At 46.1% G+C, this 284,540-nt stretch overlaps 7 protein-coding genes, 3 long non-coding RNA genes and 1 pseudogene across 21 annotated transcripts in view; 5 read left to right on the top strand and 6 right to left on the bottom strand.

Annotated features, from left to right (window-relative positions):
• The window catches only part of LOC108396834 (uncharacterized), a 7,776-nt gene extending 627 nt beyond the window's left edge, over nt 1-7,149 (bottom strand). The window contains exons 1-3 of one of the 2 annotated variants that reach the window (XR_012129070.1): nt 6,622-7,149; nt 754-820; nt 1-609 (exon numbers count right to left, since the gene is read on the bottom strand). The exon at nt 1-609 is cut by the window's left edge and continues 627 nt beyond it. This is a non-coding gene — a long non-coding RNA (uncharacterized lncRNA). The remainder of the gene's footprint in view (nt 610-753; nt 821-6,621) is intronic. The other variant, XR_001853046.3, reaches the window with a different exon arrangement.
• Nucleotides 7,150-7,273: 124 nt separating this feature from the next.
• CNBP (CCHC-type zinc finger nucleic acid binding protein) lies at nt 7,274-17,607 on the top strand. 4 transcript variants are annotated; one of them, XM_017659870.3, is made up of 5 exons: nt 7,274-7,437; nt 15,273-15,389; nt 15,509-15,601; nt 15,776-15,977; nt 16,615-17,607. In XM_017659870.3, exons 2-5 carry the CDS (start codon nt 15,287-15,289, stop codon nt 16,730-16,732), a joined length of 516 nt encoding a protein of 171 aa, XP_017515359.1. In that variant the 5' UTR covers nt 7,274-7,437; nt 15,273-15,286; the 3' UTR covers nt 16,733-17,607. The 4 variants fall into 4 exon arrangements, with proteins under 4 accessions (XP_017515359.1, XP_017515356.1, XP_017515360.1 ...); XM_017659867.3 differs by having other exon boundaries at nt 15,273-15,410; XM_017659871.3 differs by having other exon boundaries at nt 7,275-7,437; nt 15,779-15,977.
• Nucleotides 17,608-17,643: 36 nt separating this feature from the next.
• ISY1 (ISY1 splicing factor homolog) lies at nt 17,644-53,995 on the top strand. 4 transcript variants are annotated; one of them, XM_073231114.1, is made up of 13 exons: nt 17,918-18,071; nt 38,520-38,720; nt 38,974-39,206; nt 41,239-41,261; nt 41,788-41,839; nt 42,552-42,617; nt 42,986-43,028; nt 43,942-44,054; nt 46,508-46,625; nt 49,238-49,360; nt 50,145-50,266; nt 52,786-52,872; nt 53,229-53,995. In XM_073231114.1, exons 3-13 carry the CDS (start codon nt 39,204-39,206, stop codon nt 53,334-53,336), a joined length of 858 nt encoding a protein of 285 aa, XP_073087215.1. In that variant the 5' UTR covers nt 17,918-18,071; nt 38,520-38,720; nt 38,974-39,203; the 3' UTR covers nt 53,337-53,995. The 4 variants fall into 4 exon arrangements, with proteins under 4 accessions (XP_073087213.1, XP_073087215.1, XP_073087214.1 ...); XM_073231113.1 differs by having other exon boundaries at nt 38,516-38,720; XM_073231112.1 differs by lacking the exons at nt 38,520-38,720; nt 38,974-39,206 and adding an exon at nt 17,644-17,784 and having other exon boundaries at nt 17,961-18,071.
• Nucleotides 37,624-38,498, bottom strand: LOC140848345 (uncharacterized). The gene is made up of 2 exons (XR_012129071.1): nt 38,373-38,498; nt 37,624-38,093 (listed from the first exon to the last, which is right to left on the bottom strand). It is a non-coding gene; the product is annotated as an uncharacterized lncRNA (long non-coding RNA).
• Nucleotides 53,996-58,601: 4,606 nt separating the features above from the next.
• On the top strand, nt 58,602-90,412 carry RAB43 (RAB43, member RAS oncogene family). The gene is made up of 3 exons (XM_017659866.3): nt 58,602-58,976; nt 84,104-84,287; nt 86,490-90,412. Exons 1-3 carry the CDS (start codon nt 58,773-58,775, stop codon nt 86,738-86,740), a joined length of 639 nt encoding a protein of 212 aa, XP_017515355.3. The 5' UTR covers nt 58,602-58,772; the 3' UTR covers nt 86,741-90,412.
• A 5,807-nt stretch (nt 90,413-96,219) lies between these two features.
• On the bottom strand, nt 96,220-99,720 carry GP9 (glycoprotein IX platelet). Of its 2 annotated transcripts, none has more exons than XM_073230396.1 (2): nt 99,628-99,720; nt 96,220-98,717 (listed from the first exon to the last, which is right to left on the bottom strand). In XM_073230396.1, exon 2 carries the CDS (start codon nt 98,703-98,705, stop codon nt 98,178-98,180), a length of 528 nt encoding a protein of 175 aa, XP_073086497.1. In that variant the 5' UTR covers nt 98,706-98,717; nt 99,628-99,720; the 3' UTR covers nt 96,220-98,177. The 2 variants fall into 2 exon arrangements, with proteins under 2 accessions (XP_073086497.1, XP_073086498.1); XM_073230397.1 differs by having other exon boundaries at nt 96,220-98,713; nt 99,628-99,715.
• Nucleotides 99,721-112,952: 13,232 nt separating this feature from the next.
• Nucleotides 112,953-149,317, bottom strand: EFCC1 (EF-hand and coiled-coil domain containing 1). 2 transcript variants are annotated; one of them, XM_037023964.2, is made up of 8 exons: nt 148,418-149,311; nt 146,631-146,914; nt 122,424-122,581; nt 120,295-120,430; nt 118,905-119,070; nt 117,057-117,194; nt 115,478-115,547; nt 112,953-114,675 (listed from the first exon to the last, which is right to left on the bottom strand). In XM_037023964.2, the coding sequence occupies exons 1-8, from the start codon at nt 149,126-149,128 to the stop codon at nt 114,542-114,544; spliced, it is 1,797 nt and encodes a 598-aa protein (XP_036879859.2). In that variant the 5' UTR covers nt 149,129-149,311; the 3' UTR covers nt 112,953-114,541. The 2 variants fall into 2 exon arrangements, with proteins under 2 accessions (XP_036879859.2, XP_036879858.2); XM_037023963.2 differs by lacking the exon at nt 115,478-115,547 and having other exon boundaries at nt 148,418-149,317.
• LOC118973471 (uncharacterized) lies at nt 148,825-154,083 on the top strand. The gene is made up of 3 exons (XR_005062839.2): nt 148,825-148,954; nt 150,306-150,392; nt 151,511-154,083. It is a non-coding gene; the product is annotated as an uncharacterized lncRNA (long non-coding RNA).
• Nucleotides 154,084-158,913: 4,830 nt separating this feature from the next.
• Nucleotides 158,914-232,034, top strand: CFAP92 (cilia and flagella associated protein 92 (putative)). The gene is made up of 12 exons (XM_073231111.1): nt 158,914-159,040; nt 159,644-159,939; nt 170,441-170,631; nt 171,168-171,372; nt 176,216-176,347; nt 178,391-178,478; nt 179,593-179,717; nt 183,776-183,922; nt 187,730-187,914; nt 203,427-204,331; nt 231,234-231,395; nt 231,895-232,034. Exons 2-11 carry the CDS (start codon nt 159,678-159,680, stop codon nt 231,286-231,288), a joined length of 2,295 nt encoding a protein of 764 aa, XP_073087212.1. The 5' UTR covers nt 158,914-159,040; nt 159,644-159,677; the 3' UTR covers nt 231,289-231,395; nt 231,895-232,034.
• LOC118973449 (non-histone chromosomal protein HMG-17 pseudogene) lies at nt 181,515-181,807 on the bottom strand (annotated as a pseudogene).
• Nucleotides 232,035-233,496: 1,462 nt separating the features above from the next.
• ACAD9 (acyl-CoA dehydrogenase family member 9) lies at nt 233,497-281,641 on the bottom strand. 3 transcript variants are annotated; one of them, XM_017675940.3, is made up of 18 exons: nt 281,458-281,641; nt 278,377-278,470; nt 252,147-252,248; nt 248,868-248,974; nt 247,775-247,875; nt 246,864-246,942; nt 245,880-246,054; nt 243,792-243,865; nt 239,861-239,936; nt 238,422-238,492; nt 238,051-238,170; nt 236,715-236,843; nt 236,486-236,565; nt 235,909-236,035; nt 235,538-235,615; nt 234,930-235,058; nt 234,417-234,489; nt 233,497-233,993 (listed from the first exon to the last, which is right to left on the bottom strand). In XM_017675940.3, the coding sequence occupies exons 1-18, from the start codon at nt 281,605-281,607 to the stop codon at nt 233,893-233,895; spliced, it is 1,866 nt and encodes a 621-aa protein (XP_017531429.3). In that variant the 5' UTR covers nt 281,608-281,641; the 3' UTR covers nt 233,497-233,892. The 3 variants fall into 3 exon arrangements, with proteins under 3 accessions (XP_017531429.3, XP_017531430.3, XP_036879701.2); XM_017675941.3 differs by lacking the exon at nt 233,497-233,993 and having other exon boundaries at nt 234,447-234,675; XM_037023806.2 differs by lacking the exons at nt 233,497-233,993; nt 234,417-234,489 and adding an exon at nt 234,497-234,778.
• Between the last annotated feature and the right edge of the window lie 2,899 nt (nt 281,642-284,540).

Here is a 284,540-nt window from a genome sequence, read left to right as displayed (position 1 = left end):
CATATCTAATAAATCAGTGTAGAAAAGGAATTTCGTGACTTAGATATGTCAGGCCAACAGAATGTGATCTTAATAATATTTTACCTTGATAAAATACATTGGAATTTGGGAAGCATTTTCACATATTATACCTTATTTAATCCTTACTGCAGACCTTTGAAAATATCCAAAGGCTCTTTTCATGTTCATGAACATTTGTTTGTATAGCATAGGTATGCATGTTATGCTCCTAGAAATCCTAGTACTTACCTTTTTGTTTTTGCTGCAATTTGAGGGGAAATTATAAGAAACATTGTATATCAATTTTCCCATCTGCAATCTGGGGAACTGCAATGTTCATATAAATAAACTACTCAAGATAATTCCAGTCTGTGAATGTTTTATAAGGTAATTTATCGAAATGAGAGCCAAATTTGGAATTGTTCACTGGGCTATGCAGACTGATTCCGTGTAAGCACATCTTTTCATGTGCTTGTTGGCCTGGCACCCCAGCCAGGACTCTGCAGATGGGAAAGATAACTCAGTGATCTCAGCCGGGCAGCACCAGCCATGCCAGGTCATACAATCCACAGCTTTATGGCCAGGACTGCAGAAGCATGGCTTCTGCTCCTGTGAAGGGAGAAAGGACAAGCAGCTGAGCAGATTAGAAAGTTAGAAAAGAAACAGCCTCTGTATTACCTGAAATCGCCCCAGCTTTGGCTTGTCCAAAAACTATTTTCCCTTGTAAAGTCACTTTGTAAGCATTGACCATACCAGAATAATCAGCATTCCTTGTGGCTGGCTGAAGGGTGAGTCAGGATTCTAAATTCTAGCTGCAGTGCTGGGGAAAATGGAAACACACAGTGAATGAGTACATCATGATGTCAGCAGTTTCCAAACACTGGTCAAAATGCTGAAACATGGTTTTGTGATGCAATAAATGCATCTGAATGCCCCCCCAAAATGAGGCAAAGGGTTTGCTAAAAACAAGGCATGGCATTTACCTTCAAGCAGGCAGAAGGTTTGATAAGCTCTGCCTAGCCTCCACCAGTCACCATCACTGCATGCTGCTGGAATTTGATAGATGCACAGGAAATGCTACAAAGTGGGGGGAGGGGTGCAACAGGCTCCCCAAACTCAATGTGGGTAGCCCTAAATGACATTCCCTAAATGAAACCCCTCTGTACCTTCATCAGCGATCCAAATCCAAGTTTCAGGAATTCTTTATCAGTTCCTAAACTTTACATCACATTGAGAGACAAGGATTGCCAAAATGTCAACGCATATAATTTTGTGTAACTGACAAAGGATTGGTAGCCAGAACATATAAAGAACTCTTCCAAATCAGGAAGAAAAAGGCAAACAATGAAATAGAAAAAAATGAACAAAATGGGCCCTTATCAAAATAGGAAACTTGAACAGCTTACAAATATGTGAAGAGATGTTCAATCTCACTCATAATGTGGGAATTGCTCATTGAAAAGATGAGATAATGAGTGAAGACTTATGTTCACACAAAAAGTTGTACATGAATGTTCATAGCAGCTTTAATTATAATAGTAAAAAATTGGAAACAGCATAGGGGTCCCTTCCACGTGTGTTGGCTAAACTGTGGTCCATCCCTACCATGGAATACTACTCAGCAATAAAGGAACAAGCCACTGATACATGAAACAACTCAGATGACTCTCTAGGGAAGTATGCTGAGAGAAAAAAGCCAATTCTAAAAGGTTACATACTGCATAATTTCATTTACCTAACATTTTTGAAAAGGCAACATTTTGGAAAAGGAGACTAGGGATTAGGGAAAGAAATAGGACTAGGGGTGAGGACCATTGAAGGAGATGTCAGCTGTATCTGTAATATTTTAATTTTCTAAAAGCCATTCTTTTGCCGGGTATAAACTCAAATGTTTTTCTTTTGTAGTTACAATTCATAACTGAAAGATATTTTCCTTGTCTCAAGCTAATATTTCTTAAAATGAAGTCTGAGTGAATTTCTTGAGATTTAGAAATTGATCATTGATTCATCCTTGCCAAACTCATAAGCCACTACTGTATAAACTACTGGCCGTTTGTGTTAATGTCCAAGGAAAAGGGCTGGAGACACAGGGAACAAATGTATAGTACTAGCTTTAGGCTCCCCTTTTCTTACCACTACTGCAATTAATTGAGTTAATCAGGTCACAAGCATAGCCCACATGACAGCCCCTTATGAGATGTGGGTGGCATACTGGTTTAGTTCATGCTGAAAACCAGTTCATTTTGGGACTTATAGGGACTCTGTATAATTCTGCAGGTGTCTTTTTCTCATTTCAAATGAGGGGATTGGACCAAATACTCTGAGATTAGACCAAATAATTTTCTAGATCTTAGGTTCTAATTCACCCATTTTTTTTCAATTAAACCTTTAAAAATCAATTCTATTACCTTTGTAGATTATGAGAGCTATATGATCAAAGTTTTCATGTTATGATGCTTTCTCAAAGAACAACTTAAGAGACATTATCTAAAAAACTATTTGGAAACAATTTAAACACACCATATTTGGCTATTCACTACCAATTTCAAAGGTCAAGTAAATAATGTAGATTCTTGATATGTTTTTTATGAATGCATCTACTTTTTCTTCACTTTTTTATTGGAGTATCATTGACATACACTCTTATATTGGTTTCAAATATAGAACACAGTGGTTCAACAGTTACCCATATTATTAAATCCTCACCCCCACTATTGTAGTTACTATCTGTCAACATAGATGTTAATTTCATTGGCTATATTCTCCATGCTGTACTACCATCCCTGTGACCAACTTATATTATGATTGAAAATTTTTGTGCCTCGTTATCCCCCTCACCTTCCCCATCCATCCATCCTAACCCCTCCCCTATGGTAACCAGCCTATGAGTCTGCTGCTGTTTTGTTTTGATATTCCATGAATAAGTGAAATAATATGGTATTTGCCTTTCTCCATCTGGCTAATTTCACTCAACATAATACCCTCTTGGTCCATCCATGTTGTCACAAATGGCAGAAATTCTTTCTTTTCTATGGCTGAATAATGTTTAATTGTGTGTATGTACCACATCTTTATCCATTCAACTATTGATGTACCCTCTGGTTGCTTCCATATTTTGGCTATTGTATATAATGTGGTGCTAAACATAGGGGTGCATATATTTTTTCAAATCAGGGATTTTGTTTTCTTTGGGTAAATTCCTAGAAGTGGAATTACTGGGTCATATGGTATTTTTATTTTTAGTTTTTTGAGGCACCTCCACACTGCTTTCTATAGTGGCTGCACCAACTTACATTCCCACTGACCAGAGGAGGAGGGCTCCCGTTTCTCCACATCCTTGTCAACACTTGTTATTTCTTGTCTTTTGGGTGGTGGCCATTCTAACTGGTATGAGGTGATATCTCATTGAAGTTTGATTTGTATTTCCCTGATGATTAGCAAGCATCTTTTCATGTGCTTGTTGGCTATCTGTTATTTCTTTGGAAAAATGTCTGTTCCGGTCCTCTGCCCATTTTTTGAGAGTTATTTGTTTTTTGGTGTTAAGGCGTTTGAGTTCTCTATATATTTTGGATGTTAACCCCTTATTGGATAAATAGTTTCTGAATATATTCTCCCATATTGTAGGATGCTTTTTTTGTTCTGTTAATGGTATCCTTTGCTATGCAAAAGCTTTTTAGTTTCATGTAGTCCCACTTGTTCATTTTTTATTTTGTTTCCCTTGCCTGAGATGTGTCCAGAAAATAACTGCTCATGCTTATGTTCAGGAGAGTTTTGCCTAAGTTTTCTTCTAAGAGGTTTATGGTTTCATGTCTCATATTTAGGTCCTTAATCTATTTTGAGTTTACTTTTTGTGTATGGAGTTAGACACTGGAGTTAGTCCAGTTTTCCCAACACCAGTTATTGAAGACACTTTTTCTCATTGTACATTCATGGCTCCTTTGTATTAACTGACCATATATGTGTGGGTTTGCATCTACTTTTCTTTTAAGGAAAAAAAAGGTGGGCAGTTTTATTTTGAAATTTTTAAAACTATTTGCAAAGAAAGATTTTCTTTTATCAGTTAGTTTTCAGAAGTAGTTTTAATTTGAGATCACAGTGGAGGAAGCCAACTGAAGAAATGCTCATTAAATTATTAGTCAGTGTTTATATTTGCCTATTCGTCTGTTCACATTCTCTGCACTGTCACTTTAAGGAGTCAGTGGGAAATTGTGGAATTAGGACTCAGTAGCTACTGGGAGGCCAGAAGCTTTGTGTTTAAGCCCATGGGCTGCCTCTGTTAGAGTCATGTCTTCATTTACTCACTCTGACCTTTGGCAGACCACTTAGATCTGTTTCCTCATGGGGATAATAAAAATACTTATCTGATAAAGGGGTTTTGTGAAAACTTTCCAAGAGGCTATAAACAATGCTTGGCATATAGTAAACACTCAATAAATAATAATAATAATGGATAACACTTTAATAATGATTCCTCTATGCCAGGCACTGTTAATAAGAACTTTTTATATATCAACTATTAGCTAGTATTAGTATAACTGATTGCTATTTTAGGATTTAGCTTAAAAACTACATTTCTGCTTCAGAAGCAGAAGGGAGAGGTGAATATTTTCCTTATCCTTAGTTGCATAAGTTCCAGGTCAGGTCACAGAGACTATTTTCCTATTGGCACAGAAAACAAAACATGGAAGGGTTTGAAGAATATATAGTATATCATCTTCATTTAACAGCAGAATCTAAGGCATATGCTATGCAGTTGGGCATTTTAATGGAAATTAAGAGTTGGCAGAAAGTACGGCTCAACTGGAACTCCTTTTAAGGACTCCTGAATCATGCTGAATCATAACATCTTAGCTGGTCCTCTCTCAGGACACTGAATACTTTCTTAAGGCCCTTTTCATTCTGCAAGATCTTCAAGGGCAAGGTCTATCTCTTAACTAGTCACTATTGTAATCCCTGCAATGCTGAGCACAATAACTGGGTAAGACTGAATGCTAGCAGAGAGGAAAGAGAGAAAACACATATCCAGGGGAGGGAAATGTAATAGCAGCCTTTTCTTCAAATGTGGTTGGCAGTTTATCCTTTGAATGGGCTGGCTTTTTCCTTTCTTTTTTTCAAACCTCTCTAGTGAAATAGGTGCACCCAAAGGCATATCCAGGTAACAGGAGCTACCGTAATTAAATTCTATCATAGACCTCTGGAGACAGTAAAAATGCCTTATGATCAGTCTGACCCTATTGATAATAGTAATTACAAAAGCTGGATTTTAGGTAGAGAAGAGCCATTAGCTGTTACTACTCCCAGAGCCAAACAGCAGAGACCACATTATGTTTCTATTCCTTCTACTTAAATCTTTTAAAACATATAAAAGAACATTATGTCTAGTATCTATTTCACATCCACCCTCATTTTTTTTTAAATATTAGCTACAATTCACCCTTGGGTCTATAATGAATAGCAAACATTATAGCAAGCATTGTGGATGGAATGGTAAAACAAAAATCAAGTCAGAAGATATGAACTTATGGTTCCTATAGCAATAACTTGTCCTTGGGTCTGGTGTGGATGCACCCAGGGTGGACTTCCTAGTAGCCTCTGGCATTGTACTAACTCATGGTAGGGTTTAGGAAATTACTACTTAAGTGTCTGAGGTTATCGTAAGATATTATAAAGATAAATCAGGAAGGGGAATATCTATAAGCTGTGTAAGCTTCTTGGTAATAAAACTATGAGTAAGTACAAAATACCATTCTATTATTGGTAACTCTGGTCTTATCACTCAATACATAAACTGGGCAATTCAATTTTACTAGAAATGGGGCCTTTTCATTCTCAAGTTAATATTTTTACTTTAAATTGTCTTGGTTAAAAGAAGTTTAAAAAAAAAACACTGGGCCTTGAAATAGTCCACTCACTCTTTGATAAATGCTACCTTTGAGCACTTTGTTGAGCATAATTTGCTAAATAAACTACAATGATTAACTGAGCATAGTGATTGGAACTCAGGTTTCACGGCTGATTCTCAATACCTGCACTCTTATCCATTCTGCTCTTTTGCCTCCTTGCAAGCGTGATTTCAGAAGTCATACAGCCTTGGGACTGGGAGGATTCAATGAGATGGTACTAGTGGCAAAGGAACAGCTCAAAGCCTATACAGCCATCATTAGAACTAACACTACAAGGACTGTTCATTCCATTTTTAACATCTTAATGTATCTGTGCACTCGATGTTGAAGAGTAGGTCATTATAAAGCAATGAGAAGTGCACTCCTAGGATATACCAACATGGGTTGCATATTAAGCTCCCAGAGCGTATTAACCTTATTAGGAGACTACAGTAATCTCAGGGCCATAAAGCCCAAGAGACAGGGGACTCTTCCATTTTTTTCATATTTCTAATAAAAGCTGTTTCAAAGTGGTACACAAAACTCGAAAATCTTAGTTCACACTGAACAATTTAAATTGGTTTCATCTTGACAGAGTATCTATGCCTGTATATACAATCTCTTTTGGAAAAAACACCGAATCTAAACTAAAGGCCATTCCTGAATTTGATAGCCCAGGCCAGATGGCTCTCCTGGCGCTCCCTGCCACCCCTGAAGTCGCAGGGAATGTCATTCCTACACGTGCTGGACGGCCCCAAGGCGTGCTGTGAGGCAGAGGTCTCCGCGCCACCCTTCCCCATCCTTACAGCCTCCCCAGGGCAGGTCCCGTTCGGCATCAGGCACTTTTCTCTCTCGGCTGCTGGGGCTCAGTCCTGGAGGTGAAAGCCTCAAGGCCTTCCGGGCTCTGCCCAGGCGGACAACAAAGTCAAGACAAATCTCGGGGCCTGCGGCCTCCAGCCACCGCCACTTCCGTGACTTGGCAGCCACTTTTCCCCCCAAACGGAGATGAATCAGGAAACAGGGGTTGGCTCTGAAGTGCGCCCGAGCCAAGGGCCTAAGAAAGCACTTTGGAGTCCAAGAAGAGGGAGGAATTATCTCCTAGCCCACGCTAATCACAGCCACTCCACTGAGACCAACCCCCCGGCATCCCTCTGCCGGCTGCCGGGAGCGATCACCGAGGCCCGGACACCCAAACTCCCCACCCCGCTTCGGGCGGGGCCACGAATAGGCGAGAAAGGCTGGACCCAAGCCGGGGTCCGAGCTTCCAGGTGCCACGGGCGGCGCGCGAGGCACGACGGTAAAAGCCGCGCTCCGGAAGAGGTCCGCCCCGCCCAACCCAGCGGGCGGCTCTGATTGGACTGCCGAGCCCTGAGCGCTGATTGGCCGCGTGGGCGAGGCGGAGGAGAGCCGTGCGCAGCGGCGTGTTGGGCCGTGTGCAGACCCGCGTGTGGCGCAGGCAAGGACCCTGAAAATAAACAGCAGCTACCTTGCGAGCCGCCTTCCCCGGGCCCGCGTCCGAGTCTTCCCCGCTGCGGACCCCCCTCAGACGCTGAAGGTGAGGAGCAGGAGTGGGGGCTAAGGGGCCGAGGGGAGCTGCGATGCGGGCCCTGGCCGGAGGGGAGCGAGTTGTGAGGCGGCGATGGCGGCCGCATTTGGCGGCCGCATTTGGCCTCCTCCGCTGCTGCGTCAGGCGGGAAGTCGGCTGCCACCGCCACCTCGGGCCCGGGTTTCGGACCCGCCGCAGCCGGGCGACCCTCCCGCCTTTCCTCCGTCCTGAGAAGCTGCGCCGCCGCTGGTCGGGGCCTCTCCCAGGGCCAAGGCCGCACCCCAGGCCGCAGCCTGACAGTAGAAGCGGCCCGGGCGCCCTTGGGACTGAGGCCCTGAGACTTCGAGGGCTGCGGAACGCGGGACGGAGCGTCGATGTGGCGAGGCCGTACGTTGGGGGGAAAGGACCCTGGTGCGAATGGAGGGGGGATGGGATCGAGTACTTAGGCCATGTGCTGACATACTGGGTCTGGCGGGCCATGTGCCAAAGGTTTTCGTGGGCTTAGGAAAGGGCCCTTAAAAAAGTTATTACGTTTTCGGTGGTGGGACACCCCGCTGGAGAGCCTTTGGAATTCATATTCTCCATACTTAACAGCTTCCCGATTCTCGACTTTTTATCGTAGTTCAAATACTAAGTTACTCATACATTGCAATTCGGAAGAGGCAGATGGGGTCCACTTTACCATGAATCAACACTAATAAAAATCCCATTATTAGGAAAAAGTATTAATTTGTCATACCTCCGAAGTCGTTAAGGGGCACCAATAGCCTTTGCACCATTTCTTGGATTAAGTGAACGAATACAATTTAAACTAAATACGAAACATGGATTAATGAGTCAGCCTCCATCTAGATATTCCAAAGGTGAAAATCTATTTTAGAACCACGTAGTCGACCGCATTTGCGTTTGGGTGTTGATTTTATTATGGGTAAGGTTTATGCTTGTTGCCACATGCTAGCCACATGGCCTCAGCCACAGGGCACTTCCAGAGGAAGTGAGTACATCTGGTCTTGGGGGGGGGTCTTAGAAAAAGAAAGTACCAATAATCATCTGTGACGTCTTAGAAAAAGAAAGTACCAGTAATCATCTGTGACTTCAGATAGTGTGTTTCAGGGATTCTAAAGAAGGATCCACAGAAGTGGTAAAATACAGAAGTCGAGTCTGGATTAGTTTTTGTTTATTTTAAGGCAAAGGAGGATTAATTTTCATTCTCATCTTGCCGACAGATTACAAGTTTTTAAAAGTAGGCCCCTTTTCCTTTTGTTTGATACGACCCACTTTTAGAAAAATAAGTTTATTTCTGCATCTGTGAGTTGACCTTAATTTAAATTAGCAACTTTGTTTTTTGCTCAAGCTCCTTTTAAGTTGCAGGTGAAGTTTTCAGGATCTAAAAAAGATGTAGGAACTCCGAGACTCTCCCCTCGCCCCATGTAAAGCAGTTATTGTCAAATGTTTCTTTAAAAAATTACTCTGATCAGGCTTAGTCAGACAACTTCAAAGTGCCACATATGTAGGTGCATGATGCTTTTTGTTTTTTGAGCCTGATTCTTGTCTACAAGGAGCTGTCTGTACTGGAATATACAAGGAGTAATTTATTAGTTTCCCAAGGGCTGAATTAAGTATTACATATTTTTTCCAAATTGCAACTCTCAGCAAGAGTTTAAAAAAACAAACTGTGTACTTATGTACCTATGTATGTCACATTAGAAAACTTGGGTTTTTCTTAGCAACCAAAAGCCCACATTCCTTTTCCTTTTGAAAACGAGAGGTAATGTTTTTTCAGACATGGGGGTTTCTGTAAAATATTTTGATCAAGATCAGTGGAAGATTAAGGGGCCTATGTTACAATGGCATTTGAACATCTGGAACAGGCAAAGTGATATCTTTAAGGTATTATAAATAGGTTTTGTAATAATGGTTTTAGGACTCTTAGGATTCTTTTTACCTTTTTAAAAATCGAATAAAACTGTATGGTACGTACATGGGAAGGTACTAAATTTGTGCTTAAAAGCAGTAGAGCCACAGTTTGGCTAATTGGAATGGCTGAACAGTTGGCTAAATACTTGACCAGAAGAGAGATTTTGCTTTTTTTTCCTGCAGGAGTGAGATTCTTTATTATTATTTTTTTAAATTGTTGACTTCTTTCCTCTTCCTAGCCTCCTGATGGTAAGTGGTGAGCCAGAAGACTGATGCCAAGGCATTCTGGCCTGCTATGTGGTGAACGCTCTTTCCATACGGTCTCATTTAATAGAACGCCTATTCTGGCAGTGTCAGATGCTGCAGTAAGGCGTGCTGTTGAGATTCCAGTAAACTGTGCACCATTTTCATGTTGTAAAAACCTGGAATAATAAAATGAGAGATTGTGGCCACCAAAAAATCAAGTTGTAAGTAGATAGATTGTATTAATTAAGAGCTTTAGAGTGGTACAGTGATGACCGGGAGTGGCTCTAATTACAAATGAGGGCATTAACTAGTGATACCAGGTTGTCAGTTTTGGGTCTGTAGTGACAGTCCTAAGTTCTGCCTCAAAGAAGGTTAGGAAGAAAATCTATTTTGCATTCAAATTCGGAAGACAGTGTGATGGTGTGCTGTGAATAAATTCATTTATGGATGTGGATTTTTAAAAAGTTACCTGTTTTAATTTATCTGAGGTATAGAACAAATGCTTTTTGCACTAAAGTTCAAATTAACGTGTGTTTTATACGGTTATTTTTTACTATGTAGTATTAATGCCCTGTGTAATATTTTTGAAGTAGGGAATGAATAGGTGTACTCTTGTGATAGCATTTTCATGTACTCGATTGCTTAATCCTAACAAAAGCCTCTGCAGAGTCAGACTGTTGAAATCCCTATTAGAACTTTCCAGATGTATGACTTTGGATAAGTCACTTGGTTTCAGACCTTCACTTTCCTTATCAGTAAAATGGGAACAAGAATACATAACTCAGGGTTGTAAGGATTACAGGTAATATGTTTATTAACCCTTGACTCATAATAAATATTGGTAGAAATGGATGTAAATAACCAAGGTCCTGCAGAACCCAGAATTGCCACCAGTATTATACCCTGTTCGTTAACTCTTGACCAGAATGCAGGTAATGCACAGTGTAACTTGCTACCTTCAGTTGTCTGAAGTTTATTTTTATTATGACAGTCTGAAGTGTTTCAGTGCCATGTTGGAACACTAAACTTACTAGAGCATTGTAAGTGACATTCAGGCGGCAAAAGCTCTGCTAGCATCTCAGTGCAGTTAGGGGAGCAATGCAGATGAAGCAAGAGTAACCCTAAGCTTGGACACCATAACTGGAGGAATAGCAGTTGTGCATACATACAGCTGTTAGGAAAGCCATATAAATAAAATCTAGCCAGATCTCCATCATACTTTGTCATCACCTCTTCCCCCAAATTGCCTGTTGCTGTTTATTTTAAATGGACTTAAGAGAGGGTCTTTTATTCAGTGGAACTCACTGTTAGTCTTGACTACCTGCTGTGAAGATTTAAGTAGTTTACTGGCTTTGTACATATCAAAAAATGTTAAAATTAATGGAGGCAAATTAATATGAGTGTTTTGGTGCTCATTCCAGGATTTAAGCCCTAAAGACTAGTTGAGTGCAAAAACTGTGAAATAAACCTCTGTAGTGCATATGGCCCCTCAAAGTGAATTGTCAATCTTTCAAGCAGTGTCTTGACTGCTTTATTACTTCTGCTGTTCCTTGACATGTTCTGTGCTCCTACCACATCTGTAAGTGTGGTTTGTGTCCTGAAAATACGATACACAAAAACCGACGTGAAAACAGATGCCTGATTTCTGTTGTTGAAAATGTGAACTCATTTGGAATTCAACTATTTTTCTTCTCTTGCCTCTTCTCTGTTGCATTCAGGAAGTAGACTTTATGAGATGGGAAACATGTATAAACAGTAAGCCTGTTCTCCAAGCCTGCTGTGTAGACATTGGACTGAGTTCTTATCTACCTGTAAATAGTCGAGTTTAATTGGGGGAAGAGTGGAAAGGGAAGAATAATTATGGAATGGGGGGAGGGCATAAACCCTTATTAACATAGATTAGGCACAAGGCACCTGGTAACAATTCTCATCCTAGGTGAGTTTTATCAGCTGGCTTTGTCAAACAAGGACAGATGTGAAGGGTCAAGTGTTGAGGTAACACAGCAGGTGGTTAAGCCAGGTTGAGTGGTTAGCCCTTAACAATGTATCCTGTGCCAGGATACATTGGTGTAGACACAGCAGTGGTTTTTAGTAGCAAAAGGAAAATAAGTGCTCTCCTACTGCCTGGCAACAGTGAAGACACGGTATATAGTCTTTTACCTTAAGTTAGTATGTATGTAGCATTCCTTAAGCTAGTACTGACGTCTAGCTGATTGTGAATTCCTAGAGCAGTAGGAGGAGCCTGGATGTCAAACTAGGGGTTCTGGTTTGGCTGCTGACTATTTTAGTAATCTGGGGTGAAAATTACATGTGAAAATTTTATGAGATAATCTGAAATATTCTTGAATTTAAAGTGATTATAGCAATTATGGTTACATAATTGAAAAATACATTATTTTAAGTTACTGGTACTGAAATTTGTGATAGCAAGAATCTAGGCATTTTATTGTCAATACTAGGTTAGATTAGATTGGGGCTGTACTGGAAATTCGTTTGATTCAGCAAATGACTACTAGATATCCATCCCCCACCTCCCAAGAAAAAAAGCAGTTAAAATGCTGAGTTAAGGAACTGCCTCTAAAAGGATAATTACATGGGGTGTTGTGATGATTCAAAGGTAAATTACTGGTCTTTTCTCTCAAGGAAAATGACAAAAGGCAGTATGGTAGTGCCACCAGACAAATTAACAAAGGGCACTGGGTCTTACTAGGAAGGAGAGTTCCAGGTTGGGAGATGTGGTCATTGTTTGTAGTTTGTGTTTGAGTTGGCCCTTGGAGGGTGGAAAGGTTGCGACAAGTGGAGGGGGCAGAGGTAGGACACTGCAGCAAAATTCTAGCCAAGAGCAATCATAGACAGTGGGAGTCACGGGGCCATAATTCTCAACCCTTTCTTATTGCCTCTAGTTTTCCTAAGGAATAGCATGAAATTGTCTAAAGACTGTAAATATTATTTGTGTATGAATGAGTATTAGGATTTGGATCTGCCTCCTAGGATAAGAAGTGTGCTTGTATGGTGGGAATCAGTTGGTTTAATGTTATTAAAGAAACAAATCTATCACAGGGACTTGGTGAAAATATAGGCCAGCTAATTGACTGGTTTGGCCAGACGGGCAGAAGGCGGTGGATAGTGCACACATTACTTGAGCCTGATGTGAAAACCTCTTTGAAAAGCATGTGCCCTGCTGGTGATGGAGGAGTCTTAGAGGTATTAATGAATGAAAGTGTTTTCCCTTGAAGGTGTCATAGGACTTGTTAAAGTAAATTTAAATAAACTATAATTTACTCCAGTAAACAATGTGAGACTAAAAATTTGTTAATAGCAAAACAAACATCTATAACTGCAATATATAATGTTAGGATGTGTAAAAAGTTCAGGCTTGCCACTCTGAATTCTGCGTGCCTGTTTTGCAGAATCGCTTAATTGCAGCCCAAATGGAGAAATACTACTTTCCCTAAATTTGTACTTCATAAAAGAAATGATCACAGTTTAATGAACTTCAGTTAGGCATTAGGGTAGGAGGAAGTAGAGCTTAATGTTTAATCTTAAAATGTTATTTTAGCTCATTGTCTTTTCAGAAATACTTCTTCTCCTGTCATTCATTTTCCTCTCTACTTTGGATCTGGGTCCCAAGAATAAAGACAAAATGGAAAAACAGTACTTGAAAAATCTACATAGGTTAATTAGTTCTTGAGTAGCTAGTTTTTTAAAGTAGTATTTTTGTGCTGAAAATAACCCTAAAATTTTAATTGCTGGCTTTATTCCACCACTGATAGATATCTGATGATTCATTATAACTCTTTTATATTTTGCTGTTATGAAATAAATGAGGTCCTTTTTACTTGTAGCAGTCTTAAGGGGTAGATTGCCCAAAACTGCCATTTCTTTAGCTTTAGAAATGGTATTGGATTATCATATTCTTAAAAAGATAAGTATCTTGTTTATTTCAAATATTATAAAATACTCAGGACTTGTCAAATTGCGTGGATTACCTTGTAAAAGGAAGTGATTATTTATTTGCAAAGAATTCACTGAGAGCTTAAATTGGTTTGACTGTAAATTGGAGAAGATTCAAAATGAAGAAAGTGAGGGTGAGGGGAGGGTGAGGTGCCATAAGCAGCTCTTTATTATAATCATGTTGTGTGCCATTCATTTTTTGTCCTGACGTTTCTCTCTGGTGGGAACCAGCATTTCATGATTTAGCATGCTAACACTAATAAAAGAAAGCAATTGTAATATCAAATTTTGCAAAAATACATCTTTAATCCTTACTGGCTGGGTTCTCTGGTTGGAAACTGAACCCACTAACTGTAAGTTTTCCATACGGGCTCTCCTCCATCCTCTGGTAATATATTTGCGAAGGTTGTTAAAAAGATTGCTCTGAAAATTTATCCAGAATCTCGTGTAGAGAATTGGGCTCTTCTGAGTTCTTTTGAATGTTTGACAAAGAAAACTTTTGAAACTAAATTTTTGCTTAATTTTTAGTCACTAGATTTCTCTGTAACTTAATGAAAAACCAGTTCATGAAAGGCAGGGGAGACTTTGCTGTTGTTGTAAATGCCAGTTGAATTTTGGTGCTGTGGTTGGGTCGGGTAATCCTATCCAGTCTTATGCAGTACAGACAGTGTGTTTTTGCTAGATTGTAGTGCTTACGCTTGGCTTTGAGGGGATATTTCAAAATCTTTGCCTACTATTGTATGACCCGGGAATTAGGGTAAAAATGTTATAGATATGGAAGTGTGGACATGTTGTGCTTATATTCTTAGCTAATTTGTTTTTAAAAACCAGTTTACTAGGAGTTTGTCCTGTAACATTCCATTCCCTTCCATTCCAGGAATAACCACTGTTTATTTTTAGATTGTTACATAAGGAGTATAAAATCCATTTGCTTTTATTTTGAAACAATATCTACCCAGTAAAGACTCTTTATGGAATTCCAAGTGGCTTTGTTTTAAATGTAAAACTTCAGAAAAGTTTGGAATGAGGAGAGTAGAAGAGGGGGGGAAAAAAAACAAATGATCCCAGTGGTTTAGATGCTGTTAGAACCTTGTCATTTTTCGAATATTTTTAAGGTATGTCCCTTCTAGAGACAAAATTTATACTCTGCATTTCTTTGAACCTGCTGGTGTGAAGAATTAATCAGCAGGCATGTACTATAGTATAACTTAAGGCAGTGTGTTAGGTGCTACAGGTAGAGAGATAGATTATTTTTCTTTACCTGCCCCTCATTCTCAGGATCCATATTACAGCTCCATTGTTGGGTTATTCTATTTAAGACTAGTAAATGACTTCCAGGTGCCCTAATAAAATTCACTGGCTTATAACCATAAAATGTTTATTAAGTTGGACCTGGAGTGAATGAGGTTGTATTACTTATTCTAAGAATGGATGTCCATTGATAAGTAACCCTGTAAATCCTGTTACCCCATCAGTAACTGAACGTGTGTTTATTAATCCATATGTAATTTTAAAAATAAAAAATTGTAAGAAAACATGATTCGTCACATAATGTATTTTGTAACAGGCATATAGTGCCTAAGTATATAGTTGTATGATTATTTTTCTGACCAATGTACTGGCTGGCTTTCTCCTAAAATAATTAACCAAAAATAGGCTAAATAAAAGGAATAAAAACTAAAACTAATATAAAGTGGTTTAATATTGTTATTTTTAATATTTCAAAGATCTAACTGCAGCCATGAGCAGCAATGAGTGCTTCAAGTGTGGACGATCTGGCCACTGGGCCCGGGAATGCCCTACTGGTGGAGGCCGTGGTCGTGGGATGAGAAGCCGTGGCAGAGGTGGTTTTACCTCGGATAGAGGTATTTTTGTCGAATAAAAAATTTGGAAGTACTTGAGTATTCATTAGTGTCAAGACTGTTCTAATTCGCCAAATTGTTTTTGTTTCTGCCCAAATTAGGTTTCCAGTTTGTTTCCTCGTCTCTTCCAGACATCTGTTACCGCTGTGGTGAGTCTGGTCATCTTGCCAAGGATTGTGATCTTCAGGAGGATGGTAAGTATTTAACACTTGCTCTCATACCTTCTAGAACTTGGAGAGGTGAGCATGTACTACTGTGCAAAGCATTGGACAAGATTTCCCACCGTTGAGAGGTTTTGTACTGTATCGTTTAAAACAGCATTTTGTAAAGGTTTTATAGTCTTCGTCTGCTTCTTTTCCTTATTGTTGAAGCCTGCTATAACTGCGGTAGAGGTGGCCACATTGCCAAGGACTGCAAGGAGCCCAAGAGAGAGCGAGAGCAGTGCTGCTACAACTGTGGCAAACCAGGCCATCTGGCTCGTGACTGTGACCATGCGGATGAGCAGAAGTGCTATTCTTGTGGAGAATTTGGACATATTCAAAAAGATTGCACCAAAGTGAAGTGCTATAGGTAGGTTGTTAGAATATTGCTGGGAGAAAGCTAACCACAGAGATAGCTTTTAGAAATGACTTGGCTGTAAATGGAAGGACATTGTGAATCAAAACATTTAGTGAAAGTTGGCTGTGACCAGATGAGACAGAGTTTCAGCATACATAAACAGCATCCTGTCTATACATTAGTCAGTATCCTGCTGTGATGGCCTATGGCAACTGAACAGCTTACACAGCTTTGGAATTTTCCATGTCTTAAAAATAAGAATGTTGTGTTACAATTGGAGTTTTTAAAGACTTCCTAGAAAACCGTTAATTCATATTCACGAATCTTGTGTTGTATAACAAGAAATCATTGCCTGTGAATGTGACGTCATAAAAATGTGCACTTTAAATGAGTTACAATATCTTGGCCACTGTTTTGGTTTTGATGTTCTCTTAGGGTGAAATTTGTAATTTATGGCTTACGCTGCACAATTGCATAGCTTTGTTACCTGATTCCTTCCTGCTCCTAGTTTTAGGAGTTAGTAAGACTTACTGTCTTGAGGGGGAAAAGAAACATACTGCTTCACTTAGTGTGTTTTGTTCTGCAATGACTATTAGTAGTTTTTCATTTTCTGAGCACCATTGTGAAAACTATTCTGACTTCTTTTCAGGTGTGGTGAAACTGGCCACGTAGCCATCAACTGCAGCAAGACGAGTGAAGTCAACTGTTACCGCTGTGGCGAGTCAGGGCACCTTGCACGGGAATGCACGATTGAAGCCACAGCTTAATTATTTTCCTTTGTCGCCCCTCCTTTTTCTGATTGATGGTTGTATTATTTTCTCTGAATCCTCTTCACTGGCCAAAGGTTGGCAGATAGAGGCTACTCCCAGGCCAGTGAGCTTTACTTGCCGTGTAAAAGGAGGAAAGGGGTGGAAAAAAATCGACTTTCTGCATTTAACTACAAAAAAAAAGTTTATGTTTAGTTTGGTAGAGGTGTTATGTATAATGCTTTGTTAAAGAACCCCCTTTCCACGCCACTGGTGAATAGGGATTGATGAATGGGAAGAGTTGAGTCAGACCAGTAAACCCGTCTGGGTGTCTTGAATATGTTCCCATGTAGGAGGTAAAATCAACTCTGGAAGTGTCTGTGAGCTTCCATAAATAACTTTAATTTGAGCATAATGATGGCCTTGGATTGTCTGACCTCAGTAGCTATTAAATAACATCAAGTAACATCTGTATCAGGCCCTACATAGAACATACAGTTGAGTGGGAGTAAACAAAATTAAAAAACGTGCGTGTTAATGGCTGTAAGAGAAAAATCAGAATAAAAGCTTAACCAGGAACAACTTCATCACAGCACTGATGCTGGGTATAGATGGTGATGGCAAAGGTTTAGAACGCGTTTTTTGAAAGACTAAATCTAAAACCCAGAGTAAACATCTACGCTTAGAGCTAGCATAATTTGGAGTTATTCAGGAATTGCAGAGAAATGCATTTTCACAGAAATCAAGATGTTATTTTTGTATACTATATCACTTAGACAACTGTGTTTTCATTTGCTGTAATCAGTTTTTAAAAGTCAGATGGAAAAAGCAACTGAAGTCCTAGAAAATAGAAATGTAATTTTAAACTATCCAATAAAGCTGGAGGAGGAAGGGGAGTTTGACTAAAGTTCTTTTTGTTTGTTTCAAATTTTCATGAATGTATATAGTGCAAAACGCCATATTAAAGAGGGGAATGTGGAGGACCGAAAGCTGACAGTTTGGACTTTTCTTTTAACACTGACTCAGTCATGTCTTCAGCAGTGGAAACTATTCCAAGGAAGCATAGTCTTTAGGTAACTTTATTCTCAGTTTTGCAGGGGCACAAGACATTTAATTCTTTCTAATCTATTATAATGTACTGTGTTCATTACCATTATAGTTTTAATACCATTGCTGTGTTTGAGCATACCATGTTTGCCCTGGGCTTCACAAGGATCTGAAATGTTGTATTTCTTGTTTTTTCCCCTAGGATCGGATGGAGTGTTGAGATGACTTCAGAAGTCATGTTGATGAATTCATCTCTGTAGATGAGTTAGTAGAAGCTTAATTTGCTTGAAGGATGTATTTAGAGACTAGACAGGTATCCTTCCAAGCCTAAGCTCTCTGTTCTTTTTTGTGTGTCCAGTAAACTAAATACAGTAACAACATGCTTTCCCGACTAGTCCATTTTTCCCCCTCCACAATGCCATGTGACTTTCCACTTTGGATCTATTGTGACTTTTTCATCCTCCAGGTAGAGTCTGGTCTGCTTTTGATGATGTATCCCTGGAGTGTTAAGGTCTGTGCTATGCCAGTTCTAACTTCGTCCAATTAATAGTCTGAAGCAGGCAAGAAGGTGAAGTCATGATGTAGATTCATTTCCTTGTGAATACAAGCTTACGTGTTTCTTTTTCATTTGATATTTTTATCGAGCAAATGGTGTCTCTCAGATGTTAAGCAAATTAAATATCTTGGTAATTTTAGGTTGTACCACAAATATGAAATAGCATAAGGGAAGACCTATTTTCAAAGGCATCACTGTTAAATGTAACTAAATTCTGGGATAGTGGGGGTGGTGCACATGGGGTTATGTCTCCCCCATATGTCTGGTTTCTAGGAGGAAAACCAAACAGCAAATAGGAGGTTTAGAACTGCTTGCCTCACACAACCATTCTTTTATAGTACCTAGCACCCTTTTGTCTCAGGACCCTCTGATAACATAATTATTAAGTACCTCGTCACAGCAGATCACAAGGTGTTCTTTTGTAAGATAGCATTTTTTTTTTTAACTCTACTGAGCAAGTGTGTGAAAATTTGTGCTTTACAGGGAAATCAAACTAGGAGCCAATGAGCATTTCACTTCAGAGAGTAACAGTAAGCTTAGTAACATGAATGGTTTTGTCAAAGTGAAGTTTGGGGGTAGGCAACTTCACTTCTGGGAAATGTGTGTTCTTGAATTCTTACAGGAGAGATACAGACTAAGAAGAAACCAATTCCCTGTGTTTCTCTGAGATTCCCATCCCTGCAAGCTAGACAAAAGGTGAAGGGCATCTCTTGAAACAGTGTTAAGGGGGTGGAGAGGTGGACGCACTACAGGGAATTTCGCACTAATGGATAAAGCTTGTCTTCCTTCGTGTCCCTGCTTTTTGGTGCCTTTTTTGCCAGCTTCTAGAATAGTTGTTTCTCAGCCTCTCAAAGCTTCTTTGGTGCCTTAAATGAGTGCATCAGGTGGAGTTCTTACCTAAACTTATTTGAATAATATAATAAAAGCAGTACAGTGATCACATACATATATTTTCCATTCAGATTTAACAGCAAATACTTGTTGCTGAGCCACCTGAAAGAAAAATTGAGGTTTGAACTTCACCCCTGAATGTTCTGGCATGTTTCTTGTAAGAACAGACATTCTCAGGATCACAATTCCATTTCCATACTTTGATATTTCCCTAGTGCCATCTGATAACCTAATACAATGTTCAAATGACCCAGTTGTATCAAAGTTTTCCATAGCTAGGTTTTTCAATCCAACGTCCACCCAGGGTTAATAAATTGCATTTTATTGATAATCTTTAATCTCTACCAATCTAACAGTTCCATTTCCTCATAACCTTGATTTTTTTGAAGGGACTAATTTCTTGAATGTCTTATATTTATTGATTTTTTTAGAATCTTCGTGTCATTGTATGTGTTTCCTGGTCTAGAGGCTTCAAGGTTCAGCTTGAACTCATTTTTGCAAGAATATTCTAAGAATATGTAATGTTGCATTACGTCAGTTTTACTGTTTATACAGAACTTGATTATTCTAAGGCAGTCATTTTTCCATTGTGATAGGCATTTCCCTTGAAATTTAGCATGTCACTTGGTCCCCTGTATCTTTTCACTTAAGACTGAGTATTTATGATCCTTTCTGTGGATGTTGCTTTGAGTTCATAAACTTGTTACACAATTGATAGGAACGTTGAATATAATTCCACTGGTTGAGCAAAACAGATTCCTCCCTCTCTACAGTAGGTAAGGATTCCTTTCCTCCCCACAGAACTGATAGGCTGTATTACAACCAAAGGTACAGTGATGGAGCTAGTGACACGGTTACATCTGAGGCACCTGTGTGCATTCTGCATTTCAGAAGTCTAGTGCAGTGGTTGCCCAGCAATGTGCACAAAACCGCACTTTGCCTTTATCAGTGGCAGAGGGCTTTGGGAAGGTTGGCTTTTCCAGAAAACATTAGCTTATGCTGTCTAGGACAGGTGCATTTGTAACCTTGTCTACTTGGATAAAGTGCCAGAGACAAAACCCTGAGATTTTTGTTCCGTCAAAGTTACTAGTGTATACTTGTCTTTCCTGTCTCCTAATTCCCTGGTGGCCTTAATATATGTAATATTAGTATTTGTTGAGACAGTCCAAGTTAAACTTAACTCCATTATTTAAAGACTGGTAAAAATTGTAAGTTCTTTGAATAAACACTACTTGTTTGCTGTATGCCACCCGAAGTATTAGGGGCTACTGTTGTGACCCTTCAGTGCTTGCTATGAAAAGCAAACTGCTTTAGCAGTTGAAAAGCATGAACCCTGACAGTCTTGTGAAGTAGGGGTTAGTAACATCGTTTACTGAAATCTGAGATGTGAGCATTTAGCTTGACTGTCAGGGTGGGTCTTAAGCATCAGCATTTTATAAGCTTCGAGGTGATTCTAGGGTGCCACTGGTTGTAGACTACTGGGTTAGGTAACCTGGGTTACAGCCCCAGTGGTACAGTTGGAGTTTGAGAACAGATGGGTCCAGTGCTTATGCTCTTAATTACAGTGGTTTATGTGTAATCCTTTTTGCTTGCCTTAGAATTGAAAGCACATTCTTTAAATATTACTGCTTCACATCTATCTGTATCAATCCCCACTACATACCTTGTCAAGAAAGTAAACTGCTATTTATGATACTTTAGTAAATGTTTTGATAGCAAGCTGTCATATTAAGCCCTTATCCTAAGGCAGGCAGCATATGTGTATCTGATAGCAAGAAGCAGATAGTGGTTTCTTAAAAATAGCTGACTTGGTCTATTTTGCACTGATGTTCTGTTCTGTAACTTAAATGTGCTTTCCTTAATGGGCTTGAGGAGACCGAGGCAACTCCATTGAGTAGTGGGTACATTTCAGTTCTGGTAGTTCCCAGTTCTCTTCTCCCTGCTGTTGTGTTTCTCAGCTTTCAGCCTTGCATTTTTCATTATGTTGCAGTATGACCCATGAACCAGGGCTTAGAACCTGACTACTCTTGGTTCCCACACACAGTATTGCTAAGTGACCAGGCTTGAGTAAAAATAGTTTGGTGGCAGACAGGTAATTTGGTGACTTCTCAAGAGTTTTCTACTTCATTGAGGTGGACTTCTTTCATAATAAGCATGGCTGCACTTGTAATCATCCCATCTCATGGCTTTACCTTCACAGGGTAACCATGCTCTTCCCTTAGGTGTGGTTTAAGTGTTAGTTGCAGTCAGCTTACCCTCTTGTGCCCTCAATAACGGTAGCCATTGGAGCAAGGTAATCACAGTGAGGCCTCTGCTTAAAGTGGGCACCTGTGGGGTGGAAGGGAGAGCAGTTCCCAAAAGGAGATGGGGAGCCTGTCGTTCTACCTCTACTATATACTCCCTGGATTGGGCCGGAGACTCGGGCTGGGCACATGAACTGGGTGTTTCTTAGTACTTGATGCTTGCCTGACGTACCTGCTGTTTATGAGGCAGCTTTATATGATCATTGGAGCTTTCAGGAACCTTCTAATAGAGAATGGCTTGGACCTGGATGAATTGGTTAAGACGAGAAGATTCCTGGCTGATTTAGGCCCTCTTAGAGGGATGGGATTGCATTCCGTGCTTCCAGGTGCTATTTTTAATTTGGTAAAGTCAAAAGCTATATTTGTGCAAATGACATGGTCTAACAGGTGAAGCAACACTCATCTCTGGGGTTGACCCATTTGCTTGTCTAATATACTGGGTGGTAGTTGCCACCAAACTATCTGGGTAGTTCAGTGAGCCTGAACAGATAGGGCAGAGGTCAGAGCTTGCAGTCACAGACCCTCTCTTCTGAAAACAAAATTTCAGAGGCAGATTTTTTATTCCTATTTGCAAATAGTACACCTGAACAGAAGCAAGAGCTTACAGGTGTTGACTTGCCAATGTTTGCTGACTGCTGGCAAGTGGAAGAGTCTATTCACTCCAGTGATTTTCATGCCAGTTTTTGGAATTAGATCACAATTCTTCCAGCTGCCAAGTTTACGTCAACTTTCTACAAAATTGCTTCACTAACAAGGTTGCTGAATCAGGTCAACCAAAAACTGTCTTGTTGGAACGAGTATTTTCAAAATGGTAATGTATGGAGAGGACATTTTCCATTTGATTTCATTTTAACTTCTAAAAATATTTTTCATTATGAAAAGTCTTAAGTGAAGTCTATAATACAATGCTTAGCCACCTTCAACAACCAATTTTAGCGTGTCTCCCCACTTTTTGAGGTTTTAAAGCAAATCTCTACCTTCATATAATTTCACTCGTGTTTTTAAAACAACTGCAATATTAATATTTGACAAGATTCAAAATTCTTCAGTAGCATGAAAAACTCAGTCTTTAATTTTCTTCAGTCGATGCAAGAATACTTTTTTCTAACTGGTTTATTTGAATCAAGATCCAAATGCTCTGTATACATAGCATGTCTTGAATCTTAAGTCTGAGACAGTTCCCTATCTTGGAAAAAAATACTGCATTCCCGATGACCTGTCGTTTGGTTGTATCCCTCTATTATTGTTTCACATGATCTTATCTCCCAGAGTTTCTGCAGAGCAGTTTTCAGATTTAGACCCTTGATTATATTTTAGTGTTTTTTTTTCTTTTAGGTAAGATCTTTCACGGGGTGCTGTGCACTTCCTGTTGCATCAGATTGCTTTACTTTTGATGATACTAAGCATTGTCCGTAGGTTCAGATGATTTGTCCTTTCCATCCATTATAAAGTCTCCCATCAGCCTTGCACCAAATGGCTTGGCAGCCATGGATGATAAATGTCTACATCTATGTTAGTACTTCAGTCATGATGAGCAATTAGTGAAAGAACTCAAATCCTTAAAAAGGCAAGCCAGGAGTAAGAGGTCCCAGGAATTAATGTGTGTGACATCTGAAATCTGGCCAAGTAGCCTTGCACTGTCTCCCACAAGATCCGTTGGTACTCCTGTACCCTTGCCTCCAAAACCCTTTGGTTTTTGCAGCGGGGCCTTATTCATCTTTATGGCTGCATAGCATCATGGAAACAATATGGACTGTGGACTGGAATCTCAGATCTAAGTCTGTTGTTGGCTTAGATTTAAAACAGCCAGTAGCTCTAAGCTCTAGCTTCCTCATTTTTAAGTAAAAAAACAAAAGCCCTGTCTTTCAGGATAACTGATGGAATGCATGAGACATTGTAAAGGCCCTAGCACTCAGTAGAACAATAAATGGTATCTCTTTATTTTATTAACAAAAGCCCTGTCTTTCAGGATAACTGATGGAATGCATGAGACATTGTAAAGGCCCTAGCACTCAGTAGAACAATAAATGGTATCTCTTATTTTATTTAAGCTCTTCCTACAGTGTCACCAGATTCTTTGCATGCCACGAGAGGAATACCTTTCAGTATGTTTGGCAAGTCTAAATAGGCCTGGTTGAATCTGTTCGGGGACACCTTTAATGTATGGCCACTAACTCTGGAACCTTTGGAAGGCAACAGATGGTGATACAAGTGAAGCAGTGGGTCAGCTGGGAAGTGGAGGAGGTAGCTCTGTATGAAACCAGAGGCGAGCCCAGGTCCCTTTAGGGAGGGTAACAGCTAATTGGCTCCACTCAGTTGGGGAGAGAGTCTAATGCTTCAGTGCATGGAGGCATAGTCTATTTTAAACTGTTTATACTTTGTTAAACCTGAGCAACATTTTGAAGATCAATCTTGGCATTTAGATCTTGATTCCAAATTTGTTCACAATTTGAACTTTGATTAGAAATTTAATTTGGCATTGGGAATATGAAACCTACTACAAACAATGGTTTAGAGTTTTATTAATGTAAGCCTTTTCATATACTTTTGTGATGTTCCAGTAATAAGCTTTACTAAGGATTTTAATTTACCATGTTCCATGTTTATACTTCTCTTGGGAGTTAATCCTCTTAGTCAGACTCAGGAGAAAAAGAATACCATCTCAGATCATTAGTGTGGGAGTTTCTGATATTTTTGGCTGGTTAACCCTAGGTTGGGACACAGAAGCCCAAAGGTGATCAAACCCTGAGATGCTGGAAGTGAGGAAGTGAGGTTGAATCTTTTCAAGACAGTTTCTCAGCACATTTTAGTACATGATGGGTCTGTTAATCTGTATCTTTCAAAATACCTTTCAAATGTTCAGATCCTTTTCCCCAGAGACTGCGTTACAAAATTTTTTTACTTTAGGCTACAGGTGTTGATAGGTCTTTTTGGTCTTGTAGAATTGATACATTTTCTGGATTGTCTGGCTGATAAGGACATTTCTATTCACTAATTCATAGATGAATTGTAATTCACATTTATATAATTAGAAGTGTCTTTCATACTCATATTTATGACTTTTTATATCCTTTTAGCTTTTCTTAGCAAAATTAGGAACTCATGGCCTTCTAAAAATGATTTTTTATTATTTTATGCACATAGAGCCACGTCCTCATTTTCTGCTAAGAGCAGAATGCCCCTAATTCTGATTTTTTCTTGCTCTCAGACAAGGAATCAACTGCTGTATTAGTTTCCAGGGAAGCTGTGACATAATCACATCTACAGTGTCCTTTTGCCAGAGTCTTGGGGATTAGGACAGGTACCACTTTGGCAGAGTACTCTCCTTACCTCAGTCTGGCCCCTGGCCCCTAAAGATTCACAGCCACCTTGTGTGTGAAACATTCACTTCATCTGGACATCACCAACTGGCCCATCACAACTCATCAAAGTAAAGTCTCATCAGTGCCCTAAGTCCCAATCTCACTGTCTCAATTCCCTGAATCCCCAGGTATGGGTGAGATCTGGGTATGTTAAGTTACTGGCTCCCAAAAGCCAATGGTGCGTAGGCATAGGACACCAATAATAGACACTGCTCTAATAAATGGGAGAAAACAAAAAAAGGGGTCGCTGTTCTGAGCCAAACTTGAAACCCAGCTGGGCAAACAGTTAGGTTTCAAGGCCTGAGAATATTCCCTGGGCTTGAGCTTCCTCCCTAGGGGTCATCCATTCTTTTTCATGGAGGGAAGCACTTGTTTATAGCAGAAAGCCATCAGTGTAGAATTCTAATTTTTTGATGCTTTTGAGGCACTAGGAAAATGTCCAACCACACCCTTTTTTCTCCAGAGTGTACTTCCCAGTGAATTGACCAATTTTTTTTGTTATTCTCTATTTTTTTAATGTACTTTCCCTTTTTTTCCCCTCAAGCATTTTTTTTATTGAAGTATCATTGATAAACACTTTAATATTGGTTTCAAGCATACAACACTGGTTCAACAGTTACTGTAGTATGAAATCCTCACCCCCACTAGTGCAGTTACTATCTGTCAGCATAGATGTTACAGAATCACTGGCTATATTCGCTATGCTGTACTACCATCCCTGTGACCAACTAATATGATTGAGAATTTTTGTGCCCCTTTATCCCTCCCACTCTCCCCACCCACTCCAGCCCCTTCCCCACGGTAACCACCAGTCACTTCTCAGTGTCTGTGTCTACTGCTGTTTTGTTAGTTTTGTTTTTGATTCCACAAATAAGTGAAATCATATGGTATTTGTCTTTCTCTGCCTGGCTTATTTCACTTAGCATAATACCCTTTAGGTCCATCCATGTTGTCACAAATGGCAGAATTTCTTTTTTTATGGCTGAATATTCCATTGTGTACGTGTACCATATCTTAATCCATTCATCTATTGACGGGCACTTTGGTTGCTTCCGTATCTTGGCTATCATATATAATGTGGCAATAAACATGGATGCATATATCTTTTTGAATCAGGGATTTTTTTTTCATTGGGTAAATTCCTAGAAGTGGAATTACTGGGTCATATGGTATTTCTATTTTTAGTTTTTTGAGGCACCTCCATACCGCTTTCCATACTGGCTGCACCAATTTACATTCCCACCAACAGTGTAGGAGGGTTCCCCTTTCTCCATATCCTTGCCAGCATTTGTTACTGACTTTTGGATAGTAGCCATTCTGACTGTTGTGCGCTCATTGAGGTTTTGATTTGCATTTCCCTGATTAGTGAAGGTGGTGCACCTTTTCATGGGCATGCTGGCCGTCTGTATTGCTGCTTTGGAAAAAATATTTGTTTAGGTCCTCCATTTTTTAATTGAGTTATTTGTTTTTTGGTGTTGAGGCTTTGAGTTCTTTATGTATTTTGGATGTTAACCCCTTATCGGATAAGTCACTTATGAATATATTTTCCCATACTATAGGGTGCCTTTTTGATTTGCTGAAGGTGTCCTTTGCCATACAGAAGTTTTTAGTTTGATGTAGTCCCACTTGTTCATTTTTTATTTTGTTTCCCTTGCCCAAGGAGATGTGTCCAGTAAAAAATTGCTCATGCTTATGTTCTAGAGATTTTTGCCTATGTTTTCTTCTAAGAGTTCTATGGTTTCATGTCTTACATTTATGTCTTTGATCCATTTTGAGTTTACTTTTGTGTATGGAGTTAGACAGTAATCCAGTTTCATTCTCTTGTGCATGGCTGTCCAGTTTTCCCAACACCAGCTGTTGAAGAGGCTGACTTTCCCCATTGTATATTCATGGCTCCTTTATCATACATTAATTGGCCATACATGTGTGGGGTTATATCTGGGCTCTCTAGTTCTATTGAGTGAACCTCATTTTAGCATCTTTTGCGGTGTGGATGATTTCCAAGATCATCAAGTTCAAGGTCCTTTTTAACAGTACTCAAGATTTATCTCTTTGCTCTTCCATTACACTTTAAGTGTGAAAAAGAAACCAGAAAATCTCCTTAGCTAAATATCCAAGTTCAACATATACTCATATAAGTGTTTTCCATATAACTATAGGACAAGATCCAGCTGAGTTTTTACCACTGTACATGGATTCACCTTTTTGGGAATCCTCAATGCTCACCAGCCATGGTTTTTGTTTTTTTTTTGAGGGCATCTCTCATATTTATTGATCAAATGGTTGTTAACAATAAAATTCTGTATAGGGGAGTCAATGCTCAATGTACAATCATTAATCCATCTCAAGCCTAATTCTCATCAGTCTTCAATCTTCTGAAGTATAACGAACACGTTCTTACATGGTGAACAAATTCTTACATAGTGAATAAGTTCTTACATGGTGAACAGTACAGGGCAGTCATCACAGAAACTTTCACTTTTGATCACGCATTATGAACTATAAACAATCAGGTCAAATATGAATATTCGTTTGATTTTTATACTTGATTTATATGTGGATCCCACATTTCTCCCTTTATTATTATTATTTTTATTTTTAATAAAATGCTGAAGTGGTAGGTACATGCAAGATAAAGGTAGAAAACATAGTTTAGTGTTGTAAGAGAGCAATTGTAGATGATCACGTGTGTGCCTGTAGACTATGTTAATCCAAGCTAGACAAGGGCATTAAAACATCCACGGATGCAGAATGTTTCTCTCAAAACGGGGGGTGAGGTACTAAGCTTCACCACTGTTGATGCCCAATTTCTCACCTGATGGCCGCCCTGCGACTGTGCCTGTCTTAGGTTGTTCCTCCCTTGAGGAATTTTACCTGTCTCTGGCTAACCAGTCATCTTCTGGGGCCATACAGAGACATATAAAGTTGGTAAGAGAGAGAAGCCATATTGTTTGAAAAGGTTAGCTTTTTACTTTGCAGATTTATGCCCTGTGGCTTCTATGCCCAACATTTGTCTTGAGGTATCTTTACCACTTGGAGGAATTATGATACTCGGTAAATTCGATATGAGGCACGAATTCTATTTAAGGGTTGTAATTAGGAAGGAAGAAGAAAAGCTATAGAGTTAGCAGATGGAAGAAAACATGGGAGGATTGATTATTTCTTTGACATATCTTCTTGTAGAGTAACTTAAGCATGTATAGGTTTTAAACTACTAACTTAATTGCGCACACACTTTAACATAATAGGAATACAGTTACATAACCAAAGCAGATCTATAATTACCAGCCATCTCCAGTGAAGCCAAGAAAACCAGTTAGGCACCCTAGGCATTTGTGAAAATTTGTCTATGATATGATGGATATTGTCCAACTGAACTTGAACAGTCTGAGAGAAATCAGACAAATTAAAACAACACATTCCTGGGAACTGTTCACATCCCATATGTTCTTTTAACCATAGATAGTCTGTAGTCGTAAGATTTTGGAGCGCTACAACTTGCACTTCTCCTAATTCTTGGTTGAGTTCCAACAGTATAGATCCAGTCAAATTTGTTGTTTTACTGTATGCACAGGCCAGCTTAGATATCTCCTTCTTCATTCCAATGGCAAGTCCAGGAAACGGTGGGATGGATGCAGCTACAACTGCAGCATCACCTGGATCTTTGTGGAGGATTTTTGATGATCATCTTCTGGTATGAATCTTCCAGAGAGTGCTGATGTTGGAAGTTCTTCTTCATATCGTCTCTTAGTTCATTTTCTGGGTAGCCAAATTAGGCTTTGATCTTCTGTATAAACACAAACAGACCCTTTGCCCACACTTTGATATGCCCTTTATACCATTGTGTAGAACTCATTGGAAGTCACCACACAGGAATTGCTTTTTTTTTTTAAGAAAGGAATATTATCAGAAAAGTGTACCTCCATAGCTGATCATCTGACACCCTTTAAGTGATCAAAATTAAGGATATTTAAAGCATGCGTTAATCATTGATTTACCATTAGTTTTATCCTATCAAGGAGTAATCCCCCTTTTCTTTCTTTTTTTTTTAATCTTTAATCTACACTTACATGAAGAATATTATGTTTACTAGGCTCTCCCCTATACCAGGTCCCCCCTATAAACCACTTTACAGTCACTGTCCATCAGCATAGCAAAATGTAGAATCACTACTTGGCTTCTCTGTGTTGCACAGCCCTTCCCTTTCTCCCACCCCCCACATTATGCATGCTAATCATAATACCCCCTTTCTTCTTCCCCCCCCTTATCCCTCCCTACCCACCCATCCTCCCCAGTCCCTTTCCCTTTGGCACCTGTTAGTCCATTTTTGGGTTCTGTAATTCCGCTGCTGTTTTGTTCCTTCAGTTTTTCCTTTGTTCTTATACTCCACAGATGAGTGAAATCATTTGGTATTTCTCTTTTTCCGCTTGGCTTATTTCACTGAGCATAATACCCTCCAGCTCCATCCATGTTGCTGCAAATGGTTGGATTTTCCCTCTTATAACTGAGTAGTATTCCATTGTGTATATGTACCACATCTTCTTTATCCATTCATCTACCGATGGACATATAGGTTGCTTCCAATTCTTGGCTATTGTAAATAGTGCTGCAATAAACATAGGGGTGCATCTGTCTCAAACATGATTGCTGTGTTCTTAGGGTAAATTCCTAGGAGTAGAATTCCTGGGTCAAATGGTAGGTCTGTTTTGAGCATTTTGATGAACCTCCATACTGCTTTCCGCAATGGTTGAACTAATTTACATTCCCACCAGCAGTGCAGGAGGGTTCCCCTTTCTCCACAGCCTCGCCAACATTTGTTGTTGTTTGTCTTTTGGATGGCAGCTATCCTTAATGATGTGAGGTGATATCTCATTGTAGTTTTAATTTGCATTTCTCTGATAGTCAGCGATGTGGAGCATCTTTTCATGTGTCTGTTGGCCATCTGTATTTCTTTTTTGGAGAACTGTCTGTTCAGTTCCTCTGCCCATTTTTTAATTGGATTATTTGTTTTTTTGTTGAGGCGTGTGAGCTCTTTTTATATATTTTGGACGTCAAGCCTTTATCAGATCTATCATTTACAAATATATTCTCCCATACTGTAGGGTTCTTTTTTGTTCTATTGATGGTGTCTTTTGTTGTACAGAAGCTTTTCAGCTTAATATAGTCCCACTTGTTCATTTTTGCTGTTTTCCTTGCCCGGGGAGATACGTTCAAGAAGAGGTCACTCATGTTTATGTGTAAAAGGTTTTTGCCTATCTTTTTTTTTTCTAAGAGTTTTATGGTTTCATGACTTACATTCAGGTCTTTGATCCATTTTGAATTTACTTTTGTGTATGGGGTTAAACAATGGTCCAGTTTCATTCTCCTACATGTAGCTGTCCAGTTTTGCCAGCACCATCTGTCAAAGAGACTGTCATTTCACCACTGTATGTCCATGGCTCCTTTATTGTATATTAATTGACCATATATGTTTGGGTTAATGTCTGGAGTCTCTAATCTGTTCCACTGGTCTGTGGCTCTGTTCTTGTGCCAGTACCAAATTGTCTTGATTACTATGGCTTTGTAGTAGAGCTTGAAGTTGGGGAGTGAGATTCCCCCCCACTTTATTCTTCTTTCTCAGGATTGCTTTGGCTATTCGGGGTTTTTGGTGATTCCATATGAATTTTTGAACTATTTGCTCCAGTTCATTGAAGAATGCTGTTGGTAATTTGATAGGGATTGCATCAAATCTGTATATTGCTTTGGGCAGGATGGCCATTTTGACGATATTAATTCTTCCTAGCCATGAGCATGGGATGAGTTTCCATTTGTTAGTGTCCCCTTTAATTTCTCTTAAAAGTGTCTTACAGTTTTCAGGGTATAGGTCTTTCACTTCTTTGGTTAGGTTTATTCTCAGGTATTTTATTCTTTTTGATGCTATTGTGAATGGAATTGTTTTCCTGATTTCTCTTTCTATTGGTTCATTGTTAGTATATAGGAAAGCCACAGATTTCTGTGTGTTAATTTTGTATCCTGCAACTTTGCTGTATTCCGATATCAGTTCTAGTAGTTTTGGAGTGGAGTCTTTAGGGTTTTTTATGTACAATATCATATCATCTGCAAATAGTGACAGTTTAACTTATTCTTTACCAATCTGGATTCCTTGTATTTCTTTGGTTTGTCTGATTGCCATGGCTAGGACCTCTAGTACTATGTTAAATAACAGTGGGGAGAGTGGGCATCCCTGTCTAGTTCCTGATCTCAGAGGAAATGCTTTCAGCTTCTCGCTGTTCAGTATAATGTTGGCTGTGGGTTTATCATATATGGCCTTTATAATGTTGAGGTACTTGCCCTCTGTGCCCATTTTGCTGAGAGTTTTTATCATGAATGGATGTTGAATTTTGTCAAATGCTTTTTCAGCATCTATGGAGATGATCATGTGGTTTTTGTCCTTTTTGTTGATGTGGTGGATGATGTTGATGGATTTTCGAATGTTGTACCATCCTTGCATCCCTGGGATGAATCCCACTTGGTCATGGTGTATGGTCCTTTTGATATACTGTTGAATTCTGTTTGCTAATATTTTATTGAGTATTTTTGCATCTACATTCATCAGGGATATTGGGTCTGTAATTTTCTTTTTTGGTGGGGTCTTTGCCTGGTTTTGGTATTAGGGTGATGTTGGCTTCATAGAATGAGTTTGGGAGTATTCCTTCCTCTTCTATTTTTTGGAACACTTTAAGGAGAATGGGTATTATGTCTTCTCTGTGTGTCTGATAGAATTCTGAGGTAAATCCATCCAGCCCCGGGGTTTTGTTCTTGGGTAGTTTTTTGATTACTGATTCAATTTCTTTGCTCATAATTGGTTTGTTTAACTTTTATGTTTCTTCCTTGGTCAGTCTTGGAGGTTGTATTTTTCTAGGAAGTTGTCCATTTCTTCTAGGTTTTCCAGCTTGTTGGCATATAGGTTTTCATAGTAGTCTTTAATAATTCTTTGTATTTCTGTGGAGTCTGTCGTGATTTTTCCATTCTCATTTCTGATTCTGTTGATTTGTGTTGATTCTCTTTTTCTCTTAATAAGTTTGGCTAGAGGCTTATCTATTTTGTTTATTTTCTCAAAGAACCAGCTCTTGGTTTCGTTGATTTTTTCTATTGTTCTATTCTTCTCAATTTTGTTTATTTCTTCTCTGATCTTTATTATGTCCCTCCTTCTGCTGACTTCAGGCCTCATTTGTTCTTCTTTTTCCAGGTTCTATAATTTTGATGTTAGACTATTCATTTGGGATTGTTCTTCCTTCTTCAAGTGTGCCTGGATCGTTATATACTTTCCTCTTAAGACTGCTTTCGCTGTGTCCCACAGAAGTTGGGCTTTGTGTTGTTCTAATTTGTTTCTATATATTCCTTGATCTCTATTTTGATTTGTTCATTGATCCATTGATTATTTAGAAGCATGTTGTTAAGTCTCCATGTGTTTGTGAGCCTTTTTGTTTTCTTTGTAGAGTTTATTTCTGGTTTTATACCTTTGTGGTCTGAAAAATTGGTTGGTAGAATTTCAATATTTTGGAATTTACTGAGGCTCCTTTTGTGAGCTAGTATGTGGTCTATTCTGGAGAATGTTCCATGTGCACTTGAGAAGAATGTATATCCTGTTGCTTTTGGATTTAGAGTTCTATAGATGTCTATTAGGTCCATCTGTTCTAGTGTGTTGTTCAGTACCTGTGTGTCCTTACTTATTTTCTGCCTGGTGGATCTATCCTTTGGGGTGAGTGGTATGTTGAAGTCTCCTAAAATGAATGCATTGCAGTCTATTTCCCTCTTTAGTTCTGTTAGTATTTGCTTCACATATGCTGGTGCTCCTGTATTGGGTGCATATATATTTAGAATGGTTATATCCTCTTGTTGGACTGAGCCCTTTATCATTATGTAGTGTCCTTCTTTATCTCTTGCTTTCTTTGTTTTGAAGTCTATTTTGTCTGATACTAGTACTGCAACCCCTGCTTTCTTCTCACTGTTGTTTGCCTGAAATATGTCTTTCCATCCCTTGACTTTTAGTCTGTGCATATCTTTGGGTTTGAGGTGAGTTTCTTGTAAGCAGCATATAGATGGGTCTCTTTTATCCATTCTATTACTCTGCGTCTTTTTATTGGTGCATTAAGTCCATTTACATTTAGGGTGACTATTGAGAGATATGTTCTTATTGCCATTGCAGGCTTTAGATTCGTGGTTACCAAAGGTTCAAGGTTAGCCTCTTTAGTATCTTACTGCCTAATTTAGCTCGCTTTTTGAGCTGTTATATACACTGTCTGGAGATTCTTTTCTTCTCTCCCTTCTTATTCCTCCTCCTCCATTCTTCATATATTGTGTGTTTTGTTCTGTGCTCTTTTTAGGAGTGCTCCTATCTAGAGGAATCCCTGTAAGATGCCCTGTAGAGGTGGTTTGTGGGAAGCAAATTCCCTCAGCTTTTGTTTGTCTGGGAATTGTTTAATCCCGCCGTCATATTTAAATGATAGTTGTGCTGGAAACAGTATCCTTGGTTCAAGGCCCTTCTGTTTCATTGCATTAAGTATATCATGCCATTCTCTTCTGGCCTGTAGGGTTTCTGTCGAGAAGTCTGATGTTAGCCTGATGGGTTTTCCTTTATAGGTGACCTTTTTCTCTCTAGCTGCCTTTAAAAGTCTTTCCTTGTCCTTGATCCTTGCCATTTTAATTATTATGTGTCTTGGTGTTGTCCTCCTTGGATCCTTTCTGTTGTGGGTTCTGTGTATTTCCATGGTCTGTTCGACTATTTCCTCCCCCATTTGGGGGAAGTTTTCAGCAATTATTTCTTCAAGGAGACTTTCCCTTTTCCTCTCTCTTCTTCATCTGGTACCCCTATAATACGGATATTGTTCCTTTTGGATTGGTCACATAGTTCTCTTAGTATTGTTTCATTCCTGGAGATCCTTTTATCTCTCTCTATGTCAGCTTCTATACGTTCCTGTTCTCTGGCTTCTATTCCTTCAATGGCCTCTTGCATCTTATCCATTCTTAAAAATCCATTCTTATAAAGGCTTATAAATCCTTTCAGGGTTTGTTTCACTTCTGTGATCTCCTTCCTGACATCTGTGATCTCTCTCCGGACCTCATCCCATTGCTCTTGTATTTTTCTCTGCATCTCCGTCAGCATGTTCATGATTGTTATTTTGAATTCTTTTTCTGGAAGACTGGATAGGTCTGTCTCCTTCTCAGGTGTTGTCTCTGTGATCTTTGTCTGCCTGTAGTTTTGCCTTTTCATGGTGATAGAGATAGTTTGCAGAGCTGGTACGAGTGACGGCTGAAGAGCTTTCCTTCTTGTTGGTTTGTGGCCTTCCTCTCCTGGGAGAATAGCGACCTCTAGTGGCTTGTGCTGGGCTGCTGTGCATAGACAGGGCTTGTGCTTCCTGCCGGGCTGCTATGGTGTTTATCTCTGCTGTTGCTGTGGGACTGTCCTGGCTCGGGCTGCTGCTCCAAAGTGGTGGAGCCCCTTTGGAGGAGGAGCTGCCAGGAGGCTATTTAACTCCATAAGTGGCCTCTGTGCTCCCTGCTGCCTAGGGGGTTAGAGTGCACAGAGAGCCCCAGATTCCCTGCCTCAGGACTAAGTGTCCTGCCCTGCCCTGCCCCTTTAAGACTTCCAAAAAGCACTCTCCAAACCAAAACAACAACAGCAACAACAAAAGAAAAAAAAATTAAATAAATAATTTAAAAAAAAGAAAAAAGAAAAACGCACGATTTTCTTTTTCCTCAGGCACCGGTCTCAGGCACCTGCTCACTGGTCTTGCTTCCCTGTTTCCCTAGTATTAGGGTCCCTGTCCCTTTAAGACTTCCAAAAAGCACTTGCCAAGAAAAAGGAAGAAGAAGAAAAAAAAAAAAAAGGCCGCTCCCATTTCTTTGTTCTCTGGTGTCAGCTTCAGGCACCCGCTCACCTGTCCTGCCGCCCTGTTTCCCTAGTATCCAGGAACCCATGCATGCACTGTGTCTGTGCTGTGGTCTGGATGGCTGGGGCTGGGTGTTCAGCTGTCCTGGCTTCCTTCTCCCTCCCTGCTGACTCCTCTCCACCCGCCGGGAGCTGGTGGCAGGGGCGCTTGGGTCCCGTCGGGCTGGGGCTTCTATCTTACCCCCTTCACGAGGCGCCTGGTTCTCACAGGTGTGGATGTGGTCTGGATGTTGTCCTGTGTCCTCTGGTCTCTGTTTTAGGAAGAGTTGTCTTTGTTATATTTTCATAGATAAATGTGGTTTTGGGAGGAGATTTCTGCTGCACTACTCACGCCACCATCTTGGCTCCGCCCCCACCAGCCATGCTTTTTGTGTCCATATTTCTGTTAGCAGTGTGCTATGTATTTTTTATGTATTTTCTCCATTTGCTCTCCACTTCCTGCTGAGTCTTTACTAGCAGAGTTAACATCCATATTTCTACCAGCAATCTGCGTGAAGTGTTCTAGGTTTTTTCTATCATAAGTCTTGCAGCCTCTGTCCATTACCCAATTCCAAAGCCTTTTCTACATTTTTAGGTATTTGTTACAGCAGCACTCTACTGTCAGGTACCAATATCTATTAGTTTCATACTGCTGCTGTAACAAATTACCATGAACTTAATGGCTTAAAACAATAGAAATGTATTATGTTTCTGGATGTCAGAAGTTTGAAATCGGTCTTATGGGACTAAAAGGAAAAAGCAGGGCTGCTTTCCTACTGGAAGCTTTAGGGAGAATCCTTCCTTGCCTTTTGCAGCTTCTAGAGGATGCCCACATGTTCTTGGCTCAGGGCCACATCGCGCCAACCTCTGCTTCCACAGTTCTAACTCTGGCTTCGCTCCTTAGCCTTCTTGTGATGACATTGGGGTCATTGGATAATCCAGGATAATTGTCCCCATATCCAGGTCCTTAATTATGCCTGCAAAGTCCCTTTTGCTACATTAGGCAATATATCCACAGGTTTCAGGGATTGGGATGTGGAATCTGATGGGGAGGCATTTTTCTGCCTGCCACACTACTGTCCAATGAATGCTTATTGGTGAACAGTATTTGAGGCCCTTGGGTTGGGTGGAAGGGGACAGACATGTGAGTGTTGTTAGGCAAAAGTACTGCCTCTCTTGCTTTCTGAACCAGACAGCTAGAAAAGGTCGTTTAACGTTTGGTGATTTTTTTCCCCACCCACTTACGTGAATTACATTATTGTACCCAGCTTATAGCATGGACTGATCTAACTAACACAGGGACTTTTAAGCTGTACTGACAGTTACTTTGTAGAAATGTGGGTTCAGTGACCCCATATCAGCATTTTTATGTGAGATTTTCCAGTTTTTGTAACATAATGTAAGTCAGAGTAGGCCAAATTCAGCCTACTGGCTGCAAGTTTACAGTTGTCATATGGAGCTAATGCTTGTGGTTGGATAGATACATAAACTATGGATATACTAATCTGGGAGGTAATAGGGTTGCGATACTACAAAAATGCTGTTAAAATTTACAGGTGGCCAAGAAACATGATATACTTGAGGGCTGTTGGCACAAAAAGAAGGCAGGGCAGCACCGTTGTCTCTGTTCCCTTACTCATCTAGCCATCAAATCTTCCACACCAGACCTGGGCTGGGTGTAGGGGTGGAGAAAAAATACAAAATAGGATTCCAGTCGAGTGAGGTGCATAAATCTTAAGTCTGGTGACTTAAAGGCTAATAGATCTTACAAAGTCCTGCAAGCCCCTAGCATGGCCCAGCTGACTGCATGGGAGTTGGGTAAGGCCACATCGATGATCTGACTGCAGAGCATGGCGTTTGTTTCTGAAATAGTCATGAGGACTCTTACATAGATCTCTTCTGAGCACTTTATATGTGGTGTCTCCTTTTCTTAAAGGAGACAGTACTATAAGGCAGAATTTCCCAATTTCATAGGAAAAAAATGAGAACAGAAAAGTAAATACTATTATGTCAATTTCGCAGCAAAAACTAAACAGTTGTGTAAGTCCTCTAAGGTGACAGAGCTAATAGATTATGACTAGTGTGTCTAAACTGACTCAGGCATAAACAAATGGATTAGTGGCAGGTTGCAGGGAGGGTGCTGCAGGCAAAATGAACAGTATGAACAAAGGATCAGTGTGAACAGAGAAAGGAAGGATATTTAGCAGACAGGGGTGGGATAAATGGTATAATCAGGATGCTCTTAGTTTCAAATACCAGTAAGTCTCCTATTGGCTTCAACACTAAAGGGAATTGATTGGTCCATATAACTAATGATTGAGCAATGGGCTCAACGCAAGGCTCATTCAGCAACTCAGTGATGTCACCAAACACTAAGTCTTATCTCCCCTTGCAGTCCTAAAATGTCTAACAGCAGCTTCTAGTACATCTGTTCTGACGTGGAGCAGGATATATTCCATAAAGCACTGCAATCAAGTCCTGAGATCAGCTTGGGTCTTAAGCCACCAATCAATGTAAGCATAGGGAGAGGGGATGGATTGATTAGCTTAACCTAGCTTTCAATTTGCTCCTAAAACTGGGCATACAGTTCTCTGACCCAGAACCAGAGGGTTCCCAAATGGAATTCAGGTAAGTGGGTATGGAGAATGTATGTTGCAAAGACAATCAACATAGGTAATGCCTCTTAAATCCTGTTATGTAACTGCATCCTACAGTTGGATGTAGTGGATAAGGGTATAGATGGTTAAGAAAGTCTCATTTGAGTGAGGAACTGTGTTTGGGAGCAGCTTAAATTTATGGTAAAGATTAAGTTGCTGTAATAAAAGACCCCCAAATGCAGCAGCTTAAATAAGATGACATTTATTTCTCTTTCAGTTTACAGAGGTAGGCGTTCCAGAGCTGAGAGGGGACTCTGGCACCCTCATAAGACCTCCATGTCCAAATTCAAGGTGGCCATTCCCGTAGTCGCCTCTTAGTCGGGAGTGAAGGAAAAGGGCAAGGGGGAAGGCATGTCCATACTTTTCACTGCATCACCAAAGTAGCAGACCTTCCTTTTGTTCAATCCCCACTTGGCCATTATTTAATCACAAACCCACACTTAGTTGCCAGAGAGGTGGGAAGATAGGAGTCTAGCCAGTGGACATATGTCCTGAAACTTTGAAGGATAAAACTTGTTTTTGTCATGGTTCATGTATGAGATCCCGGTGTCACCTGAGTACTTGTCTGGTCAGGTCCTTACCGCATGCCAGCTGCTTTTCCGGCTGGCTTGTGCCTCCTGGCTGCAGCTGCTTGTGCCCACCACTGGTTAGGTCCTCTAGTGAGGAAGACACCATGGCTGAAATACCATGTTTGAAAGGGAGAGCTGCTGTACTTGGCTTAATTTGCTACCGGCCCTCACCTGAATTCCACACCACAGTTCATTCGATTGCTAACACCATGTGGGAGTAGCCACCAGAACCATTCCTATCAGTGGCCTCTCCCCCATCTTCGCAGTCCTTGTCTAAGGATTTTCTTATCACAGCAACGTGCCCATCACACACTGACCACACTTCTCTAACCAACGTCCTTTTCCAAGGAAGTGGCCTTTTCTTACCTGGACCTCAAATTTCTTACTTTAAAAGAGGTTGACCTCAAGCACCGGTCAGGCTCTGACAGGCCCCGCGATTCTAGGAGTTCAGAATAAATACAGGCCCTAAGTAAATGGCAGGGAAAGGTTAACTTGTTTAATATGCCCAGCCAGCTCCAGCTCCAGAGGAACACATACACTCGATCTGCTCCGCCCAGACAGGCGTTTCAGCGCCCGCTAGTTGGACTGCATCTTCCCCTCCCGGAGCTGCCGGGCCTCTTCCACGCAGGCTGAGTAATGATCCTGTCCAGAGGGCCCAGTCGGTTGTAAGGACTCAGTTCATTCAGAGGGATGAGGACGAGTAATTTTAAAATGGTACGGTTCTCATAGCAGAACCAAATAGGACCGGTGGGATGCATAGCCCCAGCAGCCACCTTCTACTAACTGCTTTGCACGCAATCGCAGTAGGGCTGCCAGTTTCGGCCAAGCACTAACATAAAAGCGAGAAACTTCGTGGTTGTGATCGCGAGATTAAGTCCAGGGGCTCAGCTATGAATCGGAGAACTACGCAAGCGCAATTTTGCCCACGCCTCTATTCTTCCTACACGCATGTTGGTGCAACCTGCAGACCAAGAAAGGCCGCCTACGGGAACACGCCTGCGTTCCTTTCCGCGTCCCCGGCCAATCCCCATCTTCACTTCCGGTCCCTCATTTCTGGTCCTTACCATTTATCCTTCCGACGGAAGCATTGGTGGTCTGCCCGAATCTTCAGTTCCCAACCAGGTCAGGCTGGCCTGAGGCTTTGAACCTCCCTGGGCTGGGGCTGCACGGCCCGAGAGCGGCGCCCTCACTCGCACCATGGTAAGTTGGGGGCGTGAGGGAGGAGAGGGCGAGCGGTTGGTCGGTGAGGGCTCGCAGCCCCACTTGGGGCGCTCGTGGCGTAGGGGCTCAGTCGAGCATCCCTGCGAGCTTCAGGCCCCTCGGCTGTAGCAGGTTCTTTTCCTGCCTCGCTTTAGGAAGCTGGAACCTCGGGAGCCGCTTTACCATCTCCGACAGTGTTTTAATCTCGGTTAAGCGCTTTATGTTATCCATAGGGAAAACCAAGGCTCAGAGAGACTCGGGACCGGCTCAGAGTCACGGTGCCGGACATGGACCAGATTGTCTCCAAATCCCATAGGGGAGATGAACAGTTGTGTGACTATATATATCTGGAATACTTGACTGATGTGTTGCTGGTCTTCCCCACAATATATGAACTTCACGAGAATAGGGTCTTTTCACCACTATTTCCTTAATGTCTGACACTGCCTGGCACGTTGTCGGTGTTCAGTAAGGAATGAATGAGTACATGGCATCCTGTTACCGCGTGAGGTGTAATCTCTGGGGTCTGGTGTGGTTTGCGGGTACTTTACTCAAGAAGCACTCACGACCTGTCAATCTGGGAAGGCACATAGTGCCGGTACAAAAAGGTCCATACATGTTGGCTATCATAATATTTTCATTAAATGAAACTCCCATAAGGACATGACGCTCTAGCAAGGTTATAGAAGACGTATTGGAAGCCATTGTAGAGTGATGAGTACAAGATCCCAAGAATGAGAGGGACCAGGGGGCTAGAAGCAGCCTTTTCTGTGGGAGGATGTGCCCGAGGTACGGCCCTGCTTAGCCCGAGGCTCTTCGTTTCTGAACTCTGACAAGCATGGTGAATCCCCTCTATTCCCTAGCAGGGGAGAAGGATCCCTGGGCCTGGATATTTCTGGCTACAGGAGTTACTGGGTATTTCATGTAGTTGTCACTATCACACATTCATATTTGTGGGCTTCCATCAACCTGAGTATATGCCCTTATCACACTGATTCATTGTTTTAGGGGGATGTTCCTGTGAGGTCTCTCAAAACGAAAAACCATGGTCAGATTCCTGGCACCCAGCATAGTGTTACAGCATGGTATAAACACAGAGAAACACTAAAATATTTAGAATCGGTAGGCTTTAATGAAATAGGTAGGACACAGCCTCACCCTTCAAGATGATGGCCTGCCGTGGGAAAGCCTCTCCATTTTATTCCCTAGTAAATATTATGTTCATTTATCCACCAATTAGCTGCTGAGTTTGTTTTCATGTCTGTTGAAAGGGATGGTCAGAAAGGAGATTTAAACTGAGCTCATTTTTGTTGAGCATCAATAAACTGCATATCTGATGTCTTCATGTATTTATCTCATTAAACTATCATGCCATCTCCGTAAGAGGTATGATCCCTGTAGTAAAGGTGGGGAAACTGAGGCTTAGGGAGACAGCTTCTCAGGGATGGTGAGTGAAGGAGCCAGGGGTAGAATTCAAGTCCCTGCCCTGGCAAGCACTCTTTCTACATATTCTACAACCCAGAAAATGTTCCGTGCTTGACACTGTGTTTCAGGGATAATAGACTTGACACTAGTGTGACAGTCCTTCTGTAAAAGTCACTGTGAAAGCCAGTCTTTTCTTCCTCACATTCCACTGGCAGGGAACAGACAGTTGTGATATTGGGAAGAAAATGCAAACGTATAGGTTGTTGGTATAAACCTCTTGGACAAAGGGTGCAGCCAAGCTGGGAAGAAGGGGTCCTGAAGAACTTTCTGGGATGGTGATGCTGGGTAAATTTTGAAGGATGAATAGCAGTTACCCAGATCCAAGGGGCAGGGACAGGGGAGGAATAAATATTTTAAGTAGAGGGTGCAATGTGAGGAAAATCACAAGATTTGGACACCTTTGGCTTTTGTTGGTGTTTCTATTTTCATATTACTAATTCAGGCAGGCTGCTTATGACTGTGTCCTTGTGAAACCTCTCTAAAAAGTAAATGGGAAAAGAAGAGTATTTTAAACATAGGCATTTTCTTCCCTTTTCTCTCCTTTTAGGCCCGAAATGCGGAAAAGGCCATGTAAGTATCAACTTGATTTTGTTTTTAAATTTTATATAACTTAACTACCACCATGGAGGTCTCTTTTGTGTTTGGTCCTTTTGGTGTATGTTTCTTTCTCTACGTGTGTTCACGTAGTATTCAATATTTCAAAATAGTATTCAATATTTGCCCATTTGTTTTCCCTATTAGTGTTTTCTGGCAGCTCCCACAACTCATGCTGGATGAATATCAGTCCACCTGGGAGGGGTGCAGGGGCTGTGAGAGTGACTGCTGGGGTGCCCCATTATATTGGTCTTTTAATATCTGGATGTGTTGCTCACCACAGTAGCCTGATAAGTAGACTTCCCTATAGTCCTTACATGCAGAGTAAGTAAAATAGATACTTGAGTGTTCAGGAATACAGATGGCCTTACTAGTCATGTTCTTTAGGACATGGAAACCCATACTTCTCTGAGTTTCTTAATTGCAAAAAAAAAAAAATGAATGAATGACATTAAGTGTGGTCACGAGCAGGATCTAATGGAGTCTTCTCTATTCCTGGTAGGACGGCCTTAGCAAGATTTCGCCAGGCTCAACTGGAAGAGGGAAAAGTGAAGGTTGGTGTAAATCTTCCTCATGAATTGTAAAGTAGAACAAATGTGGTAGAACTCCCTCTTGAGCAGACTTCAAACTCCCAAGTCTTCCTGTTTCTTGTCTGTGTTTGCTGACACTCTTCAAGTTGAATTCCAGGCGTATCTGTAGCTGGGGCAGGGTGATGATCTGGCTGCTGGTTCTTCTGTGTCCTCTGTGATATGGTGATTGGGTTCCCATGTTATCCCAGCTCTGTATAACATGGAAAAACAGGAAGTAGGGTGTGCTGTGGGGAGCAGCTCCAAGCTGAAACCAGCAAATGGAGATTCAGCCAGGTTAGGGATTGTATGTACCATTCTTTGCAAATATTTAAAAATTTTGCACACACACACGTTTTTCCTAAATACTAGATAGCCATCATTTCATAAGGTAATATAAATATACCATGAAATGGATACAACCCTATTTATTTAGCCATTTCTCTTTTACTGAACTTTTAAATTGTTTCTAGTGGTTCACTGGACTACGTTGAATGTAATGAATGTTTTTCTCTGTAGAGTTGTTTTCTAAGAAGAGATTATAAAGTGAGGTCTAACACTTGGTGAAGATCATCCAGAATTGAAACTTCCAATGTGTTTAGACTGTGAGACATGTTAGGCTCCAGGCCCGAAGCTGTTGTGAATGCTGCCTAAAACAGAGCTAGTACAGCGGCAACATGCATATTTTGCTTCTCCTTAGGAACGAAGACCCTTCCTCGCCTCAGAGTGTACGGAGCTGCCCAAAGCTGAGAAGTGGAGACGACAGGTACATTCTGGATGAATCTGATCTTAGTAGAAGTAACAAGTCTCTGACTGCTTCTTATTATCTAAGTGACTCTTAACACAGAATTCTAAGTGTTTTTAATTAACAATTTTGCACTGTATTTTTCCTGTGCTTTCAAACATATTAAAAAATCATGAACACCATGTAAGAACTTGTTCGTTGTGCTTCAGAAGATCCGAGATTAATGAGAATTAGGTTTGGGGTGGATTAATGATTGTGCATTGAGTCCCCTGTACAGAATTTTATTGTTGTTAACTGTTGTTAATAACCACCATTTGATCAATAAATATGAGAGATGCCCTCTCAAAAAAAAAATCATGAAAATTTATTACCTTTTATCTTTTTCACAGATCATTGGTGAGATCTCTAAAAAAGTGGCTCAAATTCAAAATGGTAAGCTAGCCTGTCTTTTAAAGTGCTTGATTCTCAAACCCATAATTAGGATTGGGGATTTCCATATCCTCTCTCAATGATCAGTAGAACAAGTGGATAGAAAATCAGTAAGGACATAGAAGAACTGTACCTACTGTCAGACGGTTTGACCTAGTTGACATTTATAGAACACTCCACCTAACAAAAAAGAAGACACTTTCCTTTTTTTGAGAGCGCCAGGAATGTTCACCAAAAGAGAACATATTCTGGGTTATAAAACAAATGTTAGTAATTAAAAATAATTGAAATCCTGAAATGTATGTTCTCTGATCATATCAGAATTAACATAGAAACAATAACAGAAAGACATCTGGAAAATTCCTAAATAGTTGGAAATTAAACATCATACTAATAACCCATGTGTCTAAGAGGAAGCTGCAGTTAGTTTAGAAAATACTTTGAATCGAGTGAATATGAAAGCAAAATGACAGAATTTAGAGGAAAAAAATTAATTTATGGCACACAGCTAGGTAAGTGCTTAGATGAAAACTTACACATTAAAATGGTAACAAAATAAAGTCTCAAATCTAAGCTTCTATTCTAAAAAACTGGAAAAGAAGAGCAAATTAAACCCAAATTAAGCAGGATTTTGCTCTTTTAATAGTTGTGTAAATGGAACTGCAGGATTACTTCAGTTTACATTTCTTCAGTTGCTAATGAGGATGAAGTTTTTTTCAAGGACTTTCTTTTCCCTTTTGCTGATGGGAATCTGTTCATAATCCTTGCCCTTTCATTTATTTGGGTGGTGATGGTTTCTTTAATTTATTAAAGTGAGTATTTTTATATTGCATACCTTTGTAGGTGTTGACCTTCATTTGTAAGGGTATGATGGGTGGTATTTTGAAGAAACAATGTTAACATTTTTGTTTTCTAGCTGGTTTAGGTGAATTCCGAATTCGGGACCTGAATGATGAAATCAACAAACTGCTAAGAGAGAAAGGACACTGGGAGGTCCGGATAAAGGAGCTAGGTGGTCCTGATTATGGAGTAAGTAAGCAGCCACTGCAGAGGCTTTTGGGGGTGAGCTAGTGAGCATTTTTGCAGGCTGAGTAGGTCCCGTCTAGCCTTGTGTCCCTTGCAGCTGGAGCCTGCCATGGAGTAGGCACTTAAGACATGAAAGAAGGCTTGAGAAGTACCTGTTGATCGTGGGCAGGAAGCATGAAAAAGATGGGTGGGATAATTATTAAAATTGTCACTGCACTGGCCTCAGGGGACAGGATACCTGTTTACCATTCAGATGTTCTTGAGTAAGCCACTTAATTTCTCTGGGCCTTTCATTCAGTATGACCAGGGTCCCTCACATCCTTTTGTGAATTCCTTGGGAACTGGGGAAACCATTGTTAGCTGCTTTACCTGAGGGGACACTCCCTGGGGATACTCCGTTCTTTCCTGTCTTTGGATTCATAAATGCAGTACTCTAGAAAGGTGGTTTCTGGACCATGACACTATTGTGAAACACACATGCATGCACCCCTCCCCCCCATTCTGTATCACAGACCAGTGTACATACAAATATGCTGAAAAAAATACTTAGAATGTATGATGCACTTTGATATTTTCTATTCTGTTCTATTTTGATATTTACAAAATTGATGATTGTAACCCACTTAATTGGTTTCATGACCCGCTAATGGGTCTGGACTTTGTTTTACCTGTTGACCCATTTTTGAAGAGATCTACCTCAGGTAATTTGAACCAGTAGTACCTAATCAGTGGGCTGGGACATGTTGTGTAGGAAGTGCACACACTTTTTCTATATGCTGGTCTTTTCACATTTATGAAAGTCTCACACAGACCTATGATTCTCACTTCAGTACCTGGCATAAAAATGAATGAAGGGGCTCATGTTTCTTGAGCACCCCTTATGTTTCGGACACTGCAGTAGGAGTTTTCTCACTTGATGTCTTCCACAGTTCTGGAATGGTGATCACTTCCTGCCCAGCTCCTTTAAGGCAGTGCAGAATTCACTAACTCTCCCAGAAAAGTGACCTCAGAATCATTGTAAATTATTGTGTAAGATATTCTTAAGTTCTGCCACACAATGTCAACATTAATGCTTCAATGTATTTCTTTCTAGTTTTTTTTAACATTTAAGAATTTTATTCTCATTTTCTGTGTATAAAAGTAATACATTTAGAGTTCCAGTTTCATGATAGGAGGAGTTGTGGAAATGAATGGTGGTGATGGTTACACGACATTATGAATGTATTCAATACCACCGAACAGTATATAAGAGATGGTTAGTATGGTAAATTTTATGTCACACACAAAAAAGGTAATATGTTATCACCAAGGTCAGAAGAGTATAAAGGAACAGAACAGCATGTGGTCATAATTGCGTGACTTAGGCGCAACTCCTATCCTTGAATATTTCCTTCCGTTGTTTTTCCGTGAATGCCGTAAATGAGGACGTACTCACTGTAGGTACAATTTTGGCTCTAGGTTTTGTATTTCTTTTCAAAATGGTAACATTGATTATATAAACAGTACACACACACACACACGTGTGTGTGTGTATCTATAAATAACATAAAACACACTTATGCAAAAAATAAAAATAATGTAAAAATTATAAAAATTTTAAAACATATTCTATGTATGACATAGAATTTATTAGTTTCCCACCACCCAAAAACTACTGCTATTGACATTTTCTCTTTATCTTTCCAGCATTTTTTTCTCTGCATGTATATGTTTATTTTTACAGACATTGGTTCATAGTCTAAGTATATGCTTTGTTCTTTAACAGTGTATCAGCATATTTTCATATCAATAAACATATCATTTTAAAAAGCATTTTTGAGCTATCAAGAGCTGCAAAACTAGTACAGATAATTCTTATATATCTTTTATACAGATTTATCAATTTTTAACATTTTAACTGTGGCAGAGTTAATCAAGTTTAAGACATTACCTGTGATAAAATCATTTTATCTAGGTTCATATGCTGGTTCTTTGATTTCCACAAAAATTCTTTTATATATAATTTTCCCTTCTAGCATAGGACCTCATTGTTCAGGGCCACATACTGTATGTAGTTGTTGACATCATGATTTTTAATGGATAGAATTTCATGTTCTGGATGTATTTCATTTATCTTCTACTGCTTGTCATTTAGGTTGTTTACAGTTGTTTCTTGAAGCTTTTGTTGCTTAAGATCATATCATAAGCATTGTTCAAAGTTAATTGAGTTTCGTAAGAGCCATCACTTTTAAGGTATAGAATATATTCTGTTTGTGACTATGCTGTAATTTACGTAAATCATCCTCCTACTGTTAGGCATTTAGGTTGATTTTAGCTTACATTAAAAAATGTACCTATATGTTCTCGTGTCCCCATGTTTTGCATGTTAAACATTATTATCTTAAAATATGTTTGCAAATAGTGGAAATAGGGGGTATCAGGATCAGATCCATTTTCTCTTTCTCCTTCCCAATAAGAAAGTTGGCCCTAAAATGCTGGATCATGAAGGGAAAGAAGTCCCGGGAAATCGAGGTTATAAGTACTTTGGAGCAGCAAAAGATTTGCCTGGTGTTAGAGAGCTGTTTGAAAAAGAACGTAAGTAACTGATTTTGTGAAGGTTTTAGCCTCTCATTGTTGCTCATCATCACACTAGGTGTGCTGTATGCTAGGTGCTCTTCCTACATTGTTTCTTAGCTGCACAACAGTGGTGTCAAATTACTGTCCCCAGATTTTGAATGAAAAACCTTAAGTGCCAGGAGTTGAAGACAGGCTCAGGGCACACAACTGGGGCTTGAAAGTAGACCCGGGATTAACTGATGTCAAAGTCCACAGCTACCCCCATGCCAGTCTCTCAGGCTGAACGAGGAGTTTCCCTTCTTGTAGTTGCCCAAAATCATTGGTGTGGGCTCTGAATTTCATTGAAACAGGTTCATGTTTCAGTGACTAATTAGTTGAAAAAACGCTAACTGACGAACAAGTAAAACCATGGGCTGAACTCCAGAAGGTGAATGGAATGGGGACTCCAAGTGGAGAAAAGTGGGGGCTCCAAGGGAATCCAAGCCTGGCGCCTTCCCCTCTCCTCCTTTGCCCCTCTGTGGTCCTGGGGATTCAGCCAAATCTTGGCTTTCCAAAGGCAATCGGAAACCCCTAGTCCTGAGTTTTTGTGTATTTTAATTTGGCCTTTTAGGAAAGTAGCCTAAATACTTTACAGAAAATGTGTGAAAAGCAGAGAAGAATGATACCAGTATTCCCACTACTGTTGGCGTTCTGCTCTATTTCCTCCAGTCGAGTTTTCTGTTTGTTTAAAATATAGTTCTACTTTTATTAAGCCCTGCTTATTTTTAAATTCATTATGCCCAAACTAGTTTTGCTTGTGCATTAACATCACTTAAAAATAATTCAGAATTTAAATATCATGCTGTTCATTATGAAAGTAACCCAATTCTATTACAGGATAGTTGTCAAAATACAGACAGAAAATCAGAAAAAATTCTCCCACATTTTCACAACTCGTAGGTGATCGCTGACATGTTTCCTTCCAGCTTTTAAAAGGTTAAGGGGGAACTCCTAAATTGGGGTTATGCTGTATTTCTTATTTCTTTTTGGTATTTATGTTTTTTTCTAAATTTATTTTCTTCTAGTTGTAGACTTTTTTTTTAAAACAACAAAGTGCAAAAATCAGTCTTAATGAGAATAATTCAAATAGCACAATCTTTTTGGCTCCTTCATCCCTGTGCTCCTGCTAGAGATAACCAGTAACCATTACTATCTGTTACATTCCCTTCCAGGTGCTTTTTGTATACTTATATGCTTATTTCATCAGCTAAATTTCATCAGTGTAAGTGACAGATGACTCAACCTCAATTAACTTGAGGTAGAAAAGCAAGTTTGTCAGCTCACATAACTGACAAGCCCATGTATAGTTTGCCTTCAGGAATGGCTGGTCCCAGGTCACATTTCTACATGTTGCAGTTTGACTCCCACTGAACTTTTTTCCATCTAGCTCTTCACTCTGGTGGCAAGCTGTCCATCATCAATTTATGTTTTGTCATCTCTCAGCAAGAGATTAATTTCCCCCAAAGAGTTCACACAAAATTCCCAGGATTGAGTCTGGTTCACTGATTGGATCATATTCCACCCTTAAACCACTGCCTGTGGCTGAGAAGAATGCAGTGCTCTGAGCCAGCCAGGTTTCAGGCCCCTCCCTGTCCCAGGTGCAGCTAACATGGTTGCAGGACGTGGACTAGGGAGGGCTGGACAGAGCTACTCTTAACCAACAGCAGGTACCAACACGGGTGGAGGCCTGCCAAAACACAGGTGCCCTCCCGTACCTGTTGTGTTCTGCTGTCCGTTGATGCCTCCCGTTTCTACTTGGAACTCTATTTGTGAATGTGAGGGATTAAAAAGTATAATGGTGTGGATTAACCATACTTTATATAACTGTTCCTCCATTGGCTGACCTTTAGTCATTTCCATTTTTTCCTAATTTCAAAATTGTTGCTGATGGCTGAGAAATACATTATTTTTTGTTTCCCTGATTATTAATGAAATTGATAATTGAATTCAATTACCAGTGGAAAATTTCATACAGATATGAATTTTTTCTTCTAGATTATCAGCCTTGTTCTTTTGCCAGTCTGTTAGGTTGTCATTTCCCTTTTGGTTTGCAAGAATTAGTTAAGGTTTCTGAATAGTAATCCTTAGTCTGAAGGTATTTTCTTCAGGACTTCTCATTTACCTTTTTTGTTTGTTTATAGTTGCTTTTGTTTATCTATGTACTTATGTTCTCCCAGCATGTTTTTTTCAGTCAGCTTTATGGCATTTCCTGTGTTATTAAAACTCCTTGAAACAGCATTGCATAGGCAGCAGGAGACCCCATCCCACACACATCCTGCAATTTATAACCCTAGATTATTCCAAGTTTTTACTGCTATATAAATAATGCTGTGATGCGTATCTATCTACAAAGCTTTTGTTTTTGTTTTTTAAATTAGGATAGATCCCTTCTAAATGGGCTAATTGGGTCAGAGGTTTCAACGCTGATTAAAAAAGGGTTGTACCACTTATGTGGCCCTGTTGCTAGAACAGAGAAGGGCCTATTTTGTTGTATTTTCATGAACACATAGTACGGGGCTGTGTATCGTCAGGGAGAAGTCTTGGGTGTGAGTGTGGTGGGGGCTTAGCCAAGCTGGTGCTGTTTCTTTTAGCTCTTCCTCCCCCAAGAAAGACCCGCGCCGAGCTCATGAAGGCGATCGATTTTGAATACTATGGTTACCTAGATGAAGACGATGGCGTTATTGTGCCTTTGGAACAAGAATATGAAAAGAAACGTAAGTGTGCAGGCCTTTCATTTCATTATAGACTGCTTCTGGTCTCTGTTCTTCCCTTTGAAAATGGGTTTTTAAATAGTGCTTTATGCTAGAAGGGAGTTTTCTTGATTGCTGATGGTCTTCAGAAGCAACAGCTTGCTAGTGACCCAGCCTTCAGTAACTGTGACATAGTTGGCTGTGTTGGGCCAGAAGCAGCGGGTCAGGGACACCACAGGAGTGGCATCTGACTCAGTCCCCGTCCACCAGGAGTTCATTGTCTAGATTCCTTTCCAGACTGGCCTTTCTTGACATCATGACATGCCCACTTAATCAGCTTTTAGATCTGCTTTAAACACAGCTAACAGGCTTTCGGTGTCCCCTTCTGGGTGCTTCCTCCACGCCAAGCACGGTGGGCATTGTTTTGAAGCCTCATGACAGCCCTGTGAGGAATAGGTCAGTGCTGATCCCCTGTGGCACAGAGCTAGGGCTCTGGAGGCAGGTGGTGGGCAATCTGAGCTCCTTTCCAGCACGCTGTACTGCTGTATCTCCATTTCATGCTGGCATGTCAGGAAGTCACTAAGGTGCTGCCCTGGGAAGGCTCTGAGGACGCCCTCTGAAAAACTGCCTTGTTTTGACTTTAGAGCCAGAGCTGTGGTAAGGCCAGATTGCCTCTCAGGTCCGGCTCCTTCCCACCAGGCAGAACGAAGGGTGTCCCTTTCCAGAGACGTCTTGGCCTTGCCCTGCATAGTGTTTAAAACTTGTGAAGAGTCCTGGTTAAATAGCCTCTACTCTCCGCTGTCTTTAGTCAGAGCTGAATTAGTGGAAAAGTGGAAAGCAGACAGAGAGGCCCGGCTGGCAAGAGGAGAAAGGGAAGAGGAGGAGGAAGAGGAAGAAGAGATCAATATCTATGCTGTCACCGAGGAGGAGGTACTGGGGGACAGTGAGGGTTCCCCAATGCTGTGGGGTGGTGGGGAGGACGCCCGGCCTGTGGACAGGGGTCAGGCCCAAAGCCCAGCTCTGCCCCTGCCTCCAGCCGAGGCCTCTGCTTCCTCGCCTGGAGGATGGGTGAAGATCGCAGGGAAGGTTCTAGGAAAGAGTGGCTACAAGAGCCCTTTGTAAACTGTGATTTACCCCAAGGATTACTTATTAGAAACAGGCCCTCCTGGATATATTGGAACTGGATTTATAAACCATTTGAAGCCATACATGTTTTAGGCCATGACCTCATTGTGTCTTTATCAGTGGCAATGTCAGTAGCTCTTCTTTAATGTTAAACTCCCATTTTGCAGATGGAAACCAGCCCAGAGTAGAGAAGGGACTTAATCAGAGGGTTGCGGTCTGGGATGGAACAGTGGCTCCCGTCTCTGCAGCACAGCCTCCTAGTTCCCTGCTTTCCTACAGGCCTGGCATGTGCACGCCTTACTCCCCAGGCGAGTCCTGAATGGAACTGATCTGCTGGACTGAGAAAGGGGAGGGGAGCTACCCATGCATAGATGATGGGTGAGTCCCCTGAGGAGCTTGCAGTGATGTCACTGGCAAGGAAGCAGGCTCGGAGAGGTTTAGAGACCTGGTCAGTGTCACCCAGGACATAGCAGTCCTGAGGTTCATGCTCAGGTCTGGCAGAGGAGCAGTGGGGACAGTGAAGCATTTGAAGGAGGATAGCAGCATGCCCTAGAAAGATTTCCTCTAGGTGCAAATATTCATTTACTTTGATGTTTGTGTAATTAGTGGCTGCTGTGAGCTGTCCTCATGCCAGTGGCAGGGAAGTGACACTTTGAGCTCACAGTCCAGGGGGAGGCAGTCTAGTAAGTTGAGATTGTGGAAAGCGTCAACTTTGGTACCCTCCAGCTGAGATCTGGAAGACAAGAAGTCAACCAGGTGAAGAGGCCTGAGGGGGGAGAGTTTGACCGGAACTGCACATGCGCACAGAAGACAGGCCGGGTGGCTGGGGCAGAGTGGGGGCTGGAGAGGGGGCCCCATTCCATGGCAAAGAAGGTTGTCCTTTTCTGTAAGAGCAATGGAAAGCCACCAAAGGATTTTCTTTCAACTTCTTATTTTCAAATAATTATAGATTTACAGGCTGTTGCAAACATAGTACAGAGGGTCCTGTATACCTTCACCCAGTTTTCCCCATGTTACATCTACATAGTTACAGTATGACATCAAAACTAGGAAACTGACTTGGTGTAATGAGTGTGTAGGATTCTGTCTTTATCACACATAATAGATTTGTGTAACCACAGCTTTGATCAAGATACAGGACTGTCCCTTCTGGGGCTGCCCCTTACAGTCACCACCACCATCCCCTCCCCTGCCCCCTGCCATCCCTCACCCCTGGTTCCATCTCTGTAATTCTGTCATCTCAAGAATGTTTTACAAATAGAATCAGACCGTATGTCACCTTTGGAGATGGCCTTTACACTCAGCGCAGTGCTCTTGAGATCCAGCCAAGTTGCTGAATTCAAGAACTCATTGCTTTTTATTGCTGAGTAGTTAGTCCATGTAAAGTGCACAAGTGGTAAGTATGCAGGTCAGTGGATTTTCACAAGGTGAACAAATCCATTTAGCAAATGGAACATGAGCAGCATCCCAGAGGCTCCTGCCTGCCGAGGATCATGCTCCTGACCCCTAATAACCCAAAGTTTTACCTGTCTCTGAACTCTGTCTCTATATCAGTGAGATGGTACATGGCCTTTGGTGTCTAATGGGCCTGAGCATTTGTTTGGCATCCAGTTTGGGGCTGTACCACATATGGCTGCTGTGGTCTCTCTGTGACAAGCAGTGTTCCTGTTGAGTATACACTGAGGAGTGGGATGACCTGGGGTCAGAGGGCACATACGTGTTTAGCTTCAGATACAGCCGAATAGTTTCCCGAAGTGCTTGGACACTCCTGCCAGCACCTGACAGGTTCCACCAAAGGGAACGAGCCAACTGCACCTGTAAGTGGTCTGGGCTGAGGACGGTGCCAGGCATCTGGCACAGAGATGGGCAGACAGTGGTGCCCACCGGTCCTGTAGTCCTCGTGCCTCAGATTTCCAAGTCCACTCCCTTCCTTAGGTGATCAGTAATCTCTATTGATTCACATGAGCCTCTGAGCTGATCTTTTGTCTCTGTGGTATATTTTCCAAATTTAATTAAAAAAAAAAATTCACAAGGTTCAAAAACCAAAATGTAAAAGATATCCAACAGAGACTTCCTTTTGCAGCTCTGCCCCACATCCACCTATTTCTCGCTGTCACTAGTTCCTGTTTTTTCCTTCCTCCCTAGTATAAAGCACTTGGCTATTTTTGGTTCTCAGTGACATGTCTGGGGTGTCTTCATGGATGAGCACAGAACCTCCTTATTCCTTTCCCCCCCTTTTAAACAGTGGCGGAGCAGTGCACTTCGTAGCAGAGCCACATGTTTGCCAGCCTCCCACTCATGGGCTCTGCTTGCTCTGTTTGCAGTCTGATGAGGAAGGTGGCCCAGAGAGAGCAGGGGAGGATGGCCAGCAGAAGTTCATCGCCCACGTCCCAGTGCCGTCGCAGCAGGAGGTAGGATGGAAGCTGGGAGCTGCCTTTGCAGGTGGAGTGCCAGGTGCTGGGCCTCACCTGCCCAGGAGACTCCACAGGGTGCTTTATGGGTTTTCTTTGTACTTGTCTCTGATTGGGCAGCTCTGACTCCTGACCTCAAAATGCTGGTCACTGTGCTCATAACAGGAGCAATCCAGAGAAGGCAGAATTTCATGTGCTTAGAGGCAACAACAAACACAGTGGTTCCCAACTTGTGGTGGGAGAGCAGGGTGGTGGAGACGGGCTCCTCCATGGCCTCCCTCCGCTGGCTGGGTGCTGCCAGGCCAGGGGGCCTTGCTGGGGAAGGCAGCATGAGCCTTCAGCCTTGCTCTCCACAGATCGAGGAGGCCCTTGTGCGAAGGAAGAAGATGGAACTCCTGCACAAGTATGCCAGCGAGACCCTGCAGGCCCAGAGTGAGGAGGCCAGAAGACTCCTCGGGTATTAGGGCCCAGCTGGGCGCTCCTCAGGGTCTGCCAGTCTGCTGGAGTCTTCGTCCCCACTGGTCCTGGACTCACCCACGGGACTTTGCTGTTCAGGGGTTGCAGGCAGGCCAGTGAGCCCTGCGAGGCTTCCTGGTCCTTCTCACCATTAATTTTTCTACTTGCATCTTCTTATCGACTGATCCACAGACCAGAGTCTGCCCCGTGCCCCCGTGCCCCTGTGCCCTGGCAGGCTGTCTGTGTGTTGAACACTTCAGTGGTCACCTTTGTACAGACCTTTTTCTACTATATGAATCCACTTATTTTTGTCTTGAGTGTATATAACAGGCTGCTGGCTAGTTACCTGTATTTATTTAGCCTTCTATCATTTGGGGGGAAGGTGATAAATTAGTGACCACCACTCAAAAAGTGCAGTTTTTACTAAAAAGACATATTTGTATCTCCTGAAAAATGAGAAGATGGTGTTAACTCTAAGCCCACATCCCGCATGTCAACAGCCAACCACAGCTGTCCCTGTGGGCAGGCACTGCTCTCAATCTCTCTGGTCTGGCCAGCCTGCCTCACTCCCTCCTCCCCAGGAGGCCAGGTCAGAGTCTGCTATTTCTGCTTTATGACTGGTTCTTCAGGGAGCTATTTTTATTAAAAATTTTTATACGAAGGGAAACCTCCATGTCTGTAGCTTGTTCCGTGGCTGCCTGTCCTGAGGCGATGGAGAGACCCCTAAACAGCAGCCTGAGTGTGAGAGAAGTGGGCCTGGTTTGGCTCACTTGGGGGCTGAGGTGGGTGGGCAGAGCTCACCATGCCTGGAAGAGGTGGTTGGTGAGCACCTGGAATGCGGGGTGGTGGAAGCGTGAGGTGGGTCCAGGGGGAGAACTGGCACAGGATGCAGCCCCCCTAGGCAGTAGTGGGGCCCCCACCCCCTGGAGGGGCCCCCCAGAGTGTCAGAGTCAGTGGCAGGCACAGGCGGCTGTCATTTGGGGCAAGGTCCCAGCAAAGTGCTTGGGAACCAGAGGCCCTGCCTGGAGAGGCCCCCCCACCCGGAGCGGTTCTGCTCCTCAGGCAGGTCAGGGTCTGCCTGCCAGGGAAGCAGCATCACAGGAAATGGCAGAGCCGCGCGGGGCTGGGGATGGCCAGTGTCAGGGACAAAGCGGCCGGGCCTGGATGGTGCTGGCCTCTTGGGGGGCCTGAGGGCAGCAGGGAGCCTAGCAGGGTCGGAGCAAGGGGGTGGCCTGGTCAGTGCGTAGCTTACCCTGGGAGGCTCCCTGCAGCCAGGTGTGGAGACAGGAGGCAGGAGCAGGGCAGGTGGAGGCTGCAGGGGGTGGGCAGGGGCCCAGGGAGGAAGGTGACCAGGGGGGGGACTTCTGAGCTGTGGGGATGAGAGGGACGTGAGTGGGACGGGATGCCTTGTGTCAGACTTCCCTGGTCTGAGCCTCAGGGGACACGGGGCCCGGCTCAGACAGGCCTAGTTCTGGGGTTTTCTTCGAAGGGGCACATGTGGGCACGCTGGGGCACAGGGCCCTGGGTAAGAGCAGGACACTCAAACAACAGGCATTTCTCCCTGGAAGAGGTAGTTGCTGGCGAGTGCCAGGTGTGTGGGCCATCTGGGATGCCCAGGGCTCTAGGGCCTCCTCATTCAGTCAGTGGAATTGAGGCTTCTACTGCTGGGGACACAGATGGAAACAGGAGCCCGCTGTTCCAGCCTGTTTACGAGGCTCCTCTCTGCCTGGTTATTTCCTGGTGGCTTCCTGAGATGCAGGCAGGACAGGAATTAGAGTCCTGAATTTGAGGAAACCAAGGCTCTTGAGTGGAGAAGCATCAGGCCTGACATCCTACAGGTGTCCCTGGCGGATGTGGGACCCAATCCCAGGCTTCTTCCTGGCCCGCAGGCCCTGGCTACTTGTGTGCCAGGGACCCCAGGAGGCAGATCTTTGTAGGGCTCCTGCCCTAGGCTTGAAACAGCAGAGGTGTGACCTCTGTGTGTTTAACCACTGATGGGGTGAGATCACTTTGGCCTAGCTCATTGCTCAGAGGTGACAAACCAATCTTAAGAGCCTTTGGTTGACAAAAATCTGTTTCATGGTTTATATTAGCTTTGGCTCTGCCTGCAGTTTCCAAAAAAGTGACCTTTCATAGCTACATTTCCATAGCCTTCTTCCCTTTCCCTCACCAGTGCTCCTGTGAGTCGAAAACATCACCCTTCCTCCTGTTTTGCTGTGAGATTTATCACGCCAGCCCCACCCGGGCCTCAGACTGCTCTCCTCCCCCTGCACTCTGCCCCTGACCCTGTGTGCTCCTGCTCTTGGGCAATTTATAAACAAGGAAGAGACAAAAACCTTTCTCCTCTTGCCTCAGACCCCCTGGGCTGCAGTGGGAGGGGCAGGTCTGCTGTGGGGAAGCACAGGCACTGGTTTCGTGGCGGGGAGGGCAGATCTCCCAGGTCCCTCTGGCTGGGTCATGCCGTGGAAACTGGCAGTTTGAAGGGCTGCTGTTCTCCCACCTTTATTTCTGATGGCACATTTTCAGCACTAGCCTGGGCACTGCCAAAGAAAGCGGGGTGATATTAGAGGCTGTATATTTATTTATTTAAAAAAATTTTTTTTTAATTTTATTTTGATCATTAATCTACAATTATATGAAGGACATTATGTTTACTAGGCTCCCCCCTTCACCAAGTCCCCCCCACATACCCCTTCACAGTCACTGTCCATCAGTGTAGGAAGATGCTGTAAAATCACTACTTGTCTTCTGTGTTGCACAGCCCTCCCTGTGCCCCCCCAACATTATACATGCTAATCGTAATGCCCCCTTTCTTTCTCCCCCCACTTATCCCTCCCTTCCCACCCATCCTCCCCAGTCCCTTTCCCTTTGGTACCTGTTAGTCCATTCTTGGGTTCTGTGATTCTGCTGTTGTTTTGTTCCTTCAGTTTTCCTTTGTTCTTGTACTCCACATATGAGTGAAATCATTTGGTACTTGTCTTTCTCTGCCTGGCTTATTTCACTGAGCATAATACCTAGAGGCTGTATATTTAAATTGTGGTTACTCCGGAAAGAAACAAAAAGACAAGGAAGGAGGAAGGAAGGAGGAAAAAGAGGGCACTTGTTTTTCTAACCACTTGGAGGAGTTCTGATCCACGAACACTGGGTTACAGCACATGCTTCAGTTTGTCAGGATGGTGCCACCGTGTGGCAATAGCACAAACACAGGTATACTGCACTTAGCCCACCCACACTAGCTTTAAGAATATTAAATTCTTGACACACTAAAAAATTTGGAATGTGCATTGTATCAAATTCTGGGCATTAAGTAAGATATCACCAATATTTTTGAATTGTTCTATTTCAAATGAACATAATTAAATTTCAGATCAAATGCCACTATGCTATTCAGGAATTTACCACGAAAATAGAGGAAATGCTGGTGTTTCTTTCAATAGCTGTATTGAGATATAATTTACATACCATAAAATCCATCCACTGTAAGTGTACAATTAGAGAATTTTAATAAATGTTCTGAGTCATGCAACCCTCACAGTAGTCCAGTTTTAGAACATTGCCATCACCCTACAAATGAAGTGGTGGCTGGGCTTCCTGGAAAAATCCATACCCAGACCAACACATCCCCACCCTAAAGCAATTCCAGGCAAGGCCAATGGAAAGCCCAGTTCAGCTATCCAGCCGCTTGTCCACCCCAGCTGTCAACATTCCTCCTTCCTTTCCAGTGCCTCCGATGGTGAGAGCCTTGGTCATCCTGGCTCCTTCACTCACCTTTCCCTTCCCCCTCTCCACCTTGTGCTGTGGGTAGCCACTCCGAGCTGGAGGCAGATGTATTCTGGGGCTCGGCTTTGACTTGTTCCACCTTCCCAGAGCCAATCCCAGCGCACAGAAGCCTTTCATCCTATACCCTTTGGTCTGCTTTGTCTTGAAATGGAGGCTCCTTCCTGCTGCTCCAGTCCAATGTAGTAAAGCTGGGCTTCCAGTATTGCTTTTCTGTGGCACGTTGGGGGGTCCTGGCTAGTGCAGTTGGGATTTCTCTTGGGAGTGGAGTTCAGACTGTCCCAGAACAAATAATCCTCTACCTTCTCCATGGTCTGCCTTTGAGGACAGTATTCTCATCTTGGTAGCTGGGAGGCCCTTAGGAGCTTAGGTACCCTTTGATCCATTTTAAGCTACTGACAGCCCTTTGGGCCTCATTTCTCTGAAGACCCCCCCACCCACCCCACCGGTTCAATAGGGCCATCAGGAAGCTGGTCTGGTCCACAGAACTGCCTCGACCCTCCCTCGTCCCTCTGCTTCAGGCCAATCTGGTGCTTTTTGGCTGGGTGTGTTCCCTCAGCTGGGCCTATAACTGCAAATGAGCCAGCCTATCGTGGGCTATTTCAACCTGCTTCAACCACTGCGAGGCCGCCTTTTGGATTTGGGATCTCCAACTCCTCGTGACCTAGCCTTCCCAGTGGGGATGATTCCCCTCTCCCCAGAGTCCTGAGGGGGGTCACACCTCACTGAAGCCACCTCTGTCCCTCCTGGCAGTGTGCTGCCAGGCCTTTCTCTTTCTCAGTGTGGGAAAATGTTACCACCTAGCCCATCCTGCTACAGGGATTCTGCATTGTTGGCCCTATTGAGGTGACACGGCCGTGGTCGTCACCCCAGGCCTGCAGGCCCAGAAAGCCTCACCATTCCCCCGAACCTGGGTGTGAGCGAGCAGCAGGTAGGAAAGCCTGGGTCACACGGGACGGTACAGAGGGCCGTATAAATAGGCGGTAAGGGCGTGGCAGTGCTGTGGGCGGAGTCGGTAGTGGGCGGGGCCTAGGAGTGGAGAGTAGAAGGGCCGAGGGCAGCCCGGAGCTCGCCGTCGGGCGGGGGGCGGAGCTGAGAGCTGTGCGGGGAAGTCTGGCGGGGGCGGTGCTGAGGCCAGTGTGGGGGCGGGGTCTGTTGGGGTGGGCCTGAAGACGGTGCTGAGGGCAGAGTCTGTCGGTTAGGGTGTGCTGACAGGGCGTGCGGATGGGGCGGGCCCAAGGCTTTGAGGGTGGAGTCAGGCTGAGGCGGTGCTGTGGGAGGTGCCGAGGGCGGAGTCAAGCAGGGAACGTGCTGAGGGCGGAGTCTGATAGGGGCGGTGCGGAGGGCGGAACTTGGCGGGGGCAGGCCCGAGGGCGGGGCGCGGGGCAGGCCTGAGGGACCGACTGGCCTGGCGCGGATCTGGGGGCGGGCTGAGAGGTTTGCGGAGGGCCGGACTAGGCTAGTCCGGGGTGGAGCCGAGGCCCGCCGGTCTCCGACTGGCTAGGGGTGGGACGGTGGGCCGGCCGGGGAGGGCTCGGGACCGGCAGTCGGCTGCGCCCCTGCTTCAGGTGTTGCGGCAGTTCCACGTCGCCAGGCGGCCAGCAGCTTCCGTGATCCCAGGCTGCCCCCATCGTTTCGAGCGCCGGCTCTTCGGCTCCCGTGCAGCCATGGCGGGGCCGGGTCCAGGCCCGGGGGATCCGGACGAGCAGTACGATTTCCTGTTCAAGCTGGTGCTGGTGGGTGATGCGAGCGTGGGCAAGACGTGCGTGGTGCAGCGCTTCAAGACAGGTTCCTTCTCTGAGCGTCAGGGCAGCACCATCGGCGTCGATTTCACCATGAAGACGCTGGAGATCCAGGGCAAGCGGGTCAAGGTGGGTGGCCTGGCCTGGGGTTGCCGCGCCGGGGTGGCCTGGCCCTCTGCGACAGCGGGCCACCCGGGCTCCGACGAGCAGTAGGGGTCGGTCCGGGCCGCTGGAAGGTTCTCCTTCAGCGGAGGCGGGGGCTAGTTGAGCTTCAGGCCTCTGCGAGCGCCCGAGATTGTTCTGAGGTTTCTGGCAAATCCCTTTTGCTTCTGCTTTCCCTTCCTCCTGTCGGAGCAGGCCTGGGCCTTGGGGTCTGGGTCAGGTTTAGTCCGCAGAGTTCGGGCTTTGGGGGGATGTGTGCGCGTGTGTGTGTGCCGGGGTTAGTGCGGAGGAGACGACGGTCTGCCCTCCCCGGCTCACACTCGGGGGACTTCGCTCCAAAATAACTTGTCCACTGAAAGGTTACAGAGCGCCCGGAGTGCGGGGGACAGAAGGGCGCTTGGCTGGCCTGACCCTCCACTGAGGCCGAAGCCCCCAGCTTGGCTCTCGGGTGGGAAACCCGTACGGAAAACTACACCTTACGCCCGTCCTCCCCCCCCCCCCCCCCCATCACTATGAGGGATCAGGAAGTAGTTGCTTCTAAGAGCGGAGGGGCAAAACTTTGTCAGAATTTCCGGCCTGGCCACGCCTCCCTGCAGTCTCTTTGTGGACCTGGTGGTGGAACTTTACTCGACTGGGGCCAGCTCTGGGTTCCCTCCCCCAGCTGGAGTTTAATAGAAACTGTAAACTTCATAGATACCGGAAGGTCGGGGAGAAGACCAGCTTTGGTAATGGCTCCGAATAGAAACAGCAGGATGCACTTACCACACTGCCCTGCCATGGTGTGATAAATAATATTTGTGATTAATGAATCGGAGTTTCTCAACCTGAGTGTCAGCCCTCCCTAACAGAGTAAGAGACCGTGGCCGGGATAGAGCATTGTTCTCGCTCAGCACCTTTACCTAATCGAGGTGTAAAGAAATCCTTTCTGTCGGATCCTGGTTTTCAGTTCACCTGCTCTCCAGGACTGCTCTTAAGAACACTGGGCAGGGTCAGCACAGTGCAAGTGTGATCTCCCTGTTTTCAAGAAGGTGAGCCAGGGCTGTTGGAGTCCCTTGAACCCTGATGCTTCAGTGTCCTGCTGCCCTGCGCTGCTGGAGGCCTGCTCGTGTTTGGTTTTCACCAAGGTACTTAGGTTTTTGTTTCTGCAAAATTGGGATAATTTCAGGGTGTTGGCCTCCCTCCTGTCCCACAATGGTGGCAAAGCAAGGCAACAGTCTTTACATGACCACAGTGTCTCTAGGGTAGATGTGACGGGAAACAGAAACTCCTTGCCTGAAGGGCTCTTTTTATAAATAGGCTTTTGGGTTTCTGTGTGTTTTTGGCCTCCTTGGCCTAGAAAGAAAGAGCAAGGTGTGGCAGGCGGCTTTGAGTCATTACTCGGGACCACCCTTTAAGAGCAGGTGGTGAGAGACTGGCTGTGGGCTGGGTGTAGTGTGCCCGGGGATGGGGTTGTGCCCTGTGATGGTGCCAACAGCCACAGGGAAAGTGTTCCTCTCGAAAGCTGTGGGCCTGCTCCCGAGTGCCCCGAGTGCGTGTGGTGGCCCAGTGCTGATGGTGGTCAAGGAGGCAGGGGCAGGGTGTTCTGTTTATTTGGGGAGATAAGAGCCTGTGCCTCGGTGGAGCCCAGGGTGTCCTGTGTACCTGAGCACAGGTTATGTGGTGCAGGGCAGGCACTTTCTGATTTCCTTTCCTCCTTCCTGGTCACCTCCAGATTGTTCTCAGGAGGCAGCCAGGTGGGACTAGTCTCGGGAGACCAGTGTGGGTATGGTAAACACCTTAGCAGTTATAAACCACCCCTCTTGAGAGGCTGTTGTGTGTCAGCTGTTTTATGGCTGTGTTCATGTTATTAACCCCACCTTACACAGGACAGGCTTGTCCCAGGGCATGCAGCTAGGAAGGGACAGAGGTGGGAATTTTTCTTTGAGTTTTTCTGACCCCACAGCATTGAAATATTTCCCCTACACCAGACTGCTGCTTAGAATCTGATTGTTGGGAGGGGAAAAGCCTTCGGCAATCACTTACCTCCTCATTTTGTAGTCTGAGACACCTGAAAACTGGGGCACTGAAGAGGCTGTGAATTAAAACTGAGCAGTAGCAGGTGGGGACAGTCTCTCACGTCATGATTTCTGGGCTTTGCTGACTCAGCAGAAGCAAGCTGGGTTTTGCTCTCTGAGTGTATTTCCTCATCCATACAAATACCTCTGAGGTGGCTTCCAGCAAGGTGAATTTTTTAAAAAATCGGGTTTATTGAAGTTTAATTTATACCCAGAAAACTTCATCCATGTTAGGCGTAGAGTTCTGTGAGTTTTGAAAAAACGTGTACAGTCCTGTAACCACCTCCACAATCAAGGTAGAGTGATTTCTTTCCCCCTAGAAAGTTCCCTCATGTTCTTTTGTGTCCATGTCCTCCCTTCACCCCTGCCCCTGGCAACCACTGATCTGTTTTCTGTCTGTGTAGGTCCAGCAGTGTGATTTTAACTGGTACCTTTGATGAGCTAGATTCTCTTGTTTCTGCAGAAAGCATGTCCACATCAGGGATTTTGTTAAAAAAAAAAACAAAAACAAAAACCTTCCCAAGGCCTGTCTGGGGTCCAGCAAGCATTCAGCATGATCTCCTAAACCTCTTCTCGCTGTATGGCCAGCTTTCATAGAGCCTGAGGAAGCTTAGAGGTGGCCCAGTGGTTTCCCAGCTCCGCTAAGCTCCGGTGCTTGGGGCTGCTGGGGGATGAAGGCAGAAGCCCGAGAGGCCACAGGTTCAAGAAGGGCCTTAGCTACAAAGCCGGAGCTGTGCTGCTTTTTATCTAGTTTTATATGGAGGCTCCCCTTGTTTTTATTTGAAGTGGTCTGCTAAAAAATACAAGTTTGGTACATCACCGATCTAATTAAACCCCTTTGTTTCTATAGCTGCTTCACATTATGACCAGAGTAATATCCAAGCTCCTTCCCTAAGAGCTGGTCCCCCATCTGCCTTGCTGACTTCATCTCCTTCCCACCGCTCCTCAGTCACTGCCCTCCAGCCCCACTAGCCCTTTCTGTCCCTCAGGCATGCCTGCTGCAGGCCCTGTATCTGTTCTTCTGCCTGTCACACTCTGCCCTACTCGGCTTCTACTGCAGATGCCACCTCTTCAGAAAGAGGCCTTCCCTGGCCTCCCAGGCCCTCTGTCCCATTATGGGATAAGTTCAGGGGTAAGTTCACAGCACTTACCAGGACCTGAAGTTACCTTGTTTGTTGGTCTCCCCCTCTACCTTACATGGTGTTCAATACGTACCTCTGATTTTTGTGTGTACAGAGGAAACAGAGGCCAAAATAAGTGAAGTGACCAGCATGCCCAAGGCCACACACTAGTCAGTGGCAAAACCAGGATTTGAACTCAGAATCTGCCTGGCTCCTAAGCCCAGTGCTCATTTTTACACTTGACTGCCTTCCTGAGTCTCTCCCAAGTTCATAATGGTGATCCTGAGATTCTGCAAGTTAATGAATCTAGTAAAAGTGCAGTTGGGCCCATCACACTTTGAGAGAAGAGAAGAATGTGGACTTGGACACTTTATAAATCATCAACAGGAAGGGTTGATACCCCAAAGAGTTTCAGGGTCTAACGGGACATCTAGGCAGCCCTGAACAGCTCACACATCCTGCTCTGCTGGTTAGTAAGGCTCTGTATATGGTGACTGGTTCCCATGTGCCACCTGGGAAGATTCATTCGGTTTGAGCCACACAGCCTGAACTTGGAGAGCAGATCTGGGTGCTGTTATTTCAAACTGGGGAGTCCCTGAAAGAGGACACTGGATTAGGAATCTGAAGTCTGGGTCTTCTGTCCAGCTCTGGCCGCAGCCATGGCCAGTTCTTTTTCCTTGCTTGGAGCCCCAGGCTTGCTCATTTGTGAAATGGGACTAATGATCTTTGCTCTGCCTATTTTTTTTTCTGCATTATAAAAACAAGTTTAATATATTTGAGAGTAGAGGAATTGTAAATTAATAGGAAAGCAACTATAGGTAGAAGCATCAACAGCCAGCTCTGTACATGTTGACTACGTTTGTTTTCTACCTTCATAAAACTAGAACCTACTGAATTGTTTTGCTCTACAAATACAGTTTTGCCCTAACGCCATTAGTCACAATGCCATGAGACAGTTGATACTAAGTTGACCTCAATTTCCCATTTGCAAAGAAACAGTTTTCTGCTTATTTTATAATTACGTTCTAGGGAATCTAAAATTCTCATTGAGTTTTTAAAGAAATTGGAGTTACTTTCCTATCTGAATCGTACCAAAATGGTAAAACTTTTTAAAACCTCAATCTTATTGCTTAATACATGTAATAAAAGTTAATGTAATAGGTTAACATTTATAAACATTTTAACACTTTTAAGGTATGTTCATTTAACTTCCAAAATGAACTTTAAAGCCAAAGGTGTAAGAATCTTGAATTTCCTTCCTAGAAGGCTTTTTTCCTCAAAGATTCCTTTTAGGCTTACTTTGATGTTCAGGATCTCCAATTATAAATGTAGTCACTCATTTCCACATGCTGTAAAGATTATTTCCCCAATATTGGTACTTGACTAAGTTGATCTAGAGTTTTAGGGTGCAACCCACAGTTAGCAAGCTCCTCAGGAGTGGTCTCCTTATCCAGTACTTTTTCCATTGGTGGGCATGCTCTGCCTACTTTTTAGGGTTGTTGGAAAACTATAGACATGCTTAAATAGTTTAAAATTCCCTTTCTACATTTTTGAATAGATAACCCATCCACACGGTCCAGAATTTTGGCATTTCAGAGACGCAAAAGGACACAGTAAAAAGTCTCCCATTTTTATTCCCCAAGCTACCTAAAACCCTCTAAGAAGAGACATCTATTCTGGAAGTGCTATTGTGAATGAAACCAAGGGACTGCAAATAATAAGGACTAATTTTATTATTGGTGGTATTACCGTTTTCCTCCCCAGATGAGACAGATGATTTCTTAACTCGCCCCTGGGCGCCTGTGGCTCCTCCCCTCCTCACTGTCTCCCAGGAAATCCCAGCCAGTACTCAATCCTTAAACCATTCTGAGGGCTCCTCTGCTCACGCTTATCTGGGACAACACAAAGGCCTGTTATGTAAACTCGTTTTTGCAATCACTGGGGACACAGGCCTCAGTCCACACACACAGGTTAGCCTTGTAGAGTTGTACCTGCTTTTTTCAGCTCACTATCAGGCCCTGATATCAGTATCAGGGGATGTTGCCAGATCTCTCCTTCTAAGAGGTAAGGCTTATGCCCTTGGCCCTGGGCCTCCGGGTTTCAGGACCTTTGGCCTTGGCTCTCAGGCTTCCCTTGGCCCTACAAGTCAGCTTTCTTTGTGTAGCTGCTAGACTTTCAAATTGTAGGCACTTCCAAAAGAGGAGGCAGGGGCGGGGTAAAAGCAAACAGCTTCTTTTTATGTTTGCACCCTCAGCCCTTCCAGTCAGGCCCCTGGGTTTTTGCTTATGTGCTTTTTTCTGTTTGGATAAATTTGGTTTGACTTTTCAGTTTTGAGCAGAAATGGCAAAGGGCTGTTAGATAAGCGGGAAGTTGTAGGTCACGCTGGTTGTCGGCAGAGATGTCTTCTTGATGCCATTGACAGCCATCCTCACTGTAAGTGAGCCTTGTCTCCCGAGGTTTCTGACAGTCCAGAGGCAGTGTGGGTAGTGGAAAAACGGTGGAAAGAGGGCCAGTATTAGAGCCACATGGCACCCCTTTAAAATCTCGGCTCTGCCACAGTGTCTTGGGCACCTGACATCACCCTTCCAGCTTGCTTCACCTAAACCCCCTACCTTTAAGGACCTGGCCCAGAGTGGATCATCTGACGCTGGTATGCAGACCACCTGGGCGAGAGGGTGGTGTGGGAACTCAGGAAGCTTGGCTTCCCAGCCTGGTCCCCTAGCTGGCCTTGTGCACTTCACTTCACTGATCTGGTGCCCTCCAGGTGAAATCAGGAAGAGAGGTTCTGTCTCACCTACCCATAAAGGGTTCTCTGTGTAAGATAGGCAAGGGTCTCGCCCCCAGCACCAGGTCGGGGCGGTGACTCCACCCCGCTTGGGCTTGGTAGCAGGAAGTAGAGCGTGCAAGGCCTCTAGCACTTGGCCGGTTCTGTCACCCCCCATGGTGTTGACTGTCTCCTTTCTTTGCTCGCATCTTTGGCCTTTAAGCTTTGCAGGTTTTATCTTCCACGAGCCTGGCCTGCTAGGTCTCTGGGGGAGGCCCCTGCTGAGACCTGGTGCTGCATAGTTTTCTCTTGAAGCTTTGGGCGGGAGGAAATCATAAGAGTTGAGCAGTAGTGGGTCAACCCTCCCTCCCCCGTATCAGCTTTTATCAGAAATAGCAAAAGGACTCTTAGATGAGAGAAGTTCCCCGCTGTTTTCACCCCCATTTCGTACACTGTTCTGTTTAGCCTCGCAGCCGCCCTGTGAGGAAGACCCCCATCTCACGGAGGTGGATAGGAGGGCCTGTGTGTGGCAAAGCCCAGCCTTCCGGCTGCTAGTCTGCTGCTCTGTCCTCACTGCTGTGTCACACGCCCTGCCCCTACCAAAACACACACACACACACACACACAAAAAGGTATGGGGCTCATTTAATTTCTAGGCCATCACATATCACTTGCAATATATATGTATTTTTGTATTTTGATTAGCAGTATCATATCAACATCCTAATGCCAGGTGCTTGTTAAACAGATAAATCCTTATTAATTCAGATTAATTGGGTGAAGTAGTGCATATGGCCAGTGTGAACACAAAGTCCATCTCCTGCACTGGCCTAGGAAATGCCGTTTTATTGAACGTACAGCAACAGAGACCCAGGGCTGTTAGCTAGAAGGCCTCTGCAACATCCTGACACCAAATGCAATAGTATTTTTTCCCTACATATATGTTTAACAGTAACGATGTTATATAGAGTAGTAACAGTATAACTTCATTCAGGTACCTGGGCCCAATTCCAATGTGTGTAAGTATGTGGGAGGGGTTCTTCCCACACATACTAACACCAAGCAATTCTCGAACACCAGCAGGGTGTTGGAGAACTCACCTCAATTGTGATGCTTTCTGCCTGGAGGCAGCACCAGACTCCCAGGTTAAGGGCTCTGTCCTACAAGACTGCCCTCCACCCCCACTCCAGATGCCGGTCACAGGCCCCAGGCAGTTACCTGAGCTTCTGACCTACTGGCTACAGAGTGGAGGTTCCCCTAACCTTCCCCTTAGGTTCCTTTAATTTGCTAGAGCAGCTCACAGAACTCAGGAAAACATGTTTACCAGTTTAATGAAGGATACTGTGAAGGATACAAGTTAACAGCCAGGTGAAGAGAGACAAAGGGCAAGGTCCCAAAGGAAGGAGCGTCTATCCTCACGGAGCTTGGGGCCTGGCCTGGTGGCGCGTGGAGGTGTTCTGGCTCCCCCAGCACAGGAGCTCTCTTCGACCAAGGAGCAGGATCCCACCGGCAGAGCAGGAAGCCAGAGCAGAGAGCGAGAGAGTGAGCTCTTCTCAGAGCTTTTGTGAGGGCTTCACTGCATAGTCATGATTGACTAAATTGTTGACCATTGGCCTTGGGAACCTCCCCTTCCTGGATTGGAAGAAGGCAAACGTAATCATAGATGAGGTGTGGGAGCATCACCAGTTCTAGGAGGTTTTCATACATGTTCACGAATGACTGAGGTGACCCCATCCCATGTATGGACTGTGACTAGGAAGTAGGGTGATGGATTTCTAAAAAATAACAAGCTGGAGCTTCAGTGTGCCCATGAGTCCTGCCCCTTGTAAAGTGGCCTCCATGAAAGATGGCACGTGTATTTCCCCAATGTTGAATCAGTGCTAATGTTCCCTATGCAAAATCTTCAGAACCTGCAGCTCTTTCGGCAGGTCCTTCAGGACTAGTAGCAGAAGTCCCCTAGAGCCTTCCACAGTTAGCAGGTCTTTGGTCCAAAATGAGGTATGACTCCAAAATCACAGTTCTGGTGCGTTAGGCGAGGGACTTGCCCAACAGCCCCGACAGGCAAAGGATAGCCGCTCATGCTGGGCTGTGACAGGCCATTGGCTAAAAGTGCCACCACCTCAGGCGACTGCTTGCTTAGGGGACAAGATTCATCTCAATGTGAGAGACCTGAGAGGTTGGCCGACGGTTAGTGGGTCACTTCCTTCCCTCATGGCAGTTTCCTTGTCTGTGACATGAGGATGTTGGCTGACTGATCTCTGGATTCCATCAGTCACTGAAAAAAAATTCCTTGTAGTTTCAAGCCAGGTTGTCCCTACCCCTACCATTTCTTTATGCCTGAGAGGTGTAAATATATGATATTTTAAAAATTAAAAATATTCTGTTTACATTTCTGGTGAGAAACGTTAACTTTTATTGTTGTTGTTTAACTTTTCCTTCACTCCTGGGTTTTAACTCTGTAATGGGTACACAAATAGTGGGTGAGTTCATGATTGAAAAAAATGGGTCACAGCTCTCAGAACCAACCTTAGATTGCTAGGTATGAATTATAAATACCTGCCATGTTGATGTTATAGATGAAATGTGTAGAAAGAGATCAACTTTGCAAAACACATGAAAATTCTGTGAGATATATAGGAAAGAATCAATTTTCACATTGAAATCACAAGGTAAACACCCCATGTCAACTCTGGCTCTGGTTTTCTTTGGGTTATTTCCCCCAGAATCAGCCCTTGGACAAGGGTTGACCGGAAGAAGGTGCAATGGGTGAGTTAGACGGAGAGAAGGGACGGCCACCTCTGAGCAGGAAGAGCGTCAGTGGTTCCAGGAGGTCTGCCCAAAGAGCGGGCTTCATGCAGAGCCGGAGGCACCTGGGCACAGAGCGGGAACCGGATGCCCGGTGGAGGGGAGACCCATGGGAACTCAGCCACGCCCCTGCCTCTGGGCAGGAGTGGTCGTGGACTGAAGGCCCCGGTATGCTGAGATACTCGGGGGCAGTTCGCTGTACGCTGGTGTACGTGTACGTATACATCAGCATATCATTATTTCACTCTATATAAGTTGGCCTTACCTATCCTGTCTGCAGTAGCACTCTACTAAGTTCCTTTTGAAAAGAATCTTTATTGGGGTATGTAATCCTATGTCAACATCCCCTTGTTTAAAGTGTGCAATTCAGTGTGGTGGTGGTGGTGGTGGTGGTGGTGGTTTTTGTTTATTCTGATATTCAGTCGGCCACCATCACCTCAGTCAATTGTAGGATGTTTTCATCACTAGAAAAGAATCCTCATCCCCCATCGGCAGACACACCCGTTCTACCCTCCTGCCACCCCCTGGCAACCACTTGTCCACTTTCTGTCTCTGTAGAGTTGCCTGTCCTGGACATTTCACACAAGTGGAATCCTCCAGCAGGTGTGCTTGCTTGGATCCAGTGTCTTTCATGGGGCATCATGTTCTCCAGGTCTAGTTCCTTTTTATCTCTTGCCTTGCTTTGATTTTTCTTGCTGGTGTTTCCTACGGCCTTGTCGGGCTCCCTCGTCTGTGCTCCCTCCTCACACTGTGCTATACTGTCTGTAATGTTGGATGAGTGGATGAAGCCCTCTGCCTTCACTGACCAGTGACTGACTTTTTCTTGTAACAAACTACCATGTCTTGGCCTTTGCTGGGTCCACTATTTGTCTCTCTTCCATGACCCCTGTTAGTAACTTGGAAATACGTATATGCTGTCACTACTTGCTAAATTTTAAATGTGTATTTAGACTTTTATTTTTCTCCCTGTAGATTAGAATTAGTCTTTCTTTCTTTGGCCTTCAGAAGACAGGAACCCAGCACACTTTTCCTTCCTCCTCATTGCTGCCACCCCATGACTTCCGCGTTAAAATTGTCTAGGGTTCTAGTTCCAGATCATTCTTAATTTTTGGACATTATGCATCAGTAGTTATTTAGACTTAGTTCTGAATGTTACTTATTTATTTTTGGTTTACTATTCTTTATTCTTTTAATTCATTTTCATTTTGCCTGAATTGTTCCTAAAAGGATTCTTGAGGAAAGAGTCTGTGAAGTCTTGTGAAAGAGTCTGTAAGTGATAAATTTTCAGTAATCACGTATCTAAAATTAACTTCATTTTCCCTGCACTTAGATGTTAGCTGGTCTAAGATACAGAAATCTACTTACAATTTTCTTACAAACTGTGAAGATAGTGCATTATGATCTTAAAGCACCAGTGGTCCACGTGTGAAGTCTGATTCTAGTTGAATTGTTTGCTTGTAGATGACCCACTTTTTCTAAGTGTTCAGGTTTAAAAAAAAATAGATTTCTGATGTTCTGAAATCTTACCAGTGTGTCTAGGTTGTGGGATAGTTTTTCAATCATCCTGTGCTGCACTCAGTATGTTTAAACTCACAATCAAGTCAAGACTCATAATCAGTGTATGAAAATTCCTGTGTTTCTAAAACTCTGAAGAATATTCTTTTATTTCTTTGGTTGGTTCATTCCCTTTCTACCTGTTCTCTCCTCTGGGGGTTCCACAGGACAGGAGCTGGAGCAATAGTCTGTCTTCCACATCTGTTACCTTTGCCTCTGACTTGACCGCGTGCTCTGTTGTGCTGTGTGCTGGACAACACCTGGCTGCCACCTTCCAGCGCCCTGATTTACTTCTCAGGTGTATCTATTCTGATACTCATTTCATCTCTTGGTTTTTCTCTTTTAATAGATACATTATTCATTTCTAAGATCTCCAGTCAGTTCTTTTTTATATCATTAATATCTTCATTCTGAGGATATTATTCATACTCTTATTTTCCCAACTTTTTACTATGAATAATTCCAAACATAAGAATAAAATACATCCTTCCACATAAATTCAACAGTTGTTCATGGTTTGCTGTATTTGCTTTTTCCATACATGTAATATAAATCTTTTTATCTGCAAGTAAGTTGCAGATATCATGACACATCACTCCTAAATACCTTGATATACAACATTTAAGAATAACACTCTTAATGCACCTAAACAAACCAATATTGCTATAATAGCATCTACTGTCTAGTTTACTTTTTAAGCTTCTCCAACTTTCTCCAAAATGTCTTTTATAATATTTTTTCCCCCTTGGACCAGGTCCATTATGGGTTTAGTCCAGAGCAACACCTCACTTTTTCTTAAAGTCATTACTTTTTTTAAAAATTATGCTGACTTTTTAATTTTGTAAGAGTCATTACCTGGATTTGTCTCATGGTTCCCGTGTAGTCTTTCCACTTGTCCCTTTATCCCCTGTATTTCCTGTAAGCTGGAGGCTGAGTTTGGAGGCTTGATTAGACTCAGGTGAAAGCTCTTGGCGAGAATGAGTCATAGATACCTTTGTGTACTGCACATTGCGGCCAGGGCAGATGGCACACGATGCCAGTTACCCCGCTGGTAGTGATGCCAACTTGGATCATTTGGGGAAGGTAGTATCCACCGGATGCCTCCATTCATATTTATTATTAAAGATTCCTGTGTGTTCTATTAACTTTGTTTCTTGGGGTATCATTTAAGAGCCATGCCTTGAGCTAGCCTTTTCTCTCTGAAGCAGTAGGCAAGTTGAAATGGGATTCAAGGAGAAAAACACCTGAAGCTTAGAAGGTGTTCTGTCCAGTGTCCCTACGCTTGTTGGCCAGAAGTTACCGCTGGACCCCCTGAGACATAAACCGCATACTGGGGAGTTCACTAAATGGCAACTAGTTCATGGTTTGTTCATTTGGAAGTCCCTACGCACCGTTCTAGGTACGGAAGAGCAAGATCAATCAGACGCATGAGCCCATGCCTGTGTGGGGGAGCAGATGTGTAAACCGGTAACAGGTATGCACTGCTGTTAAAGCTGTCGCTGTAGTTTCTGAACCAGGATTGGCAACACATGGCCTGACAAGTGTTGCAACAGCAAGAAAGAATATTTAAAATTAGGACAGTTCCTGCTAAGCAGGGCTCTGCGATTGCCGTGGCTGGGAGCCTGCTGTGTGCTGCCGGGGCACAGAGGGTCACAGAGGCACAGGGGTTGAGCTAGCCCCTGAAAGATCTGTGAGTTTCCCAGTGAGCTAGGATAGAAAGGGCTTTGCCCCCAAGGCCGTGTCCATGCAGAGCCCTGGAGACATGAGAAGGAAGTGGGGTGGTTTGCCCACCTCAAGTGTAGCTGGAGTGTGGCGGGAGATGAGGCTGTGGAAGGGGCTCAGGACCAGCCTGTGATGGCTCTCCAAGGTGTGTTGACTGTGCCCTGAGGGCTGTAGGAAGTAAAATGGTCAGCCTTGTGAGGGAGGCCCACCATTAGTCCTGAAGGCTTGATGGAGGCCAGAGGCACGATCAGCCGAGACTGAGCCGAGGGGCAGCCATGACCGTTAATCCAGGCGGCAGGGCTCAGGAGGGACAGGTGGCATCTGGTCTCCCCTCCCCTGTAGGCTGGGTCCTTGCTGTGAGGAATTTTGGGAAAAAGAGAAGCGGGTTGGGGTTTAAGGAAATGAAGGAGGAAGCAGCGAGGGCTTCATGAGGCCATTCACCAGGGAAGCCCAGACATCAGCCACAGCCCTAGGAATGCGGCTGCTGCTTGCTCTCGGCCTTGCCTAGCAGGCACAGGTTGTGGCTGTGCAGTCCACCCTGTTGGTCTGGGGCTCCTTCTGGCCTGGTGGGGCCTGCCTGACTGGCCTGAGGCAGGCGCAACGCTCCCAGCGCCCGGCTTTGGCTCGGTCCCTCCAACCGCTGCCCTGGAAAGCCCAAGGGGCATGGGTGGGTGGGCTTAGCTTCCCTGGGAGATGGAAGGGAGCATCCCTGGGAGCTGGTGGGCCTTGCGAGTGACCAGGGCAGGCCCATTGTCCTTCCCCACATTGTGTCTTTTCCCCGACAAGGCGACAAGGCGGTGCAGGAAAGGATTTGACTGATCCCCGCAGGAGGTGGAGGTCCTTAGTGAGGTTTCTCAGAAAGCAAACACATGTGTATGGTTTGAGGAGGATCTGTGGCCACAGTAAAGGGCATGGGGTTTTAGAGTCAGACAGAGCTCTTCTGCCACTTCCTTCCTATGACCCTGTGTCCCCTCACATAAAAAGCAGTAAGACTCACCTTCCAGGGCCACCGTGGGGATGGAATGGGTTAACAATGTAAAACACTGACTGTGCTGGCCCCTGGGGGCTTTCAGAGCACGTTTGAACCCCAACTTCACCCTGTGCTCCCGCCAGCCCTGCAAAATGGGCTGTCACTGCTGTTCCCAGGTTACTGGGGAGGAAACGCAGATGCTGGGAAGCTTTGTGACCATCCTGGGTCCCTCAGCTGCTGGAGCAGCACAGGCACCCAGACATCCTGAGTCGCCTTCACTTCCAGCTGCAGATGACCCTCCCGAGGCCAGCTGCCCTGTACCAAGGGACAAAGAAAGTCCCCTCTGACGCTGGGATCTTGAGCACCTGTATCTGGGGTCGGAGGGGAGCTGCGGGCTCAGGCAACTGTCCCCAACCCTTGCTGCCACCATAGAGGAGCCCTCCTGCCCCATTAATTCTGCCTGCGCTCAGGTCCACGTTGCTGGCCCCTCTCCTTTGCTAGCCCAGCGCATTCTCGCCTTCCTCTCCCTCACGTGGTCTCTGTCTGCCTGCCTGCCTGTCTTCAGCCAGCTGACACACTGGAAGTTTTGCAGTGTTTCACTGTTGCTCCTGATGTGCCCCCGTGTCTTGGTCTTCGGTTTGTTTGTGAGCCTTGGGCCAGGCTCTTCCCCAGAGGACTGAGGTGGAGGGGGGACAGCAGCTGGCCGGAGGAGTGGCCTGCAGACTCCACCTCCTGGTTCGACTCCCCACATCCCAAGACACCATGGAAAATAGCTCAGAAACTCCTATTTGGGTCAGTCTGACCAATTGTCAGAGTTTTGTCCTGAGAACTAATTTTTCCAAGGTCCTTCTCTGCTATGAAGAAGCAGGGAGCTTTTCACTGCCAGCTGCTTCATGCAGGGGAAAGACTGTTCAATAAAAGCCTTTCCTGTTTCTGCCTGGGGAGATGGTGCTGAGTACAGGTTCTGGGAACTGAACTACCAGTGGTGTTTTGAACCCAATTAGCAGAATTGGTTTCCCACTGGGGCACGTGAACCAATCCACAGGGGCAGCCACAAATCCCTAGAAGGCAGCTTTAGCCCCACTGTGCATCTTTTCTCTGTCACTGGCCTGACTACCAGGACCTGCCTTCAAAGATTTCCTTCTTTCTTGAGCACCTGGACTACGCTGGTTCTGGGTGACATGAGGGAATAAAATGGGGTCTAGAGCCCATTCTGGATTGTGAGAGACAGACTTGCAAAACATGAACCCAGCTTGGTCAGCCCTAGACCAGTGCCTGCTATGAAGGCCCATTTGTTTGGCCTACAGAATGGTGAGTTGCAGGTTTGTTTTTTATGGCATTTGCTTTAGGCAAATGTATCCTTTCCTGTCATCTTGCTGCATTTTATGTTCCCAGGCAGGCCCCTAAAGGTGCCTTAGTTTGCAACATGTTGGCTTAAATGGGTAACACACTCTGTGGTGTGAGCTGTTACAGAGGTAAGATGAAGGGCTGTGGGAACATGAAGGAAAGAATGAATTGCCCTCAGGGTTGGACCTAGGACTGTGTGTTAATAAAAGCTCTGCTGACCCTGACCAGGTGATTTTTGAGCTGGGGTCCTGAAGGTTACATAGGAGTTCACCAAAAGGTCAAGATGAATGCAGTGTTTCCTAGAAAAAGGAGACAGTGACACAAATGAAAACATCCCATCAGGGGTATGGGAACTCAGAGGGACAGTGTAAACTGGGACTCATGGGGTGTGGAGCTTAGAAAGTAAGCCTCAGCCATCACACTGGGGCTGTGCCTTCCGGACTAAGGCTGTGATCACCAGCCCAAGCCCTTCTGTCACTAAGGCAAAAGAAGGAACTGAAGCCTACAACTCCTGCTTCCTTAGGTCCACTCACCATCAGAAACTGGCCCTGCTGAGTGGAAGGGCAGCTCTCCTCTTCCAAGCAGTCATCCTCCGGGAGCCCTTTTCCATGCTAACTGGGTCCCACTCCTCCCACTGTGCCCAGCAGATCTTCTGGACTTCAGTATGGATACCAGCAGCCTTGGGAATTTCCCTTATAGTTGACAGTGAGATGAGAAAGCCTGGCTGGGGAAGGTCAGAGAAGCTGGTGATGTGCCAGGCATGCAGGGAGCCAGGGAGGGTGGGCACGATTATGATGCATAGTACAGAGTCCCTGACTGTCAAGCGAGAGTGTGGGCCAAGAACTTCTGGTGGGCTGTGCGGGGTGGGGTTGTAGTTTCAACCTGGCAGATGTCCTCAGTATTTTAAGGCCGGTTATGGACTCTGGGTAGTGCAATAGTCCCTGGGTGTCATCAGGATGTAACTCAGCCAGGAGTTGGCTTTGCTGAGCTAAGGCTTTGGGTCCCAGTTACTGCGCGGAGACCAGGTGGGCAGGGTAATGGGCTCTGAGGGCTGAAACAATACCCATCCATCCATCCATCCAGAGGATATTTATCGAGCATCTCCTGCACACCAGGCACCATGCTGGGTGCTGAGCTTATGCAGAAAGGCAGACTGACAGAGCCTCTGCCCTCCTAAACTCACAGGTGGGAGAGATGGTAAGCACCTGAAAAGTGTGTGTGTATGTGTGTGTGTGTGTGTGTGTGCACGCACGCACATGCATGCTCATGCATGCAGTATGCCAGGTAGCAGGGGCACTGAGAAAATAACTGGGGTGAGGGGAAGGGTGGTCATGGAAGGCTTTTCAGTGGAGGTGATATGTGAATAGAGTTCAGAATGAAGGGAGGAAGCTGCCATGTGATGGTCTAGAACATTCCAAGCAGAGGAATAACAGGGGTATGGGTCTTGATATAGAAACCTTGGAGCACTCAAGGACCAGCCAGGAGGGGAAGACAGCTGAGGTGAAGCTACGGCGGGCAGGTAAAGTTGGATGCTGTGGGCCTCAGGTCTTAGGGATGACACTGGCAGGTGGAGCTGAGAGACAAGATCTTAGACGGTTAAGTGGCTCCGCGTTGGCTGCTGTGTGGAGACAAGGCAGAATGCAGGAGTGGAAGCCTGAGTCAGGTTTGAGGCTGTCTGCAGTGACCCTGGTGCCAGGCTCCATGGAGGTGGTGACAGTGTGAAGTGGAGGGAACCACAGAGCTAGAGGCAGTGGAGACTCATGCCCACGAATTCCTGCTTGCCTACACCTCTGTTGAGGGCTGGGGGACAGAAGGTGGGCAGATGGGTGGGCTCATGCTGAGGTGCCATGACGTGTCCCCAGGCCATCAGAGCCCACCTTTCTCCTCTGTGATGTTGGACTTGTGGCCCCTGCCTGCAGGCTCCGGTGAGGACCCAGTGAGATGGCCCACGTGCCTGGGTCAGGATCCCACAGCATCCATGTGACTGAGGGGCCTGTCCTCTGGCTTCTGAGATACAGAGCCTGGAACTCTCCTCCCCCAAAGATGGCTTAGGGTGATGCTAATCTGCTTACCCGTCTGTCTCTGAAGGAGCTAAGGTGCCTGATCAGACTCATTAAACTTTTCCCCCAGCCCCCCTGGGGCACTGCCTAATGGCAGGCTGGCTCTTCACCAGAGGAGCTGTGCTTGGCTGCTGGGAAAGCAAGGTCCCTCCTTGGCTTCTCCCACCTCTTGCAGAACACAGAGGGCATTTGGGCCAAGCGATTTGGCCTCCTCTGCTAAGCCTTCTCTGTGACTCCGCAGCAGGACCACCCTCCACCCAGCAGCCCAGGTGGTGCTTTACAAACGGCAGTTGGAGCACATCTTGTCTTGACCTGGGCTCCCCTGGGAAAAGCAGAACCTGAGACAAGGGTTTGCACACAGCTCATTTGTTTTGGGGACTGGAGAGAATGAAACTGGGAGGCAAGGAAACGCTGTTTGAGGCTGCATTGTCAAACTGTTGCTGTGAGTAGGGCTTGATTTGGCCCGGGCATCCCTTGCTCCCCAGAGAGGCTCCATGGCGGGTGGTGAGGCTTGCCTAGTGCACCAAGATGTGACAGGCTGTTACACTCCATGGAGCTGGTTGTCGCTGTGATGGCTGGGGTACAAGGTGGACACTGAGATGTGTCAGGTGGGATCACAGAGGTGTCTGATAAATATTTCCCAGCTTCAGACAGCCTCCAGTGGTTTCCCACGGCACTAAGAATAAAACCTACCCTCCTGACCTCAGCCTACAAGAGCCTCCATGCCCCGGCTCCAGCCTGCCTCTGACTGCATCTCTTCCTTCTTCATGTTCCTTCTTTGCTGCCATCTGGCCACACTGCCCTTGCTGTGTCTCCAATGTTGCAAGCTTTGTCCTGCCTCCGGGCCTTTGCACTGTTCTCTACCTGAACACTGTCCCTATGATTGGCAGCTTATCAGGCCTCAGCTCCAGTGTCCCATTCTGTGACCACCCTAGGAGGCCCCCATTCTGGGGAATTACTTCCATTACCTTTATTTTCTTGGATGCTCATTACGCCTCTCTGCAGGTGTCCTATTTGCATTCTGGGCTGTCTCCTTTCGCTAGAATGTGAGTTCTGTTTTCATTTTATTCCCTGCAATATCTAGTTCCTGGAACAGAGGCTGGGACATGGCAGAAGCTCAGCACATAGTAAATGAACAAATGGATGACCTGTGCACACAGCCCAGTGTGTTTTCCTTTGGGCACACCATACATTTGACTTTGTTTTGAAGCTCCTTTGCGTCTATTAGAAACACTAGCCAAACACTGTAATAGCTCAGTAGATATTGTTCAATGGGTGCATTTATCTAGCACCTTCTCCATTCTAGGCATTCTGCTCATTGACTCTATCTCCTGACATTTTTTTTAACAGATGGAAACTGAATTAAGTGTTAGCCTAGAGACACCAAGCTGGTACATGGCAGATCTGATGCCTGTCGGATGCCAGAGTGCCAACACTGCCCTTTTTCCTTCCCGTCCTCCAATGTGGTTGGGTCAGATGAGAATATTATGTCATGGGAAGGACCTACTTTCCAAAAATATCTTCTCCATTACTGCCCAGATTTCGCCAATTGGTTGACCTAGATACCTTAATCTGTAGCTCTTCTGTTGGTTTTTAATTTAGTTTTTATTTTTTTCAGAGTTATACTTGTGTAGGGTTTAAAGAGTCATTTGGCTCAACAAGGCTTATTACAAAAGGTCTCTGGTTACACTCCTACCCTCATCTTCCAGGGGCAGTCACTTCTAGCTCCTTTTAATTGATGGGGGTTTTCGATTTTCTTGCTTGTATTGCCATGCTCCCCCCCACTGTCTCCCCCCACCCCACCCCCAGTTATAGGGGTAACCTATTGACTTGCTACTTTGGGAGATAAGGTTTTAACTCTCTCTCAGAGCTACCCAGCCCGCCATGGCTGTGCACCTCCCGAAGGAGGTGTGTGCTAATGTTGATGAGATCAGCGTTAGGTTCCTTTCAGCTCTGTTCTCAAAAATACGTTCACAATTTGATCACTTTTCCCGGCCTTCCCTGCTACCACCCTGGTCCCACTGCCATCTCTTCCCTGGATAATGGCGACAGCCTGCTGACCTGTCTCCCCATTTCTCTCCTTGCTCTCTTTCCATCTTTTCCCAATACAGCAATCAGACTGATCCTGTTAACATGTGAATCTGATGGGCTTCCAACTCCTGTGGCTTCCCACCTTGTGAGAGCAGTCAGAGCAGACACTTATTAAGTTCTCAGTCTTACATGGGCATGCTTTGTGGCGCCCCCAAACAATTGGAATAGTAACATCAAAGATTACTCATCACAGATCACCATCACAGGTACAACAATAATGAAAAAATCTGGGCTATTTCGAGAATTGCCAAAACGTGACAGAGACACAAAACTGAGCAAATGCTATTGGAAAATTGGTGCCTGTGGACTTGCTCCAGGCAGGGTTGCCTCAAACCTTTAATCTGTAAAAGATAACAGTATCTGCAAAGTGCAGTAAAAGAAGGTATGCCCCTAAATACACTACCCAGGTTCACTAGTTTTTCCTGGCAGCAGTAATCATCTTATTTTTGCGTAGGTTATATATTTACGATGAAATTCATCGCTAAACTCTTCGCTAGTTATATAACTCTCCATCAGTCCAACATACTGAATGACTTTGCTGTTAATATATTGATTTCTTTCAGTTTCTTCTTTTTTTTTCTTTTACCAGAAAAAATGGGTTTATTCGGGAATAGCAGTGAATTGCAAATTGGGACATGCAAGCAAGCTATGGCAAAACCATAAGCAAGTTTAGCAAGTCCAATAAGCAAAGGAGAGGAATCATTTTATGGAAGAGAAGGAGGAAGTTGGGAAAGGTTTTTTAAATTAATTAATTAATTTTAATTTTGGTATCATTCATATACAATTACATGAGCAACATTATGGTTACTAGACTCCCCCCATTATCAAGTCCCCACCACATACCCCATTACAGTCACTGTCCATCAGAGTAGTAAGATACTACAGAGTCACTACTTCTCTTCTCTGTATTATCTTTCAGTTTCTTCTTGAAGAAGTGTCTCCCAGAGCTTTCTGGATTTCTATTTGTTTTTGTGTGTGTGTGTGGTTGGAGTTATATTCTATACAAATTCAATTGTCTGAAACTAGTGGAGATTTACATGAGGCCCATCATATGGTGTTCTTGGTGAACAGTCCATGTCCACTTGAAAAGAAAGTGCTGGTCTGTCGTGTTGCGTGTAGTGTTCTGGGAATGTCAGTTGGGTTAATAGTGTTGTTTAGATATTCATTATCTGTACCAATTTTTTTGGTCTATTTAACAATGACTGAGAAAGAGGCATTAAAATCTCCAGTTATGTCCATTTTAACTTAATAAAATTTGAAACCTGTAATTAGATTCATACCTAGTGTCATGTCTTTCTGATAAATTGCCTCTTTTATCATGAAATGTCTGTTTATCTCTTGTAATTCTTCACTTGGCAGCCTACTTTGGTATTAGTACAATCATCATTCTTACACTTTCTCATGCTTTTTGTGATGTATGTTTTATAGTTCAGTTCATAAAACTTCTATTTCATGTTACATATATCTAAATTTTCTTTTGTACCTACTTGTGTCTTTATATTTTAAGTGCATCCTCAGGTAGATAGCATAGAGTTGGAACTTGCCTTTTTTTTCAGTCTGACAAGCTAGCACTTTTAATTGGAATGTTTAGTTAATTTATATTTAATGTAGTTATTGGTATGGTGGAGTTTAAGTCTCTCATTTGCTGCTTGTTGTCTATTTGTCTCTCCCATTTTTTATTCCTTTCTTCTTTTTCCATCTTTTGGCTTAATTGACTTTTGTTCTTAAGAATACCATTTTGTTTCTTCTATTGACTTGTTATTTATCTGACTGGTAGATATACAGGGCTAGTAATATGCATCCTTAACTCACAGAAGCTTTTTAGATTCAGTTTTGTACCACTTGATAATTCGCAGCTGACACCTAATGCTTCTCATCTCACAGTGATCTTACAGTATCATGATTTCATTTATCTGGCTTCCTTTCCTTAGTGGTATTATTGTCATATTTTTTATTTCTAATAAATTATAAATGCTGCCTGGCAGTCATTTTTTATAATTTTATAGTTAGTTGTCCAAAACGGAAATTGCAAGAAGAAGAAAATAGTGTTTTACACATACCCACTTAACGTTTCTCGTGCTGCTCATCACTTGCGTAGATCTGAGTCCCCCTTTGTTTCATTACCCCTCAGCCTGGAGAGCAGTTTTTAGCACTTCTCGTGCGGGTCTTCCAGGGAGATGCCCCTAGGCGTTTATCTGAAAACAACTTTATTTCTCCCTCATTTTTGAGAGATATTTTTTCCTTGATACAGACTTTGGTGTTGAAAGGTTTTCCTTTCAGTGCATTTTCCCCTTTTGAGCAATTTCCATCATTGTCTTCTGGCATCCATTATTTCTGGTGAGAAGTCCCTTGTCATTTGTACTGGTGCTGCCCTGTACATAGTATGTCTTTTTTCTCTCGCTCTCAGACTACTTCACAAGTTTTCTTTCATCTTCGGTTTTCATTGCTCTGGCTGTGCTCTGCTGTAGCACATTTTATGTTTCTTCTGCTTAGGGTTCGGTGGCCACTGTGGATCACTGAGTCGGTATCTTACCAAATTTGCACTTTGCAGTCATTAGTATCACCACATTCTCACTGTCTTCTCCTTCTGGAACTGCAGTTATGTGAATATGAAATTATTTGATGTTGTCCCACAGATCCCTGTAGCCTCTGTTGATTTTTCTTCTATCTTTTATTTTCCCTTGAGTTCTTCAGATTGAATGATTTCTATTGATTTTTCTTCAGGTTCGCTGATTCCAGTTTTTTCTTTTTCTGCTTTTAAGCTCATTGAATGAATTTTCCACTTCACATGTTGGTTGCAATTCTGGGTTTTAAAACTTGACTCCATTGATATGTTTGTAAAAATAATTCCAAATCCACAATAAGACATAATTAAAATGGCAAAAGTTAAAGAGAGAATCTTAAAGGCAGCAAGGGAAAAATATAGTTGACCCTTGAATAACGTGGGGAATATGGCACCGACCCCCTGCACGGTCAAAAATTCACATATAACTTTTGATTCCTCCAAAACTTGTAATAGCCTATGGTTCACCATAGCCTTACTAATAAAATAAACAGTTGATTAACACATTTTGTATGTAACATGTTTTATGTACTGTATTCTTAAAGTAGGCCAGAGAACAGAAAGTGTTTTTTTAAATTGTCACAAATCTCCACAGAATTTTTTTCCAGTATACTTATTAAAAATATTCACATAGAAATTTGACCCATGCAGTTCAAACCCATGTTGTTCGAGGGTCAACTGTAGTTATATACAAGGGAAATCCCCTAAATCTACCAGCTGAATTTTCAGAAGAAACTTTGCAGGTCAGAGGGAATGGCAGGATATGTTTAAAGTGCCGACAGGGAAAACCTTACAACCTATATTACACTGCCTTCAAGGTTATTGTTCAGAATTGAAGGAGAGAGAGAGTTTCCCAGACAAGCAAAAACTAAAAGAATTTATCACCAGTAGATCAGCCTTACAAGAAATGTTCAAAGGTGTCTTTAAGCAGAAAAAAAAAATGGCTGTAACTGAAAGTAAGGAAATATACGAAAGAAACAGTTTCATTGGTTAAGGCAAATACATGGTAAAGGCAGTAAATCAGCTCTTTAGAAAACCTAGTATGAAGGCTAAAAGACAATATAGTAAAATAAAGTAAGACTACAATAAATAGTAAGAGGTACACAAAACAAAAAGATATAAAATAAGATATAGAGATTCTGGATTCTGCTATTTTCTTTTCAAGAATGTGGATTCGTGTTCTAGTTGTCAATTCAAATTACTGGCTTATAATGTTGGACCCAAGTAGGCTTGTTTTTATGTTTTGTTAGGACAGACAGGTAGATGTCTAAGGATGTTTCTCTAGCCTTTTTAAGTTGACAGAACACAGCCCCCAAACCTGAGGCTCATGTTGGGGCTTGGTTTGAGAGTTGGGGCAGGCCTTCCTCGAGCTGTGGTCCCCACTCTACAGCCTTCCTGACGTCTGAGCTTAATATCGGGTCACTAACAACGTGCAAGGGAGGCCTCCTCACTGTGTCTGCTTTGGAACTGACATGCCATCCATAGCACTGCCCGGGCTCTGTGGTCTGTCCTCAGCCCCACAGGACCACTCTGTGGGAAGATTCCCGCCAGTGCTCTCACCTGAGCATGGAGCAGTCAGGGGAGGGCTGGCTGGGGAGCCACACGTAGACTTTTGGGCTGTCCTAGGCTGTGACTGCCCCTCATCCCAGTCAGACCAGCTACTCCAGACTCTGATCATTGCCTCCCTGGCTCAGTGGGAGCACCGTGCTCTGCTTGGATCACAGTCCGCCATCCCGTGGTCAGGAAGCCATCTCCAGGTCAAGAGTCCTGGCGGCCATGAGGGGCATGCGGTGGGTTTTGCTTCTTCCAGGGTCACAACTGTGGGCTGCCTGTTGTGTACAGCCTGGAAACGATAGCCTCTTGGAGTTTTCTCTGTCTAGTGGTTATTCATGGAGGGAGGGCTTCTCTGCCACTCATTACTCTGCCAGAGCTGGGATCTGTCCCTGGAGCCCTGTGGCCTGCTCTGCACAGGTTGGTGATGTCCAGGCTCGTGGCTCGGCTGTCATCCCGGCTCTCCCTCTACCACCGTCCTGGGGATTCTCTTTGTCTCTCTTTTGAGTTGAATTCTCTGTTTTCTGGAGTCCACATTTTCTTATTTTTGGTTGATTTCTTTAGGGAGAGGAACCTTCAGTAGCTTCCTGAGAAAGGGTGGAAGGAAGGTGAAATTTTTGAGACCTGTTTGTCTGAAAAATGCCCTTATATATTAAACCATTGCACTTGACTAGTAGCTGATAGGGAGAGAATTCTGGGTTGGAAGTAAGCCTCCCTCATAATTTTAGGCATTGTTTCATTGACTGCCTAATGCCACATGTATTCTTTTTTTTTTCCCCTGAAACTTAACTATCCTGATATTGGGCCTTGAAGGCTGGTTCTATGATTTTCTTTTCTCTCTTTTCCATCTCTTGGTATTTTTTCTTTACTTTGGAGGGATTTCTTTAACTTTATCTTCCAACCTGTATGTTGCATTTTTCATTTATGTTCAATATTTATTTTTTAAGAGCTTGTTTTTCTTTCTGAATGCTCCCAGTACTTAAAAACGAAATAGTTGTTTCGTGTATGTTTTCCTAGCTCTGGAAACAATGACGGTTGTTTTTGAGGTTTTTGCCTCTGCGTGGTTTTTCTCCAAGTTGCTTTTCCTGTGTGTGTTTCGCCTCTGTCCTTTGAGTTACGTGCCCTCCTCTGCGGCATGGAGATGATTCTTGGTCATCTGGATCCCTGGTTTGGGTGCTGCCAAGTTCATGCCTTTTGCTCTACCCCTTGTGTGAGCCAGTGGACACCTGAGCTGTGGAGCGTGAGGCCTGGTTCCTTAGGGCCTCTCACAACTGGGGAGTAAGTAGGAAGTCTCAGGACTGGAGGAGTTTCTTTGGTGTGTTGTGGCCCAGAGCTTTCTCACTCTCCACTTCTCGCCATGGGGTGTAGGGAAGAGGTGGCAAAGCTCTACCCTCAGGAACTGTCTAGGCCTCCGGAGTCTGTCCTGCCCTGGACAGGGTAGGGGCACTCCTTGCACACTGGATGGAGAGGCACCCTGAGTGCTTGTGCTGGTGAAGGAGGATGGAGGGGCCTGCAGGGTGGTGTAGACTAGTCTCTGGTCATCTTCAGAGAGTCCCGAGAAGCTGTGATTTTAGGGGCAGAGAAGGCAAGCCCTGAGGCCCTGAGAGCTGTGCGCCTGCCTGCCCTGATGGCCGCTGTCTCCTAGTCCCAGAGCTGGTGGCCTGCCCCAGCGCGGTGAGGGTCCGGGTCTCCCCTGGCCCAGCCCCTTCCCCTGCCCTGTCTGGTGTCTGTCCAGCCAGACTGCTGCTTCTGCAGGAAGCCACACGCAGGCACCTCTCCTCCATGGCTAAGGTCCAGGAGGCTTGGCGGCAGGCACCAGTGGGTATTGTGAAGACATGGACCAGGATAAGACCCCCGGCTCCCTGCCTTTGGCCAACCTGGGTGGGCTGATGGGGAAGGCCCCACAAGAGGACTCTGCCCGCTGGTTCCCCAGGCCTCCTCACCACCAGGTCGTGAGCATCTTCCCAGGTGTTGCTGAGGCAGAAGCTGAGAACCCTAATGCCAGAGGAGCCTTATGGCGGTGCATTGACAGGCCTGGAGAGGAAGGCCCTGGATGTGCACACGGCCAGAAACAGGGCTCACCCAGGGCCACCATCCCACCCTGTGCACTGCTGGAGCTCCTGTGCTCTGTCCCCGGTGGTGAGCCCAGTGTCGAGGGGAGAGAGGACACCCCGAGGACCCTGGGCCAATTACACTTGCTGCTGCAGTGCAGAGTACATCCCTCTTCCCCATGCCAGCTTTCCTTGCCAACTCTAGAAGGTAGATGAGGGCCACCTGCCTTCCTTCTCCTGTCTTCAAAATTGGGCCACCGTGGCTTTCTAAGGGCTCAGAAGGCCTTCTCTCTCTCTTTAGCCCCTTCTGTGCGATTCCTGCCGAGGTGTGGGCCGGTGGCCTGCCCAGTGGAACCAGCACTTCGGGTCTATGGGATTGCCCGCCCTCCCCCTGTGCTTGGCCACACCACCAGGTTCACAGGAGGCCCTCTATTTCTTTAGCTGCAGATCTGGGACACGGCCGGCCAGGAGCGATTCCGCACCATCACCCAGAGCTACTACCGCAGTGCCAACGGGGCCATCCTCGCGTATGACATCACCAAGCGGAGCTCCTTCCTGTCAGTGCCTCACTGGATTGAGGATGTGAGGAAGTATGCGGGCTCCAACATCGTGCAGCTGCTGATCGGTGAGTTGGGGGCCCGGGGCCACCGATCCCTTCTCTGTCTGTTTCAGTCTGTCTCCCTTCTAAACACAGGATGAGCCAGAGCACAGAGAGGGGCTCAGGTTGGCCAGGTAAGCATGGGGCCGGAACTTGAACCATGATCTTGCAAATTCTAATCCCAATAATCACTTATAAAGTTACATTCAAAATGGGAACTAGAGGAAGGAAGAAAGGAAGCTGACATTTGCTTTGCAGTCAGCACTTATCCACACGGTGGTTAACACTGGTTAAGTCTTTGCGTCTTAGCTCTAGTGCCTGCAGCCCTGTTCTCATGTGTCAGGGTTGAAGCAAAGGCACAGAAAACTGAAGTAGTTTATCCCAGGCCACACAGGCTGTGCGCATGTAAGCGTGAGCAAAAAGCGTGACCAGGTCTGCTGATCCTAATTCAGGGACTTGCTCTATCACACATGCTGCAGAGCAGGCTTCTCAAATGTTTGTGTGCCTCTGAATCACCTCAAAGGCTATTAAAACAGATGCTGGTATCACCCCCAGTGTCTGATTCAGGAGGTCTGGGTAGGGCCCGTGTATGTGCATTTGCAGCAAGTTCCCTGGTAATACTAGTGACATCCATGTTGCCGGGCCAGGGACCCCACTTTGAGAACCACTGCTGCAGAGCGATGTTGTTACCTCCATTTTTCCTTTTCCTTCTACCTAAACTTCCCTAACATGGGCTCAAAAAGCTCTGGACCATTAGTGTGGTCCCTGGAGCTCACGCCAACTGTCAGGTGATTCTTCTAAGATGATATTGTACAGATGGGGTCTGGGCATGAATACAGCTGGGAAAAGGGTGGCTTTTGGTTCCGTAAAGCCTGGCCTCCCCAGCCTGCCAGGACTAGGGTGTGGAAGCACTGGGCAGAGCTAAAACCACCTTTCACCCCCAACCTTGGGCAGGAAGGGAGCTCTCCTGACCTGGCCTTACATTCCCCTTTTATCCAGGACATTCTATTATAGAGCATTTTATACAAATACAAAAATTGAATAATGGCATGATACCCACAGTAGTGTCCAGATACCCATCACCCAGCTTCAGCAATTAGCAACTCATGTCTGATTTCATCCCCGCCTTCATTCCCTTGAATTATTTTGAGGCAAATCCCAACACCAAACTATTTTATCTAGAAATATTCCAGCATGAATCTATAAGAAATACAAACACTTAAAAAATACATAACAATACCAATTTAGTGTCTAAAAAATATCAACATTTCTTTAATACAATCGAGTAGCTGATCTGTGTTCTGATTTATAATTGTTCATAAATAGCACATGTGCTTTTTTTTTTAGTTTGTTGAAATCAGGATCCAAATAAGTTCCACATATTGAAATTGGTTGCTGCATCATTGAAGGCTAACCAGTGACATTTTAGATCTTTATAGATGCTTATCTTTTTTTTTTTTTTTTTTTTGCCCTTCCTATAATCGCATTACAAAAATCAACCACTTCAACACTTTAGAGAATTCTAGAAATTAGGTCAAGGAGCAGTTTATCAGATTATTTAGAACATAACGAAACATCTCCAAACTCATAGGAGAAGCCAAAGCTGTACTCCCAGGTAAAGTGAAAGTGTACTTACTATCAGAAAAGGAAAATAATCAAAACCCATGATTTTATAGAGAATAAAAAAATTCCAAAGGAAAATAGGAGAGACCAAACAGTAATCGTAAAATGAAAGTTTAGCAAAAAAAAAAAATTAACGCCAGATTTCTTTGTCAACTACCACATTGGTGGAGTGCCTGCCCAGTGTCACCTGTTTAATCCCTCCTCTGCCAAAGGTTGCATCATAGATCAGGGAGTTGAGTCAGACAAAGTGACTTACCCATGGTCACACAGCAAGTGAGCTGGAGTTTCTTTACTGGTCTTCTTCCAGCTCTAAAGTACCATGTTCTTTTCACCAAACTGTACTGCTGTTTCTTAGGAAGAAGCAATGAAATATAAAAGCCTTTGGCAGAGATAAAAAAGAGAAAAGAGAGACTAAAGGCTATTTATCAACAAGGGCTGTAAAATAAAGTTTGTTTTTAAAGGTAGATTACCATGTACAACTGTGTTTATTGGTGGCTGACAGAGAGCAGTAGATGATACTAGGTCTCAGCTCGGCCTTGCCAGGTAGGACAGGGCTTGCCTGGCACCTGTGGGCTCACCAAAGCTGCACCTGGCCTTCCCCTACAGGAAACAAGTCGGACCTCAGTGAGCTCCGGGAGGTGCCCCTGATTGAGGCGCAGAGCCTCGTAGAGCACTACGACATCCTGTGTGCCATCGAGACATCTGCCAAGGACTCGAGCAACGTGGAGGAGGCCTTTGTGAGGGTGGCCACGGAGCTGGTCATGAGGCACGGGGGTCCCCTGCTCAGTGAGAAAGGCACCGACCACATCCAGCTGGACAGCAAGGACATTGGAGAGAGCTGGGGCTGTGGGTGCTGACCGGCGTGCAGAGCAGGCAGGCAGGGGCCTCCCCACCACCTCTCTGTCTCTGGCCTGCCAAGCCCAGCCCTCCAGAGCTGGCCCTCCAGGACACCAGCCATTCTAGGGCAGCTGGATAAAATCCTGGAATCTTCCATCCCATGGCCTGGATGCTTGATGGGAAAGCTACCATCAAGGAAGGAGGAAGCAGGGTACCTCGTGCAGTAGGCCTGTTGGTGCAGGGCAGGGTGTGGGGCCCCTCCTGCCAACCAGCGGCTGTCCCCTCCACGTCCTTACATTCCAGGACTGGCCTGAGCCCGCTGGTATGGACCGCAGCGGGAGAGGGGCCTGGAGTGTGTCTGCCCTGCTCCACCCGTCCTGGTTTTGACTATTTCACCCCAGGAGTCTGCTGCAGCTGTGGCAGCAGGTTGCTGCTTTTCAGGGGTGTGGCTGGTGCCTGGGGCTCTTCTGGGTCATTCCGGGCCTTTGTAACTGTAGAGAGCAAGAGCAACCAGCCCATGAGACTTGGTTCCTAAGCATGGCTCCAGGGAGGCCCTGACACCTTCCAGGAGGGGAACCTGCCTGCCTTTACTGCCAGCTCTGAGCTCACAGATACCTTGGGGCCCAGCTAGCTGCCTTAGCAAGACCTCTCAAGTTTTCTGGTTTTCATGTAGTTTCTTGTTTTCATCAGCACAAGTGTGGGGTCACGGCTCATGACCAAGTGAGGACCGTCTGCTGGCTTGGGGCCCAAAGTTTTGCCACTCAGGTTGCAAAACTAGCTAATTCTTTGGCACCGGCTCTAAGAAGTTTGGGGGAGGGGAATGAGATGGCAACGGGACCATTTCAGGGGGTAAGTAAAAGCTTGTGCCCCTGCAGTGCAGGGTCGAGAGGCCCCATCAAGGCACCTGGTCTCATACCCCGTGCAGAAACCCTTCCTGCTGTGTTCAGAGTATCAGCTCCCCCCTTTCAGGGCTTAGAGAGCTTCCCAAGCAAAAACGGTGAAGCCTGGAAGTCCTGGTCTGGCCATTTCATCCCCCTGTGCCCACCAGCCCAAACAGCATCAATGTGCTGGGTGCTGAGGTCAGAAGGCAGGCAGGGGCCTGGGTTTCTGGGGCTCTTGGAAGCAGCCCTGGCCTCTGGAGTACAGCTCAGAGGGCCACAGGGTCGATCTTCCCAAGCCAACCCCATCCTCCATGTCAGCCCACTCCAGCCCCTTGGGGGAACCACAGGATATAACCTGCTCTTGGGCTGTGGGCAAGGTCTTATTTTGGAGAGGCAGCCCAGAGCCCAAGCTGCACCCTGGGCCGGCCAAACAACAGCCCCAGCTGACTTCCCTTGCTTCCACCCCACGCACGATGGTCTGCGTTGTCCCCTCTCCCAGGCAGGCCCGGCTGCAGAGCAAGAAGCCAGAGTTTTGCAGCCCTGTATAGGGGTGATGCGGGGCTGGGCGGGACGGGATTCCCTGGCTGAGGTGAGAGAGCAGGGGGGCAGCCATGGGACTGATGAGCCTGGTCCGCAGGGGTCCGCACTCCTGGGAATCAGCCCACTGTTGGCTGGGGCGGGACGGGAGCTGGGAGCACAAGGGCTGCTTGGCGTCCTTCCTCAGGAGCCTCACTAAGAGGATGGCGCTGAGAGGGACCTGGGGCTCTCCCTGCCTTGTCCCTCAACTGCAATGCCTGGCCTCCTCCTGCCGAGTAGCAAGTGCCCGTCACTGAGAGGTTCCCTAAAGGGGTGCCTTGTTCAGGCCCAGGTCAAAGGTCTTCCAGCCCCATGCCCTCTCTGCCAAGGGGCTGATAATTTGAGCAGATCTGGGCAGTTAAGCGAGGCCCAGGTGGGAATAGAAGTCTCATGAAGCCTGGCCTTGCAGAGACCTGCTGCTTTGGAGAGAGGGAGACGTGAGGGGTCTCAGAGTGGAGGCTGGGGCCTGTACCCTATGACTGGCCCCCAGTCCCTGCTGAGCACAGGTGCGAGCCTCCTTTGCCCCCTGCCCGCCTGCCCTGCCTCAGGGCTGGGGAAGGCCCTGGGCTGCTGGGAGGATCTGGGGTGGGCACAGGAATGGGTGGGGGGTAGGATGGTGATGGGCTCGGAGGTCACCTTGGACTGAGCCCCTTACCTCCTGATCCCAGGGCAGGAGGCAGCACAGGCTTGGCTTGAAGGGGGAAGAGAGCAGCCGGCCTACCTCATGTGGGGGTGGGGGAGGTTTCCTCTCCCCAGGGCCTCGTTCTCTGCACCTCTTGCTACCCCCTCCAGGCAGCTCACTCCAGGAGTTTGGCCTAGATGTCGGGAGGCCACCTTGGGCACCTTGCCTTCTCTCCCCATCCCACCACAGAGCCCTCTGCGCCTCTGGTTCAGACAGACCTCATCCTCCTACCTGGACGCCTCACCGCCCTCCTCGGACCTTGGGCTCCCAGCTGCCGTCACTCCAAGCCACCCTCCTGGGGTTGTCAGCTTGGCAGATGTGAAAGGTCACTCGTGGTCCCCTCCCCCTCAAGCTGTCTGGGGTGCCCTGGGACCCTTGGTATGTGTTCTATACTCCAGCAATGTCCAGAGCCCCCACAGCTGTGCCCCAGCTTCTCTCCAGCACCTTCTTGTCTCCCAGGAGCACCCTCTGTCCAGGCTGGCCTCTTGCCCTCCTGGACTCACCACCCTGCCCTCTTATTCATGACTTCTAGAATCCCACGAGTGGCCCAGCTGGACACCTCTGAGAACGGGCACCACCCTGAGCCAGGCTCTTGCTCATAGTACCCTCTGGCAGGAATGGCTCTTTCCCCACCCCTTGCTTGGCCTGCAAGGTCCACCCTTCCCGCCCCCCGCCAACCTTCCTGGGCTGAAGCCACTACAGGTTCCATCAGAGATACTTCCTGGGCCCTCCATCTCAGACACAAATGCTGATGCTCAGGCCTGGCCCTGCATATAATGATAGCCGCATGCTGCGTGGCGGCCTCACCACCTTTCTGGGTCTTAGTGAGGCTCTGACCTGGGTCTGAGAAAATGGGGAAGTAGGTGAGACAAAACAAGACCCACCCCTGTTTCCTCTTCCAGCAGCCCAGGGCCTCTGGGGTAAAAGAACAGTTTAATCTCTTCCTTTGTTTATAAATTACCCAAGAACAGAGCAGGTGAGGCAGTGGCTAGAGTGCAGGAGAGGGGGCAGGGGACTGGGGCCAGATGGAGGGCCAGGAAGTGTCCTGGCAGCCCCCAAGCTGGAGGAGGGCCATCTGTGACCTGAGTGGGGCTGGTGGAGCCTAGTCTAGAGGGAGAACAAGAGGCTGGTGTTTAATACAAGCACAGTGGGTCAGGCAAGGGACATTGATTTGGACTCCTAAGCCAGACAGATGGGTCTCCTGTCCTCCCAGCGGGGGCGGGGTTTAGGCCCCAAGGACACAGATCCCAGCAGGCATGGTGCTGGAGGAAGCTCCTAATTCATATTGAATTCAGTTACTCTTTCCCAGGAGGTGGTGCCCTCAGGGACCCTCTGAGCCCTGTCAGCCTGGGCAACTGGGAGGTGGGGAAGAACTCAGCCAGCCCAAGGATGCCATTTGCATTTGGGAATTTTTCACGATACCTATTTATGATATATGAATCTTTATAGCAAATCTATTTTGTAAAACATGGAAAAGTTGCCTTTGTGGAAACTCAGCAGAGCCAGAGTATACACATTCCGAAACCATTAAACAGATTTCTGTGACAAGCCAATGGTGCCCAAGACTGGTTCTCTCACTTCAGCCAGGAGCTGGCCCAGGTGGCCACATCCCCATAGATGGTCCCACATGCCCAGCAGGCTTCCGTTGACCAGTCTCCAGGCCTGGAGTAGGTGTGTGTGTGGGTAGGCAGACACAACTGTCCATTGTTGGGAGCCCCGTTAAAACCTCTCTGGGTCCCAGACCAATAAGGGATCCTTGTGCCAAGAGGCAGTTGGTGCCTAATGGGCAGGGGTTGGGTCACACACCTGTGTGACCTTGGGCAAGTCACTGCACCTCTCTGGGCCACAGGTTTCTTCAGTTGGGTTTGTGTTGGGCAGGTAGGCTGGGAAATACTGTTTGGTGATTTCTGGGCCACCAGGCCCCATGCCCCTCACTTCTCCAACCCTGTAAGGGAGATGTTCTACCCCTGCATTTTGCAGAAAAGCCAACAGGCTCAGGGCTTGAGAGTGCCTTGCAGTCAACATGGAACTAAAACTTACCCAGGTCAGAATCTGAGAGCCCCATGAAGGCCGGGCTGGTCCTGCTCACTGCTCTTCCCAGGCATATAGTAGGTGCCCAAAGAACTGCGTGAGTGCCTGCATCAGGCCCCTGGCACCAGGAAGCCCATGAGTCCGTAGCCCACTGAGAATCTAGGGTCTGTTCCTGGTTTCCTGTGAAAGGGGCCTCTGCTAACATGGGGGCAGGATGAGAGGGGGAGGCTGCCGGTGGTGGCCAGTGGGTACTGCCCTTGCCCTACAGCCCTGTTCTAAAACAGACATTGTAGGGGGCAGACTAAACTCCATTCAGATCCCAGGTCTGTCCTGACTGGTGTGTGACCTTGGGCAAGTCGTGTACTCAGAGCCTTGGTTTCCTCAAATTCAGGACTCTAATTCCTGTCCTGCCTGCATCTCGGGAAGCCACCAGGAGATAACCAGGCAGAGAGGAGCTCCATAAACAGGCTGGAACAGCCGGCTCCTGTTTCCACCTCTGTCCCCAGCAGTAGAAGCCTCAATTCCACTGACTTAATGAGGAGGGCCTAGAGCCCTGGGCATCCCAGATGGCCCACACACCTGGCACTCGCCAGCAACTACCTCTTCCAGGGAGAAATGCCTGTTGTTTGAGTGTCCTGCTCTTACCCAGGGCCCTGTGCCCCAGTGTGCCCCATGCCCACATGTGCCCCTTTGAAGAAAACCCCAGAACTAGGCCTGTCTGAGCCGGGCCCCATGTCCCCAGAGGCTCAGACCAGGGAAGCCTGGACACGAGGTGCCCCGTCCGACTCACGTCCCTCTCATCCCCACAGCTCAGAAGTCCCCCCCTGGTCACCTTCCTCCCTGGGCCCCTGCCCATCCCCCGCAGCCTCCACCTGCCCTGCTCCTGCCTCCTGTCTCTACACCTGGCTGCAGGGAGCCACCCAGGGTAAGCTACACACTGACCAGGCCACCCCCTTGCTCTGACCCTGCTCGGCTCCCTGCTGCCCTCAGGCCCCCCAAGAGGCCAGCACTGTCCAGGCCCGGCCGCTGTGTCCCTGACACTGGCCAGCCCCAGCCCCACGCGGCTCTGCCATTTCCCATGATGCTGCTTCCCTGGCAGGCAGACCCTGACCTGCCTGAGGAGCCAAACTGCTCCGGGTGGGGGGGCCTCTCCCGGCAGGGCCTCTGGTTCCCAAGTGCCTTGCTGGGACCTTGCCCCAAATGACAGCCGCCGGTGCCTGCTGCTGATTTCCACACATGGGGTGGGGGGCCCCTCCAGGGTAGGGGATGGGGGGATCTCGCAGCCTTGGGGCTGCAGCCTGTGCCATTTCTCTCCCCAACCCGGAGAGAGCAGACCCAGCTCGCATGGCGGGGCTGGTCCCACCTCGTGCTTCCACCACCCCGCACTCCAGGTGTTCGCCAACCCCCTCTTCCAGGCATGGTGGGCTCTGCCCACCCACCTCAACCCGCAGGTGAGCTGAACCAGGCCTACCCCTCCCACACCTGGGCTACTGTTGCTGGGCTCTCTGTTGTGCCTCAGGACAGGCAGCCAGGGAACGGATGCAGACACGGAGTTTTTAAGCCTTCATATCAAATTCGAAGCTGCTCATTCATTCATCATTACAGTGACAGTGGTATATCTCTCAGGGAGCTGGAGGAGCTCTGTGCTGGGCTGAGGGGACTCAGGGGAGGTGTGGCCGCCAGGAAGTGGGGATCTGGGAGAGGAGGTAAGGAGACAGTGGTCAGGGGCCTGGGAGCTGGCTCCTGGGAGCTGGGTGAGCATAGCCAGCATGCTCCAGCCTTCTGCTTGCGGTGGGGTCCACCGGCCAGCAGCCTGGCATCATCCAGGAGTTTGTTAGAAATGCAGAATCAATCTCTACCCCAGAGCTCCTGAGTCAGCACCTGGATTTTAGCAAGATCTGTAGGGGATTTGTTTGCATGTTAACAATTTCAGGAGCACTGCTCTGCACAGCTTGTGTGCCCCACCATGAGCAGGCCCTGACATCTCAGAAGTTTTTACATTCTTCTTAAAAAAGAAGGCATGAAGGTTCTTTCCCATTTACCTTTGGATTAAGTATATTTTCCTTCCTTTGTAAAAGTGCCAGCTTCACCTGTGGACATCAAGGGTAAAGGGCTGGAGGTTGGCTCCTTTCAAGGCTCTGACCATAGCCAGGGCCTGTGGAAGGGGTCAGTGGGGTCACCTGGGTCAGCCTAACATCCAGCCCTTTTCCATTCAAACTGTAACCCTATCTGGTAGTATTTGAGCTTGTCACCCCTAATAGGGGTTCTTGATCTCTTCTGGATCCCTGGCCACTTTAAGCTTAGACTCATTTGTTGGAAAAGATACAGATTTCACATATAGACCCAAATATGTGCTTCATTGGGGCTTAGTAGGTGGCTGGCTGAAGGCTGCCCAATTTCCATGTCTCCTTAGAGCTTCAAGCTTTTATCAGGATGGTGGTTACAGCCACCTGAGATGAAGGAGTCTAATGTTTTTTGAGAGATTTCCGTATGCATTCTTAAGAGAGTCTAATGTGCATTCAGTGAGCAGCAGAGAGGAGATTTGACCCGTGGGGCATCGGGCTCTGGGGTCGTGCCTTAACCCCTCAAAATCCAGAGAGGGAACCTCAGGTTTCAGACCATGGCTGCTGTGGTAACTACCCTCTACTCAGGTTTAATTCGGCAAAGGGGATGCAAGTCTGGGTGGATGTTTCTGAAAATAACAGCCCTTATGGAAAGCTATCGGAAGGAATGAAGCTTAAAAATAACACCTCTGTGCACAGAAATATCCATGGCAGCCTTATTTCTATAAAAAGGGAAATCCTGGGGCAGCCATTCCTTGTTGCGGTGTATTTTAGACAATGTTAAAGTGCTGATCACAGGAGAATCACTGATAACCCTTCAGTGAAGGGGTTGGGAGCACTGGGTCTACCTTCTACTTTTCTACACTTCCCTGTTGTTTTTTTGAAATAATGAATAGATACTATCTTTGTAATAGAAAGACACAATATACTTTGAAAGAGTCATGAAAACAATATAACATTCACAACTATTTAAGAGGACTCCTCTTAAATTTTTAATTTAAATTTTAATTCCTCAGAAATTTTGAGGGCCACAAAGAGGTTTTCCTTATGTGGGTTAGATCTATCAATAGTTTACAGAGAGTGAAAATAAAGCAGAGAACATTTAAAAATATTTGTGTGTTCATTCAAAATTGTGTGGATAAACTCAAGGACATTAACAAAAATAAAATGTTTTAATAAAAATAGATATGTTTCAAACAAAACAAAAAAATTTGTGAGTTGTGCCATTGTTCAACATTTTTGCAAATCTCTTTAATATCTGGCTTAATATAAATTAGCCAGATCCCCATGTCCGCTTCTGCAGTCAATCTATTTTGAAACCATACATTGTGTAGGCTCTGGAAAATTCCCATTGATTTTAAGGGAGTTTTAGTTTGAGAGAATGAGAATGAAAAAGGCTCATAATGTCTTATTTTATGGAAATAGTTTGGAGCTTATGAAGCCCCTGAGTCTCAGACCCCCCCCCAGGGGTCCCTGGAACCCCACTTAGAGAACTAGTGATCTAGTAAAATAACCACACAGGTATACAAGTTGGCCCCTGCAGCACTATTTGTAAAGGAGAATGTTGGATCAATTGTATCTCTGTCAACAGAGGACAAGTAAACTGTCCTTTCTATTTTATTTTATAGTAAAAATAAATTTTATTTATTAATAAAATTAATAAAGGGAAACCTCACTAAAATGGAGTCAGGAGGCCAGCAGGGGGAGCTCTCACACCCTAACACTAGTCATCAATTACAGACCCAACGGGAAGAATGGACCTAAGCAAGATGCAGCTGCCGCTTCACCTCCTTCTTGACTAACTTGTAGAAGGAAGGAAGCTTTCTCTACCCCCAGCAACAGACTAGCCAGTGAGAGGCTGGCAAAACTCAGCCAATGAAAAGCCATGATGCTGCAAACTCCCAGTTTCCTCCATAGACTTTTTGTTTATAATAGGCCCCCCTCCAGCCTTCCCCTTTCATCTATAAAGGAGCGATCCTCTCTTCTGTTCTCCACTCCTTAATGGTTTTGCTGTAGCCACTCTGTCCTGAATTGTAGTTCTCTGCTATACCTGAAAAAACAAAAACTAAACCATTTTTGCCAGTAAGGTAAGTGACAGTTTTATTTCCAAGGTTAACATTCCCGAATCTATGTTCCTGGATTGCAGTCCCTGAGACTTCACCAACTGTTTCACAGCTTTGCCTTTTCTTGGACGACCCTGTGAAGTCAGCCTCCATTGCTAGAAGGTTCCCTGGGCCACAAACGGGCTGCCCCCCACCTCGGGCAGAGCCGAGCGAGGACAGAGCCTTCCACCTTCTGTGATCTGCTGTCTCGGGCGCATGCACAGGGACTGGCCCAGGCCCCTTCCCTGAGGTGGAATGTATTCTTTGTCCAGCAAGGAAATTTTTCCTCATGTAGTTTGAGGTGTCATCATCAGGGGCTGGAGAGGGTGAGGGTCCATGCAGGCCCGATGTGGAGTCCTTGGGAGACCGAGTGTGCGTGCCCCCTCCGCTCTGTTGCTGGGCGCGCAGGAGGAGCACGGGTCCAGGCCGCTATTGCAGGCAGGATCGGACAGTGACTGCAGGGTTCTAGAAACAGCTGCTTGTGAAGGTCGTCCACACCGCTTTCGGCCGGCCGCCTGCCCACCACCATCCCTGCATCCCTTTGCGTTCCCTGCTCACCTGGGGCCAGAGGAATGCAGAAGACCAGCAGAGGGCTTGGCAGGAGGCCTCCTGGTGGGCAGCTGGCCTCCTGGTGGGCACCCTGGTGCGGGGTGAGCGGGCAGCAAGCCTGGACTGAGGTAAGCCACCAGCAAGGCGCGGTGGTTGTCACAGTAGCTGGTACAAATTACCTCTGCAAATCCCCCCGTGCAGCTGGATTGTGAAAATACCGACAAAGGAGATGATTGGGAGGCTGATGTCATGGTGACTATGGGGATTGCTTGATGGTGGTGATAGAGCATTTGCTTTTATAATGGGGATAAGGTCCATGGGTGGTGCTACTGTGACAGAGGTGATGGGGAAATGGCGGGGTTGGAGGGGTGAGTGGGAGGCTGGTGTGCAGTCCAGGACTGGCGCAGGTGGCCAGTGCTCCAGGTGAAGGTGAACAGCCGGGGGCGGGGCATATCAGCGGCCACCGTGGTCCTACAGGGGACAGTGGTGGCCAGCGGGGGAGAGCTGGCTGTGTGGTGGGAAGTGTTGGTTCTGGGGCTGGTGGCTGTGGAGCTGGTGGGGATGCTGACGTGCTCTGTGGTGGCCTTGCTGGGTTGGAAGGAGACCATGGGGAGGATGGAGATGGAGAATCGAGGTTCCCAGTGGACCCGTTTCCATGGGGCTCTTGTGTGACTCCATCATCTGCTCCCGGAAGTCCCTGCCGCGCTGCTGGATGTCCCTCCACTCCGCCCACCCTCAGGGAGTCATCCCCTGTGCCGGTGACAGTGGACTCTCTGGGCTCCTGCTGGTTCTCACAGACTGAGCTGCTCGGCCTCCAGGATCAAGGCCTGTCATCGCCATTGGGCCAGACCTGTGGCCACCTACATTGGCCTCAGGAAGAAGCAGAGGCAACATTTAAGGGGCATCCCACTAGAGACTTGGGGTTGAAGGACCTTAGTTCTCCGGGGCTCCATGGGCCAGCAGGCTTTCAAAGAGGCACTTTTTAGGTGTGGAAGGGGACCTGTCTGGGCCATCCTATCAGGTGCCTGTCGGGGCCCTGGGCTAGTGTCCACACAGTGCGGGGTATTGGGGAGCAGTATCTTCCTTAGGGATTTCTTGGGGTACCGAGGAAGTTCATGCGATGTGCTTCATGCAGGGCCTGGCATGTACTAGTGCTACACCCGGTATAGATGCCAGCTTCTCCTGCTCTCATGAAGCAGCTGTGTCACAGCTGATGGCTCACATGGAAATCAGACTCTCAGCCTGTGGGCTCCATCTAGTCAATGAACATGTCTTATTTGTCCTATTAGATATAATCAGATTTTGATATAGTTGAAAATAATCAATTTTTTTATTTAGTTGCCAATGCTTGAATAAGTTGGGGGTTTCATGTAAACATTTAGATTTCCAGCCTCTCTGGAAGGGTGGGAAGACATTCTGGGTCCCTGTGTCCTCATGGCAGTGTTCAGCTGTGCCTCTTTGGATGAAACGGGGGCGCTCTAGTTTTCCACAATCTCCACCACTACCTATTGCCCAGCCCCTCCCCTGAGTTTGAGGCTCCTGTTCCAGCCTCACCTGGGTGGGTCAGTGCCCTCCACTGGTGCTCAGTGTCCCCGTGGCCTTCCTCATGGCACCCTCTGAGCCACAGGCCAGCCACGTGGAGATCCTTGAGGGAAAGACCTTGGTGTAATTATATTTGGATTTGGGTTGGCCAGTCGCAGGCCTGTGAATGTTATCTCATTTGGTGGAGAGAAGTTTATCTAAACTGCTGGCACTAGAATTCCTCTGAGGGAGAAAAGGGTCTTGTTGGAAGAATTTGGTGACTGTTGCTTGGGGTGGAACTGGGAGTCCAGACTTTGCATGTGTCTGATGTCAGCGCTTTGGGGCAGTTGTTTCCCTGAGCAAGGGAGGAGTTTGTTGTTTTGTTTCTGAAGAAGAGGGGTAGAGAGGAAGGAAAGGAGAGAAAGCGTGTAGGAGAGGAGAAAGGAAAGGGCCCAGGTGAGCCCAGATGGCTTTGTGGCCGGGGCAGAGTGGCTAAAGGCCATTTTCAGAACAAGGACTAGCTTTTCAAGGTCCACCTGTTGCAGAGGTGGAACCCCCTCCTTTCTTCCTGCCCAGGGTCTCCACTTCGTGCTGTGTTGTGAGAACCAGCTTTCTGTGGAATTCAGACAGGGGCTGAAGAGTGATGTGAAATCAGTCTGGGTGGCCTGTGTGGGAAGCAGGTGCTGGTGGACAGACGAGGGTGTGAGAACTGGGGCTGCAGGACTTGGTGGGCGCCGGGGAAGGCCTCAGGCATCCAGAGATCGTGCATTGGGGGTGGCTGGTGAGGAGGCAGGACAGCCCGTTTTACCAGGAACCTGGGGAACAGAGGAGCTCCAGCTGATATCTGGTTCTAACACAATGGACCCAAGTTTCTAGAAGGAGCCAGACTTGAATGCTGAGAGGGTAAAAAATAAAAAAATCTGAGCTTGGATAAAATGGCTGAGCAGCCAGTTTACTTTGAGTTATGGTCTGACCAGGGCTGGTGGCATCTGGGGAGAGGCCCAGGGCCTGGCTGCCTGGCCTGGGGATGACCCCAGAGGTCTGGGCTCAGTCTAGGAATTTGGGGTCACACACAGCAGGCCAGCCAGGAGAGCCAGGCCCAGTGTGGCCACGACAACGAGAGCCACATCCCACCAGATCCCCAGGTGGGCCCAGGACGACCGCAGCTGCCAGCCACAATTGCCTAGCTCGTAGCCGGTCAGCAGGCCCAGTGGGCGGGAGGTGGCAAAGTGGGGGCTGGCACAGTGGACTTGCAGCAGGGCCTCGGGCGTGTGGTCCTCCAGCCAAAGGCGCAGGTACGTGAGGCTACAGTCACAGTGCCAGGGGTTCTGTGTCACGTCGAGGGTCTGCAGCTGGGGCAGGTAGTCAAAGGCGCCTGCAGGCACGGAGCTAAGGCTATTGTTGGCCAGCAGGAGGTGGCGGGTGTGGGCTGGCAGGGCGGGCAGGGCTGTGAGCCCCCGGCCCCCGCAGTCCACCCACAGCCCCATGGTTTCCAGGGCCTGGCAGGTGCACTGTGCAGGGCAGTCCGTGGTGGCCTCCGCGGCAGCCCAGAGCAGGAACAGGGCCCTCCAGGTGGGCATTGTGCAGGCTGGCTGGGGAGAGAGGGCGGTGAGGTGGGGAAGGGCTTCAGTCTCTTCTCTGTGAAATGGGGTGGTGAAGATTGAAGGAAGTGAAGTGTGCCCAACCCAGGCCTGGATGTCACTTGAAAGGCAGGAGGTGAGTGTAGCTGTGGCTGTGGCAGGGGAGGGGAGTAAGGTAAGAACATTCTTGCCCTTAAGGGGAAGGGACCTCCTGGCCCCTAACAGAGACCCCAGCCCCTGCTCAGGGCTGAGGGAAGCAGATCCCTGCTAAATGACTTGCAGTCCTGCGTCCTGGCCCCCAGAACCCAGGAAAGGGCCTTGGAGAGCTCCTCCAGGCTGCTCCCAGCCTCCACCTGTAAGCCTGGGGACAGGCCGGTGGTGTGACTTCCTAGACCACCTCGTCCCGTCAGTTTCAGATGGCTTGCCCATGGCTAAGTGAGCTCTTCCATCATACCTGATACAGAAAACAGCAGAATGAGGGTGCTGAGGCAGAGACAGGGAAGAGAACACAGAAGGGGCGCCCTCTGGAAAGCCACTCCTCTAGGGTAACACTGAGAACTGGGGACATTGAGGCCCAGGGACTGGGGGGAACTTGGGCAGAGTCTGTGTCAGAGAACAGACTCAAACTCAGATCTTGGAAGCTCCAGGCTTCTGCCTGGCCTTCCCTCCACAACTGTTTCCCCTTCTCAAGACAAGTCCCCTGACCACAGCCAGCTTCCAGGGAGTTTACCCTGGATAAACCAATGAATCTTGGCTCAACCAAGGAGCCGGTGTCTTAGAGTGAATGCCCCGTCTGCCAGAGGGGAGTGCCAAGGGGTCCCCGGAGAGCTGCCTCCCCTCCCCCTGCCAGCCTTGTCCCCTTGTCTCTGGCAGGGGCCTGCGGTGCAGGAGATGGAGCTGGGTAGTGGGGAGGGCCACTTACCTGTGGGGCCTGCAGTCCACACACCCTTTCTGGGGCCTGAACCGTCTGCTTGAGGCCGAGGTGGCAGTTCAGTGTAAGGCAGCTGATGGTGGCCACTGCCTGAGTGGGAGGAAGGAAATGGTGCAAATAGCCTGGCTTATCCCCCAAGTGCAGCCCTGAAGGGACTATCTTCAGAGAAACAGGGGGCCTTTGGGGTCCCTGGGCCTTGGCCGCAGAACTGCAGATCATCCCCAGGTTACGGAAGTGGTTGTGGGGGTCCCCACAGTGCATCCCACTGTATCACCAGTGCCTTGAGAGGCCTCAGTTACAGGGTCTGTGGGAGAGCCGAGGAGGCCCCCTTACAGGGTCCCAGGAGGTAGGGAAGGCTTCCTGGAAGAGGAGGAGACCCTGGAGGCGAGTGGCTCTGCTGGTTGTTCCTCCAAGCCTCAGTTTTCCTCATCTGTTAAATGGGAGCAATAGTCCCTCTTCTGCTTGCCTCACATTGGTGTAGGGTGGACAGCCGCCATGGCTGAGAAGCCTATGCGGGAGCCTATCAGTGTTTCACTTTCTTTGGTCCTGAATAGGCAGGAGAAAGTCTCCTTTTGGTGCCATTACATCTTCAGCAACTCCTAACCCTTCTTGATCCCTCTTTTTAAAGAAGGAGCTGTAAGCCTGAAGCTCGGAGCCTCTATCAAACATTAGTTAGCATTTAAGACCCTGGCTTTATTTGCATTATATTTATTTCAAAAGCTACATTCTACTTAGTGGAGGAGCACCAGCTTTTCATTTATGTCAGTGATAACAAAGTTGCCTTTAAAAGACAGATGTGTTTTAATTATATTTTTAATACTAAAAAATATTAACCCAAATCAAGCCCAACAGTAAAATATTACACTTACAACATCAAAACATTAATATATGTATTCTATGATAAGTTATAAAAATTGCACCAGTAGGAAATACCAGTAAGTCAAGAAAGGGTTTGCAGAGATGGCAGTTTGCACCCATGGAGGTCAGGGAAGGGCACTGATGTGGGGAACCCATGGGGGTTAGCAGTGTTTTGGGAACAAGTAGAAGGGGGTCGGCCCTAGTAATCCAGAGGGGCCCAGAAGAGGAGCCCAGAGTGAGGGGCTGCTGAGAGGAAAGGGACCCCTGGGTCATCCTTGTCCCCCTGGTCACGGCCTGTGTTGGCCAAGGACATGAACCCTGAGAGAGGGTCCCAGGCCCCCAGTCTGGAGGCACTCAGAAGTGTTTAAGGCTGGAGGGGGAAACTGAGGAGCTGTGGATGCCTCCCTCAGCCAGGATGGAGGGAAGTTACAGCAGCAGGAAAAGTCAAGGGCAGAGGGCTGAGAGCTCCTTTACACGCTACCATAGGTGCAGGACCATTCCTTAGGGTCACAGCACTGGGTGTTCTTTTTTTAGCACCTTGCAACTCATAGAGTTGCTATCATTCATTTATGTGTTTATATTTGCCTCTCACCACCTGAGCGTCAGCCCCCTGAGACCCTCCTCATGGTGGGGTCACAGGGCCAGGTGAGGCCTGCACCTCACTGATCCTCAACTAGTTTGTGCTGAGAGGTCGCACAAGTGCCCCCATGATTTGACTGTAAGAGATTCAGTCAGCGGGGAGGGACCCTGGTTGTTCTCCAGTCCCACCCTTACCATGGAGGTGATGGGTGGCTCAGGGGGAGGCCTGGCTGGCTGAGCCCCTCAGCACACCTGCCTGTGGCTGCCCTCAGCAGCCTCGTGCTCATAGACACCTGGGTATTTTGTGTTCAGTGCTCAAGGGTGTGTTGTTAACGGTAGCACAAAACTGGTAACAAAAGGAATAAGTACAGGCACATTCACACCCTGGAACATCATACAGACATTATGTGAAGTGACGTAGAACTGTAAGAATGGGGTTGAAGGAATTTCCCTTAAGTGTCAAGAGTAAATGCACAAAAATGTCAAGTAATACCCTATTTTGGTAAAACAGACTGTGATCAACCATCCTGGCCAGGATTATTTATCACCATGCCCTTCTCAGACGAGCCTCTGTCCTTGCCCATGTGGTCATCCTTCCTCCAGAGGCTGGGGTCCCCCCATTCCAGCCCCCAGAGGGGCCACGGGTCCTGTCCCCCGATGCAATGCAGCTCTTCTCCCCAGGCAGGAGGGGGTGTCCACCCCCGTGAGGCCCAGGGAGGCTCCCAGGTGTGCCTCTACTGCCTGGCCCAGAGCAGGGCAGGGAGGGTGTCCTGGTGCTTGCTCACTCTCCAGGCTCACCTAGGGGTGGTCCCTCGGGGGGGACTTTCACCAGAGCCTGGACCCTGGGGGAAACCGCAGCCTGCACAGCTTCTGCAGGGGTCTCTCGTGGACCCCTGGCCTTGTCCTGCCTCCACCTGCCTGCAGGCCTCCACAGCTGCTGGGGAGGGGTCTTGGTGAGGTGCCTGGCCTGACCTGGTTGAGCCCACACTCACTTCCTCCCAGACCTATGATTTCCCTCTTATTTTTGGCATGTACAACTTGGAACAACAAACAACTCCACAAATAAGAAATCATTTTCACACTGGAAAAATTAAAATGTTCAAATGAGCAAGAAGGTGATAACATTTTCCCTCAGTCCCAATATCATGCAAGACTGCCTTTTTCTTCCTGTGTGTATTTTTTTCTTACCCACGTTGAGTCACTCAGGGCCTGTGCTCTTCTGGGACCTCTTTTCCACCTGTGAGTACACCCACATGTGTCACCAGCGTTCACGGTGGCTCCACTGTGTGGATGCCACATCTTTTAGTTAAGGGCTCCCTGGGCCTGAGGGCATGTCCTGCTCTCGCCAGCTGGGTCAGGCAGGCCTTGTGGGCCTGGAGGGGCAGCGGGGCTGCCGTTGGGGCTCCCTGAGGGCTCCTGCTTCCAGGGCTTCCCAAGCTGGCCGTCCTGGTTACTACTGCGCTTTCTCTGTGGGGAAACTGAGTCAGTCCCTGCTTTGTCCCTCCAGGCTCCTTCCTAGGTCACCCCCCACCTCCCTGGGCCCTTCCTTCCTCTCTGTAAACATGTTGATGACCTCCTTTATTCTGGAAAAATCTTGTGTGTGTGTGTGTGTTTTGAACACCACAGCGTGCTCCCCACCCCTCCTCCCTTCCCGTTTGCCTCACGGCCAAATCAGGTGGTGTCGCTGGTCTCTGAGGACACCACGTCCTATATTTTCTGTCAGCTTCAAGTCCAGCTACATTCGTCTGGCCTGACCACCTCCAGCTCCAGCCCCAGCCCAGACCTGGGCATCCTGTGCCTCCAGGGTGGCTCTTCAGGGCCCTCACACCCACCACGGCCTAACCTGGGCTCTGTCCCCCACCCAAAAGCCAGCCCCCTTTGTATTCTGCATCTTAGGGAGGGCCAGCATCATGCACCCGGTCACCCAGCCAGAAGCCTGGGCCACTATTCAGACCCTCTCTCTTCACCCCACATCCTGTCAGCCACCTACTCAGCTGACTTCCTTCTGCGGATTCCTGGGCTTCATTCCCCTTCCAAGGCACACTGTCCACTCACTCTGTCCCTCTCCTCTGACCCCGCTTTCTCCTCTGATGTCCTCCACTTCAGAACGGGAACCCAGCTCTGACCCTGTCCTCATCCTTCCTGCTGCTTCCAGGTGATTACTGTTCCTCCCTCTGACCCCCAACTCTTTGGACCTGCCTGTTGTCAGCCAGGCCACCTGTTCCCACTTGTGGTCATTCCCTGTCCTGGCTGACCCCCATGTCGGGCACATGGCTTCCTGTTCCCCAAGGATGCTCCCCTCCCTCATCCCTGCAGGCGGCCCTTGAGCACAGAAGCCTCACCCTCTGTTGGCTTGCCACCACCCACTGTGCTCTGCCCTGGGCTCCATCCCAGCTGCCCACCGCAACAGCCCTACCCCAGAGTGCCCATAAGCAGCAACCGCTCCTCCTTGAAGCTTTGATTCAGGCGCCCACCTGCTGACTGCCACCTCCCCATCCAGCTCACATCTTTGAGCACACCTACTCCAGCCCACCTCTGACCTCATCAGGATCTCTAGGCCAGTGCGCTGATCACTGTCCTTTTATCCTGCTCACTGCCACAGCCTCACAGGCTGACCCAGGGGCCACCACTATGCTTCAGTGTCCACTCCCTGGACACTGTCTTCAGGGTCCCTTCTTTAACACAGGGTTTTAGCCAGTCGTATGGCCCTTTACAGGTAAGACTACATTTCCCAGCCTCCTTTGTCGTTAGCTGTTGTCATGTGACGATCACGGGCCAATGGGAGAAGAGGGAGAAACGACATGTGCAGCTTCCCGCTGTCTGCCAGGGGCAGGGACGCTGTACATCCCTGGGGAAGTAGCCCTGTGAGGAAAGCAGAGCAAAAAGATGGAAGGAGCCTGGGTCCTTGACGGTTCTACAGTTGCCATCCAGCTCTGGCATGCTACCTGGACCTGTCCCGAGAGAGAAAATTCTGTTTTCTAAGCCTGTCTTTTTAGGTCTGTTAAAGGCTCATGTGCTCTTACAGCAAAGCCTCCAATCTACCTGTAGTTATGCCCACACACATTCTGCCTTCCCATATATATTCAGAACATACGCACTTCCCTGTACTACCACTGCCCTGGTCTTGTTATAACTCCCTTGACTTCCCATTGCAACCAGAATAAACTCCGAGTTCCTTCTGGCCTACAGGACCCTCTGGGGCTTGGCCCCTGCCCTGCACCCTCCTCTTTGCTTGCTACAGCCACACTGACCTTCTTCAGTTCCTCAACCACTCCAGAATCTTCCTGCCTCAGGGCCTTTGCACTTCCCACTGCGGTCGTGGTGCTCTGTTTTCTGGCACAGTTGACCCTAAAAAGCAAGCGCCTGATCAAAACATGAGCCCTTAATGCATAGAACTTTCTGTGGCTGCTGACAGAAGAGGAAGTGAGAGAGCTGCACAGAGGGGAAGCCAGAGAGATTTCAGAGCCTGAGGAAAACTTAATGCACCTGCTGACTTGAAGAGAAAGCAGAGCTGATTGCTGCCAACAGCTGGAATGAACTCCAGGTGGATATTTCCCCCACAGCCTCTTGGAAGGACAGCAGCCCTGCGCACACCTTGATTTTGGGCTTGTGAGATCTCCACAGAGAACCCGGAGCCACATTGTGCCCACACTTCTGCCCTGCACAAGTGTGAAATAATAAGCTTGTGTTGTTCTATGCCTCCAGGTTTGCAGTAATTTCTTACGGCAGCAAGAAAAAACGCATAGGAAGGGTGATCTCTGCTCTGGTCCTAAATTTTCTCTGCTCTCCTTTTCAAGGACCTTGCTCCTGCAGCTAGCCCCTCTCTCCCCCTCGGTGTCAGGCATCAATTTCTCGTTACTGGATCCCCACAGATTACAAACAGCCTGTAATACTGCCTAGTTGAAAATTCTCCCCTAAACCCACATTTTCCTCCAATTTCCACTGCTTGCTCTGCCTCCTTTTGCCAGAGAGCTCCTCAGTTTGTCCCTTGCCATCCAGCCCATCAGTAATTCCTGTTGTCTCAGCCCCCAAATATATTCAGAATCTACACAGCTCTCCCTTTACTGCTGCCGCCCTGGTCTTCTGTTAACTCTCTTGGCTTTGAGAATAATTACTGCAACCAGAATCAACTCCACGCTCCTTCCGTGGCCTACGAGGCCCTCTGTGGCTTGGCCTCTGCCCTGCAGCCTCCTCTTTGTTCACTGATCTACAGCCACAGACTCTCTTTCTGCCCCTCAACCACTCCAGAATCGTCCTGCCTCAGAGTCTTTGCACTTGTTGGCTCCGTTGCCTGGAGCCCCCTTCCTCATGGCTTCCTCCTGACCATCAGTCATGTCTCAGTTCAAGTGACCCCTCCTCAAAGTCTCCCCTACTAAGGCAGCACTCCCATTCTGCACCCTATTATGCCATTTAGTTTCTTTCATAGCCTTTACCAGCACCTAAAATTATCCTTCTCTTACACATATTTTTGTGTTTAAACATCTCTCCCTTGAATGTGAACTTCAAGAGGGCAGGACTCTGTTCCACTAACTGGTTTCTGGGGAAGGCACAGAATAGGCAGTGTACATTTGTCAGTTTTGCTGACCACCTCCTCTGGTTCCAGCCAGGTCTCTCCAGGACTTCGGTCTCCCAGGCTTCACCCTCTGCCTCTGGCTACAAAGCTTTGACCCTGACACTCCCTCCCCTGCTCAAGATCCTTGTGTGGATCCCCCCGTGTCTTCAGAATAACATACAACATTTCAGCAGGGTTTGAAACTGAACAGGGCTCTGATACCCACCGTAAACCAAACACAGGACACTGGTGTTTATAAAAGGAAGGCAGCTGGGCAAGGAGACAGGAGGCCAGCTCAGATCTGTCTTCCGCTCATCAGCAAGAGAGGCTTTTTAAAGGAGCATGGTTACGTGGGATTGGTTGAGGGTTGGGGAATTCCATCCCCGGGCTTCTCCATCCCATGGTGATTTCTACATCTTCTGATTTGTGTGTCAGCTAGGTTTTATATATTTGGCAATTAGTTGCCTGTTGATTTGGGATACAGTTCCTCACCAAAAAGGTCAATGACCAGGCGAAGAATCTAGTCTGTGTGTGCTCTAGATGGCTTCACTGCTTTCACCTGGATCTAGCGGGTTTCTGGGGAGGGCTTGGAGGCTTCCCATTGTTCTCTGGAAAAAAAGAACCCTCTGTGACTGTTACCATGCAAGGCATGGTTTCAGTTCTCCTTGGACATCCTCTGCAGCCTCCCCTGCCACCTCTTTGTGACCCCAGTGCCCACCCCTTACTCCCCACCCATGTGCTGGTTCCTCTCTCTGTGCCTTTCTCTTTCTGGAGCCCTTCCCTAATTTTTGCCTAGCACACTCTATCCTTTAAGAGTCACCTGGGGCATGACCTCTTCCAGGAAGCCCTCCTTGCTTGATCCCCAGTCGAGTGAGGGGTGCTGCTGTTTGCCTATCTGCCCATGAGCCCAGCAGCTCCTCAGGGACCCTGGGCACCCACAGGGGAAGTGTAATGCATGTTGTTCACAGAGCAAAGGAGGAACTGAAAGTCATCAAATCCCTTAGGTGATTCCAGGAGGTACACAGGCATATGACATGAGTTGTGAGAAATACAGGGACCGAGTTACTCCTTGCCCATCCTCTGACCTGAAGGAGCCAGCCTTAGTCTGGTAATTGTATTACAAGGGAAGCTATTTAGAAAACCTTTATTTGGGGGCCCAGGATCCTTCACTGTCCCTGGAAACAGTCTTTGCTTCTCACAGGAAGCAGAGGAGATTAAGAGGCAATAACTATTATCTAGCGTTTGTAGCCTGTGTGTAGGCAGAGGGGGAACTGGGTTACCCCTCACCCCAGCTGCTGGAGCCCCTGAAACCCTGCTGGCTGTTTGTTTGCGAAGAGAAGTCTCTATCAATAAAGTCGTTTGGGGCCAGGTTGTGGAGTTCCTTAATCGCTTTGGGATCTTGGGCAATAGTCTCAGCCTCTCTTTCTGCCTTAGTTTCTTTACCGGTAAAGCACATTGTCCAGACCCTGGCACAGGTCAGCCAGCCATGGGCAGGGGCCTGCCCACATGCTGTCAGGGCATAAACGGTGGGCCTGACATCCTTTCATCTGTCTCTGGCGTTATAGGAATTTTTCTCTTGTGACTAGAAGGATCACATACTGTAGCGTGGCACAGGTCCCCCTCCTCCAGCTTGGCACCCCAGAACATTGGGACTTTGGCACTTACTTGTCACCTCAGACTCAGCAAATGCATCTGTGCAGAAGTTCACAACGTTGTTGTGTTTTCTGTGCACCTGTTACGTTATGGTCTCTGTATGGCAAGGTGAGGTTGCTTTCCAATCAAATTAGAGCACATAAGCTTTCCTTCTTAAAACATTTTCCAAAAATTTAAAAAGGGAACTGGTTATAAGAAAAATATGGAGTCAATAATAGCACAGGTGGTGGGATGATAGGCAAATATTGAAGGAGGGGACATTCAAATGAATCCAACCCGGCACTGCTTTGAGATCCACGTCCTGCTTTGAGATCATGCCCAACCCTGTTGCATTCATTCCTCTGTTCAGTGAGTGTGTTCGCCACCTAGTGGCAGAGGTCTTGAATTACAGGCTGTTTTGGGGGAGCAAGGGGTAATTTCAGGTCAACAGAATGATTTTGTTGCCAGAAGATAAGAAAGGACGTTAGTTAGAAATTCCCAGAAAATATTTTTGATGATTTGAAGACCATTTGAACAATTCTAAAGAAGCCTTTCTAGAAAAAAGGCGAAAGAAGAGTGATGGGCGTGAAGGTTATTCACAAATATTCAATTCTACTGTTCCTGAAACATGGTAGGACTATTGCCCCACCCCACATGGGGGGGAGCCCCCTCCCTGCCTTCCCCACCACCCATGGCCGGCTCATGGATAAGAGCTGTAGGTGCAAGCCCCCCACTCCCCCCGGAAAGGCCCTGTGTTTGGGGTTTAATGCTCTGTGGCTGCTGTCATGAAATTCATAAGAACTTATTATATCTTTGACTTTGTAAGTGAAGTCCAAGAGGACCATGGAGCATGCACCAGGGACTTGGAGCCTCAGCTAACATGTACTCCCATCCCCTCCCCACCTCTTGGCTGCCCACTGTGCCCTTGACCAGGATGTGTTATGTCTGCCGGCTTTAGGATGGTGGGAGGCAGAGCCCAGCAGCCATCAGGCCAGCGCAAGTATGCATGTACTCACACCCATCTGTGTCCTTGAGAGCTCCTTCAGCCAGCTCCATGCGTGGGTTTGTCCTTTCATAGCACTTAACAGGTCGAATGCTGTTGAATTTCAGCTCATACTTGTCCTTCTTCCAGCCTGTTAGGCCTCTGATGGTTACTAATACACCTAAACACCCACCACAAACACACCCAAATTACCCTATGTTCTGATGAGGCATAATTTTTTTTTTTTTTAGCTAGGAAATGCATTTGTTATCTATTGCTACATAACAAATCATCCCCAAACTAGCAGCTTAAAACAATAACATTTGTTATCTCACAGTTTCTGTGGATCAGGAACTTGGGCAAGCCTTAGCTTCTGTTAGAAGTGAGTCGCTAAGCCTGGCTCATTCAAGGAAAGGGAATTCAGCTTTACCTCTTGAAGGAAGAGCACCTCTTGAAGGACTGTAGACATTTAAACAGGCAAATTTCAAATTCAAATTGTTGCAAGTCCTCTAGCAAGAAAACTCTGTTAGTTTTCTACCAAGGGATTAATCTACCAAGGGATTAGTTAACGGTAGCTCCCAGGAGCCTCAAGTGACAGGAAACTTCTGGGTCAGGGTTGTGACTGACTGATACTCAGGCCCAAATGTCAGGGGAGGCCCTGTTTTTGGTGAGGGTTTCTGGGGAATTGTGCACTTACTCTGCTTCTGACCAGTGAACCCCCAAGTTTTGCATAATGGCAGCCCCCAGGCTCTACCATTTCCTCCCCTGGAAACATCACCCCAGCCTTCAGCTCAGTGAAAGTGTGCCCCATCTTTCTGTGAAACTGTATCCTCTGACCCAACCCTCTTTCCTGTCAGTGACCTCAGGCCTGGATGCTCAGCAAAGGCCCTGCCTGCTTGTCCTGGTGACAGGCCTGGGGCCTCAACCCTGCCTCTGGTATTGCTCTTCAGGGCTGTGGGCAGGGCCCCTCATGGGGTGAGGGTGGAGTTGAGAGGAACCCCAGGCCTTGCTCCAGGGACATCCATGCTGCCCTTAGGACATCTCGGCCTGAGCAGTGTGGGGCTGCAGGCCTCGGGCAGGAAGCAGCAGCCCAGCCAGGGCCAATGCTTAGGTCACACCCAAGCCTGGACCAAGGAGGTCCCAGCCTCTCCCCGCTGGGCAGAAGAAATGCTGCCCAGGCTGCAAGCCAGCAAGGCTGAGGGGCCAGGAGGCACTGACACGAGTCCGACTCTGCAAGGATGGCTGAGGCACCCCCGGTATCATTTCTCCCCTTTTTGCTTTTTAAATAGACTTAATTTTTTTAGACAAGTTTCAGATTCAGCACAAAATTGAGCAGAAAGTACAGCTTCTCTGTACCCCTGGTCCCCCCCCACACCTACGTGCAGCCTTCCCCACTCTCAACACCCTAAACCAATATGGGGCATTTGTTGCAGTGGGTGGACCTGCACTGACCATCATCACCCCCAACAGCCCATAGTTTGCATCAGTGGTTGCTCTAGGCCTTGTATGTTCTATGAGTTTTGACAGATGTGAAAGTGTGCCCCATCTTTCTGATCTATGATCCATTAGCACAGTATCACACAGAGTAGTTTCACTGCCCTAAATTCCTCTGGGCCCTGCCCTATCACCCTTCCTCTTCAACCCCTGGCAACCATTGATTTATTGTCTCCATAGGTTTGCCTTTTCCAGAATGCCCTATAGTTGGAATAATACAGTTTGTAGCCCTTTCAGATTGGCTTCTTTCACTTAATAATATGCATTTAAGGTTCCTCCATGACTTGACAGCTCATTTCTTTTTCAGTGCTAAATAATATTACATCATCTATCTGGACCAAAGTTTCTGAAAGACATCTTAGTTTCTTCCAAGGTTTGGCAATTATGAGTAAGGCTGCCATAAATATCTGGGTGCAGGTGTTTGTATGCACATTAGTTTTCAGCTCATACTCATGTGAGCTCAAGGAGCATGATTGCTGGATTGTATGGTAAGAATATGGTCAGCTTAAGAAACTGCCAAACTGTCTTCCAAAGTGGTTGTATCATTCTGCATTCCCGCCGGGAATGGGTAAGAGGTCCTGTTGCTCCACATCCTCACCAGCATGTGGTGCCATTGGTGCTTTGGATTTTGGCTGTTCTAATGGGTGGGTAGTGCTGTTGCATTGCTGTTTTAATTTGCAACTCCCAAATGACATATGTTGAACATGTTTTCATATGCATGAGTTAGGAAGTATTCCCCCTGCCCCTATCTTCTGGAAGAGATTATAGAGAATTAGAATAACATCATAATGTCTTCCTTAAATGTTTGGTAGAATTTACCAGTGAACTCATCTGAATCTGGAACTTTCTATATTGGAAGGTTATTAATTATTAATGTAGTTTCTTTAATAGATTTAGGACTCTTCAGATTTTTTCTTGTGTGAGCTTTGGCAGATTGTATCTTTCAAGGAATTGGTCCATTTCATCTGGGTCACCAGTTTTGTGGGCTTAGAATTGTTCATACTATTACTTCATTATCCTTTTAATATATATGGGATCTGTAGTGTTGTCTCCTTTTTCATTTCTAATACTAGTAATTTGTGTCTTTTCTCTTTTTTTCTTGATTAGCCTGACTAGAGGCTTACTGACTTTATTGATCTTTTCAAATAATCAGCTTTTGGTTATATAATTAATTATTTTTTAAGATAATTAACTGTATTATTTAATTTCCACATATTCTGGCATCTTCCACCTATTTATGCTTTTTATTTCTACTAGAAATAACACACTTCTAAATAACACATGAGTCAAACAAGCAATCCCAAGAGAAATATACAAATACTTTTAACTAAATGAAAATGAAAATACAATCAAAATGTGTGGGATGCAGTAGTTAGAGGGAAATTTGTAGCACTGAATGCATATACTTGACAAGAAGAAATCTAAAATTATCTAGGCTTACACCTTAGGAACTAGAAAAAGAAAAGCAAATTAAGTGCAAAGAAAGCAGAAGAAAGAAATAAAAACTTGGGCAGAAATCATTGAAAACAGGAAAACAATAGAGAAAAATCACTTTGTATGAAATTTCTTTGAAATTTTTTAAGGTGTGTTTTATTACCTAGAATGTGGCATATCTTAGTGAATGTTCCATGTGAACTTTAAAAAAAATGTGTATCCTGCTACTGCTGGATGAAGTAGTCTATAGACGTCACTTACATCCAGTTGAGGTGCTGTTGAATTCAACTGTTTACTCATTTTCTGACTGCTGGATCTGCCCATTTCTGTGAGAGGGGTGTTGATGTCTCCAAATTGAATAGTGGGTTCATCTGTTTCTCCTTGTAGTTCTGTTGGTTTTGCCTCATGTATTTTGACCCTCTGTTGTTATGCATGAAGGATTTTTACCTCTTCTTGGAGGACTGACTGTTTATCACTATGTAATGACCCTCTTCGTCCCTGATAATTTTCCTTGCTCTGAAGTCTGCTCTATCTGAAATTAATACAGTTTCTGATCAAACCCCAGAAAGTTAGGCTCTGTTGAAATAGTTTCTTTTAACAGGCCTGGTTAAGAACAGAATGCTCTGGCCTGTTTCAGAGTGGTTACTTCCTCTCCCGCTGCCAGAAGAATCAAGGAGCTTTTCTCTGGTATTCACTGTGAGGATCTGGCAGAGCTTCAGAAGGTAGAGCTCACAAAGGTGTGGAACCCCATGGCTGGGACCCCGTGGAGGTTTTAATCTCATATTTGTCCACACTGAACCTCCAGCAGTTTATCGATTATAGTTCAGGTTTTTCCTCTTCTCCTACTAATTCCTAAATATATGGTTTTCTGCTTTGGTAAATTGTGATTCTCTGTATTCACCTTTGTGTGTCTCCAGTTTTGTGGGCATCTGGTTGCCCTGTGACCTCACTTCTGATGGATCCCAGAGGAGTTGCTGAATTTCTAGTTTGTTCAGTTTTTACTTGTTAAGATGGGGTAGTGACTTCGAAGCTCCTTATATGCTGGACTAGAAACTGGAAGCCTTTTTTCTTTTAATCATATTAGTATTAGACTACATTTCCCAGCCTCCCTTGCACCTTGGTATGGCCAATGGCATGAGAGTAGAGGAGATGTGTGCCAGAGTGGCTGGCCCCTTCCTCTCCCCTCCTTCCTGTGGGTTGCAAGGCAGAGCAATGCTGGTGAATTGGCTTCCACCATGTGAAGGAGGACATCACTCTGGAGAATAGCAGAGCAACAAAGTGGAAGGGACCTGGGTTCCTGGTGACCACATGGAGCAGAGCAGCTTTCCAAACAGGACCACTCATCTCTGGACTGTTACAGGAAAGAAATAAAGTTCTATCTTGTTTGACCCAGAGTATTTTGGGGTCTCTTTATCAAGGCGGTTTAGCCTGTACCATAACTCATCCAGACTCAAACCTTTTGCAAGCCTAGCATTCCCTAACCAGAGACTGCTGGCAGTAAAGAGGCCCACTCCAGGCTCGGATGCTGACTGGCTGTGTGATGCTGGGCAGCTCACCTCACTAGCCTCTCTGGGCACCTCTACGGTCTAACTCACTTCAGCAACTTACCTCCAGTGAGATGAGAGGTACACAGCTGTGATGATGGGCCATCGTTTATTAGGCAGTGGGAAGAGATTTTTATTAGGGAAAACTCAGTGTAGCTGTAATCCAGAAGAACCCTCTCTGCCTGCTGTCTGAAGATGCCAAGTGGCCTGTCTAGAGGCACCTTAGGAATGTTCCTTCCAGTCCTTCTTATATTTTTAATGAACATACAGAGAAGTTGACATTTTTTGAAGGGAGCCTTCAGGTCTATAAATTTAACACAGGTGTAGATTCCTGTGGCCACCCCCATGAATCAGGATGCAGAGCAGTGGGCCTCTTTTGCTGGGCAGGGAGCCCTGGGGGTGCTCATCTGGGTTACGTAGTCATTAGTAGCTGCGCTGGAGGACCAGGGCCTGGTGGGCTCAGGCTGGGCTGAGAGGGGCAAGCTGGGGGCACCCCCCTCTGCTCAGAGCAGCCTCCTGGGTGCCCGGCTCTGCCCACTGGCCCCTGAGGAGTCCTGGGGACCTGCTCAAACAAGCCTGGCTCATCTGATAGGACCAGGGGTGGGATGAACCGCCTATTTTGTTCCATTTACAGAGGAACCACCTGGAAACTGGGCCTTGCTTGTGTTATCCTCAGAAGCCTGCAGTGGCTCCCTGGAGCCTCCCTCACCTGTCCTGCTGCTGAGTGTCTGAAGCCAGACTGGATGTAAGGCACTGCCTCGGGCCCCAGGCTCCCCCTAGGCAGGGTACCCGCTGCTCCCAGGCTCCCCCTGGGCAGCCCTCGATCCCCCCTCCCTCACGGGTCCCCTTCCTGCAGCCGCCTCTTCATCACTCCCCCCCTGCCCGCCTCCCTCCACGAAGTGGCCTGGGGTCCTCCAGTGGCCCCCCACTGCCAGTGGGACCATGTCCCGGATCCTTGTCCGCCCTGGAGGCCCTCACCTGCCCTAGCTTCCTCCAGGCATCTGCCCTCACCCCTGCTGTTCCCGCTGTGGTGGCTGGGCTCTCATAACACTATTTTACCTCCATTTAGCATTGATTTCACTCACATTGAACTATTTTGCCAACGTATCTTTCTTTTCAACAAGATCTTACGGTAGGTGAGACCAGGCCTCTTGTCTTACTCCTTCCCGTGACCCTCATGAGCCCCCATACCTACTGTATGCTCAGGAAAGAGGGGGTCCGGGTACTGTATGAAAGGGGCCCCTTGCTGGCACCACACTTTAGCTCTTGTCCTTACCTCACCTGAATGCCCTTCCCTCTTCTTTCTACCCATGTAAATCCTGTCTCTCTTCTAGAGCTAGTTCAAGGCCAGGCCCCACCAGGAAGCCTGTGGTGATACTCACTCCCCCTGTGAAGTTCCCCCAGCCCTGCTCTGTCTTCGCACCACACCAGCTGTGGCCTGGAGGTCGGGCCCAGTGTCCCTGCAGCAGGCACACTGGGGGGAGGAAGGGTACAGTATTGTGGGGGAGGAGAGCCTGGGAGCCCAGGGAAGGGGTCCTGGGCTGGGTGGGAGAGTGGGCACCTCTGCTCCGAGGGCAGGGGAGGCTGCAGCAGGTACAGGCTGATCCAGCACCCCCAGGGCTGGAATGTGGTCTCTGGTAGCAGGATACAGGGGCTGTGGGAGAATCGGAGGAACCCAAGGAAGGGATGGCTGCCAGGCTCTGTATTGGGAGGCTCTGGGGTTGGGCCTAGTGTCAGAAGGAGCCCAGGCCTCCAGGTTCCGAGGATGTGATAGTAGCCAGGCCGATCTGGAGGCTGGTGTGGCAGTGCCCAGAGGCTGGGCCAGCGACCTCAGCAGGTGAGGAGGGAGTTGGTGAGCACTGGAGCTGGGGCCGCTGGTGTGGAGGGCTGTCTCCGCAAGAGCTCACAGCAGGCCAAAGCTTGGTGCAGGGCATCCAGGGTAGCCGCAGGCCCAGATCCCCCCTCTGGAAGGAAAGGGTGGGTGGGTCAGTGTGCTCACTGCCCCACAGAGCCACTCTCCCGCCTCCCTGGTGCCCACCCCAGCCCTGCCCAGCTCCTTCCCCATCTTGTCCCTCAGGGAAGGGGGCTTCTAGTGCATAACCTCTGACCCCCTCCTTGATGCCAGGGTCCGTTCTGGGAACTGGACATACCTGGTGCCTGCCCAGCGTGCCTGGTGAGGCCCATGAGCAGAGCCTCCTCACCAGCTGGTTACCCCAACAGCCCGTGAGGCCCTTTCAGGCAGCAGCTAGGCCTGGCTCAGCTTGATTTCACTGGGCATGCATGAAATCCTGCTGCTCTGAATTTTGTCCAAACAAGAGGAGCAATGCTGTGTAGTGCTTAAGGGAGAGACCCAAGGCCACAGGTGCAGCTGGCAGCTGACCTCTCTGTGCCTCAGTCTCTGAAGCTGTGGAGTGGGTATAGCAGCGCTTTCTTCAACAGGCTGCTGTAAGGACTCGAGGGGTTAAACACACTCGAGGCGCCTCTCCAGAGCCTGGCCTGTGGTCAGCCCTGTGACTGAACCGATGACAGGGAGCCCACCCAGCCCCCGGGGTTCGCCCAGACTGGCTTCTGGTTGGTGTCTGCTCCCCTGCTCTTGTTGAACAGCGTTTCTGACTTTCTGCAGCCTGCTCCTGCCTATACCCTTAGCAGGTGGTCAGGGCAGGAGTAACAGTGGCGTTTGGCAGATAGACACTTAGGATAGAGAGTGCCAGGTCAGGACACCCTCCAGCCGTGTTCAGGCTCCCAAAGATGGGGGAGCCCTCTTACCATGTGCAGGGTCCCTGCAAACGTTCAGCGTGCTCAGCAAAATCTTCCCCAGGGCTCTTTTAGATATGTTCTTAAAAAGAAATGGAGACAGGGCTGCACCGCACTGTGGCAGCCGTGCCACACCGAGCAGGTGGGACTGGGTGGCTCTGCGCTTCGGTATGGCTCCCTGGGGGCAGATAGAGTTGCCCTCCCCCATCATCCCTTCCTGGCCCCCTACCCCAAGGCTGGCCACGCTGCCCAATGGGCTTCTCAGAGACTCTTGGTGGGTAAATGGAGCACTGTGCAGGATCCATTCCTTCAGAGATCAGGTATTTATGGATTGCCATCTACATGCCAAAGCGAGAACTTGGGAAATAATCATGACTAAGAGAGCATTTTTATGCATTGGCTCATTTAATCCTTGCAATAACCTGTTATGTTAATTTTAACCAGTGAGAAAAAGCAGTGTTAAGAAAGAATGAGAAATTTGCCCAAAGCCACCCAACTAGGAGGTGTTTACCCCCAGGTTGCATGGCCCAGAGCTGTGCTGGGAACCACTGCTTTCACTGCTTGCTGGCACTGGGCTGCCATTCAGCCATCCTCCTAGGCTGGGGTCTTGATAGCTCTGTATCCTAGACAGCCTGAGGTAAGAGCCTACTTCAAACCCTGGGTGACCTGAGTTCAAATTCTACTTCCACGTTTCAGTGACTGTGCAATCCTGACTAAGTTAACTGTTTCTTAAAAACATTTTTTTAAAAATGATTTTCCAGTGCTATTTAGGAACACAATTGATTTCTGTGTTCTGCTTTTTTATCAGCCATGTTGCCAAGGAATTACAATAATTTGCTTCTGGATTCTCTTGGGTATTCTGTGTAGATGAGTATGATATATAATTACCGATAGCTTTGTTTCTTATCTTTATCCATTTTCTTGTCTTACTGCATTGGCTAGAACCTCTAGTTGGCATACAAGCAGTGATGAAAGGCATGATTGTCTTAATTCTGATTGTAGAAAGATTCTAACATTTTACCAGTAAGTGTGGGGTTTGTGAGAGGTAGTTAGCTTCCTTTTCCTAATCTGGAAAAGGAAGGTCTTTACTATTCTTGGTTTGCTGAGGGGTTTTAAAACAAGGTGACAGTGACTGACTTTTATGCCTCTTTTGAGGTGAATATAGGGTTTTTCTCCTTAAATCTGCTATGTGGTATATTATGTTAATAAGATTTTTTGATCTAGAATCATCTTGAATTCCTAGGATAAATCCAGCTTGCTCATGTTACATTTCTTTAAACACTGCTGGATTTGGTTTGCTAATATCTTATTTAATATGTTTGCACCCATGTTTAAATGTGACGTTAGCTTATAATTTTCCTTTCTTGTATTTAGCTTCCTCTGGCTTTGAGATCAAAGTTATGTTAGCTTTATAAAATGAATTAGAGAGCCTTCCCTTCCTTCTGATTAGCTTCCCTGGGCCTCCATCTCTGCATCTGGAAAGTGGAGATAGCACTTACCCATGGTGGGAAGGCTTAGAGCCGGGTACCGACACAGGCAGGGTCCCCCTCCGAGAAACCCCTCCCCCCGCCCTGGGTGCCACTGGGCCTACCAGGTCCTGGAGCCTCTGGAGGAGCTGCAGCACGTCCACCAGCTTCTCCTCCAGCAGGGACAGCCGCACCCTCTCGGTTTCCACCATCTGCAGCTCCAGCCTCAGCTGCTCCTCTTCCACCTTCGACTGCAGCTCCCCCTGCAGGGAACAGCTGGGGTTTGGCTCCCACCTGTTGCCTTGTGCCCTGTAGCTATGGCCCCATCCCCAGGCAGGGTCCACGGCCTGCCTTGACCTTTTCACAGAGGTCATCTCATCTGCCTCCACCCCCAGCCTGCCAAATAAAGCCTAAGGTCACACAGTGAGTTGGGCTAATATAAGAATATGCATATATTGTTTTCTAGTTGAGGACTCCATTCTCCTTTTCCTTCTCTATCCATTTGCTTTCTTTTTAACTTTTCTTTTTGGTTACAAGCAACAAAAACCCATCTGGTTGGTTTAGACAGAAAGTGAATTCACTGGCAGGCTAGCGGGCTGTTCCTGGGATGGACTGGCAGCCAGAAAACCTCGGGAATGGGGCAGCAGTGGGGTTGAGACAGCAAGAATGTCTCACGCCTCTTGTCCCAGGGCCACAGCCGAGAAGAGCTCTCCAGCCGTTCCCACCTCTCTCAAGAGGAGTGGGGCCCAGCTGGCCCTGCCTGCATTGCTGGTCCACCCTTGGCAGGCTGGGCACTGAGACTGTTGATCTCCCCAGGATAGCAGGGGGTAGATGCCAGGAAGTCACAAAATGTCACATGGCCACCTGCCTCCTGAAGTGGGGGATGCAAGGAGTAAGGTGACCCCTACTCTTGATGCCAATGGAGAGAAAGAGAAGCAGCTGGAGGGGTGGTACCCTTGGGCACTCTGGGTGTACTCAGGGCTTTGCACAGGAGAGAGGAAGCCTGGTGCCTCTGCCCAGGGGACTGGAAGGGAGCTTGGGGACACAACCATGTGCCTCAGTAACTATCTAATTCTATAATTCTCCTAATCCCCCATTTCCTTTTTACTTATTTAGACAAGGGATGGTCCAAGACCCTTTCAAACTGCATTAGACCACAGATATGCCAAAACCAGAATGGATATATAAATATGAGACTATCTTATGTCAAGACCAGTTTGAAAAGTGTGATCCCTGTGGAATAGAGAAATTGCTATGGAGTAGAGAGAAGAGGGAAGTATGCTGAGTGGTCTTATTGAAATGGAGACACCACCTGTTGGTGTTGGCCCACTTCCCTTCGCCTGCCGCTAACTCACTAACTTTCCTTGGGGTAAGCGTCCTTCCTCCACTTCATCTGACTGGTGAGTCCCTGAACCCTGCCTGCCTACCACAGGGATTGGCTCAGGGACAGGCACATGAATGAGGCTGGGCCAATTGGAGTTCTTCCCTTAGATTTAATGTACTAGACTCTTATTGTCCCTCTGGAGTTTTCTTAGTTGGGCTGATGAGAGCCTAGAGCTGTCTATAGTCCTGCCTTTTTGTTTGCCACATGGAGCAAGCCCCTCAAAGTAGTGGAAAGTGAGGCCGACACCCAGAGGAATGCAGAGCAGATGGGTGAAGACAATCTAGTCTGCATCCCTGTATCCAGCTGTGCCTGAAGCTCATCTTCTCAGTTCTTTTGAAACTGTTCTTCTCAGCTCCATATTCTAATAAATCCTAGTTGTGCACTCAAGCTAATTTGAGATGGATCCCTTAACTTGCAACCAAAATAGTCTTCATGAAATCTAAGTAAAAGGAAATCATGTCTCCTCTCTGCTTCTTAGGTTAGTCATCTGTGAATGGGGCATAGGACTTGGCTGAGATCCCTCAGGGTCCTTGCAGCTGCGAGAGACTCTAGCATTGGTCCAGACCTTGACCTCTGGGGCTCAGCTGACCTCCTCCTCAGGTGTCCCTGGGGTTGTCCTGCTGCAGCCCAGGGTCCCCAGCTGCTCCACCAGCATGGCCACCCGGGCCTCCAGCTCCGCTGGGGCATGGGCATGGTCAGCGCTGCCAAAGCTGCCGAAGTAAGTCATGAGCTGCTTGGCCATCTGGTCGTCACACCTGCAGCAAAAGGGAGCACCAGTGCTGCAGGGCTGCTTTCCAGAGTGTGCTGTAACCTCAGCAAGTGCAGGTTGCTACTGAGTCCATCTCCTCCTGAAAGCTAGGCCAGGCCAGGGCACCCCTCTGCCCAGCACCCTCCCCTGACTTCCCACCTCACTCAGAGGAAAAGCCAGAGGACTTACCCAGTCCACCTATGGTCTCTGACCTCCCTCCCACCCATCTTTACTAACTGCTCCCACTGCACTTGCCCCCTACCACCTCTCCAGTATACCTCAGGGCCTTTGCACTTGCTGGCCCCTCTTTCTGAAATGCTCTTCCTTCATTTCCTTCAGGTTCCTGCTCAGATAGAACCTTCCCAGAGAGGCCTTCCTGGCACCTCCCTCTGCCCCTCCCCTGCTCCATCTCTTCCTCACTCTGGTCACCACTCACTAGAACAGAGGCTCTGGGAGAGGAGGGCTGCTGTTTGTTTATTGCTGATTTCTCAGTACCTCGAAATTTGCCTGGCACATAATGGGTGCTTAATAAGTGCTGTTGTTGACCTAAAGGGTTGGTGAGAACCATAACCTCAGACCATCAACAGCACTTTATGATACAATAGTGCAAGACAACACTGCCCCTTAGTGGTGTACCTACTGTGATCAGGCATTTTTAAAGCCTCGATCGCAAATCCTGACCACACTGCTGTCAGACAAACGTTCCTGTCCCATCTTAGAGACGAGAAGACTGAGGCTCAGAGAAGTCAGGCAACCTGTCTGTGGTGCCCTGGACATCGGGGTCTGTCTTTGTTCCCTTCTAGGGTGGTGTGGGGAGTAAGAGATCCAACTGAGAGATCAGAAAGCACCAGCCCTGGGCCAGGCTGGAGGAGATGCTGTAAATGGTGTTGGTTGTAGGGAGCAAGGGATCAGGAAAGGGTGTGACATGTCCTGGAGTCACACTAGAGCCTTGGGGAATGTCTTGGGACAGTGGCCAAGGGGTGAGAGAAAGCCACCATGAAGTGTGCCCTCTGCTGAGCATCCATTACAGCCTTACGCATGCTGGGGGTGGTCTTATCACCTCCCTCCAACAGGTGAGGGGACAGCGTATGGGAGGTGACCAAGTCTGGACTTGACTCTGGCCAGTCAGCCTCAAAAGTTCAAGCTCTGTCACTGTATGAAGGGACTCTGGACTCCTGGGACTGCGTGTGAGAACTCCCAGCCCCCAGTGGGCCGATCCCAGATGACATACCCACTCGCACAGCTGGAGAGGTGAGCCAGCAGGGTCTTGACCTCAGCTGGTGGCCTCTGTGCCTCCTGCCACTTCTCATCCTCCTCTTCATCAGAGGCAGCCTGGCCCTCCACCGAGCGGAATAGTTGCTCGTCTGCTGCAGAAGAGAACGGGATGTGGGATTTGGGATAGAGGCAGGGGAACAGGCAGCCTTTCCCAGAGGGGTGTGGGTGGCCATCTCCGCCTCCTTCAGACCAACGACCTCCACCCTACATGCCCCTGCAAGGGGAGGCCCCTGAGGCTGGTGCGGCCCCCCTCCACATGCCGGCCAGGAGGGAAGCTGGTCAATCAGAGCCCCTCCCTGGGATTTTACACAGGGATCTGGGAAACAGGAGCCCCACCCTTTCCTTCTTCACTTACTAAGATGACACAACAAGCTAGGGCCTGTCTGTATACGGGGCTCTCAGATGTGTATTATTTTCATCTTAGGACATGGAAGTCGCAGCCTGGGAGCCGTGGGGCTGGGGCTCTGCAGGGCGCTGGTGCCAAGCTCAACAGGTTTTTAACTCTCAGGGAACTGCAGGCCTCTAACATCTTGGGGGATGTGGATGATGGGTGTCACATGTGAGACCCTGTGTGACCCCACCATGGCTGGACCTTGTTGCACTCTGGCCTGAGGGAGTGTCAGAAACCCCAGGCTCTGTCGTGGATGCCTGCTGTCTGGCTGCCCGGCATCAGGCCCCATCTCTGAGGTGTGGGCAGCCCTGACTCTCTCTGGGATGCTGTCCCCTCCCCTGTCCACTCCACCCCAGCCCGGGGGATGTACAAATCCTGGCTGGCCAGTCAGAGCACAGACCACCTGGCTATCTGACTGGTTCAGGCAGGGAGGGGGACCCAGCATTAGCCAAGGGGAGGCAGACCAAACTCTGACGCACATTTCCAGGGAAGAGAAATGCCTCCGTTCCTCCAGCCTGGGAGTTGGGGGGTGAGCTTGGAGCTACTGGGGTCATCTTGTCAGTATGAGGGGATTGCCTTCTGAAAATGAGTGCAAGCAGAGGACGGCAGGGGTGAGGATCTGCTGACGCCTCAAATGCCTGAAGCCCACTCCAGCTTTTCAATGCAATATGTGAGCCGGCAAGTTCCCTTTAATCAGAGCCCATTTGGGCTGACCGGCCTGATGCTTGCAGACAGACAGTGTCCTGAGGAAGCTGTGTGATCTGCCCCCAGCCCTGCGGGATCACATGCAACAGATGTGGGGTGGGTCTTGGCATGTGTATTTTTAAAGACTCCTGGGTGATCCTGGCCACCAGGCAGGTTTAGAAACCCCTGACTCAGGTATCCTGACTTTGGACATCCGTCTCTCCTCCAGCCTGACTCTGCCCCAGCAGAGTGGGCTCTTGACCTTCTGTTTTGTCCCAGTGAAGTGTCCCAGGCTAAACAGAACCAGTGCTGAGGTGGCTGATCCATGAGTTCTTGATTGTGTGAACGTATTTCCAATATTGACAATTTGTTTATCATTCTGGGAGCTGCTTATCATTCTGGGAGCTTCCTGAAGCTGGCTGTGTGTGTGTGGTGTCATTATCATTAGTCATGAACATCGTCTTGTGCTTGAGTCCAGGGCAAGCAAGGGGCTCTAAGGATGGTGGGAGGGGCTCGGCAGCCCCTCCACCCCTGCCCGCGGCTGCTCTGGGAGAGCCTGGGCTACTCTCCACCAGCTTTTCTCTCCTTTCCAACTGATGGCTTTACACCCACCAGGCCAAGGTTCTTAAGACAATGGGCCTCCTGAGGTCTTCTTGAGGGGTGACCATCCAGCCCTTGCATACATACCGCCGATGATGGGGTGCTTACTCCATCCTAGCTCCCTGGGCACCCAGCCCACCCTTGCATGGGACTGGTGGGACAGAGATGTTCCCCACACCCAGCTGGAACCTGCCTCCCTGGAACCTGCCCTCCCGCATGGGTGTCTATGCTCTGAGGCCTGGGGAAAGGGCCCCTGTGGACTTGGGAAGCCAGCCTCAGCAGGTAGTGGGAGTGGAGTCTGTTTGGATGCTGGATGGCGGTATCAGTGCAGACAGGACCCTGGAGCAGGTCTGGGGCACAGCCTGGTAGATCGTGAGCCTGGCAGCAAGCCTGAGCACGTAGGGACAAACCTTCGTCCAGCGTTCTGCTCCCGGAGCTGCTGTCTGACTGCCAGGTGCCCTCTGGAGTGGGGTCTGGGCCCCGGGTCCCACTGTGCTCAGGTTCACTACTCTTGGCATCTGGCTCTGGGCTGGCTCGTGGTAAGGCTGGGAGCTGGTTGCCCTCTGACCTGTGGGCAGGGGAGAAGGCACAGGTGTCAAGAAGGCAGAGGGGGCTTGGCCAACTTCCTGCAAGAGCATGTGGGATACGGGCTCACCCTCTTCCACTCCTTACTGTGCACAGGTCAGTTGTCTATGATGTGTCTGAAGGAGACCCTGGATTGTCCCTGTGGGTGACCCTGCTGGCTCCCTACTCAGTGGCCAGCTTGGCAGAGTCAGACTTCCATTATGGATACGCACTCTTCCAGCCTCCCTTGCAGGTAAGGCACAGGTTTGTAACTCAATTTTAGCTAATGGAACTAAAGGCAACATCTGGGAAGCCTCTGGAGTGGGTTTTTGTCCCTTATGAGAAAAAGGGTCAGCAAAGGAAATGCCCTGCCTTCTTGCCTTTGAATAGTGTCTTGTGGATATAATGTTTGAAACTGTGGTAGCCATTGTGTGACCATGAGGAAATGACTGAGTCATAGGGTAGCTGAGCAAGAGTCCTGATACCTCTCAGCTGCTGACTAACTAGTCCCAGCTGGTGACTAACTAGTCCACCTCTAGATGACTTCTTTTGGGTGAGAATTTTTAAAAATCTTAATTGTTTTGGTTACTTTTAATTGCATATTCTATTCCTTGCCCTTGAAAGCCTTCAAGTGAAGTGTCTCTCCTCTTTGTGCTTTGGAAAACCTACTTCCCTCAGATCAATCATCTTGATATTCCAAGGTCTTCACTTTTTGAATATTCATTTCCCATGTCCCAGTAGGGAAAAAAAACATCTGTGATAACATGAAAATCTTTGCTACTAAGCTGGCCTTAGGAAACAGGTCCTCACCCCTCCACTTGCACCAACACCTGTCCTTCTCTCACCTCTTCAGCATCTGCTATAACTCAATCTCTCCCAGACCGTCAGACGTAACAACCCAGTACAAATGGCCTGCCAAGTGAAACTGCCCATCTTGGGAAAGGGGAAATTTTGTGACGCTGGTGGAAGGCATGCTGGGGAGCTGTGTCAGCCGGGAAAAACCACTGATGGTGGGGGTGGCAGGGTTGGACCAGTTTACAGCTGAAGAGGAGAAGACCAACAGGATTAGGAAGGACCAGGTGTGCCCAGAGGGACTTGGAGGTCGAGGTCTGGGAAAAGCCCTGGGAAAAACTAATCAAGGTCTCAAATATTTTTGCAAAGAGACCCTCCTTATGATTAAGCTGCAAACATTTAAAAAAAAAACATAAAGTGAAGGATGCACCATTGTGTTCCCACCATTTTACTGGAAAAATCATTCCAAAGGGAATAATCAACCCGGCATCACTCTGTGTCTGAGTTCAGGCACTGTACTTCAGGAATGAAGATCCCTTAAAAAAAAAATGAATGAAAAACAGCGAATAGAACTGCCTTGTGACCCAGCAAATCCACTCCTGGGCATAAATCCAAAGCAGTTGAAAGCAGGGACCCAAGCAGGTGTTGGCACAGCCATGCTCACAGCAGTATTATTCATAAGAACCACAAGGTAGAAACAACCTGAGTGTCCATCAGCAGACGAGGAGACAAGCACAGTGTGGTCTCTCCATACAGTGAAATATCGTTCAGGCTTAACAAGGAAGGACATTCTGACACAGGCTACAACATGGATGAACCTTGAGGACATTGTGCTCAGTGCAATAAGCCAGTCACAAAAAGACAAATACTGTGTGATTCCACTTACATGAGGCCCCTAGAGGAGAGAAATCCACAGAGACATTAAGTGGCCAGAGTTAACCCTAAGCTTTTGTGTTTTATGAGCCAGTAACTCTGACTGATAAAGTCCTGGATTTAAGCTGGGGTCCCCCTGTGCAAGCCCAGAGTGGGGATGTAGTTTGTTAGCAGTCAGTGTGAAAACCCCCCAGGTGGGGATCCTTGTTTAAACACAAAACTATGTGACTAGAGCTTAGGTCATATCAGTTGAGGTCTAACTGGGGAGGTGACAGTCCCTCTCTACTCTAAAGTCTCAGACCACAGCCTGAAGAAAAGAAGACACAGGGGTATAGGGTCACTGTTTCTAAGACTCAAGGGTGGAGGCCAGTAGCCTTTATATGGCCCCAGAGGGTGGTGCCTGACCAGGATGAGGAGGAAGCAAAGATGAGAATTGGAGAGTCATGAGGAGGCAGCTTTAGTTCACTGTGCAGAAACGTTTGCTGACCAAGAAAGGAGTGGGCTGCCTTGTGAGGCAGTGAGCTTCCTGGCAGAGGAGGTATGTAAGCAGGTAAGAGACTTCAATGGGTGGAATTTTGAATAGAGTTGGAGGTGGAATGAGACAATATCTAAGCCTTTCTGCTATGATGGGCAGCTTCCTTCTCCCCCTTCAGGTATTTGGAGGCTTCAACAAGCCAAATGAGGTGAGGAGACAACCCTGATTTAGAAGTCTCCTGGCATAGGTGAGCTCAGGCACACGGATCTCTCTGCTGCCCACATCCCACAGCACCTGGACCTTAGAACCCTGCCCAAGCGTACCTTCCTACATTAACACCACCACCATTGAAAAGTTTCCCTCGCAACAGCCCCATGGGGTAGGGGATGTCAGTACCCGCTTTTTGCAGATGAGGAAACTGATGCAGAGTTAGAGCCACCTCCTCAAGCCGTACAGCCCAGAACTGGAGGTATGGGGATTTCCACTCAGGCCATGGGCTGCAGGCAGGCTGACAGCAAGCTTGGAAGGCAAGCTCTGGAATGACCCAGCCTGGCTGCTGTTCCCATGAGGTGGCTACAGGTCACATGCTATGAAGTCGGGAAGAGGAAGCCACCAAGATCAGTGTTTGGAGGGTGGAACATTGGAGGACACACTTTGGAATTTTCCAGGAAATAAGATGTGGCTGCAGAGAAGCGGCTTCCCCAAGGAGATGCGGCGGGCCATTCCTGACTAGCGATTAGTACCGGACAGATTCCATTGTGCCCGCCCTTCCCACTCCATCAGTCTGCAGGGCCATTCATGCAGCCACACAAACGTGCTGCTGTATCAAACACCAGACTAACATAACCCTCCCCACTGCATGGCTTCCCCCAGCCGCCCCCACTTTCTGTGGACTTGACAGCAAAACTTCTTGAAGGAGTCACCTGTACTACTGGTGTCGCTTGTCACCTGTCACGGCGGAGCTGCTCCTGGTGCTCATTCCCCAGCCTGGGCAGCAAGCTTCCAGACGCCGGCTCATCCCTCCCTGGCACAGGCCTCATCGATATTGTTAGTCCCCGCTTCCACCTACCCCTGAGCACACGCCCTTGGACTCCTCCGCCTGAGGAACCCTTCTCTGCTTTTCTATCTACTCTTCCTATGAAGGGCCTCAGCCAGTGCTGTGGCTTCCAGTCTGGGGGCTTCCAAACTGAACTCCAGCTCTGCCACTCAGAGCTGGTTTCCTAGCGAGCTCCCCCCCATGAACTGCGGCCTTGGCCCCTCCGCCTGGATGGGCCGCAGGCATCTGCCATGGTCCTTGTCTTCTGCCATCTGTGACTCCCGCTTCCCCTCAGTGAAAAGTGCCATCTCCACTTGGCCATGCAAAGAGTGGCCTGTGGGTGTGACCACCTGGAGGTCATCCGTGAAGGCTCAGAGTTTAACTCATCGCTCAGTTCCCACCCCAGAGCCCAGCCCAGGGGTGCTGCAGGAGGTGGCTCAGCAAAAGGCTGTTGAATAGATGCTATTTTAGGACACTTCCCATGCCTGGGTCTGTGCAGGTGGGGACAGAAGGTGGGAGGGAGGAGGAGGGGAGAAGGGGCACAGCCCCAGCCCTCAGTGGACCTTGGGGTGGAGACAGGACAAGAGGCAGGGAGCCCAGAGAGTGTCTTCACCCTTCAGAGCCATGACCCCTGGACTCAGGGCCGAACAGGGAGGGTGCTGGGTCTGTAGAGCAGGGACTGTGGCCTGGAGGAGGCAGGACTTGGGGTTGGACAGAGTGAGAGGCTTGGGTGGAGGGAGAAGGGCACATATCAGGAATGTTTGGAACAGGAGGGCAGCAGGGCCATGCAGAGCAGTCACAGTGCCAATGGGGAAAGGCTGAACAGCCCTGACTGGGCACCCCAACTCTGGGCTGGGCCTTACGTGTGCTCTTTTGGGTACTGCTCATCCCCTGGACTGATGAGGCTGATACATTTCAGAGGAGAAAAAGGTTAAGTCGCAGAGGTGGCTGGGGGCCATAGCATGGGCCTGTGGTTCAGCAGAACAAAGTCCTCGTGTCCCACTCCAGGCCTGGCAAAGCCCCACTCTTGTTTTGCTTATAGATGGTGGAAGCCAGTGAAGGTTGGCATCTGTTAGGTTGAACCATATGGAATTGCTGAACTTAACTGCTTTTGACTTGCAAACGGACAGTTTAAAATGGCTCAGTTTACCAGGATGTGTTCATATAAAGTTTCTTGATTAGCTGCAAGCCTTTCACTTCCGTAGTGGGTATCCTGGTTTGTGAAAGGTTTCATTAGAATTTTCTGGGACTAGAAATCTGATTGCTCTTGTGGTTCAAAGTTTCCTATAAGAATGGGTTCCCTGGGGTTGGATCTTGGGAGGAAATGGGGACAGAGCAGAGGGTCATCTATGGCTTTGCTGGGTGGGCTGAGTTCTGTGGCTCCTCCTGACCTGCAGGTCCAGCTTCCTTGAAACTGCAGCCCGAAGGTCACAGAGCTGACCCTGCAACCTGTTACATCTCTCTCTCCTCTGACTCTCAGGCCGTCAGCACTTGCTATCATGGCCACTTTCTGGAAAACAGATCTGACCCTGCTTCAAAGGTTTCTGTCACTTCCCATGGCCAGCAGACAAGTCCAGACCCCTGAGGTTCCAGGCCCTCCACAGGAGACTTTCTGCAGTTACAAAGCAAATATCCTGAGGAAGAAAGAGGAGAGCCCCATGGGTCCCCCTGCTCCCTTCCCATCCCCTGTTCCGCCCTTCCAGGTCCCACTGTTCTCTGGCTACCAAAGGGAGCAGAAGTCAGCTGTGGTCCTGTCTCTCTTCCCTTCAGTGGCTCCCTATGGCCAATGGAAAGTGTGCCATTTCCTTAGCACAACATTGAGGATCCTAATCTGACCCAGCTCCCCCCCGCAACCCACCGCCTCCTCCTGGACCCAGCACGATGCCCTCAGGGCCCAGGCTCGTGATAACCATACCTGACACCCGTGTGCCTTACCGTGTGGCAGACGCCATTCTCAGTGTGTGTATGCAAACTCGTCTGCTCTTTCCCGAAACCCGAGGACTGATTCGTGTTACCCTCATTTTCCTGATGAGGAAGTGGGGACTCAGAGCAGAGTAGCTTGCTCAGGTCCATGCAGCCGCCTGCCTGCAGTGCACGCTCCTACAGCAGCTTGTTCTGGCGGGTAGTTCTGCCGGTCCTTCGCCTCTGCCCCACGCACTGCCACCTCCTCTCAGCACCCACCTCTCACCTGGACTCCCAGAGCCATCCGCTCCCATGTGGCCTGTTAGGATGCGCCTCCCTCACCAGACTGGGTTTCGTTCAGGGCATTCAGCTCAGGCACAGAGTGACCCAGTAAAGGTTTGTTGACGGAATGAATGAATGAAGCGATTGGCAGCAGTGCAGGTGAGGAAGAGGAAGGGTAGGTAGGTCAAGCCTTGGACAAACCCAGAGCCTGGGTGAGTATCCCAGCTTCTGCTCTTGGACTGTTCCGGAAAGGACAGTGAAGAGAGCACTCGATTTGAAGCCCATCTCCATCCCTTCCCAGGTCCAATCAGCTTTTTTCTGTGGCTTGGGCTCACCTCCCTGCCCACTTATAGAGAGGTGGACCCCTGTAGTGAGAGGGCGATGCGATGGGACTTTCCCAAACTGTACACAGTTTTGGTCACTGGTTTACTGATACAGATTTGCTTTAGTAGGAAATATTATCACCTATAGTGAAAAGCCAGTATCTTGCCATAAATAGAAAGTAACCAGAAAAATACATAAATGGTGAGAACAAAGTTAGGCAATTGCAGCTATGTCTGGTTTCCTGTCTGCCTTCAAACCCAAGGCTGCTCTCTCTCCCTTACAAAAGGGATGTTTGCGCTGTTGGAAGGAGGTGGAGATAGACCAGTTCCGGACCAGGACTTGAGATAAGCAGATCTGAAAAGGCATGTGGAGGGCCCAGCCAGTGACCACCGCCTCAATTCCCTGCTGCGCCTCTGGGAGGTGGGGCTTCTGCTCCTGACCAGCCTCCTGTCACTCATCAGGTGCTGGTGGAGTACCTCCTTCTCAGCCCTAGGTGGTTCTGACTAAAGGCGGGCCCTCATGGCTGCCCACTGTCCCCTCACCCCCGCACTACAGACAGACCAGACCGGCCCGAGTCCTCGTGTGCCGTTGGGCGTTCCCTGCAGCTGGCCACATCTGCGCGCTGCCTGGAGCCTGGGGCGAACCTATGATGTCTTCCTCCTGCTGGATGCCGATGGCCACAGCTGGCCGCCAGCCCAGCAGCTTACACAACTGACGAGGGCCAGATGTTGCTCTTCCTTCCTTCAGTCCTGGCAGCTCTTGGTTACTGGCTCGAGGTCTCCAACGGAAAGACCCATCATCGGTTTGGTGATGCTACCAAATCTGGGTTCTACCCCACAGGGCTGTGGCTTTGTGGGGTGACCCTCCACAGCTTCCGGTGTCCTCCTGAGCCTCCATTTCTTCCCCCACCCAAGCATCAGTGCACACTGGTAAGCCCTGGGTTCTGTGAAGATGAAAAACAGCTTGGTGTGCTTGTAAACATGCAGAGCTCTGGCCTCCATGAGTATTCAAGGGGATTTGAGGTGGCACTCAGATGAACAGAGGTGTGTGTGTGTCTGTGTGTGTGTTTTAAACAGCTAAGCATTTATTTTAATGTATACTAAACACATTAATGAGCACATGAAACAATTTTAGTTTTACTTTTATGAGTTATATCACTCCCTTTTTGATACCTTTAAGTAAGAATGAGATGATTTAAGGGAAAATACTAAATAATAACACAGGTGCTATGCAGATCTTGCAAAAAATGACATGGTTCCCAGCAGAATGTCTAAAGTTTGGCAAATGTTGAGACGGCAGTGCCCCATAAGCCTGGGCACTGGTAGAGCCACGTTCTGGCCTCACCCCTTAGCCACTCATTCCGTACCCCCAGCAGATGACCCCAACTCTAACACACCAACACCCTCTTTTTATGGGTTATTTTGGAATGTCCCTGTGCCATCCCAAAATGAGCTGTATCAATAATACACCCTATCTTCACATAGACTTTGAAAAGTTAATGTGATGTGGTAACTGACTCAGAGGAGAAAGAAATTTTATAATATGTATTTCAATATGTAAATACTCAGACATAATGAAATTTTTAGATGCTTAAACCTGCTTATAGTGGCTAACTTTGAATTTAAGAGAGGTAAGGTAACATCCCATAGCATGCTGTTGATAATCTTTCCCTATCCTTGACATTTTGAAATAGGGACTAAGAAAATAGATTCCAATGGATGGATGGATAGATGGATTGATGGGTAGCTATGCAAATGCACTGGGGCACAATGGACACAAGAAGTCCTCATCAGCTGGTTAAGCACAGTATCGTCACCATCTATGCAGTGGTTCTGAAATGATGAGCAACTCCTGGAAAATTCCAAATAACACAAAATGTAACCTGCCGTCCAGTCACATTGCATTCTTGGAAAATTCTTTGTATATAACAGCTATGCAAAAATGTTAGGTTTATATGTAAAACGGAGTGAGATTCTGGTCTCAGATAATTGCACTCAAAGCGAGTTTTCCACAGAACAAATGTCCAGCAGGACATCTGGAAGTCGGGTGGGGTACAGGGCCATTCTGGGTCATAAAGGACCTGCTTGGAGGTACCCGGAAGTGCCAAGCACACTGTCCCCTAGTCCTGAAGACAAATACTTCCTCCCCACAAATTTCCAGAATGTCCCTAAGAGGAGATACACTCCCACAGAGATGCCCTATTCTAGACTCTCTCCTCTGCTCTCTGGCCTTGTGTCCCACTGGACACAGCAGCTGAACCCAGGCCTGGCTCTAGGCTGCCTCACTGTGGGACTCTGAGGTGCCCAACCCATAGATCTGGACTTGGAGGCTGCCAGGTCAGCCAACTGGACCAGGGCCATCTCCAGGGAAAGGTGGCATTCAGGGTCCCCACCTGCCAGTGCCTTCCTGGCCTGCAACCATCCTGTCTCCCTCCCCATGTGGCCTCAGCTCATGCAGCCATGCAGGATGGATCTGGCTGTATCTGTTTATCCCGGGCTGGCCTTTCAACCCAGAGCACCCTCTTCAAGTTCCTATGCCTCACTGAGACTCAGCTTGCCCATCTTTTAAGTCATTTCCCCCTCAAAACCTCAAATAAATGCTTAAATTTCAGCAGTGGCAGTCCACAGTTTCTTAATCAGACCTCTGCCATCTAATATATCAACCACTAGTCCTTTGGGCAACTTAAATTAATTGCAATTAATACCAACAGCATTCTTCAACGAACTGGAACAAATAGTTCAAAAATTCATATGGAAACACCAAAGACCCCGAATAGCCAAAGCAATCCTGAGAAGGAAGAATAAAGTGGGGGGGAATCTCTTTCCCCAACTTCAAGCTCTACTACAAAGCCACAGTAATCAAGACAGTTTGGTACTGGCACAAGAACAGAGCCACAGACCAGTGGAACAGAATAGAGACTCCAGACATTAACCCAAACATATATGGTCAATTAATATACGATAAAGGAGCCATGGACATACAATGGGGAAATGACAGTCTCTTCAACAGATGGTGCTGGCAAAACTGGACAGCTACATGTAAGAGAATGAAACTGGATCACTGTCTAACCCCATACACAAAAGTAAATTTGAAATGGATCAAAGACCTGAATGTAAGTCATGAAACCATAAAACTCTTAGAAAAATACATAGGCAGAAATCTCTTAGACATAAACATGAGCGACTTCTTCATGAACATATCTCCCCAGGAAGGGAAACAAAAGCAAAAATGAACAAGTGGGACTATATCAAGCTGAAAAGCTTCTGTACAGCAAAGGACACCACCAATAGAACAAAAAGGTACCCTAAAGTATGGGAGAATATATTCATAAATGACAGATCCGATGAGGGCTTGACATCCAAAATATATAAAGGACTCACGCACCTCAACAAACAAAAAGTAAATAATCCAATTAAAAAATTGGCAGAAGAGCTGAACAGACAGTTCTCCAAAGAAGAAATTCAGATGGCCAACAGACACAGATGGCCAACAGCTCCACATCGCTAGTTATCAGAGAAATGCAAATTAAAACCACAGTGAGATATCACCTCACACCAGTAAGGATGACTGCCATCCAAAAGACAAACAACAACAAATGTTGGCAAGGTTGTGGAGAAAGGGGAACCCTCCTACACTGCTGGTGGGAATGTAAATTAGTTCAACCATTGTGGAAAGTAGTATGGAGGTTCCTCAAAATGCTCAAAATAGACATACCATTTGACCCAGGAATTCCACTCCTAGGAATTTACTCTAAGAATGCAGCAGCCCGGTTTGAAAAAGACAGATGCACCCCTATGTTTATTGCAGAACTATTTACAATAGCCAAGAAATGGAAGCAACCTAAGTGTCCATCAGTAGATGAATGGATAAAGACAATGGAATATTATTCAGCCATAAGAAGAAAACAAATCCTACCATTTGCAACAACATGGATGGAGCTAGAGGGTATTATGCTCAGTGAAATAAGCCAGGTGGAGAAAGACAAGTACCAAATGATTTCACTCATCTGTGGAGTATAAGAACAAAGAAAAACTGAAGGAACCAAGACAGCAGCAGAATCACAGAACCCACGAATGGACTAATGGTTACCAAAGGGAAAGGGACTGGGGAGAATGGGAGGGTAGGGAGGGATAAGGGTGGGGAAAAAGAAAGGGGCTATTACGATTAGCATTTATAATGTTGCGGGGGCATGGGGAGGGCTGTGCAACACAGAGAAGACAAGTAGTGATTCTACAACATCTTACTACACTGATAGACAGTGACTGTAATGGGGTTTGTGGGGGGGACTTGGTGAAGGGGGGACCCTAGTAAACATAATGTTCTTCATGTAATTGTAGATTAATGATAACAAAAAATAATTAATTGCAATTAAATAAAACTAAAAAGTCAGTTTGTCAGCCCTGCTGGCTATGTTCAAGTGCTTAGTAGCCCCATGTGGCTTGTGGCTACCAAATTGGACAGGGCAGATGTAAACCATTTCCACCACCACAGAAGTTTTATCAGTGGACAGTGCCCATCTAAAAGCTATGTTATAAGGTAAATTTTGCCTGGAACTCAAATTCTCATTTGTAAGCTACTGGTTAATCTCACTAAAGGTGAGAAAATCCATTCCTACCCAGCCCCAATCAAGGTCTCCTGCTCAAATACACGAGGTATCCAAGTGTCAGAATAACTGACCATGGACGACCAACATAGTAGCTGTAGGACATTATCATTTAATTCCGAGGTTGGCAAACTTCCTATAGAGGGCTAGGTAGAAAATACTTCAGGCTTTGCAGCCCACGTGGCCACTGTTGCAACCACTCAACTCTGTCCTTGTAGCACAAAAGCAGCTACAAATTATATATTTAAAAATGACATGGCTGTGTTCCAACAAAACTTTATTGGTGGCACTGAAATTTCAATTTCATGAAATTTTCAAGTGTCAGGAAATAATCCCTTTTGAGTTTTTTCAATTATTTAAAAATGTTACAATTATAGCTTGCATACTTTGGAAAAATGGCCACAGGGCTCAATTTGACCCAGGAGCCATAGTTTGCTAACCTCTGATTTAACTGATGGTTTTTGCCTCCAGTGGATAGGGTTTAGTCGAGGAAAATGTGTTCAATCAGTGTGGTGAACTGAAGTCTCACCTTTACTCCCACTGCCAGCCAGCCAGCCAGCACCTTCTGGGTTTGCTAAGAGCACTAAATGGAGAACGGAACAAAGCAATCATCTGGCTGGGGTTCGAAAGAGCACCCTGAGGGGTGTGGGGACCCTCCTGAGTGGGCAGAATAGAGTATCCATATGGATAAGCAGGTCAGTTACTTTGGAGGGTAGGCAGAATTTCTGGGAATGACCCTTAAGCTTTCACATCTTAATTCCTGCAACCTGCAAATCACTCCCATGATGGTGTTATGTTATATGGTGTAGTCACCCTAGGCTGGGATATTAACTCCGTCTAGTTATATGAGTCCCTTTAAAAGCAGAGAACTTTCTCGGCTGGCACAGAAGAGGAAGTCAGGGAGGTCTGAAGTGTGAGTCAGCAACGACTCAGGTGCTTGCAGGCTGGAAGATGAGTGGGGCCACATGGAGTACAAGGCAACAGCCAGCAAGGAAATGTGGACTTCAGTCCTACAACCATAAGGAACTGAATTCTGCCAACACCTGATGCACCTGGAAACAGGTTCTTCTCCTGAGCCTCTAGACATCTTGATTTCAGCCTTGTGAGAGCTTAATGAGAACCCAGCCAAGCCTGCCTAATCTTCTGGCCTACATAATGTGAGATCATAAATGGGTATTGTTTCAAGCCACTGAATTTGTGGTAATTTGTTATGGTTGTGTAGAAACCAAACAGAACCACCCCAGCAGACACACCCCATCTGTTTGTTGGCCCAACCTGAACTACTCCTTTAGGTACTGAGTGGCCATGTGCTTCTGGAAAGGAGATCTGATTGGGCCAACTGATCATGATAATTCCTTCCCTTTACCACGGATTGGTTTAGGAATAAGCAGCTGATGTGATTCTGGCCAATGAGAGTTGAGGGTAAGTCTGCCAGGAGGATCTTTGGAAAAGAGAAGTCCAAGGAGGAAGCTGTTCTGTCTGTGGATGTGGCAGTGATGCCTGAGGCCCTGGCAGCTATCTTGTGACCATGAGGGGCCTTTGCTGCTAGGGCCAAGATACAAATTGAGGAAGACAGGGTGGGAAGATGAAGAATTGGATCCTTGTAAACATTACTGAAATTCTAAGAAGCTGCTCTTCTTTGGACTTCTGATGCATGATCATCAATGTCCTTATGGTTTAAGCCATCTGGAGTTGAGTTTTCTGTTACTTGCAGCCTAAAGTGTTAAATTGATGAATTGTTCACAGCACTGCTTAGGGGTTAAATGAGATTGTGTACACGAAGTCCTTAGCACAGTGACTCATGCCCAGCATGTGCTTGAAAATACTGGCCTCTGTTCTTAGCTCTGCTCCCCTCCCGCCTCAGCCTTTGGAAGAATCAGGGGTCAACCAGAGCCATGGGGCCAGTAGGCCATACCGATCTATTCTATGTGTATAGCTACAGTGCTGTCTCAAGAGCATTTTTACAAGGAAGTGGTTTCTGTGATTAGGATGCTGGCTGAACAAGTCTGAAATCAATAGGAGGTGGAGATACCAGGCAGGCTGGACAACATGGGCATGGCTGGAAGCTCTGTCCACAGGCAGAACCTCTTCTCTTTTTCAGGGAAGCCCTCAGCCTTGCTTTAAGGCTCTTTAAGAGATTTAATCTAGCTCACTCAGACTGTGCAGGATAATCTCTCTTATTTAAAGTCAACTGATTACAGACTTGAGTAATATCTGCAGAATGCATTCACCACCACTGTAGATGAGTGTTTATTCAACTTGGGGCTGTAACCAAGTGACACATCAGAAGGCCATCCCCACCAGGCTCAGCGTTTTTTAGATTGGATGGAGAACATCAGTTGCATTTGCTTCTCTTTCTGCTTTCAGTCCTCTGAGCCTCTCCATGACTGCGAGCTTCAGGAAGCTGCAGGGCAGACAGGACACCCAGAGCTGGGCCAGGGTGTGTGTGTGTCTCTGAGGCAGTGGGCCAGGTCGCTGAGCCAGCCAGGAGGTCCCGGGGGCTTGCACACTGAGCTTCCTTTGCTGCGTGGTATTTCCTGAGCAAAGCCTCGCAGGAAACGGAGGCTAGTGTGTGAAAACAAGAGAACAACAGTAGGAAGGAGGGCTTGAGAAGGGGGAGGACTGAAAATAAAGCATGAAGAGAGAAGTGTCTGGACAGTCATTGCGGGTCCTCCAGGACTGGGAAGTTTTGCCTATGGATTCCTCATCTCTGGTTCCCACCTGAACATGGCACCTGCTTTTATGGGGGTTGGGGGTGCCGCTGCAGTGGGAGTGTCCCAGCTGACCCGGACACCCACCTCTTAGGGGCTCGGTGCAGGCGACCGTGCTGCAGCTGAGCCATCTCTGAGGCCTCCGCCCACCTGTGCTGCTAATTCCCTCCTGTAATTCATCCAAGAGATGAATTGCTGAGCCAGCCACTGTGCTGGGTGGTGGAGATACTGTACTTAGCAACAGAATGGCGCCGACCTCATGAAAGTTGCCTTCCCTGGGGAAGACTAGCCTTAATGAAGTCATTGCAAAAAATAAATGAAGGGCGAAAAAGACCAGGGCCTGTGAGACATTAACAAGGGAGCAGACTGGATGAGGCAGGGGCCTCTCTGAAGGAGACATAGCTGAGACCTGTAGTATGGATATGAATTAGTCAGGAGCTGGCTAGAGGGGGCTGGGGACTATAAGCCCACAGAGCCCGAGGGGGATTTGGAGGGCTCCAGGAACAGAAGGGGCACTGTGGCTGAAGCCGTGGGTGCAGGGGGTAGAGTGGAGGAAGCTGAGCCCCCTGCTGGACTCAGTGGCAGCAGGGACAGAAAAGAGGGCATTAGGCACCATCACAGCCCACAAGGGCTCCCAACCTAGTGGGACTGCTATTCTTTGGGCCTTCTCTTAGGCCATGTAACCCAGGTCTGTCAATCAGCATGACAGTGAGTGGTCCAGAGTAGTCACATGATCCCAACATGGTCAGTCAGCATACTCCATGTCACTGGTGCCAGTGATTGGTTCAAGGATGGGCATGACCCATGTTGCTGTAATCAGCATTAAGCTAAGGATTTTGTTGAAACAACTGGGAAAGAAAAGCTTTTTCTGTCAGGTGTGACTGGGAGGATAGGAGCTAATCCTGGTGATGTTGGCAGCTATCTTGCTACCAGATAGGAAGCATGTCTGAGAGTGGAGCCAATGAGAGGAAAGCAGAGGTAGAGAGAGATTTCAGGTGTCAGTGAGTTCCTGGATCTAGCCAGGCCTGAAGCCACACAGTCTTGAGAAGTTTTAGTAGATAAATACATGTTTTCTCTCCCACTTTTAAAAAAAATTACTTAAGGCAGTTTGAGTTTGGTTTTAGTTATTTGCAACTAAAATATCCACTATAATATAGATCCCCCTCCACCCAAAGCAAGCATACATTTATTTCTAGATTTCCCATACACTGAACCACTTTGATTGTCTACATCCCAGGTCATCCCATCAGAACACCCTGGAGACCATGGCGCGCATTCCCTCCTGTCCTCCAAAGTTCCCTGGCTTGGGTCGGCAGAAGCCACCTAAACCAAGCACAACTTAAGGCCAGGCCTCCACCTGGGACTAGCCTCTTCCTCCGATGTCTCCTTGTGGGAAAGCAGCACAGTCTTATGTGGATGGGACCACCTTAGACGAGGGGGACCATACACACGCCAGGCCCTCTGACTTCCTGGAAAACCACTCACTACATAAAAACTGCTAACATCTGGCTCAGAGGCCCAAACATCTGATTTTTCATCTTCCCTTTACTTGGTGCCATGCTCCAGCCTTTATATGTCTTGGATTTTCACATCCCCAGGGAAGTTGGTGAGGTGGATGTTTACTGTTTTTGTTCGATCTGTGTCCTGTTCTGTCTCCTGGTTACAGCACCCACCTTGCTTTGAGGGGCTGTCCTGCCCCCAGAGCCTTCCTAGCACCCTCCCCTCCCAGAGTAAAGGGTCAAGTGCCCTGATCCCGCTGGCTGGAGGCCTTAGTCATCCTACACATGGGCCTGTCACCCAGTCTGGGTCACTTTGAAAAGTTAGGAGTCAGGGGTCACTGCAGCCATGTTCCCTGCCGCGTGGACCAGGAGGGAGTAAAATCAAGCAGGGACAAGCAGAGATCTGGGATGGGTGGAGAGTGCTGTTGCACAAGGACGTAGTCTGCTCCAGAGTGTGGAGCAGACACAGAAATGCTCCCCACAGGTGAGAGGGCTCCTGCAGGTGAGGTGACAGTGACATTGGCCGAGTGTTTATTTTGTGCTGGGCACAACTCAAGTGTTTTATATTGTTGAATTCTTACCCTATGATGTAGGTACTAAAATTAACCCCATTTTCCAGATGAGGAAACTGAGGGCCAGCGCTTCTCAAGAAGTGTCAAGGCACCAAAGGAAATGGACAGTGTGTGGAGGTAAGTGGACAAGGTGGGTCATGGCCAAAGACCACCAGTCTGGTACCTCAGGCCAGCCTGGGTCCTGTGTAGCAGCTCCTGACCTGGGGAACCTGGTACATTTGTAAGCCATCTGTCTGCCTCAGGCCACCCTTTGGAACTGGAAAAGCCAGGACTTGAGAGCAGAGCCCATCCCCTAACCTACTCGTGAAAGTACGGGAGCCGAGCCGAAGCGTGCTCCAGCCCCCCCCACCCACCGAGGGCAGCAGCAGAGGGCCCAGGACTCCTGGCTCTTGAGGACTGAGCCTTGCTTGGGCTGTGCCCTGACCTACTGGGTGGCCTTGGGCACACTGTCCCTCTGGGCTCCAGCTTCCTTGCAGGACATGTTTACTGCACACATCAGCTTGTGCAGTCCAGATCCCTGTCCCAGGTAGGGGCACACAGCTCCAGCCCCTGGGCTGCCAGCCAAAAGGGTGGGCTCCAGCTCTGCTCTCAGAGGAGTCCGCTGGGGCGTGCATCTGAGCAAGGGAGGGCTTCTCTGGGGGACGCTACTGATCAGATAACTCAAGCGTCTGTCCGTGGTTCCTCCTGCCGTGCTGCCTCCCCTTCCCGGATGAGAAGGCCTCCTATTCTCCAGGCCCTTCTGTCCCTCTGGGACCCTGCTCTGGCCACACTCACCTGGACATCCACCACTAGTTTCTGGGTGGGCTCCACTTTTTTGCATAACAGATATCCCCCTTCTTTCTGTCTTTACAATAGAGTCATGGAGGCCACATGTCTGAGGCAACATTGAAAAGACTCAATCCCACTCTCAGACTTGTGATCAGGAGACAGTGAGCTCCAGTGTGTTCAAAACAGTGCTAGAGAGTTCTGTGTAACTTGCAGCCGAAAATGTCCTAACTGATAAACCCGCCACTGGAGACATCTTCCCTTCTGCCCACAGATGCGGCCTCACCCAGGTGGGGGGTGACTGCCCATGCGTGATACCTAGCTGTACTGGGGAACTGGGCAGTATAAGCAAGGGGCGTCGGGGGTGTAGGAGAATTTGGACCTGCGACTCGAATTTAGATCAGCTGGTGTGGCTTTGCAGACTCTGGCTGCAGCTTCAGGGGACGTAGTTAGAGGACATGTTTGGTTGGCTCTCACTCCAGGCTTCTTGTGCTCTGGCAGGATCCTGGGGAGTCAGGAGAAACCTCAGCCTGTGCCCAGTGGTCTCCTTTGCTGAAACAGGCTCCTTTGAGTCTGTGGCTGTAAAGGTAACCCATGCCCATTTCTGCTGACCTCCAGGTCTGAGCTCACCACTGAGCTTGTGTTCTCTAACATGGCCACGAGTCTGTCAGAGCGCCATGTTAACACCAGGGTCACACGCAGCTGTGTTTACTCTGCCCCATTCCCTGACCCCCCATGAGTGGAGGACACCATGATGTGTTCTGGGTGACCTCTTGCTGGCCCCTCTACCCAAGGAAGGTCCTCATCCTCCACCCAGCCACCCCAAGTCTGTTTCAGCCCACAGGTCCTGAGGTTCCATCTCTGCAGAAGGCTGTCTTGGGATGGAGAATTCAGGGCTGAGTCTCCCTGCAGCTCCGGGTAAGGCCTCCAGGTATGCAGGGCTGCTGGCCCATCCCTTCCCAGATGCTGGAGGTCAGGCCTTGTCCTCTCGCTCAGGACCTAGAGACAGCCTCCTTGCCTCCCCACCTCCTGCCTGACGTCTGCGTCCTCCACATGCAGCAGAGGGGTCTCTGTGAAGCTCGAGTCTGACCACTCGCCCCCTGCTTCAAGTCTTCCTTGGTCTCCCTTGTTTTCTGGGGTGAAGGCCTTGTGCCTCAGCCTGGTGCTCAGGGCTCTTCACCACCTGCTCCTGGTCCTTCCAGCTTCCTCTCCTCCCACTTTCCACCTCAAACCTCGCAGATACCAGTCTCCCTGTCCCCGAAAGGCACCAAGGCCCTTCACGCCTCTAAGTCTCTGCATCACTGCAACCCATATCTGCAATGCTTAAGAAAACTCCTACTCATCCTTTAACTCCAAGTTCAGATGATGACATCCCCCCAGAGATGCCCTGACCCCTAGCCAGAGGCACCCTGTCTCCGCCGTGCTTGCCCGCACTCTGCTGAAGCTGGCCATTGCTTGCTGGCCATCTCCTCAGACAGAAGGCTCTCTGGAGGCCAGGCTCTGTTAATATTAACAACACCAACTACCACCATCATTACTATTTATGGAGGGCACTGTGATGATAATTTCCAACATTTATTAAGCATCTTCTCAATGCTAACTACTATTCTAAGTTCTTTATACCTATTAGTATTTGAATCTTCAGATAACCCACGGTGTGAGTATCATCGTTAGTATTCCTATCATCCCCACTTTATAGATGAGAAAAACCAAGGCCCATGGAAGTAAGAATGACTTCCTGCAGCTCACACTCCCAGAGCTGGACTCCTAGCTGCTGTACTCCCCCGGTCTCACTGGGTATTCACACCAGACCCAGAGGAGCAGAACCCCATACCCACTTGACAAATGAGGAAACTGAGGCTCACAGAGGGAAAGGGAATAGCTCAAGTTTCCACCATAAATATATAGAAAAACTGGGATCCAAACCTAGGTTAGGCTGGGCCTCCTGAGTCTGAGCCCCCAGCCATTGAGCCCGTCTTGGTATCCTGAGGCCAGGGCATGTGGCAGATGTCCGACCAGCACTGCCCCTTTGTGAGCCCTGGGTATTGTCCCTGGCAGAAAGGCCTCGGTTCCCACCAGTGGCCACCCACACACCTGCTTCCAAGGATAATGGAATCTGTGACCACACGCCTCCCAGCTCCAGATGGTGCCCCCCGCCTGTCTGCTTCCTTCCCTCCCCTGACCCCCTGACCGTGGCCTCCCCCGACAGCAGGCCAGGCTGCTGCAATGGGGCAGAATAAAGGAGGTGGCCCTCCAGTGGCCTCATCTTTGTGTCCCCTCCCTCCTCTCACCCTCCCTCTTTCCCAGTCTTTTCATCTTTCCAAGACAACAAAGCCACGGCCTGGCCTCCGCCCCTCCTCCCTGCCCCAGCTGAGCTGGGTTTTCTGTCTTCTTTTCTATGAAAAGTTTGAGCCCAGCCCCTGTCTAGCAGTGTTGGCCCCAGGCTGCATGTCCAGGTGTCCTGAAGGCCGAGCTGCTCCTCAGTGCAGAGCAGGGGGACATGGGGCAGGCAAGTGGCTGAGACTTGGGAGCATCAAGAGAAGGCAAGATGCCAGGAATTCAGTCACCTGAGTCAAGGGTGGCTCCGCCAGGAGAGCCACTCCCCTGGGAGCAGGATCAGGCCCCTGGACTCAGGTTTTGCCTTGTGCTGGAGTCCTGCATGCCTGCATCTTTTTCTCCAGGACATATCTGAGATCGGCACCTGTCCACATGCTCCTTGTCCATTCATGTGTCCACTTGCTGGCTTACTGTGAGTCCTGGGTGCTAGGCCAAAGAAACACCAACCTGTGCTTCCTCAGGAGGCCACACAGCTAGGGAAGGAGACCTGAGGCAATGACCCTTTTCGCCCACCCTCCTAGCAAGTTCTGAAGCACCTGGACAGGCACAGATTGCAGGGTGCAGACTACCTCCAAGCACCCCAAAGTGTTCAGCTGCCTGGAAAAGCTGGCTCTCAGGCAAGCCTATCTCCTGTCTAACCAGGCTTCCTTCTGGGGCCTCCGCCATCCAGGGATTCTGCAGTTGCCACCCGTGGGCTGTTCGGGAGACAAGAAAGGGAATCGGGGCTGCAAGTACCAAAGAGGCAAGGGTGGGGGATGGAGTGGCCATGTGTTGTTTAATAGGCCTGGATTCCCCTTGATTCTCCAGGGAGGATCCCAGCCCCATAGTTTGGTGGGGCTGATTGTGGCTCCAGTGATGGGTATGTGACTAGACCTAGACCCCTAGACCCCTGACGGGTTCAAGGAGAACATGCTTCCAATTTGGTCCAGTGAGGCTCAGTTCTGGGACCTCAGCGGAATGGTACAGATGAGACATGATCTTTCTACTGGACTCAGAGCTTTGGAAATGTGAGAGCCCCAAAGGCTAGCAGGGGAGAGAACTTTCTGGGAGTGAAGCAGAGCTTCCACATCCTGGTAACATTGTTTGAGTACCTGGATCCAGCCATGCCTGCAGCTGCACATGCCTATGCTTTACAAAGAGCCAACTTCTTTTTTACCAGAGTTCAGCTGAGTCAGGCTTTGGGGCACCCATTTAAGACAGCTGTCTGATAGGAAGAAAGAGAAAACAAAGGAGAGAAAGGTGGAGAGTGGCTTGGTGCCAGTTGGCAGAAGGGACAATGGAACACCCTGGTTGGAAAGGGGTGAAGTGATATTTTGTGAATCGTGACGTCAGACCTTCCATATGAAACTATGTGTGTACTGCTGTCTAATCTGTGCCCTGCCCCACCAACCATCAGTGAGTTCTACTATGCTTGAAAATGGGAGGAGGGTCTGTTTTGTGGGATGAAGAAGGAGCTGAGTCTCGTCTGAGATGAGGTGCTGTGAGACCCAGACCAGCTGTGGGAAGCAGGAGCCCAGAGCTGACGAGGCCAAGATGGAACTGGTAATTCTCAGCAGGCTGGGCTGGGCCAGGCGAGGGAGGCCTGAAGGCCCTTTTGATTCCTGGAATACTTCTGTTTGATCTGGGACTCCTATAGCTCTGGAAGCAGCATCAGTCCCTTGGGGCCCCTCCGCACATAGCACATATGTGTCCTAACATGTGTTCGCTGCCTGCTCCCCTCACACCCAGGAGCACCTCTGACCCTCTGGGAGGTGGACACATCTGTGCCATTTCTGTGCCCCAAGGTATTACACAGGGCTATGTCTGTGAAAGGTGCTTGGAAAAACATGGAATGAATAAATGAGCTCTCCCATTGCTTAAATATTTACTGTCTATTCTCTTAGGTTCCTGATCAGGATGGGGAATTGAGGTGCTAGGAAGTTCCCTTTCCATTTTCAAATACATGGAAGTGCTGGATAAGATATAATCATTTAAATTAAGAAGATAGAGTCAAGGTCAAAAACAAGAAGGGGAGACGTCCAGCTAACACGGGGAGCAGGAGATGGAGCTCCAGTGCTGTTGGGGGTGTCAGCACTGGGATTCTCATGCCCAAGTGCAGACAGGCACAGAAGACCTTGTAAGGTGACTTTCTAGAAGGAAGCGGCCGTGTGAGGCTGGGGGCTACCCAGAGGCTGTCCGTCCACCAATAGAAATGAGAAAAACCTCCCTTACTGGCCTTGGGATGTTGCCCCAGGTATAGAGCTCAACGTTTCGCTACCTGTGCAGTTCGGAAACTTCAAGCTAAGGAACCGGCCCAGAATCAGGCCCTGGTGGAGCAGATGGGAAACAGCTCTGAAGGGAACCTCACAGCGCTGGGGCTAGGACGGTCTCTCCCCCACCAGGGCTTCTGCCAATGATTGGTGCACAGTCAGCCGGCACAGAGCACACCGGGACCTCGTCATCTCAACAGAGAGAGCTGAGGTACAACGCAAGCAAAATCTTAGCTGTTATGGGCAACCCCAGAGAGACTGTAAACAAGGCCTGTTTAAATGCAAAAGTGGTAAAGGACAGGAAAGACCCCGCAGTTCCAGGATTGAGTGGGATGAAAAAAACGGAACAGTGAGATGAGGAGGTCGCTGAGATTATTCTAGGGAGATGGAGGAGTCAGACTTGGGTAACTGAGTCCTCCTTGATCTGTCCGGTTTGGGCTATGTGACTAGTCAAAACCCCCCCAGCCCCGAGGCTCTATGTCTCATTTGGAAAAGGGGGGCACAATACCAGCTCCCAAATATTGTCAGGAGATCAGTGAGTCAGTTTCTGTGACAGCACTTTGAAAACTGAAAGATCTAGGAAAGTGTGAGTCGGGTCATTCATTCTACCCAAATGGCTTCAAGCTGTCATTCCCAGTGGGGGGGCAGGGGTGGGGCTCAGTCTTTGCCCTTTTCTCCCCACCAAAGATGCATCTGCAGAACACCTGGAGGCACTCTAGAGTGATGTCACTTCAGAGGGTGTGGTGGGGCTCTAGTCTTTGGGGTGGGGGCCCCTTCCACCCACACATTCCTCCAGGCTGCAGGCCCAGGGGACGTGGCTCAGCAAACCACACAGGGAACTCTGAGTTCCTGTCATGCAAAAGCAGAGGTGACATTGTAGCCCACAGCCCCTCTCCAGCCTGTAAGGTGTCCTGCAGATGTTTCTGGGTGGGAGAGTCCAGGAGACTTGTGTGTGTTACCAAACCAGCCCAGGGTATGTGGCTTTGGGCTTTTCCGGCTGGGATTGGGCTCCTGGCCTGTCACGTACTTGTGTGCTATGCTGGCGAGTTGCTCCTTCCTGGCCTGTGAAGTATAGCTGATACATTTCTCATGGTGGGTTGAGAGGCTCCTTTGAGCTGACATGGAGAAAGTGCCTGGCCTCATGCCTGGAACACAGCTGATGCTCAATAAATAGCTTCGGCTGTTCTGTCCCCTCCCCTTTGCTCTCTTCTAAGAGGGAGAGCTTTGGGGCAAGTCACCCACAAACCTGCAGGTTCTGACTACAGCAGATGGGCAGAGGAGGTCTGCCTTCTGGGGCTGGCATGGCTTAGGGGGCATGTTTTTATAGGGGCATGGAAGCAAGTGACAGGGCCATCGCCTAATCACGGTGGCTATCACATGGTGTCACTTATTCTCCAGTCCTCCACCCCCTCATTCACTAGGCTTCTCCTTGAAGCCTCTGCAATGTCTGCTCCCCTTTTTCCTTACTAAGAGAACTCCAGTTGTGTTTGGGGCATCAATATGACCAGACTCTCTTGTAGACAGGAGCAGCCACATGGCACACTTCTGGCCCAGGAGCTGGAGGTGCAAGTTCTGGTGGGGAAGGGGTATCGCACCTGAATACAAGGGCAAAACTTACAAGAAGAAAATTCTCTCCTGCTTTGACACTGTCTGAACTTCTGATGTCTGAACAGCAGCCTGGAGGCACAACGGCCATTTTGTAACCATGGGTCAACAATAAAAAAGGGTAAAATGGAAAGAAAGAACTCAGAGTATGAGAGCAGGCAGACCTTTCCACTTTCTAGCTGTGTGGCTTTGGGTATGTTACTTCTCAGAGCCTCACTTTCCCACAATCTGTAAAATGGGGATAAAATCTCTTCCTTGCACAGATACGGAAGTAGAATATGAATTTACTTTTTCTACTGTGGGGCTGTCTCAGTGTGTCTCAGTGTTGGTAGTCGCTCTTACAATCATGCTGTAAAGGACAGTTACTTTAGGGAAAAACAAAGAAGAGACTCTTTCTCCTCTTGGAGAAAATTCCAAGGCTGGACACAGGCCCTAAGCCAACTGGTCCTGCTCTGTAGCTGATCAGCTATACAAACAGGAAGTGACTATCCAAACATTGGAGCTGCAGGAGGCTGGTCTGGAGTGGGCCTCCTCGGAGGCCTCCCTCCACCACTGGGCCTTCTCATCTCCCAGCTGTGAGCGCCTGAGAAGTCAAGGCCGAGTTGCCTCCTCTGAGGAGCTAGGTTCAAAGCGTCTCTTCTGACTGCCTTGCCCACTGGCCTAGGTCAGACCACCTTCTTTGCAGACTGGAGTACGACACCCCCTCACTGGACACCCCACTGTCTCTTGCTCTTCCCCCTCCTCCCATGACCTTGTCACAACTCTAGCCAGAGTAAATTTTTTTTCAAATGCAAATCTGCTTGTGTCATCCCCACACTTAAAACTTTTCTCTGGCTTCATGTTCTCTTGAGAGAGACTGAAGCCCTTGCCACAGCTTTCCAGGCCCTGGGTGGTCTTTCCTCTGTCTGCCTCTCCAGCTTTACCCCTCCAGCCACTCTGGTTTCCATTCAGTTCCTAGAATGTGCCAAAGTCCATCCTGCCTCAAGGCTTTGTGCATATGGTCTCATTATTCTAGACGTTCTCCCCTCTCCCATTCCTGGCCCATCTTTCCAAGGAGCATCCCATCCTCAGCTCTCAGCTTATGCATCACTTTACCGGGTGCTGGCTGAGCCTGAGGAGAGCAGGACAAGGGTCTTCCCTCACAGCATCCTTCCCGCGTGCTGCCTGATGTCTAGTCACATGATCTCATGGCCTAACTCAGGGCTGCTCAGGGCAGGGAAAATTTGGGTCTGTTTGGTTCATAGCCACATCCCTGGAACCTGGCATTGCCCCTGTACAGAATTGGTGCTCAGTAAATGTGGAAGGGGAGCAGGCCTGCCTTGTCATTCAAAAGGGAGAGGGGGGCTCTGTTTATGGAGTGCCTACTATGTGCCAGGCACAACCTTGCTGCCTTTTCACAGCCACTCTGGCAGGCAGGACTCCAGTCTGTGTTCCACCGAAGAGGAAACAGGCTCCAAGAAGGGCAGTGACTTCCAAGGTCACATATCTATCAAAGGCCCTGCCAGGATTTGAATGCTGGTCCCAAGCCCAGCTTCTGGCCCTGGTGGAGTTAGCACAAGGGACTACCCTACATTTGTTTTCTCATCTGTAGAATGGGGACACTATAGTACCTACCTCCCAGGACTGTTGGGAGGGTTCAGCACTAGAGAGTTTAGCTCTGAGCCTGGCACACATGAAGTGCTCAGTGACTGTTAATTAGTAGCAACATTATGACTGTGTTGGTCTAATCAAAGAATAAGAATGACTATATCCGATTGCAACCCACGACTGGGCAAATGGAGGGACTTTGTGTGTGAACAGGAACATGGACGAATGCATGCATGGATGAGTGGGCAGTTGAAGAGCAAGTGATAGAGTGAATGAATGGCTTAAGAAATGGAAGAACCTATGACCGAGTGGAGGCTACGTGAACGAACGCCTGAACAAATAAGGGAACACGAGAACGAGTGCGTGCATGTGCGTGTGCGTGTGCGTGGTAGGGGGATGCACACCTGAGGTTTGGGAGAATGCGGCCAGAGGGCGGCTCACCTGCAGCGCTGCAGCTCGTCCTCCAGCCGCCGCACCCAGCGCTGTAGGCCTGGCACCTGGCACGCCAGCGCCTCCAGCTCGCGCACGCGACGCAGGCTGCGCAGCACCGCCTGCCGGGCCTCCTCCGCCCGTCGGCGCACGGCGGCTTGGCCCTGGCGCAGCCGCCCCGCGCGGGCCTCGGCCGCCGCCAGCGCGCCCCGCGCCTGCCGCAGCTCGCGCGCCGCCGCCTCTGGCCCGCCGCGGCCCGCCTCCCGCGCGCTCGCTTGGCTCTTCCAGAGGCCGACCTGCGGGGACAGGGCAGCAGGGCACGCGGTGAGCGCCTCGGGCCAGACGCCCGACGCCGGCCATCAGCGCGGCCGCCATTCCCGAGCCTCCGAGTCAGCAAGGCGACTGTGCATGTTTACTTGGCCCACTTCCTACCGCTCCCAGGCTAGTCTGAACTCGTTTTATCCTGGCAATAACTTTAATGAGGCAGGAGCTCTAATCATCCCCCGTTTTTAATGAATGAGAGAAAGTGAGGCACAAAGCCCATAATTCTGTTCTTACGGGCTTTTGCACCGTACCAGTGATTCCCAAACTTCACGACTCTGCCTATCTTCTACATTCATAGCACTTAGCCTTCTGTGGCTCCGCCATCACCTTGACTTGAGGAACAATCTAAGCCCCTCGGCGTGGGGTTTCCAGCCCTCTCTGGTGTCTGGTCACTAGACTGTCTTTGAGGGTGGGAATTTTGCCTTGTTGACTGCTGTGTCCCCGGTTCCTCAAAAGGCCTGGCACACAGTAGGTGCTGAAGAAACACCTGTAGAATGAATGATCCTGGAGAGTCTTAATCCACATGGCAATACGTTTCCTCTCCTACCCTCTGCTTATCTGCTGCCCCTTGGCCGGCTGCCCTTAACATCCACCGGCCATGGTGCCTTGCCAGCCGCTGCTATGGCAGCCTTTTACCAACCACTTGGGGAGGTGACTGGGCTGCGTGGGGAACCGGGCTAATAAACCATCAGCTCTCTCCTGGCCTCTGTTCCCTTGGGGCACACAGTTCTTTTACTCATGTGACACCCCTCCCTCACCATCACCACTGACACACAGCTAGGCACAGTGCTGAAGTGTTTGTTGACTGAATCTCAGATGTTTGGGCTGGGTCCATATTTCATTCAGTGCTTCCTTCTCAACATCCCTGAGTAGGCCTGGCCCCTACCGGTGCTCGATGGCCAGTGGCAGTTTGATGGACAGTGACACTACCTATTTAGCACCTGGACATCAGGTCTGGCCCTGAGGGAGTCCCATTCGTATTTGTCAAATGACTAAATGAGCTCCCCATCCACCCTATTAGGCAGGGGGACTCCTTAAGTGTGGGGACAGAGCCCTCTGCCCACCTCCTCTCCTAAACCTTCCAGAAGCCTGGCACCATGGAGAGTTCAAGATGCCTGTTGCATGAATATGGAGACTGCCCAGGTTTTCTGGGAGAGTTCAATTACTGGGTTAGAAGAGGCCAGACTAGATGGTGGGGGTGGGTATGTGTGGGATGGTTATCTGGATGGGACCAGGGGCTTGCGAGGTGGAATGGGGGATGAGAACAGGGGTGGGGACTGGAGAGGGCTGGAGTGTAATGGGGTCGAACAGTGACAGGATGCAAGTTGGCTGAAGTGGGTTGGGGCTGCCCTTTCTCTCCCCTTCCTCTTCCTTTGCCCAAGCTCTGCAGCCAGGTGGCTGCTCAAACGACCTCCCCAGCCCATTCCATCGGGACTGCCCCCAGACCCTAGAATCCCCTCCGCGCCGGCGCGCACCTGTAACGCTAGACAGCGCGCGTCACTGCTCTGCAGCGCGGCACGCAGGTCCTCTACCAGCTCCCGCAGGCTGCTGTTTTCCTCCGCCAAACGCGCCGTGCGCTCGCTGTCCGGGCCGCCGTCTGGGCCCCCTTCCGGGCCCGGCGTGTGTGGCGGGCGGCGGCGGCGGCGCGGGCGGCGCAGGCGGATCTGCGTCTCGATGTGCTCGCTGAGAGCGCCGCGGGGCAGCCGGGGCCCGGCGCGGGTGCCGAAGTAGCCGCAGAGGCGCGCGTGGAACTGGCGGAAGGTGAGCTCGGGCGGCTCGGCGCGCAGCGCCAGGAGCGCCTCCTCCTCTGCATCCGCGTCCTGGTCGGTGGCCACCCCAGCGGCCGCGTCTCCGGTCGTCACATCCCCGGAGTTCGCGTCTCCGGTGGCCTCATCCCCGGCGGCATCTGTCCCATCGGCGCGCAGCCCCAGGACCTCGCAAAGCGCGCGGAAATCGGCGCGAGGCAGGCGGCCGGCGCCGCGGCAGTCCAGGTGGTGGAAGACCTCTTGCAGGTACTGGTCCAGGCCCGTGGCCAGCACCACGATCTCGTTCTCCACGCCACGGTCCAGCCCATAGTGGTGCGCCAGGGCGCTTAGCAGCCACTGGGTGCGCCGCGCGGGTCGCCGGTACGGGTCACCCGCCGCGCCCTCCATGCTGGTCTCCGGGCCCGGGCAGCTTTGCTCCATCGCTGCCGCGCGTAGCTCCGCCAGCCCCTCCACCCCGCCACTTCCAGGGGCGGCCCCAGAAGTTCTCGAAAGGAGGGGCTTAGCGGTCGCGGTCTGGTTGGAGCGGCGCCGAGGGCTGTGTCCAGCAGCTGCGCTCGCCTGGCAGGGCGTCTGTTTACCCCGGGTTGGTTTGGAGGGGGCTGGGTAGGGGGTTTGATGCCTCTCCCCGTCTCGCTTCCCCTGTTGACCCACGCGCTCATCTCCCCTCATCTCCAGGGGAGTTCCTGGCCTCCCCTCTTTTCCTCCCACTCCCGGGTCTGTCCGCTTTCATCTCCACCACCCGCCGTGCGCGGAGAATCTGTCCCGGGATCCGACTAGGGAAGAGGTTGGGCGCAGGATAGGAAGCGGGGAAAGGACTGGAGGGTGGCAGCCGGGTCCTGTTGCAGGGGGATCTCTCCCACGCGGCACTCCACCCCTTCTCCCCAGGAACCCCTTGAGCTTGCTCTAGCCGCCCTCCAGCCCTGGAGGTGTGGAGAAGCCCCCCCTCCATTTATATTCTGGTTTTGCGTTCCCAAAACGGCATCTCACTGCACCATGGACGGTGCAAAGAACCTCATGTGGTAACTAGAGCAGAGGATACCAGGCTTGGAGAAGTGACTGGACTGTATTAGGAACCTCCTGCTGGTAGGAAATCGATCTGAGATGTACGCTGCTAAGCTCTGTGTGTGTTTGGCGGGGGACGTGGGGATAGAAAAGCTGTGGTCTTCCAGCTCCCACTTTTGCACCTGTGGATGGTGAGCTGGCAATGTGGCCGCAGAGTTCCATCTCAGACCTATTATGCTTAACAGGCTGCTGTTCTGCCAACGTTTCTCTAGTGCTTAACAGGCTACTGTTTGGCCAACGTTTTCTCTGTTGCCTTAGTACTTTCTGGAAGGTAAAAGAAAAACCAGCTAGCTTGTCAGGTGAGTGCTAAGCTGCTTTTCCTTTCCTTTCTCTTGCACAAGAGATGGGTAGAGATGTCCAGCACCTGCTACCAGCAAAATGGTTATCCAGGCAAGTTGGAGCAAGAGGCAGACTTTATAAAACTGTCCTCGACTATCATAGATGGGAAGAATCTGGTCTTGTGTGTAACTCTAGGAACTTAAGTGTTAGACCTGCAATTTGAAAAAGCACTGAAATGTTGTCTCCAATACCTCAGTATCCCAGAATCAACATTTTGTCCATTTTGCAAATTCCTGCTTATTCCTGAACACTCTGTCCAAGGGATGCCTCTGCCAGGAAGAAGGTAAGATGCTTCTCCCTAACCATGTTGGAGGTATGTTTTTTGTTTTTTTTAAATTATCACATCTATTCCACTTCTTGGCTTCCACCTTAAGAAGATTTACAGGATGTTCATTGCATCATTGCCTATAATCATGACACACTGAGACCACCTGTGGCCCTTCAGTAGTGGAGCCAGGATGAGTCACCAAAGAAAGGTTGAGTGAAGAAAGCAAGTGACAGCATATTATGTGCAAAGTTAATACTTTCATATCCTTACACAGCAGCGTTAAATATTTTCTACAAGGACATGTGTGTGTTAAGTGCACAGAAAAAGAGGGAAGGATTCCAAACTGATCGAGTAGTGTAGGGATTGGAGATATTTCACATTCTCCTTTTTAACATGGCTGTGTTTTTCTCTTTTTCCATCTTTCCTTACTTTTTCTTTTTAGGGGGACATATTTTATTTAATCATTTCCATGCCATAACGTGCACCCATTTAAGGCCTATATAAATAGATAGGTTTTAGTGGGTTTATAGAATATATAGCCATCACCATGATCTAATTTTAGGATATTTTCATCACCCACTCCCCACAAAAACCTTGTACTGGTTAGCCCCCCCCCCAACCCCCAGCCCTAGGCAAACACTACTTTCCATTTGCATGGGTTTGTCTCTCTGGACATCTTTGTTTCCCACAGGAAAAACATTTTATTTGCTTTGTGAAGAAAGGGAATGTTAAATAGATTTACTTTGCAATTATTTCATTAGCTGTGGGTTATTCACCTGTTTCTCTATTTGTAAATTTGTTTTTCATTTGCAAATTGTACAAGTTCTTTATAGGTGTAGAGTGGTGTTTGAGTGTTTTCTTCTTGTTTCTGATTGCTTCTTTCAAACAAGGAATTGGGTTTTTTCCATCAACTTTGCATTTGCCACTGAGTTCTGTTAGGTATGAGTCGTATATGTGGGGAATTGTGAGTGTGTATAGTTGTGTCGGTAAAATCTACCCAGTCATATGTGTTCCCTCCATTGCTTTTTTTTTATTTTTCATTTTTCTTTCTGAAAAATTGAGCTGTCACTTTAATATTCTTCACTAGCAAATCCTTCCTTTTTTTTTAAATGCTTTGTTTCTGTCTTTGGCAGGTATTTTCAGAAAGGTGGACTGAAAGTCTCATTCCATTCCTGTTGTCCAGAGTATGCTGGCTTGGAAACCTGATGGATGCAGGTGCCCAGGGCTGCAGGGTTGTCCTGCCGTCCCCACTCCTGAGAGGCAAGCAGCCTGGGTCTTGCTGAGTAGCCTGGACCTTTTGTGGAAATGGAATCATACAATATGTGACTGACTGTTTTTTGAAAACATTAACAGCAGTGTTTTCAAGGTCAGCCATGGTGTAGCCTGTGTTGGTATGTCATTCCTTTTTATGGCTGAATAATAGTCCATTGTATGGCTAGACTGCATTTTGTTTATCCAGTCATCTGCTGATGGACATTTGAGTTGTTTCCAATTTTTGGCTGCTCTGAATCAAGCTGCCATGAACGTTCGTGCACAAGTTTTTGTGTGTTCACATATTTGCATAGGAACGCCGATGTTCTCTGTGCAGGACCCTGCTCTTCCGTCCCATGTTCCTGGGCCTGCAGCCTGCTCAGTGAATCCCTGCCATCGACTTCTCCTCCCATGGCCACGCCCGCATCGTGTCTGTTGGCTGTGCAGCGCTCCACCTCCAGAACATACTGAGCCCTGCTCCCTCCTCCACTGGTACCACTTTGCGCTCAGATCCAGCCCTGCTGGCCTGTATCACTGCAGCAGCCTCCACCCAAGAACTGGCCTTGAACTCTTTCAGTCTGTTCTCTGCAGCCGGTGGATCCCTTTGTGATTTCTCCCACAGGGACTGAAGGCAAAGTCCTCACCATGCCCCAAGGCCCGGCCTGCCTGGCACCTGAATCCCCCCCTCCCCCCGGAAACCCCTCTCCAACCTCATCTGTTGCCACTACCTCCCTCCTGACGGCTTCCTGACCTCCCCTCAGCCCGCTGGCATCTGCTTTTCCCAGAGGTTTCCAGCCCATGGCCTCACCTCCCAGTCCTTTGCTCTGTTGTCACCCCCTCAGTGAGATGTTTGCTGACACTGCAGGCACTCCATACTTGTAACAGACCCTGTCTCGCCTGTGTGTGTGGTCCATCTGCCTGTGTTAACCTGTCGCCTGAGGGTAAGGCTGTTTGTTCACCTGGAATGGTGTCTGGCACTCTATAGAAAGATCCACACTTCCATCTCAGCTGCCTCTTCATGGATAGTGTGATGTGTTGCTTTCCACATGTTTTCTTTGCCTACAAATGGTATGTATTTTTACACTGGTATTTTTAAAAAGCAGCCATTATGCTACATTACCATTTATTTGTGGGCCCCCCACAGGATTGGAGCTTTGTGAGGCCAGGGACCTGTGCCCCCCAGTGCCCAGTGTGGGGCTTGGCATCAAGTAGCACTAACAGCGTTGGCTTGTCTGAACACACATTTGTAGAAGTGGATTTACTGCATCAAGAGGGAGAATGACCTCTGGTTGGCATGGGGGGATTGAGTGTCCTTTAGCCCGGTGATGCTGGAGTCCACGAAGCCTCTATATTTTGGTAGTGGACTGGATCCCCAGCTGGGCCATGGGAGCTTCTGGGCCTGGAGCCACACAGCTGGGCGGTTTGCTGTGTACATTTAGAATAAGACTCTGGAACTTGGATCTGGGCTTTCCAGTTGTGTCTCTGCAGATGAATCTGATTTAATTTCAAATTCGTGCGGAGAGCGGGCAACCCAGGGAGGGCTGCGATTGTCCCCTGCCCTGCCTCTGCCTCCGGAGACTGCTTTGCGGAGGGAACCCTTTCAACAGTAACTTTCCTGGGTCAGTCAATGTTGAAAAGAAAGGCTTTTAGTGTTTTGCCATGGAGCCCGTTGCCTGGGCCTCACCCCCTGCAGCTCGGCAGGGGCCAGGGAAGTCAGGGGTTATAATGGTGCGCTGTCAGGTCTGTCTGTCTGCGGGGCAGGGTTACCAGGCGCCTGTGAAATAATTCCAGTTGGACCCACAAGGTTTTATTTAAGGCTGGAAGTGAGCAAACTCTGAGCTCTCCTGCTGTCCTTTGTCTGGGCTGGGGGATGGGTGTATGTCTGCTGGGGGAGAGCAGAGGTCCCAGCAAAGAAATGATTTTCCAAAGTCAGTTCAGCATTACGTGAGTCATTTCAAATAGCATATTGTTCCAAGTGTCTTTAAACAGCCCAGAAAATGCTAAAAAGCAAAAATCACCCACTATCGTGCCGACAAGGGGGGGCATGGGGTGCTTCTGATGTATTTACTTCTGATGTGGTTTTACACGCATTTGAGTCCAAAAGAACTTTTTGGGGGTGATGGAAATATTCTGTATCTTCATTGGGATGGTGGTTACATGACTGTACACAGCTGTCAAAACACTTAAAAAAGGGTGAATTTTACAGGATGTGAGTTGTACCCCATTAAACTTGACATAAAGAAACACATTTGAAAGGCTGCTGGTGGGATCTTCGCACATCAACCACCCTTCCTGAATAGCTTCACCATCATTAGCCTCCCTGTGCCAAAGTTCCTGAGTGGGCTCCTGCTCCCTCTTAGGACTCAGCTGGGAGCGGCTTCTTTGCACCCGCAGAAGCACGGTAAGGTGGTTTGCAGTTTTTCTCTATTAAAACAACACTGAATGGTTGGCTCTATATCCTGAGTGATTTATTACTGCACCAAGATATATGAACATCTTATAAGCTCTTGATAGTGTCAGACTTTTTCAGAAATTTTGTGTCATTCTGTGACACTCCCCTGGAGTGTCTGGGAATGTCTGCAAGCCATCATTTTTAGTGTCCAAGCTTTTATATTTTTAGGAGTCTTGTTTTGTGGATTTGCTTAGTGTTCAGACACCAAGTGTTACTTCTATTAAAAATGGGCCTGAGTTAGGCAAAGATTTCTTAGCTAATACCAAACACCTGGTCCAAAGAAGGAAAAAAAGCAGTAAATTCAACCTCATCAAGATTCAAAACTTTTGCATTTCAAAGTGCAGTGGTAAAGACCCCACTCAGAAAAGGAAAGGCTGAGCAGGAGAGTGGGGACAATATTTGCAAAACGTATGTCTGATAAAGAATTTGTGTTCAGACTCTCCAAAGATAATTTGTATGAATAATTTGTATTATGATTTTAACAAAATAATTTGTCATAATAATTCCCACAACCCAAAAATAAGACAAGCAACTCATTCAGAAGGTGCGTGAGAGATAGGAACAGACATTTCACCAAAGAAGATCTATGATGGTCAGTTAACACATGAAAAGATCTCAAAATCATTAGTCATTCGGGAAATACAAAATAAAACCACAGTGGGATACTATTTCACACTCCCGAGAAAGGCTATCATAAATAAGACAGACAGTAAATGCTTTAAAGAATGTGGAGAAACAGGAACCCTCATGGGCTGCCAGTGGTGCAAATGTGAAATGGGGCAGCCACTTTGGAAAATGGTCTGGCTGTTTCTCAAAAAGGTAAGCATAAAACTACCCCATGGCCAGCCATCTCCCTCCTGGGTGTCTACCAAGGAGAAATGGAAACACCTGGCCACACAGGGACTTTCGTGTGAATGTTCATAGCAGCATTGTTCATGAATGTCTAAATGTCCAACTTCAGTGTCCTTAATGTCCTGATGAATGGATAACAAAGGTGTTATATCACACAATGGAATATTATTCAGCTGTGAGAAGGAACAAAGTATTGATCAATGCTACCACATGAATGAACTTAAAACCATCTTGCTAAATGAAAGCAGCCAGTCACAAAGCCAGACTACATATGGTATGAGTCTCTTTATAGGAAATATCCAGAAAAGGCAAATTTTTAGGCACAAAGAGTAGATTAGTGGTTGCCTGGGGTGGGGGAATGGAACAGAGATTAATTATAAATGTGCATGAAGGGTCATAATGGGAGATGAACATGTTCTAAAACTTACATATGTGGTGGTGACTTCATCACGTGGCAGTTACTAAAAATCAATGAATTCTATACTTGGAATAGATGACTTTTATGACAAAATACACCTCAATAAAGCTGTTAAAAAGGGGGCCTACTTCGGCTGGTTACGGATGTCAAGAAGATGGGTGCAGCTGTTCCTCAATGTGTTTCCAACTGGCAGAGTCTTGGGACAACTTAAGAAAGCCTGCTGGGTGCCCATGGAAGTCTTGGGGTTCCCCTACCCTGGGAAGACGCAGGAAGTAGAGAGGGATGGCTCTCAAATTGTTCCCATCTATGGTATGCCCCATTACAATATGACTGCCCCAGCTCCTATCCAGAGGTGGAGTGTATTCTTCATCCTCTTGAACCTGGGCGGGCCCTTATGACTCACTGTGGTCAATGGAATGTGAAGAAAGTGACACTGGGTCAGTTCCAAGCCAATGTCTCAAAAGGGACCGTGCAGCTTCTGCCTTTGCCCTCTTGGGACTTCGCCCTGGAGGGCCATCTCAAGAAGCCAGTCCAGCCCGCTGGAGGGTGAGGGGCCACGTGGAGGGAGACCGAGGTGCCCCAGCCCACAGCACCGAGTACTAGACATGAGTGAGGCCCTCTTGGGCCTCCCTATTGACCCTCCAGGCAAGTACAGCCCAGGCGACACCAACACAGAGCCACCCAGCTGACCCACAGGACTGTGAGAAATAACAGGTGAATGTTTTATGATACTAAGTTTGGGCAATGGTTTGTGATGCAGCAATAGATAAATGAAAGAGACACACCCTTTCCTTTACTGTGACTTTGCCAGCACTGAAACCACCTATGCGGAGGTGAGGTTGTGGACCCACCTGTCACTCCTGAGGAGCAGGTGGCACGTGTCTGCCCTCATTCTATCCCATGCTTATCTGGGTCTTGACCTTGACCCCCTTTCCCACAGGGCAGTGGTTCAAACGTGGGTTGTGCAATAGACTCTTGGTGGAGGTAACTTTTAAAAATATGTTATCCAGTTATTTATTATTGTGCAACAGATTGTAAATCTGGTCATAAGACTGCAATGTGGAAAGAGCTTGGTAATGACAGCTGGCGTCTGCTATACACAGTGTTGCTGGATGGCTCAAAGGCTGGGGGCTGGAATCTGGCATGTTTGTGTGTCTAATGGTTGAGGCTGGAAGTTATTGGGGGACTCAGCTGGGCTGTCAGCCAGAACATCTATTTGTGGCCTTTCCATGTGGCTACTTGGGCTTCCTCACAACATGGTGGCTGGATTCCTAGAGTGAGCACCCCAAAAGAACAAGGTGGAAGTACATGGAATTATATGACCTGGCCTCAAAAGTCATGGGGTGTCACTTCTACCACACTTTTTGGCTGAGGTGGTCACAGAAGTCTGGGTTCTGGGGGAAGGGGACTAGACCCATCACTAGGTGGATGGAGTGTCAACATCACATTAAGAAGAGCCTGTGGAAGGAACTCTGTCAAGGTGGCTGTCTTTGGAAAATACAGTCTCTTACTGGTTCCTAAGCCCCACCCTGGAGAATCAGTTCTGCAGGTCTGGAGTGAATCCTCAAAACTGAAGTTCTGACATGTTCCTGGGTGATTTGGATGCATATATAGGACTGGGCATTGGCCCTTAGTCCAAGAACTATGGCTTCTCAATCTTGAGCTCAGGACTGTCTCCATAATAGATGCTGGGGAAATTGGCTGCTGCTCTGGGTGCTAATGTGATCGTGGACCCTTTGGAGGATAACCAGCCTCAGGCCAGCAGGTGTGACTAAAGGAGCAGAGGCCTGCTTTCTGTCCAAGTGAGAGTGGTGTCACTGGCCGCCCTTGTTAATGGGGCCCTTTGGGAGCTGGAAGCCCTGTGTGTGTCTCTAGCACTTCCTAGTTTGCAAACTGTGGTCTCCAGGCTGCTGGTGGTATGTGTTCAGCGGGGAGAGCTGGAGTCCTCCTCCTCTTCCCTCCCAGATGTTCTTGGGTCAGTTTTTTTAGACTGAGGAATATTGGAGGGCCCCAGTGAGTGGGTGTCTTGCCAGTGGGTTTCACCCCAGGCAAGCTAGCTATGGATTCAATGTGACCAAAGAAAGTGACAGTAAAACGTTCTTGGGGTGAAAGGGTTATACCCAACTTTATTTCCACAGTGGCAGATCAATCACTAAAATCCCGTTCACTCAGAGTGAGCTGCATGCAGCAAGCTGGTCTCTGCCTCTGGGCCTCTCTGCCTGCAAAATTGTCCTGCACAGCTGTCCTCTGGGCCTCTGCCCTTGGAGCTGCCACCACTCCAGCGTCTACTCTGCTCTCCTGCAGCCTTGCAGCCGTGCCACCGTGTTGCCCAGACTACTGGGCGGAGCTCTTTATATAGAGTCAATAGCAACGTGTTGCCCACATGTGTAGTGAGCTATCCAATCAGGGCCAGGTGAGAATCCTGGCCACAGGAACCTTCATTTTATCCACAGCCTGTCTCCAGCTCCTGGGGTTGGGCAGTGGGAGGCAGGGGACCTGGGATCCAGTTTTGTCACAGTTCTGGTCTTTGATCATGGGTAGGTCAGAGCTCAGCTCAGGGCCTCAGTTTCCCCACTAGTTAAGTGTGTGGGTGCCTCGGTTCCCTGCTGCTGAGTGGGTCTACTCTCCCTCAGCAGAAACCTAACGTGGCTCCCCATTGCTGGTGGTCTTGATGCCCTACCTGCCTTCCAGGCTGTGTAGCAGGGGCCTCACCCACCACGCCAGCCTCATCATCCCATCCCGGAACCTGCCAAGTACTCTCAGCCCTCTGGGCACCTGCAGGTGCTGTTCCCTCTGTCTGGAATGCCTTCTGCTTTCCTGCCTGGCAAGCCCCAAATTGGCTTGCATCACCTCCTCCATGAAGCCTGCCCCTGCCCCTCTGGCCAGTCAGCTCTGCGGTGTGGCCCTCCACCCCAGCCCCTCTGGTGGTGTGTGGTGGGGAGCAGCAGCCAGAGCTTGCTCAGCTGGGGGTGGCGCTGGGCTGGGGGGTTCGCGCTGAGCCCAGGCTTCGGAGTCAGACGGTCTGGATTCCAACCCAGTGCTGCCTGCCGCACAACCGCTCGGGTGTCCCATGGCAAATCGCTTCACCTCTCCAAGCCGCAGCTCCCTCATCTCTGAGTTTGGGCTCACATCACTAAATAGGATTCTCGTGACGTTTTAAGGACATCAGCCACAGAAGAGGAGTCTGTACGGAAGAGGTCTGGGGGTGGGGTGGGGTGATCAGAGTTTGCAGAACCCCCTGCAACCTTTGCCTTCATCAAAGAATGGGAGATGGGGGCCGGTGGAGCTATAGGGGGAGCCAGCACTCCGCCCCCTGGACTGTAGGTAAGGTGTATAACAGGTGCTCACGTTCGGGGCAGGAATTCCTTAAAGATTGAATGAATGAGTGGCTGAATGCGGGCAACTGGTTTCCCTACTTGGCTACACCTATTTGCCAGATCTTGTGTGTGCACCTGGGCTGGCACCGCGGCCGAGGAGGGAAACCCCCGCCCCCCAGAGAAGCCCCGCCCCGGGGCAGTGCCACGCCCGTCTCCTAGCAACTGATAAACGCAGTTGCTCGGCGGGGTCCTTCGGGCCTCCCTGCGACCGTGAACAGACCGCGTCCTTGCAGCCTCCTGGCCCAGCGGGTGTGCGAGTTGACTGGCGCCACCGTTTGAGTCCGGCATGCTGCCCAGCGTCCTTGGCTTGCAGGTACCGCAGGTTCGCGGCTCGCCCGGCGTCCCTTCTTAGTGTTAGCCTGGGTTCCTCCTCCCTGAACCCTGAGCTGGTGCCCCGAGCCCAGCACACAGTGTGTATTCGTGTCTTGCCTCGGGGGTTCTCACTCTCCTTGAGCTCGCTAGCTTCTGGCACATGCTGCCCCCTGGCCTGGTTTGCCTGTGCCCGACTGGCATACTGTGCTTTGGCATAGCACCGCCTGGGGCCTCCCTGAGCAGAAGCACGGGGGGATTCCCCCCACCCCACCCTCTTTGTGGTTCCTGGGAAATGTCACTCACCTGGAGCAGACACTCCAGAAACACCCAGCTGACTTCTGATTGTGCAAGGAGGAGCCGCTGAGGCTGGGTGGGGGCAGACTCTAATTGGAGAAGCTAGGGTTGCTCATTATCATGATTACTGCCAGCCACCATTCTCTGTGGTTCATTATCGAGTGCCTGCTGTGCCAGGCAGTGTCCAAGGCCTTGGCCATTCAACCTGGAGCAAGAAGAGGGGAGGAAAAGGGTGGGTCAGTCTGAAAGAGGTCGGGCTTACCTCCTGGGAGCAGTGGGTGGTGACAGCAGTGCCTTCATTTCCTTCCAGCCAGGAGTGCCCAGCCTGGTGGTTGCTCAGCAGCATGTCGCTGGACGCCTGGGAGTGGGAGGGTGAGGACAGGGGGAGCGTGGGGCCCAGGGCCTCCATGGGCACCAGTCACCAGTCTGGCAGTGAGTGCGAAGTGGAGGAGTGCCTGAAGGCTGGGGCCGGGGCCCAGGAGTCCGAATCCGACCACCAGTGCAGCAGCATAGGGTCCTCAGGGCCTGCCAGCACCTTCAACTCTGACCCACCGCATGTCGTCCCCTGCGAATTCACCATCTCGCTGGCCTTCCCAGTGAATGTTGGTAAGTGCTAGAGCAGAATTCAGCACCCTCTGCCAAAAGGGGTTGCACTTGACCTTCTCCTAGCTGTTTAGGGGACCTATACTCCTGCTCGCTCCCCAAGTGGGGTGGCCAGTGCCAGGAACACAGGTCAGGAAAGAAACTGCAACTGTAGGGGGGCCCACTGTGGGCCAGGCAAGTGAGTGGTTGTGTGGGGTTCACATAGTTAATCCTCTCAACAACCTAAGAAGCAGGTGATGTTTTCTCTGCTTGTTGCAGATGAAAGTATGATGCAGAGGTTAAAGCATTGGTTCCTGTAAGCTGTTTGTGCATCACCTAATTCCTTGCTTAAATACAGATTCTCAGATGTACTGAATCACAATCTGAGTGTAAAGTTATATTGATTAGTCATTGCTGCAAAAATGCTGTGTGACAAACCCAAGCAAGTCCCCAGTTCAGTGGTATGATGCAGAAATTCTTTGTTCTCCTGGGTGAGCAATTCAGCAGATCCAGGCTGAGCTCCCTGCAGTGACTGCTCTGCTCCACGTGTCTCTCAGCCTTCTCCTGGACACGTTCTTATGGAAAAGCAAAGACACAAGAGTGAAAGCCCAGGCATCTCCCACCTGCAAATGTTTTATTGGCCAATGCAAGACACAGAGTTGAACCCCAAGATTAGGGGCAGAGAAAAGTGCTCCACTTTTTGACACACCTTTTTTTTCTTAAAGTGTGTGTGGATCTTGGACTTTTCCCCCTACTGATTAAATTCAGCTTCTCCTTAAAGTTCTGTTGATTGTTGTCTCATATTTTGGAGGCTATTTGGTTAGGTGTATACCATGTTTTTTACTTGGTAAAGTGAACTTTTTGTCATTATGTGTGAGTGCCTCTATCCATAAAGATGCCTTTTAACATTGAGTCTATTGATATTGTTAACCTTCGAAAACAAAACAGTTATTTTACCTACAGTGGATTTATTTAGGCATAGCGGAGCATTGCAGCTCAGGACAAGCAAGCTATGGCAAAACCATAGGCAAGTGGAGCGAAGGAAGGAGAGGAATGTTATTTTAATGGAGGAGGAGGAAGTTGGGAGGGGTTGTTCTGAGTGAAAGTCCATTGGAGAGAAGTGTTCAGGTGGGGACGGGCTTCTCCCGGGCTGAGCTGCAGGAAGAGGCAGTTTCTTGTAGGCGATGCAATGTCCATCTTCCCCTGTTGGGGCCTGTCATTGATGATTCCTTCCTGTTGAGGATTCCTCTGTGGGGTCTGTAATTGACACAGTGTGGTACACTTTCCCCTTCTGTTGCCACTTTAGTGAGGTTTCCCTTTATTGATTTTCACAATATCAAGCAAAAGAACCAGGAAAAAGACATCTGGAAATACCAAGAGAAAGTTGGTGTTTCCTTGATCACCTTTAACACGCCTATCTTTTGCAACATCTCCCAGACTTATTTTTCTTACTCTGGCATTTCCTCCAAACGCATTTACAAAATGGATCTCTGTGCAACAAAACTTTGAGACCTTGCATGCCTGACAGTATTTTATCACAGTGATACCTTTGAAGGACCTATCTTTGGATATAAAATTCTAGGTTCAGTGTTTTTTCCTTTAATACTTAAGTATTCATAGATTTTGTTTATAACTACTTATATAAATTATTTAAGAGAATGAGATCCTACACATTCCATTTTACAACTTTAAAAAAATGTGATGTTTTAATTATCTTGTTTTTACTTTGCTGTTCTGTTTTAAACACCTATAAAAAATTCTGTTGTGTCTCTAATTTATCCTACCCCTTATTGGAGGACATGTAAGTTTCCAGTTTTTTTCTGCTACAGTTCTGCAATAGACATCTTTGTATATATGTATTTTTTTTGAGAGGGCATCTCTCATATTTATTGATCAAATGGTTGTTAACAACAATAAAATTCTGTATAGGGGACTCAATGCACAATCATTAATCAACCCCAAGCCTAATTCTCAACAGTCTCCAATCTTCTGAAGCATAACGAACAAGTTCTTACATGGTGAACAGTGCAAGGGCAGTCATATCACAGAAACTTTTGGTTTTGATCACGCATCATGAAATATAAACAATCAAGTCAGATATGATTACTTTTTATACTTGATTTATATGTGAATCCCACATTTCTCCCTTATTATTATTATTATTATTTTTAATAAAATGCTGAAGTGGTAGGTAGATGCAAGATCAAGGTAGAAAACATAATTTAGTGCTGTAAGAGGGCAAATGTAGATGATCAGGTCTGTGCCTATAGACTAAGTATTAATCCAAGCTAGACAAGGGCAACAAAACATCCACAGATGCAGAAGATTTCTCTCAAAACAGGGGGGGTGAGGTTCTAAGCCTCACCTCTGTTGATCCCCAGTTTCTCACCTGATGGCCCCCCTACGACTGTGCCTGTCTTAGGTTGTTCCTCCTTTGAGGAATCTTACCCGTCTCTGGCTAACCAGTCATCTTCCGGGGCCATACAGGGAGATGTAAAGTTGGTAAGTGAGAGAGAAGCAATATTGTTTGAAAAGGTTAGCTTTTTACTTCCTTGCAGATTTATGCCCTGTGACCCTTATGCCCAGCATTTGTCTTGAGGTATCTTTACCACTTTGAAGAATTATGATACTCGGTAATTTTCGATATGAGGCACGAATTCTACTTAAGCATTGTAATTAGGAAGGAAGAAGAAAAGATATAGAAGTAGCAGACAGAAGAAAACATGGGAAGATTGATTATTTCTTTGACATATCTTCTTGTAGAGTAACATAAGCATGTATAGGTTTTAAACTACTAATTAAATTGCATGCACACATTAACATAATAGGAATACAGCTACATAACAAAAGCAGACCTACAATTACCAGCCATATCCAGTGAAACCAAGAAAACCGGTTAGGTACTCTAGGCATTTGTGAAAACTTATCAATGATATGATGGATATTGTCTAACTGAATTTGAGTAGTTTGGGAAAAATCAGACAAATTAAAATAACACATTCCTGGGGACTGTTCACATCCCATATGTTCTTTTACCAGTAGATAGTCCATAGTCGCACGATTTTGGAGCACTGCAGCTTGCACTTCTCCTAATTTTTGGTTGAGTTCCGACAGTATAGATCCAGTCAAATTTGTTGTTTTACTGTATGCACAGGCCAGCTTAGATACCTCCTTCTTCATTCCAATGGCAAGTCCAGGAACCGGTGGGATGAGTGCAGCTACAACTGCAACAGCACCAGGATTTTTGTTGAAGTTTTTTGATGACCATCTTCTGGTATGGCTCTTCCAGAGGATGTTGATGTTGGAAGTTCTTCATATCATATCTTAATTCATTTTCTGGTAGCCAAATTAGGCTTTGATCCTCTGTATAAACACAAACAAACCCTTTGCCCACACTTTCCTATGACCTTTATACCATTGTGAAGAACTTATTGGAGATCACCGCACAGGAACTGCTTTTCTTTTTTAAAAGAAAGGAATATTATCAGAAAAATGTACTTCCATAGCTGATCATCTGACACCCTTTAAAAGATAAAAATTAAGGATATGTAAAGCATGCATTAATCGTTGATTTGCAGTTAGTTTTATCCTATCAGGGAGTAATCCCCCTTTTCTTTCTCTCTTTTTTTTTTGTTATCATTAATCTCCACTTACATGAAGAATAGTATGTTTACTAGGCTCTCCCCTATACCAAGTCCCCCCGACAAACCCCATTACAGTCACTGTCTATCAGCATAGCAAAATGTTGTAGAATCACTACTTGTCTTCTCTGTGTTGCACAGCCCTCCCCTTTCTCCCACCCCCACATTATGCATGCTAATCATAATACCCCCTTTCTTCTCCCCCACCTTATCCCTCCCTACCCACCCATCCTCCCCAGTCCCTTTCCCTTTGGTACCTGTTAGTCCATTCTTGGGTTCTGTGATTCTGCTGCTGTTTGGTTCCTTCAGTTTTTCCTTTGTTCTTCTACTCCACATATAAGTGAAATCATTTGGTACTTGTCCTTCTCCGCTTGGCTTATTTCACTGAGCATAATACCCTCCAGCTCCATCCATGTTGTTGCAAATGGTAGGATCTGTTTTTTTCTTATGGCTGCATAATATTCCATTGTGTATATGTACCACATCTTCTTTATCCATTCATCTACTGATGGACATTTAGGTTGCTTCCAATTCTTGGCTATTGTAAATAGTGCAGTGATAAACATAGGGATGCATCTGTCTTTTTCAAACTGGAGTGCTGCATTCTTAGGGTAAATTCCTAGGAGTGGAATTCCTGGGTCAAATGGTAAGTCTATTTTGAGCATTTTGAGGAACCTCCATACTGCTTTTCACAATGGTTGAACTAATTTACATTCCCACCAGCAGTGTAAAAAGGTTCCCCTTTCTCCACAACCTCGCCAACATTTGTTGCTGTTTGTCTTTTGGATGTTAGCCATCCTTACTGGTGTGAGGTGATACCTCATTGTGGTTTTAATTTGCATTTCTCTGATAATTAGCGATGTGGAGCATCTTTTCATGTGTCTGTTGGCCATCTGTATTTCTTTTTTGGAGAACTGTCTGTTCAGTTCCTCTGCCCATTTTTTAATTGTAATCCTTGGTTTTTGTTTGTTGAGGTGGGTGAGCTCTTTATATATATTTGGATGTCAAGCCTTTATCTGACATCTGTTGAAGAGACTGTCATTTCCCCATTGTATGTCCATGGCTCCTTTATTGTATATTAATTGACCATATATGTTTGGGTTAATGTCTGCCATCTCTAATCTGTTCCACTGGTCTGTGGCTCTGTTCTTGTGCCAGTACCAAATTGTCTTGATTACTGTGGCTTTGTAGTAGAGCTTGAAGTTGGGGAGTGAGATCCCCCCCACTTTATTCTTCTTTCTCAGGATTGCTTTGGCTATTTGGGGTCTTTGGTGTTTCCATATGAATTTTTGAGCTATTTGCTCCAGTTCATTGAAGAATGCTGTTGGTAATTTGATAGGGATTGCATCAAATCTGTATATTGCTTTGGGCAGGATGGCCATTTTGACGATATTAATTCTTCCTAGCCATGAGCATGGGATGAGTTTCCATTTGTTAGTGTCCCCTTTAATTTCTCTTAAGAGTGTCTTGTAGTTTTCAGGGTATAGGTCTTTCACTTCTTTGGTTAGGTTTGTTCCTAGGTATTTTATTCTTTTTGATGCAATTGTGAATGGAGTTGTTTTCCTCATTTCTCTTTCTATTGGTTCATTGTTAGTGTATAGGAAAGCCACAGATTTCTGTGTTTAATTTTGTAACCTGCAACTTTGCTGTATTCTGATATCAGTTCTAATAGTTTTGGAGTGGAGTCTTTAGGGTTTTTATGTACAATATCATGTCATCTGCAAATAGTGACAATTTAACTTCTTCTTTACCCATCTGGATTCCTTGTATTTCTTTGTTTTGTCTGATTGCCATGGCTAGGACCTCCAGTACTATGTTAAATAACAGTGGGGAGAGTGGGCATTCCTGTCTTGTTCCTGATCTCAGAGGAAATGCTTTCAGCTTCTCGCTGTTCAGTATGATGTTGGCTGTGGGTTTATCATATATGGGCTTTTTTATGTTGAGGTACTTGCCCTCTATACCCATTTTGCTGAGAGTTTTTATTATGAATGGATGTTGAATTTTGTCAAATGCTTTTTCAGCATCTATGGAGATGATCATGTGGTTTTTGTCCTTTTTGTTGATGTGGTGGATGATGTCGATGGATTTTCAAATGTTGTACCATCTTTGCATCCCTGGGATGAATTCCACTTGGTCGTGATGTATGATCCTTGTGATATATTTTTGAATTTGGTTTGCTAATATTTTATTGAGTATTTTTGCATCTACATTCATCAGGGATATTGGTCTGTAATTTTCTTTTTTGGTGGGGTCTTTGCCTGGTTTTGGTATTAGGGTGATGTTGGCTTCATAGAATGAGTTTGGGAGTATTCCCTCCTCTTCTATTTTTTGGAAAACTTTAAGGAGAATCGGTATTATGTCTTCTCCGTATGTCTGATAAAATTCCGAGGTAAATCCGTCTGGCCCGGGGTTTTGTCTTGGGTAGTTTTTTGATTACTGATTCAATTTCTTTGCTTGTAATTGGTTTGTTTAACTTTTATGTTTCTTCCTTGGTCAGTCTTGGAAGGTTGTATTTTTCTAGGAAGTTGTCCATTTCTTCTAGGTATTCCAGCTTGTTAGCATATAGGTTTTCATAGTAGTCTTTAATAATTCTTTGTATTTCTGTGGAGTCTGTTGTGATTTTTCCATTCTCATTTCTGATTCTATTGATGTGTGTTGATTCTCCTTTTCTCTTAATAAGTTTGGCTAGAGGCTTATCTATTTTGTTTATTTTCTCAAAGAACCAGCTCTTGGTTTCATTGATTTTTTGTATTGTTTTATTCTTCTCAATTTTGTTTATTTCTTCTCTGATCTTTATTATGTCCCTCCTTCTGCTGACTTTAGGCCTCATTTGTTCTTCTTTTTCCAGTTTCGATAATTGTGATGTTAGACTATTCATTTGGGATTGTTATTCCTTCTTTAAGTGTGCCTGAATCGCTATATACTTTCCTCTTAAGAATGCTGTCACTGCATCCCACAGAAGTTGGGGCTTTGTGTTGTTGTTCTCGTTTGTTTCCATATATTCCTTGATCTCTATTTTAATTTGTTCATTGATCCATTGATTATTTAGGAGCATGTTGTTAAGCCTCCATGTGTTTGTGAGTCTTTTTGTTTTCTTTGTAGAATTTATTTCTAGTTTTATACCTTTGTGGTCTGAAAAGTTGGTTGGTAGAATTTCAATCTTTTGTAATTTACTGAGGCTCTTTTTGTGAGCTAGTATGTGGTCTATTCTGGAGAATGTTCCATGTGCCCTTGAGAAGAATATATATCCTGTTGCTTTTGGGTGTAGAGTTCTATAGATGTCTATTAGGTCCATCTCTTCTAGTGTGTTGTTCAGTGCCTCCATGTCCTTACTTATTTTCTGCCCAGTGAATCTATCCTTTGGGGTGAGTGGCATGTTGAAGTCTCCTAAAAATGAATGCATTGCATTCTATTTCCCCCTTTAGTTCTGTTAGTATTTGTTTCACATATGCTGGTGCTCCTGTGTTGTGTGCATATATATTTAGAATGGTTATATCCTCTTGTTGGACTGAGCCCTTTATCATTATGTAATGTCCTTCTTTATCTCTTGTTACTTTCTTTGTTTTGAAGTCTATGTTGTCTGATACTAGTACTGCAACCCCTCCTTTCTTCTCTCTGTTGTTTGCCTGAAATATGTTTTTCCATCCCTTGACTTTTAGTCTGTGCATGTCTTTGGGTTTGAGGTGAATTTCTTGTAAGCAGCATATAGATGGGTCTTGCTTTTTTATCCATTCAGTGACTCTATGTCTTTTGATTGGTGCATTCAGTCCATTTACACTTAGGGTGACTATTGAGAGATATATACTTATTGCCATTGCAGGCTTTAGATTCGTGGTTACCAAAGGTTCAAGTTTAGCCTCTTTAGTATCTTACCACCTAACTTAGCTCGCTTATTGAGCTGTTATATATATTATCTGGAGCTTCTTTTCTTCTCTCCCTTCTTATTCCTCCTCCTCCATTCTTTATATGTTGGTTGTTTTATTCTCTGCTCTTTTGTGTTTCCTTTAACTGCTTTTAGTGAGTAGTCGATTTTATTTTTTGCCTTTAGTTAGTATTTGTTTGGTCTCCTTTCTTTGCTGTGATTTTATTTTCTCTGGGGACATCTGTTTAGTCCTAGGAGTGCTCCCATCTAGAACAGTCCCTCTAAAATACCCTGTAGAGGTGGTTTGTGGGAGGCAGACTCCCTCAGCTTTTGCTTATCTGGAAATTGTTTAATCCCTCCTTCATGTTTAAATGATAATCATGCTGGATACAGTATCCTTGGTTCAAGGCCCTTCTGCTTCATTGCATTAAATATATCATGCCATTCTCTTCTGGTCTGTAAGGTTTCTGTTGAGAAGTCTGATGATAGCCTGGTGGGTTTTCCTTTATAGGTGAACTTTTTCTCTCTAGCTGCCTTTAAAACTCTTTCCTTGTCCTTGATCCTTGCCATTTTAATTATTATGTGTCTTGGTGTTGTCCTCCTTGGGTCCTTTCTGTTGGGAGTTCTGTGTATTTCTGTGGTCTGTTCGATTATTTCCTCCCCCAGTTTGGGGAAGTTTTCTGCAATTATTTCTTCAAAGACAGTTTCTGTCCCTTTTTTTCTCTCTCTCTCTTCTTCTTCTGGTACCCCTATAATGTTTATATTGTTCCTTTTGGATTGGTCACACAGTTCTCTTAATATTGTTTCATTCCTGGAGATCCTTTTATCTCTCTCTGTGTCAGTTTCTATGCATTCCTGTTGTCTGGTTTCTATTCCATCAATGGCCTCTTGCATCGTATCCATTCTGCTTATAAATCCTTCCAGAGATTGTTTCACTTCTGTAATCTCCTTCCGTACATCTGTAATCTGCCTCCAGACTTCATCCCTTAGCCCTTGTATATTTCTCTGCATCTCCGTCAGCATGTTTATGATTTTTATTTTGAATTCTTTTTCAGGAAGATTGGTTAGGTCTGTCTCCTTCTCAGGTGTTGTCTCTGTTATCTTGGCCTGCCTGAAATTTTGCCTTTTCATGGAAATAGAGATAGTTTGCTGAGCTGGCATGAGTGATGGCTGGAAGAACTTCCCTTCTTATTGGTTTGTGGCCTTCCTCTCCTGGGAGAATCGTGACCTCTAGTGGCTTGTGCTGGGCAGCTGTGCACAGACAGGGCTTCTGATTCTTGCCCGGCCACTATGGAGTTTATCTCCACTGTTGCTGTGGGTGTGACCTGCCTCAGGCTGTTGCTCTGATATGGTGAAGCCACTTTGGAGGAGGAATGGCTGGGAGGCTATTTATCTCTGTGAGGGGCCTCCATGCTCCCTGCTGCTCAGGGGGTTAGAGTGCCCAGAGTTCCCCAGATTCCCTGCTCCTGGACTAAGTATCCCAGGACGCTCTGTCCAGCAGTGAGGTCCCTGTCCCTTTAAGACTTCCAAAAAGCTCTTGCTTTTCTTTGTCCCTAGGGCACCATCTGCGGGGACCCACTCACAGGTCTTACTGTCCTGTTTCCCTAGTATCCAGCACCCCATGCATGCATTGTGTCTGCCCTCTGGTGCAGATGGCTAGGACTGGCTGTTTAGCAGTCCTGGGCTCCCTCTCCCTCCCCGCTCTGACTCCTCTCCTCCTGCCCAGAGCTGGGGTGAGGGGCGCTCGGGTCCCACCAGGCCGGGGTTCATATCTTACCCCCTTCATGAGGTGCTGGGATCTTGTAGGTGTGGATGTGGTATGGATGTTGTCCTGTGTCTTCTCGTCTCTCTTTTAGGAAGAGTTGTCTTTGCTGTATTTTCAAAAATATATGTGGTTTTGGGAGGAGATTTCCACTGCTCTACTCACGCTGCCATCTTGGCTCCGCCCCTCTTGTATGTATGTATTTTTTGACATAGATGTGGCCACTTCAGTAGCCTGAATTTCAGAAAGTGGGTTTAATGTATGCATTTACACTTTTTTGATAGGTACTGTCAAATTTCCGGCCAAAGGGGTTGTAGCAACTCGCCCTCCCTTACACAGGAAACACAAGGGTCTGTGTGTTCTCTTGCTGGCCCATCTTGGATTGAATCAGAACAGAGACCTGTGACATGCTAAGAGTGTTCTGGTCAGTTGTACCTTCAGGGGAAATTCTAATGCCTACCAAGCCCTGGCAGGAGAAGCTTTCTTCCAAACCGTACAAGAGCTAACTCCTCTGGTGGCCCAAAATCAATACGAGAGCAGTCTTCTGGGTGCTTAACAATTGAAAATAAAAAAACCACAACTTTAAATACAGTCATAGTTTTATAGAATGAAATTTGGGTTAAATATTTATGCAGCTCCTGAAGCAGCATCTTATGGTGTGTAAAGTCCCAGCCTGGAGGGTTCAGCTTAAGGCCAAGCAAGGGTAGGTGGTGGAGGCTCTGGCTTCTGCCTGAAGCTCAGCCTTACTTTCTGCTTCCTAACCCCCCACCCTCCACCTGCCCCCTATGTTGTGCAGCTTCCTTCCTGAGGTTTTGCTGGGCTCTGCCCTCTGCCTGGAATGTCTGCTAGCTTTGCCCCTACAGGACTGCTGAGGCCTTCTTGGGGGCTCTCCCCCACCACCCCAGGCAGAGGTTATTCCCGTGTTATCTGTTGTACATCTGAACTTGAGTTCCTGTTGCTGATAGTATGCAAATCATATCATGCTGTGATTTTTTTTTTTGACCTGCTTCTTCACTGCTGGGACTGGGGTGAGGCAGGTGAAGCTGCTAAGGTGAAAAACACTAAGGAGGTGCTCCCTCTCATTCATGCACTAAAGCTTCACGCCCTGCTGTCTAGTCCAGGTCCTGCCGCTCAGTGGTGGGGTAGGGGTGGCCTCCCGCGGCATCGGGCTCTTCCTTGGTTCTAGGGAAGTGTGGAGACAGGTCCACTTTCTCACATGAGGTGAAAACAAGACTCCTTAATTAAATCTGTATCTTCTAGGTCATAAAGGAAAATATACAAGCTTGACTGAAAAATATAGGAAACACTCTGAAATGGACAGACCCTCTACAAAGATGTGCCGTTACTACCACATTGAGTATTTCCTTCTGCCGGATGACAGAGAGCCTGAAATAGTTGACATGGTGGTGTTTCCAGCAGTGGCCAAAGTGTTCCTGGATTCAGGAGTAAAGGTGCACGTGCATGCGTGTGCTGCCTTGCATACAGCATATAGTCCAATACTATGCAAAGTGGGCCTGCTTGCCCGGGAGCTGGTGGGAATGTTGGGCTCCATCCCCAGACCTACTGAATGTGACTATTTAGATATTGTTATCTCATTGTTTCTTTGGAGTTTCAAAAGTTTTTGCCACTCTTGCAATTTCTTCCCTTGTGTAAGGACACGGGCGTGCACACCGCCTGCTCGCACACACGCACACTCCTGCCTGTGGCCTGGCTCTGTGCTTGGAAGTCACTGGAAAGGATAGGAGGTGTAGGCAATTGCTTTGGTGTCACTGTTCCCGAGGAGCCCAGAGGTGGGATGGGGCCCAGTGACTGACGGTGTGGCTGTGGTTTCCTGCTGGGAGCCGGGAGCCGGGAGAGAGCCGGGCATAGAGCGGGCGGGTGGAGGGCAGGTGCTCGGGGCTGTGACCAGGCCAGCAGTGGGTCCGTCTCAGCCCGCCCAGCTGCCTGGCTGTCTGCACTGACAGCCCCTTTGTGTCCTTTTGCACAGACTGTGAGGCCTTGGCGTGAAGGGGACAAAGCCTGGGTGTCGTGGACCCAGACTTTAAATGTCAATATGACGAAGGAATTACTAAAGAAAATAAACTTTCACAAAATAACCCTGAAGCTCTGGGACACTCAGGACAAGGTTTCGAGAAAAGTCAGGTGTTTTCGGTTAAAGAAGACTGGGTATTCAGATGATGCGGTATCTTACGGTAAGTCAGGTATTTGTTTTATTTGAAATGTTTTTAAGGGGCTTGTGGCTTCTCGTCAGTAACAGGATAAAAGCTAGTATCCCCTCATTTCCTTCATCTCAACTTCCCAGGGCGCATGTCGGCTTGGGGTCAGTGGTCTGCCAGCCCCCAGGTCCCGAACTGTAGGAACTGCCGCCAGATGGCACGTGTGTGCGTCGCATCAGCTGCCACCTCCACTGCCTGTCTGGACCTCCTGTCCCCAGGCTGAACCCACGTGGATGCCCACCACTGCCCTGTCTCCCTGGATGAGTACTGTGTGTTCACTCTGGGAAAAAAATATTAGCAGACACCAAGAAACAAAGGAGAAACTTACACTACCCCAAGACTTCCATGTTAATGTCCTCACAGAAGACCCTCTAGCTTCTTTCTCGGGTGAACACTTCATCAAGGCCAGAAAGTCTGCTTTTGAACTCCCTCCAAGGAGAGCGCTAGGCGGAGTGAAAAGACCTAGGCTTTGAAGTCAGGTGGCTGAATTCAGTCCTGTCTCCATCTTGACCTAGATGGTGACCTTGGGCAGGTCCCACTTCCTCTGCCCCCAGCAGGTGCGTGGGAGGAGGGCCCAGAGGATATTAGAAGATTAATGAAATGCCACTTAAACAAGGGCACAGTGCTGATTGTAAGGTGGGTCCCAGGTTTTAGAGACGTTAGAAAGTAAGACTGATGTGCGTTGGGAGAATGTTACTGCTTCCTTAGCGGCCTCCAGGCAGGTAGTCAGCCCCATTCACAGCAAAGCGAGGCTGTCCCTTGCTTGAAGCGAGTGGCAGTGACAGAATCAAAGCCCAGCTCTGTAGCTGGGAAACCTCTGCTTGCTTCAGCTTTGCAGCCTGCCCACTCAAGTACCCTTTCCATTGCTGGGGACTTGGCACTTCCAATTTTTAAATCTTTCATTTATACCCATGGTTTCTCACCATGGCACCATGGCCTTTGGAGCCATATTCCTTGCTGTGAAGGACCATCCTGGGCACTGTGGGCCATTTAGCAGCATACCTGGCCTCCACCCAATAGATGCCAGTCATAGCCTCCCATTTGTGACAACCAGAAATTTCTTCAACCATTTGCCAAATGGCCCCTGGAAGCCGGGTGTGAGGGTGAGGGGCGCAAAATTGCCCTTGGCCAAGAATCACTGGTTTATATCTAAGCTACTGACTGTAGAATTCGTGTGCGAGGAAATTGGATTCAAGGTGATTTTTCTCATCTGGACCAAAGGAGAGACCCATGTTCTCAAAATGTGAGCTCTAAGCCATCTGCATTAGATGCATGGGAGTGCTGCCTAAATGCAGATTGCAGGGCATGGTCCAGAGCTGCTGAGCCAGAATTCCTGGTAGACACCTGCCCCGCAGCAGGCTCACATGGGAGCAGGGGAGTGGGGCAGGTGTATCAGGAAGGCTTCCTGGAGAAGGGGTCAGGGGAGCCTGGAAGGGTAAACAATCAGCTGCCAGAAAAGAAAGGCAGGAGGCTGTTCTGGGCCCTGAAGGGAGGGCCCAAGGGCCTTTTGCTGTGAGTGTTCTTGGACTGGCAGCCCATGCTCTTCCTTACCCCCGTCCTAAGCCTGGCGTCACTGCCTCCCAGGTTAAATCATTTTCTTCCATTAAAAAAAGCAGTGCACGTTCACTTTGTAAAAAATTAAAGTCACGTGATGCCTGCCCAGAGAGAGGCACCCATGATAGTTAACCATTGTCAACATTGTCCTGTACCTTTAATATGTGGGTACAAAACAATGGGTGTAGTGTACATGTTGTCTTAAATCTGCCTTTTTCACTTGAAAATATGTCTTCTTGAAACTTGTTTCTTGCGAATGCAGAAACATTGTTTGCTTCCTGTTACAAAGGAGATAGGGCATCTAGCAGGGGGAATGGTAGGTCATGTGCTGAACTTAGCTTTCAGCGGAGCTGGAGTAGAACTGTGCCATCAGCAGCTCACATTTCTCATGTATTAAATCTGCTCATTACTGGACAATGACTGCAGCATTCTTGAAGCCCTCAAGTCATATTTGCTTCCTGCTCTGCTCTTAATGCTTGGCTGTCCCCTGACCCACCACTTAGTGGGTTTCCTTGCCTGTGTGGTTCTTTGGCACTCTCCCCAGAGCTCTGTCAGCTGGTTGCTTTCTTTGCACCCAGCATCTCTCCTGTCTCCTCTCTCCCAACGTTGTTCATTGACCTTTCTATATCATCCCTTTGACCTTGGGACTTCATTGTTTTGCAACGTTTTCATGGCTGCCACAGTGCCCTCCAGGTCCATCTATGTTGTCACAAGTTGTAAGACTTCATTCTTTTTATTTATTTATTTGTTTTTATTAAGGTATTATTGATATACACTCTTATGAAGGTTTCACATGAAAAAACAATGTGGTTACTACATTTACCCATATTATCAAGTCCCCCCCATGTCCCATTGCAGTCACTGTCCATCAGTGCAGCAAGATGCCACAGATCCACTATGTGCCTTCTCTGTGCTACACTGTTTTCTCCGTGACCCCCCAGACATGTGTACTAAACATAATACCCCTCAATCCCCTTCTCCCTCCCTCCCCACCTGCCCTCCCGCACCCCTCCCCTTTGGTAACTACTAATTCCTTCTTGGAGTCTGTGAGTCTGTTGTTGTTTTGTTCCTTCAGTTTTGTTTTGTTGTTATACTCCACAAATGAGGGACATCATTTGGCACTTGTCTTTCTCTGCCTGGCTTATTTCACTGAGCATAATGTCCTCCAGCTCCATCCATGTTGTTGCAAATGGTAGAATTTGTGTCTTTCTTATGGCTGAATCGTATTCCATTGTGTATATGTACCACTTCTTCCTTATCCATTCATCTACTGATGGACACTTAGGTTGCTTCTATATCTTGGCTATTGTAAAAAGTGCTGTGATAAACATACGGGTGCATATGGCTTTTCAAATCTGAGAAGTTGTATTCTTTAGGTAAATTCCAACAAGTGGGATTCCCGGGCCAAATGGTATTTCTATTTTTAGTTTTTGAGGCACCTCCATACTGCTTTCCACAATGGTTGAACTAGCTTACATTCCCACCAGCTGTGTAGGAGGGTTCCCCTTTCTCCGCATCCTTGCCAGCATTTGTTGTTTTTAGTCTTTTTGATGCTGGCCATCCTTACTGGTGTGAGGTGATATCTCACTGTGGTTTAATTTGCATTTCCCTCATGATTAGTGATGTGGAGCATCTTTTCATGTGCCTGTTGGTCATTGAATTTCTTCTTTGGAGAACTGTCTCTTCATATCCTCTGCCCATTTGTTAATTGGGTTATTTGCTTTTTGGGTGTTGAGGCGTGTGAGTTCTTTATATATTTTGGATGTTAACCCCTTGTCAGATATGTCATTTACAAATATATTCTCCCATACTGTAGGATGCCTTTTGTTCTGTTGATGGTGTCCTTTGCTATACAGAAACTTTTTAGTTTGATGTAGTCCCATGAGTTCATTTTTGCTTTTGTTTCCCTTGCTCGAGGAGATGTGTTCAGGAAGAAGTTGTTCATGTTTATATTCAGGAGATTTTTGCCTATGTTGTCTTCTAAGAGTTTTATGGTTTCATGACTTACATTCAGGTCTTTGACCCATTTCGAGTTTACTTTAGTGTATGAGGTTAAACAACAATCCAGTTTCATTCTCTTACATGTAGCTGTCCAGTTTTGCCAACACCAGTTGTTGAAAAGGCTGTCATTCCCCCATTGTATGTCCATGGCTCCTTTATCATATATTAATTGACCATATATGGTTGGGTTTATATCAGGCCTCTGTAGTCTATTCCATTGGTCTATGGGTCTGTTCCTGTGCCAGTACCAAATTGTCTTGATTACTGTGGCTTTTAGGTAGAGCTTGAACTTGGGGAGCATAATCCCCCCGCTTTATTCTTCCTTCTCAGGATTGCTTGGCTATTTGGGGTCTTTTGTGGTTCCATATGAATTTTAGAACAATTTTCTCTAGTTCGTTGAAGAATGCTGTTGGTATTTTGATAGGAATTGCATTGAATCTGTAGATTGCTTTAGGCAAGACTTCATTCTTTTTATGGCTGAGTAATATTCCATGAGTGTGTTTACTGCATCTTAGGGAACCAAGTTGATCTTCTGAGCCTGGCTTTGAAGGCACCTGAATGCTTGTTCCCTGTGACTCTGTGACTGCTCCTCTCCCTTCAATCCTGGTCCCTGAAGATGCAGGTTTTCCTGCATGTGGGGCTTGCATTCAGACATTTGGCTACACCTCAGAGGCCCTTAGCCTCAGCTTTCTCCAAAATTTTTATCCATTCTTTACAATGAATTTAATTCCACCTCTTCCTTTCACCACCTCTTTCTTGTAGCTTCATCCACTCCCTTCCTCTGCTCATATATGACTTCACACATCAGTTTCTGCCATGTGTTTGCAAAGCCCCATATTGATAGAGTGAAAGATAAGAAGGGGTCTTCTTCCTAGCTGGGGATGAGGATCCCTGAGGTTGGGGGGTCATCCTGGCTTAATGAGGACTGGCTCTCTGACCACAGGGAAGACTTCAGTGTGGTTTCCCCAGGGGTAACATCAGGGAAGTGGGAGTATCTGCCTTAAAGTGAAGTGTGGTGCTTAAATGGAACAAGATATGTCAATTACTTAATGGTCTTATTTGGAACAAGCCATTGCCAGTTGAGATTTGAGTTTCTTGACGTTTTGAGGCAGGCCTCCAGACAACACCTCCAGGACAACAGGGGCCTTCTCTGTCTTATCTGCTGTTCCACCTCCAGCACTTGGTGAGTGATTGTCACATAGTAGGTATTAAATAAGTGATTCTGACTGGCTGAGGCAGTGGTGCTTTCTCCTCTTGATTCCAGAGGAAGTGAGGCGTTTGGTGTTAAGTCAGAGGAGTCTGTCTGAACAGGGCATTCATGTCAAAGAGGAGTGTAACCTGGAGGATGCACCAGTGAGACCAGAAGAAGCAAGAAGACACTTAAAGTCTTTGTGTGGTGAGTGGACATGACCTTTGTGGACAAGCTGAGAGCAAGGCCATGGCAGGGAAAGCTGCTGGCTGGTGCTGCTGAGGTCGTGCATGTGCGTGGGTGTCCTTCACGTGCGTCAGCGACTGCAGCGGCTGCTTGGGCCAAAGCAAGCGCTACTCATTCTCCCTTGTATGGCCTGCTTGTCACTGTTGATCCTCTTGCTTTGTTTGATTTTTATTTTGTGACTTATAAGATAACCTTTATAACCGTAGAAGTTCTACATTTGTTTAAGGAAATTTAGCAAATGTAGAAAAGTATAAAATGAGCAGGTAGAATAGTGCTAATTCTACCACCAGGATGGTAGACACAACCAGGATACAACAAGGATTGTAATATTTTGGTTATCCTATTATGGCAAATTCCTTTGTTTTTATTCTAAGAATTTTCTTTTTAAACATAAATGAAATTATCGAAATGTTAGGGTTAGGGTTAGGGTTACATACATAGATACATAATTTTGTATCCTGAGGTTAATATGTCCTCACATGCACTTTTCCTATTTCCTTAAAAACTTGCCATTAACTTCATTTGTAGTGACAACATAATTCCATTTGCTGGTAGTACTGTAATATGCTTAACCATTTGCTATATAGATGGGAATTAAGGAATCTTGGGAGTGTCTTCAGGTTTCTTTCACGTAAGCAGTGCTAAAGTGGACAGTTGAATAGATAATAAGACTTTTTTTTCTTTGTGGGAAATTATATAAGAAACTAGAGGCCTCCTCTTGCTTCCATTTTCCGAGTAATCATAATTAATCTGTTTTATTCATTCATTTACTCACTTACTACTAACTAACCTTGTTTATTTATTTCACTAACTTTTCCCTCTTTTACCTGTTTCACCCATCAACCCGCCCCCCTCCCCTAGGGCAACTACCAGTCTGTTCTCTGTGCTTATGAGTCTATTTCAGTTTTGTTTGTTTTGTTTTTTAGAATCCACATGTAAGGGAAACCATATGGTATTTGTCTTTCTCTGCCTGAGTTATTTCACTTAGCACAGTGCCCTGCAGGTCCATCTATGTTGTCACAAGTGGTAAGACTTCGTTCTTTTTATGGCTGAGTAAGATTCCATGTGTGTGTTTACCACATCTTTATCCATTCATCTGCCAATGGACATTTAGGTCATTCTCATATTTTGACTATTGTAAATAATGTTACAGGAAACATAACAATGCATATATCTTTTTGGGTTAGTGATTTTGGTTTTTTTTTTCAGGTTAGCTCCAAGAATTTAATTGCTGGGTCATACAGTATTTCTATTTTTAGTTTTTTGAGAAATCTTCATACTGCTTTCCATAGTGGCTGTACCAATTTGAAATCCTACCAGCAGTGTGGGAGGGTCCCCTTTTCTCTACATCCTTGCTAACACTTGTTACTTGTCTTTTGGATGGTGGCCATTCTGACTGGTGTGAGGTGTTAATTTCATTGTGGTTTTGATTTGCATTTCCCTGATGATTAGCAATGTGGAGGATCTTCTCGTGTCCATTGGCCATCTGTATGTCCTCTTTAGAAAAATGTCTATTTAGCTCCTCTTCCCATTTTTTAATTAGATTGTTTTTTTGGTGTTGAATTGCATTTCTTTATGTATTTTGGATATTAGCTCCTTATCAGATACAACGTTTGCAAATCTGTTCTTTCATATAGTAGACTGCCTTTTCATTTTATCGACGGTTTCCTTTAATGTGCAGAAGCTTTTTAGTTTGCTGTAGTCCTGCTTGTTTATTTTTGTTTTTGTTTGGGAGATGTATCCAAAAAAAAAAATTACTAGTGCTGATGTTTGAGAGTTTCATGCCTCTATTTTCTTCTAGCAGTTTTATGGTTTCAGTTCTTACATTTAGGTCTTTAATCTATTTGAGTTTTTGTGTATGGTATAACCAACTTCCTGAATGTTTACCACATACCTGGCCTTCTGTCTTGGGACTGGCATAACAAAATGTGAAAGGGTCCTCATTTCTTAGTGAACTAGTATGGAACAAGAAGTTTGGAGTCATTTACTAATAAATATTATCAGGTTTTCATACAGGAAACCCTGAAACTTTTTCCAAGGACACCAAGGAATATGAAAAGCAACAAAAAGCAGAAGATCTTGGCTCAGTTCGGTAAGGATGGACCCATGATACTCTGGGGAGTAGGAATGGAGCCCCTTCTTGTATTAGCCGTGTATATTCCCACCAGGAGTCATGTAGATTGTTAGTAACTTCAGTTAAGGCAGGAGATAATGCAATCCAGGTGAAGTGAAAGGAACAGAAAGAATGCTTGTGTTTATAGGTACATCAGACACCAGGCACTTTGCTTTTGCATGCATTAGTTTTTCTCATTTAATCCTTATAATGATCACTTTTTGAGGTGGTATTACTATCTCCATTTTCTCTACACAAGGTAACTGAGTGGTTAAGTGGTTTGCTGAAAGTTATGAGACTAGAATTCTTGAGAATCATGGGAGTGTTGGTAAAGCCACGATCCTAGTCCATACCTTTATATTACTGAGTCCCCAACTTTTCTTGCTGAGAGCGCAATTACTCTTGAGGCCTCCTGTAGCCTAAGAAGGGTTTGGAGAAGAAGCTTCCTTGGATTCTGTGGGGACTAGGGATAGAATTGGAGGACCAACTGGTGGTTTGGAGGAATGGGATGGGGAGAACCAAGAGAACGTGTAATTAAAAAGTCTTGATTTTTTAAAAAATGTTTTTTGCATTGAGCTTATAAATTAATTTGGGAAGAACTGACATTTTTACGTTGTGATGTTCTCCCATCCATGATCATGGTATATCTTTTCACCTAATTCAGCTCTCTCTGAATGATTTTTGTATTAATCTTTTTCTTTCTATAGATGTTGTATGTAATTCCTATAAATGAATTCCTTGACATTTCAGAGTTATAGGTCATTTATAAAGATTATATTACTTTCCATCATATATTCTAGTTGGTTAGAAATTGACAGTACAAGTGTGGTCTGCAGACCAACTGCACCAGCATTACTGGGAGTTTGTTAGAAATGTGGAATCTCAGACCCACCCCAGGCCTACTGAACCATAATCTGCATTTTCTTAAACAATAGTCTGAGGTGATTCATATGCATGTTAAAATCGGAGAAGCAGTGGGTTAGAGAAATGGAATGTCATTAAAAAAAATCTGCTCTCATTTAGGTCCAGTTAGATTCTTAGACATGGTCCCCGATTTCTCTCTCCTTCATTTTATTTTCCATGAATTTTCTAGATGGAGTATTTCAGGAAGACCAACTCTATCTTTGGACAAGACATCCATGATAGAGATGAAGGAATTACTTGAGAATTCATCTCTTACCAGCTTAACAAATGTATTAAAAAAGCAAAAATTTCAGAGTAAGTTATTAGAGATTTTGGAATTTTATAATTAGACTTGGAAGAAATAGAAAAATATGTCAAGTTCAGAATACTTCAATGAGAGTCTTTGATATCTGACCGAATGTCACTCAGAAAAAATAAAGCTACATATACTTTTAACTGATTCATTTTATTTCACCTCATCCATCCATCCTTGCCATGCCTACCGTTTGTCCATCCCTGCCATCAGTCCGTCCCCATCACCCATCCATCCATCCATCCACCATTCCAGCTATTCACTATCCATACATCTATCCGTGACACTTACCCACTCACCCATCTCCCCTCTCCCCTCCATCCTGTCACCTACCCATCCATCCATCGCATCCCATCATTTACCCTGTCACATCCCTTTCACTCCACCGATATTTTTGTGCTCCTGATTCGTGGTGGTTGTTGGGGGAATAATATGGGGAACATGAAAATCTCTCATGTCAACTGGAGTCTTTCAAACAAATCATTACAATTCTGTGAGAAAGATGCTGTGGGAGGGGTAGGTATGTGGTGTGTTGGGGGGGCATAGGAGGTAGGTGGTATGGAAATACTTCCAATACTTCCGGGCTATGGTGGAACTAGGAAAACAGCATCCCAGGTTGAGGGGTGTTCCTGCAGAAGCATGTCATCTAGTGACAGACTGCCGAGATCTAGGGTCCTCAGAATCCCCTCAGTCTACTCCGCCTAGATCTCTTCTCCAGTTTCCCAGCATGCTGTTGGGTTTCTGTGTGAGGTAAAAGTTCTAGGGCTGGGGCACTTGCCGCCTCTTGGGAGGGCCCACTTCTCATCTGTTCAGCTGTGACTGCTACAAATCGTTTCCTTAACTCGCAAAGAGCTGGCTTTTCCTGGTTCTAGCTCAGCACTCTGAAGCTTCAGAGAGAACAGAATGGCTGAGCCAGGCTCTCTGCTGTGTGTTGGAGACTCAGTCGAATAAAACTCATTCCCATTTTTAAGGCCTTAAAAGACTAGTCCACATTTCATATCTGAACACCTTCAACTTCCTGAGCTTTGTCCAGATTAAATATCCCCATTCGTTTGTTTTTGAGCATTTTATTTTTTTCCAAGCCAAACTGTGTCCAGCTTTATTAAAGATACTTTTCATAAACAATCATAGTATTTCAGGCAGGACATGGGCAGACAATCGTTTACAGTATACAATAACTTTTGAACTCCCTTTTCAATGGACTACCCAAATCAGGAAGCCACTATAAAACCCAATGAAGTCTTCATTTGATGCTCTCCATACGGAAAGTTTAGAGTGAGGGTTGACATTTCACCTTTAGCATGTTAACAACTTTTCACAAGCCGACCCTGACTTTCAGGAAATGAAACGAAAATGGCAGAATTATCAGTCTGAAGATTCACGATCTAAAGGAACCGCTGCTCTTTTGAGGGATGCCATCTCAATGGTGGCACCAGAAAGTCCAGATTGCCTGACCTACTAGTAACCAAATTTTGGGATCAGGTCCCTGGATTTAAGGGAGTCAAGTCTATGTTGAAGGCAGAGGGGGAGGAGAGGACCTAAAAACGAATTTTAGTTTGTCCATACCACAGGGCATTTGTGCCAGGTGACTAATGTGTGTCAATATCGAGAAATCCCTCCTCATGGGAGCCAAGAGGAAGTCTCTCAAAACTAGAAAGGAAAGGTGTGTTTCCCCTCACATCAATCCAGGTTTGGAGACATTCTGTTGGCGGCATATGCCCTTCCCCAAAAAACAGCAATGAAGTGTGCTGTGTGCTAACAACATAGCTTAAAAAAAAGTGAAACAAAATTCGGCATTTTTATAAAACTTGATAAAAAATAGTATTTCAAACTGTACAGTCACCAGAAGTACAGAGTTATCAAAAATGCACACACTTTACCTGGCATCTCCAGCACCTTCAGCCCTCTGTGCCTGGTCTGTTTTGGCATCCCCATTTTCTGCAGTGTTACTCCCTTCTTTGCAGGGGCCTTTTTAGGCTTGGGCTCTGGCTTCGGAGGAGCAGGGTTAGCAGATAACCGTGTGGCTCTGCTCTGAGATTCGTCCTTCACCTTTACCTCCCTTAACCTCCCCTCCAGCCTTTCTCTCAGGCATGGTGGCGACCGTGGTGGGACGTACACGCCAGACGCGTGGGTGCAGCGGCTCGCGGGCTTTGGTCCGTCCGAGGGCGTTCTCGTCTCTTCTTCTTTACACTGCACCGTTTTTAAGCATTTTAATAAGATTTTCAAACCATTATTTTATTTTGAAAAATAGAAAAGCACACAGAAAAATATAACAACAACATGCCCACGACTTAGGAGTTATTTTGCCCTATTTCCATTTTTCTAAAGAAAGAAGCACTTTCCCGTGCAGTGTGGGCCCCTTTGCATCCCGTGTCTCACGCTTCCAAGCAGCAAACCCTATCCCGACAGCCGCTGCTGTGCCCCCTCCCCGCCACCCACTTTTCCCCACAGTCATACAACATTGTAGTGATTTTTGTTTTTATGAGTTACGGAAATGATTTCAAACTGTACGTATCCTCCCATGACTTGCTCTTTGCATTCAACTTGATATCTGAGGTTTTGCTGGTGTCAGTGTGTGTAAGTGCAGCCCCTTCATTCTGACTTCTGCAGGGCGCCCCCTTAGGTGCATGTACCGTCCCTCGTTCAGGCAGCCCCACCAAGGGTCCTTTGTGGCGTCTCCAGTTTCCCGCTGTTGCCCCCCGCTGCGGTGGCTGGCGTCCTTCTGCTGGTTTCCATGTGACACGCGGGAGAGGCTGGGCATTCGCCTGGCAGGGTCATGGGATGTAGAGCCATTACCCTCAGGTGCTGCCAGCCTCCCCTTCCCCCACCCTCCGGGTTGCGTCGTTTGCCCTCCTGGCAGCAGTCCCGAGAGCCCCTGCTTCTCCACGTCACCACCCGTGCTTGGCAGTTGGGGGCTTAATTCCTGATTCCTAGTGGGTTTGAGGGCATCTCCACCTCTTTAGTCACACTTGCATGTGATTAGTCTATTCCTGTTTTTTTATTTTTCTGTTGGGTTTAAACGATTTTTCTTCTTGATCCATACATAAGCTTTCGTGGATAACTGTGCGTTCGTTGTTGGTTACATTTATTGTAGACGTCACAGACTGGGGTCTGTAACTCAGCTTTTTACTTTTTAGCATCTTGTTTTGCACATCAGTTATTAACCACTCCTTTCCAGTTTGTACTTTTGGGTAATGTTTAAGCCTCCTTCATCCAGATGTCAGTATTATCTCCTATGTATTCTCCTAATGATTTTGAAGTTTTTGTTTTCTACCTTTAGTCTGAAGTTTATTTTGCATAAGGCATCAGGTGCCTGAAAGTTTCATTTGTCTCCAGATGAATAATGTAATAACTGACTAGTCCATCCCTTCCCACTGATTTCAAATGCCACCTCTGGCATCTATTAAGTCCCCCCAAGCACGCGGATCTATCTCTGGGCTTTCTAGTCTGTTCCATTGGTCTTTATGTCATGGACCAATAGCTCATGGTTTTAATTGTCACAGATTTGTATGTCTTGTCACCTCCCTTTTCTTGATCTGAGCTTGTCGCCGAGCTCAGCGTTCTCTGTATCTTTGCTCATTTATCTTCTAACACACACCCTACAAGGCAGGTGGTGTTGCCCCATTCAACAGATGAGGTAGTCGAGGCTCAGAGTGGTTAAGACACGTTCCCAGTATTATACTTTTGGAAGGATGGAGCCGGTGCTGGAACTTTGCTGGTTCAGCTCCAAAGCCAAACCTCACCCTACAGTGTGGTTAAGAGCTGACCTGGAGAAGAACTTTGATATGTTGTGGGGCTGTCGTCACCATGGCAACCTCAGCCCCCTTGTGCCCACCTTCACAGTAGCAGTGGGGGAATCAAGACACCCCATGCTCTCTACCTGCTTATAGCTGACTGGTCTGCCATCTACATGTAGACACCTCTTCTTGCTGCTGGGAAGGGGCAGCACAAAGACCCTCTGCCTCCAGGATCTCCCAGAACCTTCCGCATGTACACACCCGCAGACTGCGGCCTGGATGTGAGATCCTCATCACATTTTGTCCTTCCTTTGATTTCACAGTCAAATGGAAGGAATCAGAGGGGAAAAGGAAAAGCCAGAAGAGAGTGAAGATGTCTGGAGCAGAAGAGGAAGCTGACCCCAAGCTGGCAGGCCCCTTGAAGCAGGGCGCCTTCTGCATCCAGCTTGCGGTGATGCCGCTCCTTGCAGGTACTGTGCCTCTTCCCACGCCTCCTGGGTGTCCTGTCCCAGGTGGCAGGACGTCCATAAGCAAGATGCTCACGGAGACCAAGCCACCTAACTCTCCGCCACCTAACTTCATGCTCACAGCCATCACAGCCAAGTGGGGCAAGTGTCTTTATTATACAGAGGCGGCACAGAGAGGTTAGACACACTGTCTAAGATCACACAGTGAGAAGGCGTGAAGTCAGTATTTGAACCCAGGTCTGACTCCAAAATCCAAGGTAATCTTTGAGAATAATACACGTCACTTTTTTTTTTTTTGCTAAATAAGATGCTGTTTTTTATAGACACATTCTTACAAACTTTTACAACATTTAGTAAAGGAAACGAGGAAAAGAAACCAGTATTTACGTACCATCATTTACTTCTCGTGGCAAACCGTGATCCTCCTGTGGAGTGCTTCTCATTGTCTCTAATGAACCTGTGGAGTGCTTGTCATTGTCACCCATTTTTTTTTCAATGAGAAATCAAAACTCAGAGAAGCCAAGTAATTTACCTGAGGTTATACAGCTCAGTAGCATGATTCTTCTGTGTTGTGAGGTCTGTTAGAATTTGCAAACTAGGTTTCCTACCATTTCAAAAATAATAAATAGGTGTATCTATAGGTTTTGATAATGAAAAGCTCAGAACATAATTTGGGTAAAATTATGTGACTTCATTTTTTTTAGTGTAATATATGGGGGAAACCCTCTTTTTCTTTCTTTTCCTTTTTTTAGAGGGAATAATTTCAAACCCGTCTCCTGGTTTCTTTGGCTATTAGGGTGCCCATATGCCCTCTACTGGCCAGTCTGCAGCAATTCAGGCTTGTTTTTTTTCTGAGCTGGAACCTGACTTCGCATGTGTGTAGGATAAAACCCCAGAAAGTCAGTCAATATTGAGTTCCACCGGGGCCCAGAAAAATCATAATCTCTCACGAGCTCTTGGGCTGATGTCAATATGTTTTGAGGAAATATACTATTAACTTTTTAGTTTGCATTTTTAAATGGGTTTTTGAAAATAAGCTTCCACCTAAAGCTAGACCTTTAGCTTTCCTGCTAAGATCGGAATCTTTTCTGGAGAAGTGAATTTGCAGGGACTCTTACCTGCTCTTATGCTGTGCTCCAGGACGACCAGGCCTCCCACACAGCGGTTGCCTGCTCCTGCTTGGAGCAAATGTCTTGGGTGATAGGTCCTTGAATCCCAAAGAGAAATTAGTGTTCCTCTAGGTGGGTGAGCTTTGGTGACCTGACTTTATGTCTTAATTTTGATGTGCGGGGAAGGAGAAGCTCAGATGGTCTTGGCCTGCCTGGTGTGACCTTTTCCAGCAGGGTGATGATGCCAAGTGGTGCCCGGGCCTCCCCTCTTTTAACCTGTACTGTCATAGCCCCGCAATGGGACAGTTACTGCAAGGGCTCCCATTCCAAGCAGAGTTCGTATCCCGGCTCAGCCACTTACCAGCAAGTTGCCTGCTTCCTCTGAGTCTCAGTTTCCTCTTTTATAAAATGAGGGTGAGAATGCCCACCCCAGGGGGCCATAGTAAGGATCCCATGAGGTGATATATGTAAATGGTTTCACATGGACTCAGGTTGCTGGTGTGGAGGTGGCAGTGGCTTCTGTCTCCTCTGGGCGGGCTGCATGCAGGGCGCTGGGCCTCTGGCATGGGAAACAGAAAGATCAGCCTCCTCTCCTACACTGATGTCACGGTCATGATCATGGCTGAGAATGGCCTCTCTGCAGGCCAACTGTATGCTTGGTTTGGCCATAACAACGCAGCTTGAGATCAACTGTTCCCAAACCAGCATGGTTATTTTTGGCAATTGTCTTCAATCTCAAGTTAGGCCATAGACTTGTGTCCTTAGTGGTAAATAGTGGTAGGCTGGTGACCCAGTAAGATTCTAGAAAGAGTCTGTGTTTGGGACGAGCTCTCACTTTCACTGCACAGTGGAGGGGTCATACTTAGCCTGGTAGGATGGCTTAGGCCCTGATTCTACCCCATCTGTTATTAGCCAAGAGACCGTGGATGATTACCTAACATTTCTGGGCCTCAGTTTCCCCAGTTGTTGAGCAGAGATGAAAGCATCCCGTAGGGTGGTTGTGAGGGTTAAAGGGCATCACCACATGTCCCCCTCTGGCAGCTGTAGGTGCACAGACCACATGTGCCCCACCCCGCCCGGCCTCTGCAACATTGGTTCTCAGCTTGGGCATTTGTGGCCCCCCGGGGGCACCTGGCAGTGTGTGGAGGCATTTTTGGTTGTTACAGGTGGGCACAGGGTGCTTTAGGCAACGAATGGGATGCTGCTAAATGTTCTACAATGCACAGGACGGTCCCCACAGCAAAGCATTTGCTGTCCTCAAATGTCTGTGGCACTGAAGTTGAGAAACCCTGCCTTGGAATTAGGGCTGGAAGATGATTGCCAAAAGTCATGCCTACATTTCTGAATGACTTGAGGACATGTCGGCACTGGAGATTTCTTCTAAACTGGGCAACCTTTCATATGAAAAGGCTTGCAACCTTGGCAAACACAAATCATAATTAGTCATGGCCTGAAGGAGCTGGCTTCATTGTAGAGAATCAGGGGGCAGTGAGGGCTGCCCGCAGGCGGTGCTCACAGCCCTGCAGACAGCTGTACATGAATTGTTCTAGAAGTGACTTCTCTGAGCATAGTGAGAATGGCTTTAATATGCCCTAGAAATATATTTACAGGCATTTTGAAGGGAATGGAACTGATCTGCTTGAGCACCTACTATGTGCTGGGCAGGGTTCCCAGCACCTTCATATAGATAATCCCTCCTGATCCTCTTAATGCCTGGGAAGTAGGTCACATGACCACTATGAGTCAGAGCTAGGATTTGACCTGAGGCCTCTCTGGCAAAACTGGAGTTTTTTGCTTTTTTTCCCCTACACCAGTATGACTCCACCTGGTGAAGTGCATGGGACCTTTCACAGGAAGAGTATTCCACACAGCTAACTATATGCCACGCAGTGGCTCGAGTCATCCAACCCTTTCCCTAGTCACTCTATTACAAAAACGTGATGTGGGAGGTGTGTTATGCTGGCCTCGGCTCAGATGCACTGGTTATGCTCATATCAATGTCTATGTTTTTCTCATTAGACCACCACCGTTAAAGCGATACCACTGGCCACCAAGTGTAGACCCTGGCGTTGGCTGTTCTTGAACGGGTTCTGTTCTAAAATACTTGCCCAGAGCAACGCTCCCCAGGAGAGCTTCCTGCAGTGCTGGAAATGCTCTGTATCCGCCATGTCTAGTCCTGTGGCTCCTAGCCACATGTGGTGACCGAGCATCTGAAGTGTGACTTACGATGAAGGAACTGCGTTTTCAATTGTACTCAATTTTCACTAAATTTAAGTAGCCACTGGTGGTCCTAGCTACTGTACTGCACAACACAAGCCTCGGGTGGGGTTCTGAGTCACTGGGGCAGCTTTATAACACCCAGGGAGGAGGCTATACCCCCGACCAAGTAAGTCAGACTGTTTGGGGGCAGTACCCGAGCATCAGCATCCCTTACTGTATCCTGTAGATGGTTCCGGAAATGCCTGCATTCCAAGAGAACATCCAGATTAAATCACAAAAAATAAATTCCCTTGGAGAACTCCCGGGGCCCCAGTTTGAGAAACTGGCCTCTAACATGCTATCCATAGGCGTCTCCCAAATTTTTCAAAAACTTTTCTTCCTTTAGCTGTGATTTTATCTTTGGGTACCCCCAGGCTGCCCGACCCTCTGCTTCTCCTGGGCCGCTCAGGAGTCTAAGACTGTCTCCCCCAACCCCTCGCAGGACGGCGAACGGTGGTGAGTCGTGCCAGCGAGAAGTCTGCCAACATTTCAGACTGCTTTTTAACCTTTAAAACAGAAGTTCCTATCATGACGGAGGAGCAAAAGCGGGACTTAAACCCCCTGACTATAAAGATCAAGTGCGTGTCCTGCCTGCCGTCACAGCCTGTGCCCGTCCATGAGCTGGAGGTGAGAATGGGCCAGACAGACTCATTCCGGACCTCTGCTTCCCCACGGATTGTCCATGTGTGTTATCGCTAATCCCCCCAGGGACCCTAAGTGAGCTGTATAACCGACCTCCCCATTTCACCATTTAGGATCTCCCAGCAAGACGTGAAAGAGACGAGGCTTCTGGGTTTGGGAGCTACCAAGTGCTGAGGTCTGCTCACTACACCACAGGTGTTTTTCAGAGGGAGGTGGTGCTCGTCCCTTCAGAAGGAGCCTCTCCCTTGTCACAGCAGCAGAGCTTACCCAGATGCTCCCTCGTTTGAACCAGCCAGGTTTAGCACAGCTGTCTATCCTGGGAGCTCCCTTTTTCCTCTCCTAGTGGGGTCCCTGTCTCCTGGATTCTACAACTTCCTCTTCTTTTGGCCCCCTGGTTTTGCTGGAGCACATCTTCCTACAGCTTCTTGAGAAACAGTGGGAGATACTTATGAAATCTCGTATGTCTGGAAATATCTTTATTCTACCCTGTGCATAATTGATAATTTGACTGGATGGAGTTCCAAGTTAAAAATATAGAGTTTTGAAAGCATTATTCCATTATCTTTTTATGTTTATATTGAACTTTGTATGTGCTTGGTAGTTTTAATTTGTTTCAAAGCTTATAGGATCTTCTTAAACTATTTAATTATGTATCTTTGTGTGGGTACATTCATATATTATATTTTTATGTAGATTTGTAGGACATTGCAAAGGTGCTACAGAGAGACCTCATGTATGTTTCACCCAGTTTCCTGCAGTGTTCATATCTTATATAACTATAGCATAATATCAAAATCAGGATATTGATACTGGCCAACATGTATATATAGTTCTATGCCATTTCATCCATGCGTAGATTTATATAACTTAAGTGTAACTTCACTTAAGACACAGAACTATTCCATCACTACAAAGCTCTCTCATGCTACTCCTTTATAGTCACAACCACCTCCAACCTCCCACCATTCCGGACCACTAATTTTTTTCCATCTCTATAATTTTATTAATTTGAGAATGTTTTTGTTATGAGTCATGTTCCCTCAAAAGGTATGTTGAACTTCCAACCACCAGTACCTCAGTATGTTACCTTATTTGGAGACAGGGTCTTTACAGAGGTAATCAAGTTAAAATGAGGTCATTAAGATGGGCCCTAATCCAATATGACTGATGTCCTTACAAAATAGGGACATTTGGACTAAGGACAGGCATATACAGGGGGAAGACTATGTGAAGACATATAGGAAGAATGCCACGTGAAAAGTGGAATTAAGCTGTCACAAACCAAGAAATGTCTGGGGCTACCAGAAGCTGGAACAGGCGAGAAAGGATCCTTTTTTAAGCATCTTCATGGGGTGCATGGCCCTGTTGACATCTTGATTTTGCACTTCTACTTCCAGAACTATGAGATGATAAATTTCTATTCTAAGCCACCCAGTTTCTGGTACTTTACTATGGCAGCCCTGGAAAATGAATACAGTTATAGAAATGGAAACATCCAGTATGTGACCTTTTGAGATAGGCTTTCCCCCTCCCTTCAGCATAATGCCTTTGCATTTTGTTGCCATTTTTTTATTCACTAGGTCTTTTAATTTGGTTTATTTAGGCCATTTACATTTAGTGTAATTATTGATATGTTAGAGGTTAAGTATGCCATTTCAATACTTTTTTTCTATCCTGTTTTTTGTTTTCTTTTATCTGCCTTCCTGTGGGTTGCTGGAACATTTTAGAATTCTATTTTTATTTATCTGTGATATTTTTGAATGTATCTCTTTGTAGATTTTTAGTGGTTACTTAAGCAATTACATTATGCATACATAACTCATCACAGTCTACTGGTAAACATTTTATCAGTTTGAGTGAAGTGTGGAAGCTTCATTTTCCTTTTAAATTCTTTTACCCTCTCATTTATAATATAATTGTCTTAAATGTTTCCTCTACATAGATTGAGAACCATATCAGATGATGGTACGCTTTTTGCTTCAATTGTTTAGAAAACTCAGGAGGAGGATATTGTATTTACCCATAGCTTTGATCTTTCCATTGTTCTTCCTTCCTTCCTGATGTTTCCAGATATATTTTTTAATCACTTCCTTTCTGTTTCAAGAAGTTCCTGTAGTCATTCTATTAGGGTAGATATGCAGAAGACAAATTCTCTTAGTTTTTCTTTGTCTGACGATGTCTATTTCTCCTTCATTCCTCAAGAATGGCTTCACTTGATTTAGAATTTGGGGTTGACAATTCTTTTTCTCCTTTTTTTCTTCAGCACTTGAAAAATGTTGTGCCTCTTCCTTTTGGCCTCTGTTTTTTCCACGGTCGTTTGAATTGGTTTTTCCCTATAGACCAGGTGGCATTTTTCTTGCAGCTTTCAAGATTTTTTTCTTTGTCTATGGTTTTCAGAAATTTGACTATGATGTGTCTTGGTGTGGATTTCTTTGGATTTATCCTGTTGGGTTCACTTAGCTTTTTGAATCCACAGCCCTATGTCTTTGGGTAAATTTAGGGAACTTGCAGCCATCGTGTCTTTGAATACCTTTCTGAACCACCCTATTTCTTCTCTCCTCCTGGGACTTGAAGGACATGACTGTTAGTTTTCTATTATACTCCAACAGGTCTCTGAAGCTCTGTTCATTTTTTTAAAAATATTTTTTTAATTCAATTTTTAATCATTAATCTACAATTATATGAAGACCATTATGTTTATTAGGCTCCCCCCTTCACCAAGTATCTCCCCCAAACCCCATTACAGTCACTGTCCATCAGCGTAGTAAGATGCTGTAGAATCACTACTTGTCTTCTCTGTGTTGCACATCCCTCCCTATACCCCCTCCCCACATTACACATACTACTTGTAAGGCCCCCTTTTCTTTTCCCCGCCCTTATCCCTCCCTTCCCACCCATCCTCCCCAGTCCCTTTCCCTTTGGAAACTGTTAGTCCATTCTTGGGTTCTGTGATTCTGCTGCTGTTTTGTTCCTTCAGTTTTCCTTTGTTCTTATACTCCACATATGAGTGAAATCATTTCATACTTGTCTTTCTCCACCTGGCTTATTTCACTGAGCATAATACCCTCTAGCTCCATCCATGTTGTTGCGAATGGTAGGATTTGTTTTTTTCTTTTGGCTGCATAATATTCCATTGTGTATATGTACCACAACTTCTTTATCCATTCATCTACTGACGGACACAGGTTGCTTCCATTTCTTGGCTATTGTAAATAGTGCTGCGATAAACATAGGGATGCATCTGTCTTTTTCAAACAGGAGTGCTGCATTCTTAGGGTAAATTCCTAGAAGTGGAATTCCTGGGTCAAATGGTATTTCTATTTTGAGCATTCTGAGAAACCTCCATACTGCTTTCCACAATGGTTGAACTAATTTACATTCCCACCAGCAGTGTAGGAGGGTTCCCCTTTCTCTACAACCTTGCCAACATTTGTTGTTGTTTGTCTTTTGGATGGTGGTGATCCTTACTGGTGTGAGGTGATATCTCATTGTGGTTTTAATTTGCATTTCTCTGATGATTAGCGATGTGGAGCATCTTTTCATGTGTCTGTTGGCCATCTGAATTTCTTCTTTGGAGAACTGTCTTTTCAGCTCCTCTGCCCATTTTTTTAAAATTTTGGTATCATTAATCTACAATTACAGAAAGAACATTATGTTTACTAGGTTCCCCCCTTCACCAAGTCCCCCCCACATACCCCTTCACAGTCACTGTCCATCTGCGTAGTAGGATGCTGTAGAATCACTACTTGTCTTCTCTGTGTTGCACAGCCCTCCCCGTGTCCCCCACGCACTATACATGCTAATCATAATGCCCTCTTTCTTTTTCCCCGCCCTATCCCTCCCTTCCCACCCATCGTCCCCAGTCCCTTTCCCTTTGGTAACTATTAGTCCATTCTTGGGTTCTGTGATTCTGCTGCTGTTTTTTTCTTTTTTTTTTTTTGAGAGGGCATCTCTCATATTTATTGATTGAATGGTTGTTAACAACAATAAAATTCTGTATAGGGAACTCAATGCTCAATGTACAATCATTAATCCACCCCCAGCCTAATTCTCGTCAGTCTCCAATCTTCTGAAGCATAATGAACAAGCTTTTACATGGTGAACAAGTTCTTACATAGTGAATAAGTTCTTACATGGTGAACAGTACAAGGGCAGTCATCACAGAAACTTTCAGTTTTTATCACACATTATGAACTATAAACAATCAGGTCAAATATGAATATTCATTTGATTTTTATACTTGATTTATATGTGAATCCCACATTTCTCCCTTATTATTATTATTATTATTATTATTTTTTAAATAAAATGCTGAAGTGGTAGGTAGATGCAAGATAAAGGTAGAAAACATAGTTTAGTGCTGTAAGAGAGCAAATTTAGATGATCAGGTGTGTGCCTGTAGACTTAGTGTTAATCCAAGCGAGACAAGGGCAATACAACATCCACAGATGCAGAAGATTTCTCTCAAAACAGGGGGGGTGAGGTTCTAAGCCTCACTTCAGTTGATCCCCAATTTCTCACCTGATGGCCCCCCTGCGACTGTGCCTGTCTTAGGTTGTTCCTCTCTTGAGGAATCTTACCCGTCTCTGGCTAACCAGTCATCTTCCGGGGCCATACAGGGAAATGTAAAGTTGGTAAGTGAGAGAGAGGCAATATTGTTTGAAAAGGTTTGCTTTTTACTTCTTTGCAGATTTATGCCCTGTGGCTTTTATGCCCAGCATTTGTCTTGAGGTATCTTTACCACTTGGAAGAATTATGATACTCAGTAAATTCGATATGAGGCACGAATTCTATTTAAGGGTTGTAATTAGGAAGGAAGAAGAAAAGCTATAGGAGTAGCAGATGGAAGATAACATGGGAAGATTGATTATTTATTTGACATATCTTCTTGTAGAGTAACTTAAACATGTATAGGTTTTAAACTACTAGTTAAATTGTGTACACACATTAACATAATAGGAATACAGTTACATAACCGAAGCAGATCTATAATTACCAGCCCTCTCCAGTGAAACCAAGAAAACCAGTTAGGCACCTAGGCATTTGTGAAAACTTATCTATGACATGGTGGATATTGTCCAACTGAACTTGAACAGTCTGAGAGAAATCAGACAAATTAAAACAACCTATTCCTGGGTACTGTTCACATCCCATATGTTCTTTTAACAGTAGGTAGTCTATAGTCGCATGATTTTGGAGCACTGCAGCTTGCACGTCTCCTAATTCTTGGTTGAGTTCTGACAGTATAGATCCAGTCTCCAAAAAAGGTTGTTTTACTGTATGCACAGGCCTTTTTTCATTCCAATGGCAAATCCAGGAACCGGTGGGATGAATGCAGCTACAACTGCAGCATCACCTGGATCTTTGTTGAGGTTTTTTGGTGATCATCTTCTGGTATGACTCTTCCAGAGAGTGCTGATGTTGGAAGTTCTTCTTCATATTGTATCTTAGTTCATTTTCTGGTTAGCCAAATTAGGCTTTGATCCTCTGTATAAACACAAACAGACCCTTTGCCCACACTTTGATATACCCTTTATACCATTGTGTAGAACTCACTGGAGGTCACCACACAGGAACTGCTTTTTTTTTCTTTTAAGAGAAAGGAATATTATCAGAAAAATGTACCTCCATAGCCGATCATCTGACACCCTTTAAGTGATCAAAATTAAGGATATTTAAAGCATGCATTAATTGTTGATTTACAGTTAGTTTTACCCTATCAGGGAGTAATCCCCCTTTTTTCTTTCTTTTTTTTGTTATCATTAATCTACACTTACATGAAGAATATTATGTTTACTAGGCTCTCCCCTATACCAGGTCCCCCCTATAAACCACTTTACAGTTACTGTCCATCAGCATAGCAAAATGTTGTAGACTCACTACTTGTCTTCTCTGTGTTTTACAGCCCTCCCCTTTCTCCCTCCCCCCATGCATACTAATCTTAATACCCCCCTTCTTCTTCCCCCCCCTTATCCCTCCCTTCCCACCCATCCTCCCCAGTCCCTTTCCCTTTGGTACCTGTTAGTCCATTCTTGGGTTCTGTGATTCTGCTGCTGTTTTGTTCCTTCAGTTTTTCCTTTGTTCTTATACTCCACAGATGAGTGAAATCATTTGGTATTTCCCTTTCTCTGCTTGGCTTATTTCACTGAGCATAATACCCCCCAGCCCCATCCATGTTGCTGCAAATGGTAGGATTTGCCCTCTTCTTATGGCTGAGTAGTATTCCATTGTGTATATGTACCACATCTTTATCCATTCATCTACCGATGGACATTTAGGTTGCTTCCAATTCTTGGCTATTGTAAATAGTGCTGCGATAAAAATAGGGGTGCATCTGTCTTTCTCAAACTTGATTGCTGCGTTCTTAGGGTAAATTCCTAGGAGTGGAATACCTGAGTCAAATGGTAAGTCTGTTTTGAGCATTTTGATGAACCTCCGTACTGCTTTCCACAATGGTTGAACTAATTTACATTCCCACCAGCAGTGTAGGAGGGTTCCCCTTTCTCCACAGCCTCGCCAACATTTGTTGTTGTTTGTCTTTTGGATGGCAGCCATCCTTACTGGTGTGAGGTGATACCTCATTGTAGTTTAAATATGCATTTCTCTGATAATTAGCGATGTGGAGCATCTTTTCATGTGTCTGTTGGCCATCTGTATTTCTTTTTTGGAGAACTATTCAGTTCCTCTGCCTATTTTTTAATTGGATTCCTTGGTTTTTGTTTGTTGAGGTGGGTGAGTGAGCTCTTCATATATTTTGGATGTCAAGCCTTTATTGGATCTGTCATTTATGAATATATTCTCCCATACTGTAGGGTACCTTTTTGTTCTATTGATGGTGTCTTTTGCTGTACAGAAGCTTTTCAGCTTAATATAGTCCCACTAGTTAATTTTTGCTTTTGTTTTCCTTGCCTGGGGAGATATATTCAAGAAGAGGTCACTCATGTTTATGTCTAAGAGATTTTTGCCTATGTTTTTGTCTAAGAGTTTTATGGTTTCATGACTTACATTCAGGTCTTTGATCCATTTTGAATTTACTTTTGTGTATGGGGTTAGACAATGGTCCAGTTTCATTCTCCTACATGTAGCTGTCCAGTTTTGCCAGCACCATCTGTTGAAGAGACTGCCATTTCGCCATTGTATGTCCATGGCTCCTGTATCGAATATTATTTGACCATATATGTCTGGGTTAATGTCTGGAGTCTCTAATCTGTTCCACTGGTCTGTGGCTCTGTTCTTGTGCCAGTACCAAATTGTCTTGATTACTATGGCTTTGTAGTAGAGCTTGAAGTTGGGGAGTGAGATTCCCCCTACTTTATTCTTCTTTTTCAAGATTGCTTTGGCTATTTGGGGTCTTTGGTGTTTCCATATGAATTTTTGAATTATTTGTTCCAGTTCATTGAAGAATGTTGCTGGTAATTTGATAGGGATTGCATCAAATCTGTATATTGCTTTGGGCAGGATGGCCATTTTGACGATATTAATTCTTCCTAGCCATGAGCATGGGATGAGTTTCCATTTGTTAGTGGCCCCTTTAATTTCTCTTAAGAGTGACTTGTAATTTTCAGGGTATAGGTCTTTCACTTCTTTGGTTAGGTTTATTCCTAGGTATTTTATTCTTATTGACGCAATTGTGAATGGAATTGTTTTCCTGATTTCTCTTTCTATTGGTTCATTGTTAGTGTATAGGAAAGCTACAGATTTCTGTGTGTTAATTTTGTATCCTGCAACTTTGCTGTATCAGTTCTAGTAGTTTTGGAGTGGAGTCTTTAGGGTTTTTTATGTACAATATCATGTCATCTGCAAATAGTGACAATTTAACTTCTTCTTTACCAATCTGGATTCCTTGTATTTCTTTGTTTTGTCTGATTGCCATGGCTAGGACCTCCAGTACCATGTTAAATCACAGTGGGGAGAGTGGGCATCCCTGTCTAGTTCCCGATCTCAGAGGAAAAGCTTTCAGCTTCTCGCTGTTCAGTATAATGTTGGCTGTGGGTTTATCATATATGGCCTTTATTATGTTGAGGTACTTGCCCTCTATACCCATTTTGCTGAGAGTTTTTATCATGAATGGGTGTTGAATTTTGTCAAATGCTTTTTCAGCATCTATGGAGATGATCATGTGGTTTTTGTCTTTCTTTTTGTTAATGTGGTGGATGATGTTGATGGATTTTCGAATGTTGTACCATCCTTGCATCCCTGGGATGAATCCCACTTGGTCATGGTATATGATCCTTTTGATATGTTGTTGAATTCTGTTTGCTAATATTTTATTGAGTATTTTTGCATCTACATTCATCAGGGATATTGGTCTGTAATTTTCTTTCTTGATGGGGTCGTTGCCTGGTTTTGGTATTAGAGTGATGTTGGCTTCATAGAATGAGTTTGGGAGTATTCCCTCCTCTTCTATTTTTGGAAAACTTTAAGGAGAATGGGTATTATGTCTTCCCTGTGTTTCTGATAAAATTCTGAGGTAAATCCGTCCGGCCCGGGGGTTTTGTTTTTGGGTAGTTTTTTGATTACCATTTCAGTTTCTTTGCTCATATTTGGTTTGTTTAACTTTTGTGTTTCTTCCTTGGTCAGTCTTGGAAGGTTGTATTTTTCTAGGAAGTTGTCCATTTCTTCTAGGTTTTCCAGCTTGTTGGCATATAGGTTTTCATAGTTGTCTTTAATAATTCTTTGTATTTCTGTGGAGTCTGTCGTGATTTTTCCGTTCTCATTTCTGATTCTGTTGATTTGTGTTGATTCTCCTTTTCTCTTAATAAGTTTGGCTAGAGGCTTATCTATTTTGTTTATTTTCTCAAAGAACCAGCTCTTGGTTTTGTTGATTTTTGCTATTGTTTTTTTTTCTCAATTTTGTTTATTTCTTCTCTGATCTTTATTATGTCCCTCCTTCTGCTGACTTTAGGCCTCCATTGTTCTTCTTTTTCCAGGTTCGATAATTGTGATGTTAGACTATTCATTTGGGATTGTTCTTTCTCCTTCATGTGTGCCTGGATCGCTATATACTTTCCTCTTAAGACTGCTTTTGCTGCGTCGCACAGAAGTTGGGGCTTTGTGTTGTTGTCATTTGTTTCCATATATTGCTTGATCTCTATTTTAATTTGTTTGTTGATCCATTGATTATTTAGAAGCATGTTGTTAAGCCTCCAGATGTTGTGAGCCTTTTTGTTTTCTTCGTAGAGTTTATTTCTAGTTTTATACCTTTGTGGTCTGAAAAATTGGTTGGTAGAATTTCAGTATTTTGGAATTTACTGAGGCTCTTTTTGTGGGCTACTATGTGGTCTATTCTAGTGAATGTTTCATGTGCACTTGAGAAGAATGTATATCCTGTTGCTTTTGGATGTAGAGTTCTATAGATGTCTATTAGGTCCATCTGTTCTAGTGTGTTGTTCAGTGCCTGTGTGTCCTTACTTATTTTCTGCCCGGTGGATCTATCCTTTGGGGTGAGTGGTGTGTTGAAGTCTCCTAAAATGAATGCGTTGCAGTCTATTTCCCTCTTTAGTTCTGTTAGTATTTGTCTCACATATGCTGGTGCTCCTGTGTTGTGTGCATATATATTTATAATGGTTATATCCTCTTGTTGGACTGAGCCCTTTATCATTATGTAATGTCCTTCTTTATCTCTTGTTAATTTCTTTGTTTTGAAGTCTATGTTGTCTGATATTAGTACTGCAACCCCTGCTTTCTTCTCGCTGTTGTTTGCCTGAAATATATTTTTACATCCCTTGACTTTTAGTCTGTGCATGTCTTTGGGTTTGAGGTGAATTTCTTGTAAGCAGCATAGAGATGGGTCTTGCTTTTTTATCCATTCTATTACTCTGTGTCTTTTGATTGGTGTATTTAGTCCATTTACATTTAGGGTGACTATTGAGAGATATGTACTTATTGCCATTGCAGGCTTTAGGTTCGTGGTTACCAAAGGTTCAAGGTTAGCTTCTTTAGTATCTTACTGCCTAACTTAGCTCACTTATTGAGCTATTATAGACACTGTCTGGTGATTCTTTATTTGTCTCCATTCTTATTCCTTCTCCTCCATTCTTCATATGTTGGGTGTTTTGTTCGGTGCTCTTTTGTGTTTCCTTTGACTGCTTTTGTGGTTAGTTAATGCCTTTAGTTAGTATTTGGTTGGTCTTCTTTCTTTGCTGTGATTTTATTTTCTCTGGTGACATCTGTTTAGCCTTAGGAGTGCTCCCATCTAGAGCAGTCCCTCTAAAAGACCCTGTAGAGGTGGTTTGTGGGAGACAAATTCCCTCAACTTTTGCTTGTCTGGGAATTGTTTAATCCCTCCTTCATATTTAAATGATAATTGTGCTGGATACAGTATTCTTGGTTCAAGGCCCTTCTGTTTCATTGCATTAAATATGTCATGCCATTCTCTCTGGCCTGTAAGGTTTCTATTGGGAAGTCCAGTGATAGCCTGATGGGTTTTCCTTTGTAGGTGACCTTTTTTCTCTCTCTGGCTGCCTTTAACACTCTGTCCTTGTCCTTGATCTTTGCCATTTTAATTATTATGTGTCTTGGTGTTGTCCTCCTTGGGTCCCTTCTTTTGGGAGTTCTGTGTGCTTCTGTGGTCTGAACAATTATTTCCTCCCCTAGTTTGGGGAAGTTTTCAGGAATTATTTCTTCAAAGACCCTTTCTATCCCTTTTTCTCTCTCTTCTTCTTCTGGTACCCCTATAATGCAGATATTGTTCCTTTTGGATTGGTCACACAGTTCTCTTAATATTGTTTCATTTCTGGAGATTCTTTTATCTCTCTCTGTGTCAGCTTCTCTGTGTTCTTGTTCTCTGATTTCTATTCCATTAACGGCCTCTTGCACCTCATCCAGTCTGCTCTTAAGTCCTTCCAGAGATTGTTTTATTTCTGTAGTCTCCCTCTGTACTTGGTCCTTTAGCTCTTGCATATTTCTCTGCAGATCCATCAGCATGGTTATGACCTTTATTTTGAATTCTTTTTCAGGGAGATTGGTTTGGTCTGTCTCCCTAGGCCCTCTCTCAGGGGTTGTCTGGACTATTTGGACTGGACTAAATTCTTCTGCCTTTTCATGTTTATAGAGGTAGCTGTAGGCAGGTTGCAGGTGTGTCAGCTGGGAGAAGAAAGTCCTTTCCTGCTTGCTGGATGCCTTGCCCTTCTCTGCTGCCTGTGTCAGTTATCTGCACTCCTGGAGCAGCCTCTGGGTTAATCCCCTAAGCTGCTGTGGGCGGGGTCTCCATCAGAGCAGCACAGAGCCCTGTGGGGAGTGGCAGGTGCACCGGGTGCACTCTCCTGGGGAAGTGGTGCCCCTGCTGGACAGCTGTGTGCCAGCAGTAGCCTTTGGGTCTGGCTCAGGTGGCTATGCACTGGGCTGAGATTCTGTGTGGTTGCTGGGGGCGTAGCTGCTCCTGGGCTGCTCCTCCGCCACTGCTGCTGGCTCCCACGGGCCCCTCCCGGGCCCCTCTGGTGCTGCCATCCCTGGCGTGTGCTGCCACTTTCTCACTCCTGGGCCGGTATGTTGGGGTCCATGCCAGTTGGGGGAACGACTGGCAGGTTGCTTATCACCATGGGGGGCTTCAGAGCTGCATTGCTGCCCAGGTGGTTAGGTCGCTTAGAGTTTTCTGGGATTCACAGGTGCTGGGCTGAGTGTGCCGGGACAACTTCTTCCAGCTGTGGGATCCCTCTCTCTTTAAGACTTGCAAAAAGCCCTTGCTTTTCTTTTGTCTCAGGGGCACCAGTTGTGGGGACCTGCTCGCAGGTTTTGCTTTTCCGTTTCTCTAATATGCAGCCCCCTGTGCACTGTGTGTCTGGCTCCAGATGCAGATTTCTAGAGCTGGTTGTTTAGCAGTCCTGGGCTTTCACTCCCTCCCCACTCTGACTCCTTTCTTCCCTCTGGGGTCTGGCATAGGGGGGTGTTTGGGTCCCACTGGGCCATGGCTTGTATCTTACCCCCTTTGTGTGATGCTGAGTTCTCACAGATGTATATATAGCCTGGCTGTTGTACTGTATCCACTGGTGTCTCTTTTAGGAATAGTTGTATTTGTTGTATTTTCAAAAATATATATGTTTTTAGGAGATTTCTGCTGAACTACACATGTCACCATCTTGGCTCCCTCCTCCATATAGTGGTAACTTTTATAGCATGTATGATAGCAACAAATTCCCTCCTAGTTTTCTTTCATATGAGAAAGTCTTTATTTCACTTTGACCTGAATTGTATTGTTACTTGGTTTAGTATTCTTGGTGAATAGTCCTTCTCATTCAACACTGTAAAAAACATTTTGTTCTAGTTTATTTATGCCTCTATAGTTTCTGATGAAAAAGCCACAGATCCAAATTGTTCCAGGAGTAACATGTCATTTTTCTCTGGCTGCTTTCTGGATTTATGTTATTTGTCTTTGCTTTTCGCCAGTTCAGTGAGGATGTTGCTGGGCAAGTGTTTCTTTTCTTATTTACCCTGTTTGGGATTGACTTTCTTGAATCTGTAAAATTTTTTTGCCTTTTGCCAAATTTAGGAGACTTTCAGCCATTATTCCTTCAAATATTTTTTCTACAGACATCTTTTCTCCTCACCTCCTGGGACTCTGATGATATAAATGTTAGACCTTCTGATATTGTCCCACAGGTTCCTGGGCTTGTTTACTTTTCAATTTTTAGTCTCTTTCCTCTGTGTGCTCAGTGCACTTTATGTTGCCCTGTTTTGCTTACTCTTTGCTTTGCCATCTGTGTTTTGTTCTTTGCACCACCCAGTGCTTTATTTTTTTCAGTTATATTTTTAAATTCTAAAATTTCCATTAGGTTCTCCATTATGGTTTCTATTTGCTGAGATTGGCCACCTTCCCAGCTGTTTCAAGAGTGTTTGCTGTTACTTCTTGGAGTATGGTTATAGGTTGTCATAGTTGTTTTAATGTCTTGTCTGATAATTTCAATATTTGAGTCACCTCAAGTTAGCATCTCTTGGTTGCCTCTCCCCTTGATTATTGGTCACATTCCTACTTCTTTGTATGTCAAGTAATTTGGATTGTACCTTAGATATTTTGAATATTATGTTATGACACACTAGGTCTTGTTTAAATCCTATGGAGAATGTGGCTTTTTTTATTAGGCAGCACACTCAGAGTCATGCTTCAAGTTCTAGGTTACCTTTGGTGAGCTGTTGTTTTAATGTAGATTCAGTTTTCAAAGATTTAATATTGATGTTAAAATTGGTCCTGCATGTGCACTATGCAGGGGGCAGTCTGGGACCTGTGCAGTGGTCTGCTCTGTAGTTCGGTTTTCATTACCTCTAGTCTGCTGCTTAAAGTCAGATCCATACATGCACAATTCAGGGATGAGCCCGAGAGTTTATACATAATGTTTTGGGGTCCCTTTCTTAATTTTATCCCCTTCCACCCTCTCCAGCTCCTGAGTCCCTTCCTGGTACTCTGGCTCTATAGGCATAACTTCAGCATTCCCACTCCAGCATGCCCTTCCTGAGACTTGATCTGTCTCTGAGGGCAAGTAATGGGAGGGTATATAGAGGAAAGACAATAATGATGACTCTGTACCCTTTGTAGCACAGTTCCTCTGATCAAAGAGGATTCCGCTTGCTCAAAGTTTTAGGTTCCGGTCCAGCTGCTGCCTCTCCCACCAGACTGCAGCTTTGGAACTTGACCTCACCTGTAGGCAGGGCCAGGAAATAAAAATAATAGGCTGTTCCCTCCCACTCTCTCTGTCCGGTAGGTGTCCCCCCTTCCCATCCTTGGAACAGAGAGAGAGAGAGAGTACTGAGAGAAGCTGTCCACACCTGGTGCACAATTCTGGAATTCGGGCTGCTTTGAGTCCAGTTGGGGATATAATAGGAGGAAAATAAAGCCCAGGAAACTCATTGAGTTTGGACTCCTTCCCCAATCCATCTGCTACTTTTTACTTTTCAGAGTCCTCTGATAGCTGCCCCTTGCATTCTGTCTGTAGTTTTTAGCTGCATTTACTGGAGAGTGTGCTTATGCTATTTAACCAGATTTGAAAGTACCTCTTTTACTATTTTTAACTTTTTTCTTTTTTATTATTGCTTTATAGATGTTCTTTTTATATTCTGGATACAAGTCTTTTGTCAGATATATATATATATATATATATATATATATATATATATATATATATATACATTGTACATATTTTCTGCCAGTCTGGGGCTTGACTTTAATTTTCTTAACAGTGTCTTTGATGAAGTACATTTTTTATCACCTTTTGCTGTTATTACTAGGGCTTTTTATGTCCTGTCAAAGACATCTTTTTCCACCCCAAGTTCATGAAGATACTTTTAGAAGGTATATAACTTTAGCTCTTTTGTTTAAGTCCATGATTCATTGAGAGTTAATTGCATTTTCCTGACGCTGGAAATGGCATTATTTCTCCATTTAGATTTTCTTTGATTTCTCTCTGCAATGCTGTGTAGTTTTCAGTGTAAAGGTCTTATACAGCTTTCACTTCATTTCTTTCTAAGCATTTTATGTTTTTATGTTACTGTAGATGATATTTAAATTTTTTCATTTTAATATTCCTTATTGCTAGTAAATAGAAATACAGTAGATTCAACCTTGATGACATCACTTTTAAAAATAGACTAACATATATTTGCTTTATGTATCTTATCACTCTAATATCTTATGCCTTTGTATATTTGACTTTGCTAGTACCTTTTTCCCCTTTGGTGTTTTGTGATTTTCTTTTTTTTTCTTTACTGTGATCTCATGTTCAATGGAACCTTCTCTGTGGGAATTCTTTGAGGCCTTGGTTGAAAGTGGATTTCTCCAAAAAGTGTTCTTAATTACTTCTGCCAGGTTTCCAGGAGCACTACTAACCCAGAATTGCTTTTCAAACAAACCAAATTGAATAGCATACTTGGAGTAGGAATTCAGACCCCAAACTTGCATAAGGTTAACCTCTGATTATAAAATAGCATCAAGGCTAAAACATGGGAGTTCCCGTTTTCTGCCTCCCACAGCCCCGCCCTCCTTTCCGTCTCATTCTCCACGTGCCCTTGAGATCCAGACCTCGGGGTCTTCCCCTCGTTGCAGCTTTCCTCTTGGATGCTTATTAATGTGCTCAAAGTGAGCCTGCGGCAACCCTCCAAATGTATGTCTGGAAAAGATGGATTACGTTTTCTAAAAACCACCTCTCTCCACCTTTCCTATGCCAACGCTTGGGTTAGGGACTAGAAATGCGGATATGATAAAGGCACATGGCCTGTCTTCATGGCACTCACAGTCTGGGGAAGAAATAGTGACTGATAACTTTCTGAGCCCTTGTCTTGTGCCCGCCGCAGCTTCGTGCGCTCGGGAACAGCGCTCCCTCCTGGGAGGGACTGAGCAGTGCGGGCTTGCTCAGGGGCATGGTGTAGATGAGGACACGCTGGCCGCGGGGGTTGCTGGGGTGCGTGTTGCCCTGGGATTTGAGCGTCTGTGCTGGGAGCCTTCCTTCAGGGGGAGGCAGAGTGACTGCCGCTGCAGCCTGGTGACCTGCTGTTGCCTTGTTCTCTCGTAGCGGCTGTGCACCCCCGTGTACTGCAAGTACCAGTTCCATAAGACTCCGGTTCATGAGACTGAGGGGAAGCCGCATGCAGCCCACATCTCATTCCAGGACATCAACGTCGTCTTCCTTGGGGCCATGCAGCCCAGCGACCTGAGGGAGTACCTGGGGGGCCCGCCCATGGTGGTGGAAGTTCACGACCGGGACCGCAAGTCAGAGCAGTATTCCCAGGAGCCCACCCTGTTTGGGGACGACCCCCTGGATTCACATCTCAACCTCCATGCCCTCATCTCTCCCAAAGAGACAGAGAACAACCCCTTTGCATCTCAAAACAAGCTGTGGGACCCTTATGGGGTTGCCCAGGTCAGTTTTGCCGACCTCCTCCTCGGCTGCAAGTACTTGAACCTAGCTGTCCCCGTCCACAGTTGCGAGGCCCCGCCCACTCACCGCAGCCAGGATGGCCGGGCCAGGAAGGTCATGGGGCTTCACGTCCCCACGGACGGCCTCCAGCATCACCCGATGCCCAAGGGCGACTACCTAGAGGCCGACTCCCTGCTCAAGCTGCGGGTGGACATTGCGGTGTCGCTGCAGGCCGGGACCGAAATCCCCAATCCAGACCCCACAGGCGCCCAGTTTGGCCGCATTATTTTCGTGTTTGACTGCAGGAGGGCCTTCCTCCTGTACAGCCTGCTGCAGGACATCACCGCGATCAACGCCAGGGCCCTCGATCTGGGCTCCTGTCCTGTCAAGGACAGCCAGCAGGTCCTGTCAGCCTTCAAGATGCGGGTGAAGGTCCAGGAGCGGCAGGACCTGGATGTGCTCACGGGCTTCCACCTGCTGGACGGGAAGATCCACGTCCTCATTCTGGAAGGCTTGGCCAACCGAGGTCTGAAGCGGCTGTGGGACAGCCACCAAAGCCGGTAGGTGGTTTGATCTGCATTTCCCGGGATGGCGGTGATGGCCGGATGCTGAGTGGCGAGCTCAATGTGCTCCTGTGAGAGAGGGATCTGTTGACTGATGCCTGCTGGGGTTCATTATAAGGGGCTTCACAGGGCTCAGTGGTCGGACCTGAGAGCAGGAAGAACTGCTTGCCTTCGGTTGGAGGGGAGACTTTAGGAGTCTACAGAAGAGGGTGTTTCAGGAAACTGGGCCTTCAGACCTCTGAGGGGCCTGCTCAGCCAACAGGGAGGAGAATGTTCTGTATGGCCCTGAGATGGACACCACAGGACACAGATTTCAACTCAGCCCAAAGAGGACGTACCTGTTATTCTGAGGCCAGAGTAGCTACCTGGGCTGCAGGAAGTTCATATCCCCTGATGGCCTTCAGGACGCAGTGGCCGCCCAGTGAGGGAACTGTCCAGGCCACTGAAGTGTCCAGTTCTGGGCTAGAGCAAGTGATCCCTCATCATCCTAGCATTTTTTAGTTTTGGTGGTACTCTCCTTTTACGATTTTCTAGTAGCCTAGTTTAGGTAAATAGGGCCTCCCTCCTTTCATCCTGAGGCCCCCCAACTGTCCTCAGAGCTCAGGTGCCTCAGGACCCAGGCACTGATGGCAGCAGGGAGGCCTGAAGCTGAGTCTGTCCACCCAGGGGGTGAGTGACGCCATGCGGGGGCCTGTCTGGTGCGGACGGGCCAGGAAGCACCAGGGAGAAGCTGGCCGTAGGTCTGCCCAAGGGAACAGAAAGCAGAGGTCTACACAAAAACTTGTACCTGAATATTCATAGCATTTTTTCTAATAGTGGAAACAACCCAAATGTTTGTCCGCTGATGAACAAAATGTGATCTATCCACAATGGAATAATACTCAGCCATGAAAAAGGGAACGAAGCACCGATACACATACTTCAACATGGATGAATGTTGAAAGCATCATGCTGAGTGAAAGAGGGCAGACAAAAGGCCACATGTTGTATGAGTCCATTTCTATGAAATGTTCAAGAGAGTCAAATCCAGAGAGATAGGTTACTGGTTGCCAAGGTCTCAGGGGAGAAGTGAGAGAGAAGTGGGGAGCGACTGCTAATGGGTATTTTTTTGGGGGGTGATGAAAATCTTCTGGAATTAAGCAGTGTTTATGGTTGTACAACATTGTGAATATGCTAACAACCACTGAATTGTACACTTTAAAAATGGTGTGTACTAAAGAATTTAGCCTTGCCCAAGAGAGGTCTGGCCTTTGCCCATGGCTTCTGGGTGGTGATCTATGTCATACCTGATAGCAGTTGTCTTTGTTTAGGGGGCTCACCACACCAGATCTTAGGGTGGGAGCACCTTGTCATCAATAGTCATCAATTGATAGTCATCAGTGAGGTTGGTCATGCTGGAAAGATCAGCAGTGTGATATAGGGTGCAGGCTTTGGGTCATGCGGTGTCAGTTAGTCTGGAGACTGAGACTGCCATGTGGACAATCAAGCAGTCATGCCTCTGTGGGGGAGCCCTGATAAAAACTCTGGACACCAAGGCTTGTGGAAACTATTCTGTGCATATTATCACTTAGAGTGGCATTAAGGCAGCACATCCTGACGTCACAAGGAAAGACTGATGAAAGCATTATGTTTGGAACCATTCTTGCCTCTGGCCTATGCATATCTTCCTTTGTCTTATTTTAATCTGTATCCCTTCTCTGTAATAAGCCATAAATATGAGCAAAACAGCTTTCATTGAGTTCTCTGAGTTCTGACAAACTGCTGAACCTGAGGGTGGTTGCAGGAAGCCCCTGAACATGCAGTTGGTGTCAGAAGTCAGGGAAATTTAGAAGTCTGTCTTTTCAAAAACTTTGCAGTTTGCCTAACTTGGGGCATATGGTATGTGACTTATATTTCAACAAAAAGTTTTTCCAATGGCAGAAATAATATAAAGTATATTATATTCACTGACTCCAGTTCAATTGAGGTAGAAATAAGAACCAAATCATTAACTAGAAGGAAAGTCCATATGCTTGGAAATTGACAAATATTTCCAAATAACCTATGGGTCAAAAGAGAAACTTCAGTGGAAATTAGACACTATTGAACTGAACAATAATGACAGTAGTGTAATATATAAATTTGCAGGGTGATGTTAAAGCATTATTTAGAGGTAACTTCAAAGTCTTAATAATATTAGAAAAGAAGTAAGGCTGAATATTAATGATACATAACAGCAGATGTTGCAGACATTGAAATTTGTCTTAAATTATTTTAATAAAATTTAAAATGTATGAGAAGTTTAAAAAATACCAAAAATATTTTCAGATAAGGTAGTTTAATGAGGTTTCTGGATATAAAAAGTAGTATAAAAATCTATTGGTTTCTGAATACCATCTACATATGAAAGTTTTTAAAAAGGGAACACATTTAAAGTACTGGAAAAATATGACATTCATAGGAATAAATATGACAAAAAGGAGTGAAAGACCTCTATTATGAACATTATAGAACTTTTAGAAACATTAAAGAAAACCTAAATAAGTGAAGAGATACAGTACTCATGGGTTGGAACATTCAGTATTATATTGTAAAGGCATTGATATTGATGTGGTAAAGGTGTCTGTTATCCCCAGTTGGACTTACAGATTCAGTGCAATCCCAATTTTTTTAAATCAAATGTATATCACAGTGGTTTAACAGTTCCCTTCCCCTCTATCCCCACCTCCTCCCCTCCCCCTTGGTAACCACTAGTCACTTCTCAGCATCTGTGAGTCTAATACTGTTTTGTTCCTTCTGTTTTGCTTTGTTTTTATATTCCACAAATAAGTGAAATCATATGGTATTTGTCTTTCTCCACCTGGCTTATTTCATTGAGCATAATGCCCTTTAAATCTATCCATGTTGTTGCAAATGGCAGTATTTCTTTTCTTTTAATGGATGAATAATATTCCATTGTGTGTAAGTACCACATCATCTTTATCCACTCATCTACTGATGGACACTTAGGCTATTGTAGACAGTGTGGTGATACACATATGGCTACATATGTCTCTTTGATTCAGATATTTTGTTTTATTCAGGTAAATTCCTAGGACTGGAATTGATTGGTCAAATGGTCTTTCTATTTTTAGTTTATTGAGAAACCTCCATACTGCTTTCCACAATGGTTGAACTAATTTATGTTCCCACCAGCAGTGTAGGAGGGGGAGGGTTTCCCTTTCTCCATATCCTCGCCAACATTTGTTGTTGTTTGTCTTTTGGATGTTGGCCATCCTAACTGGTGTGAGATGATATCTCATTGTGGTTTTAATTTGCATTTCTCTGATGATTAGTGATGTGGAGCATCTTTTCATGTGCCTGTTGGCCATATGAATTTCTTCTTTGGAGAAGTGTCTGTTCAGCTCCTCTGCCCATTTTTTAATTGGCTTATTTGCTTTTTGTTTGTTGAAGTGTGTGAGTTCTTTATATAATTTGGATGTCAACCCCTTATTGGATACGTCATTTATGAATATATTCTCCCATACTGTAGGATGTCTTTTTGTTCTACTGATGGTGGTCTTTGCTGTACAGAAGCTTGTTAGTTTGATATAGTCCTGCTTGTTCATTTTTGCTTTTGTTTCCCTTGCCCCTATGTTTTCTTCTAAGAGTTTTATGGTTTCATTACTTACATTCAGGTCTTTGATCCATTTTGAGTTTACTTTTGTGTGTGGAGTTGGACAATAATCCAGGTTCATTCTCTTGCATGTAGCTGTCCAGTTTTGCCAACACCAGTTGTTAAAGAGGCTGTCATTTCCCCATTGTATGTTCATGGCTTTATCATATATTAATTGACCATATATGCTTGGGTTTATATCTGGGCTCTCTAGTCTGTTCCGTTGGTCTATGGGTCTGTTCTTGTGCCAGTACCAAATTGTCTTGATTATTGTGGCTTTGCAGTAGAGCTTGAAGTTGGGGAGCGAGATCCCCCCTGCTTTATTCTTCTTTCTCAGGATTGCTTTGGCTATTCGGGGTCTTTTGTGGTTCCATATGAATTTTAGAACTATTTGTTTAAGTTTGTTGAAGAATGTTGTTGGTACTTTGGTAGGGATTGCATTGAACCTGTAGATTGCTTTAGGCAGGAAGGCCATTTTGACAATATTAATTCTTCCAATCCACAACCATGGGATAGATTTCCAGTTTTTGGTGTCTTCTCTAATTTTTCTCATTAGTGTCTTGTAGTTTTCAGGGCATAGGTCTTTCACCTTCTTGGTTAGGTTTATTCCTAGGTATTTTATTCTTTTTGATGCAATTGTAAATGGAGTTGTTTTCCTGATTTCTCTTTCTGCTAGTTCATCAATAGTATATAGGAATGCAACAGATTTCTGTTTATTGATTTTATATTGTGCAACTTTTCTGAATTCATTTGTTAGTTCTAGTAGTTTCTGGGTGGATTCTTTAGAATTTTTTATGTACAATATCATGTCATCTGCCAACAGTGACAGTTTAATGTCTTTCTTACCAGTCTGGATGACTTTTATTTCTGTGTTGTCTGATTGCTGTGGCTAGGACTTCCAGTACTGTGTTGAGTAAAAGCAGGGAGAGTGGGCATCCTTGTCTTCTTCCCAATCTTAGAGGAAAAGCTTTCAGCTTCTCACTGTCAAGTATAATGTTGCCTATGGGTTTGTCATATATGGCCTTTATTATTTAAGGTACTTGCCCTCTATACCCATTTTGTTGAGAGTTTTTATCATCAGTGGATATTGAATTTTGTCAGATGCTTTTTCAGCATGTATGGAGATGATCATGTAGTTTTTGTTCTTTTTGTTGATGTGGTGGATGATGTTGATGGATTTTTCAAATGTTGTACCATCCTTGCATCCCTGGGATGAATCCCACTTGATCATGATGGATGATCTTTTTGATGTATTTTGAATTCAGTTTACTAGTATTTTGTTGAAGATTTTTCATCTATGTTCATCAGGGATATTGGTCTGTAATTTTATTTTTTTGTGGTGTCTTTGTCTGTTTTGGCATTAGAGTGATGCTGGCCTCATAAAATGAATTTGGAAGTATTCCCTCCTCTTCTACTTTTCAGAAAACTTTAAGGAGGATGGGTATTAGGTCTTCACTAAATGCTTGGTAAAATTCAGTGGCGAAGCCATCTGGTTCAGGGATTTTGTTCTTAGGTAGTATTTTGATTACCAATTCAATTTCATTGCTGATAACTGGTCTGTTCAGATTTCTGTTTCTTTTTGGGTCAGTCTTGGAAGGTTGTATTTTTCTAGAAAGTTGTCTGTTGCTTCTAGGTTATTCAGTTTGTCAGCATATAACTTTTCATAGTTATATGAATTCTTTGTATTTCTGTGGTGTCCTTAGTGATTTTTCCTTTTTCTGATTCTTTTTATGTGTGTAGACTCTCTTCTTTTCTTGATAAGTCTGGATTGGGTTTTATCTGTTTTGTTTATTTTCTTGAAGAACCAGCTCCTAGCTTTCATTGATTCTTTATTGTTTTATTCTTCTCAATTTTATTTATTTATGCTCTGATCTTTATTATGTCCCCCCTTCTACTGACGTTGGGCCTCATTTGTTCTTCTGTTTCTAGTTTAATTAAATATGAGTTTAGACTGTTCATTTGGGATTGTTCTTCTTTCTTGAGGTAGGCCTGTATTGCAATATACTTGTCTCTTAGCATGACCTTTGCTGCATCCCACAGATTTTGAGGTATTGAGTTGTTTCACTTGTCTCAATATATTGCTTGATCTCTGTTTTATTTGGTCATTGATCCATTGATTATTTAGGAGCATGTTGTTAGGCCTCCATGTGTTTGTGGGCTTTTTTGTTTTCTTTGGGTATTTATTTCTAGTTTCATAGCTTTGTGGTCTGAGAAGCTGGTTGGTACAATTTCAGTCCTTCTGAATTTCCTGAGGCTCTTTTTATGGCCTAGTATATAATATATTCTTGAAAATGTTCCATGTGCACTTGATAAGAATGTGTATACTGCTGCTTTTGGGTGGAGTGTTCTGTAGATGTCTGTTAGGTCCATCTGTTCTAATATGGTGTTTAGTTCCTCTGTGTCCTTACATATTTTCTGTCTGGTTGAACTGCCTGTTGGAGTGAATGGTGTGTTGAAGTCTTCTAAAATGAATGCACTGCATTCTGTTTCCCCTTTTAATTCTGTAGTATTTATTTCACATATTTAGGTGCTCCTATGTTGGGTGCATAGATATTTATAATGGCTATATCCTCTTGTTGGACTGATCCCTTTATCATTATGTAATGTCTTTGTCTCTTGTTACATTCTTTGCTTTGAAGTCTGTTTTGTCTGATATAAGTACTGCAACTGCTGCTTTTTTTCCCCTATTATTTGCATGAATATCTTTTTCCGTACCTTCACTTTTAGTCTGTGTATGTCTTTGGGTTTGAAGTGAGTCTCTTGTAGGCAGCATATAGACAGGTCTTGTTTTTTTTATACATTCAGTAACTTATGTCTTTTGATTGGTGCATTCAGTCCATTTATACTGAGGGTGATTATCAATAGATATGTACTTATTTTGCAGGCTTTAGATTCATGGTTACCAAAGGTTCAAGGGCAGCTTCTTTCCTATCTAACAGTCTAACTTAACTCACTTAGTATGTTATTTCAAACACAATCTAAAGGCTTTTTTTTTCTCCCTTCTTTTTCTTCCTCCACTCTTTATATTTTGTTATATTCTGTACTCTTTGTGTATCCCTTGACTGACTTTGTGGGTAGTTGACTTAATTTTGCAATTGTTTAGTAATTTATAAGTCTACTTCCCTTACTTGGGGTTTTATTTTTTTTGGTGAAAGCCATTTAGCCTTAGTGCACTTCTATCTACAGCAGTCCCTTTAAAATACTCTGTAGAGATGGTTTGTGGGAGGTAAATTCCCTCAACTTTTGCTTATCTGGAAATTGTTTAATCCTTCACATTTAAATGATAATCTTGTTGGGTAGAGTATTCTTGGTTCGAGGCCCTTCTGTTTCATTACATTAAATATATCATGCCCTTTTGGCCTGTAAGGTTTCTGCTGAGAAATCTGATGATAACCTGATGGGTTTTCCTTTGTATGTGATCTTTTTTCTCTCTGGCTGCTTTTAATACTCTTTCCTTGTCCTTAAAATCTTGGAGTGAGTGGTGTGTTAATTACTATATGTCTTGGTGTTGTCTTCTTTGGGTCCCATGTGTTGGGAGATCTGTGTACTTCCACGGTCTGAGAGACTCTTTTCTTCTCCAGATTGGGGAAGTTTTCATCAATTATTTCCTCAAAGACACTTTCTATGCCTTTTTCTCTCTCCTCTTTCTTCTGATACCCCTATAATATGAATAGTGTTCTGTTTGGATTGGTCACACAGTTCTCTTTATTCTTTCATTCCTAGGGATCCTTTTTTCTCTCTGTGCCTCAGCTTCTTTGTATTTCTCTTTTCTATTTCATTTACCATCTCCTCTACCTCATTTAATCTGCTTTTAAGTCCCTCCATTTTATGTTTCTGTTCAGATACTGTATTTTTCAATGTTTCATCTTTATCTTGAAGTCCTCCCTGATATCTTGAATATTTTTCCATAGCTCTGTAGGCATGTTTTTGATTTTTATTTTGAAATCTTTATCAATAAATTTGATGATTTCAGTTTCACTTAGCCCTCTTTCTGGTGTTTGAGGGATTTTGGTTTATACAAGATTGTTTTGCTGTTTCATATTTCTAATGATTACTATGGAATGATAACTTTGTGTAGGTGGCGCCCCTTGTGCCCAGAAGCTCTACTCTCTGGAGCTGCCCAGCACCTGATGTGATGGCCGAGGTTGCAGGTGAGCAGCACCGGTGCCTGCCAGGAGGAAAGAGCTCTTTCCTGTTCCCCTGCTGCCATGCCTGCCTCCACTGCCAGAGCCAGTGGACCGAGTGCACAGGGAGGAGCCTCTGTGCCATGCCCTTGTAGGTGCTGTAGGTGGAACCACCCTCCAGCTAGCCTGGCATGATAGTGGGGTCAGCAGATTTGTGAACTGGTGCCGACCCACAGAAAGGTGTGGCAGGCTGCTAATCGCAGTGGGGTCCTCAGCGTTGTGTTGCCAGTCAGGGGGATGGAGCACCTGAAGCTCCTGAAAGTTCCCAACCTGCTGGCTGAGTGTGCCAGGATGATTTGGTCCACCTGTCCTTTCTCCTGAGCAGCAAGCTCTGTGTAATCCTTGCCCCTTTAGCATCCCACTTGCTGTTGGGAAGTCTTTCAAAGTGCCTGCCTTTCTTCTGTCTGGTGTGGTCGGTTGTGGGCACCTGTTCTCCACAAGTGTCTGGAATCTCAGTCTCTCTGAGTATTCCACCTGGCTTTGCTTTCCAACCCCACTAATCTGCAGAGCACCACGTAATGTGGGTTCGTGCTCCTGGAGCAGATCTCCAGGGCTGGGTGCTCAGGAGTCCTGGGCTTCTACTTCCTGCTCCCTTTCTCTTCCCCCTGCCTGTGAGCTGGGGTGGGGGAAGCGCTTGGGTCCCACTGGATTATGGCTTTGCTCCTTTACCCTTTCCACGAGGTCTTCTCTCTTCCCCAGTTGTAGGCCGTCTTGTCCAGTCCTCTTTCCGGTTGCTCCTTCAGGATCAGTTGTATTTGCTTTATTTTCATGTTAAATGTGGTTTTGGGAGATTTCTGCCTCACTTCTCATACTGCCATCTTTTTACACCTCCTATTGTCACTGTTTTTTATTTCAGCTGTTCTAATAGCTGTGTGATCATATGTCCTTGTGATCTTAATTAGCGTTTCCCTAACTTCTAGTGATGTTGAACATATTTTTATTTGCTATGTGTCTTCTGTATATCCTCCTTGGTGAAATGTCTTTCTGTATTCTTTGCCCATTTTCTAATCAGCTTATTTGGTGTTTGAGTTTGGAGAATTCTTTATATGTACTAGATGTAAGTGCTTTGTCGGGATGCGGTTAGACATATTTTCTCCAGTCTGTAGCTTTTCTTTTCATTATCTTAAACAGGTCTTTTTTTAAAAAAAAAAGTTTTAAATTTTGATGCACTTCAGTTTATTGATTTTTTCTTTTTATGGATCTTTTATGCTTTTGGGGCCATTTTAAGAATTCTTCACAAAGGCTTAGGTTCTGAGTATTTATTCTTATGTTTTCTTCTAAAAGGTTTGTGGTTTTATGGTTTACATTTAAATCTATGGTCCATGTTGAGTTAATTTTTGTTAAAGTGTAGGTTTATGGGATGTGGATGAAATGGGTCAAGGGGGTCAAAGCGTATAAACTTCCAGTTATAAATAAGTCCTAGGGATGTAATGTGCAGCATGGTGACCATACTTTATAAACTGTATCACATATTTGAAAGTTGTTAAGAGAGTCAAACTTCATCACAAGAAAAAATTTTTGTAACTGTGTGGTGATAGATGTTAACTAATTGTGATTCAAATCATTTTGTTGTATACCTGAAAGTAGCAATGTCATATAAATATTATACCTCAATAAAAAAAAGCATGATATTTAGGTTGAGTTTATTTTGCTTGCCTCTGGATATTCAATTGCTAGTGTCATTTGTTGAATATATTATCTTGCCTAATGGAATTGCTTTCATTATGTTTTTGAAAAGTCAGCTGGTCATAATTGTATGGACCTATTTCTGGGTTCTTCGTTCTGTTCCCTTGAGCTATGTGTCTGTCCCTTCATCAGTACCACACAGTTTGACTACATAGCTGTATAATCAAAGTCAGGTAGAGTAAGTCCTTGTTTATTATTTTTCAAGATTGTCTTAGCTATTCTAGTTTCTTTGCCTTTTCATATGAACTTTACAATATGCTATCTTATCTACAAAATGTCATGCTAGAATGTTGGTAGGAATTGTGCTAAACCTATGTATCATTTTGGGGAGAACTGACATCTTTGCTGTGTTGAATCTTCCCATCCATGAATAGGGGATGTCTCTCCATTTGGTAAGAATTTTGGTTTCTTTCATCAGCATTTTGTTTTAAGCATACAAGTCCTGTACATGTTTTGGTAGGTTTATAACTAAGTATTTTATTTTTTGAGTGACTTTTAAATGTATTTTTATTTTCCATTTCCAAGTATTCATTGAGTGTATACAGAAATATTGTTGGTTTTTCTATGTTGATGCTGCAGCCTTGCTAAACTCACTTGTTGCTTTGAGTAGTTTGGGGTGGTTTTTTTTTTTGGCAGATTCTTTAGGATTTTCTACATAGACCATTATGCCATCTGCAAATAGGGATATTTTAATTCCTTTCCAATCTGTATGTCTTTATTTCCTTTATGTGCTGGCTAGCACTTGCAGTACTGTTTTACACAAAAGAGTGGTGAGGTCTTTCCCTTGTTTCTGATCTTTGGTGGAAAGAATTTAGGCTCTCCCTGTAATGTGTGACGGTAGGTGTAGGTTTCTTTCTAGGTATTCTTTATCAGTTTGGGGAAGGTCCCCTCCATTCCTGATTTGCGGAGTTTCCTAATTTTCTGGCTCACACAGTTCACAAAAATCAATTGTAGATGGATTAAAAGTCTATTTGGAATATTATAGGCTCACAATATATTGCCAAAATAATATATAGAGGTTCCATATACACAATACCCAGTTTCCCTCAATGGTGACATCTGACCCAACTAGAATGGCTTATTAATGGACACAGGACAATTAATTAGACCACAGTTACTGGGTCTTACTCAGATTTTACCAGAAAAACCTATTTTTGAAAAGCAAAATTATAAAGCTTTTAGATGATAATATAGGAGAACATATATGACCTCAGAATACAGAGATTTCTTGAACAAGAAATAAGTTCAAAGAATAAAGGAACAGAATGATAGGTTTGGCCTTGTTAAGATTAATAACTTCTGTCCATACAAAATCACCATAAAAGTTGTGAGAAGACAAGCCACAAACAAAAAATGTTATTTGCAATGTGTGGAAGTCATATTCTGAACATATAAAAACATCTGTGAATCAATAAGAAAACAGTTTAAAACTTCCCAATGGAAGAACGGGTAAAAGGCGTGAACAGTACTTCACAAGAGGGGCACACCCCTGACGAAACACACTCACCAGGGGGATGTGCAGGGTCCTGCAGACTTCCTCAGGCACTGGCTATGGGAACAGCATGAGCCAAACAGGGGAAGGGCATGGCATAGCAAGGTGTGTTTAGCTTCTCTGCCAAGTCTGTTATTGCCACCTGCCAAGTGTGAGTGCCAGGGCATGGGATGGGGAAGGGGGCAGCAGGACAGGGCAGGACACGAGCAAGATGAAGCTGGGTTCAGCATTTTTCACCTCCAACCCTCCCTTTCAAGGGCCCACATTTTAAAAGATTGTTAGAAGACATTTATTGCTAATGCATTCCTTTTGTTTGGGATTTTAAACAAGCAAAATAAATAAATAAACAAAAAGCTCTGTCAGACAGCAGAACCACAGGCAGCCTGAGAGCCTGCAGAACAGAGCTAAGGTCCTGCCCTGTGGTCTCTTGCAGGGTTACCAAATCCCTACAGGGGACGTACAAGGTGCTCTGTAACTCGCAGCTGCTGTTCCGCCACCGCCTCTATGCCGACCTGGAGACCATCCTGTACCACGTGCACCTATTCAAGCCACTGTCGCTGCTCGTGAAGCAGGTGGCACTCTACATCCGCAACACGGCACCGCAGAAGGCCTTCCAGGCCCTGAGCAGGTGCGCTGGCCAGTGGTGGTGGGAGCTGCTGGCCTGCCTCACGGTGGCTGCTGGGGGCAGGGAGTGGCCCTTCCTGGGGCAGCGAAGGACCCCGAGCCCGTGTCATTCCTGCTGTCCCACGTGCTCTCCCGAGAGTTTCACTTTTCACAACCGTACTGTGAAAGAAGGGCAGCTGGTTCAAAGCACATGTCGCACGAGTCTATCTGCTGCTCTTGGGAAATATTCTAGAATAGCCTGGGGAGTAAGCAGTCATTTAAACCCCATTTTCCTGGTGAGGAATGGGGAAATGAGAACCATACCAGGCCAACGCTGGATTTCTCTATTGTTAGCCAGAAAACAAAACTGTCAGTTACTTTACCAGCAAAATGGGTTTATTTGGGAACAAGAATTGCAGTTTGGAATAAGCAAGCAATAGCCAAACCATAGGCAAGTCCAGGGAACAAAGCAGAGGAGGCTCTTTTATAGAGGAAAGGGGGCAGGTGGGGACTATTCCACGCACAAAGCCTGCCGGAGGACACTGGGAGTCCACGCGGGAGGCTCACGGGCCGGGTTGTAACAGTGTCGCATGCTCCTCTGCTACTGGGGAAGGAGAAAACCTTCCCTGCGGGGTGGTAAAGTAGCCGGAAGAGTATGAGCTGCAAGCTCTCTCTCCTTGCGGGGTCTGCGCCTGAGCAGGAGTGCGGTGGGTGCACCCCCTGCAGGCCCCCCACCCCGAGGCAGTGAGGCCCCCTGTCCTGTTTTCACATTATAACCCAAGTATTTGCTTTCCTGATGCTTATTCCCTACTCTGTCCACCTTCCCTGTTTCTCAGAAAGCCAGTCTCCAACCATCTGGATCTTTCCTGACTTGCATGCCTTTGCCCGTGCTGTTCCTTCTGCCCTGCTGCTGCTGACCTGGCAGGCTTCCCGGTGGCGGCGCGCCCACCCTGGGAAGCTATGCGCTCCTCGCGGGGGCTGAGCCTGGTTCTGGCCTTGAGTCCCTCCATTCATGCAGACCAGTGGCCGCACCTGCCTGAGGAGGGCTGGGAGGCGTGCCCTGTTTAGAGGTTGAGACTGACAATAGTCGGGAGGGGTGGTGATGCCAGGTGCAGTGGGCAGGGTGTGCCAGGTGCAGCGGGCAGCAAAGGATAGTGGCTGGTTCCTTCAGGAGTCAGGAAAGGCTGACCTTGAGGATCATGAGCAGACATGCATCAGGTGACCAACCCCCTGGCTGCCGGTCCTGGACAGGAGTGCAGACCGTCTCTGTACTTTTAGAGCCGGCGACAGGTCTGGCTGAGGGCTGGCCCCATACATCGTTGAATCATTAATAAAGGAGAGGGATGAGGCGGGGGAGAGGGAGGGAGCACCGGGCTGCAGAGGAAGAGGACTTAGCAGGGCTGAGAAGGCCCTCCTTCCGTCCCGCCCCCCCACTGCCGCTCTGCTGGAAGGGCTGAGCAGCGGCGGGTCCGGTAACCCCTGAAACAGTGGTGGCTGGAGCTGCAAGTCAGGCGGGGGCCGCAGCGGGCCGCTGGTGGGCAGGTGCTGGAGTATTTGGCCCTCGGAGCGTCCGCGGGTGGATGCTGGACCCTGTCCTGCCTGGCAGGTGACAGGAAGTAGCTGGGAGATTTGTCAGGCAAAGGGAATAAAACTGCTGTTTATTACGTGCTCCCTGCATCCTCTGGGTAGCTGCACCCATTACGGTTGTGTTCTATCTGAGAGGTAAGGGAACAGAAGCTCAGAAAGGCCAGGGAACTCAGCTAGTGGGAGATGAGCCCACCGTCCCCAGGCGTTTGCCTCGTGCCAGACAGAGCTCGGAGGTAGCCGTGAGCAGCAACAGCTCCTGAGATGGACGTGCAGGACGTGCAGAGCATTGGAGTGAAGGAGTGCCTGTGGCCCCCTAGGCCCCGGGCGTACTGGGGGGTGATGACCGCAACCTCCTTGAGCTTTGCTGAGATATGAGGCTCCCCCTGGGGCAGCAGCTTGGGATTGACAGCTGGGACCACCAGCTTGTTGGCACTGCTCCGCAGGGGCTGTGGGTAGGGCAGATGCAGGGAATAAGGCCACAGAAAATTACCCAGCCAGTGTGTGAGAAGCCTTTTGCCTCCGGGGCTGTGTGGGTCTAGTCCTCTGGAATCCAAGCTCCGCGTGTATGAGCTGCGACCTGGGGCCAGCTAATCAACCTCTTCTCATTTCCTCTTGTAAAACGGGATGGTTTGACCTGTAGGCAGAGTAGGTGAGGCTGAGCCGGCCGCCCTTCTGCGTTCCAGGATCTATTCCATCTGCCACCACAGCACCAGGCTCAGGGAGGTCATTGCCGGGGACCTGCTGCCCACATCCGCCATGGTCAAGGCCTTGGGCCAGGAGTTCGGACTGCCCTTTTTGCAAAAAGACCTCACAGACGGGGAACTGTTGGCCACGTCCCCTCCTGCCCGCAATCTTGAGGACTGCTGGAGGCGGCACTCCACCCTCACCACCGAGATCCAGGCCCACCAGGAGAAGTACCTGCGCTGGAGGAACACTGTGGTGCTGAGGAATGGGGGCCAGAGGGACAACCTGATCCAGGTGTGCCCGCCCCCCCCCCCCCCCGCGAGGCCAGGGTCCGGGCCTGAGCTGCCCAGTCACCAGCTGGGAGGTGGGGCAGATGGCCAGTTCCCGAGTGGGATTGTGTGCTCTCTTGCCATGGGATCCTGGGCGGGATGGGCAAGAAGTCCTGGGCGCAAGGCTGAGCCATACCAGCCACTCTCCCTCGCAGCCCTGGCACACCCTGTCCTTCCCAAAAGGTGAAAAGGTGTGCTCTTAGGTGTGTTACTTCCACCTCAGCCCCAGGGTTCATCTTGGAGGAAGAACTGTCGTGTGTGTGTATGTGTGTGTGTGTGCGCGCGCACAGTGTGTGTGTGTATAACAGCCTGCATAAACGTGAGAGGAGATAACAGGAGACTGAGAAGCCGTAAGGTGATGTGTTTTCATTTCTCTTGGGTAGGAAGCCAGAAGTGGAACTGCTGGGTCATATAGAAAATTTGTCATTGATATTTTAAGAAATTGCTAAGCAGTTTTATAATGTAGTTGTACCATTATTATACACCAAAAGCAGTGTGCAAGGGTTCAAGTTTCTCCATATCCTCACAAACACTTGTCATTGTCAGTCTTTTATTACAGCCATTCTAGTGTTCACATGGTGGTACCTCACTGTGGTTTAACTTGCATTTTATTGTCACTGTTATGTTAGATATCTGTCCTTATTAGCAATTTATATATCTTCAGTTGAGTGTCTGTTCATGTATTTTACTCATTTAAAATCAGGTTGTCTTACTGTCTCTATATATTCTGAACACAACTGCTGAGAGATGATTTGCACAGTTTTCTATCTGTGGCTTATCTTTACTTCCTGAATGGTGTAAGGAAAACTCTTGAAGGGTAAGTCACTAATTTTGCTGAATTCCAGTTTATCAATTATCAGTCATGCTTTTGCTCACATCGCTAAGAACTCCGCCTAACCTAAGGTCAGAAAGATTTTATCCGCTGCCTTCTAGATTTATGGTCTTAGCTGACATTTAGGTCTGTGAACCATTATGACCAAGTTTTTTTGTGCCTGATGTAAGGTGGGGGTCTAAGTTTTATCTTTTTTGCATGTGGACATCTAGTCGTTCTAGCACCACTTTCAAAAAGACTGGCTATTCCCGTTGATTTGCCTCGGTACTGTTGTCAGAATTCAGTTGGCCATAAATGCAAGTGTTCATCTCAAGGCTCTGTGCTTACCCTGCACCAGCCCCACACTGTCTTGGTAACTCCAGGGTTACAGTTTTGAGATTGGATTGTGTAAGTCCCCCAGGCTCTTTTTCCTAATTGTTAAAAAGACTATTTTGGATCTGTTTTAGACTATTTGGTTCCCATGTAAATTTTAGGATCAGCTTGCCGGTTTCTATTTTAAAACTCCTGTGGGGATTTTCGTACTCCATTGACCCAATAATGCAATTTGAGGGAGAATCACCATCTTGACAATTTTGAAGCTGCTAATTCATAAACATGGAATCTCTTTTATTTAGGCCTTTAATTTTCCTTAATAATTTCTGTAGTTGTGTACAAGTCTTACACTTTGTGAAATTAATGCTATTATGAACTGAAATACTTAATTTTTGTATAGAAATAAAATTGATTTTTATATATTCATTTTACATCCTGAAACCATTTGAAATTGGATGCCATCTATGGGTAAAGATCATTTTACTTCCTTCCCAATCCAGATATGCTTGCTTTCTCCCTTTCCTTCCTGTACTAGTCTGCTCAGTATGCTGTATTAAATAGTGCAGATTGGGTGGCTTCAACATAAGGAATTACTTAATCTCAGCTCTGGAGACTGGGAAGTGCAAGATCAAGGGTGCTGGTAGAGTAGGTCTCACTCTGAGGCCTCTTCTCTCGGCTCGTGGGTGGTGGTGGCTGTGTCCCTGCACACCCAGCTCTCTGTGTGCAGGTACAGGGAGAGGCGAGGGCCTCCTGGAACCGCTCCTCGTAAGGACACTAATCCTGTCGGATCAGGGCCCCCCTTCTGATGGCCTCATTTAACCCTAATCACTTTCTTACTCTGGGGCTCACCGTATGAATGGGGCGGGCACACGTTCAGTCCATGACCCACACTCCCCTCCCCTTCGTGTTGCCCAGACCCTCTAGAATAAAGGACAGTGTCAAGTAGGAGTGGTAAGATCAGACATGCCTGCCTGGTTTCTAACCTCGAGGGGAAGCATTCCATCCGCTGCCACCAAGTTGTGTATGAGCTGCTGGTTTGGGATGTACTGTCAAATTGAGAAAGTTTCAGTGTAATCCTAGTTTGTTGGGAGTTTCTATCATGAATGAATGTTAGATTTTGTCAAATGCCTTTTTCGGCACATACTGAGGTGATGGTTGTCTTTCATTAATATGGTGTATTATATAACTTGCTGTTTGGATGTTGAAACCACCTTGCCTTCCTGGGGTACATCCTGCTTGGTTGGGGGCTGTAACTGTTGGTCTGTATGCTGCTGTTTGGTTTGCTGACATTCTGTGTTTATTGCAGTAGCTCTGACTTCGGTACTGGGGTTACTGTACAGGGTTCCCTCCTCTTCAGTTTTTTGGGAATTTGTGATATGTTGGAATTCATTCTCTCAATGTTTAGTAGAATGCAGTGAAAAACTTAAAGCCTGAGCTTTTCTGGCTGGGTGGATTTTAAGTGACTAATTTTATTTATTTGATACAAGTCTATTCAGATACCTATTTCTAAAGACAGGTTTGGTAATTTGTGTCTTTCTAGATTTTGTCCACTTAGATGTCTAATTTCTTGGAATATAATTATTCACAGTATTCTCTTATCCTTTTAATGTCTATCAAGTCAGTAGATCTGCTCTTTCATTTCTGACTTTACTAATTTGTATTTTTTCTTGGTAATTTTAGCTAAAGGTTTGTCAATGTTGGTCTTTCCAACAAACTGGTTTTGGAGTTAACTTATTTTCTGTTTCTGTTTTCTACTTCACTTCTATTATAATCTTCCTTCTGCTTACTTTGGGTTCAGTTTGTACTTCTAGCTTTTGAAGAGGTAACGCTTGGCTTCTGGTTTGAGATCTTTTTCCACATTTTCAGCTATTAATTTCCCCCAAGCACCACTGTAGATGCATTCATAAACTTGGTATATTTTCATTCACCACAAAGTATTTTATGATTTACACTATGGTTTTTAGAAGTGTGTTAATATCTATATACTTGGAGATTTTTCAAATGCCTGTTAATTTTGTGTGACTGGAGAACATACTTTGTATAATTCTATCCTATGAAATTTATTGCGATTGGTTTTATGGCCTAGTATGTGCTCCATCCTCAGGCTTGAAAGGTATATATGTCTCTGACACTGAGTGGCGTTATATAAATGGTAGGTCTGATTTGTTAATATTGTCCACGTCTTCTGTGTCATTGCTCATTTTCCTCTGAGCTGTTCTATTATTGAGGTTGAGGTATTATCTCTATTAGTGGCTGTGTAAGTCTCTCAAGTTCTGTAGATTTTTGTTTACTGTATTTTGGGGCTCTGTTGTTTGTATCTTTCTGACAAACTGACCCTTTAAATTACATGAAGGATCCCTTTTTGTTTCTAGTAACATCTCGTCTTAAAGGCCATTTTGTCTCCTATTAATGTACTCACACCAGCTGTCTTCTGGGTCGCATACTGTATTTTTTCCCCACCCTTTTTCAAACTGTTCTAGATGCCTTTGCATCTAAAGTGTCTTCTGTGAGCAGCAGACAGCTGGATCCTGTCTTTTAAAAAATCTATACTGAAGATGAATGGATAAAGATGTGGTACATATACACAATGGAATACTATACAGCCATAAGAAAAAAACAGATCCTACCATTCGCAACAACATGGATGGAGCTAGAGGATATTATGCTCAGTGAAATAAGCCAGGTGGAGAAGGACAAGCACCAAATGATTTCACTCATATGTGGAGTATAAGAACGAAGGAAAACTGAAGGAACAAAACAGCAGCAGAATCACAGAACCCAAGAATGGACTAACAGTTACCAGAGGGAAAGGGACTGGGGAGGATGGGAGGGAAGGGAGGGATAAGAGTGGGGAAAAAGAAAGAGGGCATTACGATTAGCATGTATAGTGCATAGGGGGCACGGGGAGGGCTGCGCAACACAGAGAAGACAAGTAGTGATTTTACAGCATCTTACTACGCAGATGGACAGTGACTGTGAAGGGGTATGTGGGGGGGACTTGGTGATGGGGGGAACCTAGTAAACATAATGTTATTTCTTAAAAAAAAATTTATACTGATCAGCTGGAGCGTTTTCTTACCTGTTGCTTCTGGAGTGCCTCCTTTTGAGTTGAATGCCGTTTTTAGTGTACCATTTTAATTCCTTTATTTTTAAAGTTTGTAGGTTCTTCAGGTTTCCTCTAATTATGTATCCTAACTTATCAGAACCTGCTTCCAATTATCATGAACCTTGAGTAAAATGTAGTATTTAAATGTCCCATTATTCCATTTCTTCCCCCTCTGTGCTATTATCATAGTGTATCTATATATGCCATAAACCCCAATACAGTTTTATTATCATCTTACACAATCATATCCTTTAAAGAAAGGAATAGTTCTATGATATTTTATATTCACCCTCATATTTATCTTTTCCAGTGGTATTTATGTAGATTCTAGTTACTATCTGGTGTCATTTCTTCTCAGCCAAGAATATCCGTTAGTATATCTGATAAGGCAGGTCACTATCAGAGAATATCTTTATTTCACCTGCACTTTTGATAGTTTTTGCTGGATATACAATTCTTGGTATTCAAGAATTTCCTTTTCTTTCAGCACTCTGAAAATACCATTACATTGTGCCATTTGTAATAAGCCTGTGGAACCTGTATCCTCCGTGGTGTAGCTGCTATCATGTCTGGTTTTTTAAATTGTTTTTACTTTTGATATTCCTGTGTCTGCACCACTTATTAATCAGCCAGTAATTGGTCGAAGGTTGTGCTCAAACATCTTGAGCCAGCAGGGCCTGTAACCTGTACCAGTGGACCTGTGTGGGCAGGGGAGTGCACACGGTCTGCTCGGCTTTACCTGCCCCTGGTCTCACACATCTGCCCTGCGTGCCCAGGAAGCCCCTCCATCAGCAAGGGGTGTATGAAGAGTTTATTAAGGTCTGATATGGCTATCTCGCTTTCTGTGTCTCCCTGTTAATGCTGATCATCTGCTGGCCTGATGTCCCATGTGGGACGGTGACCTGCCTCACAAACCTGCTGGCCTTGTTTGCTTGCTGCAGAGATGGCTGTCGCTGAGTGACACAGCCACGCAGTCCGCCCTTCCAGCTCCATGCCCCGTCACAGGGGGCCTGTGCCCCAGTGAGTGGTGCGCGGCTGATGTCTGACTTGCTCTACCCTAAGACTGCCGCTCTGCGCCGTGTGGTGGGAACGACACCGACTCCTGTTCTTACCCGAGGTTCAGCACGCTTTTATGGGTGAGCACTTCTCAGCTGTGTGCCTTTGGACAGCTGCTTGTGGTGATTTGTCCTGTTTTATCACTGGTTTTTGAGGAAAGGATTGAGGCTCCTTATCCCACTGTTAGAAGTCCTGTCTTCTTCCTCTCAACTACAAATTTTACTTATTTCTATGATTGCTATTTCTTGGGCTCATACTTTATCCTTTTGTTTAACTGCTTTTCTTTTAGAACGTTTTTGTGGACAGTGAACCTTCGGAGTGCTTGTAGGTAGGTCCAGGGTTGTCGTTCTGTCTTTGCACTTGAGCAGCAATGATGTTTAGGATCGTAGATTAAAATCCCTGCCCCCAAGTCCACTGCTTTCTAGAATCAGTTACAAATACTGATGCCCATCTGGTTCTTCTTTCTGTCTTAGCTAAACTATGATTCCCTCTGGCTTTTAGAACTTTCTTTTAATCCTTAGTTCTTATTTAGGTGTCCAGGTAGGGGCTTTTATCTTTCACTGGAACTTAAGAGTCTTCCTCTGTGACTTTTTCCCGTGTGTGTGTGTACCAGTTGGACTTCTGCACTGAGTTCTGGTCCACCTTCCACTTCACTAATGTGATTTTCCCCTATGATCACTACGTTAGTTAGCAATCTGTAATTCTAAATCATACCAGTCATGTGTTTATTTTCCAGAAATCCTAATTTCCTGTTGTTTTCATGAATAGCTTTGTTGTGTTAGTACTTTTATTAAAAAAAGCATGTATTGTTAAAAATAAAAAAATATTTATACCCACTTCATTAAAAGATCACATTATCAATAATTTAGTTTGCTGTGTGCCCTTTCCCACCACTCACCCCCTACCCAGAAGCACCCACTATCCCAGATTTTATCCTTGACTTGCTTTTCTCTGTTGTTTCACTGCTTAAGGATACATATTCATTAATATTTTGTTAAAATTAGCATATCTGTTACATAACTGGTATGACAGGGTATATAATCTTCTGTAATTTTTAGGAATTTTTTCCCTTGACTTCAGGTGTTGTTTTAATTTTCTCAATGCTAACCCAATGGCATTTGTTTATGTGGCAAGTACTTTCTGGTGTTTGGCTTGTCCTTTTACTCTCTTAATGGTGTCTTTAATGTATGTCAAGGCTGTGTAGATATATAGAAAGGACTGTGTCATCCTGTTGATTTGATCCTTTAAAAAATATGGTAGGTCTCTCTTTGGTAATACTACTTAGATATGTACACCACCTCCAGTGCACAATCTCATGCATACCCATGAAGCCAACTCAGGTCAGGCTGCAGAACAGTTCCATCAGGCCAGAGGTACTGTGCTCCTCCCATTAACCTGTCTGGATTAATACTGTCCTGGATTCTGTCACCATGTAAGTACTAGTTGTTGAACTTCACATAATGGAACCATACAATGTGTTCTTGCACTGGCTTCCTTTGCTGTGCATATTTATTTTTAGAGATTTGTATTATTTTATTTATATATATACTGCTGAGCAGTTTTCCCTTGTGTACATGCCGCAGCTCCAAAGTAGTTGTACCATTTTATGCTCCTACCAGCAAATATGTGAGAACCATTTGCTCTGTGACTTTATCTACCCTTGGATTTGTTCCTCTATAATCTTCGCCCCTCTGGTGAGGCGTGCTGGTGTAACCTGGTTTTAAGGTGCCTTTCCCTGATGAATAATACTTAGCAGTTTGTCACGTGCCATCTGGTTGTCTCCTTTTGTGACATGCTTGTTCCCATGCATGCTTTTCCTTCATTTAAAAGAAACTGAGTTTATTTTTCTTACTGGTTTATAGGTTTTAAAAAATATCCAGATGAATTGCTAATTACATGTATAACATATGTTTTCTAGTCTGTGGCTTGTGTTTTCATTGTTTTAGTATTGTATTTTGGTGAGAAGCACTTACCGAGTTCCAATTCATCATTTTTCTCTGGTCAGACTTTTTTGGATACCCCTCCTGGCCTGATGCTTGGCAGCCATTGTGACACTCGGACACCGTTCCACTGTGTCTGGCTCTCACTGTTTCACTGCTGAAGTCAGCTGTCTTACTCTTGATCTTTCGAAGATAATGTGTGCTCCTCTGGTTGCCTTTGAATTTTTTCTCCTTTACTCTGGTTTTCAGCTGTTTTACTAGGATGTGCATAGCTGTGTTTTTCCTTTATTTATCTTGCTATGGGTTTGTACAGCTAGTTAAATCTGTGGCTTGATATCATTTTAAATATTCTAGGCCAGTTTGTGTCTCCAGATATTACTTCATATTCTCTCTCCCTCTTCTCCCCTCATTCTAATGACATTAGGTATTTTCACCATGAGCTACATCTTCTATTACTTACATATATCTCATGCTTTTTACTTTCTACCTTTTTGTGGGTGTGTGCATCAATCTGTTTTCAATCCATTTTCTGTATGTCCAATCTGCTACTAAACACATCCAGTGCATTATCATTTTAATCATTTTTTCAGTTATAAGACTCCCATTTGATTTTTCTATAGACTCCAGGTGTCTGGTTAAATTCTCCACCTTTTCATTTATTTTCTTCTTTATATGGATCATGATTAACATTCTTGTCTGGCAGCTTTACTACCCGGACTCCCTTGGATCTGTCTCTGCCAGCTGCCTTCCCTTTTGGTTTTCATTATTTGGTCCTGCTTCCTGGAATGTGTTTCAAAAAAAATTTTTTTTTAGCTATAACTGACATTAGTTTCAGGTGTATAACATAATGATTTCATGTTTGTATATATGCAAAATGATCACCACAGTAAGTCTAGTTAACATCCATCACCACACACCATTAAACCCTTTTTTCCTATGACAAGAACTTTAAAATCTTTTCGCAACTTTCAAATATACAACACAGTATTTCTGACTGCAGTCACCATGCTGCACATGACACCCGTGACTTATTTATAACTGAAGGTTTGTACCTTGAGAGTCCCTCCACCCATTCCACCTGCCTCCGGCAACCACCAGTACTGTTCTCTGAATCTATGAGCTCGGTGTTTTTACTTTTCTTTTTTTAGACTTCACAAATAAGAGAAATCATTTGGTATTTGTTTTTCTCTTATTTTACTTAGCATAATGTCCTCTAGTTCCATCCATGCTGTCACAAATGGTAAGATTTGATTATTTTAATGACTAACATTCTAGAGTGTGTGTGTGTGTGTATTTATCCATTCATCCACTGATGGACAATGGATGAATTCGGTTGCCTCCATGTCTTGGCTATTGTAAATAATGCTGTAATGAACATGGGGGCAGTGCATGTATCTTCTGAATTTTTGTTTGCTTTGGATGACTACCCAGGAACAGAACTGCTGGATCATGTGGTATTTCTTTCAGTTTGTTGAGGAAACTGTTTTCATGGTGGCTGTACAAGTTTACATTCCCACCAAAAGGGCACAAGGGCTACTTTTTTTCCACATCCTCACCAACACTTGTTATTTCTTATCTTTTTGATAGTAGCTATTTGGGTGTGAGGTAATATCTCACTGTGGTTTTGATTTGCATTTTCCTGGTAATTAGTGATGTTGGACATCTTTTAACCTATTTCTTGCTCTTAGCATGTCTTTTCAGGAAAAACATCCTATTCAGATCCTCTGCTCATTTAATCATGTTATTTGGGTGTTTCTAACTATTAAGTTGTATGGGTTCTTTATGTATTTTGGATATTAACCCCTTATCAGACATGTGATTTGCAAATATTTTTCCTATTTTGTAGTTTGCCTTTTCATTTTGTTAATGGTCTCTTTTGCTGTACAAAAGCTTTTCCATTTGATATAGATTCACTTGTTTGTTCTTGGCTTTTGTTGCCTTTGCTGGTGTCAAATCCAAAAAATCTTCACTAGGACAATGTCAAGGCACTTAAAACCTAAGTCTTTAGTCCATTTTGAGTTAACTTTTGAATATGGTATGACAGTGGTCCAGTTTCTTTTGCATGTGGCTGTTCAGTTTTCCCAGTGCCATTTATTGAAAAGACTGTCTTTTCCCCATTGTATACTCTTGGCTTGTCATAAATTGACCACATATGGGTGTATTCCTGGGCTATTCGGTCCCGTTGATCAAAGCTCCTGGTTTTAGGCCAATGACATGCTCCTTTGTCACATAGTTTGAAATGAGGAAGCACGATGCCTCCAGCTTTGTTCTTCCTTCTCAAGATTGCTTTGGTTACTCAGGTCCTTTTGTGATTCCATACAAATTTTAGCATTGTTCGCCCCTATTAATTTGAAAAATAGCCTTGAATTTTGATAGGGACTGCACTGAGCCTGTAAGATTGCTTTAGAGCATTAGTTTTTATTAAATGGTGAGGATTCTGTAGGAAAAACCATAGAGGCTCTTGGTATCTATTTTCTTCTGGCAGATAAATGACAAATTCCCTTAATGGGTTGACTTCTGGTTTGCCCTTATTTCTAAAGTGTAGATTTTCTGAATTCTGAATGGAAGATCTAGGGTGTTAGCAGGGCCTTCCCTCTCTGGCATACTCTGAAATCTGATGTTTGTTCCCCTAGCACAGTGAGACTTGCTAAAATATGTGTTTAACCTCTGAACCTCTGCTTTTTCTGCTTGGGTTATCTGCCTCATTCATCTCATACATGTGCAATATAGGAATCAGCAAATGCCCTGAGAAAACTAAAAAAGTGGACTCAAGTGTCCTCTGCTCTGGAGCCAATCTGGACTCACAACCAAAGTAACCATATGCCAAGGGACCCTTCTCCTCAGATTCTTGGCCTCCCCGATCCTGGCTGCTTTGATTGCTCTCCAGTAATTTCAAACAGATGTGTATTTTTCTCCATGATCCTGTCAGCTTTTAATATATTTTGAGAGCTATACTGTTAAGTTTGCAAATGTTCATGACAGTGTATTTTCCTGCTCTTTTCTTCTTTTTCCCTATACAGTCCCTTTTTGCGTCTTTTGCTAATTTTTATCTTGAATTATGTAGCTATTGAGAATGCCTCTCCGGCTTTTTTGTTCTGGCTTTCTGGTCCCTTTCTGCCTAGTTTATGTTCTTCCTTCAATTTCAAACCTGTATCTTTTCATCTAAAGTAGCTTTTCTAGACAGCATATTGGTAGCTTAAGAAGATCTGAGATTAACTGGCAAGCTTAACCCATTTACTGTGATTACTGTTAGAGTAGGCTTCTTTTTTTTAACCCCTCCTTTCCTGTTTTCTTTGGATAGATCAGGTTTTCTCCTGCTGATGTAGAAGTTACACATTCTTTGTTCCTAAGGTGGTTATCTTTAAGTTGAATTCTTAAACTTATAGCTTCCTATGTAAAACAAACTGTACACTTACAACCCTTTTGTCCCATCTCCTACCCACATCCCACCATCCCTTGTACATGTAAGTTGCTAAGATCTTGGTTCTAGGTTACTATGATACTAAATTTTTCCTGGTCCTTTTTAGACAAGAAAACTTTACTGAGATACTGGACACCATCACTTGCCAACTTTGTCAAGATGCTCCTGGGTTTTCCTCCTTGAAAAACCTGTAAACCTGAGACTATGCCCTCACACTTAAATGGACATTTTGCCTGGATATAAAATTGTTGGTTCAAGTATACTTTATCTACTTGGTCACAGTACTGCCGTTAGGGAATCTGATGTTCAATCAGATGTTTTTTTTCTTTACAAGTAGCCTGCTTTCTTTCTCTGGAAGTTTTCAGAATTTATCATCATTTTAAATCTCACGAAGTGTTTCCAGGCATGAAATTTTCCTTATCTATTCTGACAATCATTATTTTTTCAAATCTTCCTATTTTCACTTTACTCTTCCTTTCACTTTACCCTTCCAAACATCTATTTACATGTTTCTATTTCCATCCTCTAAAGTCAGAGTTTCCAACTTTATCATTTTATGCTTCTGGGAGCAAACCTCCAGATGAATTTCAGCTCACCCGTGCATTCTACAGCTGTTAATCACTTCTGCAGTGTGTTTCAATCATTCGTGTCCTTTATTTCAAGTATTTTTATATCCAACATTTCTTTGGTCTGTCTTCTTCATATTGATAATATCCTCACATGTCTTTTAGGAGTGATTATTACATTTATCTTAAATTCTTACCCCATCCCTTCCAATAATTGTGCTCCACTTGTTTGGTTTGTCGCCTGTCTTTTGCATTGTACTTTTCAGGCATATGGTTACTTTGGTTGTGAGTCCAGATTGGCCCCAGAGCAGAGAATCCCAGGCATCCCGAGCTCATGGCCACCGTTTTCATTCCTCCAAGCCAGGCTTTCACTCAGAGCCTCAGCTTCAAGGAAGTGGCAGCCCGGGAAGGGGAACTGTCTCCCCAGCTGGTGACCCACCGGCTCTAGGGTTTGGAAGGAGCAGGACTTTTTACTTTTATTGATGGAAGGCTCTCAGACCAGCCTTCCCCCTGAGGACAACCAGGAAAACTGGAGAAACTACTACTACACATTCTGAAGCTGTTTATAGGCCACGCAGGATCCTGCCTCGGATGGCCCCGCCAGCAGCCACAGGGAAGGCGCTCGCAGGCCCGGGTGTTGTCCCCTGTCCAGTGAGCCTTCTCGTGGCCTCCCTCTGCCCTCCGTACCTGCTGCCACAGGGCTCCTGCTGCCTGAACAGACTCCCTCCCATGTGTGTGAATTAGATTTACTTAGTCCTTCCCTTGATTACTTTCTATTTTCTTGTAGAAATTCCTCAAAGACCCCAAAGTCGAAACACTTGGGCATGGCCTAAAGACACGGTGACTATGTGAGTGAAGGTCACCATCACCACCACCTTGAGCTAAAAAAAAGCTTTTAAAGAAAAAAAACAGAAGATAGTTATTTTGCTGCAGGTGAACAGGCCCACAAAGGGGCAGCTACGCTGCACAGTACCTAACCAACTCAGAGTGAGCTTTCTCTTCCTTTCCTGCGTCCCAGGCACTTCCCTGCTACCTTTTCTCTTTCCTCCAGGAAGCCCACAGACCGTCCTGGGGCTCTGCAGAGAAGGGGGTGATACTCCCCCACACACTCAGCCCTGAAAGGCGAGCGCAGTCAGGGATGTTGGTCCTTGCTGCTCTCTGTAACTTCTGCTGCAGGCACCAACGCTTCAAGTCTCTCCCACTTCTGCCCACCTGAGCCACAAGTTCTAGCTGTGGCTGGATGCCATCCAGTTACAGAGACCTCAGGCAGATGTGTCTGGTCCTCTGCATCCCACCGTGGATAGCTGGGGGCCCTTTGGCAGGGCTGTGATGGCCTGGCGGCTCCAGTGTTCAGGAGCCCAGACCCTGTACCCCAGCCACGGTCCAGGGATCACACCCCTGCATACGAACTGACAGCTGGGGCTGAGGGGGCCTTGTGTGGGTAATGGCTGGTGTCTCTTTCTTCAGAAAAATATCACGGGAGCCTACCAGGTCAGCAAGAAGTCTCCAAAGTCCACGGTGAAGGTGATCAGAATTTCAGCGCCTGCCAACAATGCTGCCTATAACTACAGTATTCAGACCCCGAATTCCACAGAGCTTGCCAAGGAGCTGTATCGAGAGATGGCCAAGGTGGGTGTGTAGAGAGCAGGAACTGCCGGTGTGCACGCTCCAGCTGGGGCAGCGGCTGCTGGCCAGCCCTGTGGGCTCTTCCCCCCAACCATCTTGCCCTGGCGGTCAGCGGGTTGCTCCGGTGTGCAGAAGAATGGCAGCCAGCCGGGGGAGCAGACGAGGATCCGGTGCAGGGTGAGAGAGGTACACCCATTCCCACGCTAGATGTGACTCTTCCACTAGAGCAGAGCCTCGGCCTAAAGTCACAGGTTCCCCACCTCAGGGGCATGTTGCTACAGCAGATTAGGAACAGCTGCCGCCCGGGAGGCAAAGCGTTGGCTTCCAGCGCACAGCAGCTTTAGAGAAGGGCTCCTCTGTCAAAGGGCACAGCTCAGTGAATCTGAACGCACTGTTGGTGTGGTCAGATCTGCCCTGCCCTGTTTCTGGCACCTACTTAGAAACCAGAGGGGAGTTCAGCCCTGCTCAGGTCTGCTACCAGCCACACGTTCGCCTCTTCCAGGAGCCGAGGAAGCGATGCACCTACTCTCAGGATTACCTCTCAGCCATGGTGGAGCCTCAGGACTCAGAAGAGGAGGAGAAGAAAGCCAGGAAGAAATCCCGGCAGGCCTGGCTAACAGCCAGTGGATTCCAAGTGACAGGTCTTCACAGCACAGACAATGACTGTCACCTCAGGCTGCCATCCACTGGCTCTGTCAGAGACGTGAATGAGGTCCCTTGGGAGGAGCAGGGTCCGGGTGGGGTGTGCACAAGGATCTCCCCCTAACTTAACTGTCTCTGATTTAGGAATGGAGGGAAAACGCACTGTTGGCTAATGTGCTGGCACCTGTGCTGGACCAGGAGCGGTGGAGCTGGGACCGGCGCTGCCAGAACTTTGACCTCTACATGAAGCCAGCGCCTGTCCTGGACCTGCCGCTTTCTCCAGCACTGAAGCCTCTCACAGGTAACATGAGACCTGGGCAAAGCGGAGCCTGGGGGGCAGTGTTGTGTGCAGGCAGTGCCTCTGTGTCTTCAGCGGCACCTGTTTTGGCATAGATGTCCCAACTTCCTATGCTTGGACAGCAGGACTAAGAATGGGTCGGTATTAACAATCGAACTTGCTGTGTGACTTTGGATGGGTCCCTTCACTGCTCTGGGCCTATAAAATGGGGCAGCTGGGAGACACGTCCAAGGGATTTCTGACCTTCCAACTCCCGCACTGCTTCAAGACACTGCCCTCTCCTTCTGCTGGGCAGGGAGGGAGCCTGGAAGGGTGGGGTGGCCACACCAATCCGTCCAAGTCCCGTTTTCTCCCCTTGATCCCTTTGTTGGTTAACAGAGCTAGACCCTTAGTTCAGGCATAAAGACAGGAGTTTACCTGACAACCCTGTGGGCAGAGAAACCTTTCCAGGAAAGCAAGATGAGACAGACCAAGGTTTTGTCTCCCCTCCCCACACCACCTTCAAGAGAGATGCAGAAAGGGACACTTGCACCGGCGGCCTTCGAAACTCCACGGGCCAGAGTGAGAGCTGCTGCTGGCAGGGGGCTCACCTCCGGGAAGCCCCTGCAGCCGCCCCACCTGTACGAGAGGCTAAGTACTCTCCCAGTGCTTCCATGCCAACCATGTACTTTGTGTTCCTTTGGAAAGTTACTATCACAGTTAGAGTATTGAAAATGTTCACCTACGCAGGGCAGTTACCAACACCCCCTGAGCAGAATGCTCAGGCTCCTCTGACGTCAGCAGCGAAGACATAGACTTTTGGAGGAAAAAGAGAGCCTGGTTACTGCCTCCTGCTCTGGGGCAACAGCTGTAATGGGCATTTTCAGCCCCAAACCACCCCGAGGTGGACAAGAGCTTGATGCCTGCTGCCCAAGCACAGTGGGGACCCAGTGTATGTCAGGACACAGCAGAGTCTGGAGGAACCCGAAGGCTGGGCAATGACACCTCAAGAGCAGAGGCGAGGATTCCTAACCCTGGGGCCCCACTCTGGCCCCTCTGCCTGCAGGGCACTTCTTGGAGGGAGAGGACGAAGGGGCCTGGACACCAGCACCAGAGGGTGGCCCCTTGGGGTCAGGGTGCTGTGATCCATCCTGAGGAAAAATGGGATAGTAAGGGCTAGAAGGGTAAACACAAATTGCCACTTTATATTCTTGGCGGGTTCCTGGTACATGGTTAAGTGTATTTTGCTCCTAGTGAGAGTGTGCAGGCTGGAGGAAGTAGTATCCCTGCCACCTCAAGCCCGTTTCCACTGTGATGTCTCCTGAACTAGCAGATTAGCCCCAAACCCAAGGTCTCACGACTGCACTCTCTCCATCTCTGTTCAGGGCCTGGCGTCCCGTCCAGCAGCACCGGCAGGCTGAAGCCTGGAAGAGGCTCCCTCAGGCCAGGAGAAAGCCCTTCTGGGGCCGAGGGGGGAGAGAGTTCAGCATGGGAACACCCCGAGTTCTCTGCCTTCTGGAAGAGTCGAGAGTTGTCTGGCACCGGCCGTGGCCTGGGGCAGCAGGGAACTGTCCCTCTGCTTCAGGACACCCTGTCCAGAGGGTGGGTACAGACGTAGGCTCGCTTCTCTAGGATCTGCTGGGACACTTTCTTAATCTGTTCATCTAGATTTTCTGGGGCATCTGGAAGGGGAAAAGAGGAGTATGTGATGCTTCTGCACTGTGATAATACACATTCTTTTCCCCAACAAAGTCAGCCCACCCACCACGGCACTCTGAGGTGAGCCTGCTGCCTACCCCCCCGAGGAAGTGACTCTGGGCTGCAGGGAGAAACCAAGGACAAAAGGCTCATCCTGTTATGCCCTAGGAACCTCAGATCTTGTGGGGAGATGGCACTTGCTCAATAAAAGACCCATGGCCCTGTGAAGGAGCCATTTCTTCCCCTCCACATGGTCTAGGCCCTCTGGCCAGGTTCATGCTAGCTGGAGTGCAGGGAACAGGCCGCCTCAGCTTCCAGGCAGCAGGTGGGGGGGTCCCCAAACAGCTCACCATCCACAGTGACCTGGAATCAGACCCTTTCCTCCCTCTCCCAAGACATTTACTTACATTTGTCCAGCTGAGACAGGGTGAAGAGATTCTGGTAATAAGCTTCCAGGCAGAAGATGTTGGCCAACAGAACCTGCCAGAACCAAGGTCAGACAGGATGGTCCTGAAAACCCTGGGGTCACTGGGCCATTGGGCTCCCTCGCTGATGGCTGTTTCCAGGAGCTCAGTCTGTCAGCCAATCCGGGGGCTTGGCTGGGGTCAAGAGGCCTGCCCACAACTCAACCGCAAATTCTACTTCCAGCCTGGACCCAAACTGGCTCTGTTCCCAAAAGCAAGTTACTCAACATCTCTGTTTCCTCCAATATGAGAGGGACATCAGAACTCTCGTGGTCGTGGGCTACTGTGGGGCAATGCACAAAGACCTGGTACACAGTAGGTGCTCAGTGAGTGCATCTGGCCTCGCCAGCAGGGTGGAGGGCGCCGGGTTTGGGACCCCATCACTCAGCCACCCCAACCACCAGGACTCATTAAAGTGGGGCAGGACAAAGCTGGCAGGGGACTGGGCAGGTTCACCTCATGGTCGTGGTTCCGGAGCCCCAGCCGGATGGAGCGGCTGGCCCGTGACAGCACGGCCGTCATGCCGTACAAGTTGATGAGGATGTTGGCTACCCGCTTCAGCACCAGCTGCTCCTCCACAATAGTCTGGGGACAGAGGCCGGAGCTGGAGGACCCACTGGCACACACAGCCCATCCCTGAGCCTTACAATGGCCATGGGAGGCTGGCACACCAGTTGCCTCTGTTCTCCCTTGTCTGCCTGTCTAGATGTGGGCAGGGGTCAAGGTGAGACCAGGTCCCCAGAAACCTGGCTGGGCCAGGGGCCAGTGCTTACGTGCTCGCAGCACCCTCAGCAGCAAGAGCCTCACGGATCAGGCCCCCAGATGTGGGCCAGGGGGCTGCCCACTTCAACTCCAAGGAGCCTCTGGTCACCTCCAAGGCTCCCCCCACCTAGCTGAGTGGCCCCTGGGACTGGCAGCCTCAGCCAGCCCCCGTCCCCCCTCCACAGTGACCAACATTTCTTTCTAGGCCTGGTCCCTAAAGTGGTCTCTTGGCAAAATTCCCCATCTCCCTGACCCCCAGCTGGAGGGCCTCCTGTCCCCCTGTCTGGCGGGAGCCTGGGCACCTTGCCAAATCGGAGCAGCAAAGTCTCCACGGTGCGGCCAAAGGAATACACGTTCTCCTCAAGCTTGTTGGCACTGTCCTGGAACACCAGACAGAAGGACTCGGCTTAGCACCTCACCCCATGGTACCCCTCCCATCCCATCCAGATGGACATGGCCGGGGACTCGAGGCCTAGGCCCTGTGACCAGGTGGGGCCATCCTCTACCATGTGAGGGTAGAGATGGAGGCCATGAGGTGCCCCTTGGACTGGCTGGTCCTCCCCAACACCCCTGGTCACATCCCCTCTTGGAAGGAGATAATGGACAGGAGGGTACCCGGATGCAGTGGGGGGTGAGGGTGGGACAGGTGCAGCTGCTGGGCTCACTCACTCACCCCAACACTGGGGTGCACAGCTCCGAGCTTCCCTGTCAGCCCCAGGTCCACAGTTCGGCCCAGTGAGTCCTGAAGCCTCCGGCTGACAGTCTGAATGATGGTGTTCACATTGCCCTGCTTAAGCTCCCTGCAGGAAGCCCATGGCCTCAGGCCCTGCTGCTGGTTCCCGCTGCCCAGCAACGCAGCCCCTGGGCACCTCACACCTCAGGGCAGCGACCCCTCTGATCACCCAAAGCCATAAAGGGACCAGCTCTCATTCCCTAGTTTCTGAAAACCCAGCTCCTGCACTTTGGAAGACAGAAGCTGCCAAAGGAGGCGGTGAGGGCTTCCCTGGGCAGCTCCCTTCCAGCCCCACTGCTCCAGCAGGTAAAGGCGAAGCTCAGGAGCCTGGGGTGCACGGCCCTGCACCTAATGGCCCGGGCTTCTGCACCGCCATCCCCCCACCCAAAACCTGCAAGTGAGCTGAGCCATGTGGGCTGTACCGCCTCCCCCAGCACGGCAGCCCCTCCTCACGCTGCCCCAGGACGTGCCTCTGCTGGGCAGGGGCCTGAGGAACAGACAGCGGGAATGCACCTACTTGACCCGCGTGGTCAGGATGCGGCCAGCGTGCTGCAGGCCCGTCAGGGCAATGTACATCCGGAGAACCTCATTGGTTCCCTGTGGACAGCAATATGGAGGTCAGAGGCCACTCTGCTGGGGCAGCCAGGGCTGGCTGAGTGACCAGGAGGGCACGGCTCACCAGCCGCAGAAGCCACTGCTTTGAAAGCAGCCTCACTTGGGGAGCAGGGTGGGTGGCAAGCACTCACCTCGAAGATGAGCAGGATGCGGGCATCGCGCAGGACACGCTCATATGGGAAGCCCCTCATGTAGCCTGAGCCCCCGAGGATTTGCAGCGCCTCACTCACACACTGCCAGGCGCCCTCCGAGCTGAACACCTACGATGGGCCCAGGGGCAAGGTCAGCATGGGGTTGCCGGTCCAAGTCCATTCCAAGAAGGGACTCGGCCACGGGGACTGAGTAGCTGGGGAAGTGGTGGGAGGCTGGGTGTGGACCCAGGGTTTGGGATGAGGCCAGCCAGGCAGGGGCCCTGACACAGGGTGGCCTCAGGTGAGCCCTGTTTCCTTCCTCGGCCTCACTGACCAGCTGTGATTCCTACCTCCCACTGTGACTCTTCCTACCTCTGCGTCTCCCTTGGGGTGGAAGGGCGCACTGCTCACCTCCCACAGTTGGGGGACTCTTGTCCTTTACAGCCCACTCAGATTCGCCTCTGGAAGCCTGACCCACCCTTGCCACCCCGTTCGCCGGCAGCTTGCCCTCTGCACTTGGACCACCTGGCTGCCCCTGGGCCTGTCCCCCACATAAACACGTCTATCCACATGTGAGCGTGCACACTGCCATGCCCATCTCTAGGCTGCTCATGGGCCATTACTGCATGGTGACTGCCGAGGGGCAACGGGAGCCTGTGTGATCGAAGGATGCAGAAGCCCCCCACATCCCCCAGGACAGGGGTCAGCGCAGACCACACACCCCCTACGGTCCTGACTTCGGGCAGTCTCCTCCTGACACAGTGTTCACTTCTCTGAGCTCTCACACTTCTCCTTGCTTCTCTCAGGAGACCAGTTTTAAAACAATCTTGGGGACCAAAGCACGGTCGTCATCTTTTATACTATAGCTGGAAATGATACTTCCTAACCCAACAAAAGCACAGAAAACACTAGTATTTACCTCAAATGCTTCATAGAAGGAAATTTTGACACCAAAAAGTAGGAAAGTCATATGCTCAGAACAAAAGACACTCCTTTCCAAGGAAGCCCAGCTCTATTTTATATTGCCAGGAAGTCCTAATACGTGGCCCCTTTTCTCCTTTTGCTATACACCGGTGATCAACTGGTGACAACTTGGCACCTATCCTGCTGGGGAGACACTGGCTCAGTGGACACAGTCCTGGGCAGCTTGCCCCATGCATTCTGGCCCGCCCAGCTGCAGCCTGAGGTGTGCCGGGCACATGGTGCACATGTCACAAATACTGGGCCGATGATGAGCTATGAGCTAAGGAGCAGAGGGAGATGCCAGGCAACACTGGGGGTGGGAAGGCACAACCAAGGAGCATTTCCACCCCCCATCTGGCTGTGCCAGAATCACCTTCACCATGGCAGCCTCGATGGAGCAGTCAGGGAAGCCTGGTTGGTCTAGCATCCCCGCAGTGAGGTAGGCCATACTTTCCATCACGTAGGCCTTCTGAGCCATCAGCGCAAACTTTTCCTGGGGCATTGGAGAAAAACAATCAAGAAATGCTTTGTGTGTGCTGAGACCCAAAGCTGCCAGCCAGTGGGGAAGGTCACTGGGACTGAAGCCTCCCTGCCTGGAGACAAGCCCCAGCACATATCAGGCAGCCGTGTGCGACGCAGGTCTATTGTGTCCTCAGCCACTAGCACAGAGCCACCAGCACAGACCCTGAGAGCACACAGCACACACAGATGAGTCCAGCAGGTGTGGGGCTCAACCCTCAGTACCTGAATTAATCCAAATTCACTGAGGCTCTTGTTAAACTGCTTCCGCGTGCAGGCATATTCAGCAGTCATTTCTGAAGCAGAGCAGAGTAATTAAAATGATTTTCTGGCTGTCCTAGACTAACTTCCTGGGGCTAACCTCCGTACCCTTCAAACGCTCAGGTAGGAACTTTGAGAAACAGGCCAGCTAGGCCCAAACGCCAAGAGATGGCACCCCCCCCCACGCGTGTCTGGGTCAGAGCAGGGACTGTCCACCGTGAGGTGCCTGGGTGGACAGAGCCAGGCCCACGGAAGCGCCCCGGCCGGCAGGAACAGCCCAACTCCCAAAGCTGACCGCCACCAGAGCAGGAAGGCAGCCTGTTTGGAAAACTCGGGCCCTCTAGGAATATGGGTGTGGACATGCACTGCGCCCTGGGCCCAGCTCTGACAGCTCCAGAGGGAACGTGGCTCCTCCCACTCTCCTCCCCCTTTCCCAGGAATGGGCTAGTCACGAACTGGTCCCTGCAGCAGGCTCAGAAGGTAGACAGGTGCCCACATTCACACATTCCTGGGCCTCGGGATCTCATCAGAGGTCCTACATCCTTGAGGACAAGCCGACCATGAGAGCCCCTGTGAGGCTCTTAAACTGAGTTTTCCAGATGTGGAAGCAAAGGCCCAGAGGGCTGTAGGGCCTTGGAAGCAGCTCGGCAAAGTGAGACAGGCCCCAAGGCTGCAGTCTGAGGGGTCCACCTTCAGGCCCAGGTGCATCACAGACCCTCGGAGCCTTAGTGTCCTTCTCATCTGTAGAGTGGAGGTAGGAGCCCCCAGCAAGGTCTTCCTGTTGCCATGGTACCCTGAACTGAGGAACTTCCTAAGCACTCAGTGATACGCCAGCCCCTGGGGGCCCCACTGCAGCCAGGGCCCTGCAGGCCCTTCCATAAGGCTAGGATGGTAATGACACCCCGTGCCCAGAAAACCCTATAGGGCTGTTGTAAGTTCAGTGGCAAAACCCAGGTTTCAGGTGTCAATACTATCGAGACACAGGAAGACAAGAGACCGAGGGATCTGGCTTGCAGATCCAGCCCTGTTCCTTGCCCACTGAGCAGAGTCACCTACAAACAGGGCCTGGTGACAACTCATGTGCGGCTCCCACCTGGTGTGCGGCTCCCACCTGGTGTTCACTACCGTGCTCAGTTCTTAGGGGTCAGAGCAGCAACCCCTCCCAACCTCTGACAGTGTCCACTCTGCCCCTCCTCTGACCCTCTATGAGAAGGTAAAGCACAGGTATAGAAACGTGAACATGAACCTTTTGGGGGCAGACAGTACATTCTTTGGTCTAAATGGAAGCCTGGGTCCTAAACTTCAGCTGGCCCACTGGCCCGGTGGCTGAGGACAGGGCAGCGGGCCAGAAAGGGGGCTGCGGGGCAGGGCTGCCACACAGCAGCCCGTGCCGACTCACCTACCAATCAGTCTCTTCAGCATCCCAGCCACAGCGCAGCCCATGCTGAACCGCCCACTGTTGAGGATGTTCATGGCCACCTGCGGGGACAGCGGGCAGGCCCTGAGGTCCCGGCCCCTTGAGGCAGCTACCGGGGGACTGCGGCTGGGAACAGCCACGGGCTGAGCACCAGGCGTGACACACCACCCCAGCACTTTGCCTGTTTTTACCAGAATGTTTCCTGAAAACAAAAGGTGAGTCTGTACCAGCAGCTGGGCTGAGTTCCCTATCCTGCCCGTCCTCATGGGGCTGGGACAGAGCCCAGTCCCAGTGCTTCAAATGACAGCCATGTGGTCACTGTGATGCCTCTCACAAATGTCCTGGGGTTGCCCTCCACCCAACAGAGCTGGACAACATTCCGGAAGGCCAGGCCGATTCTCTGAGTCCTCAGGGAAGGGAGTAAAAACTAAAACTTGCTGCAAGCACCTCTGACTTTCCTACCAAGGCATCAGCGTCATGATCCTCGTTTCACAGATGAAGGATCTAAGGTTCAGTGTGACGAGGTGACCCTCCTGAGGTCACACAGCAGGCATCCATCTGCCACCCAGACACATGCTCTCTCTAGGGATCCAGCCCCTCCCACTGAGACGATGTTCAGACAGCGGCGTGCCTCCCTCCACCCCAGGACCTGCAGCATCACCTGCTCCACCCTCTTCTCTCCTTTCCAACCCTACCCTCCTACCTAATGCAGACGGTGAGCAGTTGGTGATGAGGGACAGGCACGTGCCTGTCTACACACACAGCTTCCGAAGTATTCAGGCACCCAGACTCATGGCGGCATCCCCTTCAGACCCAGAGGGGCGCAGAGGCAGACAGCTGACTGGGGAGGGCTTTGGTGTGTCAGGGAGGTGATGGGGGCAGCAAGGGCTTTCAAGGAGCCCTGGAGCTGGTCCAGCAAGCCATCCGGGGAGCGAGGGCACACCCCAGGCACATGGTCAGCACAAGGCTCCTGACAGACAGCAGGGACCTGCCAAGACTGCTCAAGCCCACTTGGCCTGTTAGGAGGCCTCAGAGGCAGGGCTGGCATCTGGGCACAGACAGAAGTCTGCAAACCCCATAGTTTTCCTAAAAGCTCAATATCAAACACACTGCTTTCCACCAAATGCTTCCTTACATGTGACCTGGATGGCAACAACATGCAACTGAACTTGAATTTATGCTCGCTTATGACCCTGAATAGGAGAATATCTCAAAACAGACCCTGGAGGATGATGGATGGTGGAAACAGGTGCTCCAGCTACTGCAAAGGGCAAGTGCTCAGGCCCAGGGGACTGGGAGGCATGGGTGCTGGCTGGGGGAAGAGGCTGGAGTAAGGCCCCTGTGGTGTGACATTCAGATCCTGCCCTGCTTCCTCCAGGAACTTCAGACTGTATGTGTCCCAGGATACAGGCAACACGGGCCTGCCTGGACCTGCAGGACTAGGAAGAGGAACTAACTCCCCACCTTCATTCCCTCTTCCCAGATGGGCTTTTGAAAGCCACCTTACAGTTCAGTGAACAAAATCTGCTTCATAGCATCTTCAGAGGTTATGCTTAACCTCATAAAAGAAAAAGAAGGAAAAAAGGATTTGAGACCAGGTCTTAACTCCCCAGAGGATCAAAGACCTTGGGGGCTTAGGCCCATCTACAGACAGGCTCCTGGGCCAGGCAAGGATGTCTACTTACCCTGGGGCCCTCTCCTCTGCCCTACCACTGCTTGACCACAGAACAGCTAGCTCCACTATATGTATTTTCCACTACATCCCAGAACACAGTTTTTCCAGCAGCAAGATACTGTGCTCCGTCGCTAGGGGCAGCCCTGTGCTGGGCTCCCTGCTCTGCCCTGAGGTCTGACTACCCAGAGGAAGCAGCTCCTACTCACATTCAGCCACTCAATTTTCACCTGCCTCTGGTCACCACGATCTCTGGAATCTCTGGTATAATCCCAGTCTTTAACATTTAGACTAACTGGCAGGCAGGGAAGGACTTCAGAAATCTATTCCTTCTGCATGCGAAAGCAATCATTTCTACCTAACACAATGGAAAACAGTTAAGTGTGGTGTTGGGAAGGGGCATTCTCACACAACACTGGAGCAGCAGGCAACCTGTCAACTTATGAGCACACCCTCTGACCCAGTGATTCCTGGGGGTGGTTAAACTCAGGAAAGAATCAGACAGGTGTGTAAAGAAAGATATGTTCAAGGATATATACCATGCAGTGTGGCTCTGAGTAAAGGAAAAGTGGAAACAATGTTCAATGCCCGATCCTGGGAATATCAGATGTGGCATTGCCACACGAAGAAATTGTATGTGGCAATAAACACTAGTGATATACATTTACCAGCACAGAGCAATTATTAGGATTTACTGATAAGTGGGTAAGTTCAGGCTGTATTACCCACACACACCAAATAATTAATGATGTGTACTCATTACAAAGATCCACAAAGATAAGCACCTAAAATGAGAACAGTGAACGACAGTTCCCTTTGTTCCGTCCGTCCACCTCTGCCTCTATTCTCTTCTCTGCATGTATCTTTTGGGTCACACAGGTAACACACAAGCCTGCTGCTGTGCACACACTCGCCCCTTTTGTCCTCCCACTGGCGCAGCCCTCTGGCTGACAGGTGCTGAGCCACCCCGTGCCAGGAGCTTTGTCTGAGGTGTTTACTGGATTCTCAGGACACTCAGGAGGGGCTGAGGGACTGCTTCGATGTCTGCTTGCTTCACAGCCAAGGTGGGTGGTGAAGATACCTGCCAGGTCACCCAGAAAATTAGGCCAGGTCATCAGTTAACAAGACAAATGGGCCAAAGGTTTGAAAAGACATTTCTCCAAAGAAATGCAACCAGCCAGGAAGCACATGGAAAGATGCTCAACATGGTTGGCCGTCAGGGAAGTGCCAATCCAACCATAATGAGAAGCCACTTCAACCCCCGGGGAGGGCCACCATTCTTCACCTGAACGGTAACAAGCATAATGCGTATGTGGAGGAACCGGACCCTACTTTGTGCCTCTACACTTTCCTTTGCCACATGGGAAACGAGGGCAGTTCCTCAGCGAGGCAAACATACAGTCACCATCTGACAAGCAGCTGTACTCTAGGTGCAAAACACTAAAAACACGGCTCACACAAAAGCTTGTGGGTGAACGCTCATGGCAGCAGGACTACTCAGAGCCCCACAGTGGAACCACCCAAATGCCCACTAGCTGGCAAACAAATTCAGTGCAGTCTGGCCACACAATGTAGCCTCATCCCCACTCAGCCAGGAAAGGAGTGACACGGGCTGCAACCCGGATGAACCCTGGAAACATGATGCTCTGTGTGGAAAGCCAGACACACAAAACCACACGGTTTCCCTTTATATGGAATGTTCAGAGTGGGCCAGTCCACAGCAACAAAGTACAGCAGCCAAGGGATGGCAGAGGGGAGGCGAGAAGGGGTGGGGTTTCTGTCCCAGGATACTCTACAATTACAGTGGTGATGGTTGCACAACATAGGGAATGGACTAAAAACCATACAAGTGTACATTTGAAAATGGTGTATTTTATATTATGTGAGCTATCTGTCAAGAGAGAACAATAAATCTGACTCCAAGAAAAAAATATTAGGGCAGGGAGTCAGGACCCAGGCTCGTGCATCCAGAGAATCTGAGTGGCTTCAGCGCCACCAGCCTGCCTTCCTGCGCTTGCTGGAGAGGAGAACCCCATCCCTGCTCACGGGGAACGAGGAAGAGCCCTGGTCCTAACCACACACGCTGTCTTCTGGGAGCCAATTATGCCCAGTCCCCACTTCACTGACTCCCCTTCAGAGAGGGTGGTCACCTGGCAAGCCCAGGCTGGCCTGCTCCCTGCAGGGCCGGGATAGGATAAGCTGCACCACGCAGCTTCGGGGCACCGTGGGGCTGCTGGCCTCTCACCTTAAACCCGCCTCCAACTTCTCCAAGGACATTCTCCACTGGCACCCTGGTGTTTTCAAAATGGACTTCACAAGCTAAAAAACATGAAATGGAAGGCCTCATCCGACAAATGCATGGCACGCTGCACTTGACCCGCAGGCCTGCAGTGCAGTTCCCTCCTTCTGTCTACATCTGCTAGTAGGACGGCACAGAGAGGCAAGCTCCCTGCCCACAGGAGCTCCTCCTTGGTGTGGAGATAAAACACTAAGAGATGACAGCATAATGTGGAAAGTGCTGTGACTGAAATAAACAGGGCACAGAGAGAGAACAGGAGGCCGGGGCTGCGGAGGGGACCTCTGAGGTGCGGGGGGTTTCTACTGAGGGTTCATGTCAGACTTTGCTAAGGGGACATCTAGCAGAAGTCTGGGGGACGTGGTGGCCTTGACTGTGCTATGCAGTCAGCTTGGCCCTGTGTGAAGGTGCCTGAGCAGTAGGGGAAACCCATGCAGCAGGTCTGGGCCCAGCTCCCCACCCTGTGAGGGAGAAATAAGCGCCTGCTGTGGCAGCGGCATCCGGGGCTTCTCAAGGTTAGGGCCATGCCAGAGGACGGAGGACTTTGCAGGGAGGAAGCGCCTGGCAGCGGGAGGGAGAGCGCTGAGAGGCAGGCACAGGGGGGATAGTGGGGCAGGGGTGAGGGGAAGCGGGTTTCTGAGCTGGGCTTTCTGAAGCAGCATGTTGCTGTGTGTTATGTTTTATAAATACTGCAGATCTCAGCACTCATCCTGGTGGAAGGCAGGTCAACACTCAAGAGCGGCCAAGCACAACAAGCCACATGTGGGCCAAAGGCCAGGCAGGCTGGTCTGTCATCTGCCCACAGCTGTGCTTGGTGCCTGGGTGACAGTCAGCTCCCTACCTCTCCCACCACTGGGTTGCTCACGGCTCTCTGTACACGGCTGCGGGGCCAGGCCCTTCTAATGGCCTTGTTCTTCATGGGCTGCTAGGTATGGAGAGGACCCCACTGCCCCCTCTGACCGCATCTCGTGCCACCTCGAGAGGCCACTGCACAATCCCAGCGGGTGCCACCCACCCTGATGCCAGTGTGGACAGTGCCTCCCGGTGGTGCACGTGGGCAGCCCTGTCCCTCCCCCCACCTTGGGCTCTCGGGCCGCCTCATCCCCACCCAGCACACCAGGCTCTCTCCTATCTCAGGACCTTTGCACACACTCCTTTTGCTACCCTGCTGGAATACTCTGAGGCAGCTCTCAATAGGCAGTGCCGGTGTGGTGGTAATGTAGGAACCACAGCTGTCAGCACCGTCCTGCCTCCATGTGACCCAGCATCTGACACATGTTGGAGCACTCCTTCTCAAGACACATCACAAGATGGGTCTGTTATCACCCCTTTCCTTTCGGTAAGGAAACTGAGGCATAGAGAAAGAAACTAGCTTGCTGGAGGTCTAGCTTCTCAGCAGGGAGCCAGGCCAGAGCTCAGGGCCTCTCACCCCCAGGCCGGGCTGCTATTATGACAAACACTGCCGTCCAGGCCACAGGGCCCCTGAAGATGAGGTGGCAAACCCAAGCGGGGCCGGAGGGGCCATGGGCAGCATGCAGTCCCCTGCAGCACAGACATTCCACGATCTGAGTGAAGGGCCCAAGGAGTGGCGTCCAGGGAGGCCCGAGGCAGCAGAGTCGAGGGCCCCTTACGGGACCGGCCTTGAGTGAACCAACTGCCCCAGGCTGGTCTGGACGGGCAACAGGGAGGGCGAGAGGGAGGCGGTGGCTCCAGGACAGTCGGGGCTTCCTGTGACAGAAGAGCTACCTGGACACCTCGCTGTCCTTCCTAGGGTCACTGCTGCCTCCTGCCCAGAGCCGGGGGCTCCAGGAGGCCGTGGTAGGTCCCCCAGGCCCGGCCCACTGTGTAGAGGTGCACAGCCAGTGCTGGCTGAAATAATGAGTTAACAGTGAGGAGCTCATTTGCATGGCCATGGAAGTGTCACTGTGGCATTAACTTGACTTTGCTAAAATCCTTATGTGGAATGAAAACTATTTAAATTGCATTGTCTCGAGTTTGAATGGGCCTGAAGGGACTCTGTCTGCGCAGGCTACCTACTGTTGGAGCCGCGGATGCCTAACTTGTCCTCGGGCTTGCCGTTCGTGATTCCGCCGAAGTTCCTCTCGACTATAAATGCTGTGATTTTGTCTTTCACTGAGTTGTCGGCATCAGCAACCTGGGTCTTTGCAAACACGGTAAAAATATCAGCCAGTCCTCCATTGGTGATCCAGACCTAGGGAAAGAGAAAAGCTCTGGGGACAGCCACCCCGCCAGGCACCATCACAGCCCTGCCTGGGCCCTGGGACGCCCTACATCCCACAGGCCAGACACAGGACAGCCCGCGGCCCCAGGTAAGCCAAGCCTGTGGGGACAGAAGATGGCTCTCCTGTCTGCCCAGAGACATGGCGGCTGTATGTGCAGAAGGGAGGCCAACGGGCCTGAGCACCAAATCACCAGGTTCCTCAAGAAGCAGGAGGGAGGGCAGGGAGGGCAGAGACACAGGGCCTGTTCAACAAACTGCAGTGTATGAGACCTATCTGGATCTTGATTTGGGTAACTGAGGAGCAAAAATGTTGGGGATGATTAGGGGAGTTTTGACTAGACAGTAAAAAATGACTATCCACTTTTCCAAGTGGCAATGGTCTTGTAGAGACGTAGGCTGCTATCGCCGCAGATGCAACCGGGTCTGGCGATGCTGGCCAAAAAAACGTGGCTGGTGGCTAATGGCTAATGGCTAATGGCTGCTGAGCAGGTGGCAGGAACATGCTAGTTCACTATGCTCAGCTTTTGCACATTTGAGATTCTGTGTAATAAAGAACTAAAAATCCAACACAACAGCAGCTCAGGGAGGGAGCTGGTCTAGGTGTGACCAACGAGGACACCTTCGTTCCAGTCGTGGTTCTGCCACCAAGTGCGCAGAGGATGTGCCAGTCACTTCACCTCTGTTTGCCCCAGTATCTTCCCCGAAAGGAGAGCACACGGCATGGTGGTGCATGGTGGTGAAGGCTGCGAGGAGGGCCCCGGTGAGGCCACGGGCTGTACCTTGGAGCCGTTGAGGACGTAGTGCTTCCTGTCCTCACTCAACGTGGCCCTGGCCTGGATGGAGGCAGCATCACTCCCACTGCGGAAGCAGAAACAGGTGGTGCAGGGTCAGTGCTGGGAATCCAGAATGGTTTCCAGGGCTCCCAGTGGAGGTGTTCAGAACTTTAAACACAGGAGTTGGCAAGCTTTGAAGATAAAGGGTCAGATAATAAATATATTCAGCTTTGTAGGTGGCAGGGTGTCCTCAACTCTGCTGCTGTGGGGTGTAAGAGCAGGTAGAATATTCCAGTAAAACTGTTTTCAGGAACAGGCAGCAGGCGCTGAGGCCTACTCCTGCTTTATCACATGACCACTTGCACTCAGGTCTGAACGTGGCAGTGCCTGCTTGGAGTGGGCTTCTCCGAGCTCTTCTGAGGAGGGTTCAGGGCACCTGGGCTCCAGGGTGGAGTGTGGTCCCAGCAGTGCACCTGCCATCACAACAAAGCCTGGGTCCTGTGCCGGCCTGGTCAGGCCCTAGCTGTGTGATCTGGGGCCAGGGACACACGTCACTGAACCCCAGTTCCTGGTATGTTAAACGGGAACAATACCACCTGTCCTACATACTCTGACAGGTACTCTGAAGCCTGAATCTATTATCATATATAATGTGTGTTGCAAAATACAAAAAAAAAATTATTTGCTAGGTGCCGTCAGGTATGTTAGTCTGTTAAGTCTTGCTGGGACAGAGAAATAAGGTAAATATAAGAGAACAAGAAGAGAACTGGCAAGAAAAGTTGCTAAGTGGACTCTCTGGAAATTCCAGGGAGGCAGAAAGGAAAGTCACCACCTCTTTCACAAAAACTACAGCCCTCACCCCAGGGCCCCCGGGAGATGCTGTGCACACCATGGGGAGCCTCCTGCGAGGGACAGACCTGCTCAGCTCCGTCAGGCAGAAGGCGGCGATGTGCTCACCGGATGCCAGTCTGGGCAGGTATTTGGCCTTCTGCTCCTCGGTGCCCACCAAGATGATCCCCTAGACAAAGCACACAAGGCTGACATCAGCTGCGGGGAGAAGACAGTGTGTACGATGTGCTTGCTGCACGTGGGCCTTTCTGGAGAACATGATTACTACGTGCATGAGGGGACATCCCGAGCTCAGCTGGCAGCCTCAGGGAGAAATGGACAGGGGATGGCTGCCTGGCCTGGAGGACAGCGGCCGTCCCCAGGGGTCGGACTCGGGTAGTTTCACTGCTGTGCCTCCACTTCCCAGGGGGTGGCCCTGGGCAAGGGACGTCCCTGCTCTGAGCCTCCATCTCATCACTGACACACTGGGGGTAATCCTACCCAGGGGAAGGGGTCTGGGTGATAAAATGTGGAGACGCAGTTGTGCCAGAACCACAGCTGGCATAGGAGGTGCTCAGTCAGGGTGAGAGCTGCCCCGCCCTGCCAAGTGGAGAGTCCCCTCTTCCTGAGGGACTGCACAGTGACCACATGCTCTTGGGGGTAGGGGAGAGCTCACTGCTCATTCAGCACCCTTGATCTCTACATTGAACAAAAACATCCGGAGTAATGGGACTGTTACTAAGAGCTGTGTGACCCTAGCCTTGCCCAGAAATGCTGCAGGCCCAGCAGGGTAAGGAATACGTGCGCAGACTGCAGGGAGGACGCGTCTGGCCCCGGGAGAGCGACTCAAGGGCTGGGGGAGGCTGCCTGGCAGCCCCAGGAACAGGCAGCTCCACAGAGGCGGCAGCACCTGGCCCACGCCTCAAAGGATGTGTCACAGGTGGTGGGGACAGGAGGAGGGTTCAAGGGAAGGGACAGTGCAATCAGAGGGCTGTTGCTCGGGGTGCTGGGGAGGGTGTGTGCACGATGGAGGCTCTGCAGGAGCAGCCCGGGCCCTCCTCCAAGACCCTGAGTCCACAAGACCCATTCCCTTCTGGGTGAAGGCGAGCAGGCCTCTGGCCTCAGTGCCACGTGCGACTCCAGAAGACCTTGAGCATCAGCCAGAAACTGCACACACTTGACCTTGAGGCCAATGGCCTGATGAGCTGCCAGGGTCACGGCGATCGACCCATCCAGGCTGACGATTTCCCCCAGACGTGCATACATGGTGTTGGAGAGGCCCAGGCCACCTGGAGAAGGAACAGCCCAGCTTTACTTGAGGTCCAGCCCCAGATTCCTCCTGTTACAGGCACATGGCTTTAGTGGTTTTTCTGATTATGAAGTAATGTCAGATTACCTACCATTAAAAAAAATCACCAAACGGAAAGGTACCAGGAAAACTGCAATCACCCATAAACCTACCACACAGACATTCCTGTGCATATCCTTTCAGCCTTTTTTCTAGGCAGGTACATATGTATTTCTAATATAAAAATATTTAATACACAATAAATCAAAATATCTCTATCTATGCTAGATTATTTAATATGGTGTGAATATCTTCTGCCACAAATACAGATCTTTACAAACGGGACAACTATCCAGGCCCCAGTCCCAGTACCCTGGACGTCTGGACAGGTGTCCCCGCCGTGGCAGTACTGACCCCTCGAGTCGGGCCATTCCTTGTCGTGGGGACGGTCCTGTGACTGCTGGATGTTCAGCAGCACCCTGGGCCCCTGCCCACTGCAAGCCAGCAGTTCCCGCTCCCCCCAGTTCTGACAACCAGAAAAGTCTGTAAGGTGCTGCCAAGCGTTCCCTGGAGGGCTAAACTCACCCTGGCTGGGCAGCACCCACCGCTCTAGGAGTACAAGACAACATGATTAAAGAAACAAAGCCCACCGGCCTTGTGTATCTTGTATTTCATCTTTAACCTCTAGAAATGGCCGGGTGGGCTTATGTGCACCTTACAAATGACAAACTGAGGCCCAAGGTCATGTGGCCAACAAGTCAGTAGGGCTGGGCCTCGAGCAAGGGAGCTGGCCTTGCAGCCACTGCCCAACTGCAGGCACCACTCACACGCAAAGGACACTGCCTGTACCCACCTCCTGCCCTGTTTCAATCAAAACACTTCCACTCTTACTCATTTCATATCCTGAGGCAGACAGTTTTGTTAAAAAAAAAAACAGGCGGATGCTTTCCTCTCAAGAACCAATCACTAAAATCACAGGGGGACAGCAGTCATCTGAGGTCAGGTGACAGGTGCGTGGAGACCACTGATGGGCGGAGGGGTGAGGGGCAGGAAGGGTCCATGTATCCAAGTGGCACACAGGGACCTGGGGGGGGGAAACCCAGGCTCAGGGGGCAACAGGAAGGCCCTCTGTTTTCCAGAACTGTGGTTTCCAACTAGTCTCAGGAAAATGCCAGACTGTGAACATTCACCCAAAAATGTTTGGGCACAAACATGAGGCTGCTGTTGCCTTAATTTCTCAAAGAAGGGTAAAGAAAGAAAGAAGAGAGACAGAGGGAGAGCCAGGCAGCCCCAAACTCATTTCAGGAAAGGAAGAGCAGTTTCACACCAGAGAATAGGACACAAAACAAGAATAAGGGATATGGGGTGGCACCACCTCATACCAATCACCCCTCCCATATGTGCTAGCATAAAGCACATGCATGTACCAGATTTACACAGAGGTTGTTTCGGAGGGGAAACTGTTCCATCAATCAAGAGAATTTTAAGAGGAGTTTTCAGGCGAATACACATTATTACTAACCTGTCTGTGTTCAGTAGCTTTCTTCTGCTACTGTTTTCTCCAAGCCCTGTTTTTTTTTAGCTGAGGATGGCCCAACCCGGACTCTCCAGCCCTACCCCGCCATCTTTCCATTTTAATACTCCACACCGGTTGGCAGGCACAGAGCCAACTACCCGTCCCTCGGGAGTTACACTGCTGACAAGTCTCAGCTCTCCAAGCAGAGCTCAGTCTTGCCTCCCGAAGCAGCAGCCAGAGTTTAGGCAGGAGATGGGGCTGCAAAGCTTCCCTTGCAGAGAGCACAGCGGCCTGCCCACTAGGGGCAGCAGCACCGCTGAAGCGCTTGCATCTTCTGCAGATGGGCTGATTTTTCTATACGTCTGGACATGTGGAAAGAGGTATTTCATTGGATGACAAGGATGGACGTCATTTAATAGCTTAAAACACTGCAATAAACATACATGTAAACTAAGATTTAGCTTAATGAAAATGTGCCTCAGGTACACACCCGGCACCACACTAGTCTGCCCTGAATTTTCATTTTGTCTCAGACTGGACCAGCTCTGGGCCAGGTACAAGTGGGAACTTATTCTACAAACACTGAGGGTCCCCATCCTTGGCGGCAGCAGGTGGGGGGACAGCCGTAACTTCAGTCTTTAGAAGTAAAGCAGGCAAGGACACAACATCAGGAAAGCTCCTGGTCTCTGTGACTAGCTGTGCAAAAACCTAACTCATAACCTGGCTGGGAAAATGCCCCAAATATTAAACCTCCAAACGGCCAGCTCACAGCCACAAAATATGCCAGCCCTTAGAGCACCACCACCAGCCGTCCCCCCTGAGCTCCTGATCCTCAGCTGAACAGAGCTGGAAGCAGCCCCAGGGAGGGCTCAGAGAGTGGTGGGCGCAGGGGGCAGGCTGTAAAGCCCAGAGCCACATGGTGATTGCACAAGGACCTGAGAGTCAAATAAATGGTGGGTGGATGTGCCCACATGCACGTACATGATCACATCCTTCCTGATTCTTTGAAATGTTTTCCATTCCTCTCTCCCGACATAGTTCTTGCCTGTCTCTTTAATCCCCACTGAATTTAGATGACCAACTCTAGATTAGGCAGAAGGGAGACAAGCTGGAGGGACTGGCCACATCTATAAAGCAGAATTACACTGGGATCCTGCAGAGAAAGGCAAGGTCTTGCATGTGGGACTGAAAACATCACTGTCCTGATCCAAGAATTAGAGGGACAGTCCAAAGGTCAACGGACCTTGCTTGAAGGTTCCTGCTGATCAGATCACTGCCTCTATAAGCTTTACTCCTCTGCCCCAGGACGAGAAGCTGGCAAACGGCTTCCCAGGGGAGATGACAGGGCATCAGCCAGTTTGGCTTGGAGGTGACACACTCCGCTGCGCACAGGGATCCAGAAGGCACATATCCGGCGGTGGGCCTCATCCACTCCAGATGAAGAAAGCACAAAACCCCACAGCTCTTCCTGCTCACAAGCCCCCGAGTCAACACACACTTGCCAGCCCACAATGTGCATTTGTATGAAGTCCAGCAGTTTTATGACTTGATCTGGGACATACTGCATGTAAGGGCCACCTTTCCCAAACAGAATTCTTTTCAGACAGATCTGAAGTGCTCTTGTAAAGCCAGAGGGGTGCTGTTTTCCTTTACTTACCATATTCTTCTGGGACTTGCATCCCGAAAAGCCCCAGGCTCTTCAGTTTCTCTAAAGTTTCCTCTGGGATTTTCCCCTCCTGGTCAATTTTTCGAGAGTCCACTGCCAAGAGAAAATATCTTGATTTAACAAAATAAGAGCTATGTGTATGCCAATAAAAGTAAACAGAACAATTTTTGTATAGCCTACAATCCCAGTGTCAGAGACTTCAGAGCTGAACACCGTCCCGTCATGGCCATTCAGCATACGTTCAGTTTCACCGAATCAGCCCAGCAAGAACTGCATTTTGAACAGTATCAGGCAGCGCTCTGTTTCTTGATCTGGGAGCTATTCACATGGGTATAGTCGTTGTGTGAAACTGCAGTGGACTGTACAGCTATGGGATGTAAACTTCTCTGCAGGCAAACTAAGCCTAAAATTCCTTTTTCATTACAAGTAACTTCTAGAAAATTAGAGAGTAAGTATTCAACTCCTAGAATTATCCCACACTGTCAGGCTAGAAAGCCCGCATCTACCTGGTTTTCAGAAACCATGGCCTTTTCACTCAAGTCCACAGGTTCTGAGGACAGCATGGTCTCTACACCAACACTCACGTTCATTAGAGCAAAATGGAACAATCACTGGTTTATAACTGTACACTTAGTGTGTATACAATTTTACACATGTGGTCTCTACACCAACACTCACGTTCATTAGAGCAAAATGGAACAATCACTGGTTTATAACTGTACACTTAGTGTGTATACAATTTTACACATGTCAAGCTACTTAAAGTGTTCTTGAAAACTATCAACAAATTAAACTTCATTACTATTATACCTTTAAAAAAATCATACTTAGGATTATACTTATACATAACTTATACTTAGGAACTTTTATACACATGGGTCACTAATGAGAAATACGCATTTCTCAAATGGAGTCCAAACCCCTCATTTTCAATTTATTTTTTCAATGCTATTGACATATGTAATTAGCATACCGTAAACTACTTTCACAATATTTCACTTTAGTACTGACATCTGCCTATAAAACCATCCCTGCACACAAAAATTCCCTTTTCCACCAAACGTTTCCTTACACCCTTTTGCTATCAATCCTCCATCTCCATCTCCATCCCCAGGCGAGTGCACCTCTCCTTTGTGTCCATGGATTAGTTTGTTTTTGAGTTGGATGTGAAAGGAATCACACAGCACATACTATTTTGCTCTGGCTTCTGTGGCTCAGCATAATGGTTTTGAGATTCAGCCATAGTGTTGCATGTATAAATAGTCATGACTTTTTATGGTTCAATATTCTACTCTATGGGTGTTAAAACTGTTTATCCAGTCACTTCTTGATGAACATTTGGGAGTTCCCAGGGTCTGGCTCCTAGAAACAAAGTTTCGCACAGCAAAGGAAACCACCAACAAAACAAAAAGGCAACCTGCTTAATGGGAGAAGGTTTTGCAAATGACCTATCCAATAAGGGGGTGATATCCAAAATATATATATAGAACTCATACCACTCAACACCAAATAAACCCCCAAACAATCCTATAAAAAAGAGGCAGACGACCGGAACAAGACATTTTTCCAAAAATGACATATAGAGGACCAACAGATACATGAAAAGATGTCCCACATCACTAATCACCAGGGAAATGCAAATCAAAACCACAAAGAGGTATCACCTCACACCAGACAGAAAGGCCACTATCCAAAAGATAAGAAAGAAGTGTTGATGAGGATGTGGAGAAAAGGGCTCCCTCAGGCACTGTTATGGGAATGTAAACTGGTGCAGCCACTATGTAAAACAGTATGGAGGGTCCTCAAAAAATTAGAAATAGCATATGACTCAGTAATTCCACCTGTGGGTATTTACCTGAAGAAAACAAAAACACTAATTTGAAAAGATACGCATCCCTATGTTCATTCTAGCATTATTTACAACAAGCAAGATATGTGTGGTATTTGGGATTTGGAAAGAGAGATTTTAATTTTCAAATGTAGTGACAAGGTAAAATGTATTCATATTTATACTTTCTGTTAAAATGCACGATTGCAAGATTGTTTCTTAGGTTTTGGTGTTTGTTCTTGATGAAAAGCTTTGTTCTTGTTTTTAAGTTTGCACTCAAATCTTAATACATCCACCCATGTTATCAAAAAAATAAATAAATAAGATTAAATTAATCATATATCAAAACTAAATGAAAAGGCACAGACTATCAGACTGGACATCTTAAAAAGACAACATTCAACTATGTTACCTAAAAGACAACCACTTTATTATTATTATTTTAAACTTTTATTTTGAAATAATTTTAGATTCAAATAAAAGCAGCAAAAATAGTGTGGAGTTCCCTCACTATTTCTTCTAGCTTCTCCTAACAGAACCTGATAGAACCATGGTAAAATTATCAAAATTAGGAAATCAACATTCATACAGTATTACTAACTGAATTACAGAGCTAATTGGAATTTCACTGGCTGGTCCATTAACACCCCATTTCTGTTCCAGGACCCAATCATGGATCCATGCTGTGTTTAATGGTCCTGTCTCCTTAGGGCCCTCCAGTCCGGGACTGTTCTTCAGTCTTTCCAGTGTCTTTCATGACCTCAACACTTTGGAAACACTGGTGACTTTGTGGAATGTCTTTCAGTTTGGTTTTGCTTGGGGTGGTCTCATTATTAGACTGAGGCCATATGTTTTGGGCAGGAATACCACAGGGGTGATGTGCCTTTCTTGGTCTGTTATATCCGGGGCTAGGGACATGATGTCACTAAGTCTTATTATTGGTGATGCTAATCTTGATCATGTGTCTAAGGTGGTGTTTGCCTAGATTCTCCACATAAAGTTACTATTTCCCCCTCCTCATTAGTATCATAGGGGAGGCTTCTTTGAAATTATGAACTTTTTCTCCTTAAATTTTCACTCATTAATTTATCATTCATTAGTGGAACGTGCCTACAACAATTTTTACTGTAGTGTGTGCTTCGTGGTTTGTATTTCTACAATCCCTTCTAATGCTTATTAAATGGAAGAGAAACCCACTTTGAGTATAAAAGCACAAATCAGGGGGATAGAAAAGGAGACAGCATGCTAATACCAATCAGAGGACAGCTGGAGCAGCAATATTAACATCAGGCCAAGTAGCTTTCTGAGCAAAGGCTATCATCAGAGATAGAGAAGGTCACTTCATAATGACAAAGGAGTCAACTCATCACAAGGATAAAACAATCATGCATTTTTATGCATCTAATATCTGAAGAAAAAAACTTCATAGACAGAAAGGAAAAGAAAAAAACCCACACAATTATTGTTGGAAGTTTTAATTTCCCTCTTTCAATAACTGATAGAAAAAGTAAACAAGAAATTTGGAAGGATACATTAGATTTGAACAACACTACCAGCCAATCTGTCCTAATTGACATTTATGGTGTTACAGAAAACACTGGAAAACCTGGACTGGATCACTGACGGAGGAACCAAGCAGCACTCAGAGGTGTTGGTGTGTTGAGGTTTATTTCACACCGGCGGGCTCAGAGGGGAGTGATCTCCCAAGGTCTGAGCCCTGAGCACAAGCAAGGGGAGCAATTTGTATTATTTTGATACGTGGCATTTCGGCATGTGCAGGGCAACAGAGGAGCCTGGAGGAGGGGAGGGGGCAGCTGGGAGGGTTTTGCCAACTGGAGGAAAAAAGTGGTTTGCTGACCTTGTGGGCTGTGTTGAATATTTTCCTTATCAATAGAATACTCAACCAAACAATGGAGAATATTCCTTTCAAGTGCACACAGAAGAACATTTATAAGATAGACCATATCATAGCCATAAAACATATCTCGATAAATTTAAAATGATTCAGATTACATACTGTCTGCCCACAGTGGAATACTTCTAAAAAATCAACAATGGGGATATCACTACAAATCTTACATACTTAAGAAGGATAATATATAAGGGAAGATTATAAGCAACTTTAATAAACCCAAAAACTTTGATAAAATGGACAAATTCCTTTAAAGACATGAAATATTGAAGTTCCCAGAAGAAGAAATGGACAACCCAAGTATCTGTTAAAGAAACTGAATTCCTTAGAACTCTTTCACTGAGAAAACTCCAGGCTCAAATGGCTTCACTGGTGAGTTATGCCCAATGTTTAAGGGGAAAAATACTACCAATTTTACACAAAGTCTTACAGAAACTTGAAGAGGAGGAAACAATTCCCAATTCATCCTCTGAGGCCAGAATTATTCTGATTTAAAAAAAAGACAAAAATATCAGAAAATTAAACTACAGACCAATATCTTGTAGGAACATAGATCCAAACATTCTTAAAATTTTAGCTGAATCCAACTGAATCCAACAGTATGAAAAAGGCTAATACATCACGACAGTGGGAATGTAGGAGCGGTTCAGCATTCAAAAACCAGTCATTGTAATTGGCCACTGAACAGACCAAAGACCAAAAAAATCACCTCAAGCAATACAGAAAAAGTATTGGACAAAAATTGACACAATTTATAATGAAAACTCTCAGCTAACTAGATATAAGGGGAAACTTCCTTAATCTAAAGAGCATCTACCAAAAAGCACAACTAACATCATAGTTAATGGTAAAAAATTTGAGTAGTTTCTCCCTAAAGTCAGGAACCAGTCAGAGAAGTCTGCTTGTACCACTCCTATTTAACATCATACTTGGAGGTCTGAGCCACTGTAATAAAACAAAAGAGAGAAAGGGAAACCAGATTGGAAAGGAGGAAATAAACTGTCCGTAATTACCAACAATATGATTGTCTATGTGGAAAATCCTCTGGGACCATCAAAAAACCTCCAAGAGCTAATAAAGGAGTTTAAGAGGGTTGTAGGACACAAGATTAATATACAAATACCAACTGTATTCACTGAGGAGGTCAACAGAGAAACTTAACATGTGAAAAACTGTTCAACATCTTCAGCCATTAGGGAAATTAAAATTACATTTTAATTAGTGAGATATCATTCCACATGTACTGAATGGTTAAAATTAGAAAAAACACAGAAACAGTGACATCTTGGCAAAAAGACACAGAAACTACACCACTCATACACTGCTGGTTGGAATGTAAAATGGCATAGTCACTTTGAAGGTAACTGGACATGCAACTACCTTAGGACCCAGCAATTGCACTCCTGGACATTTATCCCATAGGAATGAGAACGTGTTTACACAAAAATTTGCACACAAATATACATAGCAGTTTTATTCAGGAGAGTCCCACCCAAAACTGGAAATAACCAATATTCAGTGTTAGAACAGTCTACAGACTAGTATTCCACCTACTGAACAAAAAAAGGAATAAACCACTAGTACAGCAACTCAAAGAATTATGCTGAGTGAAAGCAGCCAATCTCAAATATTTATATACTACACAGTTTCATTAATATAACATTTTTGAAGTAACAAACGTGTATCAGTGGAGAACAGATTAGCAGTTGCCAAAGGTTGGGGCAGGAGAGAGCGAGAGGCTGCCACGGCTGTAAAAGGCCAGCACGAGAGACTGTGACGTAACTGCTCTGAAGGATGTGGCGGTTGTCACAAAAACGTACATGTGATAAAATCCCATCAGCATTCACACACACACACAAACACAAATCCGTACAGGTAAAACCAATACAATCTGACTACTGCGCTGACATCAACTTCTTCCTTCTGATATTGTACCATAGTTACGCAGATGCATGCTATGAAGTCAACATGATGGGCAAAACTGGGTGTGAGGGATATAAATGATTTCTGAATTACTTCTTACGACTGCATGTGAACCTACAATTATCTCAAAATAAAGACCTTTAAAGCAAATAACGACATTATGAAAAATTATATTATATACACACTAAATTTAATGGAAAAAACTCAAAATTTTGAGTTTGGACTAAGAAATCCCTAAGGAAACACACTGTTGAAGTTCAACTAAAACTGATTTTCAATAAAAAATGACGATACAATGGGTAGCATTTTTCTTTCATCTTGTTTGTATTTTCTAAATTTCCCTTAAAAGGTGTAAATTTTTTTTATTAATGAAGTAAACAAAATATAGATTATAAAGAAAAATTCTAGAAATAGAAACAAGTACATACAGAAAAAAGTAGAATCACATAAAACTTGTCAAAAATTGTCCATGGTCTATATACACTGATAAGTACACAACAAAACACTGGAGAAATCAAGTAAGAATCAAATAAATGGAGAGATCACGGATCAGAAGTGCTAAAATCAATAGTGTTAAATATCTCAATTCTCCCTCAAACTGGTTTAGATTTATTGTAATCCCAAATCGTAACACCAGCAGGCCTTTCTGCTGAAACTGAAAAGCTGATTAAAATTTAGAAGATAATGCAAAGCACCTAGAGGAGCCAAACAACTTTAGAAAAGAACAAAATTAGAGGACTAACCCAACCTCATTTCAAGTCTGATTATAAAGCTCCATAAGAAAACAATGTGGTATCTGCTTAAAGGTAGACAAATAGGTCAACAGAAAGAATAAAGGACTCAGAAACAGACCCCACACAAATGGTCAATTGGTTTTTCCCCCCAACATTTTATACTGTAGTAAAATACACATAAAATTGACTATCCTAACCATACTTAAGTATATAGTTTGTTGGCATTAAGTACATTCACACTGATGTGCGACCATCTCCAGGACTCTTTCCATCTTCCCAAACTGAAACTCTATATCCACTAGACGTGAATCCCCCATTCCCCAACCCCACCCCTGGCAGCCACCCTTATACTTCCTGTCTCAATGAATCTAACTGTAAGGATCTCCTAAGTGGAACCACACAGTATTTGTCCTTTTGCGGCTAGCATGTTTCACTTGATACAGTGTCCTCAACGCTCATCCATGCTGTAGCCTACATCAGAATTCCCCTCCTTTTAAAGGATGGGTAATATTGCATTGGCTGCATATGCTGTATTTTGCTTATTTCTCTGGCAATCTGTTTGTCTTTGGATCTAAAGTGAGTCTCTAGTAGACAGCATATAGTTGGATCGTTTCTTTAAAATCCGTTCTGGCAATAGAGAGTCTTTTGATTGCAGAGCTTAAATCATTTACTTTCAAAGTAATTACTCAGAAGGAGACACTTCCTTCATTTTCCAATTGGTTTTTTATATGTCTTAGAGCTTTTATGCTCATTTTTGCATTTACTCTCTTCTTTGTAATTGAGTTTTTGCAGTAAAATGTTTAAATTCCTCTCATTTCCTTTTGTGTATATTCGTTAGCTATTTTCTTTGTGGTTACCATGGGGATTACATTTAACATCTTAAAGTTATAACACTAATTTTAATTTACAAGTTTACCTTCAATAACATTCTGTCCTCTTAATGGCAGTCCCCTCCTTTCTCTTACTGATGTCACTAAATTACATCTTTATACACTGTGTTAAAAAACATGAACCATTATTTTAAATGTATTGGCCTCTTAAATTATGCAGAAAATAAAACGTGGAGTCACAAACCAAAGTTGAACTGATACTAGCTTTTAGACTAATAACGGAGTTTTAAAACTGTTTTACCCTCTCAAATCATGTAGAAAACATGAAGTAGAGTTACGAACCACTGTTACAATAACACCAGCTTTCATAATTGCCCATGCATTTACTTTTACTGAGATCTTTATTTCTTCCTATGGCTTCAAGTTACTATCTAGTGCCCTTTCATTTCAACCTGGAAGGGACTCACTTTAGCATTTCTTGCAAGACAGGACTAGTCATAACAAACTCCCTCAGCTTTAGAATCTAGAAATGTCTTAATTTCTCCCTTACTTTTAAAAAACATTTTTGCTGGACATATGTTTCTTAGTTGACATTTTTTTTCTTGTTTGCCACTGCCTTTCTAGCCTCCGAAGTTTCTAGTAAGAAAACCTACTGATCGTCTTGTTGAGGCTCCCTTATATGATGAGTTGCGTCTCTCCTGCTGCTTTCAAAATTCTCTTTCGACAATTCGATTGTAATTAAGTCTTGGTGGGGATCTCTAAGAATTCATCCTATTTACAGTTTGTTGAGCTTCTTGGATGTTTATATTCATGGCTTCCATGAAATTTTAACCTTTTTCAGACACTGTTTCTTCAAATATTCTCCCTCCTTGGCCTCCTCTCCTTCTGGGATCCCCACAGTTGCAGAGAACTGGTCTGCTTAGTGGTGTGCTGCCAGCCCCTCGGTTCACTTTTCTTCAATCTTTTTTTATTTCTGTTCCTCAGACTTGATAATTTCCACTGTCCTGCCTTTAAGTTCACTGATTTTCTTCTGCCTTTTCAAATCTGCCTCTGAATCCTCCTAACAAAATTTTCATGTCAGTTATTGTACTTTTCAACTTAGAATTTTTTTCATTTCTTTTTAGGTTTTCCTTTATTGGTATTTCCATTTTGTTCACACATTCGTGACATTTTCCATGTCTTCTGTTAGTTCTTTGAGCATCTTCAAGACAAAGTTGTGTTAAAAGCCTCTGACTAGTGGGTTCTCCATCAGGAGAGTGACAGGAACAGTCACTGCTGGTTTTAGGTTTTGCTTTTCTCTCTCCTTTCTCCTTTTTTTCCTCCTGCTTCTTTATATATTGTGATTTTTTTTTTAACTGGACATTTGAATTTATTAATGTGGTAACTCTGGATATCAGTATTTTCCTCTTTCCCAGCATTTGCTGTTTTTTGTTTTTAAATTGAGATTATATATGTACATAACATCATGTAAGGTGTACATTATATTGATTTGACACATTTCTATATTGCAACATGATTGCCATTTGTAGTCTTAGTGAACACTCCCATCACATCCTATCACATCATTATTTCTTTTTTTGTGGTGGGAATAAGATCTAGTGTCTTAGCATGTCTGATGTTCCTAATACAGAACTGTTTATAACCACTATCCTGTGCATTACATCTCCATGACTTATTTACCTACTAGCAGCAAGTTTGTATCCTTAATCATCTCTCTTATTCCCCCCTTCCCTGGTTACCACCACTACTGTTTTTACAAGTTTGTTTTCTTTAGATTCCACAGATTGGTGACATCATACAGTATTTCTCTCTGTCTGGCTTATCTCACTTAGCCTAACATACTCAAGATCTCTCCATGTTGTCACAAATGGCAGTATTTCCTTCTTTCTCACAGCTGAATAATATCCCATGTGTGTGTGTGTGTACACACATACCTTCTTTATCCATTCATGGACACTCAGACTGTTTCCATTTCTTGGTTATTGTAAATAATGCTGCAGTAAACATGAGGGTGCATATCTCTTTTCAATATCTTACTTTCATTTCTTTTAGATACACACATACCCAGAAGTGGAAATGCTGGATCATATGGTAGTTCTATTCTTAATTTTCTAAAGAACCTCCATACTGCTTTCCACAGCAGGTGAACAATTTACATGCCCACCAACAGCACATAAGCACTCCCTTTTCTCCACATCCTTGCCAACACTTCTTATTTGTCCTGTTGATGATGGCCATTCTCATAGGTGTCAGGTGGTATCTCACTGTGGTTCTTACTTGCATTTTCCTGATGATTAGTGATGATGAGCATATTTTCATGAATCTGTCAGCTATCTGTATGTCTTCTTTGGAAAAAAGTCTATTTAGTTCCTCTACCCTTTTTTTAACTGAATTGTTTTTTTGCTGTTGAGTTGTATGAGTTTTTTTATATATTTGGATATCAACCCCTTAGCCAATATATGGTTTGCAAATATTTTCTCCCATTTCATGGGCTGCTATTTCATTTTGTTGTTTCCTTTGCTGTGCAGAAGCCTTGAAGTCTGATGAACTCCCACATGTTGATTTTTGTTTCTGTTGTTTGTGCTTCTAGGTTTTTGTCTGTTTTGGTTGTTGTGGGCTGGGTCTGCGCTGAGGACGTGCCTGATGTGTAAACTTAAGGTCTCCTCAGGGCTTTCCTGAGTCCGTGCGTCTCCACAGGCATGCATAGGGACTTTCTAATTTTCCCTGCACGTGTGGCTGCTTTTGAATGAATGTCCTTGTCTTCAACTTGGCTCCCCAAAGGGGGAAAAAAAACAGGGGGTGGGAGGAGGCACAGCCTTTTAAATCCCCTGGAAGTTCCTGCAGCAGAGGGGGAAGGGCTTGTAACAAAGGGAAGACATACAGCAACAAAGGCCTCTGCCTCTTGTCTGTGCCTCTGTGATCAGAAGCAGCCATCAGGGCACAGAGCCCTAACATGTGACAGACAGGGTCGTTTTGCCCAGTCTGGCTCCCATAAACTGTGCAAGCTGCTCCAGGAACAAGTGCCCCAGCTCTGGGGCTGGGGGCAGATGCTGTGCTCAGAGTTGAACCTATTCCAAATTCACTGCAATTTACTGCCCAAGCCCCCCTGGAAGTTGCAAGCCTTCAAGAGACTTGGCAAAATTCCTGACCTTGGGCTTGGCAGATTTCTTATATACAAAAAAACATGAACTACAAAAGAACAAAGGAAAAAAACTGCACTTTACAGTAAAACCTTTTACTCTTTAAAAGACAATAAAATGAAAAGTCAAGTCACAGACTAAGAGAAAATTTTATATCAGATAGAAAGCTAGAATATAAAAAGATTTACATTCTTATAACTCAATAAAACAACTCAATTTTCCTTAAATGCATAAACCGTTTCAAAGAAATTTCACCAAAAAAAAAAAAACACAGATGGAAGTGAACACATGAAAAGATGCTCAATGTCACTAGTCATTGGGGAAATGAACATTACTACCACAATGAGATACCACAACACTTCCACTAGAATGGCTAAAATTTAAGAGACTAACATACCAGGTATTAGTGAGAATGTGGAGCAACTGGAACTTTAGTACACTGCTAATGAGAAGGTAAAGTGGTAAGCACTTTGGAAAACAGTTTGGTAGTTTAAGAGTTAAACATAAACCTATCTTATGACCCAGATATTCCACTTTTACATATTTCCCCAAGAGAAATGTAAGCATCTGCCTATACCAGATTCATAGAAAAATGTTCACACCTTTTTTGTGATAGCTAAAAATCTGGATATATATCAAATATCAATTAACAGGTGAATGGATAAACACATTGGTATATCCATTCAAAGAAATACTACTCAGCATTAAAAAGGAACTGTCAATAAATGCAACATGGATGAAACTCAAAATTATACTGAAAGCAGATAGACAAAAGCACAAATATGTAATTAAGTGAAATTTCAGAAAATGCAAACTAATCTAAATGACACAAAGCAGACTGGTGGCTGCCTGGGGACAGGGAAGGAAAAGGTGAGGGCATGAGATAGCTTTTAGGGGTAATATGTTTATTACCTTAACTGTGCTGATGGTTCCTTGCACAAATACATATATCAAAGTTAATCAAATTGTACATTTAAAATATGTGCAACTTATTATAAATTATACCCTAATAAACCTTGAAAAGAATAACCCTGACAATCACACAGTAAAAGTTCAAATACAAGAAGGAAAAACTAAGAAACTAAAAAACGATACAAGTAGGAAGACAACCACTAAAACAAAAGCAGACACAAGTATTTCTAAATAATAAGAGATATTTGTATACAACTAAGTAACTTTTTTTAAAACTAGCAACCTAACCACAGCTGATGTAGAGCTAATTCTGTCACACGTACACAGTGGAGCTTTCCAGGAGCCACATGGTATATACCATAGATTAAATGCAGAAAACAGATATGAGAGCCAGCTGGATTCCACCTGGTTCCAGCTGGGTTCTCCCCCTGTTGCTCAGTATAACAATAAGCCAAATATTAAAAAGATTTGCAAAACTGTTAAACAATACGACTCATCACTTTTTCTGGTCTGGAAATATTTTTCATTAAAAGTGTTGCTTATGCTAAGAAGTAAAGGCTTTTCCATTATTTTTATATGAATAAATAATGAACACAGCATTTTAAAAATTACTCAGTTTCCATTTCTAATAGGGCTTATACTGATAGATGAAACCACATACACAGGGACCGTTTGGGGGTCTCAGTGTCAGAGAAGGACTGCTGTCACTCTGTCATCACTGAGCTCCCCAGCGAGCACCCTCAGGCAGCTGCAGCTGTCTTTCCAAGGGCTGGCTGACCACTCTAAGGGAAGGATCTATGGTTTACACAAGTGCCCTCCATCGGTGGTCTGCAGGCTGCTGCTGGTCCACAAACTATTCCTGGTTCATAATAAGCTAAGCACAGAAATAGAAAGCAAGACTTTAGAAACTTTAACAGCAATTTTATGTTGTCACACAATCAAGCACATGATCAATGGGTTTGTATTTTGTATGTTCTGAGCTATTTTGCTTTCATTTTTCTAGGTGTTCATTTTTATTATATTTTACAAAAGTGTTGGTCTGGGATGCTGGGAAAAAATGGCAGTAAAGAAGTGAAGCAGAAACCTCTTCCCCAAATTACATAAAACATGAAAATACAGCGAATACAATTAACCCTGAAAATGGCCTGAAGACCACAGAATAGACTGCCTACACCTGGGAGGAAGAGAGGACCACACAGAAAAGGGTGAAGTGACAAAGCTGCGATCCAGCAGGACCCGAGCCCTCCTCCCAACCCCAACCTGCAGGTGGGAGGAAGAGGAGTGGAGAGGGAAGGGAGTGGAAGCCCAGGACAACTTAACACCTGGCCCTGGAGATATGCTTCGGGAGCACGGACCCACATCACATGGTGCTCTAGGGGTTAGTGGGACTGTAAAGCAAAGTCGGGTGGAGCACTCGGAGAAGTTGAGATTCCAGCCGCTTGCAGAGAATAGGTATGTATTACCAGCCCCAAGACAAAAGAAAAGCGGGCAGTTTAAACAACTTCCCAGGAGTGAGAGGGGCACCAGAGGGGCAAAGAATATACAGAGCTCCCTGCTAAGGAGAAAGGGCAAGTGGACACCTTCCTGGCCTGCTTGGCCCAGCAGGTTGGGAACTCACAGAAGCTTCAGATGCTCCTTTCCCCTGGCTGGCAATGCAGCCCCAAGGCTGCCCCCTGTGGTGAGCGGCCTGCTGTTCCTTCCTCTCAGCAGGTGGGGGTCCCACTCGCCTGCCACCCCACCCTCGTGCCAGGCTGGCTGGAGGGTGACTCTGCCCACAGCAGCCCCAGGGTGCACCGCCGAGACTCTTCTCTGTTTGCATGGCCCACCTGACCTGGCAGTAGAGGCAGGCACTACAGCTGGGAAGGCAGGAAACCCTCCCAGCCAAGCTCTTTCCTCCCAGCAGGTGCTGGTCCACTCGCCTGTGGCCCCCGCCATTGCAGCAGGCTGGCGCCCTGGTCCTGCAGCCAGCTGAGGGCACACACAGCCCACCTGACATCACATCAGTACGAGCAGGAGCAAGGCAGAGGGTGCCACGCCCACTGCACGCCAACAGCTGGGGTTCCCACAAAGGAAACTGGGCTTCTGGGCACTAGAGGGTGCCTCGTACACAAAGCTATTATTCCATAAGAAACACTAAAAAAAATGAAGAGGCAGAGGAATTTGGTCCAAACAAAAATACAAGAAAAAACACCAGAAAGAAGGCTTAGTGAAACGGAAATCACCTTCCTTCTTAATAAAGACTTCAAAATAAAAGTCATAAACATGCTCATGATTTACAGAAAAGTATTCAAGATCTCAAGGACTTCAACAAAGAGAGAGAGGAATCCTGAAAAAAAAAAGCCACTCAGAGCTGAAGAATACAATATCTGAAATGAAACAAACAATAGAGGGATTTAAAAGTAGATGAGAGGATGTGGAGATGGTAAATGAAATAGAAATAGAAATAAGAGAACAGGAAAACAAAGAAGATGAGGAATAAAGGGGGGAAAAAGGGTCTCTAGGAATGAAATAATAATAAGAGAGCTGTGTGACCAATCCAAACAGAACAATATTCATTACAGGGTTACCAGAAGAGGAAAGGGACAAAAGGATAGAAAGTCTCTTTGAGGAAATAATTTTTGAAAACTTCCCCAATCTGGGGAAGGAAATAGTCACTCAGGTCATGGAGGTTCAGAGAACTCCCAACACAAGGAACCCTAGGAAGGCAACACCAAGACATATAATGATTAAAATGACAAAGACCAAGGACAAGGAGAGAGAACTCAAAGCAGCCAGAATGAGAAAAAAGATCACTTATAAAAGAAGCACCATCAGGCTTTCAGCAACTTCTCAGCAGAAACCTTACAGGCCAGAAGCGAGTGGCATGATATATTTAATGCAATGAAATGGAAGGGTCCCCAACCAAGAATACCCTATCTGGCAAGACTAACATTTAAGTTTAAAGCAGGGATTAAACAATTTCCAGATAAGCAAAAGTTGAGGGAATTCACCACCACTAAGCCATTCCTACAAGAGCTCTTAAAGGAACTGTTCTAGATGGAAGTGCTCCTAAGGCTACATAGCTGTCACTAGAGAAAATAAACACACACCAAGTACTAACTAAATGGAAATAAAATCAACTATCCACAAAATCAGTCAAGGGAAACACAAAGACTACAGAATAAAACACCTAACATATAAAGAATGGATGAGGAAGAAAAAGAAGGGAGAGAAATAAAGAATCACCAGGCTGTGCTTATAATAACGTAATAGGTGAGTTAAGTTAGATGGTTAGATAAGAAAGAAGCTGCCTTTAAGCCTCTGGTAACCAGGAATCTAAAGCCTGCAATGGCAGTAAGTACATATCCATCCATAATCACCTTAAATGTAAATGGACTGAATTCTCCAGTCAAAAGACCCAGTTACAGAATGGATAAAAAACCAAGACCCATCTATATGCTGCCTGCAAGAGACTCACTTCAAACCAAAAGAAATACACAGACTAAAAGTGAAGGGATGGAAAAAGATATTTCACGCAAACAATAGGGAGAAAAAAGTAGGAGCTGTAGTACTTCTATCAGACAAAATAGACTTCAAAACAAAGAAAGTAACAGCCAAAGAAGGACATTACATAATGATAAAGGGGTCAGTCCAACAAGAGGATATAACCATTATGAGTATCTATGCACCCAACACAGGAGGAGCACCTAGTTATGTGAAACAAATACTAACAGAATTAAAGGGGGGAACAGAATGCAATGCATTCATTTTAGGAGACTTCAACACACCACTCACTCCAAAGGACAGATCAACCAGACAGAAAATAAGTAAGGAGACAGAGGTGCTGTACAACACATTAGAACAGATGGACCTAAAAGACATCTACAGAACACTCTACCCCAAAGCAGCAGGATACACATTCCTCTCAAGTGCACATGGAATATTCTCTAGAATAGATAACATACAAGGTCACAAAAAGAGCCTCAGTAAATTATGCAAAGGAAACAAAAAGCCGACAAACACATGGAGGCTTAACAACATTCTTCTTAATAATCAATGGATCAATGACCAAATAAAAACAGAGAAGGAATACATGAGACAAATGACAATAACTTAACAGCCCAAACCTGAGGGATGCAGTGAAGGCAGTTCTAAGAGGAAAGTATATAGCAATACAGGCTTACCTCAGGAAAGAAGAACAATCCCATATGAACAGTCTAAACTCACAATTAATTAAACTAGAAAAAGAAGAACAAATGAGGCCCAAAGTCAGTAGAAGGAGGGACATAATAAAGATCAGGCAGAAATAAATATAACTGAGAAGAATAAAACAACAGAATCAATGAAACCAGGAGCCAGTTATTTGAGAAAATAAAATAGATAAACCCCTAGTCAGACTAACCAAGAAAAAAACAGAGTCTTCACACATAAACAAATCAGAAATGAAAAAGGAAAAGTCACAACAGACACCATGGAAATACAAAGAATTATTAGAGAATACTATGAAAAACTATATGCTAACAAATTAGATGACCTAGAAGAAATGGACAACTTTCTAGAAAAATATGACCTTCCAAGACTGACCTAGGAAGAAACAGAAAATCTGGACAGACCAATTACCAGCAATAAAATTGAACTGGTAATCAAAAAACTACCTAAGAACAAAACTCCTGGACCAGATGGCCTCATAGCTGAATTTTATCAAACATTTAGAGAAGACCTAATATCCACCCTCCTTAGTTTTCCAAAAAGTAGAAGAGGAGGGAACACTTCCAAAGTCATTCTATGAAGCCAGCATCACTAATGCCAAAAACAGACACACATACCACAAAAAAAGAAAATTACAGACCAATATCCCTGACAATGCAAAATACTCAACAAAATATTAGCTAACCAAACGCAAAAATGAACAAATGGGACTATATCAAGCTGAAAAGTTTCTGTACAGCAAAGGACACCATCAATAGAACAAAAAGGTATCCTACAGTATGGGAGAATATATTCGAAAATGACAGATTCGATAAAGGGTTGACATCCAAAATATATAAAGAGCTCACACACCTCAACAAACAAAAAGCAAATAATCCAATTAAAAAATGGGCAGAGGAGCTGAAGAGATAGTTCTCTAAAGAAGAAATTCAGATGGCCAACAGGCACATGAAAAGATGCTCCACATCGCTAATCATCAGAGAAATGCAAATTAAAACCACAATGAGACATCACCTCACACCAGTTAGGATGGCCAACATCCAAAAGACAAACAACAACAAATGCTGGCGAGGTTGTGGAGAAAGGGGAACCCTCCTACACTGCTGGTGGGAATGTAAATTAGTTCAATCATTATGGAAAGCAGTATGGAGGTTCCTCAAAATGCTCAAAATAGAAATACCATTTGACCCAGGAATTCCACTTCTAGGAATTTACCCTAAGAATGCAGCACTCCAGTTTGAAAAAGACAGATGCACCCCTATGTTTATCGCAGCACTATTTACAATAGTCAAGACATGGAAGCAACCTAAATGTCCATCAGTAGATGATTGGATAAAGAAGATGTGGTACATATACACAATGGAATATTACGCAGCCCTAAGAAAAAAACAAATCCTACCATTTGCAACAACATGGATGGAGCTAGAGGGTATTATGCTCAGTGAAATAAGCCAGGCGGAGAAAGACAAGTACCAAATGATCTCACTCATGTGGAGTATAAGAACAAAAGAAAACTGAAGGAACAAAACAGCAGCAGAAACACAGAACCCAAGAATGGACTAATAGTTACCAAAGGGAAAGGGACTGGGGAGGACGGGTGGGAAGGGAGGGATAAGGGCGGGAAGAAAAGAAAGGGGGCATTACGATTAGCATGTACAGTGTTGGGGAGGCACGGGGAGGGGTGTGCAACACAGAGAAGACAAGTAGTGATATTACAGCATCTTACTATGTTGAAGGACAGTGACTGTGAACTTGCTGACAAGTAGTGATTTTACAGCATCTTACTATGTTGATGGACAGTGACTGTGAATGGGGATGTTGGGGGGATTTGGTGAAGGGGGGAGCCTAGTAAACATAATGTCCTTCATGTAACTGTAGATTAATGAAACCAAAAAAAAAATACTAGCAAACCAAATTAAAAAGCACATCAAAAAGATCATCCATTATGATAAAGTAGGATTTACCGCAGGTATGCAAGGATGGCGCAATATTTGAAAATCCATCGACATCATCCACCACATCAACAAAAAGGACAAAAATCACATGATCATCTCCATAGATGCTGAAAAAGCATTCAACAAAATTCAACATTCATTCATGATAAAAACTCTCAACAAAATGGGTATAGAGGGCAAGTACCTCAACATAATAAAGGCCATGTATGACAAACCCACAGCCAACATCATACTTAACAGCAAGAAGCTGAAAGCTTTTCCTCTAAGATCGGGAACAAGACAAGGATGCCCACTCTCCCCACTGTTATTCAACATAGTACTGGAGGGCCTAGCCATGGCAATCAGATAACACAAAGAAATAAAAGGCATCCAGATTGGTAAGGAAGAAGGTAAACTGCCCCTGTTTGCAGATGACATGATATTGTACATAAAAAACCCTAAAGAATCCACTCCAAAACTACTAGATCTAATATCTGAATTCAGCAAAGCTGCAGGATACAAAATTAATACACAGAAATCTGTTGCATTCCTATATACTAACAATGAACTAGCAGAGAGAGAAATCAGGAAAACAATTCCATTCACGGTTGCATCAAATAGAATAAAATACCTAGGAATAAACTTAACCAAGGAAGTGAAAGATCTATATTCTGAAAATTACAAGACACTCATGAGAGAAATTAAAGAAGACACCAAAAAATGGAAATACATCCTGTGCCCATGGATAGGAAGAATAAATATTGTCAAAATGGCCATCCTGCTTAAAGCAATCTATAGATTCAATACAATCCCTATTGTATTGAAATACAACGCATTTCAATCAAATGCCAATGCATTCTTCAACAAAGTAGAACACATAGTTCAAAAATTCATATGGAACCACAAGAGACCCCAAATAGCTAAAGCAATCCTGACAAGGAAGAATAAAGCAGGGGGGATTATGCTCCCCAACTTCAAACTCTACCTAAAAGCCACAGTAATCAAGATAACTTGTACTGGCACAAGAAGAGACCCATAGATCAATGGAACAGACCAGAGAGCTCAGATATAAACCCACACATATGTATGGCTAATTAATATGATAAAGGAGCCACGGATATACAATGGGGAAATGACAGCCTTTTCAGCAATTGGTGTTGGCAAAACTGGACAGCTACATGTAAGAGAATGAAACTGGATTATTGTCTAACTCCATACACAGAAGTAAACTTGAAATGGATCAAAGACCTGAATGTAAATCATAAAACCATAAAACTCTTAGAAGAAAACAGGCAAACCTCTCTTGAATATAAACACGAACAACTTTTTTCTGAACACATCTCCTCAGGCAAAGGAAACAAAAGCAAAAATGAACAACTGGAACTACATAAAACTAAAAAGCATCTGTATAGCAAAGGACACCATCCGCAGAACAAAAAGGCACCCTACAGTATGGGAAAATATATTTCTAAAAGATATCCAATAAGGGGTTAACATCCAAAATACATAAAGAGCTCACACCCCTCAACACCCAAAAAACAAATAACCCGATTAAAAAATGGGTGGAGGATCTGAACAGACATGTCTCCAAAGAAGAACAAAGAAATTCATATGGCCAACAGGCACATGAAAAAATGCTCCACATCATTAATCATAAGGGAAATGCAAATTAAAACCACAATGAGATATCACCTCACACCAGTTAGGGTGGCCAACATCCAAAAGACAAGGAACAACATATGCTGGTGAGGATGTGGAGAAAGGGGAACCTTCCTACACTGCTGGTGGAATGTAAATTGGTTCAGTCATTGTGGAAAGCAATACGGAGGTTCTTAAAAAAACTAAAAAGAGAAATACCATTTGACCAAGAATTCCACTCTTAGGAATTTACCCAAAGAAAACATGATCCCTGCATTCTGGAGATTAAAGACAGCTGTGTGAGAGGTGAGACAGAGGCTTCCTCCTAAAACCGCATATAATACAAAAATATAATGAATACAACTAACTCTGAAGAAGCAACAGGAAAGAGGACTGCGCCAAACTGCACACACCTGGAGAAAAGAGCAGACCTCATGGAACAGGGTAATGTACCAAAGCTGCAGCCTGGTGGAAACCAAGCACTTCCCCCACCACAGCTCACCGGTGGGAGGAAGAGAAACGGAGCGGGCAGAGAGTGGAGGCCTGGGACTGCTGAATACCTAACTGTGGAGATCTGCTCTAGGAACACAAACCTACATTTCATGGTGCTTGCATGGTACTCTTGTGATTAGGGGGATGGAAAGCTAAGAGAGGTAGAATTCCTGGAGAGACTGAGATTCCAGCCTGAGAGACTTCCTAACAAGGAAGCCCTTAGCAAGAGGGCTGCTAAAGGGGCAAGGACTGCACAGAGCTTACTGCTCAGGATAAAGGACAGGTAGACAAAATTGTCCAGGGGCACTCTGCCCAGTAGGCTGGGAGCTTTCACAATCTTCAGGTACCCCAGCTGGCTACACAGCTCGAATGACCCCCTCTGTGATACGCAGCCTACTGCGCCTTTCTCCTGGCCAGCCCCACCTGGCTTGCAAACCGGCAAACCCTACCCTGGAATTAGGCCAGCCAGAGGGAAGATCTGTCTACAGCAACTACAAACGCAAAGCATAGAGGCTTATACCTGTGTGTTTGGCCCACTGGTTCAGGCAGTGGAAACAAGCATAGCAGCCGGGAAGCAGGAAACAGCTCTTTCCTCCCCCCAGGCACCAATACCATTCCCCTGTGACCTTGACATTACTTCAGGGGCTGAGCAGCTCCATAGAGTATAGCTTCGAGACACTAGAGGATGCCATATACAAATATGAAATGCCAAAGGAACCTGGTTCAAAGTGAAATTATTAATACAACTCCTGAGAAATATTTAAATGACATTGAGCTCATGAATCTTCCTAAAGGGGAGTTCAAAATAAAAATCACTAACATGCTCATGGAGGTATGGAAAGATATTCAAGAACTCAGGAATGAATTCCGGTCAGAGATCCAATCGTTGAAGAGCACAATGGAGGGTATTAAAAGCAGATTAGATACAGTGGAGGAGACGATAAATGAAATAGAAACTAGAGAAGAGGAATACAAGGAAGGTGAGGCACAGAGAGAAAAAAGAAGAAAACAAATCCTACCATTTGCAACAGCATGGATGGAGCTAGAGGGTATTATGCTCAGTGAAATAAGCCAGGCAGAAAAAGACAAGTATCAAATGATTTCACTCATCTGTGGACTATAACAACAAAAAAAATGAAGTAACAAAACAGCAGACTCACAGAACCCAAGAATGGACTAAGTTACCAAAGGGGAAGGGACTGGGGAGGATGGGTGGGAAGGGAGGGATAAGGGGGAAAACGGGGCATTACGATTAGCACACATAATGTAAGGGGTTGGGGACATGGGGAAGGCAGTATATACAGAGAAGACAAGTAACGGTTCTATGGCATTTTACTACACTGATGGACAGTGACTCTAACAGGGTATGTGGCGGGGACTTGAATAATAGGGGGAGTCTAGTAACCATAATGTTCAAGTAATTGTACATTAATGATATCAAAAAATAAACAAACAAACATAAATAAATAAATAAAAAGAAAACGAATCTCTAAGAATGAAAGAATATTGAGAGAACTGTGTGACCAATTCAAATGGAACAATATTGGCACTATAGGGGTACCAGAAGAAGAAGAGAGAGAAAAAGGGATAGAAAGTGTCATTGAGGTGGTAATTGCTGAAAACTTCCCCAATTTGGGGAAAGAGATAGTCTCTCAGGCCATGGAGGTGCACAGATCTCCCAACACAAGGGACCCAAGGAAGACAACACCAAGACACATAGTAATTAAAATGGAAAAGATCAAGCATAAGGACAGACTGTTAAAAGCAGCTAGAGACAGAAATAAGATCACATACAAAGGAAAGCCCATCAGGCTAACATCAGACTTCTCAGCAGAAACCTTACAGGCCAGAAGGGAGTGGCATGATGTATTCAATGCAATGAAGCAGAAGGGCCTCGAACCAAGATTACTTTATCTGGCAAGATTATCATTTAAATTTGAAGGAGGGAATAAACAATTTCCAGATAAGCAAAAGCTGAGAGAATTCCCACAAACCGTCTCTACAGTATATTTTGGAGGGACTGCTATAGATGGAAGTGTTCCTAAGGTTTAATAGCTGTCACCAGAGGTAATAAAACCACAGTAAAGAAAGTGGAACAGTTAATTACTAAGCAAATGCAAAATTAAATTAAGTATCCCCAAAGTCAATCAAGGGATAGACAAAGAGTACAGAATATGATACCTAATGTATAAAGAATGGAGGAGGAAGAAAAAGGAGGAGAAAAAAAAAGAACCTTGAGATTATGTTTGTAATAGCATATTAAGTGAGTTAAGGTAGACTCTTAGATAGTAAGGAATTTGGTAACCATGAATCTAAAGCCTGCAATGGCAATAACTACATACCTACTGATAATTACCCTAAATGTAAATGGAATGAAAGCACCAATCAAAAGACATATAGTCACTGAATGGATTAAAAAACAAGACCCATCTACATACTGCCTACAAGAGACTCACTTTAAACCCAAAAACATACACAAACTAAAAGTCAAGGGATGGAAAAAGATATTTCATGCAACTAATAGGGAGAAAAAAAGCAGGAGTTGCGGTACTTGTATCAGACAAAAAAAGACAAAAACAAAGAAAGTCACAATAGACAAAGAAGGACATTACATAATGATAAAGGGGTCAATCCAACAAGAAGATATAACCGTTATAAATACCTATGCACCCAACACAGGAGCACCTACGTATGTGAAACAAACACTAACAGAATTAAAGGGGGGAACAGAATGCAATGCATTAATTCTAGGAGACATCAACACACCACTTACTCCAAAGGACAGATCAACTAGACAGAAAATAAGTAAAGAGATAGAGGCACTGAACAAACATTAGAACAGATGTACCCAACAGACATCTACAGAACTCTACACCCAAAAGCAGCAGAATACACATTCTTGTCAAGTGCACATGAAACATTTTCAAGAATAGGCCACAAAAAGAGCCTCAGTAAATTAAAAAAGATTGAAGTTGTATCAACCAGTTTCTCAGACCACAAAGGTATGAAACTACAAATAAATTACACAAAGAAAATGAAAAATCCCACAAACACATGGAGGCTTCACAACATGCTCCTAAATAACCAATGGATCAATGGCCAAATAAAAACAGAGATCAAGCAATATATGGAGACAAATGACAACAATAATTCAACAATGCAAAATCTGGGATGCAGTGAAGGCCATGCTAAGAGGAAAGTGTATTGCAATATAGGCCTACCTCAGGAAAGAAGAACAATCCCATATAAGCAGTCTAAACTCACAATTAATGAAACTAGAAAAAGAACAAATGAGGCCCAAAGTCAGTAGAAGGAGGGACATAATAAAGATTAGAGAAGAAATAAATAAAATTGAGAAGAATAAAACACTAGAAAGAATCAATGAAAGCAGGAGCTGGTTCTTCAAGAAAATAAACAAAATAGATAAAGCCCTAGCTAGACTTATCAAGAAAAAAGAGAATCTACTCACATAAACAGAATCAGAAATGAGAAAGGAAAGATCACTATGGACACCACTGAAATACAAAGAATTGTTAGAGAATACTATCAAAAATTATATGCTAACAAACTGGATAACCTAGAAGAAATAGACAACTTTCTAGAAAAATACAACCTTCCAATGCTGACCCAGAAAGAAACAGAAAATCTGAACAGACCAATTACAAGCAACGAAATTGAACTGGTAATCAAAAACCTATCTAAGAACAAAATCTCAGGACGAGATGGCCTCAGTGATGAATTTTATCAAACATTTAGTGAAGACCTAATACCCATCCTCCTTAAAGATTTCGAAAAAGTACAAGAGGAGGGAATACTCCCAAACTCATTCTATGAGGCCAGCATCACACTAATAGCAAAACCAGGCAAAGACCCCACCAAAAAAGAAAGTTACAGACCAATATCCCTGATGAACATAGATGCAAAAACACTCAACAAAATATTAGCAAACCAAATTCAAAAATATATCAAAAAGATCATCCATCATGATCAAGTGGGATTCATCCCAGGGATGCAAGGATGGTACAACATTCGAAAATCCATCAACATCATCCACCACATCAAAAAAAGGACGAAAACCACATGATCATCTCCATAGATGCTGAAAAAGCATTTGACAATTCAACATCCATTCATGATAAAAACTCTCAACAAAATGGGTATAGAGGGCAAGTACCTCAACATAATAAAGGCCATATATGACAAACCCACAGACAACATTATACTTAAGAGCAGAAGCTGAAAGCTTTTCCTTTGAGATCAGGAACAAGACAAGGATGCCCACTCTCCCCACTTCTATTCAACATAGTACTAGAGGTCCTAGCCATGGCAATCAGACAACACAAAGAAATGAAAGGCATCCAGATTGGTAAGGAAGAAGGTAAACTGCCCCTGTTTGCAGATGACATGATATTGTACATAAAAAACCCTGAAGAATCCACTCCAAAACTACTAGATCTAATATCTGAATTCGCCAAGTTGCAGGATACAAAATTAATACACAGAAATCTGTTGCATTCCTATACACTAACAATGAACTAGCAGAGAGAGAAATCATGAAAACAATTCCATTTACAGTTGCATCAAAAATAATAAAATACCTAGGAATAAACCTAACCAAGGAAGTGAAAGACCTATACTCTGAAAACTACAAGACACTCATGAGAGAAATTAAAGAAGATACCAATAAATGGAAACACATCCCGTGCTCATGGATAGGAAGAATTAATATTGTCAAAATGGCCATCCTGCCTAAAGCAATATACAGATTCAATGCAATTCCTATCAAAATACCAACAGCATTCTTCAACGAACTAGAGAAAATCGTTCTGAAATTCATATGGAACCAATAAAGACCCCAAATAGCCAAAGCAATCCTGAGAACGAAGAATAAAGCTGAGGGGATCATGCTCCCCAACTTCAATCTCTACTACAAAGCCACAGTAATCAAGACAATTTGGTACTGGCATGAGAACAGACCCATAGACCAATGGAACAGACTAGAGAGCCCTGATATAAACCCAACCATATATGGTCAATTAATATATGGTAGAGGAGCCATGGACATATAATGGGGAAATGACAGCCTCTTCAACAGCTGGTGTTGGCAAAACTGGACAGCTACATGCAAGAGAATGAAACTGGATTATTGTTTAACCCCATACACAAAAGTAAAATTGAAATGGATCAAAGGCCTGAATGTAAGTCATGAAACCATAAAACTCTTAGAGGACAACACAGGCAAAAATCTCCTGAATATAAGCATGAGCAACTTCTTCCTGAACGCATCTCCTCAAGTAAGGGAAACAAAAGCAAAAATGAACTCATGGGACTACATCAAACTAAAAAGTTTCTGTATGGCAAAGGATACCATCAACAGAACAAAAAGGCAGCCTACAATATGGGAGAATATATTTGTAAATGACGTATCTGACAAGGGGTTAACATCCAAAATATATAAAGAACTCACACGCCTCAACACTCAAAAAGCAAATAACCTGATTAACAAATGAGCAGAGGATATGAAGAGACGGTTATCCACAAAAATTCAGATGGCCAACAGACACATGAAAAGATGCTCCACATCACTAATCATTAGGGAAATGCAAATTAAAGCCACAATGAGATATCACCTCACACCAGTAAGAATGGCCAGCATCAAAAAGACTAAGAACATTAAATGCTGGCGAGGATGCAGAGAAATGGGAACCTTCTACACTGCTGGTAGAATGTAAGCTAGTTCAACCATTGTGGAAAGCAATATGGAGGTTCCTCAAAAAACTCAAAATAGAAATACCATTTGACCTGGGAATCCCACTCCTTGGAATTTACCCAAAGAATACAACTTCTCAGATTCAAAAAGACATATGCACCCCTAGGTTTATCACAGCTCTTTTTACAATAGCCAAGATATGGAAGCAACCTAAGTGTCCGTCAGTAGATGAATGGATAAAGATGTGGTACATATACACAATGGAATATTATTCAGCCATAAGAAAGAAACAAATTCTACCATTCGCAACAATATGGATGGAGCTGGAGGATATTATGCTCATTGAAATAAGCCAGGTGGAGAAAGACAAATACCAAATGACCTCACTCATTTGTGGAGTATAAAAACAAAGCCAAACTAAAGAAACAAAATAGCAGTAGACTCATATACATTGAGAATGGAGTAGTGGTTACCAAAGGGGAGAAGCTGGGGGCTGGAGGGGGAAGGGGATTAAGGGGCACTGTAATTTGCAATCACAATATACACAGGTCACCAGGAAGGCAGTATACCACAGAGAAGACAATTAATGACTCTATAACATCTTACTACACTGATAGTGACTATAACAGAGAGGGTGAGAACTTGATAATATTGGTGAATGCTGAAACCTCTGTGTTTTTTATGTGAAACCTTCCTAAGACTGTGTATCTATGATACTTTAATAAAAAAAGTGTCAGTGTGCTCTGTTTGGTAATGTTTACAAGCAATCCTTCACCACAGATTGAGAGGCACTCAACAAGATGCCTCATTATGAAATAGCAACCAGAGTGATCTCTTAAAGCAAAACATTATCAGTAGATATTATTTTTTCAGGTTTCATGACACTCAAGAGAGCTTTTTCTATGTATACTGCTTCTAATAAGTATCAAAGCAATTACCCTTAAAATGGAAATCAGTAATGATAAAGAAATCATACATACCCTCTTCAGTGAAGAATTTTTCTACAGGTCCCACAAACTGATTGATTTCATTAAGTTCATCTTGGCTAATTTCTGGAAATGGGAAAACTTCTTTCTAAAAATGATAAAAATTTAAAGATTTAATTTGCAGCAACCTCCTATAGTGGCAATCAGTCAAAAGAGCAGGAAACAGATTTGCTAGATTCCACATCTGGTAGGCAGGACATAATTCACTGAAGGAATTAGAATGCAAACTCCAGGAATTCTGTTAGAGTCCACCACCTAGGTACATCTTCCTCCCAGACTCAAGCAGGTCTACTCCTGATTTTGACCAGCTTTCCTGACCAAAAACAAGTTATGTTGATTGTCTTATGAAACAGAGGCCTGGACTAACATTTCAAAGCCTGGGGTTTTGTTCCTTGATTTGCAACTTACTGTATGTCCTTAGGCAAACCCTTTCATCTCTCCACGCTTCCATTTCCTCACCTGTCATATGCAGGTGATATTGACTCAAGGTCATTGTGAAGATCATGGAAAATAATGCATGTGAAAGTTCACTATTAAAATGCAAAATTTTACATTCCTTGTTTTGTGAGTTCAAAGATGCTGCCCTGGCGAAAGTATACTGTGGTTACAAGGGCTGCCATCTTGGCAGGCTCCCCTGTGGCTGCACACAGATCCCGTCCCTCCTGCTCAGTGCCATCTACCTGGGCTGCATGTGCGAGGTCATGGGTTCCCTGCAGGAGACCCAGCCGTTGAACCAGATCAACCTGTATTCAACCTTGGTCTGCCACTTTTAGATGTGTGACATAGTGTCACACATCTTAATGTTCTCTTTTGTTATATATACTTCAGAAGGTAACTGTGGGGCACAAAACAGATAACGTGTCCTGGCATGTGAAGGAACTGTACTTATTTGCATCAGATACTGGCTGCTCGTCACAACTTCATAGCCTGGAAAACAACTTAGCTTTGAGTCTCTGTCTCCACTGGGTGAGTGGTCTATGTTTCTGCATGGTAGGATTCCCTTCTGAGTTATCAGTATATATTGTCTTAAAATTATTATCCTGCTGTGTCCTTAGCCCCTCTGGCTTTTCAGGTTCCTGCTACTCCTTCAGCTGCTGGCATGACATGAGTACTTGAATTTGGTCCCACAGCTGCTGAGAAGTCATGTCCCAGGCACAGGTTGCCAGCTCCCAGGAGCCCTGCCTCTCTTCATGGAACCTTCCACCGCCTGTTCAAGAAAGGTCACTGAAGCAGAGGAGTCCTCAAGCTTCCACTCTAGCCATTGTACACCTAATTGTCACCAAAGCCTGTTTCCTCTAGTAATATGCTCCCAAATACTCTCCCTCTCGGGCCTCGTGGCTGAAAGCTTATAGGCAGGTCCTCATGCAAAAGTGACAGCTGTCTTCAAGAAATTCTTGCTTCTGGGCCATCCCTGCTACAGGGAGAGAGACCTCAAGTGCATGTAAGCATAAAGCTCTGAGGGTAATGTTCCAAAACCAATAGGGTGCTCCACAGGAGCTGGGTGCAGTTTCTAGCAGCAGTTTTAAAGCAGTGGAACCTGTTTTTCAAATAAATCTAGTGCAGAGATCAAACAGGTAAATCAGATAAAAGCCAAGTTGCTTTGGTGGAGGCTGCAGATGGCAGGTCACCAAATGCCTCCTACTCAACTCCCCATGGGTCCCTGCGATGTCCCTGGGGCGTGTCCATGAACAACGAGGGCCTGAGGGCGGTGGGACAGCTGCTAGCCTGGATGGTCTTTCTGCTCTGTGACCTGAAGCACCTCAGATGCAAGTTCTTGCTCAAACCCCGGTAATGACAGGGGGAGATGAGGCTGGCCATAATCAGAGCAGTGGAGATGGACATGCTCAAAACTGGTCAGATTCTAAATACGACCTGACGGCAGAGAAAACAGGCTGTGCTGTTGGGTTAGATGTGAAGTAGAGAATAACGGCATCAAAGGTAACTCCAGGTGTTTGACTCGAACAGGTGGGAACAACAGTGCCGCCACCATCTACGGGAAAGGCTGGTGGGTGAAGTGGGCTTGAGTGGGGCGACAAGGAACTCCGTTTTGGATATGCTCAATTTGCAATGCCTGTTAGAAATCTAAGTGGAGCTTTTGACCAGAAAGGTGGATGTCAAAAAATCTGGAGTTCGGGGGAGCATCTGAGCTGGAAAAATAAATTTGATTCACCATGATATAGATGGTATTTAAAGCCACAGTACTAAGGTGGATCAAAGGAAGGGCTGTGGATGGAAAGAGAGTCTAAAGACTGAGCTTCAGAAAATTCCAACTGGGCTAGCTGGAAACAATGGGGCACAGGGAGGCACACTGAGGCACAGGGAGTGAAGTGACCAGCCCAAGATCACAAGACTAGTAAGTGGTGAGACCACCATCAACTTGTACCTGCACAGTACCTTACAGTTTAAAAAGCATTTCACACACTATATCTCACTGAGGCTTTAAACTGCGAGGCAGAACATAACACCAGCTCCATTTTAACCTGAAGAACTGAGGCTCAAAGTCACAGAGCCATGGTCAAATCCAAGACATCCAGCCATGAAGACGTTCAGTGCTTAACAACCTAGCTTACTACCAGCTAACAGCTGGATTAACTACCAAGTGGTAGGACCCGCGGAGGGGAGAGGGTGGGGAAGACACTTTGGAACCAGATTGCCGAGGAAGCTGAATGGCTGGGTGGGGCGCTGGGAAGCCGAGGGGCCGCTGAAAGCCGACGGAAGAGCTGCAAGGTCTGAAATATATTGAGGAATCAGAGAGGAACATTTTCGGGGCCCAGTACGCTGAGTTGAAGATTGCCTAGTGCTCATCTCGCGTGAGGTTCCCAAATTGGCCTCTGACAAGGCTGTAAGCTTCAATACCTGTCAAAACCATGGACTGATTCCCAGGGCCCCACGGACTCTTCCCTTTGCCCCGGAGAGGTTCTTACGAGACTCAGGAACCTGGGTTTCGGCACGCCCGCCCCTCAGGTGTATCTGTCGGCCGGGCGCGGGTACCTGACAAAGTTCGACTCCTCTTTCCTGCTAAGAGGGCAAACGACGGACGGCAGGGAGTAAGCGTAGGCCAAGGCTCGGCCTTACCTTCTCGATTTTGCCCAGGAAAAGCTCCTTGGCGAAAGCTCGGCTCGGCGGGCTGGTGCGCAGCGGACGCCGGCTCTGGGCGAAGGCCACCAGCGCCGGGCAAGAACGCACCGCCGCCGCCCGGCGAAAAAATAAACCACAGCCGTTCATGCCGCCCGAGATCACTCACGCCGCCGCCGTCGCGCCTTTTTAGCGTCTCGGTCACGTGCCCCAGCTCGCACCGCCCGATAACGCCACTGGCCTGCGCCGCCGGGGCTGCTGGAGGAGCCGGGGGTGGGGGCGGAGCCGCCGCCTTGTGGCTTCATAGTCCAGTGGGTGCTGTCGGCAGAGAGCTTTGCTTTCAAAAATACCCGCGGCTGTTTGCACAAACCCCAGTCCCGGGAAGCTGCTCAACGCGAACCTAAGCGGAGGCCTCGCCGCCTCTAATCACCTGGAGCCACGAGGACGTGGGAAAACTAAAGAAAAGCAAGAGAAAGGGAGGGAAATTCACGATGTGGTTATTTTTTTTTAGTAGGGGGTGGTGGGCTCACATTGCGGGTAATATTCCGTTTTTTAGGTGAATGGTGGCTTCGTGAAGAGGCACTTTGTTTTGATTCGTAGCATGTATATACATTTATTTGTTTGGAAAAGCAGCGGGGTGTTCTGCCAAAGAGAGGTCTGGTTAAAACCCTGAGTCGAAATTATTCCTGGGAGACACCAACTTAAAAGGCAGGTGGAGGAGGAGACTACAGAGGGAGCAAAAGGGCGGGAAGGGTGGGGCGGGCTGGGAGAGGCAGGTCGGACCGGGCAGGAGGGCCCAGCAACCCCGCTGCACGGCTCGCGCCGGGGGCAAGGAGGCCCTCCAGGACAATTTCCTCTCTTCATTACCGCTCACTGTGCTTAGGTCACCGGGATATAAGCGCCTCACCCTTTTTTATTGCCTTTCCTTGTCCCTTTGGAAAATGCTCCTAGACATAGAAAAACTAACTTGGCGCTGTCACTGTGCTTGCCTATAGAAAACTGCGGCAGGATATTGATGACCTGCAGGAAAAGCCAAACAACAGCGCTGACCAGACCCGACAGGTTCAAGATGACACCCAGTTTTACCCCTCCCTGCTTTTAAACTCATTACACATTTATTATGATATCCTTGGAATTTACCCAAAGAATACAACTTCTCAGATTCAAAAAGACATATTATGATAAATAAATGTGTAATGAGCTTTACCAGGCCAAGATCCCGGCGGGGCTGGGGGATGCAACTTGCTAGATGCAAATTGGTGCATGTGCCTGAGAGGTGAGCATGCACCAGCTATCCATGGGAATCCCTGTCTCCTTTCCTTGAAACCTGATGCTCCTATCACTGCGCCTGCCCTCCTGGCCCCTTAAAAGTCTCCCACTTGCCCCCTTAGAGCTTGAGCTCTAACTCTCCATTCCTTGATCAAAGAATAAAGCTGCTCTGCTGAACTGAACTCGGTCTTGTTCTATGGCAGGAGTGACACCAAGCAAGCAGGAAAGAGGACCCTTGCTGGGGTCCCGACCCTGCGGAGAGTCGATGACACTTGTACCATTACTACATGTTGGGAAGACAGAACTTTCTGACCAGGGTTCCCGCGTGGCCTTAGTAGCAGCCCCCATTGGGTATATAATAAGAGCATGTTTGCACGTTTATGGGATGTTTACCAGCAACAGAGCCACTGGTCAGTCATGGGAGTACCTGCCCAGCGGAGGGGTAGAGAGGAAACACCCATCTCTCCTCTGCCTGTTTTCCCTGTACATAACTGGTCACGCATCCACCAGTCACCAGGGATCCACGCACAGAGTTGCCCCCGGAGTGTGGGAGCAGGGGGACCATGGAGCCCCAGTACTCCTGGAGAGTTAAGCCTGTGCGTGGGAGCAGGGAGCATGGAGGGTGTGGAGCAAGGAGAGGCCTACTCCCTAGAAGCAGAACCTGTAGCTGGTCTGGATAACGCATTCAAGCCAGCCACATGTACCAAGCTGCCTGTGACCACAGTGAGATTAAATGTCATAACCCCCTCTACCCCTGACTTCTTGCCCTGCCTTTCTTCAGTCTCAGTGGATTTGTAGAGAACTTACCCTGGGTGGGGAATCCCCTCTTCCTGGAGCAACACCACAGTGTCAGAAAATGCTAGTTTGTCTCTCTCATGTGAACTGGAGAACGATGGGAAACCTCACTGATGCCACTGTGCTATGCCTGCCCAGTGCAATAAAAGGTTGACTTGTTTGGGCAAAGACTTGATGATCCAACATCAGGGAAAGATAGCTCACAAACTTTTTGAGTTGCAGAATGTTGGCAAGCATCTTTAGTAATCTGTGTTCTCTCCTGTGTCTTTAACTTATAAAGGTGTGTCGTCTGGATTCTTCCTCAGTGCTCAATGGGTGCGGCTTTCACCACTGAGGTTCAGATAAAGGCATGTTTTTTGGCAATAGTTGCCTTTGTAAATTAACCTTGTGGGCAAAACAAAGAGAAAGTAATACTGCAAAAACGGGGGTTTCAAGTTCGAGGTGGTGTTCGTGTTTGCCAAAACCAATGGCCTCAGATCAGTGAAGTCATGTGATAATGTGTAAGACCATGTTTTGTGTACCCAGCTCTTCCTAAATTAGAAGAGAGAAATGCAGTGGAATGCAATTTTCCAAAACAAAAATTAGAAAACATTTAAGGCATAATTTCCAAGTCTAGTCAAGGTTCCTGCCTCAGAGCAGTCAAAATCCTAACAAAAGGGCTCACAAATAAGTTAGGCAAATTTTATCTCCAGTTTCTTTCCTGCTGAGAGAGTTGGCCTTACTGTCTAGAGATCAAACATCTGTATGTAGAGAGGTGTGGCTCAGAGTTCTAATATTTTTGTCTCACACAGCAAATTACATTGTCTTCTATTACTTCCTTGTTGGTAGAATTTGTTCCCATTTAGGGTTCATTAGTGATTATGGAAACATGGAAGTCACTGTCTGGTTGCAAGCCACAAAGGTAATGGGGTGTTATGCATTGTGTACCCCCAAATTCATTTCATTGAAGTCCTAACTCCCAGTACCTCAGAATGTGACTTCACTTGGAAAGAGGATTTCCTATTACATTCTATTGCAGA

Source organism: Manis javanica, chromosome 3 (genome assembly GCF_040802235.1).
Source record: "Manis javanica isolate MJ-LG chromosome 3, MJ_LKY, whole genome shotgun sequence".
Classification (NCBI taxonomy): Eukaryota; Metazoa; Chordata; class Mammalia; order Pholidota; family Manidae; genus Manis; species Manis javanica.
The sequence above is the reverse complement of the archived record's forward strand: the minus strand, read 5'-3'. Positions and strand labels throughout refer to the sequence as shown.

What these genes read in the sequence shown, in the direction of transcription:
- CNBP (XM_017659867.3), top strand. Translation starts at nt 15,287, where the DNA reads ATGAGCAGCAATGAGTGCTTCAAGTGTGGACGATCTGGCCACTGGGCC. An exon ending in TTGTGATCTTCAGGAGGATG is followed by an intron (nt 15,602 to 15,775) that starts GTAAGTATTTAA and finishes TCCTTATTGTTG; the next exon opens with AAGCCTGCTATAACTGCGGT. An exon ending in ACCAAAGTGAAGTGCTATAG is followed by an intron (nt 15,978 to 16,614) that starts GTAGGTTGTTAG and finishes ACTTCTTTTCAG; the next exon opens with GTGTGGTGAAACTGGCCACG.
- ISY1 (XM_073231112.1), top strand. Translation starts at nt 18,051, where the DNA reads ATGTATTTAGAGACTAGACAG. An exon ending in AGTGGCTCAAATTCAAAATG is followed by an intron (nt 43,029 to 43,941) that starts GTAAGCTAGCCT and finishes TTTGTTTTCTAG; the next exon opens with CTGGTTTAGGTGAATTCCGA. An exon ending in AGAGCTGTTTGAAAAAGAAC is followed by an intron (nt 46,626 to 49,237) that starts GTAAGTAACTGA and finishes TGTTTCTTTTAG; the next exon opens with CTCTTCCTCCCCCAAGAAAG.
- RAB43 (XM_017659866.3), top strand. Translation starts at nt 58,773, where the DNA reads ATGGCGGGGCCGGGTCCAGGCCCGGGGGATCCGGACGAGCAGTACGAT. An exon ending in TCCAGGGCAAGCGGGTCAAG is followed by an intron (nt 58,977 to 84,103) that starts GTGGGTGGCCTG and finishes CTATTTCTTTAG; the next exon opens with CTGCAGATCTGGGACACGGC. An exon ending in CATCGTGCAGCTGCTGATCG is followed by an intron (nt 84,288 to 86,489) that starts GTGAGTTGGGGG and finishes CTTCCCCTACAG; the next exon opens with GAAACAAGTCGGACCTCAGT.
- GP9 (XM_073230396.1), bottom strand. Translation starts at nt 98,705, where the DNA reads ATGCCCACCTGGAGGGCCCTGTTCCTGCTCTGGGCTGCCGCGGAGGCC.
- EFCC1 (XM_037023963.2), bottom strand. Translation starts at nt 149,128, where the DNA reads ATGGAGCAAAGCTGCCCGGGCCCGGAGACCAGCATGGAGGGCGCGGCG. An exon ending in GAGCAGAACGCTGGACGAAG is followed by an intron (nt 120,431 to 122,423) that starts GTTTGTCCCTAC and finishes TCTCTTCTGCAG; the next exon opens with CAGACGAGCAACTATTCCGC. An exon ending in CTCTCCAGCTGTGCGAGTGG is followed by an intron (nt 119,071 to 120,294) that starts GTATGTCATCTG and finishes CTTTTGCTGCAG; the next exon opens with GTGTGACGACCAGATGGCCA.
- CFAP92 (XM_073231111.1), top strand. Translation starts at nt 159,678, where the DNA reads ATGTCGCTGGACGCCTGGGAGTGGGAGGGTGAGGACAGGGGGAGCGTG. An exon ending in TCCTGGATTCAGGAGTAAAG is followed by an intron (nt 170,632 to 171,167) that starts GTGCACGTGCAT and finishes CCTTTTGCACAG; the next exon opens with ACTGTGAGGCCTTGGCGTGA. An exon ending in TGCCCGTCCATGAGCTGGAG is followed by an intron (nt 187,915 to 203,426) that starts GTGAGAATGGGC and finishes GTTCTCTCGTAG; the next exon opens with CGGCTGTGCACCCCCGTGTA.
- ACAD9 (XM_017675940.3), bottom strand. Translation starts at nt 281,607, where the DNA reads ATGAACGGCTGTGGTTTATTTTTTCGCCGGGCGGCGGCGGTGCGTTCT. An exon ending in GTGAATTTGGATTAATTCAG is followed by an intron (nt 238,171 to 238,421) that starts GTACTGAGGGTT and finishes CCAATGCCCCAG; the next exon opens with GAAAAGTTTGCGCTGATGGC. An exon ending in CCTGTCTCAGCTGGACAAAT is followed by an intron (nt 233,994 to 234,416) that starts GTAAGTAAATGT and finishes TTCCCCTTCCAG; the next exon opens with ATGCCCCAGAAAATCTAGAT.